General features: G+C 44.9%; 1 protein-coding gene across 6 annotated transcripts; it reads right to left on the bottom strand.

Moving 5' to 3' along the window:
* Positions 1 to 125,638: 125,638 nt before the first annotated feature.
* On the bottom strand, positions 125,639 to 277,275 carry WDR20 (WD repeat domain 20). 6 transcript variants are annotated; one of them, XM_078660196.1, is made up of 5 exons: positions 276,945 to 277,274; positions 234,828 to 235,010; positions 230,535 to 230,609; positions 168,214 to 169,494; positions 125,639 to 126,576 (listed from the first exon to the last, which is right to left on the bottom strand). In XM_078660196.1, the coding sequence occupies exons 1-5, from the start codon at positions 277,206 to 277,208 to the stop codon at positions 126,523 to 126,525; spliced, it is 1,857 nt and encodes a 618-aa protein (XP_078516322.1). In that variant the 5' UTR covers positions 277,209 to 277,274; the 3' UTR covers positions 125,639 to 126,522. The 6 variants fall into 6 exon arrangements, with proteins under 6 accessions (XP_078516322.1, XP_078516323.1, XP_078516321.1 ...); XM_078660197.1 differs by lacking the exon at positions 230,535 to 230,609 and adding an exon at positions 147,971 to 148,069 and having other exon boundaries at positions 276,945 to 277,232; XM_078660195.1 differs by lacking the exon at positions 230,535 to 230,609 and having other exon boundaries at positions 125,639 to 127,905.
* Positions 277,276 to 288,358: the final 11,083 nt, after the last annotated feature.

Genomic DNA, 288,358 nt, shown 5'->3' with positions numbered 1-288,358 from the left:
TCCGCCCCGGTCGCAAGGCGACCGAGGCGGAAAAACGGCGGACGGTCTTTCCGTCCGCCGTGGACCCCCCAGCCATCCTAATGTGGCGGGGGGTCATTTCTGTGCGGGTGGCGGGCGGATTGCCCCCGCCAGGCCGGCGGTGGCTGCTGCCAGCTTGGCGGGGGCAATCCGCCCGCCATCCTAATGGGCCCCCTAGTCAGTGATACAATGTGTTACTGTGTTTACTCCGCCTGCTCACGGAGCTCTGCGAAATCCCACCGTTGGGGGGGGATAAAGAGAGAGTGAGAGAGTGAGAGAGTGTGTGTGCATGTGTGTGTGTAAATATACACATATATAACCTAATGGTAGTCTCCAGTAGATAGTTATAGTTATGACCTAGTTTCCCTAAGAAAAGCATTTTTTGTTTTGCTAATAACTTTGATGCCATTTGACAAATCTTCACAACATTTTCTAACTTATTGTGGCAAACGTTTTTTCACCATGCAATTTCTCATTGGGATTTTAGACAACTACAGCCTGAACTGCTGAACAGAATGACCCCACATTTTGTCAAAAAGCTCGATCTTGGTCCAAAAAGAGAGATTTTTGAATTTTATGTGAATCTGTTCAGTAGTTTTGGAGTTATTAAAGAAAAAAGAGTTATGTATATCTAGAGATGCGGTTCCACTGCAGATGTATGCGCCAACAGCAATGCCTTGATTGGCTGACTTCAACCTGCAAGAAAAGTTGTGGCTTCCATTTTGTCATCGGGACACAGTTCGGGGGGGGTTAAGTATAAATTGGATAAAAGGAGTAAGGATAGAGATATCCTGACCCCATGGGACTGATGGAGGGGTCTGTGTGGAACCCCTCATGGGCAAGAAATTGTACAAAAAGGCTTTTTTGGACACTTGAGGATCTGTGGATCCACCGCAGCACTCAGCACAGCCCCCAGTTTGTATCTGAGATGGGTCTGCGGGTCCAGAACTCAAACAAAAAAAACACATTCACAGACCCACTCATGCACACACACATCTACATACCCACACAACCATTCGAACACCCATTCACACATATATACATCCATTCACAGACCGACTCAAAGACCCAGGGAACCACTCACACACCCACTCAGAGACCCACAAAGGCACTCACATACCTACTCACACACCATTACAGCCACTCACACACCCACTCAGAGACCCAGAAAACTATTCACATACCCACTCACAGACCCACACAGCTAGTCACACACCCACTCACACACCTATTCAGCCACACTCACACCCACCCAGAGACCCAGAAAACAAGTTGCACACTTATACAGCCACTCACACACCCTCTCAGAGACCCAGAAAACCACTCCCACACCCACTTACAGACTAACAGAGGCACTCATACACCCACTCATATGCCTGTACACACCCATACAGCCACTGACACACAACTCTTAGATCTGCACAGCCACTCACAGACCCACACAGCCAGTAACATATACACTGACACACCCACCACAAACACACACACACAAACGCACACACACTTACACACTCACAAACCTAGGTTACAGGGACTTTATGGTTAGGCAAAAAAACATAGCAATTTACTGAAAACCCCAAACGTTACAGGGATGTTAAAGTTTGGAAATAGAATTTTTTTTAAATGCAGACATTCTTTAAAAAAACAAAGGTTGGTGCCTTCGGAGGCGATGAGCTAGGACGTGTCTCCTGAGAGCTCCGGTGCCCTGCTGCCGATTTAAGCAATTTTTAGCGGAGTTTGGGGGCTGAGCGGTGACCCCGAGAATGGTGGGGACCCCCGGAAAGTGGGGGCATCTGCAGAGTGCGGAGAGCGCAGGCTTGCCTTGCCTGGGGAGCTGGTGGTGCTCGGCGGAGGCCCTGGAAGTAGTTGAGCCCGTCGAGCCCGCCATTTTGCCAGTCTGAACGGCGGTGGGCCCTCACGTCTTGGACCCGGCCGTGGGCTGCCAACGAGTCCCGGCTGGAGATCGGACGGGCGGAGGAGGGCGTCGGAGCGCGACGTCGCCGGAGGGAGCGCTGAGGAAGTCTGGTGGTGCCGGGCGCCTGGACGAAGGCTGCGGGATCCGGCGTGGCTTATAGAAGCCTCAGCCCACTGCAGCCCCTGAGCCTTGGAGCTGGTCGGGAGAGCGGGCCCGGCGCTAGGGCCCCCGGGGACCGTCGGAGGGCTCCTGCGGGGCTCCTGGAGGACGGAGACCCCTGGCCGAAACGCTGGTGACCTGCCTTGAGGCCGGGGCGGCGGCAGAGAGGAGAGGTGGGCTGTTCTGCACGCCAGAGCCCCGGCGGGTGGCTGCACCCGCCATTTTGTGCCCCTTCCTGAAGAGGAGGCACCCGAGGCGGACAGGCTGCACCCTGTTCTACAGAGGAGCTGGTGTGAGAGTGCGGAGGCGGCTGGGCTTGCCGGGAGACCCGTAGGCTGACGCTGAGATGAGCGGCGAGGGGCGGTGGACTGCTGCGGACTGCCCGGGGGAGAGGCGCGGCACTGACCCGGGCCCTTGGTGGTGGAGGTGGGGCCCGCCATGCTTTCAGCCGCGGTGTGGTAGAGGGCAACTATAATACTGATCACGGTGCTCCACTTGGTGGTCTGGGGACTGAGACCTTACGTGCTGCAGCTCCCTGGAACTTTGCACCTTGTCCCCCATGCAGCCGGGCCCTGGCTGGACGGAGAGCGTGCGCGGAACCGGTGTGGGAGTGCTGAGGCCTTGGGAGTCAGAGACAGCTACGGAGTCAGAGGCGCAGTGAGTTGCGAGAGGAAGCAGGCTGCTGCGAGCTTTCTGAGGGGGGGCGCGGCGAGGATCCGGGCCCTTGGCGGCGGAGGTGAGACTCACCCGGAATATGGACACGGGGTGATGGTCATCGAAGCGGTGTTGAGCATAGCGTTCTGACTGGTGGTTTGGGGCCACGACCTGCACATGCTGCTGCCCCCTGACTCCCTGCCCCCTGCCCCTCTACCCCCCCTACACAGCAGCTTGGACGCTACCCTGAGTACCCGGGCTCTCTCTAGTGGCCTTGCTCTGACTGTGTGCCCCTGGAATGTTCCTCGGCGCCGGTCCGGGGTGGGCCTGAGAGCTCTTGACCCTGCTGCTCGTGCTGTTGCCGCCTGGGGGTGTCCAGTGGGGCCTAATAGGTTGGGTGGCCTGTATATCGCTGTCGCTTGCAACATTGGAGCTGCCATCTGAGAGCATTGCCGGAGAGGCGAGGGGCTCCGGGGAGGCACGAACTGGGGCAGAGCCCCCCCTCTCCTCAGCTTCTTTGGACATATTGTGCTACATCCAGACCGTACCGCGTGGAGTGCGCTGACGGACTACAGTCACAGCCCTGGCAATGACGCGGTCCAAAGGGGGCAGAGCAGACTCGGCGGCGACGTCCAGGGACACCTCGGTGGTGGCCATGTGGGGCAAGGCGGGAGCGGCAGCGCCAACTGAGACTCCCTCACAGACTGCTAAGGACTCGCCACCGGTGACTCAGGCCTTTTTGGCCTCCTTCATGTCGGAGCTTAAAATGGAGATAGGCTCCTTACGCTCGGAGGTGCAGACATGCGTCAAGGAATTACAAAAGGAGGTCACTGAGTTAGGAGATAGGGTTGACGGGCTCGAGAAAATAGTCGATGCGCGCACGGAGGACCAAGAACAGCTGTGGCAGAGAGTGGCGGCGTTGGAGGAACAGAACATTGAACTACAGGTCAAGCAAGAAGATCTTGAAAACAGGAGCCGCCGGAACAACCTCCGCATCCGGGGTGTTCCACTTGAAGCGGAGGAGAAAGATATCCTGTCTTAAGTAGCGCAGCTCCTCCACGAGGTCTGGGGGGACGAGGATGCCTCCCCCGACTCTGGACCGTGCCCATCGAGTCTTCGGGCCAGCGGGCAGAGCGGGTCTCCTCCCGGACATCCTGACACGCGTGCACTACTTCACCGAGAAGGAGGCCATCCTGAAAGCGGCGAGGGACAAGCCAGACCTCAGTTATGGAGGCCACAAGATCCAAATCTTCCAGGACCTGACCCCCAACACCCTGCGCCATCGGAGGGCTTTTAGAGCAGTCACAGAGAAGCTGCGGGCCCTCAACATCTCCTACCAGTGGGGCCACCCCTTCGCCCTCATCTTCCGCTGGGAGGACAAACGCAGGGTCATACGGTTCTACCGTGAAGCGGCGCAGCTGCTTAAAATGTCGGACTCGCGTTGCGTAGCCCTTCTCGACCGAGGCACCAGGAGAGGATTCCTCCCCGCCCGGACTGGACCACGGTTCAGCGTCAGCACCACTCCCCTTCGGTGGATGAGAGATCTTCCTCACAGGCCAAGCAAGACATCATAGCGCACATCCACTCTCTGGAGGGTGACCGTGAAGGCCCGGTGTTGCACCCGTCTACCCCGTGACCCAGAGTCCGATGGGAAACAATATCTTTACGGCCTTTGTCACTGTGGACGCCGCCCCTACCCTCCGGTCCTGATGGCGATAAGTGGTGCTTACACCTCATCTGACCGATATAATTTACTTGCACGCTGGCTGCGATGATACTTCTTACACCACCTCGACTTATGCCATGCACCGCTGCCACAGGATACGGCTCTGGCCCCCTTGCTGTGTATATGCTCTGTACCCCCTGCAGCCCTTTGGCCTTCCTTACATGTAAGTGTGCAGCGCTACCAGACGCAGAAGAAGACTTCCTACTCATGCCACTCGTGTAGTACATCTGGAGGCGCAGGGATACCTGCATGACCCACCCTGGAAGGTCTTATGATGGTCAATGCCATGCTCTCCTGGTCTGCGCAGCTGCATGGTGCCCCCAACTCCAGATTGGGCAGCGGGGATACCGGGGTTGTTGTCTCCTGTACTTTCTGTGGGTGGCCCCCATACTGTCCCATAGGGAGTGACATTCCTGAGTGCGTCCAAACCCTTGGGTAGAGGATGCCCGGCGACTGGGCAGTCCAAAGTGGCCCTGTTGGCCTTTGTTGACCTTGGTAGTTACGGTCCCTGTTTCAGCCGCCTCTTGACTCTCTTCCCCCTTCTCTCTCTTCCTATCTTTTTTTTCCTACTTATCTTTCTTCAACCCTTTCTTCTCCCCCTTCCTCTTGATTCAATGTGTGGCGGGGCGGAGATGGGGCGGTTACTGTCCCCTGGGTGGGAAGGGCAGAGAGGGGCTGCTTCTGTGCATTCCTCCTCACACTGGCGGGAGTGAGGAACGTGGGCAGAACCTGATTGCTGCGCGCTATGGCCGCGCCCATCCCTATGCCCTTGAAGGTCTTGACGCTCAATGTCAAGGGCTTGAATTCCCCTAATTAGCGCAAGCAGGTCTGGCGTTACCTTCTCCAACAACAGCCTGACATTATTTTCCTTCAGGAAACCCACCTACTGCAGGGAGACACAAACCGCATGGCGCACCCCAAGTACCCTATCCAGTTCTGGGCAGCTGCGGATACCAAAACTGCGGGGGTAGCCATACTGTGCAGAGCTTGCTTCAGGTGGGGAGACACGAAGCCCTATAGGAGTGGGGATGGGCGCTTTCTCAAGGTTACAGTACACATGGGGCGGCGCCGACTTACCCTATGTAACGTATATGCACCCAACCAGTTGCAGGACCGATATCTCCAGACACTTTTGCGGGACCAGATTCCATGTGGGGACCCGAACATGATATTGGGAGGGACCTTCAATTTAGTCTGGGACCCGGACATGGATCGTAGTGATGCCGCCTTCAATGGCACCAGGGCGATGTCCTCTACGCTGCGCAAGAGGATTGCGGACTTGGGGTTAATTGATTTGTGGCGTTACCACTGCCCGGAGCTGAGAGACTACTCATTTTATTCACACACCCACAGGTCTTACTCCCGCATAGATTTTCTCTTTATGTCGCTGGAACTGCTACGAGACACGTTGGAAGCCTCCACCTCGGACATATCAATGTCGGATCACGCTCATGTCGAACTGCTCCTCCGGGATCCGGCTGCGCGCCCCGCCCGAGAGGCACGTTGGTTTTTGCCGCCGAGCATCCTTCGGGATGCAGCGGATGTTGACAGCATCCAGGAGGCCATAGACTCTTATTTTGTTTCTAACAACACCCCGGAGATGTCCTTCCCGGTGATATGGGACGCCTTCAAACCACGATCCGGGGACACATCACTTCCCTGGCCATTGCTCAGAGGCGTGCTGCCTGCAAATTGGAAGCTGATCTGGCGGGAGACATCAAGAAGGCCGAGGTGCAGGATCGGGTCCGTTCGTCATTGGAAACTAGGAGGAGATTGGCCAACCTCAGGGGACAGCTTCGGCTCTTACGCACTAACAAAGCGGAACACTCTTTGCTAGCACTGAAACAAAAGTACTTTGAGGGAGGTGACAAGGTAGGACGATTGCTGGCGGAGAGGTTGTGGGCGCATGCAGCTAAGGCCCACATAGCTAGTGTCCAGCTGCCGGATGGGTCGAGAGCTGTCTCGGAGAAGGCTAAACAGGCCGCATTTGTGGACTACTATGCTACCTTATACAGGAGGGAACCTGCCACGGCGGACGCGATCGCGGCTGTCCTGGACGACTACGCAGGGGCGCCACTGCCCTCGGGGAGTGCGGCGGAACTGGAAGGCCCCATTACTGAAGAAGAGGTCACGGCGGCAATTAAAGATCTTCCTCTGGGAAAACGCCGGGCCCGGATGGCCTTCCCTTATCTTTCTATCGCACTTTTCGGACCCAGCTCTGACCCTATCTCCTAAGGCTGTTTAATGCCTTTACTGATGATATAGGGTCGTCCCCTGACATGGGCATGACGGAGATAGCGTTGATCCCGAAACCCGGGAAAGACCCCACGATGTGTGCTTCTTAACGCCCTATTGCCTTATTGAATACGAATCTTAAAATATATACTAAACTCCTTGCCAAGCGTTTAGATCCGTATATGCCGGGGCTTGTGGACCCTGATCAGGCCGGATTCATTCGAGACCGACAGGGAACAGACAACGTACGTAAGCTTGCCCACCTCGTGGGGAAGGTGCACCACTGGAGAATCCCGGCTTGCCTTCTATCCCTGGACGCGGAGAAGGCGTTTAACCGGATGGACTGGGATTTCCTTACGGCGGTGCTCCACAAATTTGGGTTGGGTCCGAAGATGATGACAAGGGTCATGGCCCCATACATAGGGCCACACGCTAGAATCCGGGTCAATGGCGGTTTAACACCACCAATAGCGATACACAGGGGCACTAGGCAGGGGTGCCCCCTCTCGCCCCTATTGTTTGCCCTTGCTGTGGAACCCCTCGCGGAGATGATACGGCGCGAGCCGGACATCCACAGAATAGTCCATAGTGGGCGGGACAACAAGGTGGCATTGTTCGCGGATGACCTGATTCTCACCCTCACGCGCCCGCGGGAGTCTCTACCGGCCATCCATAGGGTGCTCTGCCTCTACGAGAGAGCCTCCGGCCTCAAGATCAACCACAATAAGTCTTGGGCTCTCAATCTCACCATCCCAGCGGAGGAGATTCCCTCTTTGAAGGAGGCCGTGCCCTATCAGTGGGCTGAGCGCCATATTCGATATTTGGGCCTCACCCTGACCTCCTCCCTGGAGGCCTGGTCGTCTGTAAACTGGCGCGACTGCCGAAAAGAGGTCCTGGAGGATCTGCGGCGGTGGAAGCCACTGATGTTGTCGTGGTTAGGCCGGCTCAACGCAGTTAAAATGTCGATCCTTCCCAAAATCTTATACGTGTTCCAATGCCTCCCCACCCCAATCCCGCTTCACTGCATACGGGGACTGCAACGCGAACTCACGTCTTTTGTGTGGGGTGGTAAGCGGTCACGCTTCTGGCAAAAGATCCTTATGGCTCCACGGGACAGGGGAGGTTTAGCTTGACCCAACCTAGTGCACTATTATTGGGCTGCACACCACCGTTTTGTGATAGAATGGGAGTGCGAGGGAGTGAAAAAGGATGGCTGCATATGGACAGGGCGGTAACGGGACGCTTCATCTGGGATCTGCCGTGGCTCCATCGGACAGCTCGCTCTTAGAGCGCGTATATGGCGGTGCCCACGAAGATGGTACTGGACATTTGGGACACCGTTGCGGTGTCCAAAGGGCTCACAACTTTCCCGTCCCCACATACTCCCATAGCAGTGAACCCGCACTTCCCTCCGGCCCATCAATCTCGGGCATTTGAGAAATGGACGCAAGGAGACTGCAAGGTGATCTGCGATCTCTTTGAGGGGGGCAAGCTCAAATCGTTGGACCAATGTCGGGAGGAGTTCCGCCTAACGCCAACGGCAAGGCTGCAATATGCTCAACTGCGCCACTGGGTCTCTAGTGGGGAAATGAGCCAAGGAGCCACGCGAGCCTTCACCCCTTTTGAAAAGCTGGCGCGCTCCCTTGGGGGATTAAAGAGGCTGGTCACCCAGATCTATCATATCTTGCAACATCTGCCACTTGTACCCACCCACCCATACCAGCACCAATGGCAACTAGCGGTGGATGCGGACATTGAACCTCCGCAATGGGACAGAGTGTGGAGAGATATTCCCAAGGTATACCGGAGTATCCCACAGAGGGGAAAATGCCTACAAGCTTTTAACTCAGTGGTACTACACTCCTCTGCGGCTGCATAAGATGTTCCCCACTGTTTCCCCACTGTGCTGGAGATGTCGGACTGCAGCGGGATATTTTGTGCACATATGGTGGGCGTGCCCGCTCTTAACTGTTTTTTGGAAGGAGGTCCTCAGCCACATTAGAGGGGTGTTGGGTTTCCCTCTGCCTGAAGCCATAAGCACAGTCCTACTTGGCATTAGGCCTCCCGGTCTCAAGGCACTCACCCGCAGTGACTGGATTTTGACGCTCCAAATGATGGGAGCGGCCAAGCAGCTTATAGCCTTGTACTGGAAAAGGACCGAAGCACCTCCCATAGCCTCCTGGTTTGTGCGGCTCTGGCACGTTTTAGCAATGGAGCTCCTCACAGCATGAATACAAGCGTGCAACACTCGCTTTGGGACGGTCTGGAAGCCCTTGGTGTGTTACCTCTGCTCAATAGAACATGCGCGACATATGCCCACTAGGCTCCGCACTCTACACCTTGTTGACGACGCTGTCATTCCCACAGATCCCACTAGACTGCTCCTTTAGACGCCCTACCGAAGTTCTCTCTAGCTAGCTGATGCTCCCCTCCCCCATTGAGTAGCATGCACGTCCTTCTCGCACGACACCCTCCCTTTCTCTTGCTTCCTATATCTTTTTCTGCACTTTTCTCCTTCCTTTCTTTATCTCTAGACCTCACACGTGTTTGTTGGCCCCGTTGGGTTGTCCATAAGTAGTGGACTAGTTGCCTGATCACCTATTCCCAATGGCTCGGTGATTGGACCCCATGCGCACTGAGTAGTTCTGACAGCTGATCTTAAGCCACGCGGCCGGCCCCACTGGGGTTGTAGGCAAGGCGCTGTGTTAGCTTGTCTTTATATGAACGACTTACGACCTAACTGCTATTTTATACGCGGCCGGCCTCGATATGAGATTGTAGGCTTACCGCTGTTATTAAGTGCCCCTGTCAGGGGAATTGCTTCATAAAATAAAATAGACTTGGAATAAAATAGACTTGGAATAAAAAACAAAGGTTACAGGGACGTTACAGTTAGGTTTAGATTTCACACACACAAAAACATAGTAATTCAGCAGTTATAGTTATCTCAAGTAATTATAACTCATTCCCTAAGGTAGCAATAACTTTAGAACCAGAAACAGGAACAGATTCCTCTTATTTTGTACAAATATTTTTATTTTTGCTTTGTGCGCTGTGCCGCCATAATATATATATAGTGTAGGTGTAGATATATAGCTATATAAATATATACGTATATATTTATTTATTTTTATTGGTTAAAAAAAAGGGTAAATTAACATTATTCTTAGGTTAATTTGTCAGTGACAAGATTAACGTTTTGAACAACAAACCCACAGAAATTTACCAGTTACTTGCTCCCCAGCCATGCACTGCTTATAACCTCACATATGACATCATTCATGACATGTTCTATGACATCATTACTAACATCACGCCATGTCAAATGACATCACTGATGACATCATTCAATGAGTGTGTTAGTTTGTTTTATAGTTTACATAATGGTGGGTAACTACCATATTTATTTTCTACCTACTTTTGTACAGCCTGTGTCCAGCTAATAAATGTTTTCAAAACACGTGCTGTTAATGGGCATTCCCAGAGGATAGCCAACCTCAGCTCGAATTAAATCACTTCACTGGCTGCCCATTAAAGAAAATATAGAATTTAAAACCTTAAGCCTTGTGCATAAGGCAATCCATGGTGGCGGTGCCGAGGACTTTCGAAAACTATTTTCACTGTATGTTCCTTCACGCGTTCTTAGATCGGCTAGTCTAGGTCTCATTAAAACCACAAAGATAAGATGGGCGAGATGAGGGGGGGGGCAGAGCAATAACACACTGTGCGGCTAAGCTCTGGAACAAACTGCCACTTCCTATGAAGCTTCAACCTAACCTTCAGCTTTTCAGGAAGAGTCTGAAAACCTGGCTGTTTACAGCCGCATAGGTATTCAACTATAGTGTACCTTCCTACCCACACGCCACAGCGCCAAGACGCCTCAGCAATCAAGCGCTATACAAGCACATAAACATAAACATAATGCACCATAGGTGTGTAGAGGTATTGAACATATTATAAATCTTGTTTTTGAAGAGTAACTCTGTGTGCTGGTGACAGTTAACTTGTGATCATGATGTTCCACACATAGAAGATTGTGTGTAGCAAGTACGAACCTATGTACATGTGCCTATTTTGCTTAAGAAGATGGGCTATCTGTAAAGTTTTCACCACAATATGAAGGCTGCAGGTAGTGTGATCCTTAGCACCATCGAACCATGGTTATTTTAAGTGAATAGTCACTCTTTGGACATGTTTTGCATGGAGTGTACACTGTGTTAACATTTTTTAATACTCTGTGGTGTATGTCACTGTCTGCAAACAGTGTGGTACAGAGTAACCCCTCTCCATAGAGTAAACACTGTTAACAGTAATCAATCAACCAATCAATCATTTGTAAAGCGCACTACATACCCCCGAGGGTCTCAAGGCGCTGGGGGGGGGGTCAGCAGGTCTTGGGTCTGTCGTAGGCTCAGTTGGAGGGTTTCCCATGTCTTGGCGGCGAGGTGGAAGGAGGATCTCCCACCGGTGGTTGTTCTTTGGATGTGCAGGACGGTGGCGAGTGAGAGGCTGGCGGAGCGTAGCTGGCGGTTGGGGATGTAGAAGGAGAGCTGTCTGTTGAGGTAGGTTGGGCCGGTCTTGTGGAGTGCCTTGTGTGCGAGGGTGAGGAGCTTGATGGATATCCTCTTTTTGACGGGGAGCCAGTGCAGGTTTCTCAGGTGGGGGGGTGATGTGGCCGTGGCATGGAACATCGAGGATCAGTCGTGCCGAGGCGTTTTGGATGCGTTGTAGTCGTTTGATGAGCTCGGTCGGGGCTCCCGCATAGAGGGCGTTTCCGTAGTCGTGTCTGCTGCTGACGAGGGCCTGGGTGACTGTCTTTCTTGTATCTGTCGGGATCCATCTTTAGATCTTGTGGAGCATGCGGAGGGTGTTGAAGCAGGAGGAGGAGACGGCATTGACTTGCTTGGTCATTAAGAGCGTTGAGTCGAGGATGATTCCCAGGTTGTGTGCGTGGTCGGTGGGTGTCGGGGCTGCCCCCTGTGCCGTCGGCCACCAGGAGTCGTCCCAGGTGTGAGAAGTTGGCCTAGTATATGATGTTTACTAATCTAGTGAACACCTTGCACCAGTCCAAACAACCCATATGGTGATGGTTGTAAGTCAACCGTATAGACCACCATCCTAGTGGTAGCGTGGACAGAACAGTCTTAGGCTAAAAGACTCTTGAGGGCGTGTAAAGCCAGCTGTTTTACCATATGCAACCCCTTGAATATCAAATGAAAGGACACCACACAGGATATATATAAAATATATATGTATTTATTTACTAACACACTCCTCTGGACTCTTTATGAGATCAGAGGCCAAAGCACATAACAGGTTACTTAATCAGGATACGTTAAGTTGCACAATTTACAGTTAGGCCCTAGGGGCGAAGCAAACCATATATTAAGAAAGTGGTATAAGTACCACGTCACGAGAAAAGGGAAGGCCTAGGACCTAGGGAATCGCTGGGGCTACACTATCTGAACCTTAGTTTATAAGTAGGAGGCCCACAGGCGGCGCGTGCAGTGTCTTTACACACACGCGGGAGTCAATGTAAAGTCAATGGGAACTTAGAAGTTAGATAAAGATGGATTTAGGACACTTCCGGTTTGGCTAGGAGGGAACAACTAAAAACCTAGACACTTGGATAGTCAATAGTACTCGCGTTACCTCACCCACGGACGGCGGGTGCATAGGTGTGCAGATGTGTCAGGTTTCGCCGTTGAAGTCTATGGAGCCTGTGAAGAAAGATGCTGCAGGCGACCAGGAGGAAGATGTCCGGGTGGATCCAAGGGTGGATCAAGGATGAAGAAGACCTGAAAGCAGAGGCGACAGACTCTGGGTCACTAGCCAGTGACCGGGTGGAACCAGGGTGGAACCAGACGACATCGAGGAGCAATCAGGTGCTGTCTTGAAGCTTGTCTCTTCAGCCACGCGGACCAGGAGGCGTCGAGGACAACCAGGTGCTGGAGGCGAGCTGTCCCACGAAGGTTCTCGCAGATGGAGGGGTCGACTGCCAGATTGGAGTCAACAAGCCTTGGCAAAGGCAACCCACGCAGGATTCAAAGAAGGCTTCTGGTGAAGACCAGCAAGGTCTGAGGTGCCTCACCTTTGCAGGGAGGCAAGGGTGAGTCTGGAGCAACCAGACCAGCGAGTTGGTTCAAAAGGATTGTCATCACAGAGGCTCCTAGCCAATGGGCCAGCAACCGGACAACGTGTCGAGCAGAACACAAGCAGAAGGGTCCCACGCAGAACTCGTGGAGTGTGGAGGGCTGATCTTCGGTGCAGGTGGAGCTCGGATTCGGGGCTTCTCAATACCCAGTGCACAGCTTCGAGGATACCTCAGGAGCTGCACAGTTAGCAAGTTGCAGGCTTTTCAAGATGTCCGGTCCCACGTGTCTCGTCACCTTAACGGATCTCAGCTATGCTGCAGACATGAAGAGAGGGTCAGAGAGGTCTGGAAGTCTGGGTCTTGTCAGGCTCTGTACTCGGGTCCCGGCGGGAGCGTCGACAAAGCAAGCCGTTGATTTGCTGGATGGTGCCTGGTTGCCCAGGGTGGTCACTCCTTGGCCACAAGGGAGATTCTTCAGTCTTCAGCTTCAGCAGAATGTTGAAGGTCCAGTTTTGTGTCAAGTTTCAATTCCAGGATTAATCTAAAGTCCTAGGGCTCAGCTCCTACCTTTATACAACTAAAAGGGGCTGGATTACTTTCTAGGTCCCTCCTATGGGTGGGACCAGGAAGGGGGGTGGTTGTCGTTGTTGTTCTCAAGGTGAAAGTTCAGGTCTCCGAGGAGGATGTAGTCGGTGGAGGTCAGGGCATGCGTGCTGATCAAGTCGGCGATGGAGTTGCTGAACTGGGGGCTGGGTCCAGGGGGTCGGTAGACGAGGGTGCCTCTGAGGGTGGAGTTAGGGTCTGTGTGGATCTGGAAATGCATGTGTTCGGCGGTGCTGAGCACGTCTTCGGTGCTAGTCGAGACCCTGATGCTGTTCTTGCGGACGATGGCGATTCCTCCTCTGACTCCGTTGGTGCGGTCTCTGCGGGTGATCTTGTAGCCATCTGGGATGGCTATGGCGATGTCGGGTGCGGAGGAGTCGTTAAACCAGGTCTCTGTCAGGAAGGTGACGTCCAGGGATGTTGTGTCGAGCAGGTCCCAGAGCTCGGCGGCATGCTTGCGTGCGGAGTGGGTGTTCAGTAGTATGCATCGGAGGTGGTTGGGGTCTTTCTTAGTGGGTGGTTCGTCGGCTCTAAGGCTGGTTTAGCTGCAGTTCCGGCAGGTGAAGGGGCCGTGTGTGCGTTTCCGGGCGGCCTTGAAGCAGGTGTGGCTCAGTCCGGAGTTGAGATCGTGCAGAGTGCTAGCGTCGTAGTGGCGGCAGTCGTCATGGTGGGCGCGGGGGTCAGGGGTTCTGCCGCTGGGCACGAACAATGTGTAGACGTGATAGCCTTAGGTGCGCCTTTCGCGCGGCTGTGCAGCGGCCGGCATATATGGGGAGGTGGAAAGGAGGAGCAGCTGGGAGGCGGGGGCAGTGAATGGGCAGTGGGCAGTCAGGGGGGCAGGCCGCAGGGCGGTGAGGGACAACAAAGGTAACAGAAGGAAAAAGTCGCACAGAAACGAGGGAAAAACGAGGGCACAGAGGGCAGAAGGGCACAAAAAACGAGTGGAACAGAGGGCAGAAGGGCACAAAAAACTAGTGGAACAGAAGGCAAAAGGGGCACAAAAATGAGGGGAAAACGAGTGGAACAGAGGGCAGAAGGGCACAAAAAACTAGTGGAACAGAAGGCAGAAGGGCACAAAAACGAGGGAAAAACGAGTGGCACAGAGGGCAGAAGGGCACAAAAAAACGAGTGGAAAAGAGGGAAGAAGGGCACCAAAAAACGAGTGGAACATAAGGCAAATGGGACAAAAACGAGGGAAAAATGAGTGGCACAGAAGGCAGAAAGGGTACAGAAATACTGGAAAAATGAGTCTCACAGAGGCAAAATACAGATTACAGAAATACAGGGGCAGCTAAGAACAGAAGGCAGATCGGGCAGAGAGGCACAGCGGCAGCGAGGGGAACAGCAGGGAAAACCGGGCAGGGGCACGGGGGCAGCGAGGGGTACAGAAGGAAAGACCGGGCAGAGAGAGCACGGGAACAGTGAGGGGAACAGAGGGAAGAAAAAAGGGGCACGGACCACGTACAGGCAGTGGGGGAAGACGGACAACAGCAGTCACAGACACAACAATGAAAATACAGGCAATACAATAAAAGCTATAAAGCGGAGGATGAACAAACCTACCTACGGCCTACCACTGGCCACCAGGGATGAGGCGCAGGTGGTAGCCTGCGGGTGGTGGATGGCCTCGAACTTCCTCAGCAGCGGCAGCTGGGGCAGGGAGACACAGGCGGTGCTGTCATGAGCTGCAATTAACATGAATACTTTCCTAATTTCTCAATGTTGGTTCAGTTACTGTCTGGGGTTTAATACAGATAAAGTGTCCGTAGTATGGCATTAGTTATGTAACAGGACTTGAACAGTAGCGGCTCCTCGAGGGAGTGCTGCGGGGTGGGTGAACGGCTTGGTAGGGGTTAGTAAACTACGGCATACAGCCGAACAGAGGTAAGTAAAGAAATAAATAAAACAAATTACATTGCGCCCGCTGCAACACCAAATGGCAATGCAGCGTGTGCAAAGTAATTAATTTTATTTATTTATTTATGTATGCCTTAGTTTACTATCCCCTCCCCCGCACCACTTTCCCGTAGCACTCCCTCGAGGAGCCGCTACTGGACTTGAATATCTTGGTTTTCTCTGGTCACTAGTATACAGATTGAACTCCATGTGCAGGATACCCTTTCATCTGTGGTACATAGTCAACATGAACTTGGCTACCCATGAAGTGTATGGTAAAGGGTCCATATGGCAAATAGCACAAGCTTGCTTTACCTATGGGGGTTGTATGTATAAAGTAAAGCTGCTTCATATTACTCTAAGCTTTTTTGCACTTACTTTCATAGTTCTGTTATACCCGTTTAAAGATGAATTTGTACAAAAGAAGCTTTCATGATGTCTTCATGGATGTCATCAGTGATGTCATTAATGATGCCATTTGATACGTCTTCAGTAATGTCATGAATGATGTTATACTATATGTTATGAGTGATGTCATATGTGAGGTCATAAGCAGTGCATACCGGGGGTGCAAGTTATAGTTAGCTCTGCTAACCACTGTTCTCTGTAAGGTGCGCACAAACGCTAGCACCAAAGTCACCGCAAGCACGCAGAGTCCTTTATGTAGGGTGCACACAAAGCACATCCCGCAAGACCATTTGCGCAACCACTTTTAAAATGGGAGCGGTGCAAAAAACTGTCATTTCCTGGTTGCGAGAGGCAAAGGAAGAGAAGATAGTGAAGAGGAAAAACAAAGAAGTGGTAGGTAAGTGTCTCCCTTACGACCTGTGTAGTTAAGGAGAGCACGCATTCATCAGCAAGTGGCTCATGCACTTGCTACATGTCTGTTCTAGTGCGCGGCTGCGGGCAGGTTTTAGGCCTTTGTGAAAGTATTTGTGTTAATTGCAGCGCCGTCATGATCTGCAATAAACATGAATACTTTCACAAAGGCCCACAGTCAGCCCAGCAGCTGCACTCTATTAGGTAAAGGAATGCAGCAAATCTAAAGCACAACATGTGCTTTCCGATGATTCTGAAAGCACATGTTGTGTTTGTAGACTGCTGTATTTCTTTTGTTAATAGTGCAAGGCTGATTGTGGGCCTTTGAAAATACCATTCATGTTAATTGCAGCGCATGACGGGCGCTATTATTACCATGAAACTATTCATGCTAATCACAGCGCCCGTCATGCGCTGTGTGAGAAGTTGGCCTGATGTGCAGTGCTCACTATTCTAGTGATCTCTATATATCAGTCCAAACAACCCTTATTGATGATTGGTTGTAAGTCAACCTTATAGACCAGCTATCCTAGTAGCATGGATACGAGCAGTCTAAGGCTAAGACTCTAGAGGGCGTGTTAAGCCAGCTGTTTTACCATCACATTACCCCTTGAACACCCAGTGAAAGGACACCACACAAGTGTTATGAAAATAAACAGTGTATTTATTAGAATCACAACAACCCTGTCCTCTTTATGAGGACAGGGTGCTAGGCACACAACAAAACTCTTACGAAAATACTTAAGTTAGCACAGTATATACAAATGCCCGAGGGGCACGGAAAACCATATACTCTAAAAGTGGAATGCGAAATTACTAGCAGGTAAGTACAGTACTAATAGGCTTTGGAATCGCTAGGACTTGACTATAGAATCGTTAGATTACTCCTAGGAGACCCAGGGGACTCGGATGCAGAGTGTGCACTCTCACGCGGGATGCGGGACAAAGTCTATGATAGCTAGTAAAGTTAAAGTTAGTGTTCACGGGCGAACCCGACCTGGTAGGGAGAAAACGACAGTGGATCCTGACCCTTGGATAGTGAGGCTATGCTGGGGCACCGAAATGCCGAAGTTACCTAGCCCAGGGGCTGCAGCTGCATAGGTCTCAAAAGACGTCGGGAATCCTCGTAGACGAACCAGGAGCCTGGAAGAAAGATGCTGGCAGGCGACCAGTGAAGAGAGTTCGAGGGGATCCAAGCCTGGATCTCGAAGATGGATGATACCTGAAAGCAGAGGGGACCAAGTTCGTGACTACTAGCCAGTAGTCAGGTGGCACCAGGAGGGCACCGGATGGTAGTCACCTCGGCTAGGTGAGTGGGCGACGCTGGGCTCTGCAGATCTCACGGACCAGGAGGCGTTGTCGGCGACCAGGATGGAGAGGCGAGCTGTCCCACGATGGATGAAGCTGTCGGCGTCGAAGAACCCAGGATTGGGCAACAAAGCCTTGGCTAATTCAAGCCCACGCGGTGGACTCAAAATGGCGTCTGGAGTGGACCAGGAGGGTCCGGGGTGCTCCTCTTCTGGAAGGGAGCAAGAGCCAGTCTGGAGCAACCAGACCAGCAGCAGTGATGTCGTCGGGCGTCGTTCAGAAGGCCACAAGCCAGCGGGCTAGTAGCCAAACAACGCGGTGAGCAGCAAAAAGCAGAAGGGCCCCACGCCGATCGTGGAGATGCTGGGGGGCTGCTCTTCGGTGCTGGAGCTGCTCAGGGTTGGGGCTTCTCGGACCCCAAAGCACTCGCCAGGAGATTACTCGGCGGACTTGCTGTGCAGAAGTCGTGCAGTCTTGGCAATAGTCGGTCCCTTGAGGTCTCGTCGCACTCACGGTTCTCAGCTTGGCTGTAGAGGTGAGTAGAGGTCGGAGGTGCCAGGGAAGCCGGGTCTTGTCGAGCTGGGCAGTCGGATTCCGGAGGAAGGACTTACAGCAGACCGCAGTGTTCTTCGGATGGTGCCTGCGGATGCAGGGTGACTACTCCTTAGCCACAAGGGAGAATCTTGAAGAAGAAATCTTGAAGTCCTTTCGTAGAAAGTCGTGTCTTGATTCCAAAGATGATCTAATTTGGAAGGGGGCCTGCTCCTACCTTTATCTTGGAAAAGGGGGCTGGCACGCGACTAAGTCCTGCCCTATGGGTGGGACCAGGAGGGGGGTGGTTACACCCCTCTCCTTTGGCGGGCTTTCCCCAGGCCAGGGGCTGGAGTGCCCCTGGAACTGGTTTCAGCCGGCCTATGCACAGTGAGCACCGGGGTGCCACTTGCAGTCACCTTCCTCTGTAGCCCTGCCTACCTGGAATACACAAAACCCTGTCTGGGACGGTGCTGGCACCGCCCCTGGCAGGAAACCCTTTGTCCTTGCCTCCTGCTCTGGGAGGACTCCCAGCAGCAGGAGGGCAGACTTGTGTATCGGTGGCAGCATCCATTTTGTGGATGCTAAGGCTCTGTCTGACTTTAACCGGGGTTACAGGTTACATACATGTCGTGTCCCTCTAGAAGGGTGGAATGCTAACCCCGTCGCCAGAATTGGCGAGGGGTTAGTATTCCAATTCGTATGACACCTTACTCGACATGTTTTGATAAAGCGATACCAGAGTTGGCATATAACCGCGAGGATTATAATGCACTTAAGAGTATATGGTATGCGATATCATGGAAACGGCTAAGGGATAGATCCCGAAAGCCGCAGACAGGCTCAGCTCATGCCAGAGCACCATCTCACACGATTCCAAGCACTCTGCCTTCAGGATTGTTAAGGCCTGCCATAGGAGTGACTGATAGGAGATCTGTGTGTCCATTTTAGGGTTAGATATAGGTATACTATATCTAAAGCAAAGGGTGAGTACACCACCTTGCCCCAGCTGTCGTGCAGCCAGTTGTGTCAGTTTAGTTAGTCAGCCCAGGGGTGGCATAATACATGCTTCAGCCCCTGGGAGACTTCTGGGTGCACCTCAGCCCTGGGTACAGGGACTTGGAGAGGGCCCAGTGCCAATTCAGTACCTGAGTACAATTTGGATAGAGAGAACAGCTAGGCTGTGGGTCTGATTAGCAGGCCCACAGCCAGGGAAAGTCGTAAACCAGTGCAGCAAAAAGCAAAAATCTGGGTGATCATAGGATTGCAGACCCTACTCTCCTACATGACCCCCCCCCCCCAAACTTTGGGACAATAAACTAACCTTGACCAGGTGAGTCTTCTTGCTCTAAGTGGAAATACCTGGAGAGCCCATCAGCATTGCTGTGATCAGTACCAGGTCTATGCTCCACTGTAAAATCCATCCCCTGTAGGGAAATGGACCACCTAAGCAGTTTGGGGTTTTCACCCTTCATCTGATTTAGCCACAAGAGGGGATTATGGTCGGTCTGAATGGTGAAGTGAGTGCCAAACAAGTAGGCCCTCAGCTTCTTTAGGGCCCAAACCACAGCAAAGACCTCCCTCTCAATAGCTGACCAATTTTTCTCTCTGGGGGTCAGCCTCCTACTAATGAAAGCAATAGGCTGATCATTACCATCAAAATTCAGTTGAGACAGAACAGCTCCCACACCCAACTCAGAAGCATCTGTTTGGACAATGAATGGCTTGGAGTAATCTGGACTCTTAAGGATAGGTGCTGTGCACATGGCCTGCTTTAGGTCATTGAATGCTTTCTGACAGCTTGCTGTCCACTGAACTTTCTTTGGCATCTTTTTGCTTGTCAGGTCATTAAGGGGGGTCACTATGGACCCATAATTTCTGACAAACTTTCTGTAGTAACCAGTCAGGCCCAAGAAAGCCTGGGTGATTGGAGGAGCCCAGTCCTTGATGGCCTGTATTTTACTCTCCAATGGCTGAACCTGGCCTCCACCTACAAGGTGGCCCAGGTATACAACCTGTGTCTGCCCTATCTGGCACTTAGTGGCCTTGATAGTGAGGCCTGCCTTTTGCAGAGCCTCTAACACTTTCCTCAGGTGGACCAGGTGATCCTCCCAGGTGGAGCTAAAGACAGCAATATCGTCAAGATATGCTGCACAGAAGTCATCCAGCCCAGTGAGGACTTGATTCACCAACCTTTGGAAGGTGGCAGGTGCATTTTTCAATCCAAAGAGCATTACCACAAATTGATAATGCCCACCAGGTGTAGAAAATGCTGTCTTGGGTTTGGCCTCCTCAGCTAACCTGATTTGCCAATACCCAGCTGTCAAATCAAATGTACTTAAGAAGTTGGCAGAAGCCAATTTATCTATAAGTTCATCTGCTCTTGGTATTGGGTGGGCATCAGTCTTAGTGACTGCATTGAGGCCTCTGTAGTCTACGCAAAACCTCATCTCTTTCTTACCACCCTGGGTGTGAGGCTTTGGCACTAGAACTACTGGGCTAGCCCAAGGGCTATCTGAGGGCTCAATGACTCCCAGCTCCAACATTTTCTGCACTTCAGTTTTGATGCAGTCCCTAACATGATCAGGCTGTCTGTAGATTTTACTCTTGACAGGCAGACTGTCTCCAGTGTCAACATCATGGGTACACCAATCAGTTTGGCTGGGTGTCAGAGAGAACATATGCCTGAAGGATTGCAGAACTTGCCTGCAATCCTGTTGCTGATGTTCAGTGAGGCTGCCACAAAAGACAACACCATCTACTGATCCATCATCAGGATTCTGAGTGAGCAGGTCTGGGAGAGGGTCACTCTCTTCCTCCTGTCCCTCATCTGTGGCCATGAGCAAGCTCATGTCCTTCCTGTCGACATATGCTTTGAGCCTGTTGACATGGAGCACTCTGAGAGGGCTCCTGGGAGTTCCAAGGTCCACCAAGTAGGTAACCTCTCCCTTTTGCTCAATGATGGTGTGGGGCCCAGACCATTTGTCTTTCAGAGCTGCTGGGGCCACTGGCTCCAGCACCCACACCTTCTGTCCTGGCTGGTACACAGTCAGAACAGCCTTTTGGTCATGCCAAGCTTTTTGGAGTTCTTGGCTGGCCTCAAGGTTTTTAGATGCCTTTTCCATATACTCAGCCATCCTGGAGCGGAGACCCAGTACATAGTCCACTATGTTGGTTGCAGGTTTTTTGAGAGGTCTCTCCCATCCTTCCTTCACCAAACACAGGGGTCCTCTTACAGGATGCCCATACAGAAGCTCAAAAGGGCTGTAGCCAACCCCCTTCTGTGGGACCTCTCTGTAAGCAAACAAGAGGCAGGGGATCAGGACATCCCATCTTCTCCTAAGAGTTTCAGGCCAGGTAGCCCATGAATCATCCATTTGAGGGTCCTGTTGAATCTCTCAACAAGCCCATTGCATTGTGGGTGGTAGGGTGTGGTGAACTTGTAGTTCACACCACACTCCTTCCACATTGCAGTCAGATATCCTGACATGAAGTTTGTACCTCTGTCAGAAACAACCTCCTTAGGGAAGCCCACTCTGGAGAACACTCCAACCAGGGCCCTTGCCACTACAGGTGCTGTAGTGGTCCTAAGTGGAATAGCTTCAGGATACCTGGTGGCATGATCCACTACCACCAGTATAAACGTGTGCCCTGATGCTGTCTGGGGTTCCATTGGACCAACAATGTCAATCCCCACTCTTTCAAAGGGGACCCCCACCACATGTAGTGGTATGAGGGGGGCCTTTGTTGTGCCACCTGACTTACCACTGGCTTGGCAAGTGACACAGGAGCGACAAAACTCCTTGGTATTCTCATTCATATGGGGCCAGTGAAAGTGTGAGACAAGCCTGTCCCAAGTCTTTGTCTGACCTAAATGACCTGCAAGGGGAATCTCGTGGGCCAAGGTGAGAAGGAAACCTCTCAGAGACAAGGGGATGACCAGCCTCCTGGTTGCACCAGGCTTGGGGTCTCTTGACTCAGAGTACAGGAGTCCATCTTCCCAGTATACCCTGTGGGCACCTGTGGCATTCCCTGCAGCCTCAGCAGCAGCCTGCTGTCTGAGGGGTTCAAGGGAAGGGCAGTCTAACTGTGCCTTCCCCAGGTCTGCTCTGGAGGGTCCCCCTGAGCCCAGAAACTCAACTTGATCAAGTTCAAGCTCTTTAGGCTCAGTTTCCCTCAGCTCTCTCAGATCAGCCTCCTCAGAGACTTGATCCTCAACCTGGGGCAAGGGGGAAGGCAAAGCCTTACCCTTACTGCTCTTCTTCTTGGAAGGTGTCTGGTCCATTCTTTCAGGATCCAGCACCTGTTCAGTGGGGCATCTTCTGGCCTGTGACCTAGTCACAGCAAGCACATGTGCTGGCAAGCCTAACATCTCCATGTGAGTCCTCTGCTCCACTTCTGACCATAGTGATGACTCCAAATCATTGCCCAACAAACAATCAACTGGGAGGTCTGAACTGACTACAACTTTCTTTTGTCCCTTCACTCCCCCCCAGGAGAAAGCCACAATCGCCATACTATGACTAGTAGTGACGTTGCTGGCATTGGTCACCAGGAAATCAGTACCTGGCATGATCTGTCCAGGGTCCACAAAGTTAGGTGTCACCATGGTGACACTGGCACAAGTGTCCCTATAGGCCTGAGCCATCTTGCCATTAATCAAAGGTGTCTGCCTGTATTTGCCCAAGGTATTGGGACTTATATCAGGGGATATATCCATATCCCCTGTACAGGCAAGGACAGCCTGAGTGAGTGTGCCAACTAAGTTGTCAGACCCCTCAGTTCCCAAGGTTAACCCAACTAATGCCTTGGGACGTACACTACCACTACTGACTGTACTAGGGGGTGCAGTTGCCTTAGGGGCTGTAGTGGCAGGAGTTTGTCCTCCTCTTTTGGTGCACTCACTAAACCAGTGAGACTTACTTTTGCAGTACTGGCACCACCTCTTTGACTGGCCTTCTTGAGTCTTCTTCTTCTGGGAAGCCTGACCCCCACCCTCTTTAGTTTGTTGGGGACCTGGTGAAGACTTCTGGTCATTTTGTTCACTCTTAGCATTACCCTTCTGGTCTGCTTTCTTCTGACCCCCCTGGTTCTGGTTTTGGTTCTGCTTGATCCTTGTTCTGACCCATTTGTCTGCCTTCTTTCCCAATTCTTGGGGAGAGGTCAGATCTGAATCAACAAGGTGCTGGTGCAACAACTGGTTCTGACAATTATTTAAAATTTGTTCTCTCATCATCAGATTATACAATCCTGTGTAATCAGTAACCTTGCTACCCAGCAACCAGCCCTCCAAAGCCTTAGTGGCACTACCCACAAAGTCAGACCAGTCCTGAGACTGAGTTTTCTGGGTGTCTCTGAACAGCAACCTGTACTGCTCAGTGGTTAAATCAAACCCATCAATCAGTGCATTTTTCAGGACCTGGTAATCATTAGCATCCTCCACTCTTGTAGTGAGGAGCTTATCTCTACCTTTACCATCAAAGGAGAGCCACAGTATAGCTGCCCACTGACTCCGAGGAATGCCCTGCACAGTGCAGGCCCTCTCCAGAGCAGCCATCCATTTCTGGATGTCATCCCCTTGCTTAAAGGGGGGCACTATCTTAGTCAGGTGTTTAGTATCTAAACTAAACCCTTCTCTCTATCTCTTGGGAGATTGCTGTCACCAGTGGGTGCTAACCCACTCATCTGCTGCTCTCTAGCCAAGGCAAGCTTCTCTTTGGCCAGGGCAATTTCTTCCCTTTCAATCCTCAGAGTAGCTTGTCTCATCCTAGCTTCATGCTCCATTCTCTGAGAGGAAGTCAATCTCCTCTGGGGAGAGTTCCTTCTCCTCTGAGAAGATGCATTAGAGTGCAGAGATCTATTGGAGTCCCTAGAAAGAGATCTATCTCTCCTAACTCCAAGGTTGGGCCTACTTAGGGTCAGTACTGGGGGTCCCCCAGATCCTAGCCCAAGCAAGTCTAAGTTGGCCCTAGTTAGCCTTCTGACTACCTCAAGACCTTTGTCTACCTCGTCCCCAGAGAGTTCCCCCTGATCCCCCTCCTCAACTGCATTGGCAATGTTGGGGAGGTCTGGATCTCCAGAGGTACCCTCTAAGGCTGGCATATTCCCATCTAGCTGAGACAGCTTTCTCGCATCATAAGTCTCTAAGAGACCTATTAAAAAGGGAATGGTGGGGTTAGACCCCTGTTTCAGTTTCCTGGAGGTACACACTTGTCTCATCTCCTGAAAACTGAGAGCTGCATATCTTGATTTGACCTGTGGAGGGTCAACATCCACAAGGGGAGTCTCAGTAGATTCTCCTTGGGTAGACATGCTCTTTCTAGTGAGGTGTAAGTGGTGCACTTACCTACACTGTATGTTTGCCTACTGATCCCTTGCTAGAGTTGTTGTTTAGGGTGTGCTAGGCGCTAGGAGCTACAACAGCCGGTTCAGTAGAACTCAGAGTATTCTAAGCTAAGTTATATGTACCTTTAGTACTTATGTGATCTTTCACAAGATATTCTTAGGATATGTGTGGTAAAACAACAGCAAGCTCAAATCCCAACCGCTGCTCACCAATGTGAGAAGTTGGCCTGATGTGCAGTGCTCACTATTCTAGTGATCACTATATATCAGTCCAAACAACCCTTATTGATGATTGGTTGTAAGTCAACCTTATAGACCAGCTATCCTAGTAGCATGGATACGAGCAGTCTAAGGCTAAGACTCTAGAGGGCGTGTTAAGCCAGCTGTTTTACCATCACATTACCCCTTGAACACCCAGTGAAAGGACACCACACAAGTGTTATGAAAATAAACAGTGTATTTATTAGAATCACAACAACCCTGTACTTTTTATGAGGACAGGGTGCTAGGCACACAACAAAACTCTTACGAAAATACTTAAGTTAGCACAGTATATACAAATGCCCGAGGGGCACGGAAAACCATATACTCTAAAAGTGGAATGCGAAATTACTAGCAGGTAAGTACAGTACTAATAGGCTTTGGAATCGCTAGGACTTGACTATAGAATCGTTAGATTACTCCTAGGAGACCCAGGGGACTCGGGTGCAGAGTGTGCACTCTCATGCGGGATGCGGGACAAAGTCTATGATAGCTAGTAAAGTTAAAGTTAGTGTTCACGGGCGAACCCGACCTGGTAGGGAGAAAACGACAGTGGATCCTGACCCTTGGATAGTGAGGCTATGCTGGGGCACCAAAATGCCGAAGTTACCTAGCCCAGGGTCTGCAGCTGCATAGGTCTCAAAAGACGTCGGGAATCCTCGTAGACGAACCAGGAGCCTGGAAGAAAGATGCTGGCAGGCGACCAGTGAAGAGAGTTTGAGGGGATCCAAGCCTGGATCTCGAAGATGGATGATACCTGAAAGCAGAGGGGACCAAGTTCGTGACTACTAGCCAGTAGTCAGGTGGCACCAGGAGGGCACCGGATGGTAGTCACCTCGGCTAGGTGAGTGGGCGACGCTGGGCTCTGCAGATCTCACGGACCAGGAGGCGTTGTCGGCGACCAGGATGGAGAGGCGAGCTGTCCCACGATGGATGAAGCTGTCGGCGTCGAAGAACCCAGGATTGGGCAACAAAGCCTTGGCTAATTCAAGCCCACGCGGTGGACTCAAAATGGCGTCTGGAGTGGACCAGGAGGGTCCGGGGTGCTCCTCTTCTGGAAGGGAGCAAGAGCCAGTCTGGAGCAACCAGACCAGCAGCAGTGATGTCGTCGGGCGTCGTTCAGAAGGCCACAAGCCAGCGGGCTAGTAGCCAAACAACGCGGTGAGCAGCAAAAAGCAGAAGGGCCCCACGCCGATCGTGGAGATGCTGGGGGGCTGCTCTTCGGTGCTGGAGCTGCTCAGGGTTGGGGCTTCTCGGACCCCAAAGCACTCGCCAGGAGATTACTCGGCGGACTTGCTGTGCAGAAGTCGTGCAGTCTTGGCAATAGTCGGTCCCTTGAGGTCTCGTCACACTCACGGTTCTCAGCTTGGCTGTAGAGGTGAGTAGAGGTCGGAGGTGCCAGGGAAGCCGGGTCTTGTCGAGCTGGGCAGTCGGATTCCGGAGGAAGGACTTACAGCAGACCGCAGTGTTCTTCGGATGGTGCCTGCGGATGCAGGGTGACTACTCCTTAGCCACAAGGGAGAATCTTGAAGAAGAAATCTTGAAGTCCTTTCGTACAAAGTCGTGTCTTGATTCCAAAGATGATCTAATTTGGAAGGGGGCCTGCTCCTACCTTTATCTTGGAAAAGGGGGCTGGCACGCGAGTAAGTCCTGCCCTATGGGTGGGACCAGGAGGGGGGTGGTTACACCCCTCTCCTTTGGCGGGCTTTCCCCAGGCCAGGGGCTGGAGTGCCCCTGGAACTGGTTTCAGCCGGCCTATGCACAGTGAGCACCGGGGTGCCACTTGCAGTCACCTTCCTCTGTAGCCCTGCCTACCTGGAATACACAAAACCCTGTATGGGACGGTGCTGGCACCGCCCCTGGCAGGAAACCCTTTGTCCTTGCCTCCTGCTCTGGGAGGACTCCCAGCAGCAGGAGGGCAGACTTGTGTCTCGGTGGCAGCATCCATTTTGTGGATGCTAAGGCTCTGTCTGACTTTAACCGGGGTTACAGGTTACATACATGTCGTGTCCCTCTAGAAGGGTGGAATGCTAACCCCGTCGCCAGAATTGGCGAGGGGTTAGTATTCCAATTCGTATGACACCTTACTCGACATGTTTTGATAAAGCGATACCAGAGTTGGCATATAACCGCGAGGATTATAATGCACTTAAGAGTATATGGTATGCGATATCATGGAAACGGCTAAGGGATAGATCCCGAAAGCCGCAGACAGGCTCAGCTCATGCCAGAGCACCATCTCACACGATTCCAAGCACTCTGCCTTCAGGATTGTTAAGGCCTGCCATAGGAGTGACTGATAGGAGATCTGTGTGTCCATTTTAGGGTTAGATATAGGTATACTATATCTAAAGCAAAGGTTGAGTACACCACCTTGCCCCAGCTGTCGTGCAGCCAGTTGTGTCAGTTTAGTTAGTCAGCCCAGGGGTGGCATAATACATGCTTCAGCCCCTGGGAGACTTCTGGGTGCACCTCAGCCCTGGGTACAGGGACTTGGAGAGGGCCCAGTGCCAATTCAGTACCTGAGTACAATTTGGATAGAGAGAACAGCTAGGCTGTGGGTCTGATTAGCAGGCCCACAGCCAGGGAAAGTCGTAAACCAGTGCAGCAAAAAGCAAAAATCTGGGTGATCATAGGATTGCAGACCCTACTCTCCTACACGCTGCATTTAACATGAATGTTATTTCAAAAGCCCACAATCAGCCCATGTGCTGCGTTCTATTAGGAAAAGGAATGCAGCAAATCTAAAGCACGACTGCTGCATTTCTTTTGTTAATAGTGTGGGGCAGATCGTGGGCCTTTGAGATAGTATTCATGTTAATTGCAGTGCATGACGGGCGCTGTGATTACTATTAATACTATTCATGTTAATCACAGCGTCTTTCATGTGCTGCACTTAACATGAATACTATCTCAAAGCCCACAATCATCCCATCAGCTGTGTGCTATTAGGAAACGGAATGCAGCAAATCTAAAGCACGACGTGCTTTCAGATGATTCTGAAAACAGAGGTCGTATGTCAGGGACTAGCTGCCGGTTGCGCACTGACTGCTCGTAGCGTGTGAACCAAGAAGTGCTGAACTATCAATAAACTATAACTCCCTGTGAGCAACACGCGAGTTATACCCCACGTGACCCGGGCACGATGCCGGATATCAGATATAGGGCAGCTGAGACTTTAAACGCTGCCGATTATCCTGGCGGATTTCACAGCAGCGTTTCCGTGGATTCTATGACCACAGGAGGTAAGAGTGCACCTGCACTATTCCAGACCGTCTGTTTCGTGTTTGTGGAGGCTGGTGTGGTAATTACCCGCTGGCGTTTCACTCCCTCCTCTTTTGGCCGAGAGTTGCTATCAGGTGCTCTCTTGCAGAGGAGCACATTTGCTTTTCACTGGAGCACTTTTCGCCCAATATCTCCCTGTTGCCGAGATCGGCCATGGCGGCGGTCTCATGCAGGGAGGATACCGGAGACGATCAGACCGAACCTAGTGGCCTAGCATGAGTACTATAACCGCTCATTCCAGAGCGGCTCCCTCTTCACACCAGGGCTGTACTTTGGAACCCTCTTCTTGGATCTAACCTGGGTAACTCACAGTCTGTTTGAGGGGCAGACGCAGTGTATCCAGTATCACAGGCATTGTTTGTTGAACATTCATATCTTTTCTGGTGTCTAACAGTATACGCCCTCTGAGAACAGAGCCTCACTCAGGATGCTTATATCGACTGTGAGTAGTGGTTTGAATAGAGGTCTAGACAAATATCCTGAGAACTGTTTAATACGGGATTTGGCTCAGGGTATTGTGATCTTAACAAACCTGAGCACCGTTATTAGTGGGTGTCAGGACCCCAGAACCTTCAGGTAGTGATAATCCAGCACAAGAGCCATCTTCAGCGAGGTTTCCGACCAATTGGGGGCTCCTGGTCCGATTAGAGGTTAGTGGTCTAGTGTTTTGAGTCTCTGGCAAGGTCGAGTCCAGGTGGAGCGCGCGCTTGATGTAAACTGCGCACTTCACCAAGATTTGAACCGGTGAGGAGGCGTTTAGAGGAGTTCGCGAGTTTTTGAAGAAAGAATAGAATATATTTGTAGCGTTATAGTGAGAACGAGGTTCTCAATTCAGAGTGACCATTCGGAGCTAGTAAAGTAATTCACAGAGAATAGTCCGTAGAAAAGAAAGGTTTGACCGAGATTACCGTGAAGAGAAAGTCAACGGTCTCAGTCTGAATAAACAGCGGTACGAGACTTACCTTGAGAAGCATCAAGACGTGTCTCGCAGCAATCTACAGAACGATGATAAGAGCGCCTGAAAAGAGAGGAACAGAAAATTCAGATAAGTCATTTGAAAAGATATGAACAGTGTTTATGGACGTCAATCGAGTAATTCACCTTGGCGAATACTTACCAAACTAATGCGACAATGTTAGTTTAAGAGATTAAACAATTCGAAGTTACCTAGAGGAAAGAGATAAGAAGACAAGGAATAGTAGTTACCAAATAAGAAGATAAGAGAGAGTACAAGATAAAAACAGCTTAGCCAGCAAGTAAGTCAGAGTCCTTTAAAAAACATAATACTTAGTTGGAGCTATAGGCCAGTCATAAATAACAACTGTCATTGTGTTATTTGAAAAAACAGGAAAGCAAAGGCAAAAAAATAGAGAAAAGGCACATAGGAAAAAGGCTACAGGAGTCCAGAAAATAAGTGAGTAAATAGTTTACAATATAGATGTAAGAAAGAGTGGGAAGGAAGTAACCTGAGAACTAACCTAAGAAAAAACATTGTGAATTACAGGAGACAATACAGGAACGAGATAGCCAACAAATCAGTGCCAAGAAAAGAAGTAGAAGAGAAGTAAAGTTCTTGGAAGTTAAAGGTTGGCAGGAGATTTAAAGTGTAGAATTAGAATAAGAACAGAGTAGGGAAAAGACAGGAATTGATTGTATCTTTTTTCCTTAAGGTTCAATATCAGTAGCAGTCTGCGGTTCGGACGAAAGCGAGAAGAACCAGCCAAGACAGTCTCTTCTTAGTTTGTTATTTTATTTTATCCAATTTCCCCCTAAGGTAACAATTTAGAGACTCGTTAATTGAGCTCTGGGTTGTTGTCTGGTGGGATTTGGGATAGAGCATCTCTGTTCCCGTGCAGATACCCAAAAGGAGTTTTCTCGGAGTCTGACAGTGGGCAAGTACAAGGCAGTGATTGTCTCGGCCCCTGTTACTACTTCTTCATATTTTGGTTGTTCTTTATCTTCTTATTTCCTAGGAGAGAGGGCATGCAGAAGGACTCTGCCTTGCATATCAATCTACTCCACAGGTGACCTTTGGTAGGTGTGGGGGTGGACCTTCTCTCATTTTCACATGGTGTTGTTGTGTCATCCTCAGGTCTCCCTCCACGCTTTTCCTACCCTTTCCTTCCCCCGCTTGACTATACCACTAGTCCGCGTGTATTTATATTCCGGAATTGGGGCAGTCGAGAGGTGGAAGCCATTGGGCATCCACACAGTCCTGAGAATTCTGGAAGGAGAAGCCTGACATCGTGTTTGTAGATGGCTGTATTTCTTTTGTTAATAGTGCGCAGCTGCAGGACTGATTGTGGGCCTTTGAGAAAGTATTCATGTTAATTGCAGTGCATGGCAGGCGGTGTGATTAATATGAATGCTATTCCTCAGAAATGTGTGCCAGTGGGCCCCATCTGCAACTTCCAGTTCAAATTAAGCCCCGTTACTAAGGACCTCATTGTGCCCCTTATGTATTCCTGGGATACAGCTACTATTTACTACTTGCTTGGAGCAGGTGATAAATGTGCTCGGTCCTTTTCTCTCCGCCGTAGTGCAGATGCAGGGAGCAATGGGAGGGCAGTCCTGATTTTACTACAATGGGAAGAGCTTTGTCCGATCTGTCAAAGCTACAGTACGCTGTGTTTGCAAGTCTGAATCCTTTGTCTTCTGGCCAGGAATTATCAGGCCTGGAGTTTGTAAATCAGACAAATCCAGGCCTGGGGAAACCGGGAACCTTATAGTGCTGTAATTAACATGAATACTATTTCAAAGGCCCACAATTAGCCCCACAGCAGCGCTCCATTAGGAAAAGAAATGCTAAAAGCACGATGCGGGCTTTCCGATGATTGTATAAGCTCACGTTGTGCTTCTAGACTTAATTTCTAAGAAAAACATTTTATTAGGGTTTTTGGTGAAGCATGTATGAACAATTACATTTCTATTACATTGTCAATAACACTCTCATAACCTAATTAATCAGATATTTCACTGTTATGTTCATCAATTAAAAAGTCAGTGTATTTCTGGCATTAGTGACTCCCCCACCTTTGTCTATTCAACCTCCCAACTTCCATTTAACCACCCCCCTTTCAGATCTCCACCAACCAGACTTATAGACATATCGTATGGCAATTCCTAGCTCTCACGCCCAACCCACACCCTCGTTCCCAGCATTCTATTCATCCCATGCCCCAATAAGTCCTTACCGGCTCAAGTCTGTCCAGCATCCTCCCCCTCCCGGCCCTACGGGTTGACCCGCAGGGAGCCACCACTGAGGATGATTCCTCCAGAGTTACCTTGGGCTCCCTTGTGCTTCTAGACTTTTTTTTTTTTAAACCTTTATTTAACAGTTTTCTCAGTGAAAAAAAAACAGTCCAATAGGTCACATTCATACAGGTTACATGTTCTTGCCATTCACGTTGGTACATCTTTACGAGCATATGATCTGAGCGAATACAAAAAACATTTGGGCCCCTGCCCAGCGTGTTACCATGTACGTCACATAATTCCTTACACATTATCCACAGGGGTCACCACACATATAAAACAGGTGAGGTTGGTTAACATTCTTCAGTATCATGTTTCATAGTTCTCTTAAGTTACATAACAGTATACAGTGCAAAGGTCTAATGACATATCCCCATTACCTCCGTGCATTACACCCGCACAAGCGTTTTGCCTATACCCCAGCAGTTGGGCTGCCATCATCTGACTCGTCTTGTGTTGTTGCAAGTGTCAGCAAATAAGCCTGTAATGGACCCCATGTGTCTTTTGGCCTGCTACGAACAGGCAACAAGTCAGCATAAATATTATGTTGATCCTGGCAGTAGACCATATCAGTAAGCCATTCCTTAAACTTTGGGGCCCTTCCCCTACCCCAACGGCATGCAACTCTCCTCTTTGCAAGCAGTAGGGCTATGTCTGTGAATCTACGAAAGGGCTTAGGCACGTGCATTGTGTATCCTAATAACATAACTAGTGGGTCCCAACCGACTGCTCCCTCCGTCATGACCTGTAGAGCATCATACACCTGGGACCAGTATTCGCCCACCACAGGACACTCCCAAGCCAGGTGGATAAATCCCGCCCCTTCCACACGGCATCGGTCACATCTATCAGTATCCGCCAACCGAAACCTCAGTTTTCGAACCGGCGTGTAATAGAATCTTTGTAAAAACTTATAATGAATAATTTTAAGCCTACTGCTAGAAGATATGTTGGCCGTTATAGCGCAGCAATATTTCCATTGTTCATCAGTGATCTCACTGCCTAAATCCAAGCTCCATAGCCTACGTGCCGGGCCTTCCAATCCTACGCGCTGTACTCTGATATTATTGTACAATCTGGAAACAATATGGCGGCCATCCGACAATAGCATAGCATGCAACGGTAAGACTACTTCCGGTTCATCTGGGAAGTGTAGCAATACTTCCCTCAGCCCCTGTCTCAGCCTGATGTAATAAAAGACCTCTAAGGGGGTTGGTTGCGCTCCTGAGAAGAACTGTTCCTTAGTAGCGAATTGCCCGTTGCGGAACAAGTCCCCCCACGTGGCAATTTTAACACGCCGGCACATCAATTGAAAACCCGTCTCCTGCAAAAGCGACAATCGGGGGTGATATGTGAGTGGCATTACGGGGGAATACAATAGCGGAGTACTAAGAACCCTCGCTACTCTGCGCCACGCGTCTACTGTGCATGTCAATGTGGTGGCCGGTGTATCTATGACCCCCACCTCGCCCTGTATCATCCCATTGAGTGGGAGAGGACGCACAATTCAGTCTTCCGCCGCTATTTGTGACATAAAAGGTGTAGGATGTATCCAGTGATATGCATATTGCGCCTGGGCGCTCATGTAATAAACCTCGAAATCCGGCACGTCAAACCCTCCCTTATCATAAGGCTGCGTCAAGATGGACCACCGCAACCGTGGTTGCTTACCCCCCCAAAATAGTCAAAGGAGCTCCGATCTCAATCGCTTGAAAAAATATGCCCCAGGATAGTAAGGAATATTTTGGAATAAATATAAAAAACGCGGGAGCACCACCATCTTTATAAGCGACGGTCTGCCCGCCATGGACAGCGGCAATGACCTCCACCTTGTGACGTTATCAGCTAGTTTAGTAATGGCTACTCCATAATTAAGTCTAAGTGTCTCCTCCTTATGTAAGGAGATAACAATACCCAGGTATCGGAGATCAGTGTCACACCATTCAAGTGGGTAATCCAGCTGGAATTTCGTCACTGCATCCGTGAGCGGAAAAAATTGCGATTTCTTTCAGTTTATGTGTACTCCCGAGAGCCCTCCAAAGACTATGAACTCGCGCAGAATAGGATTAAGGTTGTGCTGCGGTTCCTTCACATATAGTGTTATGTCATCTGCGTACAATGACACCCCTATCTGTCGTTGGAAACAATGGAACGCACTTTCCCTAAGTAATTGCCGGATTCTACACGCCAAAGGCTCTATTGCTATGGCAAACAGTAGTGGGGAAAGAGGGCATCCCTGCCTAGTGCCTCTAGTTATTAGCATCTGGGGTGATAGTACTCCATTGGTAATCACTCGGGCCACCGGTCTGGTATAAAGCAGCTCAATCCAATCAATAAATATTTTGGGAGAGCCCATCCTGTGTAATATAGCCAAGAGGTATTTCCACTCTACAGAGTCAAACGCTTTTGTTGCGTCAAGGATTATGGCAGCAACTGGGAGTTCCGGGGCTATAGTCGGGATCAGCGAGAACAGCGTACGAAGGTTATGGGTAGTAGCCCGTCCTGGTACGAAACCAGCCTGGTCCGGGAGCACTATCTTAGTCATGATCAGGGATAAGCACGTTGCAAGTACCTTAGCAAGTATTTTTGCATCACAATTGAATAGAGACAGCGGCCGATAGGAGTCAGTGTCTACCGGGTCCTTGCCTGGCTTCAACAGTGAAGTAATAGCCACCTCCCTCATCGATTCCGGCAACATACCTGCTTCTAAAGACTCCTCAAATACTTCCTTTAGCACTGGTGCCATAATGTCAATGTAGCACTTATAAAACTCAGCGGGTAGTCCATCTAGGCCCGCTGCTTTACCATTACCCAGGTACATAATTGCATCTCGTATCTCATCCAATTCTAGTGGAGCGCCAAGAAACAGCCTGTGTGCATCACTTAACCAACAAAGCGCAATGTCATCTAAAAAACTCCCGAAGTCTACTTCTTCCGTTTGCTGTGAGGTGTATAGCCACCCATAGTGTGCCAAAAATTCTTCCTGTATCTCCTGTGTATCCTGACATCGCCTACCTTCTGCTGTGACAACCTCCAATATATTAGTACTGAATCGTGGTTGCCTCGTGATCGCTGCAAGTACTTTACCCGGTCGCTCCCCTTCGCAGTACTTCCTCGCCGTCCAGTATTTACCCCTGTATTTAACTTCTCTTGCTGCCTCTTCTTCATACTCTGATAGCTTGTCCTTAAATTTCTTGTGTACCCCTGGATCTCCACCCCTCGTCATCTCAGTTTCCAACTTCCTCAATTCCCCCTCCAACTTCTCAAGTGCCCTTTTGATGTCTCTCAGCACCCCGCAGCTCTTGGCTATACTAAACCCACGGATCGTTACCTTAAAAGCTTCCCATACCGTTTCCACACTGTTTACCGAACCCTTATTTCTGGGGGAAAAAAGCCTCTATTTCTTCTCCTAACTCAGTCTTGAATACCACGTCAAGTAATACCGAGGGGAATAGTCCCCACAGGGGCCTCACTTTATCGTGTCCTGGCATAACCACTTGCATCAGCACCGGGCAGTGATCGGAATAAGTTCTGGGCAAATGTGTCACCTTACCCAAACCCACGCTCAGTCCCCGCGACACAAAACAGTAATCAATCCGTGCCCATGTGTTTGCGTGCATTGTAAAATATGTACCTTCCCTGTGCCCGGGGTGAGTAAACCGCCAACTATCTACCAATCCAGCTTCTTCTATAATGCCCTGTAATACATCTCTTGCTTGTCTGTATACTGTCCACTTCCATCTGACCTATCCGCCCCAGGCGACAGGGCAACATTGAAATCTCCCCCCCATATGATATGTGTAGCGTCCACCCCCAGCACCTGTCCCCATAGTGATGTGAAGAATTCCAGAGTGTCAACATTAGGAGCATAACAATTCACTATAACAACAGTGTCAGTGCCCAATCTTCCCCACAATATCACATATCGCCCTCCAGGATCCAACTTCTCCCCCAATATATGCATTTTAAGTGATTTCTTGATGAGCACCGCAGTGCCTCTGGCGTATGATGAATACGATGAGAACTTCCTGATCGACGCCCATTTACTAGCAAACCTGGGTTCAGTGTGTGGGCGCATATGCGTCTCCTGTAATAAGGCTATTTGCACGTTGTGCCTGTCTAAGTATGCAATAACATTTCTACCTTTTCTGGCATCATTAAGGCCTCGCACATTCCAGGATAACACGGATATTTTAGGCAGTGTATCTTCAGCCATCATTATGATTGAGTACATTATCAACACCATCACCTACTCGCGCAGACCACAGCCCTGTAGTACCATAACACAGTCTCCACTCGATATGTAACCACTCTCGCACCCATATAACACTGCAACCAGAACTCACGTCCCCTCCCCCCACCCAAAGACATCTCCCACCCATATCCATCTCCCACCCATATCCAACTTCCCCCCTTCCCCCTCACCCCCACCAAGTATAGCTTCACTCACCCCTGCCCATCCTTACTAAAGTTATGTCTATCTGCCCATGTTTACCTCCCCTTTGACGGACCCCAGCTGTGTCAGCCCATCCCCTCTCCACCTCCACCCACACACACCAGCAGATTCAGATATATCTCGCCTGCAATTCCACTCCCCAAAGATCAATCATTCGTATCGCAGGTCCAGCATCTCCAGCTCCAACCCTGTCCAAATGAACCATGACCGACATCCCCAAACAGTACCCCACCCCACACCCCTCCCACTGAAGCATCCCCAACTCGCCAGCATCTCCGCCCCTCCCCCCACACATCACCTCTAACCAACACCCCAACAGCAGCATTGTAAAGAACATTGTAAAGGGGGTACTCCCTATTGGGGTCATCTGAGGTACACACATTGCCACCTCCTTCGCCTCGCCCTTCGACTGAATCCACCCTCTTAGGGCATTATGAGGGAAGGAGATGGTGCCCGGCATACATTACCACCCTTTGTCCAACACCAGTCCTCGGTATTCTAGATTCTCCATAATAGCAGGACGCCACCAAGACCCCTCCAACGTCTCTGTAAAGCAGAATCCACTGCAGTATCCAAGTCCACAGCACCGTAGCCAAAACAACAATCCTCCCGATTTCATTGTTCATCCGGCAGGTTTTGGTCTCCTTCATTCTCCTCTCCTTCATCTCCGTGGGGATCCCCTCGATTACGTCTCAGTGTTTTTAGGAAATCATCCACCTGTTGCGGGTTAAAAAAAAAGTATTGTTTCGCCTGATGAGTCACTCTAAGCTTCGCTGGGTACAGAAGCGCATAGTCAATTTGTAAAGCACGTAGTTTCTTTTTAACATCCAGAAACTTTCGTCTTTGTTCTTGCACAATAGGTGTAAAGTCCGGGTATATGGAAAAACTGACCCCGTCGCACGACAGTTTCTGAGCGTTTCTTGCAGCCCTTAGTGCAGTATCCCTATCTCGATAATTTAGGAGCCGTGCAATTATCGGTCGAGGTGGAGCGCCAGGTTTGGGCTGCGGACCTAATGAGCGGTGCGCCCGCTCCACTATAAACTGTTTGGAGAAGGCGTCCGCCCCCACCGCAGTCTGTAGGATCTTTTCCACATATTCCTCCATTCGACCCGTGTTGGTAGACTCCGGCACACCAACCACGCGGATGTTATTGCGTCTGCTTCGCGCCTCCAACTCCTCGTTCTTTGCGGCTATTATTCTGAGGACATTGTCCATTCTCGTAAGCCTAGTAGCGTGAGAAGCTGTAGTGTCAGCAGTGTCTGATATCCTCCTCTCCGCTTCAGTAATGCGTTCCTCATAGACGTCCATCTTCTGCGCAATAGCATCCATCCTGGAGGATAAGCGGTCCACTTTGTCCACCACTGTTGCGAAGGAGTAGTTTCTGTCCTGTAACTCCAGTTCTGTAGTAGGGGTATCTCTGTTATAGTCATAATCTAGTGAATAGTCCCGCCCATGTGCGTGGACCCCGGAGCAATCAAAAATAATCTCTTACAGTGTCAAAAAATGCAGAAATGCATAGACACTTAAGAGAGAATTTAAAGACAGATAATGCAGCCTAAAAGGCTACACTGTCCAGTACTTCAACTAGAAATTCCACCATAAAATCCACAAAACAGCAAAAGCCTGTACATATTTCCATTGCTTTAACAGCAAACTCCCTCAGGAATGATAGAGAGAAGAACCTGGACAGACAAGCCCCATAGGCTGCCATTATGTGGCTCAAAACAAGATACTGTGCCTTTAAGAGAATCTTCCAGAACCTTCTCCCAGTATCCCAGAATGCATAGCAGGTCCAACTTACTTTCAGTTCTTTTTGAAGGCGTATCACGCCAGACCTGTAGCATTCCGCAAAGGAATATGTCTCTCTCCACCGGGGAGGAGGGAGGGCGCTTATGACTATAACAGAGATACCCCTACTACAAAACTGGAGTTACAGGACAGAAACTACTCCTTCTGTAGTAGGGGGATCTCTGTGTATAGTCATAATCTAGTGAATAGAATGGCAAGCCCATCTCCACACCAAAGCGGCGGTGGAGAAAAGAGAATCAACACCACTATTGTGCGAACAGATTTCGCAGTGAAGCCTGTCCAACCTGAGCATCTGCCCTAGCATCAGAGTCCAGGCAGTAATGCTTAGCAAAGGTATGAACCGACTTCCAAGTGGCCGCCTTGCAGATTTCTGCAATCGGAACATTACGGAGCAATGCTGTCGTGGCAGCCTTGCCCCTGGTGGAATGAGCCTTAGGCTTACCTCCTAAGGTCTTATTAGCTTTTTGGTAACACAGCTGTATGCAGGACACAATCCACCTAGAGATAGACTGCTTAGAGGTCGCAAGACCCGTCCTGACAGATCCATAATTGATGAACAATTGGTCTGACCTACGAATGTCACAGGTTTTATCCAGATAAAATTTCAGCACCCTCCTAACATCCAGGGAATGCAAAGACCTTTCCGCTGGAGATAAAGGATTCTGAAAGAACGTAGGTAAAGATATAGTCTGGTTGATATGAAAATCAGAAACAACCTTGGGAAGAAACTTAGGGTGAGTACGCATAACAACCTTAGCAGCATGAAATACAGTATAAGGTTCTTGGCAACACAACGCCTGAATTTCACTCACCCTGCGGGCCGATGTAATGGCCACGAGGAACGACGCCTTCCAGGACAGGTGCTGCAACGAAGCCTTATGAATAGGTTCAAAAGGCTCCTTCATCAATCTGGACAGCACCACATTCAAGTCCCATGAAGGCGAAGGAAGCCTGACAGGAGGGAATACTTTCTTCAAGCCTTCTAGAAAATCCTTGATCACAGGGATCTGGAAGAAGGAAGTCTGTGAAGGGCATTTCCTGTAGGCAGTCAAAGCAGCCAGATGAACCTTAATGGAATGGACATTAAGGCCAGACTGCGCCAGATGTAGCAGATATGGAAGGATGACATCTTCCTTGCATGTCGTAGGGTCATAGTTCTTAGACTTGCACCAGATGCAAAACCTCTTCCACTTGTAAGCATAAGAAGTCCTAGTGGAAGGTCGCTTAGCCTCCTTCAGTATGTCCATACAATCCTCTGGGAGATTCAAATGGCCATATTGCACTATTTCAGGAGCCATGCTGCCAAACTCAAAGACGAGAGGTTGGGGTGCAACATCCGCCCCCGAACTTCGTGAGAAGGTCCGGCCTGCACGGCAGCTTCATGTGAGGAAGGAGAGACCGGTGAAGCAGGTCCGTGAACCACCACTGTCTGGGCCATTCCGGGGCAATCAGAATCATCCTCGCCCTGGACTGGGACAGCTTGATGAGAACCGTCGGAATCAGGGGAATGGGTGGAAAAGCGTACAGAAAGCTGTTCGACCAGTTGATCCATAACGCGTTCCCCAGCGTCCCCGGCTGGTAGTACCTGGAGGCGAAGTCTCAGCATTTGCTGTTTTCGGCGGTGGCGAACAGATCTACATCTGGAGTTCCCCACCTTGCGAAGACTTCTCCTAGTACTTCGTCGTTTATGACCCATTCGTGGTTTTCCTGCATCAGTCTGCTCAGCTCGTCTGCCTGAACATTCTGCACACCTGGCAGATGAGTGGCCGTTATCGAGAGTCCTCGAGCCAGAAGCCAATGCCAGATCGCCTGCGCCTCCTGAGACAGAGTGCGGGATCTCGAGCCCCCCTGCTTGTTGAGGTAATACATCGTGGTCGTATTGTCCGTCTGTACAAGCAGAGAAGTGGTCCGGAAGGACGGTTGAAAGGCCTTCAGCGCGCCAAGTGAACAGCCCTGAGTTCCAGGAAATTGATGTGGTACGTGGACTCCGACGGGGACCACGTCCCTTGAATCTGCAGATCTCCGGAGTGCGCTCCCCATCCCAGGAGAGAAGCATCCGTCACGATAGTCTGAGTGGGAATGTCCTTGTGGAAGGGAACCCCTCTGAGGAGATTCTCCGCTGAACACCACCACTTCAGAGACTGAAGAGCATGCAGAGACAGTCATATCTTGTCGTCCCAAGAGCCTCTCCTCTGGTCCCACTGATCGTCCAAGCACTCCTGCAGCGGTCTCATGTGCAGCCGTGCATGTGGTGTCAGGAAGATGCAAGAGGCCATCGATCCCACCAGAGAAGACACCGTCCTCACTGTCGTGGATGGAGTGGACATGAGAGCCTGAGCCTTCCGAAGGAGTGATAAACGTCGCTCTTCCGAAGGAGACACGCTTGCCGACAGCGTATCGATGGAGGCTCCCAAGTACTGGATACACTGGACCGGAGTCGGAACAGACTTGGACATGTTGATGTGCAACCCCAGCTTGTTCAAGAGAACGCACGTCTTCTGGAAGTGTGCTTGAGCTTCCGAGAAGGAGGAGGCCTTGATCAACCAATCGTCCAGGTATGGGTAGACAAACACCTTGTTCTTCCTCAGGTGTGCCGCTACCACTGCCATGCACTTCGAGAACGTCCGGGGCGCAGACTTCAGCCCGAACGGAAGTACCGTGTACTGATAGTGATTGGTGCCGACTTGAAATCGCAGGAACTTCCTGTGTTTGTGTGCAATGGGCACATGGAAGTACGCATCCTGTAGGTCTATAGCGCAAAGCCAGTCTCCCCGCTGCAGCTGAGATTAAATCTGATGCAACGATAGCATGCAAAACTTTTCTCTGCTAATCCATTTGTTTGCCTGTCGCAAGTCCAGAATGGGCCTGAACTCGTTCTTGTCCTTTTTGCGGACCAGAAAGAACCGAGAGTACAGACCTCTTCCTCTTTGAGACAGAGGGACAGCTTCTATCGCCCTTTTCCTTAAAAGGATGTCGGCCTCCGCCTGGAGCTCGCGCAGTTGATACTGCGAGCTGACCGGAGGAATCGATGGAGGAGGGCTGGTGAACCGAAGACTGTATCCATTGCAAACAATATTCAGCACCCACTTGTCCTGAGTAATTTTTTCTCCACTCTGCCAGAAAAAATTGAACGCTTCCCCCCACCGGAGTGGGTAACGGATGAAGGGGAAGTAACCGCTCAGGGTCGTGACCCAGCCGGGCCCTTGTTCGCGGTAGAGGACTGCTGTCCACCTCTACCCCTCTGACGTTTCTGGAAGGGTCTTCTGTATTGCTGCTGTTGTTGCTGCTGCTGCTGTTGCCCAGAAGACTGTCCCCTTCCTCTACCCTGCGACCCGAACCGTCGTTGGAACTGGCGGTAGGGTTTCTTTTCTTTGGGCTTCTCCAAGCCCACAGCCGTCAGGGTTTCAGCCTCGGCCTTCATCCTGGCCATTTCGTCATCTGCATGTTTCCCGAAGAGGGTGTCGCCGGAAAACGGCAGATTTGCCACTCGCTGCTGTGCTTCAGGCTTGAGCGACGTCAGCCGGAGCCAAGCATGGCGTCTCTGATTGATACCGTGGCAGTATCCATGCGCGGCCAACAGGGAGATATCCGCCGCGGCGCTGATGGCCTGGTTCGAAACCAGCATCCCTTTCTGGACGATCTCCATGAAGTCCTCTTTCCTGTCACGCGGGACAAGGTCCGCAAACTGTTCCATGGAATCCCACAGTGCACGGTCGTACCGCCCCAACAACGCCGAGTCACTGGAGGCCTTCATCGTCGTGGAAGACGTCCCACACGCCTTCCGTCCAGCTGAGTCAATCCAGCGGCTCTCCTTATCCGGAGGCACAGTGGAGGCCGGGGAGGTAGAATGTAGTTTCCTAGCCGCCGTCACAATCACCGAATCAGGCACTGGGTCCTTCCGTAAGAAGGCCGGGTCCGACTCTGGAGCCCTGTACTTCTTGACAAGCCTGGAGGGAGCGGCTTTCACCACCGCCGGCGTAAGGAAGAGCTGTTCCGCAGGCTCAACCAGTCCTGGCACCAAAGGCAGTAGGGGGCGAGACAGGTGCTTCTTGTGCAAAGTCTCGAAGATCACAGAAGTCGTCGGCGTAGGGGCCGTCACCTTGATCCCCAACTTCGCCGCCCCTCTCAGGAGAACCTCCTGGAACGTGCCAATGTCATCTATCGGAGATACCCTCGTCTCCGGTGAATCCGACAATGTAGGTGAATATGAACGGGTCCTAGAGGTCGAACGGGACCTGGACCTATGCCTCCTATGGCGATGTCTGGATCTCGAGGAGGATCCGTGTCCACTCCTAGATCTGTCTCTCCTCCCTGAGCGTGACCTCGATCTCCTGGGTCTGGGACGCTCAGCCGGCTTCCCCGGGACGGACGCTTTGGGCTTAGGAGGAACCTTCGACTTAGGAGTTTTCTTCGGAGGTGTCGGAAGTCTGGGTATCGACACCGATCTCGGTGGAACCGGAGGAGGAGCACCAGGCACCGGGGCCTGTGGTCCTGACGGAAGAGCAGGTAGAGGAGGCAATGGAGGAGGGGTTGGAGCCCTCGGAGGAGGACCTCTAGGCAAAGGAGGAGGAGGAGGAGGTGTAATAGTCTTCTTCGGGGTATACACCTCTGAGTACGCCGTTCCCGGCGAACCACCATCCTGTCCTGACTGAGGGGAGCCCCCCACAGTCCTCGGCCTGTCCTTACGACCCCCTGACGTCGAAGACCGGTGTTCAGACGTCGAACGTGGTCCCCTCGACGTCGAGCGGCCCTTCGGCGTCGACCGTTTCACACGCCTCGGCGTCGACCGGCTTCTATGCCTCGACGTCGATCCCGACCAGATGGACGATCCTCTAAACCTCAACGGCGAGCGCTTACGCCTCGACGGCGACCTCGACCGCCTCGACGACGATCTCTTCGATCGCCTCGACGTCGACCTCGATCGCCTCGACGTCGACTTCTTCTGCGCCGGAGACCTCTTCCGCCTCGACGACGACCTTGCCCTCTTCGACGGCGGCCTCGACGACGAGGATCCCCTCGACGACGACGACGACGTCCTCGCCCTCGACGGCAAACGGCGGTGTCGCCTCGACGGCGAGCGCCGACGCCGGGTCCTTCGATGCCGTCCACTCAACGCCGACGGCGACGACGAAGAAATCGACACCGGGTTCGACGGCGGCCTGTGTAAGTCCCTCGACGTCGACGGGCGACGTTTTCTCGACCCAGAGCCCTGGGGAGACCGGGAACTGGCCGTGGACCTTCCTCTCGACGTCGAGGTCAGAGCAACTGACCCAGACGGAGACCGTGGATGTTTGCTGGACTTCCTGCCCCTGGGGAGCCCCCCAGAGGCCTCAGCATGGGCAGTAGAAGCCCCTCCAGACCCACCTTGAGCCTTCAGTCTTCTTTCTTCCAGGCCCTGAAGTCTGATCTTCCTCCTGTCCTTCAGGGTCCTGCCAGAGAAGTCTCTACAGATCTCACACTCCTCTGGGATGTGGGAAGAGGGAAGGCAGAGGATACACACCTCATGGGGATCTGACTTGGCCTTCTTCCTGGAGCACTCCGGGCATTTGTCAAATAATGCAGGCATTATGGACAACAAAAGGGTGCAGAAAACCAAGAAGAAAGTCACCAAAGTACTTTAAAAGTACACAAAATCGAATTTAGTGAAAAAACACCAACAAAACCCCTGAAAAGGGAGAGCTCAATGCTCCAGGGTCCTGCTTGCAGGAGCCGGAAAAAAGAACTGAAAGTAAGTTGGACCTGCTATGCATTCTGGGATACTGGGAGAAGGTTCTGGAAGATTCTCTTAAAGGCACAGTATCCTGTTTTGAGCCACATAATGGCAGCCTATGGGGCTTGTCTGTCCAGGTTCTTCTCTCTATCATTCCTGAGGGAGTTTGCTGTTAAAGCAATGGAAATCTGTACAGGCTTTTGCTGTTTTGTGGATTTTATGGTGGAATTTCTAGTTGAAGTACTGGACAGTGTAGCCTTTTAGGCTGCATTATCTGTCTTTAAATTCTCTCTTAAGTGTCTATGCATTCCTGCATTTTTTGACACTGTAAGAGATTATTTTTGATTGCTCCGGGGTCCACGCACATGGGCGGGACTATTCACTAGATTATGACTATACACAGAGATCCCCTACTACAGAACCCCTGTTTCATTTCTTGAAGTATCAGCTGCATATCAGGGGCAGCTGCACCGGAGCTCGCCCCCGCTGTTGATGGGCTTTGAGTCCCCCCAGTTTCCGATGTAGTGCGCACAGCCTTCTTTGACGGCGGAGCAGGGTCGAATGATAGTTTAGGCTGGCGATTGTCCTGCCGGCCCATGGTAGCTCGCTTAGAGGGATTTGGCGTGGCTGGAAATGTCGCCCTCAAGCTACAGCCCCGGGGCGAGCTAGAGTCCTTGTTCATGAGAAAATGTGCTTACAGTGCCCTCTCCACCCTAGCTCTTCCGATTCTTCAGGTCACCCAGATAGCAATATTCTTCTGCCACGCCCCCTCTGGATCCTTGTCAGGGAATGTATCCCACACTCCACTACGCGTCCATTAGCCACGTCGTATCCAGCGCCACTCAGATATCAGTCAAGAGCCGTTAAAGCTGCGGTCAGGAGGGATCAGTACCGGCCCCCTGTGATCCCCCTATCGTCCAGATCTATCCTCCGCAAGTCGCTGCGCCGCTTGGGTCTTCACTGCGCGCCAGACGTCAGACGGGCTCTCCTGCCTCCACGTCCAGCAATGTACACTGTACAAGTCCACACCTTTCTGCGTAGTTTAGTGCCTGCGTTCCTTATTTAGGTATAGGTAGGGTGTAGCAGCATCTACCAACAGCCATAACCAGTCAAGTTGTACTCAGGGGCAGAGACGTCTATGGGCGAGATCTGCAGCCCCATGAGTTAGATTTAGTCTGGTGAAATATCGCCCTATGCTGATATGTGATAGCGCTTTTAAACATGCTACACAGCGCTCGCCAGTTCCACAGGTACCTCGTCTTGCCTCTGTGTGCTCTGCTCCCGCAGTATGTTCTTCCCCAGTCTTAGCGTCGGTATCAAGGCTCCTGTGTATCTCCCCAATGCTGCTCCCAATGTAGTATCCGGCCACAAATCCGCTTATCAGGCCAGCACCAGCATCCAGTAACTATTATCCACCACAGCTCAGGCCCATCCGTGTGACCGTTGTCTGCCCAGCTCCCACTGTTCACATGCAGTGCCTCTTCTGCCCTAAGTCCCGGCCGACATTAAATCAGAGCACTCAACCGGGCCCCCGGGTGTCTCTCACAATCCGAGGTAGCGATACTCCTCCGGCAGTCGCACAGCTGCTCCCCGGCCGTGACTCTATGGCCGGTGAACGATCGTCTTTCTTTTTTTTTTTTTTTTTCAATGTCCCCACACAGGGCACCATGCAGCTCTTAGCCTCGATTACTGAGCGGGGGAAGGTCGCATTCCCCGCCGCACAAGCCAGCGTTGGTAGTCCCTCCTGCTAGCGGTGCCGTCTTCGTTCTTGCACTGTGGGCGCCTCACCTTCAATCTCCCCACACCAGTCTACGTATTCCGCTTGGCAGATCCGCTATTCCGCCGTCGTCGCCCACAGACCGCTTATGCCTCTTTGGTGCCAGTTGCCCCCTGTCCGCGCTGTGACACCACACACCAGTCTCTGGCCTGTCGGCTCGCCCCTCCGAGGCCTGCACACCTCGTGGGCTCCCCGGTGTTTCGTAGGCGCAGTGTCCAGTCCCACGATCAGGCGAGCTCCACCCCCGTTCTCGGGCAACCACTCCGGCTCGGCTAACTTCTTCTCCCAGGGTCCAATCTTCACCAAAATTTCACCGAGTGTACTTCTTGGGGTCTACCGCAGTCTTGCAACTTTTCAAAGGTATTGGTGGTGGTTAAGTCAGGATAAGTACCGGATATAAAGCGCAGGCTGCAGGAGCCTCACACAAGTGCGGCCATACTGCTCTTGCGCTCTCTAGCGCCCCCCCCTTGTGCTTCTAGACTTGATGCATTTCTTTTATTATTAGTGCGCAGCTGCGGGTGATTGTGGGTTTTTGAGGAAGTATGCATGTTAATCACAGCCCCCATCATGCACTGTATCAAATGACAGTATTTCTATTGCGGTGACAATAAAAGGTGCAGCGAAAATGTATGCGAGTTTAGCTTCACATATTGGAGGTCTGGTGACAATACCATGGTTTTCTGTTTACATAGAGAAGATTCTGAAAAGTCAAAACACATTCCTTGCACTTTAGAGGCAGTTCAGGGAGGATTAATTTAAACTTCTGTCATTTCTATACATCTGAAACAGCGATCGTGATTACAAAAAATAGCTTAGCCTCTGGGATGCTACTTTGTGATCTTCTGCTCTTGAAACCTGCCCTCAACCTGTTCAGGCTCTGAGGCTTTTAGGTTTGAAGACAGATTCTGAGCACTCGCCCTTTGCAGCAAGTACCAAGTAGCAATTACTACCAAAATCTGTTTCAACAAATTCTTAGTAGAATATTTGCATTCTTAGCCTCTCTGCAGCAGGTCAGCCATAAATATGTGTGTGCAGTCAAGTAATGACTTTGGTAACTTGGTATATTTGGGTCCTTAAAACTTTATATCAAAGTTGTAACATATTCAAAAAACAGCTGCAAGCACTCTTTTAGGATAAACATCGGATTACAGCTCTGATGTCATGATTAATTTGGAGATTAGAAAAGGAGTAGTTTATGTCCTGTAACTCCAGTTCTGTAGTAGGGGTATCTCTGTTATAGTCATAATCTAGTGAATAGTCCCGCCCATGTGCGTGGACCCCGGAGCAATCAAAAATAATCTCTTACAGTGTCGAAAAATGCAGAACTGCACAGACACTCAAGAGAGAATTTAAAGACAGATAATGCAGCCTAAAAAGGCTACACTGTCCAGTACTTCAACTAGAAATTCCACCACAAAAATCCACAAAACAGCAAAGCCTGTACTGATTTCCCTTGCTTTAACAGCAAAATCCCTCAGGAATGATAGAGAGAAGAACCTGGACAGACAAGCCCCATAGGCTGCCATTATGTGGCTCAGAACAGGATACTGTGCCTTTAAGAGAGCTTTCCAGAACTTCACAGTATCCCAGAATGCCCTGCAGGTCCCAGTTACTTTCAGTTCTTTTTGAAGGCGTAACACGCCAGACCTGTAGCATTCCGTACATGAATATCTCTCTCCACCGGGGAGGAGGGCGGGCGCTTATGACTATAACAAAGATACCCCTACTACAGAACTGGAGTTACAGGACAGAAACTACTCCTTCTGTAGTAGGGGATCTCTGTGTATAGTCATAATCTAGTGAATAGAATGGCAAGCCCATCCCCACACCAAAGCGGCGGTGGAGAAACGAGAATTAACACCACTATTGTGCGAACAGATTTCGCAGCGAAGCCTGCCCAACCTGAGCGTCTGCCCTGGCATCAGAGTCCAGGCAGTAATGCTTAGCAAAGGTATGGACCGACTTCCAAGTGGCCGCCTTGCAGATTTCCGCAATTGGCACGTTACGAAGCAAAGCCGTCGTGGCGGCCTTGCCCCTGGTGGAATGAGCCTTAGGTTTTCCCCCTACGGTCTTATTAGCTTGTTGGTAACACAATTGTATGCAGGACACAATCCACCTCGAGATGGACTGTTTAGAGGTAGCAAGACCCGTCCTGACTGATCCATAATTGATGAACAATTGGTCTGACCTACGAATATCTTTGGTTTTATCCAGATAAAATTTCAGCACCCTCCTAACATCCAGGGAATGCAAGGACCTTTCCACTGGAGATGAAGGATTCTGAAAGAACGTAGGCAAAGTTATAGTCTGGTTGATATGAAAATCAGAAATAACCTTGGGAAGAAATTTAGGGTGAGTACGCATAACAACCTTAGCAGCATGAAATACAGTATAAGGTTCTTGGCAACACAACGCCTGAATTTCACTCACCCTGCGGGCCGATGTAATGGCCACGAGGAACACCGCCTTCCAGGACAGGTGCTGCAACGAAGCCTTATGAATAGGTTCAAAAGGCTCCTTCATCAACCTGGACAGCACCACATTCAAGTCCCATGAAGGCAAAGGAAGCCTGACAGGAGGGAATACTTTCTTCAAGCCTTCCAGAAAATCTTTGATCACAGGGATCTGGAAGAAGGAAGTCTGTGAAGGGCATTTCCTGTAGGCAGTCAAAGCAGCCAGATGAACCTTAATGGAATGGACATTAAGGCCAGACTGTGCCAGATGTAGCAGATATGGAAGGATGACATCCTCCTTGCATGTCGTAGGGTCATAGTTCTTAGACTTGCACCAGATGCAAAACCTCTTCCACTTGTAAGCATAAGAAGTCCTTGTGGCAGGTCGCTTAGCCTCCTTCAGTATGTCCATACAATCCTCTGGGAGATTCAGATGACCATATTGCACTATTTCAGGAGCCATGCCGCCAAACTCAAAGACGTGAGGTTGGGGTGCACCATTCGCCCCCCGAACTTCATGAGAAGGTCCGGCCTGCACAGCAGCTTCATGTGAGGAAGGAGAGACCGGTGAAGCAGGTCCGTGAACCACCACTGTCTGGGCCATTCCGGGGCAATCAGAATCATCCTCGCACTGGATTGGGACAGCTTGATGAGAACCGTCGGGATCAGGGGAATGGGTGGAAAAGCGTACAGAAAGCTGTTCGACCAGTTTGATCCATAACGCGTTCCCCAGCGTCCCTGGCTGGTAGTACCTGGAGAAGAAGTCTCTGCATTTGCTGTTTTCGGCGGTGGCGAACAGATCCACGTCTGGAGTTCCCCACCTTGCAAAGACTTCTCCTAGTACTTCGTCGTTTATGACCCATTCGTGGTTTTCCTGAATCAGTCTGCTCAGCTTGTCTGCCTGAACATTCTGCACACCTGGCAGATGAGTGGCCGTTATCGACAGTCCTCGGGCCAGAAGCCAGTGCCAGATCGCCTGCGCCTCCTGCGACAGAGTGCGGGATCTCGAGCCCCCCTGCTTGTTGAGGTAATACATCGTAGTCATATTGTCCGTCTGTACAAGCAGAGAGTTGGTCCGGAAGGACGGGTGAAAAGCCTTCAGCGCTAAGTGAACAGCTCTGAGTTCCAGGAAATTGATGTGGTACGTGGACTCCGTCGGGGACCACGTCCCTTGAATCTGTAAGTCTCCGGAGTGCGCTCCCCATCCCTGGAGAGAAGCATCCGTCACGATAGTCTGTGTGGGAATGTCCTTGTGGAAGGGAACCCCTCTGAGGAGGTTCTCCGCTGAACACCACCACTTCAGAGACTGAAGAGCATGCAGAGACAGTCGTACTTTGTCGTCCCAAGAACCTCTCCTCTGGTCCCACTGCTCTTCTAAGCACTCCTGCAGCGGTCTCATGTGCAGCCGCGCATGTGGCATCAGGAAGATACAAGAGGCCATCGATCCCAGTAGAGAAGTCACCGTCCTTACTGTCGTAGATGGAGTGGACATGAGAGCCTGAGCCTTCCGAAGGAGTGATAATCGTCGCTCCTCCAAAGGAGACACGCTTGCTGACAGCGTATCGATGGAGGCTCCCAAGTACTGAATGCACTGGACCGGAGTCGGAACAGACTTGGACATGTTGATGTGCAACCCCAGCTTGTTCAACAGAACGCACGTCTTCTGGAAGTGTGCTTGAGCTTCCGAGAAGGAGGAGGCCTTGATCAACCAATCGTCCAGGTACGGGTAGACAAGCACCTTGTTCTTCCTCAGGTGCGCCGCTACCACTGCCATGCACTTCGAGAACGTCCTGGGCGCAGACTTCAGCCCAAACGGAAGTACTGTGTACTGATAGTGATTGGTGCCGACTTGAAATCGCAGGAACTTCCTGTGTTTGTGTGCAATGGGCACATGGAAGTATGCATCCTGTAGGTCTATGGCACATAGCCAGTCTCCCCGTTGCAACTGAGGATAAATCTGATGCAACGACAGCATGCGAAACTTTTCTCTGCGAATCCACTTGTTTGCCTGTCGCAAGTCCAGAATGGGCCTGAACTCGTTCTTGTCCTTCTTGCGGACCAGAAAGAACCGGGAGTACAGACCTCTTCCCCTTTGAGACAGAGGTACATCTTCTATCGCCCTTTTCCTTAACAGGATATCGGCGTCCGCCTGGAGCTCGCGCAGCTGATACTGCGAGCTGACCGGAGGAATCGATGGAGGAGGGCTGATGAACCGAAGACTGTATCCATTGCAAACAATATTCAGCACCCACTTGTCCTGAGTAATTTTTCTCCACTCTGCCAGAAAAAATTGAACGCTTCCCCCCACCGGAGCGGGTAACGGATGAAGGGGAAGTAACCGCTCAGGGGCGAGACCCGGCCGGGCCGTTGGTCGCGGTAGAGGACTGCTGTCCACCTCTACCTCTCTGACGTTTTTGGAAGGGTCTTCGGAACTGCTGCTGTTGTTGCTGCTGCTGTTTCCAGAAGACTGTCCTCTTCCTTTCCCCTGCGAGCCGAACCGCCGTTGGAACCGGCGATAAGGCTTTTTGTCCTTGGGTTTCTCCAGACCCACAGCCGTCAGGGTTTCAGCCTCGGCCTTTATCCGGGCCATTTCTTCGTCGGCATGTTTCCCGAAGAGTGTTGCACCGGAAAACGGCAGATTGGCCACCCGCTGTTGCGCCTCAGGCTTGAGTGACGTAAGCCTGAGCCGCGCATGGCGGCGCTGGTTGACCACGTGACAGTAGCCATGTGCGGCCAACAGCGCTATGTCCGCAGCGGCACTGATGGCCTGGTTGTAAACCAGCATCCCTTCCGAGACAATTTCCAGGAAGTCCTCCCTCCTGTCGCGTGGCACAAGGTCCGCAAACTGTTCCAGGGAGTCCCATAGCGCACGGTTGTACCGCCCTAGCAAAGCCGAATCGCTGGAGGCTTTCATAGTGGTGGAAGAAGTCCCACAGGCTTTCCTACCAGCCGAATCAATCCAGCGGCTCTCTTTATCCGGTGGCACTGTGGAGGACGGGGAGGTAGAATGTAACTTCCTGGCCGCCGTCACTATCACCGAGTCGGGCATCGGGTCCACACGGAGGAAGGCCGGGTCCGAGTCAGGAGCTTGGTACTTTTTCAGGAGTCTTGAGAGAGCAGCCTTCACCACCGCCGGTGTAAGGAACAGCGCTTCCGCCGGTTCGACCAGTCCTGGGACCAACGGCAGAAGAGGGCGAGACAGGTGCTTCTTGTGAAGTGTCTCGAATATCACGGACGTCGTAGGTGTAGGAGCCGTCACCGTGATACCCAACTTCGCAGCCCCCCGCAGGAGCACCTCCTGGAACTTGCCAATGTCGTCGACCGGGGACACCCTAGTCTCCGGAGAATCCGATAGAGTAGGCGAATAGGAATGGGTCCTAGATGATGCTGTACGGGATCTGGACCTGTGCCTCCTGTGGTGACGTCTAGATCTGGTGGAGGACCTGTGTCTGCTCCTCGACCTGTCTCTCCGCCCGGAGCGCGACCTTGACCTCCTAGGTCTGGGGCGCTCAGCCGGTTTCCCCGGGGTGGACGTCTTGGGCCTGGGTGGTTCCTTAGACTTAGGAGTCTTCTTGGGAGGTGTCGGAAGCCTGGGCAACGAGACCGACCTCGGCACAGGGGTCCTAGGGCCTGTCGGAAGTGGAGGCAGAGGAGATGGGGTTGGAGCCCTCGGAGGGAGACCTCTTGGCAACGGAGGAGGAGGCGGAACAGCCTTCTTCGGGGCATACACCTCCGAGTGCACCGATCCCGGTGACCCGCCATCCTTCCCGGACTGAGGGGAGCCCCCCACAGTCCTAGGCCTGTAAGCACGACCCCTCGACGCCGAAGAACGGCGACCAGGTGTCGAACGTAGGTCCCTCGATGTCGAGCGCCCCTTCGGCGTCGACCGTCTTTCATGCTTCGGCGTCGAACGGCCTCCATGCCTCGACGTCGAGCCCGACCACCTCGACGACGATCCTTTATGCCTCGACGGCGATCTCGTGTGCCTCGACGGCGACCTCGACCGCCTCGACGGCGACCTCTTCGAACGCCTTGACGGCAACCTTGTCCGCCTCGACGGCGACCGAGACCGCCTCGACTTCTTCCTCGCCGGAGATCTCTTCTGCCTCGACGGCAACCTCTTCCGTTTCGACGGCGGCCTCGACGACGAGGATCCCCTCGACGACGACAATGTCCTGTCCATCGACGGCGATCGGCGGTGTCGCCTCGACGGCGAGCGCCGACGCCGGGCCCGTCGACGCCGATCACTCGACGTCGACGCCGAAGACGACGACGAAGAAATCGTCACTGGGTTCGACGGCGGCCTGTGTAAGTCCCTCGACGTTGACGGGCGACGTTTTCGCGACCCAGAGCCCTGGGGAGACCGGGAGCTGGCCGTGGACCTCCCTCTCGACGTCGTGGTCAGTGCTACTGACCCAGTCGGAGAATGTGGACGTTTGCTGGACTTCCTGCCCCTGGGGAGCCCCCCAGAGGCTTCAGCATGGGCAGATGAAGCCCTTCCAGACCCACCTTGCGCCTTCAGCCTCCTTTCCTAGAGGCCCTGAAGCCTTATCTTCATTCTGTCCTTCAGGGTCCTGCCAGAGAAGCCTTGACAGATCTCACACTCCTCTGGAATATGGGAAGAGGGCAGGCAGAGGATACACACCTCATGAGGGTCTGACTTTGCCTTCTTCCTGGAGCACTCCGGGCATTTGTCAAATAATGCAGGCATATTTGACATCAAAAGAGTGCAAAACACCAAGAAGAAAAGCCTAAAAGTACTTAGAAAGTACTCAAATCGAATTTACAGTGAAAAAAACACCAATAAACCCTTGAAAAGGGAGAGCTCAATGCTCCAGTGTCCTGCTTGCAGGAGCCGGAAAAAAGAACTGAAAGTAACTGGGACCTGCAGGGCATTCTGGGATACTGTGAAGTTCTGGAAAGTTCTCTTAAAGGCACAGTATCCTGTTCTGAGCCACATAATGGCAGCCTATGGGGCTTGTCTGTCCAGGTTCTTCTCTCTATCATTCCTGAGGGATTTTGCTGTTAAAGCAAGGGAAATCTGTACAGGCTTTGCTTTTTTGTGGATTTTTGTGGTGGAATTTCTAGTTGAAGTACTGGACAGTGTAGCCTTTTTAGGCTGCATTATCTGTCTTTAAATTCTCTCTTAAGTGTATGTGCAGTTCTGCATTTTTCGACACTGTAAGAGATTATTTGTGATTGCTCCGGGGTCCACGCACATGGGCGGGACTATTCACTAGATTATGACTATACACAGAGATCCCCTACTACAGAATCAAGAGCCTAAAATCAGGGCTTTAAGTGGATGAAAAAACTGGAGGGTCTCTCGCAGAGGCGTGGCCAATATAATCAATCATAAGGCTTAAAACATGCCAGTTAAAAATCTCTGCTTAGCACAGTGTGCTGCCCTGCTGGAATGTTGCTGCTTCTTTCTATCTTTGCATCCAGCTATATAATACAAGTAACATTCCACCTACAGCAAGCCAGGACTATTGGCTTTGTCAATATTTGTTACTTGCATAAGATAAATAACCAACAATGGCATCTTTGTATAAAATACTTAAAATTTTCAGTTCTGAAACAAGACTGTGAAAGAACCATAATGAGTCCCATTAAAGATACATCAAAGCCAGTGAAGGGTAGTACTGCTATCAAGTTAAGATTGTTTTTTCACTTGGAGTGTGAGGGCAATAAATGAAAGACTGAAAGGGACCAGTCTCAGCACCTGCTTTTTAGAACTGCCGGTGCTGAGCCTTGGCAGGACCCGGCGCACTTAAAGCCCTGCCTAAAATGTTGGCTGTACTGGAAATGATCTCTGTTGTAAGGGCTGATCAAGGTTAGTGCTATGGAAGGGAGGATCTGAATCATGGATCCAGCTGGTAATTTCCTTCCTAGAAAATACTATTCTGAGTTGTCACAGCTGGAATAGGGAAAAACATGCAGATTTTCCAGGTGCATTCCTGTATGTTTTTTCCGGAATCTAGCTTTGCAGAGCTTGCTTTTAGCAGGAGGGATCTATGTGCGGAAAGACTGTTGTGACAACGGGGTAACCGCTTTACCTGACTCGTGATCAATGTCTTCATGTGCAAGAGGCTAAATCTTTTTTGCACAGAGTGATATATATGTATAGCTATCTCTCAAAATGTAATGTAGATTTTAGATGCATATTACGTTTTTTTTCAGAAAGCTTCAGATCATCAAAGAGTTCATTCTAAACACAGTAATTGTGGCCAGTAATCACCTTTATATATTTGCATTTTCACTGTTCAGAACATGAATAATGTGTCTGTCATATTGAGGGGTGATGCTTATGTCATAGACAAACGTTATTACAAATGACATTGTTTAGTGTCAGTGCATTTTGCTCTTAAGTGTAAACCAAGCATTACATTTTTACTGTATCCCTGTGTTTCAAGATCTACATCACAAACACAATTTTATTTCTACCTGTGATGTTTGTGATCTTGGCTTGTTGTTATTAATTTGAATTCATAGCCCATATACATTTTCTCTGGTACTTTTCTCTAAAACTGCAAATAAAAAGTCATTTCAAATGTGCAATTGAATGACAAGCACAGCATATTAATATTGTGTACAGTACGATTTGGTGGCAAGACAGAATTCCTGTGGTGATTTTATTAAGCCAGCTCCACTAGTTCCATTTACGTAAATTTTACAATTACATCAGTTATAATTGAATTATGAGCCCGGCTGCGGGACAGATTGTGTGTCTTTGTAAAAGTATTCATGTCCAGTTCCAGTACCATGTAGATGTATGACGGGTGCTGTGATTAACATGAATACTTTCAAAAAGGCTCACAATGTGCCCCGCAGCCCTGCTCCTATTAGCAATGGTATGCAGCCAGTCCAGAACCACGACAGGTGGCCCTGGGCCAAATGCTTGTGTGCTGCTCAGTCCTCATTGGGAATATCCTAGTTCACCCAGCTTAACCACTTGCACAGTTTGAATGCGAGAGAAAAGATGCATCACAGAAGGTGTAACAAACAATGCAGATATGCAGTAATAGGATGCTAATAATGAGGCATATGGGGACGTGCCTGTTAAGCCTAAACTAGAATCCCAGGAAACTATTTTATCACTTTTCCTATTAGAGTCTCTGGACAGTCACATACATTGTTTGTAACTCTTAAAGCCTTTGCTAAAGATTTTGTCTTCAACTTCAGGTTTGCAGTCTGTAAGGTATTAGGATTTGAATGGTCAGGTGAGAGTACCCACAAATACAAGTTAATTTTGTTTACGTTCTTGGTGGGTTCTATGGGTTGCAGGGTAAATAGATTTACAATCTGCACCCTTTTTCTTTTGTAGGTTTCTGAGATCATACTACGGACACAACTACACAGGCAGATGTGAGTACAGGCAGAACAGGTAATTGTTTGGCAGAGTTAAAGTGTGGTGCACCTTGTACATTATAGCATACCAACATACTTTATCCATGCTTTCTTCTTTTGCAGGTTTTGCAGACAGTACCATACATTTGAACAGGCATACATGAGTACAAGCAGAACAGATAATAATTCGGTAGAATTAAACTGTGGTGCATCTTTTACATTGTAGCATAACAACATACCTTATCCATGTTTTCTTCGGTTGCAGGTTTCGCAGACTGTACCACACACATTGAACACGCATATACGAGAACAAACAGAACAGAAAATTGTCTGGTAGAGTTAAACTGTGGTGCATGTTGTACATTGTAATATAACAACATACCTTTCCCATATTTTCTTTGGTTGCTGGTTTCGCAGACAGTACCACACGCAACATGAACGGGCATACAGCAGATAATTGTTTTAGTAGAGGTCCCTTGTGGTGCACATGTTATATTGCTATATCACAATGTGCCGTAACAATCTTTACTTCTATTGCAGGCTGTACAGACATGCTACATTTAAGCTTGGAAGGGCAGGGCAGAGAACAGAAAAATCCAGGTAATTATACTCTACGGTTCACCGGCATGGCCTCAATACTGTGCGACAGATTGCATTCATGAGCATGGGAACTGACTTTTGCAGGCTTTGTGGCACGGCAGGCTAAAACCAGTTAGCAAAAAAAATTTCAAGCACAAAGCTGTCACTTCTGCAGAATGCGGTGCTTCACCACAAAGGAAGAAATTCTGCCTTGTGCTGCCTTGTATCCAAAGAAGATTGGATGAAAGAAATTGTGGAGGCTGAGATACAGAAAACACGAAGCAAGGTTTGCGTGCAGCTTGGGGAACTATTTTAATACAGTCCAGGCGTGGGCTTGATCGGCAAAGCATGTGCTGAAGCCAAGACTGTTGGGAACTTTTCTACAGGGAAGAGATGGCTGGAAACTGGATTACATGAAATGCCATTTAATTAGAAATGTTCATGATTCTGCTTTGTTTCTACTGATAAAACAAAAGTGCTGCTGTCAGGTTTGGTTATGGAGTGCGGGCAATGCTGACAGAAACTGCCACCAAAAAAAAAAACAGAATAGAAGTGGCTGAATGACAAAGATCCCTTCCTGAGGAGATAAAGATTCTTATCAACAACCTGTTGTTGGCGGTCAAGATGAATACTTCAATGTTGTCTGTTCAAGACACCTAAGTTCACCTAGCTTTGTATGTGAAGATACCAGACAGCTGTAGGAGCAAAAACTAGGCGTTTCAGTTTCTTGAGGTCATCAATAGAGTGATACACTGTGAAGCTATGGCAGTACTTCGAAACACTTTGTATCACACTTAAGTAATTGATGAGAGCACAGATATTTCTGTTACAAAAATGCTCATCCAGTACTTCAAGTTCTGACCTGTAACATAAAAAGCGCACAACACACTGATTGGGGGCATAGTGTAGCTGACTAGTTGTAATGCTGAGCCTATCACTACTGCTGTAAAAGAAACTCTACGCTGCCAATTAACTTGGACCATATGAAAATGGTCATGTTGACATCCAATGGTGCGTCTGTGATGGTGGGCAAGAATAATGGTGTTGCTACTCACCTTAAACAATCTGTTCCTCATCTACTTGAGCAGCATTGTATCGCCCATCAGGAAGATTTGGGAGTTGATGATGCCTGGAAATAGCCTTCCGATGATTAAAGTGATGGAGTCATTATCGAGGACTGTCTACAGTGTGTTCTCCAGATGTCTTGCAAGGAAATCCAAGCGGGATGAAATTGCATCTGTCACTGAATGTGAATTGCTCTCCTTTCGTCTATTGAATGAAATCTGATGCTTTCAAGGCATTTTGCAGTTGGTGCACTAATTCTAAATTACAAGGCTGCTCCTAAGTACTTTGAGCATGAGAAAGTTGAAGAGAATGATCCAGTTGCAAATATTGTAACAAAAAGCTATTGGACTCAAACTACCATATTTCTCTTGCAGGACTTAATGACATTCTGGGTGAATTTGCATCTTTGTGCAAACTATTCCCAAAATGTTCTTTGACTACTGTTGAAGATGTACAGTATGTAAGAGCAAAGACTGGCCAAATTAAGGAACAGTACTTGGGGGACACTTATTTTTTAAGCAGCATGGTAAGGGATCTGATTGTGGAAAAGAGTTTGACAGTGGGCCTATTTTGTTTTTTGTTTCCCTTCTTTGGAAGCACTTGCAAAAAAGGTTCCCTGAATATGAACTGGAAGAATGGGCAATTTTTGAATTCCAGGCAATAGCAACACAATCAAATTTTGGTTTTGGGACTGAGAATGTACAAAAACTTGTTGAAATGTATACAAATGTCTTGATCCTTGGTGAATGTGAAACACCAGAAGATGTCGGGCAGTACAGAGAATATAAATATATAAGTGGTGGCAGAACATGTAATGGGTGGGTTATTTTCGACCTTTCAAGACATGTTTAATTTCACTGTACACAATGCTGCTCAGTATAGTGTGGAGTCTCAACTTGTTGATGTCTGCGCAACATTTCGAGCATCTAGTGCAGATTGTGAATCAGGATTCAGCCTCATGAACACTATAAAGAGTAAATTGAGAAATAGACTAGAGAAGAAACTTTTGGAGATGCTGATGAAGACAAAGGCCTACCTACTGAATGGGAAAGTTGACCTCGATTCAGTTTATCATCACTGGAAAAATGGCAAGAATCGACGTGTGAAGCAACCATGTCACCCATCTAGTGACTCGACTTGTGAAAACAGCCCTCTCCCACAGTTCATGTTTGCCTGGATGTCACACAGTTCACAAACTATCTCTGATGGGATATCCAGACATTACTCCATAGCTTGCACATCAAATTGTAAATATGTAATGTAATTGTGTAACTTATTGTATATATATATGGTCTTGTACAGACTCACAAAATTTCCCCACCCTAAGAACAGTGCCTGAGTTGAGGATCTTTAGTCAAATCTTATTATGGTACCTCTGTTGGAGTCCTGTGCTTTTCTAATCCCGAAGTGTACTGGCCTGTGTAAGCAATTCATGTAATGGCGTTTGTATCTAAACTGAAAACCTGACTTAAGACCCTTCATTTGGCACTGTATGTGTGGAAATACATAGTCTTTTCACTTTTTAGGCAAACATTTGGAATGATATTTGGCGCTGCATGTGTTCCTGGCGCACATAGCCTTTGCTGCAGTGCACAGAGACCTTACACTGCCGCACACAGAGAAAACAAATTAGAGGGAACATTGCTGATAACAATAACTAGTGTGTAATTTTGTCACTGACAAATTCACCTAACTATAGCATCACTGTAACCTTTGTTTTTGTCAGTGAATTTCTAAGGCTATTTAAAAAAAAATCAAAACATGTTTTCATCACATCTAACTTTTTTTTTAAATGCCTTTATTGGCATTTGATAATAATACATCAAGATGAATGGGGGGCGAGGGAGGGGACATTGCTTTTGATGACCAAATGACAGTGTTACATTGCACCTTAACCGATCTATGTAGAATTACCACTATTGTAATAACAACATGTCAGTTGCCACATTGAAGAGGCACAGACGTCTGACCCTTGGTTGGTCAATGAAGATCGACTGGTCTCCCAGCCTCCATGACTGAGGTAGTGGGGCCCGGTTTTGCGGGTGCTGACCTGCTTCAGCAGTAGGTAAATTTAGGGTCCTCAGAGAGGGGGGTCCCCTGATTCAGGCAAGGGAGGGTGTTTCTCTTTGGCATAGGAATGTCAAAGGAGGTTCCCAAATGTTCTTTGGGCAGGACCGTGGTGGTATAAGCTTCCAGAAGCTAGATAGTTGCACCTGACAATAAGTAGCGTCCTGCAGCCATGACTCCACTGCATTGCAACCCAGTGTTTGGCCAGGAGAAGGAGCATAGCGGTGAGTTGACGGTCTCTGTGTGGGACGTCCTTGACGTAGCCCAAGATACTGACCAGGAGAGTCCGTGGTAGAGAATGGCTGCAAACCATCATGTGCATTACATGGTGCACTCCTCCTCATGTGCTGTCATCATAGCCTGCACCATCGAGACTTTGCCTTGGTGACTGTTCTGAATGACCTTCGTTCGCGTGCCGACCAAGGCCGAGCGGCATTTTTAGTGCTGCTCGACATGTCGGCAGCGTTCGATATGGTCAGCCATGGTATCCTGATCAGGAGACTGGAAGAGGCTGGGGTGGCAAGCCGTGCCCTAGATTGGCTGGTTTCGTACCTTGCCAATAGACATCAGGTGGTTGCCCTGCCTCCCTTTAAGTCTTCCATCAAAAGGGTTGAGCAGGGCGTACCCCAGGGCTCGGCCGTCAGTCCCATCCTTTTTAATCTTTACCTCCGCCCCCTGATCAGGCTTATTAAATCTTTCGGCATCGCAGTCACCAACTACGCCGACGACACTCAACTTATCTTTTCTTTTGAGGGTAAGGATGCAGTGTCGCTGGAGACCTTCCATCATTGTATGGTCAGCACGGCGGAATGGCTGGGTAACAACTCCTTGCAGTTCAATAGTTCTAAGACTGAGGTGCTCCACTGCTCAGCAGATCGTATCCCGCGTCCTCTCCCGCAAGATTTGTGGCCCCTATCCTTTCAGGGCACGGTATCAGCATCTGACTCGGTTCGCAATCTGGGAGTGACGACGGAATCCAATCTACAACTGGATGGTTTTGTAAATAAAACTGTGTCCATCTGCATGGCGCTGCTGCGCTCTTTGCGGAAGATCCTCCCACTGCTCCCGACCCATGCCAGACCAGAAGTGGTGCGGAGTATCATCTTGAGCAGACTTGATTACTGCAACGCACTGCTTCTGGGGGCCCCCATCATCCTGTTGGGCAAACTGCAGCGGGTTCAGAACTTTGCTGCAAAACTGGCGCTTTCTCGCCGGCGCCTTGACTCTTCTTCAGCGGCACTTAAAGATCTCCATTGGCTGCCCATTTCCCAGCGTGTCGAATTTAAAGCTTTGTGTCTGGTTTTTCGGGCTCTTCATGGCCAGGGACCGATTTCTCTGCGGGAACTGTTCTCCTGGTATACCCCCACCAGACCTCTTCGTTCGGCTGCGGCTCATTTAGTGGCAGTCCTTATTATCCGGAGAATTCGGATGGGTGGCCGTTCCTTTGGTTATGCTGCATCCAGGTTGTGGAATGCGCTGCCACTGTCCCTCCGAAGCCTGGGAGACCTCTCTTCTTTCAAAAAGGGATTAAAAACTCACCTGTTTCCAAGGACACTGTAGCTGACTGTTAATGTAATGTTTCTTGTGTTCAGGCCATGAAAGATCACAGCACCAGGATACCCGTCGGGTGACAGATGCGCTTTATAAGTGTGCCATACAATACAATACAATACATTTGCTAGCTCTGTGAGAAAAGATAATGAAAATGATAATAAATTGGTTTCATCATTATTTTATTTTTCCCATTTCGCTCAGCTGACTCACAGCAGGGTGGCGACGCACCACAGCCATAATCGGAGGAGCCGCCGTTGCCACGGAGTTACATTGCTGCTGGCCATGAAAAGATATGAATCCACAAGTTGAACAATATAAAAATGTCCTTCCAGTGTAGCGCACCAGTCCATTGCCTACTTCCATGGAGTCAGTGGTAGCGAGCAGGCCACTTGCGTCTTTTTGGAAATGTCTGTCTTTGCCAAAGCCACCCCGATCCCCCCCAGTGTCTGATCCCCATGGGTAGGCTAACACTTTCCAGGACTCCCAACAATACTATCACTGGGGCGCTGTCTATTGGTCTTTCAATCACCCCAGAGAGTGTGCTGAGGAAATTACGCCACCCCCCCTGCAATCATGGGACATTCCTACCCCATGTGGTAGAAATGAGCAGACAGCTCTGAACAGCGCCAGCACGCTGGTACCTCCAGCACGCAGTGCCTCACTGGTGATCTCTATATCATGTGCAAATAGTTAATTTGGATAAGTCAGAGCCTCGATGATATAACATGTGCCCTAGGGACCATGCAGCCCTCCCTCATTTGCTGTCAATTCTAGCTATACTCAAAATGAATTGACAGTTTGTATTTGTTAACTATTCTACTTTTGAATTTGATTAGTTTAGTAAATATTTAAAACATTTTATTGGTGGGTTATATATAAACACATAAACATTTCAGTTTTTTTCAGTATGTTTGCACACAAAATGTTTGTGGTTGATAATGTGGCTAATTTAATTCTGAGATTAGATGTTATTTTTACATGTATTTCAACATTATTGTTAATTCTGTATTAAATGATTAGAACACTAATATGTTTGTAATCAATGTTTAGGCAACAATATTGTTGTATCACAGCATTTTTGTTGTCACTTTTGTGACATATAACCAAGAGACATATAGAGTAGTAGACAGAGAGTGGTGAGGTCGAGTGCGGGGAAAAATCTGAAGTAGTACAAGAAGACATTTCAGGTAACAGCAGTACAGAGAGAGAGAAAATTAGAGAGGTTGTTAAAGTGTAGAAAGAGATGAGAATGGAGAAATGAGATAAAATATAGAGACAGAGGTGTGTTCAATGCAGTGGTAGAGAGCATGAGATGGTCAGAGGAAGCTATTAAGTATAGCATAACATTTGAGATGGAGATTTATAAAGAGTTCTTTGTGGTGGCAGCAGATGTGTAGAGTTAGATTTGGAGAGCATACATGTTGTTGTAGGGCTGCATACAGCTTTGTTAGGCTTCTATGCTTAAGATTTACTGTCTGTGTGATGTTAAGAGCCCAGATATAAATATTACAAAAGATTTCGCTCCATAAATGCACCACACTTGTTAAACGTTTACACTGAAGGGAAACAGCGAGGATCCTTTCCTGCTGACCTGGACTATGGAACCATTGTGGTCATACCAAAAGAGGGCGTGCCAACCGACCAGTGCTCCTCATGCCTTCAGATCTCCCTCATCAACACAGACAATAAGATCTTCGCAAAAATCCTGGCAGCTCCTCTGACGCACACTCTTACCCAGACCAATGTAGATTCATGCTGGGGAAGGGTGCACGTCATTGTATCTGGCAAGTACAAGTGGCCCTTTCCCAAACTCAAAAGGAAGAGGGTAACTTAGCCCTCTTTCTAGTGGACTTCAAGTGGACTTCACCAAATCTTTCGACATGCTTTCCTGGGAATTTCTGGAGGACTGCTGATGAAGAGCGGGCCTCGGACAAAGATTTCAGAGGATCATTTGTCTCCTCTACCACAACCCCAAAGTTCAAGTCCGATGAACGGTATCCTATCGTCTCCCCTTCTGATCCGACGGGGACGTGTCAGGGGTGCCCTCTGTCCCTGCTATTAATTGCTTTGGCCATCGAGCTGTTGACATGCCTGCTGCAATGGGCGAGTCAGTAGGTGTATATGGGGGATGGGATTAGAAGATCGAGAGGCACTCTATGCAGATTATGTCTTGCTCTTTCTGGGGGATCCTCCGAGCTCCGGCCCTCGCTGCCTGGAGATCATTTGCCTTTACGGTGAAGCCTCCACCCTCCATATTAAGCTAGCCAAGTCTATACTGGTAGAAGTGAGGGGAAACGCAGAGAGTCATTGCTGGTGCCCAACTATTCCAATGCGGCGTAACACATTTAAGTACCTGGGAATCCATATATCCCATCTTCCAGATTTGGCTTTGAAGCTTAATTTTCAGGGCCTCGCTGTCTCCCTGGACCGGGAACTACATCCCTGGCAATGGCTGCCACTGAATCAGCTGGGGTGCAAGGCACTCTTTAAGATGATGTGTCTTCCTTCAGTATTTATATATCTAGCAAATTTTCCATACGTGTTCCCAGGCAATGCTTCCACTCCCCGACTTCTAAACTAACCTCCTTTTCTGGGCTAGGAAACAACACAGGGTGGCCTTCTCAGCAACACGTAAGTCACCCTTTGATGGGGGGACTAGTGGGTCTCCGACATTTATGCACACTACTTGGCAGCGCAATTAGTACCAGTCAACGAATGGATTTAGGGAGGATGAGATGACCGAGCATACCACCTAGAACTCTACACAATGGGATTTGAGGGCCAAATTGGCAATCTTAATGGAAAACTAGCGTGTAGGGAAATGCTCTCATGCACCCAAGTAGTCATACAATGCTGGAGGTTGGCATTGAGGTTGATTTGTTGGGACTGTAAGCTCACTGAACACACACCCCTGTGGTGCAGCACATGGCTTCACTGATGAGACCGGAGAGATGTTACATATTTTGGAGACATTGACAAAGGGACTGCACTGCTGTCCTTCCAAGAGTTGCAGGAACACTTTGCCCTAGCAAACACACAGTTCTTTTGCTTTCTCCAACTGAGACATGCCCTGATAATGCATCTCCCCGCAGCACACAAATCCCGCAATACAGCCTGCTAGAAATCAACATACTTATGGGGCGGTTGTGGAAGGGGGCAATTACTTAAATCTACCATACATTGATCATTCATGTTCCTGATAACCTTGCCTCCCTTCCTCAGCAGTAGGTTGGATGGATGGGGGAATTAGAAAATGATGAATGGTGGGAGGTTTACAGGGCCCCTCGGGAGACGGCAATCCCTGCACGACTGCGTATGATACAGATAAATTACTTCCACGTGACCTATTTATCCCCCTCACGCATACAACAGATGTTTCCTGAAACCCGTTCTGTGTGTGCACGCTATAAAAAAAACAGCTGCTGACCTCTTGCATGTAGCCTGGGGCTGCCCTATGGTGAAGCCTTTTTGGACTGAGTGGAGAGGGAAGTTACCAAGGTCCTGGGTTGTGCAATTGAACTAACCCCTACAGTTGCCTTACTGGGGCTGGTGGAGGTGCTGGGGGGCCCTCACGCTTAGTGAATGTTTATGGCCTAGCCTGCATTGTAGCCAAATGAGGCGTGGCGCGTATATGGAAGCAGCCTACGACACCCTCACTATCAGTCTGGCGTATGGGAGTAGACTGAGGTGGCCAGCAAGAAAAGCCGATCTATGAGGCTTGTGTGTGTCCTAAAAAACATTATAAAGCATGGTGGAAGTGGCGGGCTTATCACAGACTGACTGTGTAAAGGGACTGGCCCCTGCGTGGGCAGATGTGAACATTTCTGCTGGTCTAGATGACCATATTATTTTCCTTTTCTCTCCTCTGCAAATTGTGATGTACGGACAATGCTCACTGTATCTTAAATCAATAACATTGGTTATATATTTTTTTTTTTTTTAAAGCCCAGAAATAAATCTGGAACTGCTTATTGGAAAGTTCAATGATGCAATCAATGCTCAGGTCTGCATGCGAAATGGATGAAGTCTGACTGTCACCCATTGATGTCAGGCAGGTAGGTAGGTAGAAGAATATGAAGGTGGGTACTGGGCAACAAAATACTAGGTAATAAATATGCAACAATAGCTAGGTGTATCAGTCTGCACGAAGTGTGTTGGGACTTTCCTCTGCCACTTAACAGAAGAGAATCAAAAAGCAAAATGGTAATCCTATCAAAATACATTTTCCTGCATATCCCCTTCCGGTTAAGTGATTAAGATAATATGATATGTTTCTTGATGGTTTATTTGAGACCAGGTGAGTCCTGGATTCTCCATGAATACTTTTACTGCATCTTTTGAGTCGGGAGGCATTAGTTCTCCTGGATCGGACTTTTACTTTCTTGCTGAACAGGATAGGTTTTCGACCTACTGGTCTAATAGGTTGCCCTACTGGTCTAATAGGGTACAGTAAAAGAAAGGCTCACTGTCCTCATTGTTTGGACATTCCTCAGATGTACTGCAGGACAGACAAATATCCTCATTCCTTCTAGATGCGCCCTTCAGATACTGTTCTGCATATTTATTTTTTAAGTTGTAGCATCACAAAGCCTGCTGGAAGTGAGCAACTACATGAGGTGACAGTGTCCACATGCAACACTGTCTGAGTGCTCTTACTCTGATGCGGGTCTCTTGTCACATATTATGCGATTGTCCAACAATGGTCAAGATTTAGGCACAAGTCTTCCAAACGATGTAAGTAATGATCAGTAATGAGCAAGAGGATTACTCAATATCTTTTACATTTAGGGGTTCTCTAAGTATACCAAACATATGTTTGTGTGTCTGGAAATACAAATTTTGAAGAGATGCATGCTCCTACACAGAAATAAACTAGGCCCACCATCTACCAAAGGTGGGCTATTTGACTTAGATATTGATGACAATGTATATTGTCTAGTTATGCTGTTTTAGAAAGTATTTAGCCATCAGCCCAGTTGTGTTGTTATATGGCCCTTGGGTACATTGTCGACATTGCTAAGTTAGCATGAGCTTTGCTACCATGATGCTGCTTTTGCGCACGTTACTACATAACTTTTTTTTTGCAAGACTCCTTTTGTGCCTTTCACATGAGAACGGTCTGCTTTTTGCGTTCTCTGCTAAGATCCCGGAGTTTAGTCTGAACAGGATGTGCAAGGTCAATAAACAATGCCCTTGTTATTCTGTCCGGGTCCCGGGGTTGGGCTCCTGTGGGCGCCATCTTGGCTTGGGTGAGTAGAGACTTTGACGGGCGCCATTTTGGAGCGTCCCGACGCTCGTGCTCGTTTTTGCGACGCCTACTTAAGGCGGAGTCGCCTGCTCTTATTTAGATTGGGTGCTGCATTAGCGCAGGTCGCGCTGCCAGTACGCTGTGATTTTAATTCTACCTTTATTGTATTTTTGTTATTTTTGTTTGGATTTTCGCTCGCTTTTAACTTTACTCTGCCTGGGTACTCGCCCCCTTACCTGCATATAATTTACGGAATTCGCACCGCCATTTGGCGGGTCCGGGTCCCGGGGTTGGGCTCCTGTGGGCGCCATCTTGGCTTGGGTGAGTGGAGACTTTGACGGGTGCCATTTTGGAGCGTCCCGACGCTCGTGCTCGTTTTTGCGACGCCTACTTAAGGCGGAGTCGCCTGCTCTCATTTAGATTGGGTGCTGCATTAGCGCAGGTCGCGCTGCCAGTACGCTGTGATTTTAATTCTACCTTTATTGTATTTTTGTTATTATTGTTTGGATTTTCCCTCGCTTTTAACTTTTCTCTGCCTGGGTACTCGCCCCCTTACCTGCATATAATTTACGGAATTCGCACCGCCATTTGGCGGGTCCGGGTCCCGGGGTTGGGCTCCTGTGGGCGCCATCTTGGCTTGGGTGAGTAGAGACTTTGACGGGCGCCATTTTGGAGCGTCCCGACGCTCGTGCTCGTTTTTGCGACGCCTACTTAAAGTAGTCCTCTCCCGCGCAGTGGGACCGCGCAGTTGGGACGCCGTCGCTTAGCCGGAGTCGTGCCAGAGTCCTGCCCGTCTGCGCTCGTCCGCGTTGAGGAAGCGTAAGCGGGATATGGACTCTGGCTCTTAGCCATCATACCATCATGCAGATTACCGCGACTATCAGGTACAATCGCACCGCTCTTCTCTCTATTAGAGAGAGGCTTATGGTGTGCGCTCATGATCCTGTGCACCCGTTGTCGGGTCCGTATATTTGTGCTTGTGGCTGTTTATCACTTGATCCCCCTGTCGGGGTGCGCCCTGTTGAAAGGAATGCCTTAAGTACACGTACTAACATCTCTGAGCGTGTACTTAGCATATGGAGTTTGAATGTGAGATCGTTAGTCAAGCACCATCAGTCCTTACGTGACATGATCGATAGGGACTCTCCCGACCTTATCTTTCTCACTGAGACTTGGCTTCAGGACGCAGATACTGCAATAATCAATCTAGCATTCCCCTCCACCTACACAGTGATTACTCTTAACCGCACCTCTAGGGGAGGTGGCATAGCCATGGCGATAAAATCTTGCTTCCCGGCTGATTGGAAAGCTCTTGATCTACCAGCGTGTGAGAGCGCTTCCTTTAAGGTGACCTTCAGTCATCAGTTCACTTTTAGCGGTATGCTTATCTACCGCCCGCCAGGGAATGACACTGTTTTCAGGGCCGCTCTTGCTGACGTGGTCAGCTCGTTAGCTCCTAGATGTGCTAATTTTAACATCGTAGGTGACCTCAATATACATTTTGATCAAAGGTCATCTGCACCTATTAATTCCTTGCTAGCGGACCTTGAAGCCATGCAATTGAACCAACTGGTTACCTCCCCTACCCACATAGGAGGTCACATCCTAGACCCCTTCTTCACTACACTGGAACGGGCCAGGGTATGTGACCCGATGGTGGTGGGTTGGACTGATCATCTGCTGGTTAAAGTTTCATGTCCTTTAGATGACCCCCAACTTAAACCTGTGGACAGACTGATCCTCAAAAGAAATTGGCACAAGCTCAAACTAGAGGAGTTTTTTAAGATCTTGGAGGCGCAGCCCTTGGGCAATCTGCTGAATGTGGAACAAGGATATGAGCAGTTTTGCAACTGGGTTCTAGCCGCTCTTGACTCTCTTATACCAATGCGCTGGTCGAAATGCCATGCTAAAATTCCCAGCCCATGGTATAATGATACTCTTGCCGAGCTTAAGAGAACGTGCCGACAAGCTGAGAGGGCCTGGAGGAAATCCTTTGATCCTACCTTGAAATCTCTGTATTTTGCTCAGCTTAAGATCTATCACAGGGCAATTTGCCATACCCGGGCCGCACATTATGTTTCAGAATAGCCCCAACCCATCCAAATTAATCGTTAAGGTTCTCAAGGACCTCGTGGGTAAACGGGCCACCTCGCTGGAAATCTGCACGGACTCTCACTGTGAAAGCTTGGCATCCTTTTTCGTGGAGAAAGTGCAGGCAATCTATCGAGGCTTTATGTCATCTGTGCCCGGAGCTGAGCATACTGGTGTGAAGGCTACGGTTCATGAAACCCTGTCCTCCCTGCCAGTAATGTCTGATGAGGTCTTTGACACTCTGAGCCTCAAAATTAAATCTGGCTCTCCATTAGATCCGCTGAAGCCTGAGATATTCAAACTTCTCCCACCCCTTTGTCGTGAGCCTATATTGGATTTGATCAATCTATCGCTCACATCGGGTGTGGTCCCTTCTTCCTGGAAGCAGGCAGTGGTCAGCCCTATTTTAAAGAAGCCTAACCTGGACCCCCTTCTACCAGAAAACTATCGTCCCATCTCCCTCCTGCCCTGGACCGCCAAAGTCACTGAGGCACACGTGAACTCCATCTTGTCTGCCCACCTCTCTCGTAATAACATTCTTGACGAGAGCCAGAATGGTTTTCGTGCACAGCACCGAAACTGCACTGCTCTTCATGACTGAGCACCTGCGAACGGTGCTAGATGCTGGGCAGACAGCGGCGCTCCTCTTGTTAGACCTGAGTGCCGCGTTTGACACGGTGTCTCATGACATTCTGATCCGGCGTTTGGAGGAAGTGGGAATTGAGGGGACTGCTCTCCACTGGTTTCGCTCCTTCCTCTCGGACCGGTTTTTTAAAGTGGCTATTCCACCTGGTCAGTCCTCTTTCCATCCACTGGGGCTGGGGGTACCGCAAGGATCTGCGCTGAGCCCCACTTTGTTCAACTTATATGTGAAACCGCTGGCTGCAGTCGTCAGACATTGTGGCTTAACCATGACATCGTATGCCGACGACACGCAGCTGGCGGTGACACTTAGTGGGGATCCCGAGGTGAACGCACCCAGATTCCGTGCAGGACTCATAGCCGTGGCAAATTGGATGCGAACTAACTGCTTGCAGTTAAATGCCAAAAAAAACGAGGTCCTGATCCTAGGGAAGCAGGCGGAACTCTGGGGTGACCAGTGGTGGCCCTCAGAATTGGGGGTGACTCCCATTCCAGCTGCCGAAGTTAAGAACTTGGGGGTTTGGCTGGATTCTACTCTCTCTTTTACCAGCCACACGAAGAAGGTCGCAGCTACCTGCTATGGTATTCTGCGAGGACTGAGACCGGTCCTCAAATTCTTCGACCCCCCTACTCGGCAACTGGTGGTCCAAGCCTCCATTCTTTCCCGGCTGGACTACGGGAGTGCGCTGCTGCTCGGAGTGAATCAGGCGGAGGCTTCTAGACTGCAAAGGGTGCAGAATGCCGCAGCGCGTGCCATTGTTGGCCTTCCCAGACAGTGTTCTGTCTCGGCAGTTTTGACCTCTCTCCATTGGCTGCCGGTCAGACAAAGAATTGAATTTAAGGCTCTTTGCCTGACATTTAAGATCCTGAAGCTCTCTTCTCCTCCAGCCCTTGCTAACCTTGTTTCCGCCTATGTTCCTACGCGGGCTCTCAGATCAGAAACTCTCCATCTGGCGGTTAAGACCAGGTTTAGACTGAGTAGGATGGGAGGCCGCTCCTTTCGAGTTCTAGCGGCAGGACTATGGAACTCCCTCCCTGCTCATATTCGAGCGTTGAACAACCTGACTCCCTTTAGGCGCGCCATAAAAACTTTTCTGTTCCCTACTGCTGACTGATTCACTCTTTTTTTCTCCCAGTATCGATTTGTTGTGTTGTGGTACCTGATCAGGCGCCGGGACGCCCCTTGGCTGGGGCAGCTGCGCGCCTTACAAAAGCTATTAACATAACATAACATAACATTCTGTTCTAGTCAGTCCACAGCACCTAGACAGAACATGCTAAACACAGCTGCAATGCTGGAGACTCGTTCTTTGATATTACGGGGATGCATGTTGTTTCAACACAGACTTGGAGAAAGCCTTTCCATGGAGAAGAACTATGCTGTTCCTATGATGTAAACCTTACATCCAGGCTTTAAGGTATGGGGTCTGCTGTCAAAGCCCGGAGATGATCTTATATATGAATAAACTATTTCCAGTCAAGGGGAGGGTGGTTAGGCCATATAGTCCTTTTTCCACAGTCTTTATATAATGTCTTCCCCCTTTGTACTCTATGGAATTGTAACAATGCTAATTGTTTTGAGATTATGCATTTTGTTGCTGGTAGTAGCTCGTATTGTATTGTAGAGCACGATAGTTAAAATAAACATTTTGAACTATTACAGTGAATGCCAATTCTGTTTTGTGGACACGTATGAGTGAGCGAGCAAAAGGGTATGTCTTTCTACCACGATTTCTGAGAGAGTTGGGAGTGTTGTGTTCTGGGTTGTCTAATCATTTGTAGCTTCATGATTTTTGGAGAAGAATGAATGAGACACTATAGCTAGTTGGTTTTGGGATTTTGGGTACTAAGGTGATAGGCTGGTACACCCCTATACACCGAGGTTCTGTATTCCTGCGCATAGTTCTGGTTAGGTGAAGAATCCCTGCAACATGGCACCGCCAACGTTTGGCCTGGTTCTTATCTGCGAGACTCTGGAGTAGTGCTTGTCAACAAAACCCTCTCTTCTGTTTCTGGAGACAGTTGTGATGGTGTAACCTCCTATATTGATGTTTTTTAGGTTCTTTCAAGCTTGAAGTTTAAAAAGGTTAATTTTCTTTATTCTTAACCCGATATTGCGCTGCCATGCTTTAGGTTGTTGTTCTTTGTTTTTCATTATGGCGGTTGATATTACGCCTCCTAGCTGTGCGCCATATATGACTCAGTATGGTGTGCCTGATGCAGGTGCCGCAATAATATTTGTTGTGGAAGCGGATCCCTTCTGCTTAGGAATGTTTTATTCTTGGGTCACCTTTCCAGGAGTTGATGGGACAGACAATTTGTTTCACGAGTATATTGCCACCTCAACTCCGCGGGAATATCACCTGTATAGTACTCTTGAGGTTCCACTCACAGCTTGGCAACACCAAATTTGGTTTAATGGCACCCTTCCTCACCCAATAACACCGGTCCGTTTAGGCCCTTTGCTGATAGACGGGCCACATGTCCGGTTTTGGCTTGGTATACCCTCACACCCACGTTATTTGACTGCTGCAATTGCAGACCTTCGCGTATTACATACATCCTTGATACGTGTGCATAGAGCTGTTATACAGTTCATGTTGTGCAACTTCCAGTTGGGACCACCTGGCATTGCTGTACAACCTGCGGGTCCTGGCGGTGTGACCATCAGTCCCCTTATGGTTAATTCAGTGATGGGCAAGCGTCCACAGAATAAGGATGAGTTTCCTTATTGGCTTGCTGAAAAATTTGGTCAACTTAAGGCTGTTTTTCCAAATGCCACTCCTGTGGAGAAACACAGGATCTTCCCGAATTGGCTGATTGTAACACCTGGGGCAAGGTGTTTGCGGCGGTATATTTGAAGTGTTTTGGCACTCCCTACATGACTGTACTCCCCCGTGATAAAATGTGTACAAGATGAATATGGAGCCGAAGCAGCTGTAGAGTTGGGAATGAGACTTGTGGGGGTGTGCGATGTGGTTGCTGACATGATTCTTGCTAATGTTAAGGGTGATGCTGTGAGCTTTCAAGTGGCAAACCTCTTGGAGGCTGTCGTAGATGCGTTCAAGCCACGCAAATGACCAAATATTATTGCCAAGGCTTAAAAAACCATAGGCCGCAAAATACTATGAGAGTTAAGGCTTTTACTCAAATGCACGCTCAATCTCAACAAAAAGCCCAGTCTGATAAAGACGGGCATCCGTTCTTTCCTAAAAAGCATTGGAAGAACAAGAAACCAGGGCAACATCATCAGAAGCAAGGTTCGTGTGCTGGTTCACCGACACCGGAGTCTTCTGAGCGTACTTATGACTTGCACGACCGTACGAAAATTAGGACTCCTAATAGATTTCAAGTCCCTGATCAGCGCTCTCCTCATTCTTTACAGGATCCATCAGGCTCTCAAGTCGGTGGAGCAGAACGCCAGGATCGTGGCAAGAGCCAACCTGCAACACAGGGACGAGACCAGCCGCCACAGTTTGACATTAAAGCAAAACAAGAGGATTGGCCTCGTTTTGACCCCCTCTTCAAAAGAAGAAAGTTGCCGCTTTAACAGCGAGAAATGTCTCAGACGGTGAGAACGTGAATCCTGGATTGGACATGGGCAGTGACTCTGCTAGACAGCGCGGCGGAGGTTATCAAAGGGCGGGAGGGGACAGTAATTGATATATTTATTGCAGTAGAGAGAGCAGATATCCGTTTTGCTCCGCCCCCCCGGACAGACTCTATGAAATTATTTTTCAACTTAAAGGTAATATACCGCGTCCAATCAAGGGGGTTTTCTGGGAGAATCTAACCTCCTCGTATGATATTTTGTTAGCAGAGGCAGATTGGCCTCCACCCTTTGTGTTAGCCACTTCTAGAGGGGAGGACGTGATACTTCCGAGTTTTTTCACGTTAAGTCCCTGAGGAGCATGCTAAGGATTTCACAGATGAGTGGATTTTGGCCCTTGCCCCGGCGGTGTACCGTAATCAGGTGGGTTGTGATATTGATTCACTGGCTCATGAGATACCCTTACGGTCTATGTCACAGCCACAACCGCAATATCCAATCAGACATGAAACTAAGGCTCACGTTTGTGACATTCTAACACAGTTAGACTATCAAGGAGTGATTGAATCATGTACATCAAAAATAATTAATCCTCCTTACGGTATCAAAACCTGATGGCTCATATCGGATGGTATTGGATTACCAAAATTTGAATAGTCATCCTTGCACTTTTGCATTGCAGAACACACACAGCTCTGCGCTGGTAAACAATCTTGTCTGCAAAAAATACAAAACTACACTGGACATTTCCAATGGTTTCTACAGTCATAATCTTGCTCCTGAGAGCCGTGACTTAACAACATTTACTGCAGTGGGAAATCAAAAAAAGTATGCGTTTGCCTATGGGGTATAAGAATAGTCCCGGGGTATTTGCGACACGTGTTATGTCATTGGTACACGACATAGACCCAGATGCGTTCTCGTACGTTGATGACATTTATCTAACGGACGATGAACTTATTCCGCACCTTATCCGAGTCGTCAGAATTATTTTATCCTTTGCTGACTATGGCTACAAGTTCAATTTTGCAAAATCTCACATCGCCCATTTGGCGGTGCTCTTTTTGGACTATGAGCTCAATAATGAAGGTAACGGGTTAACCCTCCACTTCCTGGAGAAATGTGCACAATTGCAACCACCTTCTACACTGAAGAAACTTTAGTCATTGCTGGGACTTTTGAATATCGGGAGGACATACATTCCCGATTATGCCCAGCATATCAAACCGCTTTATGCGTTGATACAACCCACATATTCTTCTGCCAGCTGGCTTCCGGAACATACCTCTATCCTACATTCTTTGCAATCTGACATGCTTGCAACTAACTACTTGTTGACGCGTGATCACACAACAAACCAGGTAATACGTATAGTTCAAAGGGCAGTGGCTTTCACTTCCTAGATGTTCAATAAGCGAGACACAGTGCCTATTGCATACAAATCACATTTATACACTGCAGCTGAAATGCATTTTTCAAATGTTGAAAAAATTGTACCGGGGTACAGATGGTGGTTCTGAAAGAACCCTCACTGGCGCAAGGTAAACTCATTCTTATGGTCACGCTCTTCCCTGCTTCGGAGGCCGTGACTAAGGCGAGTGTACCTAACTCGAAGGCACTACATCCCAGTTGGATACAATAGGCTACACTCGCCTTAGTCACGGCCTCCGAAGCAGGGAATACAATAGGCTACGTATTTTTCATCCTCGGATGTCACGTTTATCTTTGACCTTGCACTTCAGACACAGGAGTTTTTATAGTAAGAACATGTTCATCCTTCTCCGTTATCGTTGCTTCCTCTACGTGAGTTCGAATGCATCATTTATTCCGATGGCTCGGCTCAACCGGCCACCGGCTCCAAACACGCTTATTCAGCAGCTAATGCAATTGTTACTGGCTCCATTGTCAATGGAGTGTTTAAGTCTGCTATAGTGCATACTCAGGCTCTTGTTGACTGTACGGCACAATTGGCGGCGCTGCGTGCTCTTGAATTAGCTGATTCGAATGTGAATACTCTTATTGTGTGCGATTCCTATTACTGTGTCCAGTCTATTAATGACAACTTATTTTTTTGGTCTCAAAATGACTATCGAGACTCTAAAGACAGTGAAATTAAGCATAAAACGCTTTGGGTTTGAGCGGCAGACCTTAAACAACGTCTGCCCGTCACATATGTTAGTCATACTCTTGGCCATCAGCGTGTGGGAGCACATGCTCTTGGTAATTCTTCGGTTGACGAAGTGGCCAAATCTGCAGTAGCCATGTGTTACGTAGCAGCAGTTGCAAGGTCCATGACTAAAATAGATCATATTTTGGCAGCAGTGGCTGCAATGAGGGAGGGAACTGCTTATCCTCAGGGTTTACCTTCTAAATACTCTTATCATATAACTACCGAAAATGTTCCTTTTGCTAAGATTCCTTCAGTTGGGGATCGGCTGATTACCAACTGGGACCGCAGACTTGCTCTGATCAAAGCCGCTCACAAGGGCATGGCTTCTGCTCATGCCGGTGTGTTAGCAACAGTCTCTATTCTACAGCAACGTTATTGGTGGCATGGTTTATATAAACAGACCCATAATTACGTACTTTCTTGTGACATTTGTCAACAAATTAAGCCGTCTACGGTCACACGCCTACCTCAAACACAGCTATGTATTTCTAATAAACCATTTGGCTGTGTATATCTTGATCACTGTGGTACATTCTCTTCTGATACGGTGTATAAATATATATTTGTTGCAGTTAATTCATGCACTAGATTCCTTTGTGTTTGGTCACAACGCAGTGCTGATGCTCAAGATGTCATCAGGGATTTGCGTGTCTTTGTAGGGATGTTTGCCTGTGGCACCTTCCATTCTGACCAAGGTCTAGCGTTCGCCTCTAAGGCGTGCAAGGACACGATGAAGTCAATGAGGGTGCTGGTGCAATTTCGTCTCCATACAGACCTGAGGGTAATTCAATTGTGGAGCGAATGAACCGTGACTTAAAGCAATCCTTGACAGCTAAAGTCCATTTGTATGGTGTTCAACGTCCTCTCAATCTCCCTAGAAAATCTCTGGGAGGGCGGACCCCATACAAAATGCTTTTTGGCATTAAAATGTTTGTGCCCGACCTTGATGGTCTAGACGTTGTGGCGGCTGCGGCAACCTTTGACGTAGATAATCATTCTACTCTGTTACAGGATCTACAAAATACCCGTGACAGCTACGCAACTGAACTCTTCCAATGATGCAGCACTGCTGATTCTGGTTGCCGGTTGGCTTCCCAAGATTGGAGAACTGGTACGAGAAAAGCTAGAGAAGAAAAAAGAATTTGGTCGCTCATATGGTGCACCAGTTCCGGTACTTGGATTGAAGGGTACTCGTACAGTCATTTTACCACCATTACCTGGTCACAAAGACAACAGATACATCTCAATGGACAATGTCAAGTTACACCGTCTGGCCGATTCTGAATAATGTAACACCTGCTGTTTCTTGCAACACTATTTCTATGAATGTGGTAAGATCAATGTCTACGGCTAAAACCCGTAACAATGAGAGGGAGATGGAAACTGCTGTTGACCTTTCGCCTGTTCTACCTCCATCCTCTTCCCACGCAGATTTCAGGTATACGTGTCCCACGGATGAGTCCCAGAGGGAAGTGCCGAGTAATCCTCGACAACATCATGCTGATACATCCCACCCACCTTTAATACAGAGGGATGCAAACTATTATTTTGGGGATCATGCCAGCTTATATGATGACACATCCTCTTCGACTTCCAGTTTGGTAATCCCACCGACCAAATTAAGTGTTTTCTTCTCTTGGTTCAAAAAGACTTACCTGGTCCCTCCATGGGCCTAAATTTGGCTGGTGCTTATACTGATTTTCCTCTTCATGTCAATTGGATTTGTGACAGAATTCTGGTCCCTCACACATCCTCCCATATCATGAAACGTGATCAGACACTTGTGAACATCTCCGCATTCCCGGTTGCAGATGGCATTGTTTGGGACAAAGTAGATTTCTAAATTCACGGTCCGACTGAGGTGCTCAGGGTGCCATACAGGTTTTGCGTCTCATTAGGAGATGTGGTAACAGGGACATACACTCTGACAATTGGGATGTGCAAGTGGTACATTGATAGTTTCCAGATTTAAAATATTATGCTGCTGTAGATTTGTATTTAAATTCTGCCAATTATGCTGATCTCTTTTGTTATCAACATTATGGGCATCGTTTTTTTAACAAAACAAACACGTTAAAACTTATTCTTAATTACACTCAATGGGAACAATGTTTCTACTCCCATACAAGGGAGTTCTAAAACTCTTAGAGATAAATTCACTTATTTAACAGACTGTGACACATCTAATCTGGAATCAGATTTCTTTAAACTACAGTTGTCATCACAATCCAAATTTATATTGACCCACACTAAATTGATTTACGCCAACTCATTTAGGACTAAATTAGCTACACAGTGTTATGATCACTGGAAAGATACCATTGATTTAAAATCAATTTGGGACACAAAGCCTTAGCAGGTTCAGGGAACTGAGGCTTTGCATCGAGCCTGCCTGATCCCAACTCAAATTTAGATGTTAAATGATACAGTGTACCAAACCACTTGTTTCGGTCTGGCAACAGTAAAAAATGTAAGTATCCCATTCATTCCGTCCCTAGCGGAATACAACTATTGGCGCACTCTGACAAATTATACTATTGATGCATTGTAAGCTTTGTTTCGAAATAAGACCTTCATTGTCTCTGAAATTGATTCATCCTGATGGTTGGTGTTGTCAAACAAATGCATGGCAATTGCGTTTTTATAATGTAACACCTGGTTTCCCTCAAACTAGACCGGATCCTCGTTATCCACTTACACAATCGGTCACCACATACTCGGTGGGTAAATTATGCCAACAATGGTTGGAAGATTCCACCTTAGCATCAGTGAAACAACACCTCAAACTCGTTGAATGATATCATTTTGGCTGTATCATCTTAGGACCTAGGTCTCCTAGATCTAAGAGATTTATTTATGCAGCTTACAACGAAATTTGAAAACTTTTGCAGATTGAGGCAGCTCTTCGTCTGCGCCAAATTGATCAAGCCAATTTAGAAAAATTCCTTGCCGTGGTCAACACTAGCATCCATACGCTTTCATCACACATTTATACGTTGGATCATATTGTTTCATCTGTTATTGATATTGTTCAAAGTGATTTATCTGTGTTGTATCATGGCCAAAATCAATTAAGATCAGTTATGCAATTTGCGTGAACGTTGCAGACTCTCAAAAAGGGGAAAATCCCTTGGGATTCTTTGAATGCCTCTGGCTTGTTTCTACCATTTAATCTGACTGATAAACAGAGATTTATGTCCATGAAAGATGCTGCATATATAATTTAGCATGTTGAACAATTGGAGCTCTTGCCGCTCTCTGTAGCGCAAACCGACTCTGCTGTTTGGTTAGTTCATGGGGTTATCACTCTCCCTTTTTCGCGGTTTCAATTTAAATCATGCATGCAACATTTTCCAATTACCCGTTTTGAACCACTGGGTAGTGCATTCCTCCATGAATTATGGTCCCTACCTTTCACTTACAGATGTCAGCGGGAGGATAAGGAAGTTTTCCTAACAGGGGAGGACTGCGATTCCACAGTGGGGCATTCCCTGGTTTATAAACATGTTAAGGTGCATGGCGTGTGTAATGTATCAGCGCCTAATCTTGTTTTTTTAAAAAAAGGAACTGCAGTACTGTCAATAATTCCCGGAGAGATGTTCTTAGGACACTATGCGGGAATCTATCAGTCTAATGAACAAGTAGAAAGTGAAATAGTTTGTGACTAATTAGCTGATCTACGAATTCCAAAATTAGGAAACGAGTATAAAAAACTAATAGAGGAGTTTACAAAGGTGGAATTAGATGAGGTAATAAGCTCCCTGCCTAGCGGTAAAGCTACCGGGGAGGACGGCATCCCCGGGGAATTTTTAAAGATTTTTTCAGGAACGTTATGGAGTGAGTTCTTGATATTAGCTAACCACTTACTTCAAGGAGGGTTACCGGCAGAATTATTCCGTATGGCAGTGGTAGTAAGTATCTTGAAGAAAGGAAAAGATAAAGAAAATATGAATTACTATAGGCCAATAAGCCATTTAAATACAGATTACAAAATGTTTACCAAACTTCTGGCAAACCGACTTAATAAAATGATAGGACCACTTATTGAATCAGATCAATGCGGTTTTATAGCAGGGAGACATCTGTATACTAACACAAGATTTTTCTTAGAGGCCCTGGATTTTTTTTAATGTTAATAAGGTTAAAGCACAGATCTGTTTTTTAGATGCAGAAAAGGCTTTTGACCTTGCCTCATGGGACTGCCTATTTGCGATTTTGCACAGTTTTGATTTCCCGATTGAATTCGTATCCCTTCTGAAACAATTATATCAGCACTCTAAGGCACAGATTGTGATTAATAATGTAAATATAGGGACATGCAGTATAAACAGAGGCACTCGTCAAGGGTGTCCTCTATCTCCAATTTTATTTGCCTTATTTATCGAGCCTCCAGCTATAGCAATTAGGGGGAAAATGGCCCATACGGTACCAATACCTGGAATGACGAATATAAAACTTTACGCCGACGTCATTATGCTTTTTTTAAATCCCGAGCCTTCGACCCAGTTGGAAATTTTAAAATTATTTTCGGATTTTCAGAAATTGGGGGCTATAAGATCAATACAAATAAAACGGAAATCATTTTATGTAATTGCACTGCAGATACTTTATTAACAGAATTCAGACAGGCATACAATACGGTCCCAAAGCGATATCTGGGAAATGATATAGCCGAAAAATTGAAAGATCTCTATGCCCTAAATGATATGCCATTATTAAAAAGGGTTAGTTCCCAACTAGCTCGCTGGAATCAACTGCCTCTTACAATAATGGGCCAGGTAGCCTTAATTCGTATGTCTATTTTACCACTTTTGAATTTCCTCTTCAGTGCAGTTCCATGTGCAATTCAGGCTTCTTTTTTTAAGGAAGTGGACGGTATGTTCTCTTCCTTTTTATGGGCAAATAATACTCCAAGGTTGGCACTCAGCACTTTGAATTGTTCAATCATAGAGGGCGGTCTCTCACTTCCAAATAGAGACTATTACTATGCAACTTTTGCACACCACAGCGTTAGGTTTTTCTTCCTAGACAGCTATGAGGCAGATAATTTTTTTATGAGAAAGATGTTATTTGAACTTAAGGTTAATGACCCAGTAAGAGTGACCAAATACCCAAAGAAGGTTCGATATAAGTCCGTACAATGGCTACTCAAACAAAAAATCCAGCTCCTGAAATACTTCGATATTCCCCGAACGAATGGTTCAACTAGCTTAATGAATCTGAGTATAGGCGAGAAGGGTACTTTGGATAAAAACATTCTGAGAATTTGGGGGGGAAATGGCTTTGAGAAGATTCAGGATTTTGTTCTAGGGAATAGTTGGAAATCCTGGGACGAAGTAGAAAAAGAAATTCAGCATTCAAATACAATTTTTAAATGGGCGTTTATTAGTTTACATGCCTTTTTGAAAGAATTAGATATAGATAATGTATTCTATAAAACAAATATAAGTGAAGCATTGAACGGCCAGACACAGAAGAAGATTAGCACTTGGATTAAAATTTTTAATGAAGATAGATCGGGTACGGTATATGATAAAGCAAGAGGCAGGTGGAGAAAGCGAGAAGGAATGGAGATTAACAGATCCACTTGGGACAAAAGTAATACATTTAATAAATCATTATTCCGAGGTGCTAACTTCAAACGGATGCAATTCTTTTCTAAAGGGCTAATTTATAGAACACCCTCGTTCCTTCACAAAGTATACCCCCAAGTAGAGGATAAGTGTTTTCGTTGCGAAGAAAAGGGTAATTGGAAACATATTATATGAGAATGTACTGGAATACAGAAACTTTGGAAAGATATCGAAAAATATCTCAGAAACACTATAGATACCCAAATTTCTATTAACAAATCAATTTCGGTTTTAGGTTGTTCCCTTAACTCCACTCCCTATGATGAGTTGTTATTTATGGTATCCCTAGTAGCAAGGTCACTTATTCTACAATTGAGGAAAACAGATAAATTACCGACTTTTAATGCTTGGAAAGCTAAAATAGTAAAAGTTCAGGGAAAGGAAAGAAAATATGCACTAAGGTCAGGGGGAGTCAAACAATATGATAAACTATGGAGTGTTTTTGAATGCTAATGGGTTTATCTATTATATTGTTCAATGCACATTGCACCTTATAAGGAATATGCACTTTGCATTTTATAAGAAATATCTTCTCCCAGCATTAGCACTTAGCATATGTTTTCACTTTGTTGTGTATGTATTTTATAGTTTCTTTTAAATTTTAAATGAAACTGATATGTACTGTTTTTTATGCTCATATGAACTCTAAAAAAAAAATAATAATTCCCGCTTTTAACTTTGCTTACTGACATCAGTTATCTTATTTTGAACATCCAAGACGTCTGTGGTTTACGGGCAAGAATCCCGTATATAGTAAGTTTCATAGCGTGTAACTTGTTGTAGCAATGTGCTATTTCTGCCCCCACATGGGAGTCTAGATAGTTCCATTTGACCTTTCATTCCGACTTTGAAAACAGATTTCAACAAATTGAGCAGGCTCAAAGCGCTAATATTCCAACAAGAGGTGGCTCTCACTTCGGCTTCAGACCTTCGAGTTACAGGTGGCTAGGACATCTAGCAAGATTCAGTCTCTTCTGAACACTAACCTCCTACTTCCCTTTGGGGAGCTTATACATCATATATTTAATGCGTCTGACACTAAAGGCCTTGCGCATTTTTTTAAACGTGTGGGATCCGGCCTTGTGACTATTTTTCAGACGATATTTGGTGTAATACCGGCTTTTATTCATTCTATGTTTTCCAGCGTCTTCGGAGGATTCCCCTTATTACTGGCGTTAACTGGTGGAATCCTGATTCTTCTGTTCCTGCTGTGCAATGGCTGCTCATCTTGTACTAATGCACAGACCAGGCCAATTGCAACTGTACCGTGATCGAATGCACCAGGTTTGGCGTGAGTTATGAATGAACTTTCCACTTTGCCTACTTTACGTGCGTGAAATCAGTATTCAACTGTTGGCGATGCCTTTTCTATTGGGCTACGGATTTCTGCCTCTCCAATATGTCATGTCCGGTCCCGGATTTTATCCAGTTATCCCTTAGATGCCCATCTGGCGCGTACAGCAGCACTTGGAGTATTGGCTGAATGGTATATCTTTGTTGCTGCACAGAACCTCCTGCATCACTGCCAAGCTGCTCATGGGAGTAGCTGATGTGGTTGTCAATGTGTCATTCGGCAGCATGAGAACTGAATATGGCCTGGTGCCAGAAGGCCACCAGGACTCCAAACACGCACAACGAAATTATAAAATACTCCTTTAGTCAAACTGTCAAGTGTTTTATCTGGTATGATTCATCACAAAAAATTCATATTATTTCAATCATCATATGTTTTTGTACAGTAAATCACGAACAATCACAAAAGTTCATATATGCATCAAAACATCCATATTAAATGTATACATCATAGAATATATCCAAAACATTGCAATAACACCCAATGCATTTCGGGGCACTGCCCCTTCGTCAGGGGTCTGTGTGAAAAGAAAAGGAAGAAAGAACAGAGAAAACCTTATTACTCTTGATATCGTGGAGGATAGGTTTATGCGTACTAAATCTCTGATTATTTACATGTTGCTTACCTAGTTAATGCTGTTTTACGTGTTGCCACTATTTTAAATAGTGTGCAATGTCTTCTCCCTGCAAAGTTCTGTAAAGAACCAGTATAATTATTTATTGTGAATCATGCTATCAATTTTTTGATTGTTAGTGAATTGCCATCACTTATGTAAATCTAAGGCGCTCACCTGAAGCAGTCAAAAATGCGTCCAATCTAAAAAAACGTAAATGGACATATAATGAACCTTTAATACATGCTCAACTGTGACAGAGTTTGAACATGCAATCACGGAGAAAATGCTATTTACCTGTAGGGTATGTGTGAATTGTAAGCCCCAGTGAATCGCTGTTTTAACAAGGTAGCCTGCAAAACATAGGAATTGAGGAGTGGGAGTTAAAAAATGTTGCCCAAAAAATGCTGGCTGACTTCGCCTTCAAAGGGCGCGTCCGCTTACCTGCGGGATGGAGAACACCGCCGGTCCCGCTTCATTTCTTAGATAAACACGTCCGTTCTGAGGAAAAGAACGCGTGTTACTAGGCTTATTCTCAGCGCGTACGCTTGATTTGAAGACAATCACGGTGACCAAGATTTTAATTTCTTACCGGCTGCTGATGTAAATGTTCGCCAAAATGGGCTCACGCCTCCGCTTCACGGATAACGCGAGGGCTGATGTTAAGTCCCTTTTTGATGTCAGCGAGTGACTTCAACATTAAGGAAGGACTAAAGAAACTATATAGCGGCCATATTTAAGTGGTGTTTTTGCGTGTCGAGGTGTATGTAAACTGCCTGAAGTGTAGTGTATAATAAAGTTATGTACAAAGAAAAAAAGGAAAAAGGTCAAGTTTAAAGCAATTCTAACAATACCAGGCATACTCTGCCTATTTCCATACTGGGCCATGTCATGTTGAGAATTATGAAAATCAAACAGTCAAGTTCAAGCTATTCAAACCATGCTAGATGTACTCTGCCTGTTTACATACTAGGCTATATTATATTGAGCATTCTAACAATCAAACAAACGAGTTTAGAAAAAGATTCACATTCAAATACAAAATAGTACTTTGCCATTACTGTGGAATTTAGATTGGTGTTTTGTGTTAAGTGTGCGCCCACGTGTGAAAGTGCCTTAGGGGTCCCCATGTTTTCAGATCCTTATCTCATTATAGAAAACATGCCATATCCATTTTGTCGTTGAGCCCCGAGGGGGTCAATGTCTGTAATTTTCGGATCCAAAAAGCCTCTCTTTGCAACAGGATTTTAGAATTGTCCAAACCCAGCCGTTGTGGAAGTAGTTCAATTACCTGGAATCGTAGTTGTGCTATGGAGTGTCCAGCTTCCCACCAATGCTTTGCAAGTGGCGATGTCAAGTTCTTGTTTCTGATTCGACTCTTATGTTCAGATAATCGCAATTTCAGCTTGCGCTCTGTCTTGCCAACGTATATGAGGCCGCATGGGCATTTGATTGAATATATTACAAACTCCGAATTGCAAGTTGTGTTGTGCCTTAGTTGAATTTTTTCACCTGTCCTCGGGTGTAGCAAGATGTTTCCCGGTATTATATTGTTGCAATTTTTGCAATTGTAACAACGTGTGGTACCTTTGTACTCTTCAGGTTGTTGGTTGGTGTCTATGTTGCGTCTGGGTTTGTTCAACAGTTCCTTGAGATTTTGCGCTCTCTTGTACGCGAACAGAGGTTTGTCGCTGAATAAGTTGCCAAAGTCTTTTTCAACTTGTACGATCTCCCACCTCTTTAAAATGATGCGTTTAATATCTCTAGAAGCAGTGGAGTATTTTGACACAAAAACCATTCTTTTGTTCTCAGTTTTGGGTCTTTTTTCCAGAAGTTCTGACCTCGGAATAGCCTTAATGTGATCTACATGGGCTTCCAATAGTTTCCGTGGATAACCTCTATCCAGGTATCGCTGCTTTTGTGCTTCAATGTGCTTGTCACAACTGGTTTTATCCGAAGAAATTCTCTTGATTCTCATGAATTGGGAGACCGGTAGGTTGTTGATGAGGTTTGAAGGATGAAAGCTTCCATAAAGAAGTGCAGTGTTTCTGTCGGTGGGCTTTTTATAAAGGGTTGTGTTGATAGAATCTTCGCTAAGTTCTACCCAAACATCCAGGAAAGGTAAAGCTTCCTTGTTGATGTTGTACGTGAATTGTATCCTCGAATTAGCGAGATTCAAACTCTTGATATTTTGAATTAGATCCACAACTGGTCGTTTCCATATTATGAAGACATCATCTATATATCTCTTGTAATACACAAGGCCTTCTTGCCATGTGCGGTCTTCCAGAATATAATCCAATTCGAATTTGGCCATGAAGATGTTCGCATACACGCAAGCCCCCGGGAAGCCCATGGCTGTCCCAGTGAGCTGCATGTAGTACTCCTTTTCCCATGAGAAATAGCTGTTGGTCAAACAGAACTCTAGTAACTGTAATAATAGACATTTTAGCTCCTCTGGCTTATCTTCAAGAAGTAGGGCCCACTCAATGGCTTCTAATCCCTCTTTGTGAGGAATGGACGTATAGAGGGCAGTCACGTCGATTGTACATAGAATCCAATTCGCTGCATCTGTCGTGTCGATAGTTGAAAGACTTCGTAAAAAGTCTGAGGTGTCTTCCAAATAAGTTGGCCATTTTCTGATAAAAGATTGCATGTGCGCGTCGATGAAAATGCCCAAATTCTCAAAGATGGAGGCGCATCCCGATACTATCGGCCTAAATGGAGGGTCTTTCAGGTCCTTGTGCACTTTAGGCAAAAAATATATCCTTGGTCTCCTTGGGTATATTTGCCTCAAGTATCGCTTGGTTGTGGTGTTCAGCCAACCTAATTCTTCTGATTTGTCCAATAGTACATCCAGGTTCTGAGCTATTGAGTTTGTTGGATCCTCATCCAGTTTAGCGTATGTGTTTGTATCTTGTACATGTTCAAAACCTTTTTTCACGTAAAAATCCAGATTCATTATTACAAGGCTTCCACCTTTATCCACCTTTTTAAAATAAAGGTGGAAGCCTTGTAATAATGAATCTGGATTTTTACGTGAAAAAAGGTTTTGGTGCAGACAGTGGACTAATCCAGTATTATGGTGAAGTGAGGGCACTAGACAATTCCATTGTAGTTACAACCATGAGCACCCAAAATGTTACAATTAACCCACCACAACCATTCTGGCTAATTGTTTCCAAACCTTTGCATCGCTATGGAGAATTGAAGTATTTCCTGAATTACCTAGCTACAACAGACAAGCATGCCATTAGGTCTCCAGACAGAATTTTTTTTTGTTGTATTCCTGCACTTCACAAACATTGGAAAGGAATAACCAATTGATCAAAGCAGTGGTAATAGGGAATGTGAATGAGGGGTTTATTTACTCAGATGCTCTTACAGACTAAAGCATATTTGCATGACAACACAGAAGGTCAGAACTAGGAACAGTGAACACAGCAGCTCGCAGATGGCTAAAAAAAATCCAACATAAAAATCACTAGGCACTTTCTAAAACATGCCCACACTGAAAATGATGTTACTTGGTTGGTGCTGGACAAACCAAACTACTCGCCCACTATGGACTCCTTGCAATCAATTCTTTTTCATAGAGAACGCTGGGAACTTCAGCCTCAAGAGTGATAGACAGGGGGTAAATGATGAAATACACTGGAATAGCCTGGGGCATTGAATATATCTGCTCCTATGTCCCTTATACATCCTGTGCATCATCGCCTTAGATTACTTTCATATCCTCTTGATACAGTTCTGTCTTTACAGTAGGACTGAACTTATAAACAACCTCTCCTTTTCTAGAATAGAGTTTTCCAACAACCATTAGAGAATAGATAAGCCACATCCGTGTGATTATACTCCACTTTAGACAATACACTGCATGCTCCTTTGAAGCTGGTATTAGACATGATGTCTAGTGACATTTAGACCCTGATTTCATTTTTCAGTTGGGCGCTTCTGCATGTAGCCAGTGGCTTGAGGGTGGGTATCACTTTGTCTGTAATTAGGTAAGATATCGAAAATAAGTATAAAAACTACCCACTCAACAATTGTGACAAGCGTCCTTGAGGCGGTTAGCTTCAGTGACAGTATATGTGTATACCATAGATGATGATAATGGACAATAGTTTGTAATATATGGACCTGCGTACTAGTGATCTTTAAAGTGATGTGTCCATAGATGATTCGCACTTTTGATCTATTTCATTTTTCCTTCTTTGATTACTAGAACAATGGTGGACCCTCCACACACACGGCCATCATCGTTGTGGCTTCTTTGATCTCTAGCTGGCCAGAATATTTGGTATTCACAAAACTATAAACAGAATGACTAAGATTTTGGGTCCTGATAAATAAAAAATTACCCTGGAACCCCTTTTGGGGACGACGTAAGGGCAGAAACATGTTCACCAATATGAGGGGTTATACATGCTTTACAACTCCAGTCCTCTTTTTAACTCTATCCCAGTGGACCTAGAGTTATTTGGCCCTCTGGAGGTAGTTTTAACTATCACCACATACTACATTCACTAGCACTCTGTCCCTCACTGACCTCATTCCATCGCTTATCAAAACACCTCTGGTCCTCCTGAGTAGGGGAGTTGTAGCCCACACCATGGACTTCACAGTCCAGGTGTGAGGAGGGAACCCTATGATGAAGCATATCACCCTTGGGTGGGTGAGGGTCCTTGTCTTAAAGAATGATTTCTTTATTTTGAGCAGTTCCATTGCACACTTTCATTAATACACAGGACAGTCTTTGGGTATGTACTAGTTGGTCATCCAGACTTCTGTTCCAATACCAGGCGTACCTCATGTGAGCTAAATGTTTTAATGCAGCCATTATTGATCCAAACAACCATTATGTACCTACATTTTGCATCAGTATCACGAGATGCATTTGTTTTTCAAAGGAACAAGAAAAACAGTCTACTGATGAATATGTACTGGAATTGCCAAAAATACAAAACAATCGGCCACTGACTGTAAATTTGAGACCTTGAAGAATGATCTGATCAGTGATCAATTAGTTTGTGTTTCCCCTTCACGTACATCAAGTAAAACAGTTAAAATGTTGCATGAAAAATCTACCATTCAAGGCAATCAGTGGAAATCAGTAATCAATAAACAGTGAGACAGGAGGTTCTTAATAAAATATAACAATAACATTAAGAGCAATTCAACCACAGAAAAATAGAATTAGGGTAAGACATAGGTAGTGGGTGATGAAGATATGAATATGGGCTCATCATCCATAACGGAAAGGGATATACTCCCACATGGCATGCCCTCCATCAACATAGGTCAGGAAGTGAAAATTGTAAAGGTTAGGGAAAGTGCTATACGATCAGGTTCCAGATTACATCGCTGCTCTTGCGCGATATTGCATTAAGGACTAAATAAGATAACTCACCATCCTCACCCCCATGGTCAGCTGTATGGCATCTGCTGATCGCTTCTTCCTCTGTCCACGCCTAATGTTGTACGTTGTGTCTCCAACTAGCAAACACATGGCCCATGTTTAACTATGGCAATCAGGGCCTGGTCGATATATCTACTGCCACCTTTTTTAGGTTTAGGTCAAGGTAATAGGCCCAGGAGACAGGACTTTGGCTTAAATGGAAATTCCTTGTTCAATGGATCACCTAGATGTCGTGTGACCTGTTCTCAAAAAACCCTGAAGTGAGGTAAACGCCAAACCATGTGAAAACAGTCCGCTGATGTTGACGAACAGTGAGGGCAGGACCTGGTGTCACCTCCAAATATTCCACTAATTCAAGAAGGGGATAGGTATGTCTGGTGAATATCACTGAACAGTTTGAACTTAAGTCTGGTATTTCTAGACATGTTTTGTGTGTATGACTACTTCACTCAGTACTTATCATCCATATCTGTTCCAAGGCACAATTCGCATCGGGTGCTAACTTGATCAGGTGGGGGACCTTACCATCTTATTAAGGGTTTTGTAGAACAAGGTTAGTAATTTACGAATTGCTCCCATCGTCAGCAAGACTTAACAGATCATAATGCTGAGATTCAGTAGTTACCAAGCACCAATTTTAGAGGATGTCCAAGCTATAGTACACAAGGCAGAAGGCTCTGGAGGTGCGCTAGTGAATTAAAACAAGAAGGAAGAAGTTGGGAGATGGTTAGTAAAATGAAGGTGCTGGATAAACCAATATGAAGAACTCAACATGGAAGATTAAAGGCAAGGAGTAGCCTAGATGTAGAGCAGTGATGAAGTGTGGAAATACATGTTTGTTGGTAAGGTGGGTGACAAGTTGTTTGAGGTAGATATGCATCTTGAAGGATAAAGTGAGGAGAAAATTGGGATTTAGATAGATGGGTGCCGCTCGTAGTCGTGGAACTTGACTTATTTCCTTTTTAATTTGCGCTTTTAAAAACCTCCTGCTCCTATTCTGACCGGGACTGCTGCTGACTCGCAAGCTAAATTCCACCTACATACTTGGAGCTGCTGTTGGTTTGTTTACTTGGGATCTTCATCTGGGTGATAACGGGAGTGCGGGACTGCGAGGCCCAGAGGTCTTTGCGCTCTGTTAACCTTGCGCACCTGGTGCCTCTTCCCGCCCCTCCTCCCTGCTGTTCCCTGCCTGCTGTCCTCAAATATGACTCGCGGCCCCCGCTCCGTGGGAGCCGCTCGTAGTCGTGGAACTTGACTTATTTTGTTTTTAATTGGCGCTTTTAAAAACCTCCTGCTCCTATTCTGACCGGGACTGCTGCTGACTCACAAGCTAAATTCCACCTACATACTTGGAGCTGCTGTTGGTTTGTTTACTTGGGATCTTCATCTGGGCGATAACGGGAGTGCGGGACTGCGAGGCCCAGAGTTCTTTGCGCTCTGTTAACCTTGCGCACCTGGTGCCTCTTCCCACCCCCTCCTCCTCCCATTTAAGGAACGCCCCTTACGCCACCGCGGGACGAAGCACGGGCAAAGGGCGGGCCGTCTGTGGCCGTCCGAGGACGGTTGAGGCCGGGCTGGGCCACCCCCCTTGGACTTCAGGTGGAATTACATATTGTCTTAGTATAAACCATCTAATTTTAGAGCTTTTCCCCTATTAAAAGTGTTTACTGACATCTGTAGATCAGTGGCCATGACCTTACGCTCAGGGAAAAACAGAATGGTTACTGTAAACACTGATGCTGGAATGGTAACGGGAACCCTAGACCAGTTTTTTAAAAGGGCTACTGGAATTTTAGAGAAGGAAATAGCCTTTGCAGAAAAGCGTCTATCGATAGACATTTTAACAGGCAGGCGGTCTTCCCTGGGTGTGATTGGGTCTACCGTAACACCAGCCCATAGTAGTGACCCGGCCGTTCTTGTAGCTACAAGCCCAATCCCATGCCCTTTAGAGGAGGGTACAGTTTGATCTGGATCTACTACTGTTGCAACGCTGAACTCAACCTCACTTAGTTTTTCTCCTAGTGACTTGAGCCATAGAACATCTACGCCAACGCCACCACCCCCTGCTCCCAGGACAGAACAAGACCAGGTGTCTGGGAGAATAAACAAGAAATGTATTGTAACCCCTAAACATGTAAAAAATAAGAGAGGGGGAGGAAAGAAGATGGGCGGTGGCACAAGATTTTCTAAAACCCAACATCGGAGTGATGCTTCACAGGCTGTAGTTCAGCCCCCCATTCTAAATAATTTATTAACTAATACCGACCCACCACTGAATCATCAGAATTCTAATGAGGATCTACTTGCCAAAATGGAAATATTAGTTAGGTCTCTAATACTGCCCCTGATCAATCGAACAAAATTAATTAAAGAAAAGTTAGATCAGTTAGTATTAGTATCAAAAGGGAATACTTCAAAGCTTGACGCTCTAATTAAGAGATCGCAAAGTAAAGATGTTAGAGCCCCCTCCATCATATCCTCATGTAACGCTAAGCCTCCTAATGCTCACCCTATGGCCCAGAATACTCAATTAGCTATAGGGGTTGAAGAACCGGGTTATTTAAGACCCAGCGGCGCCAGGGGAAACGCCCTAGTCTCCGGGTCCACCTGTCTTTGAGTACAGAGACACGGGTGATTCTTGGTGTCGTCAAAGATCAATTTTATTAGCTGCAGCCTGTAACAGAGATCCTAGAAGTACAACACGGTGTATGTTCTCAGGAGACTGCTCGCTCACAAGAACCAGTCATCCCTTTTTATACCAAATATCATGCTTCAGGCAAATACCCCTAATTTACAGTTGGCCACTCACATGTTTTCACAGAAAGAAAAAAAGGCAGGATCATGATGACAAGTCCATTTTTCAGTTTGTCCAGCCCATAATCAACTATAGGTCAACCCAACATTCTTGATCAGACAGGTCGATCGAACCCACCATAAAACCGGGCACATCCCCATCGTAAACGGACCATAAAGCAAAGAGTAGAGACAGGTGTGAGCAAGATAAGACATAGTTATGCACAATAAAAAGGGTTTGATGGTGTTTTGTGTCTCGATCCGTAATCTCAATCAGCTACCGGGGAAAGGACTGGTTAAACCAGTTTGGCTTCAGGCAAGAGGGTCGCTCGTTCAGGTCATTCAGAAGGCAGCTAAAGTGTACGTGTGTTTGGAGACTCGTTCGGCCACTGTCACCGGCCTATGTGAGGGCAACCATAAAATGGCTGCCGTACGCAAGATGGAACCCGAGGGTTCAGAACGGACTCCCTGATTTCATGGTGATCTCATCACTCGAATAGGACGAACATACTCACACATCTAGCACTCGCCATATTCGGTCTGCTGATACCAAATTCGTCATGATACGACGACCTTCACAACGAGGTTCAGAATTTCAATACCTCAGACCCTCCTTTTGCCCTTACATAGGCAATAACCTAAACCCATGTTAGTCTGAGTCCAGGTCTATACTCATCAGATCATCAAGATGTTGCTGTAGCATCATCCTATTACTTAGCATGTCTCTTGATAGGGGTTTCCTTACACACGATGTAGCACAGAAACCACATATAGCAGGGGTACACTGTACACAAAGACAGAGCAGGAAAAGGATGGCTAAGATCACCCCAAATACCATCAGAGTCTTCCACCCCCACGTGGATAACAGTTCCCAGAACCATCCCATCAACGACCAATCTCCTTTATCCACGTGTATAGATTCGGAGATTTTATGCAGTTTGGAAATGGCCTGGTACACTGTCGGAGCATTGTCTGGAATGAAAACACAGCAACTTGATTGGATCACTTTACATACCCCACCTCGATCTGCGAGTATGACATCTAGCGCAACTCTGTTCTGGAGAGTCATAAGACGATCCGACTGGAGCTCAGCAGTCAAGTTACTAAGGGCACTGGCAGAAGTATGGGAATTTCTCCCAAAAAAATGTTGAACTGCCTTTTGGCGGAGTTGCACAATGTTCCCACTGATTATAATTTAAAACATTTCTAAGTTGAGCAGATTTATGCAAATAGTGATGTGCGAAATGGTTGTAGCAGTACAATTCTTCATAATTAGATGAACCCTGCAAGTAATCATGTTCTGTAAATTTTCCTGACATTACTAAATCTGACATCATATCATTAATACTTTCAAAGTCCCAATCATCAGAGAATGTGCTCGGTTTTACAAAGTCACTCAATGAAATCTTAAACTGGTGTGGATACTTCAAGAGCTCGACCGGGCCATAGATTTCGTAATCTGTTTTGTCCCAAGCTACCCCACCGGGTATTGGATTGGCTGTGACATTCACGGAGGATAGTTCTCTTTTCTCGATGTCAGATGACTTGTGTGGCTTTAGGACCAAGTTAATGTTCTGACTTGCTGTGTCCATTGTACTATATTTTCCCTCAATGAATTTTCCCAAACAAAGAACCATGATGAGCCAAAGCAGGAAGAAAAGTACACCTAACACAATCCAAAATTCAATCAATGGAGAAATCAGATAGGTTTCTTTGAGTTGATGAAAGAGTTCTGTTACTTTGTCTTTAAAAGTTTTTGTTGTTGGCTGTTCTTCAGGCTCGCTTGGATCCTCAGAAGTCATCGAAATTGATGAAGTAGCCAGATGCAGTTCTGTCAATCGTTGGAAATGCTTCAGGATTTGTATTTGCTTTTGGAATTTGTGTTTCATTAGCATAGTCTGTGGCTACATCGTTGTAGACAGGTGTTTCTTGATGAACTGTTTCAATTTGGGCTTCAAGAGGCACAAGTTCCATGGCATTATTGCATAGTCCCTTTTTAATCACTGCAGGTTTATCAAATGTGATTAGTCTCTCAGTTTGAACCTCTTGGATTGTAGCAAGATTTAGTCTTCTGCTATTTCTTGGGAGTCCACTGGGCCTACTACTTATTATCGGCCACAGGATTGTGGTTTTACCAGGTCGATGGATACAACTCGGTTCTCCTTTTTACCAGCAAGGGGCGGTAGTACAACTGATCTTGTTCCGTTGACAGCTAAGACAGGTACTGCTTTTCTGTAAGAAGGCCCAAATTCCTTCTTCACCGCGATCTTCTCTCTGACCAGATCCCCAATCTTTGGAATCCAGAAAGGCCTTGCTGGGACAGGTGGTTTCTCTTCAGTGGCTGTTGGCTGTTTTAGCTTTACGTTGCTCAGGTCTTTTCTTGTTTCATTTAAGTCCTGTAAAATAGCCAAACGATCTTTGATATTAAAGCATTTTTCTTCTACCACTGAAGTCGGACTATCGAGGTCCTGAATGTGCATTCTAGTCCCGAACAATAGTTCATACGGACTGAAACCTTTTAGAGAATTTCTTGGCAGATTGTTAACACTACGTTGGAAACTTGTTAAATGTTGGACCCACCCATCACCCGTACCTAATTCCCTCCCCGTTATAGATTGCTTTATGTCTCGGTTTTTTCTTTCCACAATCCCGTTTCCCTCAGGATGGAAGGGACAAGAGTACCGCAATGCAATGCCTATGCTAGTCATGGACTCCTTATAAGCTCGAGAGCTAAAAGCAGGACCCTGGTCAGAATGTAGCATGCCAATTGCGTATGTGCCGATATAGACTCGCAAATCTTTTATAACAGTTCTGGCGTCAGCCGGGCGCTGGGCCACATTTTAAGTGAATCTAGTCTTAAATATTATACATTGGGACGCATGTTTCCTGTTTAATCATGCGTATAGATCGCCTTATGCTTTCTATTAGGTGTTCTGGCACTACATCGGCCGGTTCGCCACTGCGATCTCTGTTGCAATTTTCACAATTTTTTGCAAATTTGTGATTATCCAAGCTCATTCCCGGCCACCAGTATTCTGATTGTAATTTTGTCAGAGATTCCTTGATCCTTCGGTGCCCTAGACCTTCACCCATGTGTGCGTCTGCTATTAGCAAGACTCTCCTGTTCGTGTTTGGAATTACTCTATCCCCCACTCCAGGGATTCGAGCAAAAGGAACGGAGTTTGCATCGATTATGTATGTATAATTGAGTGGATAGTTCACGGGTAATGCTGCACAGTCGCCTTTTGAAGACGTTTTTACCGCTAGCATGGTTTCCCCGTCTATGTATTTTTCTGAACGCTTTTTTGTGGCTACGGAAGCCGGATTATTTGCTTCCGCTGTGGCTGTCTCAGCCAATGAATTCCCTGCAGCGTGAACGCCATCACGCTGATGACTCAGTGTATGGATCACGTGAGTCTTTTGTGGTTCTTTCTGCAAAAGAACTACCTGTTCCCAAAGCAATTTTTGCTTTATTGTGGCACCTGTGTCATCTTTGTAACCGTTTTCAACCCATTTCTGCAAGTCTTTATTGTATGATTTGACGCAGGAATGCGAATCGCACACTATTAGTGTCGGGAATTCGCGATCGGCAATGTCGAGCGCCATTTTTAAAGCTATTAATTCAGTCTGTTGACCTGAATTGTTTTTTACAGATTGTGACATTGTTACCAGTGGTCTCAGTTTACCTCCGCGCCACCGGCATTTGACAACCTCGCACGTAGCGTTATAAGCTTGTTTTCCCCAAACTGAGGGTTTTGCATAACTGTTTGTGTATATTACGCAGGCGTACTGTTGTAGGAGCAGAATGTCGTTAGGCAGAGGATATTCTTTTTCATATGTTAGATATTTCTATTTTTTCATTTCCGGGTCAAAATAGTATTTCACTTTTTCTGTAGCAAGAGAATTTTCCCATTGTATCCATTTTGGATCTAATGCAACGGTAGTTAAATTACATGGGCTTGTTAATGCCTCGAAGGAGGATTCTGCTGTTAAAACAGTAATCAGTCTGCCTTGGGCCTGGCCTCTTTCTTTTGCTACAGCTGTTTGAACCGCATTTACAACATTTTTCGCAAGACTGAATGTTTTTTCAGCTTGTGAGTACAAGTGTGATTTGTATGCTATTGGTACCTTTTCTCCCTCATTAGAGGTCAGGTACGTGAATCCGCATCTTCCTGGGATTACTCTGATTACAAGGTTGCGTGTATTATCGCGAGTTTGCAATTTTGTTTTTGCTAACATGTCTGTTTGCAATGATCTCAAAATTTCTGTGTGTTTTTGAGTCCAATTGATTGGTTTAAAATCAGGTTTTATTAATTCATAGAGGTTTAACCCTCTCTGCATAATTTAGAATGCATGTTCTTCCGAAATTCAGGAAACCTAGTATTTATTGTAAGTTCCTCAGCGTTTTTGGTGCTTGGAGTACAGCACACTTCTCTAAGAAATGGTCTGCTAGGCTTTTGCCTTCACTTGATAATTCATATCCTAAAAACAGGACAGTTAGATGGGCAATTCGTGACTTTTTAAAGTTGAATTTGTAACCCTCTGCTGCGAACCCAAGTATTATGGTGTTCACTCTTTTCAAGTGAGTATCCAAGTCATCATCCATCAGATAGATGTCATCGACATAAGATAATGCCTCATCATCATACATTTGTAGTAACTCTGTTACTCTTGCTGAGAATAATCCTGGGCTATTCTTGAACCCCTGTGGGAGTCGACAGAAATTTTCCTGCGAGCCCATTATTGAGAAAGCGGTCAAATACCTGCTTTCAGGTGCAAGGTTTTGACAAAAGAATCCATTAGAGATGTCTAATGTTGTTTTGTATTTTTTGCGCACCATGTTATTCATTAGTGCTGCACTGTGTGAGTTTTGTACTGCAAATGTCTTGCAACATGAGTTAAGGTGTCTGTAGTCCAAAACTAGACGATATGAATCGTCTGGCTTGGAGACAGGAAACAAAGGATTGTTCATTTGTGAGGTGCATGTTTCAATCACCCCCAGGTATTCAAGTTGATCTAAGATCTCCCTGACCTGTTGTTTAGCTTCTTGCTTAATTGGGCACTGCCTTTGTGCAGTTGGCTGACATTTTAATTGGATTTTGAGAGGAGGAGAGTCCTCATCCCATCCTACATGATTTTTATATAATGCAGGAGCTTGGGCTACTGCCCACTTTCTTGCAAGTGTATATTTTTTATGAATTGGAATGTGGTTTGAGAAGGCAGGCATAATCATTTCTTTGCCATGAGGGCACTCCCTGACAAACTCTGGTGGCCAGTCCTTTTCAGCTAAAAGGATGTCATAGCCTTTGGAAAGATTATCCCAAAATAGACCCCTTACTTTCCTAGTCCCATCTCCCTCCATACGTAATGTTATCTCGTATATTTTATGAGGTTTGCTAACTCTGCTGTCTGCAGTTTCCACTTGAATGTATTCATTCGTGTCCACTGTCTCCAGATGATTCATCAGGATCTTGCGAGCTATGGTCACTTCTGCTGCGCTGTCTAGCACTGTCTGGGCCTACTCTCCGTTTTTCAGCTGTGTCCTCAGTATCCTCGGCATGTTTTACTATTTTAATGCTGGCTACCTTCTTTCTTGGAAATTGTACTTTTTTACTTTGATGAGCAGGTTCTTTGTCTTTGGACTGGACGTGCTCTTCCCTTTGTTCTGACCGTCCTCTTCTTTCCGATTTCTGCGAGGAAGTCTGAAAAGATCGAGTGGGACATGTATCAATATCTTGATATCTATCAGGTTTCTTTAGATTATCCCTATTTCTAAGGTTGTATCTTTTCTCAGAGGGCTCCCTCTGGGGAGACTCGTGTCCTTGGTCCGGAGATCTTTCTCTCCGCCGAGGAGACCTTCCTCTGGACTGGAATCTTTTTTCTTTGGGAGTGGATTGTTTATTTCCATCCCAGCTCTTTTTTGGAGTTTTTTAGATTATTTTTAATAAATATTTTTTCAGGATTTTCAGTTAGTTGGGGTTTTACTGGTTTCCCACCCAAACTATCTCTTCCTAGTTCTTCATAGGATTTTTCTATGATTCTGGCAAGTTCAAATGGCTGTTCTGCTATATCTGTTTCTTTCAATTTCTGGAGGAAAGTTAAATCCTCCGTTGCCAATTGAACCAACTCTCTATATGCCTGTGTTGATTCTTTTATTTTAACTAAGAGTTCTTCACTTGACAATTTTTCAATGTCTGGATGTGGTGTGTAGCTGGCTAGAACCGGCCATGTTGCTCCTGGTCTACCTAGTGGACCGAGCCTGGTGATGTGATTATTGTGTTTTAGGGCGCCTTTAAACCAGAGCAGGTGCTCTTGGTATTTTAATGGGATTTCCACCTCCTCGAAAGGAGTGTATTCATCCGGAGGTTCCTCTATGTTGTAATAGTGGAACTCGTGTGTGACAGCATTTGCTGCTGGAAAGTTTATCCATGAATAGAATACCTCTGTCTGCCGACATTCATGTGCCTCTATTACGAATAAGACTATACCACCTCTCGATGTTAGTCCATTCTCTATAAGTTTAATAGTTATAGTTTTTCTTATGTTGACCGGAATGAGCATTACATTCGGGTCGGTCTGTAGGAGACTAGTGTCATCCTCTAGGAGTCGAGCTGCTATTCTAGCTGCTTCCCTCTCTTCTTCACTTTCTGACATTTTTACTGACAGAAAGGTTTTTGTTGCAGATCAGGTTTCAAGGAAACAAAGATTAGGTGCACAATATTTTGGAGCACTGTATCCTTCAACGTTGACTATACCAAAACTATACATAGAAATCTCTTCCTACTGAGTTCCGGCGGATTTTAACCTTTTACCCACTCCAGATGTCTTTTGGAGTATTTACGGGAAAAAGGGTCTGTGTGAAAAAGCACGACTGAGTTACTCCAACGTCTTGCGTTAGATTTATCGCCTGGCCAAACGTTGGGCGCCATGTAGTGTAGTTCCTATATTCCCAATAGGCTCTGCACATTGGAATAATATATTCAGCAGTGTAGACGTAGGACTGAGGTTATCTAGGTCTCTACTGACTATATTAGACTTAAGGTTTGCCAGCAAGCTCAGAGGTCACTAGAAACTTTCTCGAATAAACGAGGAGGAGTTTAACCTCCCTGGATAGACAAGAAGGGATTAGCTTCTGACAACCATAAAACATGACAACTTTGCTCTCCCTGAATAAGAGTGTATCTCTAGAGTCGTGTGAAAACAATAGACAGCTATTTCACTCAGTCAAATGTGCGTACTTAGTTTCACCAGAATGCAGAGAAAAGAGAGACGGGCGTTTTCAATAAAAGGTGTTATTTATTGAGCAGTCTTCTTCCTCATACAAGAGAAATGAATTGCCACGATTGTAATGCTCATGGTAAAGTAAAGTGCGTACAGTAAAAGGAGGATTATAAAATAATACTGTAAAAGCATTGATATGGTTTCTTAGCCATATGATACTTTAAAATAGATAAAATATATACATACATTGACTAATCGTACTCAACTGGTGCTTCTAAATACGCCTACCCCGGTGTACCTGACCTAAGCCTAATACGTGGGAAGGAGTAAGTAAGTAGCAGTTTAAGTTAAGTTTGTTTTGCCAAGAATCTGACTCAAGAATTCTCTGTAAGGGTTTAGTCAGCTCCGTACCTGGGTAATAGAAAGGAGGAGGTCTTGTATCTCTTACTCAGGACTCGATATCCCAGTAACCCGCGAAGGTATCTGGAAACACCGGAGCTGGATTTCTCGGCAGGAGAAAAGACAGCGTCTCTCTCAGTGCGTCAAAGAGGAGGGGCAGCGTCCGTGGGCTCTCGCATCAGCTGGGCTCTCGGGCAAGTAGATAGCTGCCCTGCTCCAGAATCACCACCGCGTGTTTGCTTAAGGCAACGTTGGTATATTTATACCTGAAAGGTGCCTGGGTTTGACGTAAGGTTGGACATAAGACGTCAATAAAGATGTCACTAAGAACTGGCCGTTCTTACAGTGCTTTACAGGAGTTCTAGGACGAAATCAAAACAAAAGCAAGGGGGATTTCCCAGGTTGCTGGAGGCTTGGTTTTGTTTAGAGAACTCGGTGTGCTTTACTAGGGGGCCGGAGAAGTAGCCCTGCTTAATGTGACAGCATGTGCTACGACTGAATTATGGATATGATTATTATGCCGTTGTATGGATAGTATTGATTATAACCGGACAAGGGCATAAAATAGGAATATCGATTCAGGGTCCTAGATAAAACACTACACATTAAGCTAAGCAACATGAAAACACACAATATTAAAAAACATTTTCTACTCATTATTTCACATAAACATGAAAACGCACAATATTAAAAAACTTTTTCTACTCATTATTTCACATATTTTGGCTCTGAAGTTTGTTTCTTCAACAGGTCTCTCCATCTCGAAAAACTCCATCCTCTAACCTTGCTGCTCGCGGAGGTAGGGTGTTCCGTGCTAAGGAATGCGTCTGTCAGTCCAGGGAACGCCATAGGACCACCAGAACCGTCGACCTTGTGTCTTCGGCTTGCACTCCAAAGACTTGGCGCCGCGACCCTACAGCTGAACCCGGATGGCGGTTCGAAAAACAAAAATCGGTCAAAACAGTTTCTCAGATGGGAGAGCTGATCTTTCAAAAATAGTAAAGAAAAGGATTTTTATTTTATTAGTCCCATGACTCTTGGTCGCAGATTATAACGGTTCTTGCCGGGCGTTGTGTGGTCGCAGAATAAGAGTTCAGGTTCAGTAGTGTCCAGCCGCACTGATGGTGGCACGGCTTCTTGCAAAAGATTGTCACTTTCACGCTCAGAACTTGTCCCAATTAAACGTGCATCGCTAAAAGGCAGAAAACGAGGCACAGTTTCGGTCTCAGAATCAGGAATGCCCTCCTGGACCCACCGGTCGTACGGTAGAGGCAGAGGAACCCTCTTACAATGTACGCCGTGGATCCAGTTTTTCTTCCCTTGCACTCGTACTGCAGTTCTCGTAGATAAAAGCACCAACTATGGACCGGTCCAGCGGGGCTGATCGTTCTTTGTCCATTGAAAGTTCTTGATCAGCACCCACGATCCGGGATCGATTGCATGCCCTGGATCTTCAGAAGCCTGAGGCAGTGTATCATGAACCTGTTGGTGTAAGACACGCAATTTAGCCGTCAAATCATGCAGATAGTCAAGCAATACAGGGTGTTCAAGCTTGCTGAATTTCGTCGGCCTCGGTACTCCCCATATGTTGGCCGGGCGACCAAAAATTATTTCATATGGACTAAGTCCCACTCGTGAATGCACATTCATCCTAGTCGACAGGAGTGCTAATGGCAAAGCATCAGGCCATTTAAGACCAGAGCTCGCTTGTATCTTGGCCAGCTTCAATTTGAGGGTGCCATTATAGCACTCCACTAGACCAGCTGATTGGGGGTGATTTGCAGCGCGGAATTTTTGGCGGATTCCTAACCCTTCACACACACTCTTCATCACTTGACCCACAAATTCACTCCCATTATCACTCCAGACCATTCTCGGCAAACCATACCGAGGGAAAAACTCTTTGACAAGTGCTTTAGCTGTGGACAAGGCGGTATTATCTTTTAGGGGGGTATGCTTCTACCCATCTTGAGAAGGCACAAACAACCACAAGTACGTATTTTAGGTTGTTGCATCTCTCCATGTGGATGAAATCTAGCTGCAAAACCTCGAACGGATACGTCGGAGGCGCAAAATGACCAGCTGGAGTTGGAGTTCCCTCACCAGGATTGTATTTCAGGCAAACCATACAATTCTTGACCACATTCTCTGCACACTTAGGAATCCCAGTATTTTGCCATACTGGAGCCAACAACTTACAGATCCCTTTCACACTGATATGGGCCATTCCATGCACCATTGTAACTACTGCAAGCACGTACGCATCGGGTAACAACCATCGCTGATGCTCTGACAACTCAACCTAGCAACCATTCGCATCCAATTTACCCGTACTCTCTCTCCATACGCTCAACTCTTTCTCTGTAGCTTCTGCTTGGATAGACTTCACACTTTCTATCGTATCCTCACACATTCCAACATCACCAATCCATCTTGCAGGGCCCGCAACATACATTCGACTCATCACATCCCTCGCTGTTTCTTTCGCAACTTCGTCAGCAAACGCATTACCGCGACCAACGTCGTCAGTAACCTTCTTATGTGCACTGCATTTCACAATCGCAACTTGCAACGGCAAGGTAAGTGATTGAAGAAGCGCATTCACCAACTGACCATTCTGAATCTTCGTTCCATGAGACGTGAGGAACCCACGTTCCTTCCACAAGCGTCCAAAGCTATGAGCCACACCAAACGCATACTGGCTGTCAGTATATATGGTCACTTTCTTTCCTTTCGATAGCACACACGCTCTCGTAAGTGCAATCCACTCGGCTGCTTGAGCTGAATTATGTGGGACACGTGCAGCTTCAACAACCGCCTGTAAAGTCGTGACAGCATATGCCGCAGTCGTATCACCATTTGGAAGCTTGAAGCATGAACCATCCACCCATAAGGTACCGTCACACTTCTCAAGAGGAGTGTCCCTAAGATCCACTCTCCCTTTCGTTTTCTCCTCTGTCCTGAGAAAGCAATCATGCTGTTCAGAAACATCTGTCTCTGCTACAATCGGCAACAACGTAGCTGGATCAACGTATTGCATCTCTTTATGTGCACATGACTCGCTAAGAGTGTCAACTCATGACCTGACAATCGAGCACTGGTTAAGTGATGTGTCTTAGTCTTATTTAACAAGGTATCCACTGCATGTGGAACCATTACAATCAACATATTATTCATCACTAACCCAGCAGACTGTCGAATAGAAACAGCTGCTGCCGCTGTGGCTCTCAAACAACTCGGCAACGCTCTAGCTACCGGATCCAAGGTCGACGAGAAATACGCGCATGGACGTTGCTTGTCCCCAAAAGACTGTGTCAACACTGACAACACTCATCCCTCTCTCTCGTGGACATAAAGCGTAAAAGGCTTACTGTAGTCGGGAGTACCCAACACAGGAGCCGAACACAATGCATCGCGTAATTCAGAAAAACTTTTCTGACAGTCGTCAGACCACGGGAGGGGATTCGGTGTACCTTTACAAGTCAATGCCACCAAAGGTTTGGCCAGCAAAAAAAAATTCGGTATCCATTGTCTGCAATAGGACGTGATACCAAAGAAAGCACGCACTTCTCTTTGTGTAGTAGGCACACTCATTTTTGCAATTGCTTGAATTCGTTCTTGGGTCAATCTTCTTCCCTCCTTCGATAAGAGATGACCTAAGAAGGTCACTTCTTGTCGACTATACTGCAACTTCGAAAGAGACACCTTGTGATGGAAATCAGACAAATAACGTAGCAACAGCAAGGTAGCTTCCTTACGAATCTCCTCAGTATCGGCAGCGACTATTAAATCGCCAACGTACTGGAGAAGAGCAGCACCATTAGGTAAAGCAATCGTATCAAGCTGTGTTTTTAAAGCCTGACTATAGATAGGACTCTCGCAATAGCCTTGAGGAGCTCTCTTAAACCGGAAGTTTCGGCCTCCTAAAGAGAAGCCAAAGATATCCCTACTCTCCTCGGCAATCGGGATGCTGAAGAAAGCATTCTTCAAATCAATTACCAAAAACCAAGTGGCTGAAGCTGGAATCATGGTCAGTAAGGCAGTAATGTCTGGAACAACAGGAAATTGCGGAACTACAATCTTATTCACCTCGCGAAGATCGATCACGAACCTATATACAGGTGGTTGTGATGAATCAGTCCTTTTTAGAACAGGCAAAACCGGACTATTGCACACATTACCTCTCGTTTCTTCAATTACATCTTTCTCAATCAGGTCATGAACGATCGCTAGCAACGCTCTTTCACCTTCACGAGAGATCTTGTATTGGGAAATACGTGGCATTTTAACATTTGCTTTCAACGTCACAACATATGGCGGTATCTCCAATAGACCCACATCATTAGGACCAGTAGCCCAAAGAATATCAGGAAGAGAGGACAATTCTGTCGGAAGTTTATCCTTTGACAAATACATCGGGGAGACCACTTTCTTATCTAATGTAAGTTGTACTCCCGAAGGGGAGCAATACAATGTTGCGTACAATCTTTTCAACAGATCCAGTCCCAACAAGTTCTCACCACAACCTGTCATCAGAATAAGGGGTGCTTCGAATTCACAAGGTCCAACAGAAAGAGATATAGGACTAGAAATAGGATTCCTAACCGGGGCGCCAGAAAAACCTACTGAAACATTCGTCTCGCCAGACAAAGGTGCGCCAGGGAGTTTAGAGAGCATAATAGAACTCTTTGTAGCACCAGTATCCAACAGAAAAGGCTCTGACACACCTGATGTAATCACCTCAACATAAGGTCCACTCTGATCTACTGGAACTGAAACAACTCCCTCTCTTTGTCTATGGCTGTCCTAGCAATCATTACCTTCCATATCCCCACCTTCGACATAGTAGTCGTCAGCATAGTACGGAGTCGTCCTACCAGACGTGTGATTCTGCTGATCAAAACTATTCATTGAATTTTGTGGAGGAAAGGGGTGTCTGTTCTGGGGGAACCCTCCACGTCCTCTACCTCTAGGAGCTTGTGGGACATTCCGACCTCTTATGCTAGTAACACCATTCATACGCTGCGACAAAACAGGGCAACTACTCTTAAAATGACCCTCTTCTTTGCAATATGCACACTGATTAGGCCCTATAGGAAAACGTTGTTGGAGAGGCTCGAACCTTTGCGAGTTCCGCTGAAACTGCGGAGGCTGCTGATAGTCACGCTGGTTACTACGGGCGGATATGCTTGCTGTAAAAGAACCTTCGTCTTTAGCGCTTTAGTCTTTTTGTCTGCCCTATCCTTCTCATCCTTATCCCTATTTTCATAGTATTGTGCAGTAGCCAATATCTGTGCCGATGAGGAAACCGCCCACGAACTCTCGGAATCCTTCAACTTGGTACATAACTCGGGAAGCAAATTATGCACGAACTTACAAACAACCGTTGACCACCTTCAGTACTCCTGTCTTGACCACTGTGGTCAATAAATGTTTCTTCAAACCTAGTGAAGAAATCGGACACAGTTTCATCTTTCTTTTGCTTACATGCAGACAATTTGTCCCAATTTACTCGCATAGCAGGCATTAGAGTCTTCATGTAAGTAATGATCCTACCAGGAAGTTCTGCAACTACAGGCTCCGGTTTAGCACCACCCACTTGTCGCGCATCCGCAGCACTAATATTGACCCAGGTATCACCTAACTGCTGCGTATGGTCCGTGTGCTGAATCAAACCCCATAAAGGTTGTAGAACCACATTTCCAAACAACATGTCTATATCAGCTAGATTCATGACACATGAGTCTGCAGTCTGTGATAATTCTTTATAGTACCCTGCGGGATTTTTACGAGGATCAGGCAAAGTCTGTTTAAGAGCCAGAACTTCCGCTCGCTTCCACGGAACATGGACCCAAACACGTTGAAAATGAGCTGGTACGGCTACAATACCAGCATTAACATTGGCCTGAACGGCCTCTTTCCACACCGGAGGAACCTCTCCCATTAGATATTGTCGCACTTTCCTCCTAACCGAAAGGTCAGGCTCAAACAATGACCGAGAAGGAGACTCGCTCCTGAATGAAAGCAGTGTCGCTACCGCCCTTTCAACATCGAGACCCACAATTGTGCCTTTCGCAAACTCTGATTGCACATTGGACAACTCAGGTGGAGTTAGTTCCAGATCACCATCTTCCCATTCCTCACGAAGGAACATGCACATCTTATCAAAGACATATCTCTGCTTCGGCGCTTCCCATTGACGGAAAACATTCATAACAGACTCGACATCGTATCTTAAAGGAAGAGTGACCCATTTATGCGCTAAATGATCTAACACTTCCCTCTCGCGGGAATCAGGCAGTTGACTACGCAACTGTTTACGCTCTGAAAAAGGGGTCGTACTAAATGACCCAAAGAAGGGGACAAAAGAGTAGTGACAGTATCAGTCATCCTCTGTCGAACAGAAGGGGAAGTTGACAGGACAGGAGATAAAGCGGACTGAGAAAAGGTCAATGTAGGAGCAGAAGCAGAGGAGGCAGCGAGAACAGGCGGAACATTCCCAGGAATTAAAGGTGGAGCAGGTAGCAAAGTCGACAGCCCTTGAGAAGGCTGCACCATAGGAGTAGGAGCCAACTGAAGAGGAGCTGGCGGTTGTGCAACAGCAAGAGGCAAACCGCCCGGAGGTTGTGCAACTAAAGGTTGCGGAGGTGCTGTAGCATTCTGAGCATAATGGGGTGGCGAATTCAACAAATGCGACATCAAAGGATCTTTCGCAAGATCCTTCATCGCATCTTGCTGAAGAGGCGGCAAAACTGGATAGCATTTATCGATCGCCATTTTACATTGCCTGTGCAACTGTTCACTAGCTTGTTCTTCTTCATTATCTTTAAACTGTATAGCAGCTTGCATTATCGAGATACCCTTTTCTCTTTTATTTTTCTTTGCTAATTTAATTTCATTCTGTTTGGCTTCCTTTCGCCATAGGCGGAAAGAGTCAAACATCGCCGGCCGGGCTTTCTTCTTAAAAAGTTTAACTTCTAGATTATCTAAAACTTCTGTGTCAAAACTACCATATTGGGGCCATTTAAGGACACCGTCCTTTCTTGTGTAACGAATCCACACTTCATTATACGTGATGGGGCCCACGGCATGTTTCACATAGAGCTCATAGGCTGGAGTTCCAATCGGAGGAACCGGACACGAGTCCTCCAATCGGGAATCCCTATTTCGACCACAACAAAATATTCTTCCAAGTCTGCTAAGACCAGGCATCTTCGCTCACTAGTCTAGCTTCAAACTTCAAGGGAGTATCGAATACGATAGTCTCATGAATACACAAGTCCTTCGGCTTTGGTACTTGCAAGTCCCAAATCAAAGATCCCAAGGGGATACCCAAAACTAAGGACTGGGAGACGCTCCACTCATACTTAACTGAGGTATCGATGTCGGCACTAGAAGACCCGTCTATCGTCTCGCTTTACAAATCATCGAAGGCTCCAAGACAGGGCGACAGTCAGGGCAGCAGTCCTTCGTAGCCGTCGGAAAGCGGGGAACCTCGCAGCAAAGACTTTCGGACCACCACGACATACAGGGGTCGATGAAGTGGTTGGCCTTCCTCCAGAATTTTCACACGAAGCTCCTCACGAACCTCAGGCTTGGACCGGTACCGCTGAAGTCGCCCCGCGTTGGGCGCCAAATGAAGAACCGGGTTATTTAAGACCCAGCGGTGCCAGGGGAAACGCCCTAGTCTCCAGGTCCACCTGTCGTAGAGTACAGAGACACGGGTGATTCTTGGTGTCGTCAAAGATCAATTTTATTAGCTGCAGCCTGTAACAGAGATCCTAGAAGTACAACACGGTGTATGTTCTCAGGAGACTGCTCGCTTACAAGAACCAGTCATCCCTTTTTATACCAAATATCATGCTTCAGGCAAATACCCCTAATTTACAGTTGGCCACTCACATGTTTTCACAGAAAGAAAAAAAGGCAGGATCATGATAAGTCCATTTTTCAGTTTGTCCAGACCATAATCAACTATAGGTCAACCCAACATTCTTGATCAGACAGGTCGATCGAACCCACCATAAAACCGGGCACATCCCCATCGTAAACGGACCATAAAGCAAAGAGTAGAGACAGGTGTGAGCAAGATAAGACATAGTTATTCACAATAAAAAGGGTTTGATGGTGTTTTGTGTCTCGATCCGTAATCTCGATCAGCTACCGGGGAAAGGACTGGTTAAACCAGTTTGGCTTCAGGCAAGAGGGTCGCTCGTTCAGGTCATTCAGAAGGCAGCTAAAGTGTACGTGTGTTTGGAGACTCGTTCGGCCACTGTCACCGGCCTATGTGAGGGCAACCACAAAATGGCTGCCGTACGCAAGATGGAACCCGAGGGTTCAGAACGGACTCCCTGATTTCATGGTGATCTCATCACTCGAATAGGACGAAAATACTCACACATCTAGCACTCGCCATATTCGGTCTGCTGATACCAAATTCGTCATGATACGATGACCTTCACAACGAGGTTCAGAATTTCAATACCTCAGGGTAGAAGGCGTGGCCAGTAGAAAGGCCCAAGGCACTGAGGCAGTTATGGCGGCTGCCCCTAAACAGGCTCCAAATCAAAATCAAAAACAAGTGGCCAAACAGTCGTGGAGTAATGCCTCCCGAGGCAAAGAAGTGCAAAGAAATTGGCTCCCATGTGTAAACCTCCCCCCGGAATCTATGCCCCTGACTATTATTCTAACAGGGGTACCAGAAACTAACTTAGACCATCAAGAATCAGATAGGGAACTTAAGAACAAAGTTATTTTTTGGCTTAGCAAAAATAGGAGATTACCGCCGGGTTCCAACCCAGAGATCCTAGCTGTAAGGCGAGTGACATGGTTGGGCCATAGCACTAAGGATCTCGAGGTAGATTGTATAATTGTTAATTTTAGAAACACTTGGGTTGTAGATCACATACATAGGGAACCAAGATTTGCCAGATTGGGAGACATTCAAACACTAGGTTTATATTACTTTTATCCGCATACGATCTCTAATCTACCACATCTATTACAGCAGTGTTTCCCAAACTGGGGTCCGTGACACATGCCCAGGGGGTCCCTAGGCAGCAGTTTTAGAAGCACTGCAAAGTTCCTTGTATAATTAGCAGTTTTTGAGCAACAATAAAAGTGTCAAGATAGCACCAGTGATTAATATACCTGCTGGAGAGAGATGAGTTTTGTCCAGTGGCAGGATTCACTTATCTAATGTAGCACAGAGGGTTAATATGCCTGCTGCAAAGACCTCATACCATGCATTTAAAAAAACAGTATTTTATGCGCATAGGTCAGTTAGTTACTGCTTTTGTCACAGAGATTCTTTTGTTACTCTGCAGCTCATAAGAGACACTCATAATCTAGCACAGTGACCTAGAAACTGTCATCAAAGAGCTGCTTCCGCACTGCATGGTACAAGTTAGTAACTTATGTTTTCCCCAGTCTTTCATTATCCTGATGCTGCTAAAGGGGTTTATTTGGGTGGAAATACATTTTTATTGTTAAAGTCAATGCTAACCACTGTGTTATGTTCCGAATCCTGAGTAGGGGTGGGGGGACATCTCCGTTCCGCCCACAGAATGTGAGGAGATTTGCCCCTTCCGCCTTTCGCAACATAGGCAGAGTACGAGGCAAATCTCCACACACTCTGGGCGTAACGGAAGTTGGCCTTCTGCCCGAGAGGCGGGCGGCGCGTAACGGAACTATGCAGAGAGTGCGGAGATTGGTTCCCTTATGAGACTTCCGCCCACCCCTAATCCTGAGTTTGTGCTTTTCCAGACAAGCACCAGTTTGAATGACATGTGAATCCTAAACCATGTAGTCCCCTTTGCCTTATGTAACATTTTCTCTACACTGATTTACACACATTTATTTTATTTAGAAGTTTTCTATAGCGCTAACAAGACCCGAAGGTATCAGAGCGCTTCACAGTAGTGGGCATGAAAAAGAGAACAACATGAAACAAACCCAATAAAAGCAATCGGCGACAGACAATTTGGAAAGAAGAAAAGTTCGGACAGCAGGGCTTCTCAGTACTGGATTCAACAATAACGCATGGATTCTGGGACGTTTGCAGCTCCAAGTTATCCATAACCAAGGGAGCGGATCAGGTACAAGGATTTAAGTTGGCTCTTGAATTCTGCATAGGACGGTAGAGTTCTGATGTGCGGGGGGATGGCGTTCCATATTTTGGGGGCATTTCCTGAGAAAGAGCAATCCGCAGTTCTTTTCCTTCTGGTTTTTGGTAGGATGAGCAGCAGGGAATTAGAGCTTCTCAAGTTTCTGGCTTGGCCTGCTTTTTTGAGCTTGTTAGCCAGGTATTCCGGTTTGCCGGTGTGGAGGGCCTTGTGGGTTAGGCAGGCCGTTCTGAAGGTACTTCGCATTTCCACAGGGAGCCATTCGAGTTCTTTGAGAGCCGGGGAGATGTGATCATATTTTTTGCAGCCTGTGATCATTCTTGCTGCCGCGTGAAGTGTTGTTTTTAGTGGAGCCAGGTGGGATTTGGGGATGCCTGTTAGGATTGAGTTCCCATAGTCCAGTCTTGATAGAACTAGAGATTGCGTGGCTAGTTTGAGGTCCTTGTTGGGAATGTAAGGTTTAATTTTGTTCAAAAGTCTGAGGTTGAAGAAAGCGCTTTTCGCCGAGTTCTTAATGTGATTTGACAGGGTTAGTTTAGGGTCTAAGGTGAAGCCCAGGGATTTAACGGAGTCGGCTAGCGTGAGGTTACCCTTGAGAGCATCGATCGACTTTAGCCACTCGATGATTTGAGGGTTATCTTCTTTGTTTGAGATGAGGAGTGTTTCTGTCTTATCGGGGTTGAGTTTCAGGTGATTCTTTGTCAGCCAGTCTTGAACTTCATATAGGACATCGTTGAGTCTCTGGATGTCTTTAAGAGAGGAAATTTCCAGGTAAATCTGCGTGTCGTCCGCGTAGAGGTGGAAGTTGATGTTGGCGTTCCTGAGTAACTTAGCGAGTGGTTCCATGTAGATGTTAAAGAGCTGGGGGGAGAGCACCGATCCTTGAGGGACACCCTTGTTGACTTGCTGGGTATCGGAGGTGAAGTTCTTGATTTTTATTAGTTGCGAGCGGTTGTGTAAAAAAGAGGAAAACCACTTGAGAACTACCTCGCCAAGGCCGGCTCTTTCTTGAAGAGTCATGATGAGGAGCTTGTGGTCCACCGTGTCGAACGCTGCTGAGAGATCAAGGAGTATGAGGAGGCAGCACTTGTCAGCGTCAAGAGATCCGTGAATGTCGTCTATGATGTTCAACATCGCAGTTTCAGTGCTGCGGCCTTGTCTGAAGCCAGATTGGAGGGGGTCCAGGAGATTGATGTTGTCCAGGTGTTGCGTCAGTTGCAGGAGTACACAGCGTTCAAGTGTTTTCGAGAGTAAAGGGAGGTTAGATATTGGTCTGAAATTGTTCAAGTCAGTTGAGTCGAGACCGGGTTTTTTCAGGAGAGGAGTGACTTGTCCCATTTTTAGACAATCGGGGACCACACCGCTTTGTAAGGAGCTGTTTATGATTCTTCCCCAGATGGGCGCTAAGGTAAGCTTCATTTGTTTGATTAAAGATGGGGGGATGGGGTCTGAGAAGTGTGCTGAAGGTTTGGCGGACGAGATCAGCGCGATTATCTCAGTTTCCTGGACGGGGCGAAAGCTTAGCCAGGGGGAGGGAAAGGAGTCGGATGGGAGTGCCACTGGGGAGGTCGAGTAGCTCTTCTGGAGGTGTGGGTTGTTGATGTCTAGAGATAGTTCGATTTTTTGGACTTTATCGATGAAAAAGTTGGCAAAGTTGTCACAGAGTTCTTTGGAAGCCAGTAGGGTTGAGGGCAGGGGCTTTGTTGTTTGTTGTCTGATTATGTTGTAGAGTTCTTTGGGTCTGTTTTTGGATTTGACCAATGCCTCGCGGAAGAAGCTGGATTTCTTGTTTTTGATATGGTTGTTGTACTTCCTACGGGCTGATTTTAGTTGAAGGCGGAGAATGGCGGTTGGGTTGTTTCTCCACTTTCTTTCTTTGGTTCTTAGGTTTCTTCTTTCTGCGTTGAGGTCCGCAGTGAACCAGGTTCTGGATGGAGTGGTTCGGTTTCTTTTGAGCTTTAGAGGAGCTAGATTGTCAAGTATGGCGACTACCCCCGAGTTGTAGTGGTCGACGAGGTCGTTGGTCGAGAGGTGCATAGTGTTATTTGAAAGAAGAGCGCTTAGTTGACCTTCCAAGATGTCTTGGGGTACTTGGGAGAGGTTTCTCGACCATTTAGGCGGGACTTGCGGAGGTTTAAGCGAGATGATGGGGTGATTGATGTGGAATAAGATCATGTGATGATCTGACCAGTCAACTGGTAGTATGTGGTTGACCGTGATAGAGTTCTTTTGGGCAATGATGGCGTCCAGTGTGGCTCCTTTGTAATGAGTCTCCTCAGTACAATGTTGGGTGAGGTTGTTCTCGTCAAGGAGGCTAGATAGCGATTTGATTAGAGGGTTGTGGGTCTCATTCCACCGGATGTTCAGGTCGCCAAGAATTAAGTTTTTGGAGTCGCCCAGTGAGTCTTGTGCAATCAGGTTTGATAGTTGGTCTCCGAACTCGTTATTTCTGCCCGGGGGGTGATAGAGTAGGTGGCACAGTAGAGAGTCATTGTCTTTTGTCTTGATGACAGTGGATAGGCATTCAAAGGAGTCATATTCGAAGGAGGCGGTTTCTGTGATGCTCCAGCTGTCCTTGTGGATGATAGCGACCCCACCTCCTCGTTGTTCAATCCTATCTTTGGAGATGAGGGAGAAGCCAGGAGGAACCAGCATGTCTAGGCAGGGAGGGGATGTCTTATTAAGCCAAGTCTCCGTGAGGAACGCAACGTCAATGTCATGTGTGAGGATGGCTTCGGCTAGGTCCGTTGCGTGTAGAGAAGCCGATCTGCAGTTGATTAGGAGGCAATTGGTGAATTTCTCCTGATTACTGGTGGTTCCCTCTTTGGTCTCTCTAGGTATAGCGGTGAGGACTGGTAATCTCTGTGTATTGACGATGGGTCGGTCTTTCCGGTGACCTGTGATGACTTGAATTTTAGATTTGGGTGACTCCGCAGGGGAGGAGTCATAAGTGGCGGCAAGTAAGGCTGCTTCCCTGTCTGACATAGGAGTTTTTGATCTAAGGGGCCTGGCGGTCGGGTGATTTGAGCCCACTGGAGTGGGAGAGGAAATGGAGGACGTTTTGACGTGGGGGGAGGTCCGGGGGGAGAGTTTGTGGGGATTACAGACTATTCCAAGGTTAGAGATGATTTCTGAAAGACCATGGGTGATAGTGTTGACCTGGTTTTCCAGGGCTGCGAGCCGTTTTGATATGGCCTCAAGGAAGGGGATGTAGGCATCCGCGGTGGGTCCGAGAGTGCTAGGGTTCGAGAGGGTCGGTTGGGGGATAGGGGTCAGGGTGAAGGACGGGGGGGTGTTCTGAGTGGGTTGGGAGATAGGGGTCAGGGTGAAGGAGGGGGGGGTGTTCAGGGTGGGTTGGGAGATAGGGTGAAGGACGGGGGAGGTGTTCAGGGGAGGGTCCGGCGGGGGTTTAGACAGGGGGGAGGAAGGGAGGAGGACAGGGGGGTGCTTGGACAGGGGTGGATTGAGGGATGTAGGGAGACTTGAGGGGAAGTGGCTCGTTGTCTGAAGGCTGCCTGCTGGCGTGGGGGTGATTGCTGTAGGAGGCTGTCGTAGCTTGGTGTTAAGGAAGGTGAGGAGGTTGGAGGAGGGGGAGGAGGAGGGGGATTGAGTGTCCTGCGGATGTTGGGTGGCTGAGCATGGAGGGTGAGGTATTACTGGGGGAGGGGGAGCCTGACGGACTGGGTAGGGGTTGCGGAAGGGAGTATCGCGGACTTCACTGTGAGTTGTGGTCGGAGGCGGCGTAGAGGCGGGGATGGGGAGGGTGGGAGGGGCTGACCTAAGTGTGGAAAATATGGAGTCGAAGGCTTCCAGGTTCTCATTGTTAGCTTGGATGAGGACCGTGCCATTGGTAAAGATGGTCACGGTTATGTAGCCTCTGCCAGCTGATCTGAACGGAAGAGTCGTGGTTAGTTTGCAGCTGTGGAGAGTGGAAGTTGTTTTGGCGATGAACATCCGCGATCTAATCGTGGAGACCCAGTATTCTGGTCGTTCAGTGTGGAATATTAGGTCCATCTTGGTCGGTCTGTTGGAGGCCGAGTGGTAGATGTCCGTGATTAGGGTTTCTATGTGATTGCGAATGAGTTTCTGCTTGAGGGTGCGTCGCTGCTTAGTAGAGAGGAGTGGGGGGAAAATGATGGTGAAGGAGTTTCGGCTGTGAGGTTTAAGGTGGGCAAGTGGGGCTGGTGGAGGGGGGGGCTGGTCCCGGGCCATCGTGGGTGTGGTGGGAGGGGAGCCAGATTAGGTAGGGGTGTGGCGCTAGAGTGGCCCGGAGGGCAGGCGACAGATTGAAGGTGCAGTTCAGTAGGACCCGTGGTTAGAAGTCATGTGGGGCATTGCAAGCCCTCCTGGTTCGCTATTCTGCGCAACGGATTGCAGTTGATGGTCGGGGGCAGGGCAGTTAGACTCAGGGCCTCTGCCTAGGTGGAAGGTACTCTTTCCCTTCCTTTACTGCTCTCTTCGTTGGGTTTTTTTTTTTTTTTTTTTTTTTTATCTCCTTGTTGTAGTCCTACTTTTGTTTTTCTGGGGTGTCCTGGTTATGAATTCACTAGGAAAAGATCACACTGGAGATGTGGCAAGGGCCCCTGAAGCTCCCTTTGCATGATGAGGTAGGACATACTTGTTGCCCCTCTGTTTGGCGCCCCCAGTATCTACCAGTATCTATGTGTGGGTCAGGCGACGTCCTCTTTGGCCGCCATTTTAAAGTCAGGCACAGGCCGGCTGTGGGTGGAAACGTGGGGCTCTGGGTAACAGGCTTAGTTAGGTGGGGTAGTCAGAGCTGAAGCTTGGTGGTGCCCAGAAGAATGCCAGTACTCACAGTGTCTGCTGAGTAGGCTCCGGTCAGGCGACGTCCTCTTTGGCCGCCATTTTTAAGCCAGGCGGAGGGATGGCAGCGTTGGGAGTCCTTGTGCTCAGGTTGGGGAATTTAATCCCTGCCAGTGGAGGTCGGGGCTGAGGTTTAGCGCCCTCAGCCCTTTCACGGCCTCAAATGATGCAAGTTGCGACTCTGGGGGAAGGCTCGGTCAGGCGAGGTCTTCAGAGGCCGCCATTTTGGGGACAGGCGAGGCGGGCAGCGTCGGTGGAGAATCCCTGAGCTCCGGAGCAGGAGCTAGGGTCTTCCAAGGCTGGTCGGGACTATGCCGCACAGGCTTCGCCGTGCTGGCAATTGCTGGGGGATCCGGACGCGGTCGGCAGCTCTGCGGGTGAGTGTCCTGGGGTCGCTGGAGGGCAGAGGAGCGCCGATCACCGTGAGAGTGATCAGGCGACAGAACTCTGCTTTCCTGTAGCGGGACAGGCTGCACTATTCCGCCGCAGATTCCGGTCGCGATCCTGGTGCTAGGCAGCGCTGGGGGGGGCTCTGATTTGGTGATATTTGCTGAGCCCGGAGCTCGGTTTCGGAGCTCTCTACCCCTGCGGCCATCTTGCGCCGAACAATATAAAGAACACATGATTTATTGTCTCTATATGTGTGTGATGTAAAGTGCTCTGACATCCTACAATGGTATGAGAGATGCCATAAAACCAATGAAACAAATGTGACAGATGTGCAATGGATAAATGACAGGCACTGTTGAAGGGTGACACTAAGGGAATCATTGAAGAACCCCAACAAAGTTTGTGGTATTCTGGTGCATATTAAGGTCATCATTTACTATTCTTTAAAAGCGAATACAATTCAATATATAATGATAAATGTGGTGTAGAATGCATCGATTCCTAACTTTTCTTGGGGGGAGAGGCCATTCACTGCACTTAGTGTGCACTGTATTTGGACTGGTCTGAAAACACTTGCCAGGGCTGCTTTGGGTTTCCGCTCTGGCCCTGGCAGGAGCCTTATACTTTGAAATAAAACTAACTATTTAAAAGTTATTCACGGAGATGCAGCACCAACCTTCCCATTACATTTTCCAGTTTTTGCTATTTATTTCAATATAAAATACAAAAATACGTAGTAATTTGAGTATTTATTTTTGTGTGCATATTTTTTTCGAACTACTCTTTTAATGTTTGGAATTGAAATCATACTAATTGCTGGGGTCCCTGGCTTCCAGTGGTGAGTCAGTGGGGGTCCTCAGGAGTCAAAAGTTTGGGAACCACTGTATTACAGAATTCTGGTAGGGCTGAACCCACTGGTCCCAATAGATTGGTTTGGGTACCACAGTATCTACCACTAAGTAATAGGTTTGACCCACTTATGGGACCGGAGGGGGTGGACTGACTCCGGAACGCGTGCACTCTTAATAGTGGGGCAGTAGATATAGATAGGGGTAGGACTGTCAGCCCAGTGAGGCAAATTCTAGATGAAGTAACTAGAACTCAGGCAGAGACGGCTAGTAATACACATTTATGCCTAATTCATTGACTGTTCCCACAGAAATGTTGAGAGGAGAGATGGAGTCGAACAAATAGAAATGTTACCCTTGGATCAAGATAAGATTGATACAGTAGTAAATCAGGGGGGGAGAATTAACATTGAACAGGTAGATCCGGTATTTTTGGAAGCAGATATTGGCCCTGTAGTAACAATCCAGGTAGAGAATGATTGATCCAGCCGAAAGTAATAACATTCCTGGGGGAAGCAGAAGGTTTGGTGGAGGGTTGCCCTTTCCAACTGATCTCATGGAATATAGCTGGTTTTACCAGGAGGCTAGAGGAGCCAGTGTGGTTGAAATTTGTCGAATCCTTTGACATAATCTGCTTCCAGGAGACCTGGAGCAGAGGGGACCATAGTCTGGATGGATATAAAATGTTTAATGTTCATGCTAAAGCCTCACACGCTGGAAGAGCCAAGGGTGGTCTCACGACAGCTATTACTGATAAGCACAATGTGATAAAAACTGCTACATTGGTGGAATCCCCTTGGTATCAAATGCTTATGATTAAGGATTTATTCTCAGTGCCTCTGCTTTTAATCAATTGGTATTATAATATATTTGATGCCCATGGAACATCGGTTATTGAAAAATTACAGGATGAGATTGTCAAAGTAACTAATATTGTATGTCCTCTCTGTTATTTGGGTAGGTGACTAACTGTACTTTGTGTAAATTTAGTGGAACAAGAGTCTGTGGCTTGGTAGATTCAAATGACCAGCCATTGGCTAATTTTAAACACTCAAAACAAGGGGATGCTCTGAATAATATCATCATGATTAATGAACTTTGTGTTCTGGATATGTCTAATTTTTCAAGACCTTTGGGCATACCTACTTTCCAAGGAACAGGGGGCCAGATGAGCATAATCGATTTCGTTTTAGTCTCTTGCAGGTATGCTCATCTTGTAAATGATTTTGAGATTGAAGTGAATCCTGCTAGTGACCATAACCCTCTAGTTTTAAGTTTGAGCACTGCTCTTGAGAGAGTTCAGACTCTGGAATATCCAATAAAATTTAGTCCGAATCAGGGGGTTAGCCTAAAGTGGGATAAGATAGATGCAAGGCAATTGGAGGTGGAAGTTTTTAAAGCAAACAAACTAAGGATAGATGCTTGTTTAACCGCTACCAATGAGCCAGATGTAATAATAGAGAATTTTGAGGCCCTTTTAGGCAATGTAGCATCCCATTTTTTAAAAACTGTGGGTGGAAAAAAGAAACCAGATGCAAATGGTTTGATGCTGAATGTTCCAAAGCACTAACTAGATTAACGAAGGAACTACGTCAAGTGCCACGGGATAGGGAGCTGGTTAGAAAGTCAAGGAAACTTTATAAAGATGCCATTGCTAAGCGAAAACTAGATTTAAGGAAAAAGGCATGGGAGGATCTAGGTAAAGCCTCAGAACTTAAGGATAGTAGGTATTTCTGGGAGGTAATAAACCGCCCATTTTAAAGAGTGACAAAAAGGGTAAAATGTTGGTGCACATATCAGGGGATACCTGGGAAGCACATTATGGGAACATTTTTAACCCAAAAGGGATGACGTTGTCAACTCCTAATGAGGGCGTTGTTGATCTTAATAGGAAGTCAGCCTTATTGTTTAGCCTTTCGCTCACCATCCCATAGGTAGAGGACGCTCTTAGGAAGGTCACCCCATTAAAAGCACCAGGGCCGGATTCAGTCCCTCTGGATCTCTTCAAATATAACGTCGAGGTCTGGGCACCACTTTTATTAAACTTATTTAGAGCAGTTGTGGTAGGGCGTATTCCGCCCTCCTGGCAAGAGGCTGTAGTGGTGCCGATATTCAAAAAGGGGGACAAAGCCGATCCGTGCTGCTACAGACCGATATCCTTACTAGATGCGTCCTGTAAGTTGATGGGAAGGGTGATATTGGCACGCTTTGAAACCTGGGCGGAGTCATCAGGTATCATCGTGGATTCCCAGTACGGGTTTAGGAGGGGTAAAGGAACCACAGAGCAGTGCCTTAACTTGGCACTGATTATGGGCAAGTACATGAAGGTCAAGCGTGGTCATATCCATTTGGCCTTCATGGACTTGTCCAGTGCCTTTGACACTGTTTGTAGAGATAAACTGTGGCAGATGATGGAAACCATGGGGTTCGAAGAACCGCTGGTCACCCTTCTCCACAGATTGCATGCTGCTACAACAGTGAGGATCCGATTTGGCCCAGGCGGGGAGAAGCCAGAGCCCATTCCATCGACTGAAGGTGTGCGCCAGGGATGTATCCTAGCTCCTTTTCTGTTCCTGGTGTACACTAACGGTCTAGAGGGTTATCTGTTGGAAACCTCTGCAGACTTCCCCCAGGTTAACGGGTACCGATGTTATCTTATGCAGATGACACGGTGCTAATGACCCTAACCGCCAATAGCATGCAAACGTGTTTGAATGCTTTTGACGCTTTTATGCAAGGATTAGACCTAAGGATCAATTTCACAAAGTCTTTTGCCATGGCCTGCGGTCCCAAAGGGGTAAAATCTCGCAGGTATATGGTGAATGACTCAATTATTGTGAAATTATTGTGAAAGTTGATAATTTTAATTATCTTGGGAATTTATTTGATAAAACCTGGAGTTGAGATCCTCTAATATTAGCCCGTGTTCAAAAGGCTACTCAATCGATAGAGGCCCTCTTTCGTTTTGCTAGCAAATTTGGTCAAAAGCCGGTTACAGAACTAAAAACCCTATATAAAGCAAAATGCATACCTGTTGCAACTTATGGTGTGGGGGACACAAAACTGAAATAAAATCCAAATCATGGAAAATAAGTTTATAAAGCGCCTTTTATCTGTTCCATCTGGCACTTCAAATACTTTTTGTCATACCGAGGTTGGTCTTGAGTTTGTGAGCGATACCATTCATGTCTCTCCGTTGCTGCTATGGAGTAAGATTTGGAGATCTGATGAATTGAAACTCACAAAGGAAATCTTGCAAGACTGCCTTAAGCTCGACCACTCCATGGAGATACCATGGTTACTATATGTAAGGGAAACCTTCCATAAGATTTGATTGGGACATCTATTCCTAAACCCCGCAATTGTTGGCAGGGAGACCAAATTAACAATTAAGGACGCCTACCGTACCAGTATAGGTATGTTAAGAAGTAGTGAGCATGCAATATATGACAGGGGTAAGCTTCAACAGCAGCCCTATTTGTCATACATCTTGCATGCCCAATGGAGTTTTTACTTGACAAGGTTTCGTCTTGGTACGTTGCATTTTCTCTTTGCATTCCCAAAGCAAGCGGGGTGGTGTGAGAAACTTCCCGCTTGCCCTTGTAATAATAAAGTTTCACAAAACACTGTGCACCTCATTCTTTTTTGTAATCTGTATAAAGACCCACGAAATCGGTTTCTTAAGCCTGTTTTGCTAACTCTTGGATCCTGCTATTACAAAGAGGGCTATGAACACTAACTATCCTTCTCACATCCAACCATAGGTAGTGCTGTGCTTAGTTTTATTAGAGTAGCGCTCACTATCAGAAATCGATACTGAACAACATTTTTCTATACCAATGACTTATCTGAAATACATCTAACAAATTACTGCATATATTGGTATGCAAATGAAATGCACATGCACTTTATAACATTTTTTGTCCATATATGTGGCATTTTATTTTTACTGTATTGCAAATCTAAACTGGATACATAATGTGTTTTGGATGTTAACGTAACTGCATGGTTTCTTTGTTTTAATTTTATGTGTAAAGTTCTTTTTAACCGGTTTATACTTTTATGATTCTATTCTTCTGAATCGAAATAAAGTTCTTTGACTTGACTTGATAGATGTTCAAGATCAGGAACAGGGAAACCCATGGGAAACTGTACATGGCAAGGAAGGGGGGGCTTTGTTCCGCAGATGGTGTGACCAAAAGAATTACATATAGTGTTGGACACAAATAGCTAGGATCAGGTCTTGGTAGTGGTTGAAGAAGTCACAGTGGGGAACTATTCTAGGAAGGGTGGTGGATTGATTTTTTTTCTGTAGGATATATCTATCTTTGGCAGGAGCATGAACTAAAGATTGAGAAAGTGCTGCAGACTTTAGAACAGAAGTGGTGAACAGTAGAGTTCTCTAGCTGTAGTTTTGTGAGGAACGGTTTTACTTACCCAGACATGTAATCAATGAATAGGGAATTAAGCTGAAAACAACTTTATTTGATGCCCTACAAGGCCCATCCACTTCCTACCTGTAAGATACAGTTATGTTTTGAGACTGGTGCAATTTAGCACCCAATATATTTCTACATTTGCGGAAAACCCCTTCCATATTAGGCAATTACTGCAGTAACAAGTTTGGGTGAATGAAAGAATGTGAATTAGATGTAGAGTAGGAACAGTACTGTAGATACCTCTGCAGTACTGTCCGAATGTGGACAGTATTACCACAGACAGTAACAATACAGGTTTGAGGGCAGTTTTGACACAGAGTGCGGTTAGAAGGGGTGGGGTGATTGCTTTTGTGACATGATCCCCTTCACCACCACTGGAAGAGATAAAGGTAGTTCATTTCATGGCATTTGGCTGGAGGAGACCGTTGATCAAACCACTGTGAAGATCCTGCTGACAGGTGGTACTGGCAACGCCTCTGCCAGACTACACCTACACCTTTGTAGGATTACAGATTCAACATTTTATAGACATTCCAGGGTCAGAAAAGTTGACATCTAATTTCTTGCCCGGAATGCACAGGCGGTGAAAAGAATGTGACGATAAAGTATGGAATGGGGTTTAAGTGGAAGTGGTGTGGCACCGCAGCCGGGGCGACTGACGCTGGAATCTGGGGATCACGGTTCGATCCCAGCGCCGGCAGATTAGCCCAGGGCAATAGCTTGCTTAATCTTCCTGACAGCCCCCAGCACCGGGAGACCCTTACGGGTGATTGTTCGCGCTTTACAAAGGTGTATTATTATTATAAGTGGCATAGTTGGGGAAGAGGATGTAAGGTTTAAAGAGTATCGTAGGGATTAGATTTTGTTGGTGTGGTGTTAGCATGAGTTGGCCACAGACGAGGTCTTTGGCTGCAAGCATAAAGTCATTTAAGAAAGTTAGGTCTACATTAACTGCAGACAATGTAGTAATCATGAGGGGAGAAGGAATTACTCCTCTTGAATTGCTATGCAGGATAATTTCAAGCTTAAAACATTTTTGGTAAGGCAACATTTTTGATTAAGAAAGTATTTTGATGGTATTCACAGGTTGTTTTATGGCTGATAAATCTGTGAAAACCTTGGAGCCACTAATGTCCGAGGAACTGGTCCTAAGCATACTTGGGAGTGTGCGTGGCAATCAACATACGGAGGTCCCAAAAATATATTATTGCTCTTATGGTCATTCATTTATTTGTGTTGGCAGATGGTAAAAGTGGTTGAGAGAGCAGAAACAGCATTAGTTTTTGATCAAGGTTTTACTAACAAAGGCACTCGTACTACCCTGCTGACCGATAATGATGTGCAATTTTTATCAAATAATTCGAATTATTTTGAGGGCGTGTAGTGAGAAATAGGATCACCTACCTATCCTGAGGGGGAATGACATTAAGGAGGGATTTAATCTACTGAAGAAAGGGGTTACTCAATTGACCATTCAAAGTGACATGGATTGGGAGATGCAATTGTCTAAATCTTTATGAGTTTCCAGTCACCCATAATGAAGCCACAGGACGGTTTTCATTTGTGATTATGAGAAGATGGAATCCAAAACTAAGTACAGTGTGGTTAGTTATTCAAGGCAGGTGCGGAACAGTGGAGTGTTAAGGTGGTCTGGGACAGGATGCAGGAGACTCAATAAAAGCTACATCGTGATACAAGGAACAATGCTATACCAGACTATATACATAGGTTGGGTACTGGATGAGTGTATTTAAAAATAAACTTTCCAAGGGTGAGAACCAGTTCTATGATCTGATGAAAGTGGTGGCGGTACTGAAAAAAGCAGTAATTATGAGTGATGGTAGATTGTTGCATCTATCTCGCCCAAGGGCTTAATCTTGGCTGGAAAAGTATTCAACAGGGTATGTGCAGAGGCAGCAACTGAGCAGATGTGTGGGGGGAGGAAGGTGTGCATGGACAGAAGAAATGTCCTGGTATGGAGATAAACGGTCACATGTTGGAAGTTAATTGTGAAAAGGGAATGATTACTGCATCAAGGGTATGTAGGTGGTTCCATCTGAGAAGGGTGGAGGATTCCACAACACAACAGTCGACTGCATGGCAGAATGGACATACCGAGAGTGACTCCCTACGATTTTGAAGAATAAATCACATTTCCAATAAAATACTTGGTAAATGATCATCCGTTCACAACATCTGCTCTATTTGTGGGTCAGTTTGCACTCCTCTAGATCTTTTTTCCGTTACCCTCATTCCATCATTATGCAGACTTCAGCTCATATTTGATTAACAATACATTTGCTCTGCAATCAAACAGCGGCACCTGATATTTCCAAGGACCGATGATTTCTTCTGGGATGTCAAACTGCAAGGGTTACTCTGTCACCAACAACACTCCTTTAGCTTCCACAAAACGTATAAAGGGCTATACAAGTAGTCAATACATGGATGTTTCAGGGGGTCATACTTTATTGGACATAGCTTCCATCACTATGCATTAAATTAGTATTGCCTTTCTCACATCATTATGCATGTGACTACTTGTGAAGTGACCAGGTTGTGCCAGGGAGTAATGACATTTAAAATGAATAAATAGTGCCACCTAACTACCATGGAGACAAACAAAAACAGAGTACTGCCAAAGCATATAGTTAAAGAAATGTGGGGACGGTAGGCAGCTGACTGTGGCACCCCTTTGCCCCTGTATCACCATTCTAATACCTCTACTACACATTGATGAAACTAAATGGAGGTAAACCTAAATATGAAGTTCTCGTCAAAGACATCAAGTATATAACCTGTTTTTTTTAATCTGTGAATATCCCAATAGAGTGTTGAGTTCAAAAGAAACTGCTGCATTTCAGAAGACATTTGCTGTGTGGTGGCAATTTACACGATTTGGCCTCACGCAGACCTACTCGGCTCACAATGCTTACACAAGAACCGAACGCGAAGCACCGGAGAGAGGATCTCCTACAGTACATTTCACTTATTCAAGAGACCAAACACAAGCGTCGGAAATTTGTAGTCATTGGCAGCTGTGAGAGTTTCATGCCCCTCCCATGCACTGGTTTCAGCCTCACACCCTATATTCATGCGGTCTTCATATACCTCTAGTAATTGTCCTGGGGTTTATTTCAGGACGTCCCAGGACCATACACACCTCAGGCTCTGCAAGTGATGTATTCTGTGTGAGCCAGGTAAGCAGCCTTGTAACAAAGAGGGCAGGAGCTTTGGTCTTCTGTTAGTGCACACTAAGTACAGAAAATTGTCCTGTCAAGTACCAAGTGAGAAACACTGCTCTCTGAAGTTGTCACATTCCATGTGCGGGATGTGAGCTTAGGACGCTGTGGAGTTTGCTTCGAACATACACTGGATGTATGTTACTCACTGTTAAAGATGGTTACTAGGGTGGACAGGTCGTCTTCTCTCCTGCTAAAATGAAGCATTACATTTTGTAATTGCACATTTAAAATGTTGAATGAACAGACTAGAAGTATGCCATTTCCAGTTGAACAGTGTAAAGTTCAAGCTTTTACACCGACTTATCTTCGTGCTTGTGTGGATTCGCCACTCGAGTAAGGTGACATTTTTGAAAATTAGAAGTTTCTTGATGGGCGTGACATTCGTGCTGCAAAAAAGCTTTAGCAGTTAATGTCTTGATTAGAGAAGGCCAACATGCTTAAATTACATTTCGCTAGAAGACCCCCACATGACAATAACAACCAATTTTGAAGAGGTTCAGAAATATTTTGTCACAGCTGTATGAAAAGGCACAAGCTCATGAGACAATAGATCAAAATGCAGCAAGTCTGAGGGAGTTAGCATTTTAACGAGAGTTTGGAAATACGGCTAATCAGATGACAAAATATCAACTTATGGTACAATGTGACAAGAAATGTTTTGGGCCAGCAGGAATACAGCCATGCACGAGGCCACTAGTAGCGTAAAAGTGGTGGAAGAACTAAGACCAATGAATGAAACACGGAGGGGATGGAGCCCAAACATGGTTGTATGTCGGAACCACGTAGACGTGAGCACGACTGCCCTAACTGTTCGAACAATGAGTACTTCTTTACAATGCATTCCGTTACCACACAAGTCGTTATAACTACTAGCCTTAGGGAAGTGTTGGAGTTGTAATAGTATAATTTGCTATTCCAACTTGTCTGTGCAACAGCAGGGCAAGTGCTGGACTTCAAGTCCAACATCAATACAGCAACCCTTTGCTTAAGGCAAGTCACTGAAACAACTTGCATGGTGAAGGAATGCACTGTAAAGAAGCATCTGTGGTTCGGACCACACTATTAAGGCACAGCGTGGTTCAAGCGGCAGTGTAAAGGCGGTTTCCCACCAAACATAGATGGTAGGTCTGGGAGGATGTGATACTTTGAAAACAAAAAATAAATTCACAAAGGTGCAAGAAGTGAAACTTGTATCGCAACACCAACAGGTAAATGCATGAAGGTTGTGGGAATCATTTTCACAATGTTAATTGAAAAAATGGTTTTATTGTAAGCAAGGAACGTCATATGTGGACGGAAACTGCCTTATGTCAGACGTGCAAGGAGGGTGGAAAGATTAATTTGGCTTGAGTAGAAGCATAGGGAAGTAGAGGAGGGAACTGGTTTTGATATGTATGGTGGAAGAGTACACAATGAGTTGTAGAGGGGGAAAAGCTGAAAACGGCCAAAGACAATTAAGGTAAATGTTAAGGGAATACAATGGATTGTTCATTCCATTTCAGCATATACAATTGTTCCAAAGATTTTGGTTGAAGAAACACAAGTGGCCCAAGGTCATTTTTGGAACCTAGTAATATTTTTCTATATTATGAAGAAAAGGAGATTAACATTTGGCATTACATCAGCATTGAAGGGGAGTCTGGGTTCAGTATTAACATCTGTGTTGGTAGAGGATGAGGTTAGATGTGAAAATATCTGCAGCTTGAGGATGTTTTGTGCTCTTAAAAAGTATATTCACAAGGCACAACACTTTATCTAACAATACCTTTAAGGCATAAAATTAGGCAGGAACCCACCTTAACGTAAAAGTGTTGCTTGAGAAAACGGCATATTATTGGAAAGAAGGTGGTCATAGAAACTATCAAGATAGTGTGGTTTGCACCACTTGTGATACCATGAAAAGCAGATGCCATTTGAAGTGGTGTGGGGACCTGTGGAATCTCACAGTATTAGATCAGACAGGTGTCCATCAGCATGATGTGCCTGGAGGTTCTTCAAAAAAAGGTATTTGCTAATGAGGAAAAGAAAAAAAACGTAGCCCTGCGCAATAACAGAGCTACATAAAGAGAAAATGGAGAAAGAAAAACAAAAATCAGTAAACTGTGCAAGATTTGATGACTTCAGATTCCATGTGAGAGACCATCATCAAACTGAACACCAACACCCTAGACAATCTGAAGAGCGGAATTTCACATAAGATGCTGGAACTCCCCTGTCACATTTATCCTGAGGCCTTGATGGGTGAAATGAGCAGGATAATGATGAGCTGGCCTGGAGCCCTTGTGGATTTGGAGCAACAGTTGGTGAAGAGTGCAATGTGAATCTCCCCAAAAACGCCAAGCACTAACAGCGGTTTGATGATACTATTATGCTAGCTTTTTGTTGAGGAATTTAAGGGCAGAGTTGTTAAGGTTGCCATCAAGTAAAAACCAGTGACACTAAGGCATATCAGACTTTTATTCCTTCCAGGTTTAAATCCACACATACTAGTTAGGAAAAGGGCACTGCTGGCTAATCAGAAGGAGCTGGCAGTTTAGGTGGTAGTAGCACATCTGTGCTTCCCTGAAATGCTTAGCCTTGAAATGTAAATGAAACTGCTATGCTTTTGCACAAGTAGAACTGCCCCTTAAATTACTAGACTATTTGGAGGGAGACAATGGGCGACTAATACAGTAAGTTTTTTTTGATGTAGCACGATAAGGCATGCTCATGGGATATAAAAGGGGTGGGGTTATGTGCTCCTTGGGCTGGAAGTCTTTTCTTCATGGAGTAATGGCAGATTATATTAGGTAAATTCAAAATGACTTCATTTTCTCAGATACTTTTCTTTAAATCTTCCTCTGCCTCCTTTTTTGGGCCTTTTTAGTGGCGTAGTAGAGGATTTGTATGTAGCTAAGTATACAAAGTAATGTTTGTCTGCCTTTACTCGGTGATGTAAGGAGGTGGTTGTTACATTGAGATTGCTTGTTAATTCTTGTTGTCACGTGCACTAAACATATTTAAACCTAGTCTGCCTACCTCTAGTTCCGACTTCAACCTAGCTGCAAAGAGTAAGCGGCATTTATATGAATAGAGGGTATTTACTAGTTCAGAAGACTATCTTTTAATCTGGCCTCGCCTCACTGTTTATCAAAGCAAGAAGTCAAATTTATTTTGCAACAACAGTCATGTGTTGCTCTTCCAGGACGGCATTTATATATGGTGAGACAGAATTGCGTAGTGCACTGAGTTCTGAGCACTTGGAAGAAGGTTGGTTTAATAAGAAAAGAGAAGCACAAAAAATAGTACACCTTATTATGTTGGCAAGATTTAGTTATATCAAAAGGGATTTGGAGCGTGCCAAAAGTCTGGCACATACTCCCGAGTAGATGGCCAACTGTGGCATTTATGAGAATTATTTAATAGCATGTTAAGTTGGCTCATAATTTTGTCAACAAGACAGTCTGAATGTTATGCTAGGGAAAGGAATCGGTCTTACGGTGGACAACAGTCAGAACTTTACATGGGTCAAATGTGATAACAATATTCCCACCTTAAAGAGATGACTATGATGAGAGCGGTGTCAGTACATATTAAAAGCAGCTAAGAGCATACATACAACCCCTTTTTGTTTTTTAAATGGAAGAAATTTAAAGTGCAGAAAAATGTTCTGCAAAAATGTTCATAATACGGAGCATTTTTTCTGCTCTTGAAATCTCTCCTACTGAAAATAGCTTTTATTTTTCATTTATAAATACGGCACTGTGTATACCAGCCACGGGAAGCAAGGTACCTGCTGTGTGTAAAGGTGAATCTTTGAAATGGGATCAAAATTAAACTGAAGATTTAACTTTATGTTTATATAGACTCCATAAAAATCATTTACATTTTCTCCCATTTCCAAGTGTCACATTTACAAACACCAGGCATCTTGCTCCCAGTGGTTTGTAGACATGGTGCCATATTTATAACAGAAAAAATACATCCAATTAGCTAAAATTGGAGAATTTAAAGTGAAGAAACATGCTTCATTAAACATTAAGATATAACTGGCTTAACTGAAAGTGGATATGACAATACTACTTAATGTTGAATATAAATATTTTTCTTCACATAAATTTCTCCCATTTAAAAAAAAAAGAAAAAAAAAAAAAAGACTATTTTTCAGGTATAAATATGACACGTCTACTGGCCACTGGAAGTAAAAGGCCTCTTGTTTGAAACTAGAAAATAGAAGAAAATGACAATGAAGAGTTAACTTAATGAAGATTAAATGTAAATTTAAATATAAATACGTTTGCAAATTATATGCAACTGTATCGGTTGTAGTATAGTCATGCCAATTCACATGTACGAACAAAATGCTTACACAAAACGTTTACCTTATAAACACTAATGCAATCAAATGACCCACACGTTATTAGTTGGGATTTCCCCAAAATAGTTTAAGGAACAATTAAAAGATTCTAGCACTACAGAACTATGCAAGCCCTTATGAAACCACGCATAAAATAGCAAGATCATCAGTTTTAGGAACGCACACTTGTTTCTATTTCTGGCCAATTGAGAATGGAGCAGCTGGATGAACTAGAGAATCGTTGGAAGCAGAAGTAGACTGTGAAATGTTTGAACATAAACTGCAGGGATTTAATTGGTGACTGATTTGAGTGATGCAATATAAATGTTTAATTATTGTAAAACAATGTAAAAAAGAAAATGAACAAACTGCATCTTTTGAATTGTTTAATATTAATTTCTAAAATTAGAAATATCACTATTTTCTTAAATGAAAATGACTAGTGTGATGACCCATTTTCCCCCCAATCAATGAATTACATTTATACAATTTATACAAGGTTGATTGCAACTGGAAACAACAATATTAAAATTAATGTTGAATAGATACAAATTATATTTTCTCTGCACAACACAGTATTCTAGGAGTTTGTAGGCCCCTTTCAAAATAGTTTTGTATTAGCATTAAACTATTTAAGTGCAAACATTGTTTTTATAATATAAAATCTGATTGCAGCATCCATCTTCCTGAATTACAGTTTCAAGCCAGAAAGTAATCACTTTCTTCTTCACAAGTGCATTCCAGGTTATCTTCTAACCACTTCTGGTTAAAATAAAATCAGTGCAAGATATACAATAATGAAATACTAATTTGTACAACCATCTAACTTACTGGGAATTTTCAAAAACATACTATTTTACTATAGAGATATATATACATGTATATATATATTATTTTACATATATATACATATAGCTATATCAATTTATATACATATATATGATCAAATTATATTAAACTTTAAAAGTAGAAAGCAAAGAAACATGTTTTTTTTCTAATGGTTTACTGTAATACCAAAGGATCCATTTTTCTAAAAATTAAAATAAAGATTTGTCTTTTGGTTCGCAGCCTAGAAATAGAATGAAATAAGAAACCACCTCCGTAATGCCTTTGTGAAGTTCTATTCAATTCATGTAACTCAAAATATGCACTCTGGGTTTATATACTTTGATGCTCTCTGGCTGAAGAAAACGTCCTGGTCCCATAGTCATTACGTCTTTCTCGTAGTGAATGTTTCACTAGCAGTAGTGTGGTGGCTATACTACAGTTCCACTTGGAGAATTGGCTTGGTTTTGGGATGGCAATAAACCCTGCAAACAAAGCAGTTTATATTAATCCAGCAAATGAACTCAACATTGTTTAACACAACATTCCACTTATACGAATAGATTTACCATTTATTCAAAATGTTATTTAAACTTAATGTATTAGTTTTTAGTAAAACAACTGAGTTCCTGACAATATTGTCACCAATGTAGATGTTAGATTAAAAGAACTGCCTTTATTCGCCTGCAATAAACGTCTGTTAAAAGGGCAAAATAAAATATTGAACTTTACGCTTCAATAAAATGTATTGCAAAGAAACCTTTATTGTCAAAAAGCTTATTTAATTTGTCTATAAAAGCACTGCAGTCAAACTCACAAAGCGAGCATACAATTCTTACTGTTGTAATCAGTGCTCGTCATTAGTTCATTTTAGGCACCTATTCTTTTTGCACTAATCCGTAAAATACTAAATAGAGTAAATGCTCAATCTGTAATTTACTTTGCATTAGATGTACCATGGCTGTTATGACCATGTTAATAGATGCGTACAAGCTAAATATCAGAATTTGTACCAAGAAAAGGCACCAAAAAGGAGTTAAAAATATGAATAAACTATTCATTGCATATCGATGGTTATTTTTGTTCAAAATGGTATAAATGCATAGAGAAATACTACTCTTCCTAGCCACTTAAATCATCCATGTTCATTTTAGATAAACGTTTTGCAACTTGAAGATTCTACACAAAGAGTAACATGTTCATAGAAATGACAAAAAGGCACTATACAAATGCTGGTAACACATCAAGCTCCAAGATGCACAATTTAGTAAAACAACTGTCTTGTTATTGAAAAACACAGCTAACAAACTGCAAGCTTGTGTGAAACTAAATCTAGTATGTTACTTTCAAATACATAAAACTTTTTATGTTATTTAAGGTTAGCTGAAATTGTGCAACATACGTTGAAGTATTTTTATTTACCATCATTTAATAATCTTCCTCAATGTAGTCATTTGCCTTTATGTTTATGATTAAGAAATAAAAGGAAGTGTAAAATAGGTCACCAAATTCTTATTTAGTACTGTGTACAATTGAATAAAAAAAAGAAATCATCTAAGACTTTTCTCTTCAACATTTCCAATTTAGTTTATATGTAAAAAAAAACTGATTAAAAGAGGTTGAGTTGAGAGCTTTGTTTTGAGTTTCGGTTTTGAAAACTTCCATAGAGGGGAGACAGGGAACATTCATATTTTTGAACAAATAAAGGAGACCTCTTTTGTAGGGCTAAATGTAAAAGTTATTTGTGAATTTAAATCTTCAAGTGTAGAATTGCATTTCATTGTTAGTAGGGTTTCATTCCTGTAGGGTGCTACCTAGTAGAAAAAGTAAGAGCATATCAAATAAAAAAACATCAATAACTTCAAAAGGGTCCAGTCAATTTGTTAAGATAGAATGGAAAATTATCAAACAGAATATTTTCAACCACTTGAAATAGGTGTACAAGAGTATTTCAAGGTACTAGGTTAAAAAAATATCCATTTATCATTTTATGACATAACAAAATTTTAAGCATCATAGCTCTTAACTACGTTTTCAAGTTGCACTATTGCTGCTAATAGCTCTGTGCAGATCACAGTGCCCATCCAGTCTTGATCCAAAGAAAATAAATTTACTGACAATCCTATAAGCCAGCCTCTGCTTTATATATCTTGGGCACCATGGTGTCAACCCAATAGCCCTTGTATACATTCTCCTGGGGTTGTGTTGTATCTTGTGTCTAATGCAGGCTCCTCAATGACTGCAGCATGTTCACCCGCACCTCTAAAAACCTTCAGCTATCTTCTCACCCTTTCTGTTCACCCACATGTCCAACTCTTACACTTGTGCCCATTCTAGAATATCTCACGCCAAGCAGCTACTATGGGGCCTCAAACAAAGACAGCCAACAGCTATACATTGTCTTTATGAGCACTAGGCCTAGTGATGCAAACCAGTGGGGAATCTTTCTGTTCTTAGTTTTGGGAATAAACTCTAAAAGACATTGCTTAGGGACGACCTTCAGTCGGGCGTCCATCACCCTCTGTAATATAGCTACAACCTCACCCCGGAAACTGTTCCCTGTAGCACATTCCTGTGTAAAGTGTACAAGTATGTGACTTCGGCCCAGGCTGCAATCCTTTTGAGGTAGATTTTTCTTAATTTCAACGGATCAAGCATATGCAGTGAAGAAAGTTAAAAAGGTACTAGGTTAGCTGAAAAGAACATTGTAATAAACATTTTGATAGGTTTAATTCCAATGTTTCATACTTTATTAGACTATAAAGGAGAACAAAATGGAGAATAGAATATATATGTTTAAGTCAAGTGTATTATGTAGTGCACTAAACAAATTTAGTATGAGGCAGAAGAGATAAACATGTATAATGCGGACAATGAAAGTCTATTAAAAAGTGAGATTAAAAAGTGAGATCACACGGGTAACCCAATAACAATAGTTCATGCTTAGACTTTCTTTGAAAAATGGGGTAACAGTGGTCAAAGAATGACAATGCACAAAAGTAAAACGGGAAAAATAAGTGAATTCTCCTCTACTCAAAACCTAAAAATGTTGACAATTTAATAGCATTGTCCATCTAAAAAAAAAAAATCAATTTTAAAAGGTTACCATTTTGATGAACAGGAAACTGTTGTAACAATGTAATAAATTAGGAGAAAGAAATGTACCTTCATTCACAGAAAGAGGTTACATCACATGCCAAGCTTCTGTAGTACAGGCAGTTGTCAACAACCACACGTTACTGACAGTTTAATTACAGCAATAGCATTATTAATCTATTGGCATTAATTTGTTTAATTATATATGCTGTTAACCTAATAAAGTGCTAACAGTGCTTTCCACACAAATTCAAATTTCACCCTAATGAGAGGTGAGTGGAGATTTAATTTTATAATATCCAGAAAAGAGTATTCAGTTATTAAATATGGACTTCAAAATAGGACGTGATTGCACATGAAAAAACATTTAATGTGCAACTTAAAAAAACAATTACCATGCTTCATGAATAGTTACCACTTTCAAATTAGGCCACTTTGCATAACACAAATTGTATATTTGTGTTAAGATAATCACTGTAAAATAAGTGACTATCTACATTTTATAGAGCCCCACATGTTAAAATTCTACTTTTTAACAACTTTCGAGTCACTTTGCAGCAGTGGTATTTTTTAGCAGAATTTGCAACCTGTCACAGGAAAGACAAGGCAGACTGTATTGCCATGCAAGTAAAAATGTTTTCAATCGCAAACATATTGGGAAATACCTTTTTACATTCGCCCGTCATACTGTGAGCTTGCAATGAACATTTGTTTATTACTAGGAAATGGGAATCCTAACTTCCAATTCTTAGAATAGATAAAATATGTAAGTTTTATTTTGCATTTCAGTAAAATAGAAAATCTTTGCACTTATGTATTCAAGAAGGCATAATATTTTAGGGAGTCAAATTTTTTTTACATGCCTCCAGTTTTTAACTGAATCAAGACTTCCTTCTTTATGAATTGTGGTAAATATCTGAAAAGTCAATTAGCCTTAACCACCACGAGCAACATTTATATACTACCACAAAGACCCTAAACAGACGTGGGCATAGATTTTTCATCTTATTATTTAGATGTACTTACCACATATACGACCGAAAAAGTTGACTGTTTAAAGTCAAGGAACATTTTCTCTATATTTCCCAATTGTCAAGGCAAAAAGGCAGACTTTTTGTACTTGTTAATTTAATTTCTCAATCAATCTCATAAAGGGATCCACTGTATTGCCTTGTCTCTTTCATCCCACTGCTCCCCAGACTCCAAATTTCAGCTGCCTCTGACCCACTTGTCCTGCTGCATGCCATTTCTACTTCCTCGGCCTCTTGCCTAGTTCATGGTTTTTTTACCCTGTTGCCTGGCACATTACTTGCCCCATTTAAGTTTACTTTCCTCTTAGTTCCCTTTTTCTACTTCTCCAGCACTCTTGAATGTACTCCAGTTTCTGCCATCACCTGTTCACTTCTTTCTCTCTCACTGGGCTGCCTCCTATGCTGCGGACCCCCTGTGTGTGTGGCTGTGTGTGTAATAATCAGACACTGGAGGACTCCCATCTACAACCGATGCAGCAATTTAGGGGACTCGCTGTAATTATTTGTCATTCCTGTAGAGCAGCCCGCTTTATAAATTGTTTCTCCATCTGGTCAATTTTATGTTGGAGCTGCCAATTTTTGTGGTGATCATCAACGTTTAATAGAAGTTACTCCATGATGTGTCTTCAAAAAGACATTAAAACAAAAACAAAGATTGCAGTAGGGGAGTGTAAATACATTTCCCTAGTAAATCTCCCTTTATTGGGCTCAAAAGTGGTCAAAATGGGCTGCGGTCAACAGGAGTAAGTACGAGACACCGAAGAAGAGGAGGTGCTCCAATCCGGGGAACTCGAGTGAGCGGATTCCAGTCTCCAATGCTGTTGCAAATCAAAGGATCGGGTAGGTATGGCCTTCCCTCCATTGCTAAATCAACAATGAGCAGTTGGATGTCACTTTGAAAGGAGGGATGCTTGAGAGGTGCTGACAATTCTGGGGAGGGTCCTAGAGAGTGCAGTTTAGTCACCCACACGGAAGGGTTTGTGCTCAGGTAAGTGAAGCTCCTAGAAACCCCACAGTGTACCAGAAATGTTGGTGTAATTCCAGAACAACTCTGGCTGGCAACAAGAAGCATTGACGGGAGCAGTTAGGAAGCACTCTCAGGCCATGAGCTGGAAGAAACATGGCCGGGGGGGTGGTGAAGATTGAAATTCAAGTGACCAAAAAGAAATGGATCAGTGGAACTAGGGACAGGGCCAACCTGTTCAGGCCTGTAGAGATTGCAAAACTTAGGGACTCTGAAAGTCAAGTCAAGTCAGGATATTTGTATTGCGCACATATCACGTCCAAAGAGTCTCATGGCGCATGCAGACAATTCTGACAGAAAGGTAAACAGCTAAAATTAGCAGAAAAGCCAGGTCTTCAGCTTCTTTATGAAACTAGTGTGTTCAGAGGTTGTGCGCAGACTGAGAGGCATTTTATTCCAAAGGGATGGTGCCAAGAAGGAAAAAGCGCGACCTCCATTCCTGGCGGTAATTCAAATGCGGCAATGGCCCTTAGGGACAAACAGGATTTTTCCAACAATGATACCAATGTAACAGGGTCCCTCTACAGATACTCAAAATTAGGGAGTGGACACTGGGATGGAAGGCCAACTCTGGGGGGGAGGCAACTCCTAATGGAAAGCCTTAGCAATTTAACTGAAGGCTGCATATGTGACCAGCACTGACCAGAGGATAGTCTAGATGGAAACCTGCTCTGAATATCCTAGCCTTGAGGATTTGTCGCAGTGAAACATAGGCTAAATCATTACTAAGAAAACTGGTGAAACTGCAGCCTCTAGTGCCAAGTTGGCACAGGGTGTTTTTCCAAGATAAAACATTCAGAGAACAGGCCACAATTGGAAAATTATGCTCAAAGCCTTAAAAATAAATGGATGAGAAACAAAATACCTGTAGGGAAAAACACATTGACCTGTTGCCTGAAGTGTTTAAAAAAGGCATTACTTCTGGAAGCAATTGATCTTGTGAGGGAAATCTGAAAAAGCAATTATAATCTCTACAATGGGGCCAGGTTATAGAATAGTGGTGCTGTGTAGTCTCACACTTTAGCTGGGCAATCAAGATCAGAGAGTCATGGTGATGCTGAATATAATTAAATTCCTAGATGGTAAAGTGTTCATATTGCCAGAACTAAACCATATGACACCACAGAGAAAATACCATGATCAACAAAACACTGAAAAAGAAAGCATTTGAGCCAAGTTAAAGTTATGCAGGGTGACAAAATGCATGTCTTCACACAAGTAAATTTAGGTCACGTTTTTCTGGGGGAAAGCAGTGAGCGAATAGACTTGTATTCTGGGGCAGACACTACCTACGGTGACTTACTTTGGAATTAGTGCTTTAACTTTTATTTGTTTTATTTCTCCCCTGAATAGTGTAAAATATGTAGGGTGAAGATTTACTTTGGTCAGATGGGGTGCCCTTGTGGGAAAATTGCATTCAACAGGTGAAACTTTTAAAAGATTCAGACAGCCTGTGGCGATGTCCTACAGATGCCCTCAATATATATATGTCACTGAAGCCCACTGTTGCTGCCTTCGTTCTAATAGAGGATACATAGTTCTTATCTGGGGGAGTTGAGCCCCAAACCTTGCAGCAATGAGTGAGCAGAAATGCAATTCCTTGTTTTAGAGTTGCCAACATTTGCCCCACTTTAAGTGGCAAAAAGGGTATAGAAATACTGTGTGATTAATTTTATTGTGAAAAAGCCTTCCACCTGAGCTTGAAAGAATACCCTAACTCAATCATGCAATCCAAAGATAATCATTGCGAAAAAAACAACGTATGCTGACCACCTAATTGCAGTGGAAACGTGTGTTCGGAGCACAGGCTGGAGAGCACAGACTTCCTGTGCGATGTTATGGCTACCAGTAAAACAATTCCATAAATGGCCACCAGTAAAACTGTTCCAGAAATATCACATACTGGAAATTCTGGTCTATCGGGCAAAACTCAAACCAACACTAACGAATTAAGGGTTTATTTTCACTGGACCGGTGGCTGAAACGTTTTTGACATTTTAATCTGTACAGCAGTCTCGGCTAAATGCTGAGTGAACAATATGACAATTAAAGGACAACACCATCACCTGAGCCATGCAGCCAAAACTATGCTAATTGCCCTATTATTTAGCTTCACTTTTCACAATGAAATACGTTAGCTGGCAAAGCATAATTAATCAAAAAAGGTTCTTTGGTTCAGGGAAGAACGGGGAAAACCAGATTACATTTAATGGTAGTCACAAAACAAAGTCCCCTACGAATCCAGTCCATCTGGGTGGTACCGATACGCGAGTGATTTGTACTATAAAACTCAGCATTCAGGAAATCCAGAAGGCATGCTTCATCATAGAGTTTTCATGATGGAGTCTAATACATCCACGGCAGGCTTCAACCTGATCTATTTCAGGGCGCACTTACAGATGTTTTAAGGAATCCTAACAGTAAATGGTTAAAAGGCTACCTGAGCCATACCTGCAACAAACTTTTTTATACGTATATCGCCTTGGCACAGTAAAAAACAAATGCGAACACTATGTGTGGCCTAATTTCCCAAGTATCCTTCAACGTGGTTTACATTGTTCAGCCTTTCAAGAAGATAGTGAGGCTTTCGTCAGGACCAGAATTACAAGAATCCCTATGGATTGCCTAATCCTTTCTAAGTCAAACAAGTGGTGATTTACTCAATCGCGCACATCATATTTCCATTCATACCATGCATAGACTTTATGCTTATGTCCCGACTGGCTAGATCATCAGTGGATATCTTTGGAGAGAGAAGAACAATTACCACACCATGTTATGCTATTTTACTTAGTATACATCTACACAGACCACTTGTCTCTTGATTAAACCTTCCACCAAACGCCGGTGTATAGGGTCACACTGCGCACGCTATAGGTGAATATAGCTACGGTCTCCTAATGAATCCTGATTGACAAGTTACTTAACTTCGGTAACGCCTTATTTGGTAGAGAAATGATCTAGCTGCAGATTCCTTACCTTGGAATTTCCCAAGGCGTCAGACTGGATCCAGAACATTTTTCTGTGTGCAATACACTTGCGTGCTGGTAGGAGGCTTCAGTCGGCTCCGCCATTGTGATGTCTGTGGCACCTATACAAGTGCCACCTCAGCACACCGACGTCCGTTACCTTCATGACTTTCCACGCCAGAAGCGCAAAACCATGATGTGCACGGACATTGGTGTGTTATAAACAACTATGCCCTGAAAAGGGAAAGCCATGAACCTAACCTGTCCGCAGTTTGGAGAGGATGGATGGGTCGCTAAGGAATCTGCAGTTACATCAAGTCTCTACCATTATAAGCCTTAGCTCTGGTAGAATGAGCCCTCTGGAGGCTGCTTTTTAGCCAGAGCATAGCAGATTTTAATGTAAAGGACGACCCAAAAAGAATTTGTCTGTTTCTGCACTGCAAAACCCTTCTTCACTCTCACGTACCCCATGAAGAGTTGTTCATCCACCCGGAACTCTTTTGTGAGTTTAAGGTAGAATGCGAACGCTCTTTTTGGGTTAAGTGGGTGGAGTTGCTCCTCTTCTTTAGAGGGGTGCAGAGGAGCGTAGAAAGTGGGCAAGGTGACAGATAGCCTAATGTGGAACGGTGTTACCACTTTCCATAAGAAAGAGGCCCTAGTTCCAAGCACCAACTTTTCAGGGAAAATGGTCAGGTAAGGAGGAGGCTTAGATGACAGAGCCTGCAACTCGCTCACCATCCTGCATAAGTTATGGCCACTATAAAGGATGCTTTGATGGTAAGTAGCTGGAGGGAGCAGTTGCGCAGAGGTTCGAATGGAGCGCACTTTTGGAATGAGAATCAAATTAAGGTCCCACTGAGGCATGATGAAAGAGGCACCATGAAAGAGGCACGTGGAAACTTACGTAAAGCCCCTTTGAAATCTATTTACATTAGAGGATTTCAATAAAGAGTGTTGGTCTGGCAGTCTCAAGAAGGTAGACAGGGGAGATAGGTACAGTTTGAGAGTGCCCTGAGCAGAGCCTTGCTGGGCAAGGGTCAAAATAAAGAAAAAGGACTAAAAGAGGAACACTAGATCTTATTATACAATATTTTACAAATTTGTGCCACCAGCCAGCATACTGTGTCTCTGTAGAGGGATGCCTGGCTGCCAAAATAACATTCCAGACTTCAGGAGGAAGGTTGAATGTTGTCAACTGCCATCGCTCAATCTCCAGGCAAGAAGGCAGAGTTGGCAGGTTCAGGTGGAGGACCCTCCACTGCAGCTGCGACAGAAGATCCTCCGGAAGGGGGAGCCTGATCGGAGGATCGATGTTCAGTTGGAGAAGGGGATAAGTCTCTCAGTCTCTAGGTGCCCAGTATGGAGCCACAAGAATGACTTGGGCCAGGTGGCTCCTGATTTACTTGAGCACTCTGGACAGGAGTGGTATTGGCGGAAAGATGTAAACGAGACCTTAGCTCCACTCGAGACAAAGTTCGCCGAGCGAGTGCCACCTTGGAAACTCCAGTGTGCACAACTGTTGACATTGCACGTTCTCGGCGAACAGATCTAACCAAGGCTCTTCCCACTGCTGAAAGTGCCCTTGCGCCACCTCTAGATGGAGACTCCATTCACGATCCACTAGGCATCGATATCGGAGTTCATCCACCCTGGAGATTCAGAGAACCTGAAGGTGTTTAAATACCCTGCTGTTCCAGCTACGTCCCGAGATGCGGGCCTCTTAAAAAAGGGTCCACAAGCCTGCCCTGCCGCAGTACCACATGGCAGTGGTGTTGTCCTTTAACACTTGAACCAGCTTTCCCTTGATTGAAGGAAGAAAGGCTTTCCATGTGACGCGAATCGCTCTGAGCCTCAGCAAGTTAATGTAGAGCCCGGATTGCGTCAGAGATCAGAGTCCTCAGATATTCACCTCTCCCAGATGCCCGCCTCATCAAGGAGTGATACATTTGTTACTACTGTGTGGTCTGGTTGGAGAGGGGTCTGCCTCCGACCTAATTGGGGTCTGTTAGCCACCAGTGCACTCATCTTTGCGATCTGGACCATGTCAGAGAGATTCTCCTGATGCTGCGCTCACTGGAAATTCAAGTCCCACTGTGGAGCCTGCATAGTCCATCCGGCATGTGAAGAAGGAGACCATGAGGCCTGGCAGCCTCAGTCATTCTCACCAATATTCCAGGATAGAGCCTGAAACATCGGTATCATAGCCTGAATATCCTAGACTCAGCAGTTCGGGAGGATTGGCCTGAAACTGCACCGTATCCAGAATACTGATGAAAATCAGCATCTGAGAAGGAGTCAGGTGTGACTTCGGCACTTTGATGGAGAACCCCAGCATTTTCAAAGGTTCGCTGTAGTGTGCAGATGGGAGACGACAGCCTGGGGCAAACTTCCTTTCAACAGCCAGTCGTCGAGATAGGGGGAAGACTGGCACCCCTGATCTGCACAGATGAGCTGCGACCACAGCCATCACCTTGGTGAACACCAGAGAGGCGCTGTTTAGGCCAAAGGGGAAGCATGGTGAACTGAAAGTGCTCCTGGCCTACCGTAAACACAGGTAGCACCGATGGGCAGGCAGGATGGGAATGTGAAAATAGGCATCCTGCAAGTCGAACGCTGCCATCCAGTCTCCTGAGTCCAGGGCAGACGTGACCTGAGCTAGAGTGAGCATCTTGAACTTTTCCTTTTCGAGGAAGTAGTTGAGGGCTTGCAGATCTAGGATAGGGCACAGGCCCTTTTCCTGCTTCAGGACCAGAAAGTGAAAGGAATAGAAACCACAGCCTACTTCTGGCTCTAGAACCCTCTTTATGGCTCCATTGGCCAAGAGGGTCATGACTTCCTCCTGAACCAAAAGCAGGTGATCCTACGAAAGCTGGTCGCAAGCTGGAGGCATGGAGGAAAGGGTAGTCTCGAAGGGGAGGGAGTAGCCCCTTTGAAATATTTGAAGAATCCACTTGTCAGACGTGATGTTTTGCCAGTGGTGGAAGTGATGGCTGATCTGGTCACCGACTGGCCATCCTTAAGCTTAAGGGTCGGAAAGGGTTTGGAGACTGAGAGACCTTGAGTGGTGGTAGTGGTGGTGGTGGGAGGGGATGGGGAGGGAGGTGTAAGAGCGAGACCACCAGGCCAAACGACGAGATATCCAGTGCCAGGCCACAAGCAGCTTGAGGGACTGCTCCCTCAAAGCTTTCGGAGCCGTGGACCAACAGTCAGAGCATGACTGAGTTGTGGTCAAGTTCCAAGCACCGAAGACAAATCAGGTGTGCTCTGTCACTGGCATAGCATGGTGGCAAGCAACCGCGTGGTTTGGATTCCGAAGTCTTCTTTGACATATTGAAAAAACCAGCACATCAAATGTTTGACAAAACGTCGAAAAATATCCTGTCAAAAAACGACAGAGGGTAGCTCTCTTCATGGATCTGTGCTGGCTGGCGCGGGAAAAAAAAATAACTGACGTCAGCGCGCAGAGGTGGTGCCTATACAGGTTACACGGACGTCACAACGGTGATGATGCTGCCGTCACATTCAGCTGACCGACGCTACCCACTGGTGCGAAAGGGTATTGCTCTAAGAAAAATCTTCCTGATCCAGTCCGACGGCTGGGAAATTCAATGGTAAGGAATCTGTTGCTAGATGTCTATAGGATAATGGACCACTCTCCTAGATAATTCTAGGTCACCAATGTGACTTGCTGTATTTTTCTTTTGTCGAAACATGTATGTGAGGCTTACTGCTTCTATGGACTGGTTTCACAGGTTAGTGACACAGATGGGATCAAATTAAATTGCAACCTGATTAACGAAATAGCCTAGTCTGCATCTCATTTCTTTCGGGTGATAATAGATTATGTACTCTTTCCAACTCACTTGTACGTTTACACACCAGAACTACCCACTTAGGCTTCCCCACAGAATTTCATTGTTCTGTCCTGTCTTACTCGTTGAACGGAGGAAAACCGATCTTTGTTTTTTTTTCTCTCAGTATTTTCTCTACATTGTGTGTCCCTGGTTCGAACTGTTCTAAGACAGTCCATTTCAAATCCATGCCTGAATGACCAGACGTGATACAGTGGTGGTCCATTTTGTTTGGGATTCTAGCACACCTTACATTACTCAGGTTCTAGTCACTTGAAAAGGTCCTGAGGAGGTCAGTAGGACCGAAAAATGGGTGAGAATTCATCTGTTCTACTAAAAAAGAATCGCACAGTTAATTGATCATTTGTACTTTCAGAAGTTAGAAGAGATTTACAATAACAGAAAGAGGCGCCTGAATTTACAAAATGAATAGCAAAATAGGAGCCTGATCTTGGGAGGGAGAAACCAGTGGTCCCAGAGAGCAGGGAGTCTGGTTGTGAAGGGATTAATCCCTCATGACTTGTCTAGAGAGTCAGCAACGTGAGTACGAGAGATACCACTTACCCAAGGAGACTCACCTACAAGTAGGAAAGAGGTGAATAAACTGGGAAAAAAAAGAGAAGTCCTAAAGAAAACAGGGTGTTTAAAATTTATTTTAGAGGGTTTAAAATGGGACACACCTGCAAAACATCCAAACTACTCTACAGGGAAGAATAGCAAGGTATTTCAAAGAGACATGGGTTAATGTAGAATCATGTGTGTTCATGTTTTATACATTGCTTTGCCAGAGAGTGGAGCGGATTACATTTTGGACATACGGGTGTCAACGGATGATTGTGCAGTAAACAACGAGTACCTGGAGTAGTAACTGGTCTAATCCATATGACCAACCAGAAGCGACTGACAAGAGATCGGTGTAACCACCTCTTCACAAAACTACACTCCTATCTCTTTGCTATGTGGGGAGAGGAAGGATTCTTTGGTGCCGTACAAAACTGCAGGAGGCTGCATTAAAGTATGAGACATAGTGATGTGGTTCCATTGTATTAAAATTTTAATATTTAAGGGTCCACGGCCAAAAGATTGGGACCTGGCTGTGAGGATGGCCAGTAGGTACAAGGAGACTGAACTCAAATATCTGGGTAGTTATCCCTTAAACAGGTATGGAGAGGGACATGTGAGGAGTGTTTTTGTTTGGCAGAGTTTTATATAGCGTGAACTTGACCTGAATCCGAATCGGGTATCAGAGCGCTTTACATGGTACCAGTTACGTTACATGAGGACACACATTCATTTTTGTTAGGCACGGGGAGATTAAGTGATTTGCCCAGAATCACTGGATGTTTTAGCGTCATTACAGAGACTCAAACCCAGTTCCCCAGGTCCGAGGTAGAGCGCCCTACACGTTAGGAACAAGGTTTTGAACTGAACACTTTCACCTACGACTAATGCATGGCCTTGAAATGCAGGAGTGAGGTTATCCTGGTATTTTACAATCAAAACTAGCCAGGATTTCTGAAATCTTTGAAGCAAACAGAGATCCTTTTTAAACAGCATGGTGTAGAGGAAATTACACCTAAGGGAGGTAGATGGGGAAGGCAAGGGAGTTCTCCAGAATTATCCCTTGGTAATGGGGACTAGACCAAAATGGATACTGGAATTAAAGGAAGCTCACTGTTTTATATTTGTATTGCACCATATGCTGGATTGGGTTCCCATAACATGGTACTAAATGTCAGTTTTTTTTCATAAAATGGGTGGGAGACGCACATACTACATACATAGAGTTGTATTAATAGCTAAAAGTGATCCTTAGATGCAATCAAATAATGTGTGGTTTTGTAGTCCAAAAATATGTTCATGTGCAGCTTGCCTGAAAAGCTTGAATAACCAATTGTAATGTGTAGGTACTATAGCTGACCGTCAATGTGCGAGGATACCATTTTTTTGTCACAGTGATAGGACCATCCACCTGCATCAATGTGAAGGAGAGCAATCTAGGTCTGAGGTGTCATGCAGTATATAATGAGTTAGTCAAACTGGTGAACCCCACAGTCAATAGTGGATGTCACAGTACACCAAACATCTTACAAATAGTGAGCTAGGTTGGGAAAGAACCAAAGTATGTTAGTAGTCCAAGTTAGGGGCCGCCCATCTCCAGCATATGTTGCCCGTTCACAGTTTTGCCTAATTGTGTCTAGACGTGTTCCAGTATCCACTACATAGGACTTTATAATAAGAGAATTTAAGTCTAGCCTCCCCTAAGTCACTGTTGTCCATAATCATCCGGCATTGTCCAATCCTCCGAATTGTTGGCTGACAATTGTTATCAAAACTGCTGACTCTTTTGTCCTAGGGAAGAGATTCACGATCCAAGCATTGTATACTGCAGATATTAATCTGTTGTTACAGACTCATGTCTTTAAAAGTTGGAGAGAATGGCAGATTCAGACAGTGAATAAATAAGGGCCAAACCTACTTCAGATACAATTGATGGTCAATATCTTCAAGAGTGAACTGGCAGTAGTTGGAATTCGGTCCTCAGTGAGTCAAACGGTCTCAATGATTCCTCTGTAATCATGTCATCTATAGTACACATCCCACATGCTGACCAGGTCACCGAGTGAGCCAATCATGGATTTTTTTAAACCAGGTGCTCATGGAGTAATATCCAAAATAAGGAATAGGGAAAAATAAAATAGTCAAAACATTTATCGAAAAAGAGAAACATTAGATTTTTTAGAAAAAGTGCAGATTTTCATATAAAAACAATAACCATCTGCAAATTCTCAAACACAATACTTTCTGGAACAATGATTGAAGTAAGGAGAGACTCCGTTTACTAAGTAATTGAGCAGGAGCACCCAAATGTGGTTGTTCTGCTACATTATTACCCAAGGAGACCGTTTTCTGACATTCCACAAGAAACTGTAGTTCAACCCTATTTCCCATATTAGAATCTGGTAGGCAAATTAGTAAAGAAAAGAAAAAATACCACCTGTACATACATACATTACCCAGAATCCTTCAAAATGTAAATGGATCCATTAAATTAACTATCAAACATAAGCAAAACTATAAATTGTCTTCTATGTCTTAAATGCATCCCATTTCGCTTTTACCATGGAATAACCTTCGTCATTCCACACACTAAAATCCATGGAGTTATGTGAACTGGGTGCAGGATGTGGTGCATGCTACTTATTTGGCGCTTCACATACAATCTGTATCTTAAATCATCACCACAAACCATTTATACTGCCATCAATCCCATGAACGAGGCATTGACGAAAGTGGCTCTAAAACCAAGGCAATCCAACCTGGGCGGTAGAAATGTGACTAGCGTCATGCATAAAGCAATTCCTTCCAACTATCAGTCAATGCTGCAAGAAAGAAACATCCTCTTCTCAGAGGGCACTGTTCCAAGCTCACATTGATTCCAACCATATCCATTTGGATATATATAGAAACTGATCACTCTGTAAATTATCATACCCCAGGAAAAGGAGAAAAATAGCTACAAGAAAAGAGTAGACTCAAGTTCCTGCGCAGTGATCAACAGATGGGTTTCAGATGCTTAATGGGAACAAGCTCTAGCTAGCCTTATCAAGGAAACCCCCACAATCCTCGACCAAAGCAAATATATATCAGTGGTGTGCAACACAAGGCAATCCTCAAACACATTAGGAACAGGTAGGGGTAAAAAGATTAGCATTAGAATGGGTTTAAACTTCCCAAACAATGAAAGCTCATAGGCATCAAGTAGATATGTGGACAAGCCCAATGGCAGAGTACATATGCGGACCGTTGCATACTCTACAATGCCACGTAAAGAAATTTGGAGGTCATTTTTCTATCCATATGCTTTATATAATCTGCCAGTTATGTGGCAATAAGCTAGCATTAATTTCAATCGACTGCCTGCCTGCCACTGATTGGTAAATCCACATCCAAAGGAAAATGACGTGTTACCTGACAAAGATAAACAAATGACTAGGCTAACACTAGATGACAGAAAATATTCTTTGTGTGAATGGTGCAAAAACCACAAACATGTTTCTGAGAAGGGCAATGAACAAAGGAATTCTGATAGACTTTCCCTAAGCTTTGGAAAATTTTCAAACCCACAACAGGAAAATGTTTTTAGCATAACTGATGCGGATCTCGCATTCCGCCTCAGATTAATGCAAGTTAATGCACAAAACATTTCTATGGCAAAACCGCATGGAGCTGACCAGAGCCTTGGTGATGCCACCATTGAACCACTATTCAGGTTTTCCTGACCAACTCACTAACTGAATGCAACTAGTTAAAACGAGGCAGCCAGAATGTGATAGACCCCAGAATAGTATCATGTAAAATCAGTTTTTAGAAGTCCTCCTGTTAAGCATATTGACACACAAAAGTTGCATCTTCATCCTGGAAATTAAGGTTTGCAAGAAACCCCAAGGATTTCTCGAACCTGAGGAGATGAGACTTGGAGTGTGAAGAAAAAGTTTGTCAAAGCATCAGAGTTGCCAAATTCACATCCACGGTCAAGTGTGTTTTGAAGGCTTCCACTGACAGTTCTGTTTTTTTGACCACTACTGTAGTGAGTCATTTACAAAGATGTGGGGTAGATAAACCCACAACAAGTGTGTTCAGTTCTGCTCTATCACCAATACGGCTTTTGTTGGGGAGGCGAGAAGACTAAACAAAGGTAACAGCTGATCAGTCTGCATCGTCTGTTAAAACTACCTCATGCTGCACCTCTGAATTTAAGTCCATAGTATTCTGGGGAAATTTGAAACTGAGGGGCACTCACAGCTTCTAACCTAAGAAAATACTGGGAAGTGATCTCATGAGCTCCTGCTGACTTCTATATTGAAGTAATCTGGTGATTGAATGACCCAACGTTGTGCTTAGTAAATGCAAAAAACTCTTGCCTTTACTCCATCATCCTCACCAGGGAAATCATCTTCTGAACACAGGGAGTAGAACCCTGCAACTCCTTCAACAGACCCATAATCAACGTTTCCCCCTAGAAGATGCAGGATGGGCCCAGCCATAGCTGCCCTCATGGTAATCTTCACACTCCTGCCTGACCTTGCACTTTAGGGGACAAAAACAAACAAACATTGAATGGGTTGCCCAATGTTCATGACCCTAGAAACGATAGGTACACTTTCTAAGGGAACTAAGAAGATATACATCCTTTTCAATCCCCGTAAACACATACTAAATGGGATTGTGTGCATTGACTGGAGAAGTAAGAAACATCTCGTTATCTCTTGGCAACAGAAAGAAGTGGATAGATTAATGGGGCAATCAAAATACTAAGTTTCAAATTCAAATGAAATGACCATTTAGGAGTGTTTGCTTTATATACGCACCTATGTCTCATAATTTAAGAGCATTTATAAATTGAGCTGAAGACCACTTTAGGAAACAGTAGAGAAAAGATGAGAAGGGTCAACCTTTATGAATCTCTAGTAATGGACCCATGATAATCCAACATTCAGCAACCATCTACAGTCAGCCAGGACCATTTAATTCCTTCTTCCCACCGGAAGCCCAAACAAGGGATTTACAGTCCAGACACTCATATCACAAAGCCAACTAAATTGCCTCTTCAAACTGAAGAAAGCTGATGGAAGCACAAAAGCCATGAACTTGGATTCAGAGACGGAGCAAGGACTGCAGTGGTTCAGTGCAAGGCCTCAGCAAAGAACAAGACCAGCTACCTGTAACATGCAGGTAAGGACCACCAGTGCCTCCTAATTTGAATTTTCCAGTCTGCCACACCAACATTGACAAATTGCTCTATCTTTGTGTTTACTCTGTGAATACTTCTCAGTTTCTCCGTTTATTGTATTTGGCACTTTTGTTTCCTATTATGGCTCTATGAATGTACCATTCTTGCTGTGAAAAATGTCCTAATGTCACTTATGAACATTTTCCGGACATCAAGAGTCCCAATCAAATATGCAAAACTACTGCATTTTTAAAATGTTACAAAAGTCTCCATAATATCACCACTTTACCCAACCCTTTAAAAATACTCATTTTATCCCTAAGCTTTATCTAGAATTCATGTGTTGCAATATTTAAATTCTACGCTGTAATTAAGGCCACCACAAATGCGCACTATATATTAACTTAGACCTCACTATTGATTTATACAATGGTAACATATGTTGCCTATTTTCTGAATAACTCTCATAAACACCCCCGACATTACCCTAGCTCTTAGAACTGCACTGCCAATTTGTTTGGAAAATTTAGGGTCATTAAATAACAATAGGAAAAACTGAGTAGAGTTACTTGTCAAATGCACCTAGCGACCCCTTAAGTTAAACGCATGCTCTTCAAACATGCCCCTTATGAGAAGATTTTATGGTTTGAAAAAAAGTCCAAACGCAAACGTAGTCTAATACCTCTATTGACTTACTTAAATCAATAGAGCATATTTTAAGGAATTAGATAAATTTTGTAGGTGTTTTATTTGGACTAAAAACGTTCTAAGAGTTAAACTCCCAATACTCCAGATGGATACAAGTCAGGATGGATTGGCTTTACCCAATATGTATTCTCATTATGAAGCAGCCCTTTTAGATAGAACAGTGGAGAATTTAGATGCTGTAGGAGCACAGGTTAATTATTTTATTGAAATGATGGTGCAGGAGGAGGGGTCTCGGGTACCATTTTTTTTAAGACTACAAAACTCTCCAAAAAGACCTTCAGGAATACTCTAACCGACTTCAAATATTTTATGTAGTAAAGGGACAACCTACAGGCTATAGGTATCTGCAGTTAAACAAACGCCAGGTGTTTGGTTTGCAAATCCCTAAAAGCCATTCGGGATATTGGTATATGAATGGGTTTAAAGAATTAGGACATTTTTTGGTAGGAAGCGATATTATGTCCTGGCAGAATATCCAAGGAAGTTGCTGTGATTGCTGCAAGTTTTTTTATTTTGGATACCTGCAGTTTGTGCACTTTATAAAAAATAAAATTACCAACGAGCTCCTGCTCTTCACCAATAAGGACTGCTCTTTTTAAGACAAGAATGAGGGGGTAGGAAATTAGTATAGGTTACTAAGGAATCAAACTGAATGTCTCTTGATGAAATTGGTTTTAGAGAAGATTTCCTAGACAACTCAGTGTACTTTTTCAGAAGCAGAATGGCATGCGCTTTCAAAATTAGGGAACTCAGCCTTAAGAGCTGCAAACTCCGAAAGAATGTCTTTTAGGGGGATGGATGGCATATTATACTCAAAGCCCTTTTAGAGATGTATCCGGAGGTGGAAGATTGCTGCTTTTGATGTAAACAGATTGGGAGCGAGATTAGCTCCACATTTTTTTTTTTTACCTGCCTTCGGATAACGTTTTGGGAACAAGTATTTGTTGTTGCCTTAAGCAGGGGGCTAAATATACAGATGGAACCCGACGTAGGTGTGGCACTCTGGGTTAAGCACTCAATGGCAAAGCCAGCATTTGAGTAAAGGAGCAGATGTATTTATAACTATTACGTTTTTAGTTGCTTGCTCCTTGATCCTCCAGAATTGGAGGACTAATAGATCACCAACCTATCAGTCAGTCAAAATCCTTTCTTCGATCAAATACAAAATGATCATTTTGTCTTTATTTCGATTCAATGAATCATAAAAGAACTCAATAAAAATCATTCCTGCACAATTAATAAACAGGATAACAATTCCCATTTTGTATACAACATTTTCCACTTATGTAATCACATTGAGTACATTTGGATATACCCTGCATCTTTTTATAATACATCCTTGAGTAATACAGCCAAAGTAATTCGTTTTTTCACAATTGTGGTTATGATTACAGCAGGATATGCGTCAGGCACTAAAATATTACCATCATGCTACATAATGATGGATTTGGTTATACTAAAAAGACTTCACCAAATTGATTAATTTGGGAAATATAGTCTAAAATCAGATACAGTACGCAGATATAGATTGCATTTGTAACTTAAAAAAATGTAAATCCTTAGCCCTCTCTTCTACCTCGAATAATTTGCGGCAAGTAAGAATCTACTAACACCAAATACAATAAGCCTTGCGCTAGCTGTTTTAAAAATTCTTGGAGCCTCAATATGCTTCCTAGTCTTCAAATTTAGGCAAAGAGGCTTTATCCATTTCCTTCTCGGCTTTGAATAAACAAGGCAAAAAAATAAAATATATGCAATATCCTCACTTGCGTTGAACGAACACAAGGTACATTTGGATACCCTTCCCACAACTTGTGAGTTAGACCATTTAGCTGTGGAAGAGTCGATATGGAGTGTCTCATCCAACTTTCAGATAGAGAGTTTTAGCTAACTGGGGTTCGATTTCATCCAGAAATGGTTCAAATCTCAGGAACAATTTGTGAGACAAAAATTGCATAGTGAGTCTCCCTGAGGTACCATCTAAAGTGACCTTGTGCATAATAAAATCCCAGTAGCTATGCTTTCACTCATTCTTTGAATCTTGCGTCAGTAAGTGCAGATTTGCCCAAAACCTGGACAGGCCCAACTTTAGAAACAAGTTTCGCACATGGGTGAACCAAGGGAACGTTAGAGGAGTATCATGTCCCAATAATTCTCTCGATGCTTGCCTATATGGTTTTAATTCTTCAGTAGTCCATATTCTAACCCATTAAGAGAAGGTGGCCAGATGCTTCAATCTTTTCGTGCCAATATCATAAAATAAGGGAATCAGTGGAGCATCCGCATGATTTTGATTTCCCCTGTTAAAGAATTTACATTTCCTCCACTCCATATTTCTGATCTGTAAAGGGCTGCAGATGGGCTCTGTACTTATAAAACTCCAAAGCTGGAGTAATGGCCTTTGACTCTGTAGAGTACTGTTTCTTGACAATAGGGATAGAATTTTGTAATAAAATTGTCTTGGCCTTATTTATGTGAGGTTTCCAAGACAGTTTTGTATCAAGTGTCACACTGACATAAGTAACATTTGCAACAAACTCCAATGGTACCCTTTCCAAAGCTATCTTGTTTTGTAAAAAATGGTGTGGTCTGATGGCCATGTATTTGGTCTTAGGAGGATTTATTTCTAAGCCCTTTAGTTTGCAGTAATTGCTAAAACTATCAAGGAGGTTTTGTAGTCCCCTAGCTGTCTGAGACACTAATATTGGGTCATCTGCAAACATTAGGGCGCAAATGTGGTTTCCTCCTAACTTAGCACCTTGAGACCCTCAAGGGTGAGTAGCGCGCTTTATAAACCCCTGATTGATTGCCTTTGGGGAATCATGAGTGCATTTTTGCAGCTGGTGTACCAAGTCGTTGACCTACAATACAAACCGGGTTGGTGCCAAGACACATCCCGGTCTAACACTCCTTTCAAACTATCAGGAATGGTATAATAAAATGATCATAACTCAAAAGTTCAAGAAAGCTTATGTTAGAAGGGTTGGGGGCCTTAAAAGATTTGCTGCCTCTTGGCAATTTATGATCTCAAACTTTTTTTTCCTTTTAAAAACACAAGCTTTTTCTAGGACATAATGTATAGAATGGATAGCTGCTAAATTCTGCATCTCTGCACTTTATTCAGTATATATCTAACAAGTGCACTTCTGCACATCCGCACTTTCTAGAGACATTTAGGACTTGTTGAAAATAGGACGATGAAAGGGTTGTATACGACTTTGTAGTTTAGGTACATTTTAGTATATCTTATAATTGATATGTTGGTGTCATTAAGGCATAATGCGTATTGAAGGTTTGATGGAAAAATGTAATACTTTTTGTACTTTGAAAATTTAACTGGCTTATTCTATATATGTATTCTATTTTATAGAAACTTCTGGCTAAGCTTTTCGTTTAAGTTGTAATAATCATGACAAATCTGATGGATCCTATGTATCTGCTTAATAAAAAATAAAAATAGACTTACTGAACTTTAGTCTTCTAGATTTTCCCCAAGTTTGCATGTGCCAAATCATGACTTTGTAATTGCCTGCATTGCATTCAGGTCCCCAGATCTCGGACTACCCTGTAAGCATTTAAAATTATCTCATGTCATCTTTACTTGGTTATTTACTTTCTTTTAGAGGTTAGTGCCAATTACAAATTCACACTTTCCTTTATTGTCTATATGCAAGGTCTCTCAAAGGCATTCAAATGGTTAAACCCCAGGTCGCATAATCATGGCACTCTACTGGTTACCACTTCTTCCCTAGAGTGAATTCAATCTACCAGCCACACACTCTCCATCTGAGCCAGTTTCCAATAGACCCTAAGTCACACAGCAACTTCACACAGCTTACAAGTATACTTTTATGTGGTGAAGTATCAAAGAATTTGCTGAAATTATAATCTAGACAGATGCATCCCCCATGCTTCTTTGGCACTTCATGTATTCCCAGAAACTGAATACTGTCACAGTATGACCTCCACCTAGCAAACAAACAATGTTACGCACAACGCAATCCTTTGGTTTGAAAATATTCAATTGTTCTCATATTTTACCCATTAAACTTATACCCCCACCACAGCTGTCAGTGTTACATTATTATAGTTGCCAGTCAATCCCCATGGTAAGATCACCACTTAAGATCACTAAATTCCATTTTATTACACCATCTGCGATTACTGCATAATCCATCAGTTTTACCAGTTTCAAGTAGATTTTTCCAAACTCTTACTAATTAAGACCCCCCTGCAATTTTCGATCATTAGGTTCTAGAATCATGTTCCAGCTAATAAAATTAGTCATTTTACAGCTCCTCCCAATATACATAGCCTCCTTGACTGAATACTTTATTTTCTTCAGTTTGGCTTCGAAATAACAGCTTTATCTGCCTAACTTTGGTTTTGATGTGCACTAGACTGTTTTCAATATGCCGAGATATTCTTGTAGTTCATGAATCTCACGTTTGTTGTTGCCAGTTCCACCACAGTTTAAGTGCCACTATGTGTTTTGTCCGATCATATTTCAGTTCAGCTATAGTGATAAATAATTCAAGATTCGTCTTGGTTTATATTTGGTGTTGCCAACCAGTGAACTGTAAATGGGTGAATACACTGTGCTAATGGAGGACTGTACCCTTCCCCAAGAAAAAATCCCAGACATACGATTGGCAGAAATACTAGGGAAAGACTGCAATAATAGTTTAGGTTAAAGGACAAATGGGTAATTATAAACGTAACGGGAACTCTCATTGAAAGCATTACTTTGAAATTCAGTGACCGTTCTAACAACCTGTAGAGACTTGAAAACCTGGCTATTCACAAAATAATCCTTTAGCAGTGCCCCCTACATACCCTAGCACTAGGACACATTTCAAGTATCCGTTTGCACTTCACAAGTGATATATTGCATTTACTTGCAGCAATATGCGACTTCTAGCTTAGTAAGAGTTCAGTTAAAATGGTCCCTATGAAATGCCCATTCTTAAAATACCTCACTGAAGAAAATTAAGGGGCCTTTACACAAGACAAAAAAAATATTTTTACTTTTCCATACCCCACTCAAAAACGACAATGTAATTTCATCAGTCATGCACAGAACTAGTTAAAGTCTGTTTGGCAGAAGATAGAGAAAAAAGGTTTCAATTTTCTGTGCTGTAACCCAAAAAATGAGGAGAGATAATGATAAACGGTATTTAATTAGTGCATCTTCCAAATGTACTATGAATAACCCAAAAAAGTAATATAACCCTTCCCTATCTGATGGGATTGCTTTTCTCTTAATCATAAGGGACTTGAAGCACACATTCAGTTGCTTTTCTGTAACATCCTCCACTTCCTTGAAGTCTGCAAAATGGACAAAAGTGGCATTCTTCAACATAGGGGGTTCAATCCCTCTTAAGCAACACAAGCGCTCCACAAGCTCTTTTGCTTATATGTTGGTTGGAGTGACCACGCTAAGAGGAACGTCTCCAATCCAGCGTAAATTATTCATTATTCAGAAAGTTCAATTTCTGTAGTGGTTGGCTACGAACCTGTATTGCTTTACTTCCTAGCAAAAAAAAACATTTTAAAAAACATTCTGGGATGTTAGCACCCTAGAATCATAGGGTCTGATTTAGAGCACCCATCAGAGTGGCAGAGTCAAGTACTCTGTTGCACTGAGAGAATACTCTCCTGCCAAATTTGTCGGCCAGCCCAGAAGACATCTCTTGCACATTGAAAGTTTGATGGACGTATCGGTCATGGCAGTCGTAGAGCATTTTTTTTTTTAAAGAAATCCCAAAATAAAAATCCCTAAGTAGGATTTAGTTTTTGAAAACAAAAAAGCAATGATATTCCACCCGCCCACTCCCCTCCCAATGAGAGTTTTCTCCCATGGCATGGGAGTCATTTTGCAGTTTTCACTGCCCTTTACCATCAGGTTGTATCAGGCGTTGAGAGACAGTGAAGGCGTGCAATGTGTTTGCTCATTCTAAATAAGGCGGCTGGACAAACGGCAAAACCTCTGATGGCCATTACTTTGTAGGGCCAATGAAAGTTTATGTTAGCACTGGAATGAGGTAAATGAGGCAGATGGGACTTCAGTTTCGCAGAGGGGGTACTCTGTCGGCTGTGCGACTGGAGTACCCTGTAAACTAAATTTTAAATCGTGCCACTGGACTCTGATAAATTTGTTGATTGGTTTCTGCTTACTCTGAGTGCTTATGGGGTCAGGGACATTTGCCAGGAGCAACTCACACAAGTAATCATCCCTGTGACACTATCCATTCCAGAGGAAACCAATTCAACATGAGATCTGGGGGGAAATGGAGAGGTCTGGCTGCTCTTCGTGTATTACATTTTTTTTTTTTTTAAACAAGGACAGCAAAGGTTGATTCACCTGTGGGTAGATACACAAGAACAAATTCCCCCTCCTGGGAGAAAAACTTCATCCGAATAGGCCCTATTCTAGAACGTATTAAAATGTGTTGATTACTTGTTACAACTGCTAGTTGAAGGTATGCCAACCAACCTAAAAGTTACAATGGATATTCTTAAGCTCTTAGAAATCACGACTTAACACTGAAAACAAACCAAATCATGAACAGTTTGGATGTGGAATCATAACCAACATCCTACAAACAACTACCTTGAGGGTGATAGTAAATCTCTTAAGATTCACAGAATGGCCCTAACACGCTCCCAGAAATGTTGCAAGGGGCTGCTTGAACTTGGATCTTATGAAGTACTTCTCAACGTGCTAGAACTCCTTCTTGTATCTACAGATACAGCGCACCAGTACTTGGTGCACCTGTGCACCTAGTCTGGAAAATCTTTACATCAATCACGTAGAGCGAACAATCATTCTACATGAAAACAATCCCTTCAACACTTGCGATGAAAGTACAAAGATGATATTCTACTCATCTGGTCAGGAATAGAAGCAGCTAACCAGTACCCTGTCCGCATTTTACCACGACTAAGGCTAGGAAACAACTTTCATTCTTTGACCTACTATTATTGGTTAAAAAAGGCAAAATAGAGATTACAGTGTTCTTGAAATCAACGGATTAGAATTCATTGCCACTAGTCTCAAGCTCTAAAAGAAAATTACCTCTTGGGCATTTTGAGGATAAGCAAAAATCAATTCCAGTGTACCCACTTATAACCAACAAACCATGCAACAAGTTATCAACATGGAGACAACCAGTAAAAACTGCATGCATGCATGAATAAGCTCACACTTTGAACCTGAAATCAAGATACAACTTTCCACTGCAACAGTAATCCCTGGAGAGAAGCTGGATGACAGTTTGTTGACGTCTTTAAGCTAGCATCTACATAATCCATAACCTGGTCAGTTTATAGTTGCACATATGGGCTAAGAAGAGCAAGCTATTTTGTTACCGTTGCCTTGGATCATATTAGTTTGAGGTTTTTGCTTCTTTTCAAGTTACAAGTTTATCTAACTTTGCTGAAAAGAACAGAACATCCATGTTGTAAACAGTTAGTAAGCAGTAAAGGAGTCAATCTTTTTAACCTTCATCACCATTGCCAGCTTGAGAGCAATTCTTGGCTGAGGAGTTTGCTCTACACATTTTTTATGCCCTTATCTTAGGCTGTGACAATGTTAGCAAATATGGGTTTGTCTGGTTCAGTCTCCTCACACACGTCAATTTTGGCACGTACGTTGAGTGCTTTACTGCCATAGGAGATCCTCAACCAAGGCAAAAGGCGTGAGGATACAGTTTTTAAAATCGAAAACTATCCAAAATAAGGACATCTTCTTGCCTCTGGTTACACCTTGATCCATACTGCACCCTACCTTTCTCAGATACCTCCACTGTGTTAAGATATCCTTACAATAATTGGGAAGTTGCAGAAAGCAATTGATGGGCGAGGCATAAAAATATACCAAAAACAGACATACTGTATGGATGAAGTGGCCTCAAGAATTGCATCTTAGAGATGGCAATGCAGTACTACAGGTTACAAAAATTGAATAAGTAATCAGCTTATCAGGCAACACACAAAACTGAAATTAATGTGTTAACTTCCCAATTTCACCACCAAGTCAATCCTTTCCTACAACAAACAAAAAAAAGTTATGCTAAATTGCACAGCCACATTCTCACGTCAGTCACTTCTTTCTCTGGGGCTACTGACAACATCATGTAGCTCTCAAGTGGTCATTACTATTCTCATGTGTTATACCTTTGTACTTTATACAAGAAAACTGCTTTAGTCTCCTGCATCTAGTATTATACCTTTGTACTTTGTACAAGTGAACTGTACCTGGTTGATGTTGGAAATAAGTTACTCGTAGTTATTTGTGCATTCTCTCTGAATGAACTCTAAATACCTTGGCCTGTGATCAGGATTGCGGAAGACGAAAAATAAAAAATTGTACATTGGAGCATATTGAAAGGCAAGTTATTTTTCTCTTTTAAAGATAGCCAAATGGTAAGAGGAACATATATAGTAATGTTTCTGGTCAGTGGACAAAATAACATTCTCCTCTGATCAAAGTTTGCGTTACCTAGGTGCAAACTTTTTCCATTTTGTATTTTTGAACGTTTCCAACAGGTCTACCTACAGTTTTCCCCACAGACTGAAGTTTTGATCAATAAGATCCATGGCAATCAAAAAGATCCGTGGAAGTCTGACATAATTATGCTGCAAGCAACTGCTGCACGATTTGTACTGTCAGAAGGTGCATCATCTTACAATTGATGTTTCCGGTGATCAACATGTGCCATGTGCCTTTCAGGATCCTTTGAGAGAAACTTCGATCTTGTACCTCCATGTTTGTTTGCAGAATGCATAAACGTTGCGCTGTATGTATGGATGACCACTTCACTGCTCTTCATGGATTACTGCAAAGAGTTCGGACAAGATGATGCCATATGAAGAATCCTAATGAGACACTCATTTTTCAGATGATTGTCTAAACATCTCCTGCACCTTTTTTCAAGGTAGGGAAATAACTTATTTTTATAACTGAAGTTTGTTTTCAAAGTAGACAAAACAAAAGATAGTATAAAACATACAACCAATATAGCACATAGTTGCATCAAACTTGCACAAATTACATCAGTAAATGGTATTCCAATGGCCCAACTGTAACATAGTATCTCCAACCGCCCATCCAGCAGAACTCGCTAATTTATCAACCGTAGGAGGCACGTAATTAGCCCAGTCCATAGAATCTAAGCTACAGGGTCCAAATTTTCTAGTGCTTAGGTCAGTTAGTTGTGCACGTCTATATCTCTCTTGGTCACGGAGGTCAGGGGAGTTTTCTGACTTAGCCAATAATGGGCAATGTCCTTTTTTGCAGTTAAGCAGCCCAACACAGTTAGCATCCACTTGTGTTGACTATGTGCCTCCTCATTTGCGATTCCCAGGAGTCCTATCAGAGACGCAAGTGTAAATGGACCTAGGAGGACCAGAGTACCACCATCCAAATGGTGGCACAGCATTTCTTAGTGTGCAGGCCCACGCTACATGAAGAAAGTTGCAAGGGTCTACATTACATCTCTGACATTGTGCATTTGAGGACTTCCCAATTTCATGAAAACGTGCTGCCATAAAGTATCATCTATGGATAAACTTTAACTGCATGAGCTTTAGGAGTGCTGAAATAGGCAAGCGATCAGGGTACCATTTTCAGCTCAACCCAGTTATGGTCTTTAAGTGTTCCAATGTCCCCTTCTCATTGTGCTAGGAGTGGCTCTAAACAATTCAATATTAATAAGCAGAGTATGGTAAATCAAAGACATACCTTACTTCCCAAGGGGCTCCATGGGGACCTTTGCCACCAGGTGGCTGCATTCGAGAAGTATATCTAGGTTCAGGCTGTAAACGCATAACGTGCGTCTCAACTGAAGGAATCTAAAAAATGGACTTCTGTTAAGACAATTTGTGAGCCAGCTTATCAAATGATTTAAGGTGTGCGACATACCAGATGCCTCCTAATTTTGGATATGCCAGTGAGATCTCAGAATTAAATTCTCACTAGTACTGCTACCACAGGCAACAAACCGGATGCCATGGGAGGACCTGGCAGTTCGCGTTGGACTGTTCCTATTGGTTGGGTCCAAACTGAGGTGACAGTGTGTAAAATAACAAGGACTGGTACGTAGCCTTAATAATTACCAATGCCTAAGATTAATACAAGCATTTCATCTATCACATTTTTGTATTCTTTATGTGTTGCTCAAGTGTGACGGGTATGCCCAGATGTGGGTCCAGTGCACACAGTCCATGGAACCAAGATATACGTGGTTGATGAGCCCTTACAAGGGCACAACTGGCCCTGGGCTGCTTGTGTTCTGGTTCTGAGGACCTGGCCTTGTAGTTTGAGCTTGACTGTTTCCCCTGGAGCAGGATCAATACTGATGCATATGGTTGGGCTAATTACCAGTGGCTGAGATTCATTCAAGCATTCCATCCATCACTTTTTGTATAATTTAGTATTAGTATGCAGAATTTCGTCAGTGAGCCTATTGTGCCATGCGATCCATTACAGCACGGCTCTCCAGGCCTCAAGATCTGGTAGGTTATGGCAACAATTCAGAGATCCTAGTTCATATCAAAGATTGAATGTCAGGATAACCTAAACTGAATCTAGTTGTAATTGTACAGAGGGTCACTTCAATCGCCAAATAGCCTATCATTAACCAGAGGCAAAAGGTAGATTGAGTTCCCGGCAGATTACTAGGTCAGCGATGATATGGATATCCAAGTATTTAAATGGGCCATGCTCTATTTTGATCTGTGGGAGATTAAGGGTTGCTACAGTTTCCCCCTGCAGAGGTACCAGTATAGTTTTATCCTAATTGACTCAGACCAGAAGCCATTCTGTAGATTGTTGCCAGATTCTTCCCAGTACACCATGGATATCTAATGTACAGTAGCATATCATCTGCATACACGGAAACATTAACTTCTATGCTTCCAACCCTGAAACCCTTCTACCAGACCACAATTCCTGACCCACACAAAAAAAGAGCTCCATAAGAGGAGTAAAATATGGCATTGATGGTGGGTGCCCCTTTCAATGGGGACTCGATTAGACAGTTGTCCATTGACTGTGTGTGTAGATCTGTGTGTAGAGGAGACATAACCATACAATGAACCTAAGGTCATGGTTCATTTTATGCAGGAACAGCCAGGTGAACACCCAGTCAACGGAGTCAAATGCTTTCTTAGTGTTAACGTCTATTAGGGCGCAAGGCCCTTCAAAGGCCTTAAACCTAGCTAGGACAATCTGTACCCTCCTATACTGTGCCACAAGCCCTTTCAGGCATAAAGCCATTATGGTGCCTATGGATCACCCAGGCGAGTTGTGCCACTATTATGTTTGCCGGCAGTTTGGCCTCAACATTTAAGAGATGGGCCATATGAGGTTCATAATTCGAGGGGATATCTAGGATAACCGAGATAGTTGCACTTCAAAGGTTTTATGGAAGCTCTCCCAACTGTAGAGCCTCCATATACATATCCAGAAGGGGCTGCATAAGGAGGGAGGCTTACTCAAACAAAAATAAAATACACTGAGCCAGTTGGGGCTAGGCCTCTTCCCTATTTGGCAGCGCATCAAATTCATCTTGATCAGTAGTCAACAGACATAGGGGTAAAACATGTGTGAGAAGGGGACCATCTATTTTCTGTCATGGGAGTGAGTGTTTGACATATAGTAGCCAATTAAACACTCCAAAAGCATCTGTAATAGCGAGAGTATTTGTCGCATAGCCACAATTCGTTTTATTATTTCCGCAGTGTTTGCCGTCCAGCCACGGTTTGCAAACCAGTAAAACATCTTCAAGCACTTACCACACGTGTTACATGCCCACCCCTCTGATGACAGTCGTAGTCAGAAAGCAGTTTCATGTTTAAATGTTTTGAGTTTGTACACGGTCACTTCAAAAGTCATACTTTTTGTAAGTCCCCATTCAGAGTTCCTTCCGTTCTAAGCCCATCATGCACACTAAGGCTATTCTATCTTCCTCTCTCACATACTGCTTGTTCTCAAAAAGAATTTAGCTCTCTTACGCTTTCTTCAGAATGCAGAGTTAGGGAACTGATCCAGTATTAAATTCAAAGTGGGACTTGGTTTCCTCTCTGACAAAATCTGAGAAGTTACCATCTAGTAACCATCCAATGTTCAAACAGCAGAACCTTTCTACCCGATAAGGAACATGGCACATAAATCCAGAAGGGAGTGAACAAAAATGCATTGGGCAGGGTTTGTATATGCTGTACCCAGTGCAGGTCAGCAGCTGGAAGATAGAAGTCAAAGCTTGAAAGGGATTGATTGCTGGCCGGGTGGAAGGGGTAGGTTTTATCTGAGTGATACCACTTCAGACATCAGAGTTCCACTGCCAGAGACCATTTACTCAATAGTGTACCTCTATAAGTCTGTATAGGTTAAGCGGAATACATCAACATGCTTGCAACTAGTTGCACTTAAGCCCCAGCTAATTATTGTAGTACCAGCAGGAGTGCCAAGAAGGGGTATACTAATATTTGGGGTGGTATTGCTTGAATCCTCTATGTAGAATGGGCAGAGGTAGTGATCCGAGCCTGAAAACATAGTACAGCTCAACAATGTTTATTTTATTCCAGGTACTTCACAATACTCCCCAACCCTTCACGGGGTAGGTAACAAGGCTGAAATGGGGAGTGGGTTGCCATTGTTTGGATGTTGAAAGTTTCCCTACTGAGGATGATGGAATCAGGCCTCTTCTTCCACTTAAAGCGGTCTTGTGATGATACAAAGGCATTTGATTGTGTTTGTACTGGGGTAAATGGTCAATAAATGGTTGAAAAATGAGCTAATAATGGAAACTGTGCAAGTCTCAACCACAACGATGTTATGAAGGATATCCTGAGAAAATATCCATAAGCAGCAAAACCTTGCATGCTGGCAGAGACATCTGCCTTCAGACAAACATTTTCTAATTGCTTCCCAGTCACATCCATGTGGCTAGTCTTTGGAGAATAAGAACGCTTTACCCCAGAGTGAATGATCATATGGTCAGTTTTAGTTCGGTCACTCTAGCCACACACTGTTCGGTCACTCTAGCCACACACTGTTCTCGTCACTTATTAAACAGAGACTTAAGTGTCACATCGTCCAACCCAAAAAATCTATTTTTCAGCTCTCAAGAGAAACCAATGATGTGGATGATAGTACAGACTCCAGACTACATATACTTGTAGGAAAGAGGATTAACTTTAGTAACATGTTTCCTTGCTCTGGTGGGCTGTTATTGTAGGTTAGTCTGGATCTAAAGGCTGTTGGTGGAAAAATATTTATTCCCAAAGACGGATTAACAAGCCAGAGCCTTTGAAGAACTAAGGTTTTTTTGGTTTTTTCAAAGATGCTTGAGGATCTGATGTGGGCACCTCCAAACGATTATTCAATATCATAGGCTCCTCTCACTGGAATATATGTGTGAAACTTTCCTACCCATATGGAGTAGTTTGTTTCCCCAGACAATTTCGAAGTAATGTCCTATCTCATGCCTATGGTATTCTTGTAGAAAATGATGGTTTGTTGTATGGCAGAAATGCATCTTAGGACCAGGTCAGGCTGCTATGTAGGTGTTCCTAAGGTGGAATAATTGTGTACCTCTTTTTCAAAGTTATCCAAGAAGACATTCCCTTTCTCTTTGGAGATTTTGTATGGATTGAGCATTGACATTCCCTTCTTCTGCTAGTATCCTCTTAGAAAGATGTGGCTCTTCTCCACACAACATCCTGGTGAACAGGAAGAACAACTTAAAACTAATTCTATTTGACATTGTGCGCTGCCCCCCACCAAAGAAAATATGTCAATTGGTCTTTAAGGTTAATTGTCTTATGTTCTATGAAAGTCCTTCTGACCATATTTTACCAGAGAGACAATTCCTGACCAGTGTAATTACCAGGAAACAGAAGTTTCCAGAACACAAGTCTATCCTTGATTTTTTGTCAAACAGGCGGCAGTCAAACAATAAAGGCATTGTGGCTGTATGGAAAAGTTTAAAAATCTAAAGAAGAGTTTGCAAGAGATAAAAGGATTGCAAGAGGTGTAAAATGGTGTCGAAAAAGTCACTATAGGACCTGTGCCAACTGTGAGGGATCCTGCTTCTAGAGTGGAATAATAAAACATGGAAGTTAACACCAAAGCAGTGCCCTATGTGACATCAGGGTCAACTGTAATGAACATTTAAGAGGTAATTGCCCTCCACACATATCGAGCGAAAAGCAATCTCTGCTATGGAGTATTAAGTTGGGTTTCGGTCCATTAGATCATAACATTCCATGTTATACAATGTACTAATGATGTTTTGAGCACATCTGACTAATCAATGTAAAACCTTTGTCATGTCATCATCTGTACAAGTAGCAGTACATAATAATGAAGGCTCCCTGTTTTCACTGATTTTTTACAGATAAATACAGACAGAACACCATTCTTTTTTCCTGTCTGTATTTCTTTTTAAATGTGGATAAAAACGGAAATTGGTTTGTTTTTGAGTGGGTCTAAGTGCTGTGATTCGTAACTGCCAGGCCAATTGCTCTGCGGATTAACAGGCAAGGAGATTAAAAAAATTAAGTAATTTTAGTAAGGGGACCTTAACAGCAGTGTATTTGCACAACGTTGACACTAAAATGTGCATGTTTTCTTATAAGTGCATATTTTATCAAATGAATGTGCATATATCATTTAAACCCGTCAGGCGTTCAGACAGAAGTGTACATTAACTGGTTAAACTAATGTAGAAATATACATATTTCAGCTTAATTTTTTCACAAGACCTAAAATAAATATGGATAAATGCAGGTAAAAATCGAAAATAAAAAAAAACATGGATAAATACAGACGGAAATTACAAAAATATAAATACCATAAAACCGGGAGCCCTAATAATAATTCATTTCAAACGTCAAGGTGGAAATTCATAAAACATTTTGGAAAGCTGTTAATCTGTCATGGAAGGAAAGAGAAAAAGCTCATCTAAAAACTAAACGAGTTAAGGTCGACGATTGATAAAAAGTTGAAGAGGTGGGAGGAGTACAGAGTTAATTGAACCAGTGGTGGAGTCCTTGAAAAACACAGAACCTGCTGCTCTTTCAATAAATAGGCATTACCCATTCTCACACAAACAAATTACATAAATCGTGTTTATGAGTTTTTAACATCGAAAAATCGTTTAATTTGTATTCATTATAGTATTTCTTTTAAGTGCTTTTCTCTCAATCAACAGAATAGGAGCAAAATCCCTTGAACAAACGCCTCCAATCAAACAGTCAAACCCTAGAAACATTCATTATTCTTCTACAGGATGAGTGAGGTCACTGTAAATGCAATAAAACTTTGATAAAACCAAGGTCGACTCAATCATTTTGTATGCACATAAATACATCCTAACCTGCATTTACATCAAAGTGCAATTCACTCATTTTGACAAAAGATAGTTAATTGACTTTTGTAACTACTTACCTGTGTTACATGTTTTAGCCAGACTAATTTAGTTTTCATATTTTGGTACTGCATATTTCAGGTCTCAGAAACATTTGAAATTTTGCATTTTAAATCTAAAGTATCAAAATGTGTCGTAGTTCAATCCAAAGCTGAATGAATAATAGACGGAGAAAACTATTTGGAGAGTGTGGGCAACACTTGGTAGGAAAGATAGATTTGGTTCCACAGTTTTTAAGTCGTACAGCAGGTTCCCATTTTCGATTGTTTTTACATTTTAGTCTAATGATTTGTAAGTCATAAACGTTATTTTACCATAGCAAAGTATCAATTAACAAGAGTAAAGTGAATAAAGGATGACTGTACTGTACTCCGGAAAGTCGGCATGTAAATTAGGAGGCAAGAACAAACCCAAAATAGTAGTTATTAAAAAAAAAAAATTAAAAGCATGAAGGTTTAATGAAGGCTCATTTTAAAATATTAATACTGGAGAAAAACTACTTATCTGTAACGGTAATACTCTTCATTTCCCAATCTCTCTACAGATTACCAGCACCTGAAGTCTTTCAGTAGCAAGAACTGCAGGGAGTTTTTACATGTCCATGCAGTCTAAAAAAAAAGTTGAGTAATGTATGCTCGATCAGCCACAACGTTGTGAACCAGAAAAACAAAGAAATAATGGCACACATGTTCTCAATTCAATTCCTTCAATTTAAAAAAAACGAAACAAGCTACACTATAGGAGAAAAACAAACCATGCACAAGGTGCCCGTTTATTCTGTCAAAGTTGAGGCTGGAACACTAACGGAAAACACAATCGGCCTAAACCAAAAAGGGGACGTCAGGAATTCAACTAACTGAAAAGACAACAGATGTTCTCCCTCGGATGAAGCGAGTTTACAGTTCCAAAAGTAATGCTCAACTACACGCTTTTCTACACCAAAAAGAATACTGCCTAGCTAAAGACCTAATAAATGCGATCAGTATAATAGACTAAAGCTACATAGGATTTGTATGAAAACGTTAATAGGCCGAAGATGGAAATCTATGTCTCTGAGTAAATAAAAGTACATTTTCAGGACAAAGCCAAATCTGGCATGACAAACCTTTTATAGGAGGCGGGAAGGTTAGATTTTTTACAAGGATTAATTATATTTTTACTGAAATAAAAAGCCAAGTCTACTGACAGAATCTATTAAGAGACTAAGATTAAAACAGTTAAGTCATTTTCTAAATAGGGAGTTACTGTTATATATATATATGCATTTACATACATACATAATACAAGCAGGTCATGCTGAACCTGGAATTAATTGATCCCTTGCCGTAACTGCAGTTAATATAAAGAGAGAAGACCGTCGCCACACAAGTAAAGAGATAAGATCTTTAGCCATGCATTTGAGAGGTGGTTTGCGAGCAGCCAGATCCTTATTAACCACATCGATGCTCGATGAGTTCCAGCCCTGTGCTGGAATATGCAAAAACCCATTATTCATGACGAGCTGGGCTCGTCATGAGCGTGCTGGGAGGCTACTGCATGACGAGCCCAGCTCGTCATGAGTGTGGAAGGGGTTAAGACCCTTACAATTGCACTTGACCGGAGATTGTCAAATAATCTTCTCTGCACAAACTGTCCACCTAATAAACAGTCATGAGGAAATAGCAACCATTCATGTACAAAGAGCATAGGCAAATATCTTCCTGAATAGTACCTTTAACTAGAGTCATTATCTTATAGTAATTATCAGGGCCGACTTTAGCAGTGGTGGCGCCTGGTGCGACAATCTTTTTTGGAGCACCGCTCTCCAGGACTTCCTTCTCGAAGGATTCCCTCACTATGCCCCTCTAACACAGCACCTTGTCTCTCAATATCCCCTCTCTCGGTTGCATTTCATTTGTTTGATAACACTGTTCATACCAGTGTAGGGTGTTCGAGCACTTTACATCAAACATAATGAATCATACTTGTTTAAATCAGCCTATTGGAAATGTTACATAATAAAAGGAGTATTACAAGGTTTAAGACTCACAGGTCATCCTCACTAGTAGGCACTATATCATAAGAGTTATTGGTCAGGAGAAACACAAATTCAGGATTAAAAACGTACCACAGTGGTTGGGGCTGGCTTTACTATAGAACGATTTTCTACCTAAACTAATCCTTTTTAGCAACATTAGGCGAATGAAACAACGTTCTAACCTATACCATGCAGTTTGCACCAGAGTTCATGGGTAACTGTGCTATAATAGTATTAGAACTTCTGAACTGCAAATAAAAGGACCTGTGTCAAAAGCAGTGACCAAATAAGCTATCCACAAAATCAGATTTGTACATGCTCTTTGCAGCAGGCATATTAAAACTGTGAAACTTTAGGAGTCCAACTTCCACTAGGGAGCTCCCATATCTTTCCAGCATGAAAATGAATTACCAGTTATCTTAACAGAGCTGATCTTGTATTGCTGCCTAAAAACTGCTAGACACACAAGGGAGATTATTTTAAACCCATAAATTCTTTCTAAACACATCGGCAGGTGCAGCTGCACTGGCCGCACTGCCCTAAAGCTGGTCGTGGCAAATGTATTATTAAAGTTAAGAACTACTAAACAGCAACAAGTCCTTCAATTCCACCGATAAACATTTTAACAAACACAACCTTTATCCATATTCTATATGCAGCAACACCTTCAGTAACCACACAGGTACTATCATTTAAATCCGAGGAAATTGTGAATGCACCAGACATTTCGTGTATAATAAAAGTAAAGTAGCAGCATGGACACCCCTCCTATAAGGGCTTTATAGTCCACAATCCTGGGCTATCGGTGTCCACAGACAGTAGAAGAGGTATGCCATCTTTCTGCAAAGACTTGATCAAAAGCAAGGGGCAATGCTAGCTTCAAAGATAAGTCAGTCATTCCTGTGCTGCAGAGAGGGATTTATTCAGACAGTTTTATTACGGCAAAAGCGGCTCGTGAGGGTGATAGCTTTTCACGAACACAAAATAAAGTTACAACTGATGTTTAAGTCAATGTCCACAAAAAACCTCGGAAAGAGAAGCAAGAAGGCACTGTGGAAGATTAAGAAGGAAATTACAGAACATTAATCCAGTTAAAAACAGAAGGGAACTGCATTTGGGTAAATCCACCTGAACTATCTGGGGTGCAGATACTTGGAGAGGAACGCAAGCCTGTGCACTGAACTGCTTAAGAACAGAACTAAACTTGCTAGAAGAGTAGTAATGATGCAGGGGGTAGGTTAGACGATTAAGTGGAAGAAATGAGGGCATGAAAGGTATGAAGGAGAGGACTAGCTAAAACAATTCATTGAAGTACCGAGACAGCGAGGAAGGTGGTACTGTAGCAATGAATTACCTAGGAGCCAAAAGAAACCCTCTGAAAGAGGATATATTTCAGCTTATTCTTGAAGGCAGCCACAGAGGTGGTAAATTCAAAGTCCTTAGGGAGAGAATTTCGGTTGGTATTTCCTTTTGAAAACGGGTCATACTAGAAGCAGTGATCTGTGCCGCATAAGCATCTGCACATGCCAGATATTCTGCCCTCGCTGCCAGCTATCGAAGGCTAGGGGTGTGAGACCAGTGTGGGAGATACAGGAAATCTTGAATAAGGCTCTGGCATTTATGGGTAGATATAGAAGAGTAAATAACAGGAATGATATGATCAGACCTCTTGGTTCAACAGATTCAGCAGGATGTAGCACAGTCTTCGACTAGTCATGGAGTGAATGGCTACAGTCGATCCTTGACATCACAAGGGATTGAACAAGTCTTTATGTCACGCTCTAGGATAAACTGAAGAATTCTCCACAACAGGCACAATGGAAAATAAGCACTGTTAGGGATAAGTAGCCCAGCAACTTGTCATCTATAACATTTGAGTAGATGCACCTTCATTGCAGGGAAGGGTCTATAAGACAACTGATAAGATTTAAAATAAGTGACTAGAACAAAGAATAAAAGGAAACACAAAAGGGGTGAGCCATTATTCTACTGTATCTTGTACATTTGAAGCAATGAAACCGTATGGCTTTCAATGGATACATTCCAAATTTCATCACATTTCAATGATTTTGAGTTGCCTGGAAGGAGATGCACAATGCTCTATAGCACTTACATACAAACATTCTCTGCATAGAAGGGCAGCCATTACGTAGATCAGATTCATGTTTAAGATCCATCTAAAGTAAAGTACCTTGTGGCTCTGCTTTCTTATTAGCAAAGGTAAAAACGTTCCTTTACTTTTGCCAAAGATTACCTTTGAGGTCACGTAATTTAAATGCATGATCTTGAACCTGGTAAAGAGAAGTAGATGACATTTTTTAAACCTTTGTTGCTATGACAAAATTAGAAAGCTAGATATTCAGTCATTGATTACATTGATTAGCTATTTACCTTTTAATAAAAAACAATTGGGTGCAGTTTCATGACCAGCAGTTCACAGAAACATGGGCTTGGACTCCAGGCTTTACAAAAACAAGTGAGTGGCAGAATTTAACTAGTTAACCAGGTTGATATTTTAAGATTGGTGTAAGGATCCACTAAATCCTAGCCCAAAAAGTAAAAGTAAATTAAAGTAAAAATGATCGTACAAATTGGAATAGGATTCTATTACTTTGAACCAAGTCAGGGAAAAGGTTCCTTGTCTGGACGCAATCAGTGCAACTACAGAAGACAATATTACACTACTGGAGTTGATACAAAGTGAGTAGATTAGGGTCTTCAACTTGATGACGACAGTAGCGAAACAATGATGCCTTCTTTAGCACCGAACACTTTGTAAAAGAAACTACAAAATATATTGCAGGTTTCAATAAGCTGACAAAATATCAGTTTTAGGTCCTCTCTAGTAAGCAAACAATCGAACAGAAGGGCATGAAAAAAAACAGCTAACTATGGGGGTCGAGGGGTTGGAGACCTACCCAAGAGATGCTTACAAAGTCATACGAGTCAAAATAGTTCAAAGATCTGTTGAGCTCAATAACAGTTCACGGTCCCACCACACAGCTTTCAAAATAAATATATAAATAAATAAAAATAAACCAGCCTTGGAGATTGCACAGCTATAAAATTAAATGTTTTACACATTAGCTTTGCCGCTATAGAAAGGAACTGGTGAGTAGCTGATAAAGCAGGAATATTTGATAAATGTGCAGACACTGGTATTCTGGTTCCTGGACACAACTGCAGAATTCAGAGGATGGTAATCTGTGAGCTGAACAGCACGTATTAAGGCTTCAAAATATTGTTTCCCGACATTATTTCAGTTTGAAAACTACAATAAAATTAAACCTCAGGGCTCCATTCTAAAAACATTCAATACAAACACCTTCAAGTTTTGTTTTCCAGAACTGGATTTCATGAATTGCTAATGCAGCGAGGAAGTCCTAGTTTACTTGCCAGTAGCCTCTGGGTTTGGCTGGTACTTGATTGGCATATTTGCAGGAGGTTCATTAGAAAGGTAATATTCCAATTGAAAATGAAATGTTTAGCTGGAAGTGGATACAAGTAAAACATTTTTAAAACAAAAGTTTGTAAGGCTAAATTAATCTCCACTACAAAAATTCTATTATTTTCTAGACCAATATGTGCTTTTATTCTTTCTGTAATGTGATCTCTGCTACTTTTAGTAGTTATTTGCAAAGCACTCTACGCGCTAGTTTTCCTAAACTTTAATTTACTCAAAATTTTCAAGGAAATTACACAACAGTCCAAAGCAAGAGAATTCAGCGAAAAATATGAAAAGTAAAACTGTTATTTTAGAAGTTAAGTTTTAATCTCTAACATTTTTCAGAAAGGTTTTGATGTAAGAACTTACTGGGCAGCTTATTTTTCTTACCCACTGCACTCGCCTGTGGCACGCTGCGTTAAAAGTAGTGTTCCAATACGGATTTGTGTTTTGCATTTGGGCAGGAGGTTAGGATGGGTACACCTCATTCCCCAAGTATCACATGGTAAGGTTTCAACAGATCAAAATGAGCATGCAGCTTCTTGGTGCCAAGCATGGCACAGCACTTTTATGCACAAAGGCGGCCTTGGAACACCTGAAACCCTGTCAGGCAGGAAACCTACAATGGCAGTGAGGAGCTAGCACAAATAAAATATATTAACTGCTTTATTAGGTGGACTTGCATTACTCTTGCAATAGTTCTAAACGTGAATTTTTACCATAACTTATAGTGAAGGTTCTCAACATTAGCGAAAGCCTATCAAATTGTAGGTTCTTCTGAGTAAGTTCCATCATTTGTGGAAATGCAGTGAGCTTCAAAAGCATGTTTTTGCCAAATGCTCCAGGCATAGCCATACCATCTTCTTACTAGTGCAATGATGGTATAATAAAAAAAGCATGAGGGAAATTATTTTGCCAGCATTAAGTAGTTTATGCAGTGGCATATTTGTCAGAATTGCTTGCTTCATAATTACTAAACACATCAATAAAAATGTAAACAGTTTAAGGAAAAACAATTCATGGTTATATTAAAACAGGTGAAGGATTCCTTCATCCAGGTTTGTATTTTCAGCGATTTGCCTAGAGAAACTGTACGTGCAGTTTTTGAAGGTGTTTTATGCAGAATGCTTAAAGTAGATTTAAGGACATTATTTACATCGTTTATAAAAATATGTTTTAATGCAACTACAAAACTATCAGTAACTTCAAAAGGTTCGTTACCAACAGATTAATGGGTAGTAAAAAAAGAAAAAGAAAAAAAGCTTGGCACAGGGGTAAAGTGCCCCCACCTCAAGATTCTTGGGGTTAAGCTCAGTTCAGCTCGGGCTGAAAGGATTTTGTCATCCAACAGCTGTTCAGTGGCTTTGCCCATTAAATTGTTTGTCTCAAATCGATTGCTAATCATCAACATTGCCATCTCAGTTGGCACTCAGTGCGACTTTAAGGCAAAGCCAAGAGACTAGGTACTAAATTTGCCTTATTCTATTTTCAACTAAAGGTGGGGAGGCTCAGCGATAGGCACATATAGAAGAGTTTGGAAATCTGCAGAACCACTGCACGGCGTACACAGACTGCGCAGAGACAGAGGACCTATTTTCTGCACTCAACAGTACCGTTGGCAAAGTAGCAATCCTATTGTTGGTTTTAATATCAAATCTCGCTTCCAAAGAGTCAAACTAATTATAACTGACCAGTAAAAATAATGCATTTCTTCAACAAAACACCTGTGCCCTGGTCACACGTTTGTAATGTATCGCCAGGTCGAATTTCTGGAGATTTGACTTCTAATATTTAACGCGAACAAGTGGGAAATGTTAAGTATGAATGTTGAAAAACTAAAGGCTTGAGATAAGTCACACCTTCCTTTCAAGAATGTAATAGGGTAGTAATCTGTTCACAAGTAAAGTAAATTAAAGGCTTCTAAATATGTGAATTCTCAGCATTATTACCCATGCAAAAGGGTACTCCAAGAATTTAGAAAAACGGTACGGGAAATAAAATGATGGAGTTCCGGCTGACCCCAGTCTGCTCCTGTTCTGCTCCAGTGTTAGAAGAAAGCACGGTTTATATATCATCGATCTAATACATATAAGAGAGTGCCCATCCTGACACTTCTTCTCTGGATTTCCTCTATTTTGTGGGCTGTCGGTAACTGCAATAATTCAGATAGGCCACATTTTTTAAATGCATGCTCCTGAAAACAGTAAATTCGCTTAACACGCCCAGAAGAACATAACGCAAGCATGAGGGAGCAAAGAGTACTGCAAAGTTGCTCATATTCTGGGAAGCTCATTTTAGTGAGTGCAATTAATGTTTCTCGTTATGTCCAGAAAGTATTTATGCACCTCGAAAAACCCTAAACACAGATTTCAACGATTTCATTTTTTTACAAACGCATTGAGATTACTTTTAATTTATTTAGCAGCACACAGTATCTATTGCAATACTTCAAAAGAAGCATTGTGATAGATTAAACTCTGTTTTTTTCCTAATTTCAGCTTCGATACAACCCCAATTGATACTTTAGACATACAGTGCTTATGATATATTAATTCTCTCTTTGGTTGGCACTCTACGTAAAATATAAAATATAATATGTTAGCATACTGTACACCAAGGAAAAATTTCAAATGATTCCAAAAGTATATGTCATGCAGTATCCAAAGTTATGGCTCCAAGAAAAATATATATATTTTTACATTAAGCATAACGAAATGTCACTATAATCAGCATTCAGTATTTGTTTTTTTTCCTGAAAACTAGCTATTCAAGTTTCATTTCTTGATGCAGCATTAAGGATTAAAACTTACCACTTTACCAGGCCTTGCCCATGTGCAAATAAATCCCTCCTGACAAGCAGTGACTATACAGTCTTCAAGAAAAATTAACACAGTCAGCCTTTCATGTGCTATCTTTTTACAGATAAGAGGCTCTAACAAAGGAACATCTTCCATTCTGGGACACAGAGGAGTTCCCAAAGTTTTAGCTGGGTCCGTTTTGGTTTTAGTAACTAGATTCAGTTTGTCACTGCTCTTGCTCGATATATGTCCCATGCTATGGTTTCTCTTGTGGTCTTTTTCGTGATGTCGCTCTTTCCGATCATGTAGTGAAAGGGTTGCAAATTTGCTGACACCAGTAGCAATGGGACCCTCCATCACACTGCATTTGCTACTAGCACTAGAAACTGCAGAATGTGGAAGGCTATTTGAACGAGGAAGAGGTGGTGGTACGGAGTTTCCTGAAGTCACAATGTTGTTTCCATTACTTCCAGAGTTATTTCCTAGGTTTCCTGCTGGGGGGCTCGTGGCATTCATGACGTTTGTATGTGTTCTTGTTCTGGAGAGAGGCTGGTGAGGGAAAAGAATATCTTCTGTAAGGTCCCATAAACAGAGTTGTGTGTCCTGGCCTACGGAGCCAAACCTATATGTTACACTTACTGGACGACTGTCTGTAGAGTTTCTTTTCGATAATCTAGATTGCGTACTATTTGCTCGATCTCTGCCAAGATTAATGAGGTCTTGGAAATCCTCATCACTGCCACTGAATTCCATAGGGTCACTCTCTTCTACGCTAGTGGTATATGGGTCAAATGCCACAACACTTACCCAAGATTTATGTCCATGACCTCTAGCTATCACCCTACAGTCTACAAAACACCAAACTGTTACCAAGTCATCCTCTCCACCAGTCACAATGTATTTCCCATCTGGGCTCCAACATACACATAGTAGTCCTCCGAAGTAGCTTTTCATTGTCCCATGCAGCTCCACCGTATCAAAATTGAACACACGAAGAAACCCATCCTGACTTACACATGCTAAGAACTTGCCATCGGGAGAAAAAGCAAATTCATTCAGGGCTCCCTCTCCTACTGTCCATTTCAGCAGAGGATTTCGTGTAGATTTGCTCTTGCAAGTATGAACTGCAAAGCTATCTCCTTGTTTTAGTAGTTGGTAGTGTGGGGCTGTGGTACCACAGGTGTGTTCCACATTGTACAAGTACATGTTACCACTGGAATGAGCTACAAGGAAAAGACTTTCCGAACCGGGCACCCATTTCACGCAGGTCACTCTGGACTTGTCTATTAATCTCTGTGAAAAACAAAGAAAACAAAAGAACAGGAATTAGAAAAATGTCATAAACTTGAGTTTTGCTTAGGTTATGGAACAAAAAACATTATGTAGGCATCGTGTTATGTGCCATGCCCTGGCACAATTTAGAAAGATTATTAGACCTTCTCGCTTCTTCCTGAAATTAATGTTATTTTTCTTCACGTACTGGAATTGATTATTATTACAGGGTAATTCGGTATCAAGGAAGTTCGGCGAAGGGGCAGAACCGTCAATATGACTAAAGCTAAAGTTTTGTTACCATGAAACACGAGATGACAATGCCTAGTCTTGTTAAAGACGTGTACGATGCCAAATCTCAACACCTTTTTAGGGCACAGTGTGGACGGAAAATACAGACTGCTTGAGCACATTACATAATAAAAACACGTCTGCTACGGTTTCTCTTCTCCTGCACTAGGGGTGCTTTCTCACCCCTTGGGACTTTCTGCAACTGGTCCACTCGCTGATCACTGTGTAGGAGACGCCGTAGCAAACAATTTAAGCTCTATGGCTTCCTTTCCGGACCTCAGATTCCACCAACCTAGAATTAAAGGGATTGGAACTTTGCAACTCAGTTTTTGCTCTGAAGCCTTTATCATGGAACCCTGTACTGCGAACTCTGCCAGATCACAGAAGCATCTTCTTAGGTGGTTATACCATTGCAGCCACCGAGAACAACCTTTACAAAGCTTCCAAGGTTTTGCGCGTCATTTTAATGCATTTGTGATATCAAGACAAATCTCTATATCCGCGTGGCAGTATAGCTAGTAAACTACACTTTAAAGGCGGGAGAACAAATATGAGGGAAGCAGTACTTTTGTGTAAAAACTCTGCTGAAAACTATGATTTAACTTAGAAAATGGGCTCATTACTGAAGTTTTTAATCCTCAAGTGTCAAATGTCGTTTGCCATCAGGTGAAGTTAAGAGCACGTGGGAATGCATAAACGCCCTTTATAATATTTTCCAAATTCTCCTAGTTTTGGGTTAGTTTAATAGCTGAATACATCGAGTGCCTTCAATCAGTCAAATCAATCAACATTTGTAGAGTACAGCAATGCCACCCCTGAGGGTATCTAGGTCCTGGGGTGGAAAGTCTCTGTCGAGAAGCCAGGTCTTGAGAAAACAGCGGAAAGAGGGAAGTAACTAGCAGATAAAGGCAAAAAAAGGGGGCAGAAATACAAGCGAGTGGAAAAGGCTAAACAGAGGGCAGAAAAACGAGCAGAAAAGAATAGACACAAGGCAGAAAAAAACGACAGGGCAAAATATTGAGAAAAGGCAAAACGGCAGAAAAACTAACAGAAGAGGCAAAACAGAGCAAAAAACTGGCAGAAAAGGGGAAACCCAGCAAGAAAGGAGCTGAGGAGGCACAGAACGAAGGAAGCAGTTAGACAGGCAGCAGAGGCTTTGTGCAGTTTCGAAAGAGCTTAAAATCAAATCCTGTATGATATGACATTTACCATTAGTTTGTACAAAAGACCTTCATTTGGCAATAGACTATCGGAAAAAAAAGAAACGAAACCTGGATGAAATAAAATTTACGAACTTTTAAGCATTTAATTAATGGATTAATTTACATTCAGTTCTGGCACTGTTACAGTTTTCTACAAGGCATGATTGCATTACAAATATTTATGCACTCTGGGAAACTACTCTAGGAAGTTATATTGCGATCAATTTCGGTTATCTGCACATCAAGAAAAAACATAAGTGTAAGAAATGGGTTTATTCGTTAAAAGGGGTGTAGGCCCCACTCAAGAAATAAACAATATCCCTGTCAGGGTGAACCAAAAACAGTAACTAAAACATGTGCTTAACGCTCAGGTAGCTTGGCACAAAAGCAGTCAGGCTTAATAAAATTAGAGACAATGCTCAATGTATTTATGCAGAGCTCAAACAGTAATAAAGTGAAAACACCATATGAAAAAGACCACACAATTTAGAAAACTAGAAAACATTTTCATTTAAAAAGAAAAAAAAGAAAAGACACCAAAATGACAAAAAAATCCAACCAGTAGTACCGAAGCTCTGAGTTTTAAAAATTTAAGATAGAAATAGCACCAAGAAACACAAAGCGCCTCTGGCGGTTATCTGGTCATGCTGGACCAGGACAAAGTCACATGGTTAGGTTGACTGCAATGAAGTGCAGGTAGAAAACCAGGATCAGGTTGTCCCAGTAAAGAGTTTATCTCACACAGACCAAGCCTACACGAGGAGAGTCAGCCAGAGCTTTGTGTTTACGGGCACCACAGACAAATCAGTGCAAGTCACTGCTGGAGCTTCACATTGGCTGGAGACGCAAGTGGTCGTGAAGAGTTTGCCTGCAGGCATGAAGTGCCAAAAACTTCTGGATCTTCACCTGCAGTTCAATCTTTGCAGTTTTGAAGGAGTACATTCTGATGCAAGCCGAGGGTCCAGGACCTGTTTGCCGACCTCTTGGTGATTAGGACTCATTCAAGAACAGATCAGGCAGGTTCCGTTGGTGCTTATCAGCTGGGCAATTCCAGAAGAACATCTGGAAGCTTGTGGTGTCCCTGTAGCCCAAACAGGAGGTCAGCCAACTGACCCGTGAGTCACTTCTGTGAATCTTGGGTAGGAGGTTAAATCTTTCAACCTTCTTCAGCTAAACTGGCCCTGGTCAATTTACACACAGCCCTCAGGCTACCCTTTGAAGCTAAGAAAGGGCAGAGGACATTCCACCCCCACCTAGTCATCTTACTCCGGAGAGAAACATATTTCCCTACACCCTTGGCCTTTTTGCTTCCGGTCTGGAAGGAATAAACATCACACCACAGAACAGCTATTAGTTATGTGACCCTGGATACTGGCAGAAGGAAACATTTGGTATACGCAGGAAAATGCCAGCTTTCTGAAAGTGCAAAAACAACAGTTGATGGACAAAATGCAGAACAATGTCATACATTCACCCCAGTACAGAGATCTGGGCCTAAATCCATAATTTTTTTGCACTCCACATCACCGCAGTTCAGACATGGCCATATGCAAATCAGCCTTGACCCTGTGCCTCATGGGAACAGTCCAGCCCGAACTGCCAAGCCATGTCTTCCCTGGACCGGAATCAAGCATCCTAGGATCAGTTTCTGGCTATCAGCCGTCTTCAGCTAGGATAGCTTGACTCCAGTGGCGTGGGGAGCACGGGACTCATGTCTGAGCATGCACGTCCCACTCGGGATGACAAATGCAAAAACAGTTGATGGACAGAATGCAGAACAATGTCCTACATTCACCCCAGTACAGAGATATGGGCCTAAATCCATCCTTTGTTTGCTCACCACACCACCCCAATTCAGACATGGCCATATGCAAATCAGCCTTGACCCTGTGCCTCATGGGAACAGTCCAGCCTGAACTGCCAAGCCATGCATATTCCAGGGGTGCAACAGGGTTTCCATTTGGCACCCTTGAAATTGCATGTGCAATCACAGAGTACCTATTGGGTACTCGCAAATTGCACATGGAATTCCCATTCATTTCTATGGGCCCATAAGAATGAATGGGAAGCCATTCCTTATTTGTGACTCCCAATTTGCGAGTCACAAATAAGGAATTTGTAGGAATCGCAATTATTATTGCGAAACCTACATTGCATTTTGTGATTCCATAATAGCCAATTGCTAAAATTCGCTATTATGGAATCTCAAAATCCAATATTGATACATCTGGCCCTACATTTATGATTTTTCCCTATGTGGTGCACAAGTTCCATCACACAATGTCACCTTCATATTTAAGCACTGACCGATTAAGTGATTTGCTTAAAATCACACGATGTAGAGCTGACAGACTCAGATCCGATAACTCGGTTCCAAAATCAGCAGTCAGAGGCTGTAGCCTCACATTTTAAGTAACAAAGTAAACACTGAATGTGAGTGAATGTGAGAAAGCTGTAAGGGGGAGGAGGAAGTAGAGAGAAACATTAAAGGATTATAAAGACAGACAAACTGAAAAACATGGGTGAGTCAAACACTTGTCAGCCTCCTAGAAAGACCAGTTACCTGCGAAGGAATTAATGAGAATTGTCATTCATGTAGTGTTTTTATGTCTAGCCTAGATGGGGCTTTCTCTGCCTCTTCTCGATCGGTTGTATTCCGCCAGAATTTATCGCCAGCGTCTGGACATGGTTGACCGGAGGTCAGTTAAATATTGCAGAGCAGTGTGCTAGAACACGCTTAAGAGTGAATACACTTGCAGCTAGCTGCCTGCCTTCTGTGACAGCCCTTCTGATGTACGACTCCCAGAAGGCGAAGGCTGTATAAGTCACTAAAATACTGTCAAAGTATCTGCAACAGGTAAAAAAATGAAAATATTGCTACAGGGATCTGAAGGATTATTATTTTTTGCCTGCACTTCAATTTTTTTTACAGTGGAAGGGTTCATTTTATTCAATGCTTACTGACGGATGGATATTTTTTTAGAAAACCATTAAAAGGTCATACCACTCTTCTGCACAGTACGGCAGAAGTGTTTGTGAGGTGGGTTGGTGCGAGCTGGTCTAAAAGCCATGCTCAGAAAACAGGTTTTTTGCACCAGGATATCTATTTTTAAAAGACTCAAAGACAAAAAAAAGATGCTTTTCAGTGACTCGATTGGAATGTAGGTATTTGCTCGGTAACTTGATGAACTTACAGATGTTTACTCGAAGACTTGTAAAATTTGCAGATATTTGCTCTACAATCTTTGTAGATTAGCACACCTATTTTAATTAAAGTGAAATGTTGGCAAGCACAACATCAAAACCAACCGGGAGACGCCGAAAGCACATCAGTGCAGAGAAGGCGCAATTATATGGTGTTAAGGTCATAGAATAGGGAGTGCAGCCCCGGCAATGTGCGCTTTGCCACGGGTGGCACTCGTGCGTGCTTCTGTTGCTAACGGGGAACAGGCATCCGGTTATCAGACCTAGCTGCTGGATACTATTTAATACTTTGATTGCAACGACGCGTTCTACTCTGATAGCAGCTGAAGTGTCTGAGATGCGTTTTGTGTGCCCTGTATGTAGTGAATGGTGCTCAGGGCTGGGTGTCTGTACTAGTCTGTCTCTACAGTTGATTTTATAAACTGCCTCTCCACATCTCATCTATATACATTATTAATAACATACACTATCAAAGCCAATTGGTCTAGTGTTTTCCACCAGCATTTCTGCTTTGTCGTTTTTTTTTCCTTTATGTCATGATGTTTGCAAAACTTTACAGTTGGGAATACTGCTGGGCCCTCAATCTAAAATAAATATATTGGCTAAAAGCAACAGCAAAAATGTTTTGGGTTTCAAATGTACACCTACCAGAGTTTACCAATACTTGTGTGGTAGAGGCATACATGCTAAATGCTGGTGGTAATGGCATTGCACGGTAAAGGCGCCGTTTTAAAGGTTGTTCCCCCTCACGAATAATGCTGCCACCATGTGAATGACCAGGCCCCAGAGCCATGAACTTGTCTCACAATGTGAGGGGGATAGGGCGCCATGTGTTTTCACGACTATGCTTACAATACAAAATGAACACAAAAGTGAGACTGAGTGGTCAAGGGAATTACCTTTAATTCACTCCAAGAGATCTGGATAGTGTGACCGATTTACTGGCAAAATAATATAAATGATTCTTAGCTGAGCATAACTGAACTAACTCAGTTTGTGTTTGAAAGCTCCATCAAGAAAACAAATCAGTCATTGTACCTTTAGCAGATTTGGATTCATGGTCAAGTCATTAACTCAGCCAGTAACAAGGATTTTTGAGAGTACATAAAAATATTCAGTGGGGAGTTTCATTGACCAATCACTTGATCCTTACCCCTGGGCACTCATTGGCCACCCATACCTCACTTTTTTACTTCAGTACTGGGCCAAATATTTCTTTGCACAGCTTGGAGACGTTTTTAAGGCTTGTTATTTTTTTCGGACATCTCCCTTCTCCCGCTTATAAAGATGCTTTAAGTCATACTGATTGGAACCAGTCCCCAGTCACAAAGATCTTTGTGTGCAGGAAAGTCCCATATGTGCAGCACTCTAATCTCGAGGCACACAGGGTCAGTTGTGAGTAGCTCATCAACGGTTTGCATCTTGGTACATGCAGTCCTTGGTCAGGCACTTACACCTGACTGGGGAGGATCTGGCGGGTCCCCAACAATGCGTGCGTTGTTTTTCAATAAAAGGAGTACGTTTTCATTTTCTTCATTGAAGGTACCCCAACTGATACATGCCCTCAACGCAGGCATCTGTATTTAACCTCCAGGTCATAAACATGCAGCAATAGAGGCAAATTCAGGCTTCCACCCTTCTGAGGTGAAATTACTTATTTTAATCCTTTTATCATTCCTGCTTCAGGGATCAACCGGGATTCGTTGGTCAGCTTTCATTGAGAAATGCCAGGGCACTCACCTCAAATAAAACCGGGTGTAGGTGAAATCTGAAATGTAAAAATGACAAACGCAATATCAGTTGGATACATTTCAAGAAGTAGGATAATTTTAAATATGTTGATTTGAAGTCCCAAATAGCCATTCAGGATATTGAACCACAATTTAGACATTCGGAAATAGGCAATGGAATTGGTCAGTCAGAATTAAAAACGTTTGACTTTGGCTCTTCCATTTGGTCCGTGGTAATTCACACATTCAATCACATATTTGAATTGTTTATTGAAATGTCAACATTTGGAGTCTGACATTTGTAGTGGCCGGTTGGTATGCATATGTTTGGGTTGAGACATTTCACTTATTTTTATTTCTTACTTATGCATTCAGTGTCCCCAACAGCAGAAGTGGCCAAACGCATTGAAGTGTTTAACACAAGCACCTATTACGTTGCACAAGGTCAGATTGAGTTTATCTTTTGAATATATTTATTTACTTATGCTGGAAAGTGACTGTGAATCTAGTTTCTTTTTGTTTGAGCATTCCACGGAGTGCTTGTATTTTCGTTTTCACCTGCTTCGCCTTCCATCGCCTCAGTCCTACCTCACCAACACTGTCCTCACAAAGTTAATATAAAAGTAAAAGAAAAAGAAAAAAAACTTGCTAAACACATAGTACTGCAGTCCGAAGTGAGGGGGGGGGGGGGGGGAGAGAGAGAGGATTACCTCTTGCAAAGGCGAGACCTACTGGCTTTGCCAATGTTTGTTTCCTTTATGAAAGCCTACCTTGTTAATGTTCCTTTTCCTAAATAGCAATAAAGAAAATTCTCAGATCATTTTTTCCAACACTTCTATCTATAAAAACAATACCGTGCATGTATGAATTAGCCTATCGTATGAGACAGGAAAAAGTCTAAACTGTGGCCACATGAAGACCATATTGACCCTACAATAAATTCACATGGTCACACACAAAACTGGAAGCAGACTCGCACTCGTGAGCAGATTGAAATTAACTATGAAACGGACCTCTTCAGGTCCCAAAGATGTACTAACCCCCTTCAAGATTGTCCAAAAAGCTTTGTAGGATGATGTTTAAAAGACAAGATATCTGATCATTTTTAGAGGCAACAGCCGGCAAGTTTAACTTACTCAAAGTGGTATATCAAAGAAAAATAATTTCTATTTGATAATTGAGACAATTAAAACTATTGGACAATAGAAGTCCAAAGAAAATAACTTGCTAATAAGAGCTATTGAAAGAGATAACCAGCTACTTTTATTATTATATCTTCATTTGGAAAGTTAGAATCACTAAACACATTTCGGGAACCACACTCTACCAGGTAAGCATTATGATGAAGGAATCAGCCATGACATGAATTTCTAAGTTGTCACACATCTCCTGTGCGGCTTTGATCATATTCGCTCAACAGATATTGCAAATGTCTGAAGCACTTAAGAAAATGACGGAGATCATGAGTAAAGGATTTCAGAAAGTGATCCCTACTCCAGTGTAGTCTATAGTGAACTGTGCTAGGGGAGGCTCTCTAAGCACTGCTTTGAACCCTGAGCAAAATAAGATTGGACCATGAGAAAATGCTGTAAAGACTGCAGAATTCCGAGTAGAAAACTATACTTTTGTACATTAATTTTTCTGCAAACTCTCTATTGATACTTTAATTCTAGTACGCTTTTTATGGTCCAGCCAATGAGAACAGTGTCGGATGTGCAGAAATTCAGTGTGGGAGATCTTTAATATGATGGGCTGTTGGGTCAAATAGTTGTACCTGTATCGTTCCTTGTCTTTACAATTATTAGAGATTACATTTAGAGAACATCTCATGTAATGGTGTGTAGGTATGATCACTTAATGTTTCCACTGCTTAAGATTAGAAAAATAGCACTGTGCTCATTTTTAAAAAAAGAAATTAATTTCTATGCGAAGGCGGGCACTTTTCCTCCTACTGTTCCATTAGGAATCAATCACTTGTGCTAGACAACACTTGAATACATCATGATGGCTTTTCATCCAAGGAATGATACTGAGCTTCCTATTGAAAAATATGAAATCCGTTCATTGACCCAGATCTTTTGTCCTTTCGCCAGCCTACTTCTGCTGTTCAGATGGGTTTTATATTTTAAGCAATCGCATTAGAAGGATAATCTTCATAGTTCACAGCAATTTAGAGCCTGATTCCGATGCAGGCAGGAAGGGCTCCGACAGTCGGAGCCCTCCTGCCAGCACCAGAATCTGCTGTTCAGATTCCTTTTGGACTGAGCCATTCCGAAGGGCTCCGTTGGAAAGAAATCCAATCTGGTTTCCCGGAGGCTTCGGATGGGCTCGGAAAGCCAGTCGCCATCCGAAAACCCTTCAGTACTCCCCCAGCTGGCTCTTTCCGGCCGCGGGAGTACGATGGCAGTTTCCAACTGACTTTTTGTGCTGGTCTTTCCAGCACAAAAAGGAATTTGGGAACCGCTTTGGGGGCCCCCATGGGTGCGAAGACGCACCAATGGAAGGCCAGAACAGATAGGGCAAAGAATTGTATAAATACATTAATAATAAATGAGAATGGGGACAGATCTAGTAAATCGGATGATATGCAAGTTTGCCTGCTTTCTTTATTCTCTGAGCTATATAAAGAGGAGATTACACCAGATTCTGAGACCGTTAAAAACTGGCCGAGGGAAAAATCCCTGGCTATTTTAACAACAGAAAGTCGGGAATAACTAGACGCCCCAATATCAGAGGAAGAGATACATGTACAACTTGCAAGAAGCAAAACTAAAAAAGCTGCAGATACGGATGCACTCCCTTGTGAGGTACATAAACTTTTGACGGAAGAGTTAGTCCTGATTATGGGTACTCTGTTGAATTCAATCTACCAACCAGGTGGTCGGGTACCTAGGTCATGGAAGGCGGCAACAATAGTGCTTATCCTAAAGACCACTAAGGACCCCCTAAGGGCAGATTCATATAGACCAATCTCCCAGCTGAATGCTGATTATAAGATCTTTATGAGTACTCTAGAAAGGGAGACTGGTAAAAATGATGCCACAGCTGATCAATTCTGACCAGAAAGGGTTTATTCCCAAAAGGTATATCCAAGCCCAAACCCAGCAACTCATAGGTAACCTAGATTTGGCGACAGCTCATTCTGAGCCCTTGGCGGCACTAGAAGCGGCCAAGGCGTTTGACAGTGTGCTGGGTATATCTTTGAAAGTGCTGAGAACAATGGGTTTTGGCCCTATTTTTATTCAGTCATTGGAAAAAATGTATCAGGGGGCCTCTGCTAAAATATTATTGAATAGGATCTTAACATCTAGCTTTAATATACTGAGAGGATCGAGATAGGGATGTCCCCTCTCGCCCCAGTTAATTAATATCTATATAGAACCTTTGGAACAGGCGATAAGAGCAGATGTTTTAATAACTCCCTTTAAATTTTATAGCTATCGCAGTAAGGTTGCCTTATACGCCGACTTGCTGTTATATACCGACGATCCTGCAGTAGCGGTACCAATGGTTGAAGTATTGCTGCAAGACCTTTGATCACTGTCGGGGTATCTGGCCAACACCACTAGAACGGAGGTGATGTGCTGGAATATCAACAACTGGGAGGGTATAACAAGTCAGGATTTTAAATACCTGGGTATCACAATTGTAAAGGTCATCGAGAGAATTCTTCAGATTAACCTAAATAGGGTAATAAGAGAAATAGATTGCCTATCAGCCTGGTGGAGAAATCTTCCTTTAACAATCTATGGGAGGGTCAACCTAATAAAAATGGTAATTCTCCCCAAATTAACCTACTTGTTTAACACCATTCCCCTCAATTTTCCAAAGCAGAGCATTAGCAAAGTCCAGAGTAAGATCGTGAGTTTTATCTGGGCTTATAAGGTTGCCAGGTTGGCCTGGAAGAAGCTTGAGACGCAGGCTGGTTAAAGGGGGTCTAGCGCTCCCCGATATCAGTTGGTATTGTGTAGCCTTCCAATTTAAGAACATTTGAATGCTGCTGATGAAGCCTGAAGATTCAAATTGGGGAAGACTTTTGGCTGAAATGATAAGGCATGAGGGAGGGGATGGCTTCCTGTGTAAATTTGGGACACCAAGGTACTTCAAAAAAGTACGTTTAAAAGTACTGACGTCCGCCCTCAACTTGTGGTACAAGGTTAGACGTAGGTGTGGGGTTGGTTATTCTTCGGATTTTGCTCCAATTTGAGATTCCCCCAGTACCCCGTTATGCCTTAAAGATAGCCTAACTATTCCAATCAGAAGGGCGGATATTATAACATGGTCAGATCTGATAACATCAGAGGGGGTTCTTCCATGGGAGGTTTTAAGAGCTAAGATTGAAAATGATTTCTCTAGATTTAAATATATGCAACGAATATCTTGGTGTACATCTGAAAAGAATTCAATCTGTGGCGATTGGGAATTGGAGCAATCCCTTCAGGATACAAATCTTAAGCGTAAGGAAGTCTCTAAGTGGTATGAGAAGTTCCAGGAGGAAGATGAGAAGGACAGCTGCCGCAATACTCCGTATGGTGAAGCCTTGCTGGAGTGTGATATTGAAGAAATATATGAACTTTCTCTTAAGCTTCTATAGAAGTATGTAAAGCCAGCTAACCTCAAAAAGAATCACTTTTTTGTAATCAATCGATTATACAGGACTCCGGCTAAAATAGCAAAGTTTGCCTCATCCCCACCCCTAAAGTGTCCAAGATGTGATTACATAAAGGCCAATGACCTTCACGTCTTCTATGAATGCCCTAGGCTGAGAGCCTATTGAAGTGGAATTCAGGACGCCCTCTGTGGTATCTTTGGTAGGGAAATTACCTTAATATGACAATTGTTATCTTTGGGAATGATGGTATGTTAAGCAAGGAACTGGAACATCTACATAGAGGGTTATTGTTATATCTTGTGCTGATAGCTCGGAGGGAAATATGTATGAAATGAAGAGACCCCCTACCGCCCAAGCTGGAAGATTGGCTTAAAGCAGCCTCTAGTATGGCCCATTTAGACCAGGGAGAAAGAAATGAGTCGCCCAGATATGTGGCTGGTCTATACAGTATGGTGCAGAGGTCTGGGATTTGAATACCCCCCACAGTCCAATGATTATACCAAGATACCAAAAAAGGTGTAAGTCTGGGATGGTCCACAGACCAATGCGAATGCAGTGGCCGCAGGGTACACAGGACAGATAACAAGTTCTACAAGAATTGCAGACGCATACTTGGTGATATGAGGATCTCAAAAAAAAGAAGAAAATCAATGTCTCAATAAACCATTGTAAAACCCTTAAGGAAGCAATGCAGTGCCTGTTTTAATTTCACATGTGTGCTTCATTTGGCATACCATAAGAGTATTTGCTTTTTCCAGAAGTTTTTTGTATGCAACATATAGCACATTCTATAGCTTCTGTAGGGCCTACTGTGAAACGGAGTCATATGTGGGTGCAGGTTGTGAATAGATGTTTATGACAGGGCACAACTGAGGGCACTAGACCACCCTCCCCCGATCTCCATTATTAAAAAAAAATAAACCCGCTTGCTGTTCTTTTAAAAACTACTCCCTGCCTCCTCCGGCTCTCCTTAATCCGCTCTCCTTAATCCACCCTCTTGCTTTCCTTGGTTTCTAAATCCCCCTCACTCCTTCCTTCCTGTTTCTAACCCACCCCATTTCTCTCACCTCTCATCACGCTCTCTATTGGGTTTTCCACCCTACCCACTCGTGTCAAAACCCCTGCGCTGTTTTTGTACAGCTTGTGCTGCTATGCAACATGTAAAAAACATTCACAAAGGCAATAGATTTTGTAACGGCGAACCCTACTGACTTTGCCAATGATATGTTCCTTTTCTCCTTATCTTTTAATCCACCTTTTGTATCTGTCTTACTGTCAGTGAACTTTGGTTAGTATGCACATTGTGAAGAATATTTTTTCACTACTAATATGATGCATATGGACTAAGATAATGTTCCAACACTATGGTTTCATGTAATAGTTATTTTTTTTTTTTTTAAATAGTCTGCGAGGCAGTAAAGAGGGAAACTGGAGCGGAAAATTCACTCTACCGTGGTAAACCCAAATTTGTTTGCTTTGTAGTAATAAATGTATGAATGTGCATTTTCTAGTACAATGATTATAAATTACATGTCTTACTGTGCCACACTTATATTCACTGGCGGCATATTATAGACACTCGCACTCACCAGTTTGTGTCTGGTATATAGGCATGTAAGTAATACCTTGAATGTTTTACAATGCCTTTTCCCGATGCATTGCTCGAGATGTTTCAGTAGGGTAGCAAGTGTGCGTCAGAGCTTTAATTTCATCGTAGCAGTGACAATTAAAACAAGCATTGGCATTGCCAATAGGTCTCGCTTGTGGGACCTTATAAGTATTTAGTTTTGCAGCACAATATCCGATTATGCAACAAGGATATTGCAAAACTAAATACTTATAAGGTCCCACAAGCGAGACCTATTGGCAATGCCAATGCTTGTTATTTATCCAATACATTAAGTGCTCTCACGCCGTGGATCAGGTTTAGGCTAAGACCGCGCTACATAACAATTAAATACATAAAAAGCTCTACAAAACAGCCTTTGAGAGGCATCTACGGCTATGGACTTTTTGCCATGGCAGCCGCCCCAGGCAGCCTGGACAAGGTGGCATAAATCTTTTTTACGGATACCGCGCTGTTTCACAAGGTGCTCACAGGTCTCGTGCTGACACTTCCTCCGCGCGGCGAAGCGTTACGTCACCAGGACACAGCTGCAGGACAGGACACTGAAGAGGAGGCGCGCGGGAGAAACGAAGATGGCACAGAGAGAAGTAGAACCGGGGACAATAAAAGCAACAGATGTGAGGTAAAGAGGGGGTGCCAGATAAGTGTGGGATGAGCAAGTAGGTGCGAGGGTAGAACGCAGATTAACATACAAACGAGAGCCAGAGTGAAGAGTTAGAGAACAAGAGGCATGGGAACGACAACATATCTAGACAGACGGAAAAAGAGAAAATACACCAAAGGGAGTACTGGTGTTAAGGAAAATAAGAGTGTTATAGACGATAAAGTACAAACATGAATAACTAGAGAAATCAGAAGAGATGGGTGTAATATTGAATACATTGGGGAAGCATGGAGACTAAGAAAAGGAGACCAAGAAGCAAGGAAATGGAAATTGAAATAAGAAGAATGAAACTAAAAGGGGAGGAGTAGAAGAAAAAAAGGTGGAAGCGATGAAAAAGAAGAATCTGGGAATATGGAAACAGGAGAAAGAACACGCAAGTAAGAAAATAAATATATGCACACTTTGGCAGTCCCCACAAAAACGCAATTAAAAGCTGACACGAGAGAGCAACAACAACAAAAATGCAGAGCGGGAAACTGAAAGTACGGCCGGCCGGCCATGATTCAATTAGGGGAGGAGAAGCTAAATGCAGAGCGGGAAACTGAAAGTACGGCCGGCCTGCGGCCGGCCATAATTCAATTAGGGGAGGAGAAGCCGCAGAGCGCACGCTGGGCGAAGCCCTTTGATGTGCTGTGCGGCAAATGGAGGGAGGCTGATGCGCGTTCATGTTTGAACACGTGGTTCACATGAACTGCTTGAAAACGCCAGCAAAAAGCTGGTGGTTTCATGATGTTTTCGCCACTTGAATTCTCGCTCCGCTCGATGCGCATGCGCGCATCGATAGGTCTCGAGACCTAAAAAGGCGTTAGGAAAAATACAACGAGCACGCGTTGCAGGAGGTATATTAAATTAATCAAACTCGAGCACGGCTAGAACCAAGGTACTTCGATGGATTTGTTAAACTCTCTAGATGGTTTCTAATGCTGCCACTAGGTGGCAGAGGTTCGTAAGATTCGACACTAGAAGAGGCCGGGACGAACCTAACTTGCGTTATAGGTTTTGGAGAAAATACAATTTCGAAAAACCCCGTCCAATGGATTTAATTCATTTTCGGCGTTGAAAAAGACGGCCTTTAAACCGGAGGGCCAGGATATAGAACGCACGTTTTCCTCTTCAATGGACTCGCTCACACTAAATTTATGTAAACTTATCACTTATCGTCCATCAACTTAAGGGACATCCACCACCTGACCGAAGTTGGGTACCTTCACCACACGACAGTCTAGATACCTTCAAACCTGCAATACCGGGAGAACAACAACGGATTATATTGCGACAAAAAAATTGCCCACAGACCTCCGAAGTATACATACCCCTTGAACCTCTGCCCACTATTTACAACTCAAACCGTGTTAGATCATGGATGTATGTCTTTCTCCCTCCCCATTCTAACCGTGATTCGACTATCCACTGTGCCCCTTGAGAACTGGGCACAAGTCATGGACAGTGGCCTATACCTTCCTACAAGGAGTGAAAACTAAGAGTCAATCTTTAGTGGACAGTATCCGCTGTAGTTTATTTTTACTACTGTCGTCACAGGGCATCAGGTACTACTGAATTTCAAATAGATAACCATGTCACATAATTATAAACCGCTTTATTTGGGTATTTTATACACGGCGGATAACATGCCATTTAAGAAACTCACGAACACATGCATGATCTTCAACAATATTTAGTTAACAGCAAATCAGGATACGTCGCCACATACAGCAATGTGAAAATGATTCCACTAGGGGCTGGAGTCGTTAGAATGTTTATGGGATGATAGTCACCTTGGTACATGTATGTAAGTATGTATTGGTATTTATGTAGTGCGAACCTAGCCAGGGAGCAACAGAGTGCTGCATGTTACTAGAGGGGAGTGTCAGACAAACTACAAGACTGTCTACATAAAATGAGGAAATGCTTCACTAGCCCTCTTGGCCAGAAAAAAACCCAATGTTAATTAGGGCTTGAGCCATCAATCAGAGGAGTGGGTGTGGCCATCAATCAGAGGAGCAACACTATTAGGGGCAGATCAATTCTCCAAATCAGCATCTCAGATAGGATGCGACTGCAATACTGACACTCTGGACCAGCCTACGACCAGACACTGTATAAATATAGTTCCCAATCTGTGTATGGCATCAAAGACAGTTGAACAAATGACTTCCACAAATGCTTGGGTGCGAATATATCCTATGAAAATATTTAAACTAAACTAAATGCAGACTGGACGAAACTGCTATTGTTCTTGCGACCTTGTTCGCCTCTACATTCCTCAACAACCAGAACATCTACTTCACTCTTCCAGGGTACATGCAAGTCTATGAAAAAAATGTGTGCATTGAAAGGGTTTGACAAACTTTATGTGCGCTATTTGCTTCCAGCCTACCTATGGTCAATTTAACCTTCATGGAGCTGAACTCCGAAAGGAACAATAGGGATACTCAATTTGTGGCAGGTGTGTGTCCCAGGTGGAGACACAAATAGAACTGGGGTTTATGTAGGTCAAAGTCCAGAAAATGGTTGCACATGGTATCACTCTTAGACAACCACCAACTGTAATGTTAAGTTCATTGAATTTGAGATGAAACGCAAATCACACCGGGAGGGGTATCTCGGCGCTGGAGTAGATCGCAGGCAGAAGAAACGCAGAGTTGAAAAAGCACTATTGAGCATTTTTCTGAATTTGATGTGGTCTGCACACGTACAGTTGTGGCAAGGCAGTTCATTCCAGTAGGAGGGGGTCAGTTGGGAAAAGACCTACGCTGCGCAGTTAACCTTCTGACGCGTGGGTCAGTGAGCAAGACTATCGTTGGATCTCAAAAGCCAGACAGGACTGTAGTATTTGAGCTTCTGGTTGAGGTACCTGGGGCCTTTCCCCATTAGCAACTTGTGCGTGAGGTAGCAGATTTCAGAGATTATTCTTTTGAATATAGGCAACCAATGTAAGAATCTCAGAAGAGGAGTAGAAGCGGTACAAGAGGGAAGATTGAAAATGAGACAACTGCTCTGTTGTGCACAACTAGAAGTTTAGAAAGTAAAGTAAAAGAAGCGATTAAAGCGTTGCCATTGTCTAATCTGGTGATAACGAGAGCCTTCACCAAGGTTTTCCTCGCCGAGACAGGAAACAGCATGATCGGGTTTTCTTTCTGCATTCAACTGTAGGCAGTTGGTGGACATCGAGGCTGCAATAGCTTTTATCCGGGCCGCAAAATGTTTTGCTTAGACTAGGTCTTTGTATAAGGAGATGACCAACTGCGTGTCATCAGCATAGAACAGAATTTCAAATCTGAAAGGTTTTGACAATCTTGGCACAGGGGGGGTCAACATATATGCTAAATCGCACAGGGCCTAAAGAGCCCAGGGGCAGCCACTTGTCTATCAGCAATGGATTTGAAAGAGCCCCAAAAGTGATTGGTTCTGTTGTTAAATCACACAACCATTGTAGGGCTGTCCAGTAAATTCCAATTTCGAAAAACCTTTAGAGCAGCCTGGGATGGGACACAGTAGTGTCAAACGCAGTGAATAAATCCAACAGCACAAGCATAGATGGTGTATCAGCATCGAGAGCTAGACGTATGTGATCTGTGATCCACCACTAAGGCTACTGAGACACAGTTGACCTAATATACTCGGAGCTCTTGCTTCCATATGTATGCTGACAATATTGAGCTAATTATTAGTCTTTGAACATAAAATACCATTGGAGACTCTGCTCCCAGGCTCTACTGGCAGGTTTGGCATAAACGAGAAGCCACTGGGTCAAGTTAACCTCAGATGAAACAGAGGCCTTGCTAGTGGGGAGAAAACACAAAAAACAGGTCTGAACTGTACTGGCGTGGTGAGATGGAATTATGCCATTCACCTGTTAATATTATCCAAAATCTAGAAGTTGGACTAGTTTTACACCTTTTTAAAAACCTGGCTTGGGTTTTAACCACCCCTCTCAACAATTTCCGGGTTACTGCTTACTAGAGCATATTTTAGTGATGGTGCTTGTCTGAAAGATATTTGTGGCCACCTAGGTATGATGTAACCTATTACAGGATCAGACTTTGCTATTGGACAGTTTTTTCTTAGTAAGGCCATTATCTCCTTGCATACTGTAAGTTGTTGTGAATCTCGTATTTGTGTCACTGGTTGTGGCTTTCTGTTTTTTGATATGTTTGGGGAACAAAATTGTCTTCCTACCCAATCACAGCCTTGATTTCAGAAAGCTTTCTCGGGTAGACGGTACTGAAAAAGCTACTTACCCTTGGTAACTCCTTATGTGGAAGAGACTATCAGGGCTGCAGATTACTTGCCTTAGAATTATCTCCAGGCGTCAGACTGGATCCGTACATTTTTCGTGAGCAGGAGCACTGCGTGCTGGTAAGTAAAGTCGTTTGGCTCAGTGTGGAGTTGGCCATGCCGGTAGGGACGTGTGCTGTGCCTATAAAGGCGCCATCCCAGTTCGCTAACGTCAGTTTCTTTTCGTGATTTTTCACGTCAGGAGAGCGGCGCCACAATGAACTCTGACTACTGGTGTGGAAAACTAGGGCCCTGAAAGGGAAATAGACCTGTCCCTAGAAATCAGTTAGCAGAGCGGTGACTGTGAATGGGTCGGTAAGGAATCTGCAGCCAGATAGAGTCTCTACCACATCAGGAGCTACCGAGGGTAAGTAACTTGTTCATCTGAATATTCCTTGCCTTAGATTAGAAACCCAAGCAATACCTCCCCAGAAGTGGGTTTGTAAAACAATTTCACACCCAAAAGGATGGGTCACAACCTTTGCTCTGGTGGAATGAGCACCCAAACCCCCTGGGGGTTGTTTCTTGGCCTATGCATAGCAGAGTTTAATGCAGAGCATGCTCAAACATACCTCATGAAGAGTTGGTCGTCCACCTTGAACTCTAGAGCAATCAAGGTAGAACAGCGGTACTCTTTTCGAGTCCAGCCGATGGGGTTTTACTCCTCTTTCTTACGGGATGCGGTGGAGCGAAAAAGGTAGGCAGGGTGAAGGATTGGCCTACATTAAAAGAAGAGACCACTTTCCGAAAAAATGAAGCTCTGGTGAAAAGGACAAGCTTGTCAAGGTGATGTTGAGGTACAGAGGCTTAGATGACAAACCTGAAGCTCACTGACCCTGCAGGCAGATGTTAAGGCCATCAGAGAGGCAGGTTTGACTGTAAGGAGCCTGACAGGACAGTAGTGTAGGGGCTCGAAGAGAGCGCACATGAGAAAGGTAAGCACGAAATTTAGGCCTCACTTAGGCATGATAAAAGGTGGAGGAGGAACCGTGTTGGAGACCTTCCAAAACCCCATGTACAACGGGGGATTTGAATAGGGGCGGCTGATCTGGCCACTACAGAAATGCAGAGATAGCAGAAAGATAACTTTTGTTGTGTAGCTCCTACCAATCCTTAGGATCTGCGTATTGTTTGGACAACATAAGCTTGGCAGCTAGACGGACTTCAAACACTCCCGCAGGGTATGTTCGACTATAGACCAGCTAGCTCACAGTGTCACTGTAAGCCCCCCCTAACCTACCAGGGAGTGAATAATTTCTGGCACCCACTAAACATGACAACCCTGTCCCCCGGGGATAGTGGAAACAGTACAGACCTTTCGCTAAAGTCACTTGTGCTCACTGATTCTCAGAGAAATCTACAGAGAATACACAGTGGGACATTTTCAATAATATTTAATGAACCAATGTTATTCTTGCATAAAATACGTGTGCTGCAATCATTAGTAGAGAGAAGCAGATAAACGTGATTACAAGCACCAAAAGCGTAAATAGTAGGTAGAGTTCTAAAATGATGCTAAAACAATGTATATATGCAGGCATATACAACAAGGCAGTAATCAGTAGTACTCCTCTGATGCGGACCCTTCTCTGAATTTACCTTGTGTGTGTGAAGGTGTGAAGCCTGGAATCCCTCCCCCCCTCCCCCCAAAAGGCCGAACCAACCCCATTACATTATGGGATAGAGTGAAGGACTCAGTCTTGGTCATGAACTGGACACCCCTCACAAGATGTCAGATCGCTGCGTGGCGATTTCGCAGCATGCAAGGACGTTCGGTGTCAGCGGAAGTGCCTCCTCTACTAATCTATCAGGATGCTCATCTTTTACAGTAGTAAGCAACCTTGCAATGTGTAAATAGATTAGTGGTGTTATGAATGTGTAGATAGCCCTGTCTCTCCGTGGATGAAGATTGTGATGGCATTTATACATAATGCGAAACGAGACCTTGTACATGATGTTCAGGACGTTGTGATAATGTTGTGCAAAGCTAGATGTGTAATCAAGCTTACTTTCAGAGAAACTAATCCCACATTGTTGTGCACGTAAATAAGTGCAAAAGGTCAAATCTGAAAACGTGATTTGTGAGGGCAATGCAAGAAATAAGCAGCCTCGCTACATCGGCCTTACTCAGGAATAGAATACGGGACGCAGAAAGAGGGTCAACCTATTTCTCTGCACATCATGCCACAAACTTGCTCCAGCAGCAGGTGTATACTGTCTAGGCAGAGAGATGCCTTTCTGCCAAGATTGCAAAAAACACAGTTGATGGACAGAATGTAGAACAAGGTCATACATTCACCCCAGTACAAGGATCTGGGCCTAAATCCATCGTTTATTTGCACTCCACACCACCCTGGGTTAGACACTGGCTATATGCAAATCAGCTCTGACCCTGTGCCTCATGGGAACAGTCCAGTCCGAACTACCAAGCCATGTCTTTCCCAGACCGGAATCAAGCATCCAAGGACGGTTTCTGGCTATCAGCCTTCATTCAGCCTGGATAAACGATGGATTTAGGCCCAGATCCTTGTACTGGGGTGAATGTATGACATTGTTCTACATTCTGTCCATCAACTATGTTTTTTGCAATTTTCTGCCAAGATGACATAGCAAGCTTTGGGCTTTAGGTCAAAAGTGGTCAACTATCGCCGCTCAATCTTCACACAGTCATCCTTACCACTGCGACAGAAGATCCTCCTAAAGGGGCAGCCTGATCGCTGGACCAATGGCCATGGGCAACAGCTCAGGAAGCCAAATTATCAGAGCCTAATTCGGGGTAACAAAGACGACGTGGAACCAGTCATTCCTGATCTTCTTGAGAACTGTGGGGAGGAGTGGTATGTTCGTAAAGGCATAAAGCCCTGAGCGCCACTCGAGACGAAAAGCATCTCCAGGCGAGAGCTGCATTGGAACCTCCAGCACGCAAAACTGCTGACACTGCATGTTCTCAGCAATGATGAGCAGATCTAACCTAAGCACTCCTCTGCTGAAAGAGACCTTGCATCACCTCCGGATGGAAGTGACACTCGAGATCCACTAGGCATCGTTGGGCGAGTTCTCCTGCTCTTCCGTTCAGAGTCCACCAGGGGTTGAAACACCAAGGATATGCCCGACGTTCCTGCCATATCCAGAGATTCAGGGCCTCTTGACATGGGGGCGGGGGGGTGCTGTCCATGAACACTTGCAATAGCCTTTCCTTGATTTAAAGTAGAAAGGCTTTCATTGACAGTCTGATCGCTCGGAGCCCCAGAGGTTGATGTGGAGTCCGGATTCCGCCAGAGGTCTCTAGATCTCCATCTCTCCCAGATGGCCGCCTCATTCCAGGAGCGACGCATCTGTCACGACAGATTTGGTTGGGGAAGGGAGAGGGGACTACCACTGACCAAATCACAGTTTGTTAATCACCACTGTAGGTCTTTTGCAGTTCCCTCCGAGATCTAGACCATGTGGGACAGATTCCCTTGATGCTGCTCCCACTGGAACTTCAGGTTCCACTGCAGAGCCTGCACATGCCAGAGGCCATGTGTAACAGGCAGGATGAAGGAGGGTATGAGGCCCAGCTGCCTCCAAATCAGTCTCACATAAACCCAGAATAGCGGCAGAAACATTGGTATCATAGCCTGAATATCCTGGACTTACCGAGTGGGAGGAAATGTGGGGAAGACTGGTACACCTCATTGTTACAGGTGAGCTGCAACTACCTCCATCTCCTTGTTGAATACCTGAGGGGGCATTGGTAAGGCCAAAAGGTAGCACAGGAAACCGAAAGTGCTTGTGGCACATTGTGAAATGCAGGTAATGTCTATAAGAAGCAGGACAGTGATATGGAAATAAGTGTCCTGCAAGTCCACTGCTACCAGCCAGTCTCCAGGATCTGGGCCAGACAAAATCTGAGCCAACGTGAGGGTTTTGAACTTCTCTTTCCAGAAGAAGTTATTGCGAGGGAGCATGTCTAAGATGGGACTGAGGCCACCATTCTTCATTGGTAACACAAAGCAGCGGGAGATCAAACAACCATGCCCTCTCTCTAGCACAGGCACCTCTAAAAGGCCCCCTTGGGCCTTTTGGCCTGAACTTCCTGGCAGAGTAAAGGAAGATGGTCCTCTGTCAGTCTTCGGATGGTGGCAAGGGCTGGGGTTGTCCATGAATGGTAGGGCATATCCCTTCTGCACTATCTGGAGCACCAATTGGTCTGACGTGATGTGGACCATTGGGACAAGTGATGTTTGATCCTTCTCCCCACAGGGAGCGTGTCGGTTGGAGAACACACAAAAGAGGCTTAAATGCTGCAGAGGCCAGGGGAGCGGGGGACTGGGAAACTCTCTGCATATGGTTCCTGCATCCTCTTTAGGCTCTTCTTTCCCTTCCCCAAAACGACTGGGCTGGATGTTGCGCCAGGTAGGGTGGTAATGTGGATGCCCAAAATTGCTGCGGAAGCGGTAGGGTCAAAAGGACTGGTGCGGCCAGGACGAAAGAAAGAGGGCCAAAGATCGAGGGTTGGGTGACTGCTCTTGCGAAAGCACTCTAGCACCGCATTGGCGTTATTGCCGAACAGGCAGGTCTAAAAGTATATGGCAATCAAGAATGGCTGAATATCAAATGAGAAACCAGTTGACCGTAACCAAATGGGGCGGCGAAGCATCACTATAGAGGCCATAGCCCTACTAATGGAGTTCATGGTGTCCATCCCACACAATATGACTCACTTAGCTGCTTCCCAGTAAAGCATTGTTGAGGATAGCATGGCCACCTCAGGCAGCCTGAGAAGCAGTGCACGACCAAATCCCACAATGCATGGGAATAACAGCACGAGGTGTTTACCAACCCTAACGCAAGGCTGGTGAAAAAAAAAAATGCACTTCCTGTAAGTATCCAGCCTCTTAGATTCCCTATCCCATGGTGAAGTAGGAAACCTGCTCAGGGTGATTTTGGCTGTGGAGACCTGAACCATCCGGTTCTCTGGGGAGGCGTGCTTGGAAAGGAAGACAGCGGGTGGAGTGCGGAAGTGGGACCTAGAAGCACAAGGTTGAATGGGTGACGCAGAAGAACACGGACAACAACTTCTGTATGAGGGAACGATTCTTGGACAGGACAGAGTCCACAGGAACAGGGAACCTTCTGCCCCACCGCCAGAAGCTTCATCGCCCGTGCACAGATCGCCTTCCGGTGTATGGAGCTTTACTTGGCACAGGCCTTGGGGCTGTGCCCAAACACCAGGCAATCAGGAATCAGTTCCGTAACAGACTGAATCAACGTGGAGCCGATCGAAGCCACATACCGGTGGGCAGCAGCGCTGCTCAAAATTTTCTGGATACAGTCTGATGCCTGGGGGATATTTTACAGTGAGGAATCGGTTGTTCGAAGCCCATCAGAAACAAGCTTCACATCTTGGAAAGACTACAAGAAGCAACATATATAGCACCCATTCTTCTGCAGCCTGATTTTAGTGGAATAATGATACGGAATGATCAATTAAGGCTTCTTCTTAGAAAGTGCTCTACGCTTTGAAAGCTAAATGATTTGGCCATGGACAGCACTACTACTTTAATCAAGAATAAAGCTGAGTAAGTGATGTCTGAGAATAAGGGCCCAAGAATATCCAAAGAGAGAAGACACCCATCCCTTCCACAGGATATTTTACATAAACGCAGGGGCCAAGGTTCCTAGTGTACTGGTCACATGGCAATCCACTCCTAATATTGACATTCTGGCACATCAGATATGCTTTCCACTGCAAGCAAGTAGTGTTGTGTGGCAGTGACGGAACGAAACTTGAGGGCCCCCCTCTGCAAGGTATGTGGAGGGGCCCCCTCCGGGCTCAATCAGGAGCTCTCCGGCTGGAGTACTGAGCTGAGGGGGCCCTTGAAGCTTGGGCTCCTGCACCACAGAGGCCTGTGTTACGCCCCTGTTGTGTGACTATGATTCGTCTAACAGTTGGTGGTGCTAGAGACTTCCAGTGGAGTACAGGCCATGTTTACATGAACCTCACTGGGGGATTACCCACTGTCCCTGGCAATTTTATGGAGTAAGTCATAATTGGACTCCCTCATTACCCCGGAGTATATACTGTGTCTCTGCATACAAGTGAGTTGGGGATCCCAGGTTTGGGGAAGTATGAATCCCCTTAGTTTGTACAGTGTGTGTGAAACTCATTAGATTGTAGGATGCATCATAAGGTTAGTGGTAAGGAGATTGTGGTCTCGCCAGTCAGCATGCCCCCCTGCACTGTTTCTTTCAAATCCCTTTTCCTTCCTCTGAATTCAATGGAAAGCCAAGCACATTTGTCTTGCTTTCAGTATGCATTCCAAGTAAAGTGGAGGGAACAATTTTGGCTTTTATGTTGTACAGTGAAGTACATGCATGCTTCTTGGAGGGGTAGCTTTCTACAAACGGAGGAGCTGGGTGAAGGTAATCAGACATGTACCCCTGCTGAAAAGTTGCGTCAACATTGTTTTATGAGAATTTGGCTTTTGAATGCTATGTTAAAAATGGGTGCCAAACTACTTAGTTTTTAATAGGTTTTATATTTTGTACTTCATTCCTACGACTATTTGTTAAACTTCTGCTTATAAATAAATACATAAATTAAGACCCTTTTGTGCACTGGCTGAAACTACGAACCAGGCCCAGCAGGTCAAGATGTAATCCAAGGGGAGTTGTAGAAATACGTAGGCCTAATGGTCTAATTAAAATTGCACACAGCTCTTAGAAAAGACAGGGCTATGACCCCATCCACGTATCCTGTGCTTTCGAGATACTTTTGCCCAGCAATTCACATGTGACAAAGTAAGATAGTCATAACCAAACAGTTGCAATAGAGATGTGGTTACTTGAAAGCAAAATTCCTTCTGCAAGACCACCCAACCCTAAAACTAAAAAGTTTAGGTGAAACAATGAATTTCATCGGACCCTTGGAAATGCAAACTGTAACAAGCATTGATCTTTTTATTTGTACCTGCTGTGCACACCTCTCTAGATAAAGGCACAGTCCGGATGAAGAATCCATGGAACTCTTCCATTAAAGACTTCAGGCTGCATTCAAGGAACTTTGGAGCGAATATACACGATTTAGCCCTTCATATTACCTTACTTCACAATGGTAGGAGCGTCCAGGCTTCAATTCCTCCAGGTGTTCATCCCTTTGAAGGCGCACGGACCAAGTACAGATCAAAGTCTTTATTGATGTGCTTCCACTGCTCTCGTTTACATGCAACTCCAGTCCTCCAGTATTGGTATCTTTCATACATTCAGGTGCTTTAATCATTCCCCAGCGCCAGGCTGGGTATACACGCCACAATTAAATAGCAGTACACAGTATTAAAAAGATTTATATGGCAATCAGCCTCAATAGTGCTTGTTTAGCAGCACATAAACCTCATTTGAAGCAAACCAAACTTGCACCTAGGTGCCTCCATAGCTCAGATTTCACAGCACATGTGTGAGAACAGGATGTAATAAATGAGCCTCTGATCAAGAAGAAGGGAAGGTTGCACATGTGACTATATGCAAGATACCAACAATGGAGGACTGGAGTTACAAGTAACTCATTTCTTCTCCAGCTCTGGACCTTCCATATATTCACCTGCTTGAATTCGAATAGTAAGCAGTTCATGACGATTAGAATAGATTTAAGGAAGCAGGCTCATCCGTATCAAAACCGGTTTCGGAGGCCTGCTTGCCCCACTGCTGTGTCTGCTTTTGCATTCACATCGAGACAGTGGTGCTTTGTAAACACGTGCCTGCTTCTCCAGGCATCTGTACGGCAGCTATCTTGCAAGGGCACACCAGTGTAGAGTGCAGCTGTCGTAGTCATCCTCCTGATGGAACGCACACTCACTCTGGACTGTAGCAAATGCTTGGCTTTACTGTGGCTGAAGGTGATGCAGGCTTAGAACCAATATGCTATCCCCTGTTAGGACAGGTGTCAAACCCTTTATGGCTGTCCGAAAGACACAAACAGTGGTCTGATGAATCTATATTGTTATCTTGATGTAGAACTTGATGCATCTACGAATGTCTAAGGAAAGCAACAATATTATCGGTGATTTGTAAAGAATGATCGTAGAATGACTGACTCGTTCAAGTGAAAGTAAAGCACAAGTTACTACTTGTGTAACGATATATCTGTAAGAGACATTAGTTAGTGATAGATTCCTTACCTTAGAATATCCCCAGGCTTCAGACTGGATCCGGAAATTTTTCGCGTAGCAGTACCCTTGCGCTTCGGTAGGCGTCGTCTGCGGCTCCGCATCCGGCGTCGTGGGCGCCGTGATGACGTCGTCGGAGTACTTAGACGCTGCCTCAGCGTGCTGACGTCAGTTCTTAGACACAGCTTTTCCGCGCCAGAAGCGCTGAGCCATGTTAAAAACCAACACTGGTGCCATTGAAACTAGGGCCCTGAAAGGGGATAACCCTAACACTAGATATCGGTTCACAGAACGGGGAGGATGGGTGGGTCGGTAAGGAATCTATCACTAACTAATGTCTCTTACAGATATATCGTTACACAAGTAGTAACTTGTGCATCTGAAAGAGACACGTTAGTGATAGATTCCTTACCTTAGAATAGATACCCCAGCAATACCAACCCCGGTGGTGGGTCTGCGAACCAATAATCACACCAGAAAGTCCTGGAGGACAGAACGGCCAAAGAAGCCATCCCTCCGGACTTGGCTGTCGAGGCAGTAGTGTCTTGCAAACGTGTGCAGCGAGGCCCACGTAGCTGCCTGACCGATGTCTTGTAAGGGCACTCCCCAGCCCAGGGCAGTTGTAGTCGCCGTGGCTCGGGTGGAATGAGTCCGCAATCCAACAGGGGGCTCCTATTTAGCCAAGGACTAACACGCCTGGATACACAAGATGATCCACCGGGAGATGGTCCTCTTGTGCACCGCTTTCCCCTTCTTACCGCCCACGTAACCAACAAAGAGTTGGTCATCCACCCGGAACTGGCGTGTGCGATCCAAATAGAATGAGAGCGCACGTTTTGGGTCCAGACGGTGGAGCCGCTCTTCCTCTTTAGAGGCATGCGGTGGCGGAAAGAAGGTTGGCAAGGTGATAGACTGCCCGATGTGGAAGGCGTGACAACCTTGGGCAGGAAAGATGGCTTAGTACGCAACAACCTTGTCCGGATGGACAGAAAGGAAAGGAGGAGTACAAGAAAGGGCCTGGAGCTCACTCACTCGCCTGGCAGAGGTGATGGCAACCAGGAAAGCAGTCTTCAAAGTAAGAAGACGGAGAGGACAGTTGTGAAGTGGCTCAAAGGGAGCGCACATCAGAAACGTAAGAACAAGGTTCAAGTCCCACTGAGACATCACAAACGGAACAGGAGGAAACGTGTGTGTGATGCCCTTAAGAAAGCGATTTACAATAGGGGACTTGAACAAAGAAGGTTGATCAGGCAGCCTTAAAGGCTGAAAGGGCAGAAAGGTAGCCCTTGAGAGTGCCCAGAGCAGAGCCCTGCTGGGCAAGAGAAAGAAGGAAGAGAAGAACCTCAGAGAGAGGGGCAGCAAGAGGATCCACAGCCTTTGCTGTGCACCATGCCACAAATCTGTTCCACCTGCAGGCATATACCGACTTTGTGGAGGGACGCCTGGCTGCCAGAATGACGTTACAGACTTCAGGAGGCAAGTCAAATGGCCTCAACTGTCGCCGCTCAATCTCCAAGCATGGAGGTGGAGACTGCACAGGTTCGGGTGGAGGACCGTCCCCTGCTGCTGCGACAGAAGGTCCTCCTGAAGAGGCAGACGAATCGGGGGATCGACTGACATACTGAGTAGCTCTGGATACCAGTACCTTCGTGCCCAGTCCGGAGCCACAAGGATGACTTGTGCCCGGTCGCGCTTGATCTTCTTCAGCACTCTGGGCAGAAGTGGTATAGGCGGAAAGGCGTACAATAGACCGCAACTCCACTCGCGACGAAAAGCGTCTCCGAGCGAGTGCCGCCTTGGAAATTCCAACGCGCAGAACTGATGACATTGCGCGTTCTCTTCGGTGGCGAATAGATCTAACCAAGGCTCTCCCCATTGCTGAAAGAGGCCTTGCGCCACATCCGATTTCAGACGCCATTCGTGATCCATCATGCACAGGCGGCTGAGCTCGTCCGCCCTGGCGTTCAGAGAGCCTGCCAGGTGTTGAGCCACCAGGGTCACGCCCTGGCGTTCCAGCCACTGCCAGAGGCGCAGAGCCTCCTGGCAAAGGGTCCACAACCCCACCCCGCCCGGTTTGTTGCAGTACCACATGGCGGTGGCGTTGTCCGTGAACACCTGCACTACACTCCCCCGGACAGAGGGGAGGAATGCTTTCAGTGCTAGACAAATCGCCCCCAACTCCAAAAGGTTGATGCGGAGCCGGACCTCCGCCGGAGACCAGAGGCCTCTGATCTCCGCCTCACCCATGTGGCCTCCCCAGCCCTGGAGGGACGCATCGGTCACGACTACATGCTCCGGTTGGGGAAGGGAGAGGGATCTGCCGCTGACCCAATCGCGGACCGTGAGGCACATTGAGGCAGAACCCCAGCTGGTGCAGAAGGTCTGCCGTTGTCTGGAGGTGGCTGATAACTGTTTGGGGCGAGCCCGCCTTCAACAACCAGTCGTCGAGGTAGGGGAAGACTGAAATCCCTAACCTGCGCAGATGAGCTGCGACCACCGCCATCACCTTTGTGAACACCCGTGGGGCGCTGGTAAGGCCGAAGGAGAGCACGGTAAACTGAAAGTGCTCGTGGCCAACCGTGAACCGCAGGTAGCGCCGGTGGGCCGGCAGGACGGGGATGTGGAATGAATATGCTACTTACCAGTATGCATCTGTTCTTGGCATGTAGGGCTGCTAACATTCATATCTTATGCATAGATCGCCGCCTAGTGTTGGGTCCGGATGATTGCACATTGTTGTCCTGGAAGAGTCTTCGAAGTATCACGAGATAGGTGGCTCCTCCCCTGGACTACAGTGCGCATGGGCATCGACTCCATCCCCAGATTGTTTTTAGCCATTGTGGCAGAGATGGAGTGAAACAGTGTAAAGGATGTCCATGCTAATGATGAATATAGAGAGAGTATCTGCAGCCGCTACGGGCACCGGGGAGGAGGGCGGGCGATATGAATGTTAGCAGCCCTACATGCCAAGAACAGATGCATACTGGTAAGTAGCATATTCAGTTCGAGGCATGTGGGCTGCTAAATTCATATCTTATGCATAGAATACATAGCAGTCCCTCCATTAACGGCGGTTGCCCGTGCCAGCTGCAGAAGCTTGAAAAAGTGTCTTGAGAACAGCCTGTCCTACAGCTGCTTGCTGTTTTGAATGCACATCTACACAGTAATGTTTGGTAAATGTGTGTGGTGTAGACCATGTGGCTGCTCTACAAATGTCTTCCAAGGGAATGTTCCCCAGGAAAGCCATGGAGGCCCCCAATTTGCGTGTGGAGTGCGCCCTTGGGGGTATTGTTAAAGTAGGTTTAGCCTTTTGATAACAGATTTGAATGCACTTAACAATCCATCTGGCTATTCCTGCTTTGGAAATGGGGTTGCCTTTGTGCTGTGCTGAGAAGGCAACAAAAAGTTGTTGTGTCTTTCTAAAGTGTTGTGTTCTGTCAATGTAGTACATTAGCGCCCTCCTAACGTCTAATGTATGAAGCATTCTTTCTGCTACTGTTTGTGGGTTTTGGAAGAATGCAGGCAGGTCAATAGTTTGGTTGATATGAAACTGTGACACCACTTTAGGAAGGAATTTGGGGTTAGTGCGGAGCACTACCCTGTTGGAATGTATCTGTATGAAGGGCTCTTGGATTGTGAGCGCCTGCAGCTCACTTACACGTCTGAGCGATGTGATAGCAAGGAGAAAAGCCACTTTCCATGTGAGAAATTGAATCTCGCAGGAGTGCAGTGGCTCAAAAGGTGGGCCCATCAGCCTAGTGAGGACCACATTGAGGTTCCACACTGGAGCTGGTGGTGTTCTTGGAGGAATGACTCGCTTCAGTCCTTCTAGGAAGGCTTTAATGGCAGGCACCCTGAAAACAGAGAGGTGTTGCCTATTCTGGAGATAAGCCGCTATGGCGGATAAATGTATCCGAATGGAAGCGTACGCTAGATTGCATTTGTAAAGATGTAACAAATAGCAGATGATGTTAGGAATGGATGCATCTAGCGGGTTGATATTGTTGTCTTGACAGTACATGACAAACCGCTTCCATTTAGCTGCATAGCAAGCTCGGGTAGTGGGCTTACGTGCCTCCCGGATGATGTTCATGCATTCTGGAGGCAGGTTGAGGTAGCCAAATTCTAAGACTTCAGGAGCCAGATCGCCAGATTGAGCTGTCGCGGATCTGGATGCTGAATGTCGCCATGGTTCTGCGTCAAGAGCCGGGATGTGAGATGCAGCCTTTGATGCGGTACCACGGAAAGTTCTAGAAACGTGGTGTACCATGGCTTGCGTGCCCATGTTGGAGCAACCAGGATGAGAGTCATCGAGTGTTGCTTTAGCTTTCTTGCCACTAGCGGAATGAGAGGCGCTGGGGGAAAAGCGTACGCAAATTTGCCTGACCAGTTCATCCGTAACGCATTCCCTTGCGATTCCAGGTGAGGGAACCTGGCGGCAAAGCTTTGGCATTTTGCGTTTTCCTTTGTGGCAAAACAGGTCTATCTCTGGATGACCCCACTGCTGGAAGTACGGGTGGAGTACTGATGGATGTATCTCCCACTCGTGCATTTGATGGCTGTATCTGCTTAGCAGATCCGCCATCTGATTGTCCTTGCCCGGGAGGTGTTCCGCCATGAGGAAAATGTTCCTCTGAATGGCCCACTTCCACATGCTCTGAGCTAGATGAGACAGCTGTGGAGAGTGTGTGCCTCCCTGCTTTTGGATGTAGTACATGGCGGTCATGTTGTCCGTCCGGATCAACACGACTTTGTTGCACAAATGTACCTTAAAGGACTTTATCGCCATGAAGATTGCCATCAATTCCAGGTAGTTGATGTGCAACTTCTGTTGTTGAGTGGACCACAGTCCCTGCACAGTGTAGTGGAGCACATGAGCTCCCCACCCTTGGAGAGATGCGTCCGTTGTTAGGATTATCTGTGGCACTGGCTCTTGGAACGGTCAGCCCTTGCAAAGGTTGTGTGGATTCCACCAATGCAGAGAGTTGTATGCCCGACCGGTCACCAACACTAGGTCTGTTAGCTGTCCCCGAGCCTGTGTCCACTGATTTACCAAGCATTCTTGGAGCGGGCGCATGTGCAACCTCGCGTGCGGGACTATGAAGATGCAGGAGGCCATCATGCAAATCAACTGCATGAACACTCTCGCTGGCAGGGAGTGTTGCTGTCTGAACTTTTGGCACAGCGACTGAATGCTGTTGATTCTGACTGGGTTTGGCTGAGCCATAGCAGTCAGGGTGTTTATTGTCGCGCCCAGATACTGCCGCACATGGGCTGGTTGAAGGTGCGACTTCGGGTAGTTTAGCGAGAACCCCAGGCTGTGAAGGAGTTGAATAGTGTGGGACATGTCCGTGGCACACTGTTGTTCCGACTTTGCTTGAACAAGCCAGTCGTCTAGGTACGGGTAGACATGTATGTTCTGTCTCCTGAGGTGCGCCGCCACTGTCGCCAGACACTTTGTAAACACTCTGGGGGCAGTAGTCACCCCGAAGGGTAGGACTTTGAACTGATAGTGCCTGTTTAGAATGGTAAACCTGAGGTATTTTCTGTGGGATGGGTGGAGTGGGATGTGGAAATAAGCATCCTTGAGGTCCAAGGTTGCTAGGAAGTCCCCTTGATTGAGCAGGGGAAGGATTTGTTGCAGTGTCAGCATGTGAAAGTGTTCTGACAGTATGTACATGTTGAGGGGGCGTAGATCCAGAATAGGTCTGAGGGATCCGTCCTTCTTTGGGATGAGGAAGTACAGGGAATAGACCCCTGTGCCTTCCTCTTCCACTGGCACGAGCTCGATTGCGCCTTTTTGCAGCATCACCAGTACTTCCTGCTGCAATAAGTGCAAGTGCTCTGCCGACATAGGACGGTGTCTTGGGGGAATGTTGGGAGGAGTGGATGTTAACTCCAAACAGTAACCGTACTGGATAAGTTCTCTCACCCACCTGTCCGTGGTGATGGACGTCCAGACTGGCAGGAATTGCTGGAGTCTCCCCCCCGACAGGTGTGGTATGGTCGGGGGGCAGAGACAGAGAGTCACTGTTTGTTGGCGGCAGAGGTACGGGAGTTGTTGTTCCCTCTGCCTCTGTCCTTGGCACTGTTACCTCTGTAACCCCCTCTACCCTGCTTGGGGTACGAGGATTGTGCACCACCCTTCGCGTATTGTGTTTGTTGACCCAATTGTCCTCTGGTAACACCACGTGCTCCTGAGCGACGAAAAGTGTTTCCCCTGAATTGTTGTGACTGAAGCGCCCCCATGGACTTAGCAGTCTCGTTGTCCTTTTTAATTTTTTCAAGGGTGGTGTCTACATCTGGACCAAACAGTGTGTCAGGATTGACGGGCTGTTTGAGGATTGTAGTTTGGATGTCAGGCTTAAATCCAGATATGCGAAGCCAAGCTTGTCGCCTTAACATGACGCTAGTGTTAATCCCCCTAGCCGCTGTATCTGCCACATCAAGTGCACACTTTATTGCAGCGTTGGAGATAAGCTTTCCCTCTTGTATGAGCATTTCGGCTGCTTCCTTAAACTCATCAGGTAGGTGTTGAAGGAGCTGTTCTAGGGTGTCGTAATGCGCCCTATCGTATCGTGCCAATAATGCCTGTGTGTTTGCAATACGCCATACATTGGCAGCCTACGCCGCCACCCTCTTGCCCGATGCCTCAAGCACTTGCGACTCCTTGTCTGGGGGAGGAGCTTCACCCGTGGTTTGGGAGTTTGCCCTCTTGCGGGCATTTGCGACCACCAACGAGTCTAGAGGCAACTGTCCTCGAATATATGCAGGATCTCCAGGTGCTGGCCTGTATTTTTTCTCGATACGTGGGTTCACCACTCTCGCCCTGGTAGGTTCCTTAAAGATCTCTGGGGCATGTTTAAGGACACCTTTAAGCATAGGAAGTATTTTAACTGTTCTCTCTGAGACGGAGAAAGTGTCAAATAGAAAGTCTTCCTCTACCGGGTCAGCATGCATGTCCACATTATGATTTGCTGCTGCCCGTTCGAGTAAAGCATTAAATGCAGCAGAATCCTCTGTTGGAGATGTACGTGTCCCAAAGCCTTGTGGATCTTGTACCACCTGATGTCCACTTTGGTCCCCAGGGTCGCCATACGAGTCCTGCTGAACATCAGGGTCATTGCCAACTGGGAAAATGTATTGGTCCTGTTGGTCATCATCATCTCCTCCTGATTGGTTGGGGGAAGGTGATGGACTCCTTCTTGGTGGTGGCAGAATAGGCTCAACAAGTGAAGGAATGTCCTGTGCGGGCCTCTTCTTCTTCAGTGGAATAATATAGGATTCCAGTGGTTGGGAAGTGATTTTCCTCTTATAAAGGGTCAATTTCCCTGTTTGGGCATCGATGCAATGCTCAGATTGGTCATCGGAGGCGTGATATTGATCCGAGAGGCTCTTTGGCGTTGACGGATCCGACGGTTTTGGCACCGACGTGGTTGCAAAGGCCTTTGGGGCCACCTTCAGTGGCAGAGTGTAAAGAAGCTTGCTGGAGGACTTCGGAGGTGTGTCCACTGATTTAGGAGCCGATGGCGTGGAAGCCGTGGACGACAAAGTCTTTTCCCGAATACGTTTAAGGGAGTCGGTAACCTGCTTTGTGAAGGAGGTAGAGGGTTTTGTAACCGACGGCCGATCTTCGGTGGCGTCGGAGTTGCTTGGTGTCGACGGTATTTGCGTCGACGAATCTTCGGCTGCAATGTGTCGCGGCTCCGTTGAAGGCTTTGGCGCCGACGCCGTTGCAGCAGATCCTGCATCCTTGTGCCGATGCGTTGAGCCAGCGGCCTTTGGGTCGTGGCTTTTAGTCGACTTTGGGTCGGCCGTGCGTTTACTGGACGGCGCCGTAGCAGCGTCTGAAGGCGTCTCAAGAGGTTTAGGTGTCCGCGCCGGAGCAACCGTGGTCGACGCCTGATGGACGGCCTTCTTGGAGGAGGGTTCCTTGTGCACCTTCTGCGGCGCTGTCGACTCAACAGCCTTCTTCGACTTTTGTGGGCCGGAGGGCGACGGAGTCGATGAAGGAGCAGGCTTCGATAGTTTTTGTAGGACGTCGGCCATTTTAGGTTTTGTCGAGTCCGTAGGTTTCGTTTTCGACTGGACGTCGGCCATCTTGTGTGCCGTTGAATCCGAAGGTTTCGGTTTCGATACGGGCAATGGCGGCTCCGCTTGAGTGTCCGTGGCCGGGCCAGAAGGCGGGGCCGGGGATAGCGGTGCAGGGTCGTGGGTAAGGCCGAGTGGCAATCCCGTGACCTGAGCCTGAATAACGTAGACATCGGGGCATAGCTCCTCCTCGGAGCTATCTTCCACGGCCCCATAAACTTCTTCGTCGTCCCCTACCTCCTCGACGTAGTCAAGGTCTTGGGCCTGTCCTTCGTTGTATTCCTCTGGATCGGCCTGGACCTCCGTCGACGGTGGCGAAATCTGGAGATGATGGCTATCGCCTTCCTCCTCGGGGTCGTCGAATATGTTGCCGGGTGCCGGTGTCGCTCGCTGGGCCTCAAGGCGCACCGCGCGCCGAAGCTTGAGCGTCTTCTTGGACCTGAACTTGGAGCAGGCAATGCAGTTTTCTTCGTTGTGGTCCGGCGACAGGCATTTATTACAGACCGGATGCACATCGATGTGTGGATATTTGGATCCACAGACGGGGCAGAACTTGAACGGGCTCCGCTCCATGTTAAGTCCGCCGGGTCTTGCTGCGACGAGAGGGCCTCGATGTCCGAGGAGTTACTTGACTCCGTAGATATCCGGCTCAGAGAGTCGGACGACGCTCGAGACCGTACGCAACAATACCGACGCAGGTAACGAAGGCCTTTTGGCCTTAAGATGAAAGTTGAACGGTTCCGACACGGAGACGTCGAAACCACATCCGAACCCAATGGCGGAAAAAAACAATCTGGGGATGGAGTCGATGCCCATGCGCACTGTAGTCCAGGGGAGGAGCCACCTATCTCGTGATACTTCGAAGACTCTTCCAGGACAACAATGTGCAATCATCCGGACCCAACACTAGGCGGCGATCTATGCATAAGATATGAATTTAGCAGCCCACATGCCTCGAACATAAGCGTCCTGCAAGTCCAATGCTACCATCCAGTCTCCTGGGTCCAGGGCAGCCAAGACCTGAGCCAGTGTCAGCATTTTGAACTTCTCCTTCCAGAGGAAGCCGTTGACGTTCCTTAGGTCCAAGATAGGGCGTAGGCCCCCTTTGCCCTTCTTGGGTACCAGAAAGTAGTGGGAATATCAACCACACCCTACTTCTGGCCCAGGAACGCGCTCGATGGCCCCCTTGGCAAAGAGGGCCGTAACTTCCTCCTGCAGAAGCCGCAAATGATCCCCGATACTCGGTGGTACTGCGGTGGCATGGCTGGAGGGGTCACCTCGAAGGGGAGGGAGTAGCCCCTTCGGACGATTTGCAGCACCCACCTGTCCGACGTGACAGTGCGCCAGTGGAGGAGGTGATGGCGAACCCTGCCCCCCACTGGCGTCACATGGGCCTGAAAGCACGGACTAGGAGGGTTTTGAGGCGGATGCTGCGGGGGAAGGTGTGGACTGACCTCGCCGTTGTCCCCGACCGCCGCCACGGCGGTTTCCACGGCCGCCACCGCATTGGGTATTACCCTGCGGAGCGTGGCTGGCAGCACGTGTGGGTACACCCCTTCCGTGGCCACGAAAGGAGTGAAAGGCAGCCGATTGCTGGCGCGGGGCCGAGAGGCCCAAGGACTTGGCCGTAGCCCTGGAGTCCTTAAAGCGCTCAAGTGCATGGTCTGCCTTGTCGCCAAAAAGGCGACGGCCATCAAATGGCATGTCCATGAGTGTATTCTGGACATCAGCCGAGAAGTTGGCGGACCTCAACCAGGCGTGGCGACGTATCGCCACCGTTGTTGCCATCGCTCTGCCCAGAGAGTCGGGGGTATCCAGTCCACACCGGATCGAATAACGTGCCACATCCCGGCCCTCCACAAGGGCTTGGCCGAGTTTAGCCTGTACCTCCAACGGGCATTCTGGCAGCACGTCCGCGACCGTGTCCCACAGAGAGTGGGTGTAACGGCCCAAGAGGCATGCGGTGTTGGAAGACCGCAGTCCCAGACTCAGGGAGGAGAATACCTTCTTGCCGTATTGCTCGTACCTCTTGGATTCCCGGTCAGGCGGCGCCGACGGGAATGCGGTCTGGGAATATGAGGCCTGGATCACCAGGCTCTCAGGGGTGGGGTGGGTGGACAGGAAACAAGGGTCGCCCGGGCCGGGCGGTGGCGTCTGGCCACGTTTCTATCTACAGGCGAACCTGTAGCGGGCTTGGACCAAGTGCCCAAAAGAAAGTCGGTCAAGGCCTCGTTAAGCGGCAGCAGAGGCTCGGCTGAGCATGACTGCGGCTTAAGGACCTCAGTGAGGAGGTTAGTCCTCACGGCCGCGACAGGGAGCTCAAGGCCCAAGGCCTTGGCCGCCCTCATCAACACCACACTATAGGTTGCCCCCTCCTCCATAGCCACGGTAGGAGGTGAGACAAAGCCAGTGTCCGGCGAAGTGTCCAGACCACTGGCATCCCCCAGGTCACCTGTCCAGTCCTCCTGGGACTGACACTCACGTGTCAGAGGGTCCTCAGACCCCTCCCAATACTCCTCATCACCCATCTCCTGGTACTCAGGGTTAGAAAATGATGGGGCCGGGTCATGGAAAGTAAACTCTCCGAACGGCGTCTGAAGCGGCGCCGCTCCGGCGCCGGAACCGGGTCAAGGGAGGCATCGCGGACGGCGGCGCCCGAGGGCGCCGCCGGGGGTGACACCTGAGGGGTCAGCGCCGGGGAGGTCGTTAAGTCTACCGGCGGCGACCCGGATCCGGAACCGGATCCAGTGGGGCCCTGCGGCGCCGGCGGCGTCAGAGCCGAAGTACCCGACGGCGTCGGGACCGAAGCCCCCGACCCGCTAGGCCCCCCAGACGGGTCTGCCGGGCCCGAGGCGCCGCGGAGCCCGTCTGAGGAGAGAGGGATCTCATGGCCATGAGGAACCGCTCTATCTCCTCCGGCGCCGCGTTAGGCCCAGGAACCGGAGGGTATGAGGCCGGACGCAGCGCCTGCGACTCCGATGGAGCCGCGTGGGCGGTGTCACCAGAACACCCGGCCGCGTCGCGCGAGCGTTGGGGGGGGGGGGGGGGGGGAGTCAGAAGAGCGATGACGTCTCTTCGACTTCTTGTGCTTACCTGACGACTTCGACCCGGAGGAGTGATGTCGACTCCAGGAGCTCCGATGGCTCCTCTCCCGCGACCGGTCCCTCGACCTCCGTCTGGACCGGGACCGTTCTCGGCGCGGGGCCGACTGCCGGAGTTCGAGCCGCTTACGGGACCGCTCCCGCCTAGCTTTCGAAGTCAGGGCCCGATAGTCAGAGCAGGTCTTGTCGTCGTGATTGACGCCGAGGCAGTGGAGACACCGACGGTGAGGATCGGTGACCGACATCAGTCGGTCGCAATCCTCACAGGGCTTGAAACCTGGCATCCCGACCGGCACCGTTCGGAGTCGAAGACTTCAAAAAAGGATGATCAAAAGATCAAAAAAGTTTAGTCAAAAAGTGACTAAGGTACCACTTTTTCCGGATCTGCGCTGCTTGCGCGGAAAAAAGAAGAACTGACATCAGCACGCGGAGGCGGCGTCTAAGTACTCTGACGACATCATCACGGCACCCATGGCGCCGAACGCGGAGCCGCAGACGACGCCTACCGACGCGCGCAAGGGTACTGCGTTGCGAAAAATTTCCGGATTAGGTCTGACGCCTAGGGATATTCTAAGGTAAGGAATCTATCACTAACGTGTCTCTTTCAGATTTGGGTCTTTGGGTACAAATTTAGGGATGGTTTGGTGAATGACTGGCTCTTGAAAATCATGTATGGGTTCTTGATGGCGAAAACTTACATCTATCCTACCCTCCTTGCCGACATAAATGCTAGGAGAAAAGCTGCTTTCCATGAAATGAACTTCAGGTGTACTTTGTGGTTCGGTTCGAAGGGAAGCGACATCAGTTGACTCAATAGAGTTTATCTCCCACAACATCGGAGGGCACAATACAGGTGGAAATACTCAAAAGAAACCCTTCATGAATTGTTTTCGAATTCTATGGAAGAAAAAAGCAGAGGAGGCGACTTCTGTTCTAAAACAGGATTGTGCCACCAGCTGGACTCACACAGATGATTTATTCAGATCCTTTTACGCTAGATACAACTAGTTTAGGAGTGTTTGGTGAGACGGTATGAATATTGAATGAAACCCTTTCTCTTTGCGCAAGACACACTCTATTTGGCTTTGTAGGTCTTTACAGTAGCTGGTGACAGTGCTTGCACTAGGATGTTCCAACATTCTGCTGACATTCAAGTGCCCGACCTCTAGGTGATCAGATACCATGCTGTCAGGTTCAAGACTTGGAGTTCTGATGAACTAAATCTTTAGGGTGCCTGGAGAGGAGCTTGGACGGCGATTTCAGTGATATTGACGGAAGAGCAGACTGTTGCACCAGTTCACTGTATAAATATTGGTGTGGCCACACCGGATCAAAAAGGACCAGAGTGCAGTGATATGTCTACGCTTTCCTCAAGACCCTGGAGATCAGGTGAAGTGAGTATGCAAAGACATTAGACCATCATATCAAAAGGGTATTTCCCATGGCCCATGTTTGCCGAAACCTGCTAGAGAACAACTGGAATTTTTATTGCTTTAGCAAGATGTAGTAGACTTGGTCATGATGGAGTTCCTACACATGGCAGTCTGACAGCTATCAACTGAGAGCATCTGCTTGATTGTTTTTGCACCCTAGAAGGTGTTCTACAGCATAATGTTGATTTTGTGACAAATGGCCCAGTCCACTGAAGCGGAGCCTTTTTCAAAAGAGGCCGGAAACATGTTCCCTCTTGCTTGGCAATGTAAAAAATAGATGTAGTATTGTCTTTCCGGATGATGACTACTTGACCTGCTAGTCTTGGTAGGAATGTTTATAGGTCCAGAGTTATAGCTCAAAGCTCTAGTAGTTTGATGTCAACCTTCTTTTCTGCGTCTGACCAGAGGCCACTGGTTAACAGCTCTTGCAGGTGAGCTCAACATTCTTCCATGGTTGCACCACTCCGTCTGACGAAGGCTGGAAAGGGAGCTTTGTGGTAATCTCAGTCACAATAGTGCTGGTTTCAATCGCATCGGGACTCTAACTGTGTTGTCCCATGAGCAGTCAATTTGTTTCCATTGAACGTCCAGTTCCAGTTGGACAGGTCTCTACTGAAGCCTGCGAAAGGAAATATAACCCATGCAGTACGACAGTCAGACCAGTAGAGACTTGAACCGTCTAACCATGATTGTTCGCCTGATAGATAGGTGCTGAAGCTTCAGCCCATATCAAAGAACCTATCTGGTGATGGGAACGTTTTCCCAAATGTGTGTCTCGTATAACTTCCAACAACTAAAATTTTGTGTGGGGTTCATAAGAAGATTTCTCTTAGTTTAAAGTTAGGCAACCATAGAAGCCTGTGTCCCTTCGTTGGATAGCGTCTTGACAAGCCAGGTGTCCAAGTTTGAGAACACTTTGTGACCCGAACATCTGAGGAAGGCAGCAACTGGTGCTAGGCACTTACTGAAAATTTGAGGTGCTGCTTGAAGCCGAATGGAGTGCCCTGAATTGTTAGTGATGCTCTGCTACTGAAAAAAAGAAGTATTTCCTGTGCTTTTGGGATATAGGAATATGGAAATATGCATCTTGAAGTTCCAGGGACGTCAGGCAATTTTTTCATTGGGTCAACAGAAGGGCTTGAAGTGTTAAATTTTCAGTAACAGCTCCTCAAGTGGAGATGCCCTCCTTTTTGAGTGGGCTGACAGGTGGTCTTTGTACAAATTCCAGCGCATTTCCTGTTTGCATCACTTGCCACAGCCATTGGTCTGGTGTTATGGACTCCCAAGCGGGACAAAAAGGGAAATTCACGTCCAACCTCCGGCTTTGGTTGCGGTTGGGGGTACATCTTTGAAATAACTGGTTTGCTCGGACCATGGTGTGATAGGGTTCTCAGAGCTACTTGGTGCTGCTGATGCTATCACAGAGTCTGGCAGCGGGGGGCTGGAAAGGCAGGCTAGGGCCTTACACTTCTCCAATCATGGCATTAATGCAGATAGTAGCTGCTGTTTATTATTTTGATCCCTTACAACCAGACCAAATACAGTATGGATTTCATCATCTTGAGTGGCTGCTCCTTTAGGTCAAAATAAGAGTTGTTCTACTGAAGTCATCAGTGAATTGAACTTTTTAACCACTCACCCCGACAGAGCATAAAAGCAGGTTCTATTATCTGGAGACAAATTTGGCTGGTGTGGGGGTGAAGAGTTATCAGCCTCTTTGGGTAGGACATAGTCCTCCAATTCATCATTACCTCCATCAGTTCCTGGCGGAGGTTCACCTTCCTCCTCATCTCAGTCTGAATACATAGTTAGATGAGACTTCCTCTCACTTATCCCTGGAGTTGGTGTAACAAGGTGTTTGTTGGCAAGTCCGAGAGCTGGTTCCATTGGAGGTGGTGTAGGGTGCCAAGGAGGAATAGATGGCAGAGGAGGAGGTGGATGAAGAGTAGTTAAAGCAAGCGCAGCAGGTGTAATAGGCATAGGTTATATCAGAGTGCTGAAGTGGTAATCTTTGAAATGTACAGCATTTGCTGTAGGGTAGGTAGAAAAGCAACAAGCACCTGTAAGACTTATGCCTCTCTAACATAATGAGGTACATTGAAGCATGGGTTGTCTGGTGTAAAACCCTGCCTCTACGGGGAGTAGGAGAGCTTGTACTTCTACCTCCTGGATGAAGTTTGGGTTGCTTTAAATGAAGTGGATGTGCTAATAAACAAGCACTGTTGTGGAAGCCTATGACAATTTTAACAAACTTTACAGCAGTTTTAAGATTACAGTGGACTGGCAACCTGAAGACTGGGAATCATTCAAGTATGTGCAAATATGAAAGATCCCATGCCGGAGAAGCTTCAATTGCCCCACCCTCTGGATGTGAGACATTTTATTAAACAGTTCTCCCAGCCCTGAAAAGTTCCACTTCCTTTTTCCTGCTGTTGAGTTACCCTTGGCGTCACTAAATTGGCTACTCCATAACCCTCTTGAATTGTATGTAAAAAGACCAAAAAACCTCAATCAATCACAGTGGGAGCGATGTATGGGTGCCACATAGGTATTTTTGCATTGAGCGCCACTGTTCTTCATAGGCGAAGGCTGCACCTTCTAAATTGCTCATAAGCTTCTTCTTAGGAAGTATTGGCCAAAGGTAATGATGCCATTCAGAGGGCAACGGCGGCTCTGGGCTCCTCCGCTGAAATGCAACTGCTGGCTTTGCAGGTCTCAACCAGTTTAACACAGCACGCCATTCTGCTGTCAGAAGGTGGTTGAATCCTTTTTTTCTCAGATCCAGTTTACAAGTGCCTGGTTAAAAAAGTAAAGGTAAGCCCAATATCTTGCATGTTGGTTTAACCATTTGTGTCCCAAACATGAGGATTCTAGGGCAATACCACCAAATGTGTGTTGGGTCTCCAATCACACTGCAAACCCTGCACTCCGAACAGGTGGTGGATTTTGACTAGTATAGAACACCAGCCATATAGGGTTTTAATATGAGAATCATGCTTTTTCAGGAACGCTGAGCTCTTGCGGCTATTTGTATGCGTCTCCAGCATTCTCACTTGCTTTTCGCCATAGATGTTTTTCCCAAGTACTTGTGTATTGCCAGGACTTTTCATACAAGTCTATGAGAAGTGTGAATGGTCTTTAAATCACACCCTTCGTGCCTATTCGTTTCGCTACATCTTTCTCAAATTCAATTTTTTGGGAGGAGAGAACCATTTGAATACTCTAGTTTAGAACAAAGTGCTTTAAATGGGCACAACACAGTCTTTTCTTTTCCTCAAGGTGAAATTCAAATTTTACTTTGTAGGACAATTCTTTGTGGGGCCTTGGAATTGGTCCGAGATCATCCTACAACCTGCACTAGTCACATATACTTGCTGGAGATGCCGGTGTAAAGCCTTTGTTCATATACATAGGAGTGAATAAAAGGAAATTAAGTGAATCCATGTCTCTCAACACTCCTATCCCAAATCATTTGCATGGTGCAGACTGGTGTGGATAAGTAGGTACATTTTTACTTATCTGGATGACACACCATAAGGGTCCCCCACTATTGCATGATCCATGGCAGCACATAGTTTTAAGTAACTATGCAAATGTAATAAATTCAAATTCAATTCCATGGCAGCACAAAGATTTTCAGATTTTGATATTGACCATTCTTTTATGAATTTAATTTGCGCAGCTAAATAGTTTGGGTAGAAATCTGCTAGTTTTAAGCCATCATTGTTCTTAGTTACTTGTATAAGTTGTAGGGCACTCTAGATCTAACCTTATCCCGCATAATATTTAACATGATTCTTTTAATCAAGATTAAATAATATTGGAAGTATTGGAAGGCTTTGGAAAAACTAAAGTATTCTTGATATTAATGGCATTTATGCAGCCAGTCTGTGTTAAGGGGTCTTTTCTCAGTCTTTTGTGAAGGATGAGGGGTCGGAGGGCTGTCGGGCCAAGGTTTACTTGCTTCGTGTGTGGAGTGACTTCAAGCCCCAGGTATGGACTATGGATGGCTGTACATCTGAAGGGAAAGTTTTGAACACTTTGGGGTGAATGTACAGTATTTTTGCATTGTTCACATTGATTTTGTAACCTTTCATCCCACTATAAACTATTCGGTCTCCGTAGGAACAGGAAGTACATCCCCTTCCGCTGTGCCGCTTTAAACAAAGCCAGTTTCCATACTGTGTTCCTGGGGCTGCCTATACTCTGATAACTACAGTGCTGATTACATTGGAAATCTGCCTTGAGGAAGCCCGCAACGGGCGAAACGCGCGTCGGCTGTGGCTGTGAAGCATTTTGTTTTAAAAGAAATAAAAATACAAAAATTTTCAACACAACGCGTCTCCCTTGGATTGAGAAGGAGTGTCTGTGCAAGGATACGAATTGAAGAACAGTGCTGATTGCAGAAGGATAAAAGTGACTTTATGAGATGTGCGCTGGTGTATCTGTTCTATCTTACATTATGTGGTTGGGTAGAAGCAATAAAAAAGCACCCATTATCAAATACATAATAAAGGGCCTCATTACGATGGCGGTGGAACCGCCACTGTCAGCCAGTCGGTGGAGGTCCCACCACCATCGGAGCCAGCATTACCGACCACGGCATTATGATGGCGGGCAGATGCTTGTCAGTCAGAGAGACAGTCCAACCGCCACAGATCAGACGGGCTCTAGGAGCGGAAAGGGACTTTGGGGGCCCCTAGTGGGCCCCTCTTCCCCATAGCGTTGGATCCTGGGGGGCACCTACGGTACCACCCTACATATCCCTGCACCATGGGGCAGGCACCGCATGGTGCCTTCTACATAGTGCAGGGATTTGCAAAATGTGTATTTTCTGAACTGCGGAGTGTGCTTGCAGCCCGCAGCACACACCACAATTCAGAACAAACACATTGTGACTGCCTTGAAGGCGGTCTCATTGTAATCCCTATGGCAGGACTGCCGACAACTAGTCAGGCGGTCCCATCCCAGATAGGATGGTGGTCAGACAAAAGTCCAACAGCCACCATAATCAGGCCCAAAATTACCAGATCGACTAGCTAGGAAACTCTACAAATCTGTTGAGAAACAAGAAACCCTAGATTTGCACACAAAGCCTAAAAATGTATTAGAATACTCATAGGGACAGAGGCGTACTGAGAATATCCAACTTTTTTTTAATTATCAGACTGCATTTTTAGCAGCTAAAGAGACCAGATGTTAAACTCAGCCACCAGAGAAATGATTGGGGAAATGAGGCAACTTTACAAGACTTTCGCTCTCATTATGAAGTCTTATAAGCACCTAAGATTACTATAAATCCTGACAACATTTAAAAATACCAGACAGGATAGCCCTTGCCTTGTTGTAGGGGAATACACGCTCCTATCTTCAGGAACCCATTGGGGTACAATAAATTACAGTTGCTATTGAGGTGGGAGGATCCTGGCTCGGACAGACTCACAGGTGAGTTCTATAAGGACTACAAGTCAACCCTTGCCCATCGACTGGCAAATGTATACCAGGAAGCCCTTGAACTGCACAGGCTATCATTTAGTACAAGAGGCTAGGATTACAGCTATACAGATACCTGATAAAGATGAGTGTAGATCCTACAGACTGTTCTTCATGATTAACCTAGAAATTAAAATTCTTGCCTAGGTGATGGTCAATCGGGTTCACCCTTTAAAGAAAGGCCTGGTGTTTCCACAGCAATCAAGGTTTATACCTGGGAGAACAGTTAACCTATTGAAATTGGTTGTCACTTGTATATCAGGTTAGACCTGGCATACTCCTACATGTGGAAAGGGAATTTGACCCTCCTGAATGGCCCTTTATTTGCCTTGTTGCATAGAATGGGGATTAGCACCAATATTATAATACTTCGGAGGTTATAATACCCACAAATTAGGGGCTCTGGTATACCAGAGACTTTATCCTGTTCCTAGAGAGAAGAGTCAGGGATGCCCCCTTTACCACTTTCTTTTTGCCAGGACCTCCTTGCCACTTGGGTGAGAGTCATTCACGCTTTCCTGACAAAGCATGTATTGTTATCATTCTATAAGACATCATGCTTTTAGCAAAAAACCCGGAGACTAATTTAGTAGTCATTATTAGAGATAATTATACAGAGGTATCACAGGAATAAAAATAATTTGGGGGAAGTTGGAGATATTCCCACTTAGATGATTAAAAAAACAGACCAACCATCAAATGCCCACATAAATGATGCGAGGAATAATAATAATAATAAACTTTATTCGGATTTTTTAGAGATCCATAAAAGCAGTACATAGTAAAAAATCTGCTGTACGATGTATTAACAAGTAACATAAAATTTAAAAAAGGAGATTGGGTAGTTTATACAGTACTGTTATTTTAGAGATTTTTTCTGTGTCTGTATATACATTTCAAAAAGTTAAGAACGTGGTAGCATGTGGCTTCAGTGTCCAAAAGCTGCAAACTCAGCATGGCTGCTCGACATTGTCTAAGACCCCAAGTTTTTAAGAGAGTCAATAACCAAACTTTGCGGTGTTCCTGATAAAATTGACAGAACAAGACGGTATGAAGGGTAGTTTGTGTTGATTCCCCGTCACAAGGACAAAGAGGTGGATTTGAGTCCCAGACGTTTGGGGTTGGAAAGGCTACCAGTTTGTGAAATATGTTTAGTCTGAATCTTATCAGGAGGTATCGGTCGAAAGTGCCAATGTTGAGAGTTAAGTAGGGCTGAATTAGAAAGGTGGATTGGACCGTTAATGCATGCTGAACGGACTGTTTCCCTGCTTCTGATTGCAATCTCAAGTTTCCCAGGTGGTCCAAGGCTCGTGTTTTTAAGTTGTTTTTTGTGAGTTCTCCAATTTTTTCGGGATTTAGATAATATTGTTCTATTCCGAGGTCAATGAGGAAGTTCTGGATATAGGCTAGCCATTTGATTTTTAGAGCATAGTCCAGGGACATTGCATCTGCCAATATTGTTTTTGAAAGGTCATTTTTTTCTGAAGTCCAGATGCGACGCCATAAAAGTAGCGGTTGTATTTTCGCGAGGTCTTCGATATATGGAACGCCCAATTCTGTGTGGCAGGCGTAGGTCGAAGCTCGCTTGGGGGCTGATAGAAGAAATCTAAAAAAGTTATTTTCTGCGATTTGCAGAGAAGTAACGTCTGTGTGACCCCATAATCCTGCTCCATATAGAGCTGTAGATTGGCATTTGGCTTTATATAGTCATCAGTTCCATGGGCGGGCGTTTTCCTAGTTTTTGTGTGAACGTCACCAGTGCAGCTAATGCTCTTTTAAAGCAGTGTTTCCTGGCTTCTACTGCTTTTTTCCAAGAGAGTTTGTTATCTATCGTGACTCCCAGATAGCAGTATTCGTTTGTGGAGTCTATTTTTTGGGTGTCAAGATAGATGGTTTTTTGGTGTTTTCTCCCGACCCCAGCCTTCATTACGAAAGTCTTTTTCACGTTTATGTGAAGGTCTAGGGTTCTCATGAACTGAGAGTATCTGTTGAGGGATTTTTGGAGTTCACAGGGGGTTCGTGCCAGGAGGACGGCGTCGTCCGCGTAGAGCAGAGCGGGGATCGGGCGATGTTTAGCTTGCGGGAGATCTCGGGCACCCTTCAAAAGCTCCACCTCCAAGTTGTTAGTGTAGAGGGAGAAGAGGAAGGGTGCCAGGACGCATCCTTGTCTGACCCCACGCTCCACTCTAAATGACGCTGTCAGTTCCCCCTTTGTGCCGAAACGGACTCTTGCGGATGGGTTAGAATAGAGTTCCCCTAAAAAGTTCAGGAGTGGCGGATCTACCCCCATTTGTGCTAAAAGGGACCATAATTTTGTATGGGAGACGCAGTCGAAAGCCGCGGACAAGTCCACATAGGTCATATAGAGTTTTTCTTTTTTGGCTTGCACGTATTTTCCAAAAATGACCGAAAGGTTTAGGGCTTGTTCCACGGTTCCTAGTCCTTCTCTAAATCCGAATTGTAGGTCAGATAGTTAACCTCTCTCTTCCACCCAGTCCTGAAGTCTTTCTAGGATCACTCTGCCTGCCATTTTCCCCAGTGAGTCCAACAAAGAAATTGGGCGGTAGCAAGCAGGGTCCTGGCGGTTTCCTTTCTTGAATATTGGCACCATGACTCCAAAATTCCTTTTTTTGCCGTTGCGGTGCACACCCTTGTTATAATCGGTGCCCAAAGTTCTGTTTTATATTTAAAAAAGTCCGCTGGGACTCCATCTGGGCCTGGAGCTTTTCCTTTTTTGGTTGAGTTCAGTGCCAAAAGGATCTCGGAGATTTCGAAGTTTATGTCTATAGGGTATGGTAGAAATGTTTCTTTCTCCTCTTCCGTCTCTTGATCAGAGGATGATTTTTGAAAGATTCTAGTGAAACGTGATACCCATTCTGCAGCGTCTATTGCAGCTTCGATTTTTGGGCGCATGTCATCAACCAAGAAGGGAGTTCTTATAATTCTCCAAAAGGCTTGGGAGTTTTTTTCTTGTGCACTGGTATGGAGTTCGTTCCAGAGTGCTTGCTTAAGTTCCTCTTTTCTCTCTTTTCTGATTTTGTGATATTCGCTTCTGCGTGTGGCTATAGAGCGAGGATCCCTTTCGTCTTTGTTTAGGGCTAGCTTCAGCTTTGTGTGAGCCTTGGTGCACTCTTGATTGAACCAGCCTTTAAGTCGAGGTAGTCCAGTTTTTTGTTTTGCTGTAAGTAAAACCTTTAACTTATCCATAATTTGGGCAAAGTTGTTAAGAAGCTCCTCGTCTTCTGTTGATATGTCCAAACAGATTTTGATTTGAGGGTAGACTGACTTTATCAGCTCTTTAGTGAGTTCTTCTGGGTTTATCCTCCCCCACTTTATTGAGTACCCATTTAGTTTATCCATACTTATGTTTTCCTGAGTCAGTGCGTTAGCTATTGTCATTGGAGGGCATTGTTGATGGTTTATTATTACTTCCAATTTTAATATTGCGTGATCGCTTTGGGGATTCGGTTTGACTTCGAAGTTTTTTACTCTTGGTTGCAAGGATGCTGATATTATTATGAAATCAACCGTGGTGCTATAACCTCTTCCTAAGTAGGTCGGTGCTAGTGAATTAGCTCCGTGGTCCAAGGTGTTTACTACTTGGAGATCCAGATCTGATAGAAGATCGTTCATTTGTCTGCCCATGTTGTTATGCGAGAAGTGGGTAAGGGAAAAGCCTTCCTCTGTCACCATGCCAGAACACTTTTGTTTTGGTTGGGTACAGGTGTGGAGGTTAAAATCGCCTGCCCATATTATGGTTGTCGGACCTCTTTCTCCTTGCTTCGTTCTGAGGGTGGTTAGTTTTTCATGGAGGTGGGTCAGGACTCCCTGAAACTCTGGTTCATCCAGGTTATTATAAAAGTTAATAATAACTATTGACTCTTTTTTCTGCAGGAAAAGACCAAGGATCTGGAAATTAGAGTCCAGTTCAATGACCTTTATTTTTATATTTTGAATAGTATTGGCTAAATAGATGCATAATCCTCCCTTTGGCCTACCCATCTGTCCCGACTTCGCAAGGGAGGAGTATGTCTTGTACCCCTGTAGGTGGTATTCTTGTTGTGACCACGTCTCCTGTATGCATATTACTTGATGGCTATGCGCGTGGTACATAATTGACCCGTCCTCCACTTTTGTCCTTAGTCCTGCGATATTCCAGGAGATCAGGCTTAGGGTTGTTGGATTATCCCTAGAGATTTTAACCATTTTTGGTTCATTAGAAATCTCTGGGTCTGAAGGGACTGGTGGAGGATCCGGGGGTCCCGGTAAGTCGGTGCTATTTAGGGAGTATTCTTCTAGCTGTGGTAGTCAGTCAACGCACTCTAGGGCGCTATACTTATTTGCTAGGGGAAGACCATTCCAGCCATCCCAACGTGGGGGATCACTGTGGTTTCTCCACTGTTCTTGTCCTCTCCATTCCTCCCTTTCTCTGCCTCGATGGTTAGGGCCTAGTGGGTTGAAAGGGGGGGGGCGTCCTTGCCACGGCTGCTGCCATTGATGAATAATGTGTTGCGTGGGTTGAGGGGGTTGCTGCCACTGTTGAGAAGTGTAATGTGAATATTGAGGAAGTTGAGAAGCTGGTTGAGAAGTGTAATGTAGAGGTTGAGGAAGTTGAGGAGGTGGTTGCCAATGGAAAGTTGTTTGTTGTGGTGCTTGTGGGAATCGGGGAGTATGTGGGGGCTGCTGGCATTGGTACATAATGTGTTCTGAGGGGTTTATGAGCCCTCTATTTACTGGGACGGTGGGGCAGGGAAAATTTTGTCGTGAGGATGTAGGTAGGAAATAGCACAAGGGAAGAGGATTTATTTGGGTGGCAGGTCCACTGCTAGGTGTGTTACAGATATAATTTGCTGCCCCTATCTCCCTAAATTTGATGGTAATATCGTCACCCGCTATGGTCTTCCTGTTTCTGCCCACCCATTCTCCTCTACGTACAGAGAAGATGTCACCCCTGATGTGAACAGGTAAGGGTTTATGCAGTTGGAGCCACTGGGCGCATTTATTCTTCAACTCTACGAAAGTTTCTCTTACACCCTCCTTCAGTGGTGGTACAGATGTTAACACCACCACGAAGGGAGAAGCTTCCGGCGGCAAATTAATTATTTTTGGTCGAGACTGCTTTGTCTTAGATTCTTGCGATTTCTCTAAGAGAGGAGTCGCTGCTGGGATAGTGATGTTCCCAATTGTGCCTTTTGGCTGTCGGTTGTTTATTTTGGTTGGACCCGGTGGTGCTGCTTGTGTTTCGGGGGCGGGATCTACTGCTATGGGGGTGACTGGGGGAGCATCTGATTTACTCCCTTTTTGGGTTGAGAGCTGTGTCGCTGACGCCTTGCTAGCTGGTGAAGTATTAGGCTTGGTCGATGTGCCTATTGCATGTTTGGTACAGGATGTTTTTTTTTTTTTTTTTTTTTATTTGAGATGGATTAGAATACAAAGAAAAAAAAAAAAGAAATACATTCATACATACTGTTAGAGTGTCAGCTGGATAAAAGAGAAAGATACAAAATACACGAGGGTTTAAAAACAAATCATATATACATAATACAAAAAAAAAAAAACACTATCTAAAATTGCTTTACAAAGGCATGAATTCAACAATTTCATCCTCTTGTTTCCCTCCACTTACTGAGGGGTGCCCAAATTTTTTTGCCATATTCTTTCTTCTTTTGTCCCTTAAAGTCATATAAACATTCCTCGATATTGTGAATCCCAAGCAATCTAGTCAACCAGATCTGGAATGAAGGGGCTGCTGGATCTTTCCAGGCCGCCGCTATTAAAATGCTTAACACTGCCACACACAGAAAGACAAATGCTTCCGCTTCATGTGAAATTTTAAGATTTTCGTCCCTGCCAATTAACATCATCGTTGGGGATAGAAAGATTTGGCCCTCTAGCAACCCCGATAAAAATTTCTCCATTTCAGTTAAGACAGATTTCAAATTTGGACAAGAATAGAACATATGGATTAGATCTGCTGGGCCTTGGTCACATCTTGGGCATCTATCTGTATCCCTTTTACCCCATTGAAACAGCTTCGCAGGGGTGTAATATAAATTAAAGATCATTTTATAATGTTGTGTTTTTAAGTTGGTTGCTCTTAATATTTTCTTGTTCAATGCCAATGCATAGTCCACATCTACATTTGGATCCCCAATTCTAAGGGCCCAGGCATTTTCCACTTGCACAACATCATCTTCCAGGCCCTGTAACAGAAGACCATACCCTATTTTAATCTTCCTACCCCCATTCCTTATAAACTGAACAATCGGATTCATCTCCTGAATAGAAATCCTAGGTCTTATAGATTTCACTGATCGTTCTAACTGGTTGTACAACAACCAGTGGTTCGTTGATATACCGTATCTTTGTTGCAGGATCTCAAACCCAAACAGATCTTCCTTACTCATAACATCCCCCAAGTACTGAATACCCAACCTTTTCCAGAGGGCACTATTCCTATTCTGTCCAAGGTGTCTAAATGGGCTTGAGTCCCAAAGGTCTAAAGTTCCATTAATCTTAGGGATCTTAAGAAATTTCAACATTCGGTTCCATACACCCCATGCACCTAACATCACTTTACTTTTACTCCTCTTGTAGAATTGCACATTCACTTCCCGAGTTAAAATCCCCTTGGCTCTTTCACCTATTACTAATTCATAAATTGTGGGGATTCCGGAAAAGCCAGGCAACCATGCGGAGGTATTAGAACATAATAGCTGTTTCATATGCAGCAATAAACATACCCAATGGTACAGTCTGAGATTAGGAGCTGCTAGCCCTCCTCTCTCTAAAGGTAATGACATTTTAGCTAGCGATCTTCTTACTTTACCATATTGCCAGAGAAACTGTGAGAAAACTGATTCCATTTTTTTCATCAAGGCTTCATCAATTATTTATTTATTTTATTTTATTTATTTAATGGTTTTGTAAAGCGCGTAGTAACTCCGAAGAGCATCCCAGCGCTAATCTGCTTCTCCAGGGGTTTTAGCCGACTAGTGGGATTATATTTGCGGGAAAAGGAAGGTCTTTAAGGTCTTTCTGAACTGGAGATAGTTCGGTTCTGTCCTAAGTTTGCGGGGTAACTGGTTCCATCGTTTCGCCGTGTGAACCGAGAAGCGACGGCCACCGGTCTTAGCTTTTCTCACTCTAGGGACTGAAATAAGGTTTTCTGCATTGGACCGGAGATCCCTCTTTGCTTTGTATGGGATTAAAAGTTCTTTCAGAAGAGGGGGACCGTTGTTGTTGAGTGTTTTATGGGCCAGACAGAGGGCTTTGAACAGGACCCTTTCTCTGACTGGGAGCCAGTGGAGAGAGTTGAGGGCCGGCCTGGCGGAGGATCTTCCAGGTGTGCCCGTAAGTAGGCGGGCTGCGGCATTTTGGACTTTCTGCAGTGAATTCAAGGTGGCTTCAGGGGCTCCCAAGTATATAGCGTTACAGTAGTCTAATCTTGCCAGGATTAGACCCTGGATGAGGAGCCTCCTTGCGGTCTCTGGGAGCAGGGGAAAGATCTTCCTGCAGGCTCTGAGTAGTCCAAAGCATGTCCCTGCGGTTCTCTTTGCCTGGGTTTTAAAACTCATGTCTTTCTCAATCCACACACCAAGGCTCTTGACCTCTTCCTTTGGTGCGGGAGGGTCCCCTAGGCACCTGGGCCAAAGGTAAGATGGTAAAGAGGGCCCATTGTGGCCCATCAGGAGGATCTCGGTCTTGGACCCGTTCAATTTCAAGGAGGAGAGATTCATCCATCGGTGGACTTCGGAAAGGCAGCTGTGGAGGTCGGAAGGAGCGTGGTGAGGGTGGGAAAGAGTAACGACCAGCTGAGTGTCGTCGGCGTAGTTGATGACTGACACGCCGTACGAGCTGACCCTCTTCTCCAGTGGGGCCATGTACACGTTGAAAAGTGTAGGGCTCAGAGATGAGCCCTGTGGCACTCCACACCGGAGGGGGATGATGGATGAGCAGCTGTCGTTTTCCCGCACCTGGAAGGAGCGTCCAGTCAGAAAGGATTCTAGCCATTTCAGGGCCAGACCCTTTAATCCGATCTCTCCCAGTCGGTGGATTAGGGTGGGATGGTCTACAGTGTCGAAGGCCGCGCTGAGGTCTAGGAGGATCACTGCCACTGATCCTCCTGTGTCCAGAATGCTTCTGGCCTTCTCCACTGCTGTCAGGAGGGCGATGTCAGTGCCCTGCCCTGGACGAAATCCTGTCTGGGAGGCCGCTAAGAGGTTGTTACTTTCTAAGAAAAGCGATAGTTGTTTATTTACCAGCTTCTCTGCGATCTTGCTGTTTCCAGGGAGAAGGGATATGGGCCTGTAGTTGGCGAAGTCCTGCGGGTCTAAAGAGGGTTTAATAATAATAATAATAATAATAATTAATAAGGGAATAGCACGGAATAAATACAACAGTTTCGGAAACATTGTCATTTTAAGAACATTAACTCGTCCAATCAAAGACAAATGTAACACATCAATTCTCCTCAAATCTTTCTCCATCGCCGCTAGTACTGGCGAATAATTTTCCTGAGTTATTTTACCCACGTCAGCATTAATTTTAACTCCCAGATAAATTGCAGCATCGACATATCTTTGATCTCTTTTCTGAATAGTCTTTGTGCAAATTATTATAGTTTTCTCAGTATTAAGTTTATACCCTGAATATGTCCCAAACTGCTGAGCCAAATTATTTAGTTCCTGTATTGCTATATCCGGCTTATTTGTAACAATTGCCAAATCGTCCGCATACGCTAATATCTTAGTAGTATGACCGTAAGATATAACAGGGGATATTCTATCTGAAGCCAAAATGTTCCTAATCAGCGGGTCTATATATAGTGCGAACAATATGGGTGAGCATGGACAGCCCTGGCGTGTACCTCTTTTGATCGTTACCTCCTCTGATTGAAGCCCCATAGTAATGATCCTGGCGACCGGTTCCGTATACATAGCCTTAATACCTTTCCTACAGTTTCCTCCGAAACCCCTTTTCTCCAACACCTCCCACATAAAATCCCAGACAACACGGTCGAACGCCTTCTCGGCATCCAATAAGATCATAGCCATGTCACTCCCTGTAACTGCAACAGCATCAAATAGTGAAATAGCCCTGGCTATATGTTCAGTGGTGCCTCGCCCTGGGACAAACCCATGCTGCCAGGGTGATACAAGTTGACCTATGATCCCTCCTAGTCTTTTAGCCCAAACTTTTGAGTATAGTTTCGCATCTGTATTTATTAAGGAAATCGGCCTATATGAGCCGGGGTTCTCCTCTGGCTTTCCCTTTTTGTGGAATACCACAATATTAGTCTGCTTCCAAGTATCCGGAATAACACCTGAACATATGACTCCATTAAAAAGATCCTCCAGTATTGGAAGAATTTCTTCACTCAAAGCCCTATAAACCTCGATCGGGATCCCATCTGGACCTGCTGCTCTACCCAGTGCCAGTTCATTCAGAGCATTTTTTATCTCCTCACTTGTAATGCCCAATTCCAGACGATCTCTATCTTCCTCCTCTACCCTAGGTGTTATAAGAAATTGGTCTTGCATAGGAAATACCACTCCTGGCTCCTGATCATAGAGTTTTTGATAGAATTCTTGAAACACCTGTATTATAGAGTTTGGGTCATTATATTCTCTTCCATTATAGTTAATCTTACTGATTTTGTTTCTAGTCAAATCTTGTCTTATGCGCAGTGCTAAAGCTCTGCCAGCCTGTTCCCCTGTCTCATAGCGCCTAGCTCTTTGCGTCTGATATTCACAAATCTCTTTCTGAGTGATTATTTTTAAAAGGTCACCCTTGATCCTGGCCATATTTCTAGTAGTCTCACTACTATCTTTGCCGGTTGTTATTTCGTCAATATGATATCTCTCTACTTCTGCCAGATCTGCTATAAGTTTATCTATCTTGCTTTTATCCTCTTTCCTAATTCTTGTTGCACAGCTGATAGTCTTCCCCCCTTAATGCAGCTTTATACGAATCCCAGACTCCATTTCTGGAGGCGCTATATCTATTACAATCAAAGAATTCCTTTGACCATCTTTTCATATGCTTTACAAACCTTTCTTCATTTAATAATTTTCTATCAAAAGTCCATCTAGAAGTTTTCCTTAATACACTGGGAGCTTTATAAGAGAGTATCAGAGGATTATGATCAGAAATTACCAAGATTAATTTCTGAATATTAACCCTACCTATCTCCCCTCTTGTAATGAAAAAATAGTCTAACTTAGAATACTTTTGTGCTGGATGGGAAAAATATGTATACCCACGATCACCTGGCATCTTATCCCCCCATACGTCTAACAGGCCATGAGACTGCATCATGGAGCTTATAGCTGCGTTAACCTTTCGTTTGCGGCCTATATATTTGTTCCCCGGGTGCCAGTCTGCAGAAATATTCATATCCCCACATACTATCATTGGGACAGTCCAATTGGCCATTTCCTCTTCCAACTTATCATAAATCATAGGATCATCCTCATTCGGACCATATATTACACATAGTGTGAGCCCCATATTCATTTCCGCCAATAACCATCTACCTGAGCCATCCGTTTTAATACGTTTTGCTCCACCTAGATGATTTTTGGCTAATATGGCCACTCCTCTTGTCATTGATGATTGAGTGGAGCATCCAATCAGGGTAAACCCATACATTTCCAAAATCTTTCTTTTATTCCAAGGAATATGGGTTTCCTGAACACAGACTATATCGATATTGTTTGTTCTGACCAGATGGCTCAATCTCTGCCGCTTCTTCCACTCATTTAAACCCCCTGTAGTAATACTACAAATTCTAATGTCTGACATATTTTACATGTTTGCCTTTCCTACATTGACTCTTATCCAGATAACTGATATCAACCTGAAAGCTATTCCTTTCCATCTCATGCCTTTTCAAAATTTCCGCCCCCCCCTCCCCTCCCCCCCCCCCACTCCTCCCACTGCACTCTCTCCCTCCCGCTATTGAGCTCCAGGATGGAGCCCCCCCTCCACCCCCCCCCTTGTCTTGAGGCGCTCAGACCGCTGGTCTGTGCACGTGATGGTTACAGCTTAATGTGAGGAGAAGTGACCCCTACTCTACCTTTATTTTTCTTTTTTTTTTTTTTCCTTAGTTTGACCCTTACCAAATTTACATTATGATCCCATTGTAATCCCCTACCTTTTTCAAACCCCTCCACCCCTCCACCACACATCTAATTACCGGGTTAGAATCTGCCATTTTCTTTGTACTCCCTCAGTGAAACACAAAACACAAGAGTATACCCTAGTCTGTTCACTCCACATAGAAATAATATTCATCAATACCCCCATTCCCAACTTGGATCACCATTTTAGCACTCCAATTACTCCCTCTATGACATCAAATACTCTTTAGCTTTAATCTCTGAAGAGAAATAAAGTGTTTTTCCATCCTGTATTACTTTCAGCTGGGCGGGGTTGATCAAATAAGCCTGCATACCCTTGTCCTGAAAAGGTTTGATCATCTGCCGTAGTCTCCAGCGTCTCTCGACTGTCATATGGCAGAAATCAGGGCGAACAAAGAAGGTATATTCATCAACTGTCTTTTTTTTATCCGGTCTCGCCCTCTCAGAGATTGCTTGTCTCAAATTAAAGTTGCCCAGAAAGATTAAGATTGCCCTAGGCTTATCTCCCTCTTTTGCCTTTTTATAGATGTTGGCCGGGGTACGATGTGCTCTCTGAATCTCCCTATCAAAATCCCAATCTTTCAACTCCTTGAAGGCAGACACAAAAAGTTTGACGATAAATGATTTCATATCTGTCCCCTCAACCCCTTCAGGGATTCCAAGGATACGAAGGTTGTTTTGCCGCGATCTATTTTCTAACGACTCCAGTTTCCACTGGATATCGGTAAGCTGTTTTGCTTGCATGTCGACTTTATTAACTGCTGCTGCTGAATCAGCTTCTGTGGAAACCACTCTGTCTTCCAGATTAGTCACTCGCTCACCCAGGTTCATACAGGCCTTGGTCAGCTTTCTCACCACCCCTTGCATTTTCCTGACAGCCGCCTGGGATTTCCGACTATCTTGCCTCGCTTCCTCTCTGTGAGCCAATATCTCCTGGTGAATGATCTCCAGGAGCGACATTTGTGCTGAGTCCCCCTCTGGGCTGTCTAAGGAAGCATTCGATTGTGGTAGCTCTTTGTTTTGATTAAGTATTTTCGATTTCACCACCATTTTTACTGCTGTGCTTGGGGGGCTGCTTTCCTCAGGTTCTGAATCGCTGCCGGTCTCTATATCGCTGATTTCTTGATCCAAGCTATCGTCTCCTTCCTCTGACCATTCACCACCCTCAGATACCGAAAAGAATGCCTCACTTGGGGCTTCTTTTTTACTACAACTACTCCCCCCTGTGTCGTCCTCCAAAATCTCTTCTGAGCCATGGTGTAAGGTTTTACTGTCACCCAGCTGGTCTGCTGCCGGGATCTCCACTTGCTGTTCTTTCCCTTCCACCATTACTACAGTATCTGACTGTTCAGCAAGACCATCAGCTGTAATACCAGGGGATACCTCTTCATTACCATTATCCGGGGGAACCTGTATGTCATCTTCCTTCTGATCTTTCATATCTTTATTCTTATTCAGCTTTTGGAAGATATCTGATATTGGAATAGTGCCCAGATTGTCCGGGTTCCCTTTACTAGCACCCTGCTGTACCATTTGTTTTACTAGAGGGGAGCCTTGTTTCTTCCTTTTACTACCATCATTGTCCACCATTGATTCTGCTAGCTTCGCTGTTGCTTTTCTTCTAGCCGCTACTTTAGCACTGGCGCTCATCTTGGGAGCCATAATTGCCCTCCGCCTCTCCTCTGGCCCAAATGCCTCCTTACCACCTAAAGTGTCTCCGTTTTCGGTAATCTCCGTCTGCAGAACGCCAGCATCCTCCAGAGTGTAGGAACTCTTCGCCTCCCCGCCTCTCGAGAGATTAAGATCCAGCTCCAGCTTCAGTTGTTTTTCAGCCCGGGACTTTCTTCTCCGCTGAAAACGCTGTTTTTGAAACCGGCTCCGCAAGGCTTCGTCCCTGAATGTTACCTCTGCGAGCTCCGCCGCCTCTGCTTGCAGTCTGATGACAGCTCCGCCTCTGAACCGCCTCTGAACCGCCGCGTCAGCTGAACCACCTCCAGTAGCAGCCGCTTCAGCGGCTGACTGCACGTCAATTTCATCAAGCCGCGTCTTCTTCGGTGCGAGTTTCTTTTTTACCCGTGTTCTTCCGTCTCGTGGTAAAAATCACTCACGGGTTACATCAAACACCCTAAAACAGCCTTTGTTAGGGGGATATGGGGTCATATCTCGACATTGCACTCCTCCTCACGCGCGCTGCTTTCCGACCGTCTCACACGGCCGCCATCTTGCCTCCCGGTACAGGATGTTTTTTTAGGAAGTATTTCTTTTACCCCATGCGTTTGATCGGGGCCATAACCGCCTATCTTACTACCACATTTCGAATTGATTAGTGAGGTGAGTCTGTCCAGCTTCGATATTAAAGGTTTAATTTGTGCCGCTATTGTGGGCGTGATCAAGTTATGATTCTTGATTTTTGCTTTAGGTTTTTCCTTAATGTTTGGCATAGCCTTGGTGAAAGTGGAGGTGTCTTTCCTTGTTTTTATCAGTTCTAAGGTCATTTCTGTATCGGGTAGGATGGATTGACTAGTTACGCTCTGCTCTGGTTTGTCAGTTGGTGATTGGCAGGCTTCTAAGTCTGGAGTTGCCTCAAGGTCAACATATGAGAAATCGGAGTCTGATTGGGTCACGGATAAGTCTACAGCATTTGGGACAGTCAGCGTGGGAACGGTAGTTAGAGGTAATGGTAAAGAGCAGTTGTTCACGGCCTGGTGGGCGGGGGAGCTTGCGGTTGCGAAAGAACCCAGAGAGGAACGTTTAGCCTGCATAAGGTCCAGGGAGACTCTTTTCTCCAACAGGATAATGCTCTTATCGATGGTTTCATTGACCCGGGATATGAAGAGAGCTATGGGGCCGGTCACTTTTGCCACAGCCGTAGCTTTTTTAGTGTTGCTTCTAGTTTTGGGACGCATAGTGATCGTCTGCGATATAAGTCAGGAACCGCGAGGTAGGCCTCACGGAAAATAATTGGTGAGTCCTAAGTCTGGCCACACTATGTTGGAATGTAGGGTAAGTATCACTGGGACGCCTACCTTGCATTTGATGGAACAGAATAAATGCAGGGGGTCTGGCCCGTGGCCGTCCTCTGCCGTCCTCGAACGGCCTCAAACGGCCCTGTCTTTGCCCAGTCTTCGCCCAGTCTTCGCCCAGTCTTCGCCCAGTCTTCGCCCTGGCTGCGTCCCGCGCTGCGGGAGTATGAAAAAGATATAATAGGGCGGGGGGCGGGCCAGCAGGGAGAGCGGACCGGAAGCTCTCCGTCGGTCTTGCAGGGACTTCTGGGAAATGAAGTCCCCGCACGCTCGCAGCCCCGCTGGTTCCTCGCGCCCCTTACCGCCTTGCCGCCTGGACGATGGAATGCCTCTCAAAAGTTACTGTCTCCACCAGCGTCCACCTACGAAGCGGCACCCGCGGAGCGGGTGCGGCGAGAAGTGGGCTGGGAGACCGGTGTGCTGCTGGGCTGATGGCACGGTGAGCCACGAACCTCCGTGTAATTTGAGTAATGACCCGCAGAGTGGACAAGCAGGAACGCTATTATCAGCCTTGGTGGGCGGGGGGCGGGCCAGCAGGGAGAGCGGACCGGAAGCTCTCCGTCGGTCTTGCAGGGACTTCTGGGAAATGAAGTCCCCGCACGCTCGCAGCCCCGCTGGTTCCTCGCGCCCCTTACCGCCTTGCCGCCTGGACGATGGAATGCCTCAAAAGTTATTGTCTCCACCAGCGTCCACCTACGAAGCGGCACCCGCGGAGCGGGTGCGGCGAGAAGTGGGCTGGGAGACCGGTGTGCTGCTGGGCTGATGACACGGTGAGCCACGAACCTCCGTGTAATTTGAGTAATGACCCGCGAGGAATAAGTCTGCTACTTTGGTACTTGCATCATCAATAACCGGCAACTGTGATTAGAGACAATTATGGCCCAATGATAAAAAAGCTTGCAGGACTAATTGAAAGATTGATAATCCTATCGCTATGAACACACTGCCAGTGCTTAGACTAATTGAAAGCAGTCCTCCCATTGTCATGTGTGTTCGAGGTAACACTATTGCTTATCCATGGTGGGCAGGACTGTCCTGATTAAAAGGATAGTATTAGTCAGGATTTTATATCTATTTAAAAAAAAATCTCATTACTCCACTGAGTAAATGTTTCTTTGCTAAGCTGAGATTCTTATTTATTCGGCTGATGTGGGTGTGGAACAAAGCCTAGATTAGATTAAACTGGGAGACCCATACATTACCATTTGAAAAAGGGGGTCTTGTGGTCTGAGATCTAGAAAAATACTTTAAATGTCCTCTTCATCTGTCCTAATACACATTACTGCATCAACGTCTGGATGACGTGCATCAGACACACTATTATAGGCCACTGACATCAACTATCTGTCTTGTAAACTCTCAGGTAACTCCTCTGTGCTTTTTGCAGTTGCTCGGCACCCCCTTCACTACAGAATATTGAAATTCACTTTCGAAGTCCCTCCAAGATAGTTTTCAACATTCAAGAGGCTATAGCGGAGTTTTAGAAAAACGCAACGAGGAGTCAGTAAAGCGTTTCTCTACAATCTAGGACACTTTTAAGGTTCATATCCAAGGTATCATCCTGTGGAAACCGGGTTTCCCTAGCTGGAGCATGCACACGCTCGACACGGGAACTCAAGTGTGTTGGCTGAGCTTAGCACAACTCGCTTCACTTATAGGGACTTGGCCCAACGTGAATGTTTCTATTCGGGACAATTAAAGTCTTGGTCACGTGACCAAGACCTTGATGGTCGAAACATGTCTGTTTGTGGTTGATGTGCTGTAAACAAAAGTATTTTGTAGGAATTCTTGGAGCGAAGCTCTTTCAATCTTGTTGCGATATTTTGGAAGGCTTTATCCAGTTTTGCGCCAGCACCATCTGCAAGTGTTCGCCAATAACTGTGAAGGAGAGCTTTGATGAATGATCTATATACATCTATCTCTTTCTATAAATGCATTTTTGTGTGCCTGAACACTACCTTTATTTACTGGAACAATGTTTGTGATGCTACTGATGTTTATTATGATGCAATAATAAAAAATAAAATACTTTCATTCGGTGCAATCTTGTTATGTGCCGTACAGGTCTGATGTTCAGTGCAGTGTGCCTCATATAAATTGCACACAGGAGACTTAAGCTTCAGTGCTTAATTCGAACCAGTGCTCTCGTGCTCAGCACTTGCATTTTTCATGAGCACCAGTTAAGGTAGGCCCCAGGAGATTAAGGGCCTGATGTGTCAAAGATGCCCATTCTGTGTCTATGGGAAAATGCTTTGGTACATAGGGCAAGTGATTTGCCCAGAATCACAGGATGTTAAGCTAACGTAGAGACTCAAACCTGATTGATCCAGCTCCGAAGTTGGCAGCTAAGGCCATTACACCACATCCTCTCTGCACTTTCATGGTTAGTAGTTGGTCCTATTTTAGGCTACGCCAACAGGAGAAATGGGCTGGTACAAGCTGCTTCCTGACTAGAGCCCCAGCACTTCTTTTTCTACAAATAATCACTGCCAAGCTTACACAACTCATACAAACTGTGCACTGAACAATTTGGGCCTGGCTAACGAGGTGGGAATATAGCAGCTCTACCCCCCTTGCTCTTACGTTTAACAATCCAAAACTCCTCGAACACTTAATTATTAGGGTTATAAGCAACATAAGAAAAAGGCCTACTGAAAATAGGTAATTTGTTGATACATGGCAAATTCCTAATGTTGGCACAATTCCAGGGGAGGAGCGTCATCAATGCTTTGGATACATTTACCTTTTACAGAATTTGAAATTACCAGATGAGCTGACTGTTTCTTCCACTTATGCACCTCACTGGGATCCCTGACTCACGGGGATGGGTCTCCCGACTGTATAAGTTATATATATACTGTGTGACGATTGCTGACAAAGCTGTGCAAAGATGGGAACAGGATCTAAATTAGAGGAATGAAGATGGAATTTGGACATATTGCTGTGCTCAAACTCAATATGTACAAATAAAAGACAGGCGCAAACTATTGCATTTTATGTACCTGAATACACTGTACTCACCAAATTTTCAACACTCCAGACCCTCACACTGTTAAAGATGTCTTCTAGGTGCAGCCTGCTTTTTTTCCACCTAGCCTGAGAATATCCATGTGTTAATGTTTACAGGTCTGAAACTGCACAAGTTAACTGTGAGATATTAGGCATACACATCGAGTGCTTCCCTTGGTTAATGGTGCTGGGCTATAGTTTTCCTCTCCCTGTAGCAGTAAAAAGGTTGGCTGTGGAGCCGATACTCTTGGCAAAGCATAGAGTGCTTGGTTCCTGAATGAAGGGCCCACCCCCAAAAACAAAAGGCCGGTTAAAAGATGCAGCATTTAGTGGCGAGTCCGCTGAGGTATATGCTGGACTACAGGCACTGCAGGCGAGGCCAAAGGATATCTGTGGCCCACTCAGACACTAACTAGACAGCAGGTCCGATGGTGGTACCCCATAAAGAGAAGGGTGAAAGCTGATATACAAGGCATAACATGTAAAGATAGGTCAATATGATGTTTGACAGAACCCATAATTGTCCCCCGCAGTGATCATATTTACAATGCTTGGAATCACATAATTAATAATGGTTTATTTGATAAATGTAAATAATCTAAATGTGCATGGTAATCTAGAATACAACTATAGTCAACGTTAATGTAGTATATGTGCCTGTAGTACAGGTTTGAAGCATTTGTATTTGTCTTTCAATTCGGAACTAATAAAAAAAAAAAGTTTTAAAAATATACTGTTGATTTTGCTATGGAGTAACAAAATAATAATAAACATTGTTCCAGGAGCTGGGTAACACAGAAGGAAGCCAGTCTGTTTAGAGTTAGGGATTCATATGTGAATGGCTTTCTTTAACCTTTCATGCAATCGCAGATTCATTTTGGGTTTTGAAAAATCAGATTTTGTTTTATTTCATCAAACTTGAAAGCTCCCTGTTGAAGATGAAATTCATGCAAGCTATGTCTAATACAGAATTTACTATATGCCCCCTCACTGAGAAGGAGGGTATATAAGCTGTATTAGAACATTATTTGGGGAGAGATGAATGGTCATTTCCAGGGTGCATCAAGTTTAGGGTCACACAGAGTAAAGCTGTAAACATTTCCTTTCTGAAGGCTGTAGGAAGGCACATCAAGATTCGGACATGCTTATTGCACTACCTGAAGACACCAAAGCTGCTGAGAGAGGAGACTAACAACATCCTTTTTAAAAGCCTCCAAGCTCATGACCACGGTGCTCGTGTGCTCATGATGAGCTGAGCTCGTCATGACCGTTAGAACGCTCGCACGCTGGGCAAATTCCCCTGCTGTGCGAGCGTTCTAAAGAAACAGGTGTGGTCATGACGAGCTCAGCTTGTCATGAGCACACGACCACCGTGGCTCATGACGAGCTGAGCTCGTCATTAGCACCGGGGCGCCCTCCCCCAGCACAGCAGGGAAATATGCCCCGCAGGGAAGGGGTTAATGGAATAATACTTTTTCTGTCCCACTAACATATATGCTGGTGAGGGCAAGGCTATCTAAGAAATTAAAACAGGCTCCTTTTGGTGCTAAGAGTAGATAAGTTCGAGAGGGAAAGGGCATGGTTAGAAAGCCGATGAAGAGAAATTTTGAATTACTGTTCTAGTGTTGCAATATTTTTTACTTTTCTTTTTGTTCAGCACTATTGTTGCCATTACCTTGTAAGTAATTCTTTATTGCTTGAATAACAAAAATCATTGCAATTAAAATATTAGTATAAAAATAAACAGTCCCTTGATCATTTTAAAAATGTAATATGTTAATTAAATAGGTCCATTTGTGTTTCTTTAATTCGCCAATTGATATACAACTGTACCCACAAAACATGTTTCTAGGGTTACATGCTGTACTGGAACACTGATACTAGATATCCACATCTTTTAGCGCAGTTCATTAATCATAAAATAAATAACAATGATTAAGTTCCCAGGAATATACAATATAAGCTGTAATTATTGTGTGACATGGTGCAAATGAGCTATAAAGTGCCTACGTGTGAGAGCTGTAAACATTTTGTACCATCGTGCAAATGAACAATAAAATGCCTCTATGCTTTCATATACTCTTTAGAGCGTGATTACAGAAGTTGCTAAAAAAATGAATTATTGGGTCAAACTACAAAGATAATCAAAGTACCTGTAGCCTGAAAACTATAACCTTATATTTTCCGAACCTTTAAAATGTCCTTTAACAATAGTTATAAACAAGTAAATTTAAACTACAGGCACCAGCAGTTTTCCAGCAATTGGTAAAATGTTTATCATTTGACATATCAATGGAATCGACGCACTCAAACATAAAATAAGGACAGGGCATGCTAATCTTACCCGAGCCTTAAGGAATAAAGGTTTTAATAATGCACAACATGTTAAGCAATTTAGGATACAATATGTAATAAGGTTTCACACAGCCACCTGCACAAACTAAATTCTGTAGTTGGCCATTGTTGCTTCCAAGTTGGCGTGCCCTCCTTAGTTGGGTATATGCCAAGTCTTAATTTTAAAAACATTTCCTTCATACGACTAGAGAAATAAGCATTCAAATAGGGCTGATGAGAATTAAACCAGAGCGTTTATGGCACAAAAGCTGCCTTATCCATATTAAGTGAATTAATTTGAACATATATTTTTTCAAACTATTTAAAACAGGGCATGGTCATTCCTGGAAACCTAGACTGCAGATCAAAACTCTGAAAGCATGTTAAAATATTGGATCTCCTTGCGTCTGTGTAGACAGTAAAAATGATTTCACACCAGCAATTATTTGCTCAAGGGTCAGATGAAAACAAGTAATACATAACAAAACAAAAATGACCCTTGCACCACCATGGACAGTCTTTGGAGGCCAAACTCTAATCTGATTTCGGCTTAGCCTATTGACCTCGGGATTCCAAAGACTGATTTACAGGCCTTAATTACTAGTAAATCCAATAATATAGCATATATCCCCTTGGTAAGAGGCGAGCCGTATGCAATTGTTGGCTGTAGCTTAGCTCCCAAAACTTTAAGATATTCATATGATCAACATCTCAATGATTTACATAAGCATTTGAAAGCGTAAATTTAAGATTACGTTTATGCCCTAAAAACTATAAAAATCCTTTTAAACAAGTCTAATATCAAATAGAATACTCGCGTATGTACGTGTCTTCACCACTTCAACTGGCCCACCTCAGCCCTCCATGATTTAGTCTAAAGTTTCACTGGGGCAATTTTCATGATTTTCGTTTTTTTTAACATTCAGTTACAGACCATTAGCTAAAATATAATCATCAAATGCATTAATCAATATTTGTAAACCTAACTGAGTTCGACTCAACAAATTCGTATCATCAGCATATTGTAAATAGCTAAAATGCACTTCAGCAAGTTTCAAAGGATGGGCATCGACAGTCTCAAGGTGCTGTAGTAGGTTTGACAAAAAAATATTTTATAAAACAAGGTGAAAGTACACAGCCTTGTTTAAGGCCATTATAAGTTAATTTTTTAACCGTCAATTAACTTGACTTGAACCCAAGTATTGGTATACAGGAGTATTATAGCATTCACCAGCTTTCGGGGAATCCTGCAAGTTTTTAAGCCATAGTGATGCTCATGGAACTGAATCGAAGGCAGTTTTTAAATCTAAATCTATAAAACGAATGTATAGATTTTGTATTTTTAAAACAGCCCGCTCATCTAGTAACGTCAGGCCCAACAAATTAGTAATTGTAGATTGGCCCTTACAAAATACTGTCTGGTTAATTGGGATTATTTCCTGCAATGCTGCCCAATTTTCCAAAACAATCAGTAATTGAGAAGCAAAAACCTTAGCGTCTACATCAGTTAAGACAATTAACTGATAATTGGCACAAATATAGGTTTTTGATTTTTAATAAAAGTGAACTCCTACAGTGATTTTGTCTACTCAAGGTGAAAAGATGTTTGGAGTCCACAAATGCTCCGGTTGAGTCTCACAGGGCTGATGATTGCCTAATACGCACCTCTCTCATGTAATGCTAAATGGGTCACAGTTTACCGATTTCTCTGTATTATGATGTTATGTTGACTAAGTATTCGATGTCAGAGTGTAGAGAATGCAAATCTTGGGCAGTTTTCTGGAGAGGTTCTAGAAAACGTTATCAATGTGAGAAAAAACACACAGCCATAGAACTACTTCAATATATCTAGCTTATAATAAAATGCACAATCCTAAACACAATTTTTATACTAAAATACACATTACTGTTTGAGAATAAGCACAACGATATAGGTACTGTGTATACATACCAACTCCAACAGCTACTTACTTCCTCATTAAATAGTTTGCTAGTTTCTTTTTTTATAGGATCTATAAGCTGTACTTGGCCCGCCGAAAAGCCAACCAAAAGGGAGACACTTTCTGCTGTTGCAGTAAGATGATTGAAGTCATGACACGTAGGTTGCGTTCCTTTGTATATTCGCTTGTCTATTGGTTTACTCAGGTCCGCAGCCTGAGGGGGTAAAAAAAATATATACGCATAAGAAAGATAATACAAAATAAGCTAATGTTAAAACAAATAAATTGTGTAAAATACATTTAGTGTGGGCTTCCTCTAAAATACATCCTAGATGAACCTTGCAATTAAAATATTCACGAGAACTATTTATCCACTTTAAAATCCACATCAAATAAACAGATGCATACGCAAAAGTAAAGTTATTTCAAACATAGGCTCATGTAACCTATAATAATAGCCATGTAAATGTTAATGAACAAGATGCATTTCATCTAGGAGGAGTGACATCAAACTCTAGTTTGGCTCTCATTGTTTATTAGATTTCACTCCTAATTCCTCAGTGAAAAAATATCCCCACTGTTCAGTTGATCATAAATAATTATATATGTCACTGGTAGGGCGTCAATTTCACAGCTAAAGACATTTCTACAGAAGTCACAAAATGTTTTATGATAAACACAAGGTACCAGAAATGAATAAATGAAACATCCACAAATTCTTTGAAAGCACTGGACTACTCCAAATTAAAAACTAGCAAAGCTTTTATGGAACGTGAAATAAAAAAAAATAAAAAAATTACAAATCAATATGGTTAGTGCAAATCAGGATGTGTGCTGACACAAGTACTAAACAAATGTTATATATTGCAAAGGTTTAAATGTCATAGATATTTGAACCCCTTCCAACTGCTAAATTTTATTCTGGCGCCACTCAACCAGTACATAGATACTAAAGCGGGACTGGTGTACTTCCTGATCCCCAAAAAGGACCACTCTCTAGTCAATCCCAGACCACTGATCAGGTTTGTCCTTCCTAAGACTTACAGATGGTCACCTTGCAGGAAATTAGCCTCCTGCTATACCTAGGAAACTTCATGTCACGGCGGTATCTAAAAAGACAAGTACTTTAACATGCCAATCCATCTAGTTCATCACTAGTACATTTGAAGGAAAACACCCTGAACTGGTAGTATTGTCCACTTACCACAAACCAGTCAATACAGCTCCAAAGCAACAAGCCCAGCCCTTAGTAGGCTCCGGGACTAAAAGCAGCGACAGGTAAGCATACCTAAACAAAAAGAGGGATGGCATTCCAACAGCTGATGCCTCTTTCAGACACTGTCCTTTCCTTCATCAGACTGTCATGAAACTGTGATATAGGTTTCATGCACAGCGATTGTACTAAACACTAGCTTACACCTGCGCTGAATACAAGAGTCTCCATCAAGGCAGGGGGCAGAAGTGGGAAGTTATTGAGAGGATCTAGCATTGGTAACAACCAGGGCTCAGCTTTCTATGCTTTGGTGGATCAGCAACAACCTGTTACTTGACGGACCCTTTGTACACTCCCTTCCGCAGGTGACCATCACCACACCAAGGCATCTCTCGTGGGAGGGGAGGTCACATTCAGGAAATGCCAATCAGAAGGAGCGCAACATAGACTACTTAGAGCTACTAGCTATCAGACTAGTGCTCAAAGCACTTCATATGCTTATTCAGAGGGGTGAGGTGGAGGGTGGGGTTAAGTGTACTAATAAAGACAGACAATATGACAGCCATGTACTACATCCACCTTGCATGTGAGGTAACCAAACTGTAATACATGGAGTTTCTTATTCAAGAGTTTATTTTTTTAGAGTACGTTTTAGGTGTATTAACACTTCTCAGGGGTGGGGGAATAGTATCGTCCAACGCCCGAGACATCTAGATTTATTTCTGGGGCAAACAGTTTTAATGTCTATTCTGTCTGAGGGACAAATAGACATGAAATTAAGGTTAACTAGGGACAGATTTGCCACACCCACTTGCTCACAGCCAATCAGAAGCTGATGTGTTCAACTTGAGAAATGGAGTATAATACACCGGAAGGCCATGACTATAGCAATCCTAAGCGCATCCCCAGGTAAATAGTTGCGTCCGACTGGCGAACACAGTCGGAGGGTGGGCACAAGACTGCTGTTTGCTTATGATTGCAGATTGTGACAAACACCATGAAGCAGGAAAGCACAGCTCCTACCAGGACAGTATAAGCACTGCCAGATAAGAGGGCAGACGAGTTGGGCAATTTAGGTCCCATTATTCCTGCCTCTCTGCTCCCTGCTCTGACTTTTCTGCTTCCATTCCATTTCCATGAGCCTCTCCTCTGGTGCTCCCTCCACAGTACCTCCTACAAACCTACACAAGCCTGCTTGTCGGACCAGTCTACAGCATGTGACTCTTCCCCCACCCCCCATGGTGGATTCAACTCAAGTCTGCTGCTCATAAGAGTTTCCGTGATCTTTTACCTTCCCTGGGTAGGAAATCTAAGTTGATTCATGTTGCAAGTGCCCCCATATTCTGTACATAAAACCGCATAAAATCAGCTGCTTAGTGTCAATGATTCATTTGTCAAACTTATTTTTATTGAGTTTACACAAAAAGTATCATAGCAGATGGTAATGCATACAATCGTTCCACCCGTATACAGCGTTCTTAGAGCTAATTACTTGAACTGAGCATGGAGGATGCTACGAGTGCCTCAGAGTCACATATAGATTACCAAAGTGTTTCATTATCTTAAGAAGAAGCTGATGAATGTAACGTAACACAAAGAAAATAGGTAAAAAGACCAACAAGCTGGGTGCGTCAAACCCAGTCTATATGTGACCCTGGGTGACTGGGTAATGCGGAGCGTAGTCTGCGATGTGCTATGCCATTTAGAATTGGAATAAGTGTAATGTTCTAACCCCGACGGAGCAGGTAGTCAATGGTAGGTCAGTATACAAGAAATAAACTAAGGAACCCCAAGCAAATTCGAAATTTTTAAAGGCCTCCCTATAAATGTCACTCATGCGTTTCATGGTTAATGCCCTCCATAAGCGTGCCTGCCATTGAGTCATAGCCGGAGCAACCTTCTTCAGGCTGTGGCCACAGCAGTTTTGGCCGTACCCAGACATAGCCACATGATGGCTTGATCCGATGTAGTATGATGTTTCAGATTCGGCTCTCGAAGGCCCAAAAGCACGAATTCAGGAGAATCAGGAATGGGATACCCTAGTAGGTCTTCGATATGAGCGAGAATTTTGGCCTAAAAAGGGCGAATGACCGGACAGTCCTACCATCTGTGATGAAAATCGCTGAGGCCGCCGCGACCCCTCCAGCATAGGTCTGTTGTGTTGGGGAATATCTTTTTGAGTTTAGTGGGTTATAGGTACCAGTCAGAGTACCTTGTAGTGGGCCTCCTGCTGCACCAGTGGTTGTGGCGTTGTATGTCCCTCCATAAAGCTTTCCATTGCGTGTCAGTAATGTCCTGCCCAAGTGTTCGTTCCCAAAAGTCAAGGTAGCAAGAACGGGGGGATGGTAAAGTGTGTAGTAGTAATGTGTATAGGAAGGAGATAGCCCCTTTCATTGTGCCCGCCCACATTAGTTAGCGTTCTAATGGTGTGGGTTCCCTAGTCGTCCCTTCCCTGATCTCGGGCTGCAAGGCCCAGTGATGTAATTGGAGATAATGAAAGTATTCTGACTTGGGCCAATTCTCGCCGACAGTTTTCAAAAGTGAGGCATCCCAGTTATGGAAAAGATGTGTAAAAGCGAGACATCACCCCCCTCACTCCAAGCGTCGAAAGGACCCGGTTGTAGTGCGGGGGAACGCTGGGTTGTAGTGTATAGGCGTGAATGGGGATGGAAACGTTGTCCAGTCCGTCTGTCGCAATACGTCGTCCCAGATGTGAAGGGTCGTTTTGGTAGGGGTGCTAATATAAGCAGTTGCGCTGGGCGGTCAGGTTTCGGCTTCCAGAGGAGATCCCAGATCACCCGACCCGCTATCACCCGGTCCATATGTAACCAGGGTTTGGCCGTCGCGCGTTGGGACCATTCGACTAGGACACGTAGTTGTGCTGCTTTATAAAAAGAGTGTCAGGTCAGGCATCGCTAGACCTCCTTCGTCTGTGGGTTTCCATAAGAGATGAAATGACCGTCTCTGCCTCTTATTTTGCGACATTTCATTTTTAAGCATTATATGCGCTCTATGTAGGAAGCGGTTCTCCAAGCTAATGAGGAGACTCTGAAATAAGTGTAGAAATTTTGGAAGGATCACCAACTTAATGGCATGAATGCTGCCGAGCAAAGACAGGTAGAGGGGTGACCAGCGCTTAAGGTCGGCTTGTAGCTGGGTAAGAAGCGGGAGATAATTAGCAGCAAACAAGTCTGATATTTTAGGGGTTAATTTAATTCCTAGATAAGCCAATTCCTTCTTGGCACGTTGGAATGGCATAGATGCCATCAGCACACTCCTTTACGCCTCCGGGATTGTTAGGTTAAGAAGGCAAGACTTAGGAAGATTAATTTTGAGACCAGCAACCTGCTTGAAGCGGGTCAATTCTCCTTGTAAGGAGGTCAGAGATTGCAGGTGGTCCGACAGTGTGGGCAAGACGTCGAACAGAGATATCTAATGGTCGTCGGGACCGAAGGACACCCCTCTAATCTCAGGTGACTGAGGGTTCAATGCTAAGCGCAAGGAGTAGCAGGGACAGGGGTCCGGTGCTACCCCATTTACCATAATTCTGGCACTAAGGGCTGCGAAATTAGATTGCATCATATTGATAAAGGCGTCGCAGAATCCAAACCTGCGGAGGACTTAAAAGAGAAAGGACCAGTCCACCCGGTCAAACGCCTTTTCGGCGTCCAGATCCAGGAGTATGGCAGGGATCAGTTTTTAGACGTTTTTTCAATTAAGTGGATTACCCTACGTACATTACCGTGTGTTTGTCTGCCCCTAATAAAACCAGATTGATCCGGGTGTATGAGATCTGGCATCAATTTATCTAGACGAGAGGCCAGTATTTTGGAACACAATGTGGTGTCCAGATTAAGAAGTGCTATGGGGCGGTAGGAGCTACAGATCGGAGGGTCTTTCCCAGCCTTAGGAATCACAGTGATTAATGCTTCGCTCATGGTGAGTGTCACCCATGACGAGGACCAAATGGGATTAAAAAGGGTGGTTAGTTGGGGAACGAGTTCCGAGCTGAAGGTTTTGTAGAATTGTGCTGTGAGACCATCCGTCCTGCCAGTTATTTCCTGGGCGAACATAGCTTTCCCCCAGGCAGGCCTGCGCCTAAGGAAAATGGCGGCAATCGCATCTCTTGTTTCGCACTGGAAGCCCTCACCTGGCTGCTGGACACCACCTGCTTCTTAGGGACCCACAGGAGAGGGCTGCTCCGAGTAAGACGTGCCCCTGACTGGCCCCGGTAAGCCCGCTCTCCGCCTCCGTGCACCTCCGCTCACGTCCGCAGGCTGAACTCCGGCCGGGTCGGTTGCCTCCCGGTCTCCCTTCAATAACTCGCAATCCCCAGGTCTCTGTGCAGCCCCACTGATTCATTTTGCAGTACTTCTCATTTCAACAACATCAGTGAACAAGAGGATGACTACAGAATACAAAGGAAATGACAGCATAATTTTTCAGGTTGTCTTGCAGTTTTCAGATTTTTTTTCCTTAAATGCCTTGAATTTATTACATAGAGGGGCTTTGAAGACATTTTAATGCAGTGCCAAGTATGGCTTTGTGGAGCGCACAACAGGGTGATCATCACTTTGTGAGATCACGAGACCACTGCTGCCAATTTCTACTATATGATAATTGGTACTACTTACAGGATAGTTACCCCGCTGGCCCTCAATTGGACCTAATCTGGTTAACTTTAGATCTGTGTGATCCTGATTTTAATAATGCTTTAAACACAATGATATTGGGCTTTTAATCAATGAAGCACTTAATATGTAAATGTCCATGTGTTTGGGATATTTGGGTAGCCAAGGGCAAACAACTGTGCCAGGTAAATTACTGGAGTCTCAGGAAACTGAACACTTGCCCAAGATCAAACACTGTGGTTAATGGGAGTTTGGTGTCCTCGTTTACCAGCTGCTAATCCAGCAAACAGATTACATCGTCACTAGCATGATGCATACAATGTATGCCAATCCCAGGTCATCATTTGTAACGTTTACCCCAGATATATCACGAACGGAAAAGTGCAAAATGGCTTGATGAATTAATAATGCAGGACATAAAATGGTTTCTTAACAATGGTCATGGGGAAGTTGAGGAGGGAGTGTGAGGAGTCTGAAGGTGCCCTGACGTTGATAGGTTAACCACATGCGCGCTAGCGGTTTTCCCGCTGCGCGCTGCGTTTTTGAAAAAGCTGCGTTACATGACGAGCTGAGCTCATCATGAGCGTGCGAGTGGCGCAACTCATGACGAGCTCAGCTCGTCATGAGCGCGGAAGGGGTTAAAGAGCTCCAGGTGTCTCCTCACATCAGTAAAGCTTTAAAGTGCTTTGCTTTCAGATTTTAAACACCTCCCTGTGCCTCAGAGTCTGTCCTCTCACGTTGATTTGGCTTCTTGCCCGACTGCCTCCAATGTGCTCAAACAGCTACACCCCACAATGGTGGCAACATTTATAAAGGACCACAAAGTGCAAGATCTAACCCCAACTCAGGCAGTACTGAAGTTATTCTTCTGCTCAAAACACTGTGGCAAACAACAAGAAGATGGACGGAGTGCCGAAACTTTTCAACCTCTCACCCCCAGTCAAGATATCGGAGTTTAATTTGTTCTTTTGCTCACTATGCCATGCCTGTTTGGACCCAGCCATATGCCAACCAGCTGTGACCCTGCTCCCCATGGCAACAGTCCAGCACGAACTGCCAGGTCAGGTCCTCCCTGGACCGGAAACAAGCATCCTTGTGGGTCCCGTGCTCACAACGCCATTAGAGTCAAGCTAGCCTGGCAGATATGGGGTGATACCCTTAAATCGGTCCCAGGTTATTTGTTTACGGTCCAGTGAGGACCTGGCCTGGCAGTTCAGGCTGGACTGTTCCCATGGGGAGCAGGGTCACGACTGATTTGCATATGCCTGGGTCTAAACTGGAATGGCATGGTGTGCAAAAAAACTATGGATTTAGGCCCAGATCTCTGTCCTGGGGTGAATATTTGACATCGTTTCAGCATTGTGTCCATCAAATGTTCTTTTTGCAAAACATATTATATGCAAAGCACGTAAAGATAAGCAGAGAGTCTGGTTAGAGGCAACTAAATATAGGAACAACGGAGTGCTCGGAGTAGAGGCCCTATGTAGGATAGAAGCCAGAAAACATCATGAATGCTTTTAAATATAGTGTGTTATAGCAACTTTAAACTCTGGTCCGAAACCAAAACGAGCCCAAGCTTTGCCTAACTAACCCAACACATTTAGCCAAGTCTAAAACGGATATCTTTTCTTGCTCCACAGCAAACTCCTGAAACATCTCTAGCAATGTCCCACCCTTTCCTTTTACTAGCACTTACCTCTATACCAAGCCTCCAGGGACCCCAACTCACAACTCTTCTTTCCCCCTACCTGGCGCTCACTGCTATTCTTTTCACAGTCTAGCTCCCATATCGTATCTAAATTTATAGCTAAACTCTCAATCATCCTCACCCTCTTCTCTAGCCACCTGCCTAACACCAGCTGCACATGTAACCACAAAGCCATCAGCGGCTTCCACTGTGACACTTAAGATATCTCTAGCTAAGCATCCCTGGCTCCCTTCATAAATCTTAGACTACCAAAGGATCACTCAGTATCTTCCCATAGATAACACTAGCTACCTATGGAACCCATTAGTAATAATGGGTTCATTGTTTAAACCATCAGAGGCTCCCTGTGCAATCCCTCCCCCATTTCTAAACTCCACTGAAAACAGCTCCCTTCACTAACTGTACTGTGAATGTCTCCAAGTAACTTTGGCTCTTTCATACATTTGATAACGAGAGTGCCATGCTTGTACATCAGGGTATGCTGGGATCATGTGTTGTAATAGATAATACACAGACAACCACTTGCATTTACCCTCCCTAGTTTAGGGCACATGCTTTGTTGTTGAAGTTGTTCTTTAGATGCTGTCGACAGGCAGATGTCCAGTTTGACACGCGGTAGCGACGTGACTTTCCCTTCCTTCCAAGCTACTTCCTGTGTAATTCTGGTCCTGTACATGCCCCAACATCTACACACTTCCTTATCTCCACCTTTCCCCCATATAATACCTCCCTAGGACCCAACCTGCCACACTTTCTTATAGCTGCCCATGGTACCTTCCCCTGTACCATAACATGCCACACTTACAACAAGTAATACCCATCTCCTAACTCATGAGATGACCTTCTTGGACAAAAGTCCAAAGCACGTTTGTACAGCTCAATGTAAAACTGATACTCAAGACCCTGGGTACGGTTGGTTTCTCCTGTGCCCATCCTGTACCTAGGTCAGCAACACGCCCCAGCATCGGGTAAATAGCTCTCTAGCAGAGGATTTATTGAGCATAATAAGCAACTTACTACTCGATACCATTTTCATACTGATCATGTAGGATTCATACAGCAGTGTACAATAAGCATATAAACAGTTTCACAGACAAACTTCCTTACAGTTTATCCCATGGAACATCAAAAGCCTGCTGAGAACTGACAAGATTCATAAGAGGAGTTTCACTTCCTTGGCCCAGATACCAGCTAGTCATACAAGTTTAGCCATTTCAGATGCAAGCACTGTTACACAACCTGTTCGTCAGTTTTGCCTAGACGCCAAACCTTTTTTGTGCTTCTGTTAAAATAAAATATACTAATAAGTCTTGTGTTTGTTGATGATTCTACAAACCCATCAGTAAATATTTTCTGTAAACTCTGTTTGGGATTGCTGATAACACTGGAACACCAAAGCCATAAACCTGCCCCCCCCACCACTTGCCCACAATTAGCCCAGGCTGGTGTACGCCAATGAGGTTTATATATGGCTATTGTGTGTTGAAATGTCACAGTCATTCAAATGAGAATCCTGCACACCTTGCGAGATGGTGCTTTGCTGCAAGATGAAATTAAATCTGTAAAACTCATGGTCTTCCCTAAGAATTTAGAAAAGCTATCCTTCACACTGCCAGAGATTTCAATCCACTCATGTATTCTACTATGTAAATATATAATGCTGATTTTATAGTACAGTGGACATCATGTAATTTTATAACACTTTTATACCTCATGCGAAAGCTTCACTGTGTGAAGTCAATGGCGCCATAGTCCGCACTACACAACATGTAAAAAAAAAAAAAAAAAAAAAAATGAAAGCCCATCTAATTTATGCAGTAGGCCGGGCAAGTTGATTTTTTTTTGCAGGGCTAGTGGATTTCTTTAGCCTCCTGTTCCTTGGACACCTGGATTTTGAAAATAATTCCACATCTCTAACTTTAATTCTCAGCAAAAAAGGTGCTTTACTTTAGCACTGTTATAAAACGAATATTAATGTTTAATAAAATGTGCAATAATGTTTGTGTCTTCCCGTGTAATTGATAAGAGAGGCAGGGTAAAGACAAGTAGATTTCTGTAGCATTTTCTTCCCTGGACAAGTAGCTTATTTAAAAACTTCCACATCTGCATCTCAAAACAGTTAGACCCTTTCAAGGTTACTCACCAGGAAATTGTCTGTTACCTGCAGCAACTGTACAAGTCAGAATTGCCTACACATCCATACCCTTGCACTTCACCGCAGTTGCTGCAAGGTTACACAACAGACAGCATTTATCTTTGAAGTTTCAATCAGCAAGGAATTATTGAAGGGTCTTAAGAGAGTAAGGCCTCCAAAGACACGCCCGCACCTGTATGGAACTTAAATGTTTCCCTCACTCGACTCTGGACGCCCCCCGTTGAAGTCACTACACTCATGTGTCCTACAGTTCTGGTCTTGGAAGATGTTCTTCCTAATCACAATTACCATACTCATACTAGTTAGTGAGTTTCAAACATCAATGGTACAAGAATCATTCTTTCTAGATCACAAACATAAGCAGTTCTTAATATCAAGCCCACGTTTCAGCACAAAGTTGTACCTTTTCATACAAGACCATTGAGCTGCTTATTTTTTTCTAACAAGAGTCTGCATTGGAAAGAGACCTTCTCTCTCTAAAGGCAAAGAAGGTACTTATGTATCATACAGATAGAACTAAGCCCTTTAGGAAAGCTCATCAACATTTTGGTAGACTTCACCAAATGCCACTGGCGCCATGCCATCTCTAAGCTGGCATTGTGAGATGGATAACTAAGGGCCACATGTACAAAGCCTTCTTGTGGTCGCAATTGGGCAAATTAGCAGAATACGCTCTTTTGCAAATGCAAAAAGGCATTTTCAAATGTACAAAGTCCTAATTGCAATTCGGTACCTAGTATATAGGGTATCTGGAAGGGCAGTATTTAGGGTGTCCCTTCCAAATACCAATTTGCATTGGTATACATACATTTTTTGAGACCGAAATGCAGTTGCAAAACATTTGCGCTTTACCATCAACTCAAAATTGGAGGCAAGGCATTCGCAAATGGTATGGGGCCTTGGGACCCCTTTTTGAGAATGAAAGACCAGGACCCAGGGACCACTGCCTACTCTTAAAAAATTACACTTATAAGCATCACGTTTTCTTTAAGGAAAAAGGGCTGCATTAAAAAAAAAAGATTTATTTAAAAGCGTTCACATACCTGGTGGTTTTCTGACCTCAGCAGGCCACCATCCCTATGATTTCTGAGATTCCCAATGGGTCAAGTCGCAAAGTGAGACCTACCTCATTAATATTCATGAGGTAGGGCTATTTTCGACCCACTGGGAATCGCAGAAAGTGTAAAATACACTTTCGTACATTCGTGTTTGCGATTACCAAATGGCGAATCACGAAAGATCGCCATTTGGTAATCGCAAACACTGAGCTTTGTACATGTGGCTCCAAGTGCATACAGACAGCCTCCAAGAGCCCACTGTACATTAAAAAGAGGGGCAAACTAGTCTTTTGGGGAAATATGCCTTTAATAGATATTTGCAATATGCACTTTGTATAGTGCCAAAGCTGTGTCAGTTGCTACCTATGGGGCAAGTATTTGGGGGTATTCATGGTGGGAAAAGTGGAAACTGCGGAGAAAGGTATTTGGAGGTGCATTCTTTCTGTTCCTCACTCCATGCCCACCTCCATCTTTCATAGCAAATTTGGCCTGCTTTTATTGAGGAATTTATTAAGGCAGCTCCTGTGGCACTTGTTCTGGACGAAGCCTGAAGCAGCACTGAATAGGGATGTCTTATTAGATTGCCTCTCCTTCAACAACTCGCATGAGTTATCATGGTGGAGTTGTATCAGGAAGGGAGGGAGGGAGGGGAGAAAACGGCCACTACAACTCAGTAGTTTCCACGCAAACCTTTACCACGAAAGCCTTTACCACGCATACCTTCACTACGAGATACGTAGTAAAGGCATGTGTAGTAAAGGCTAAAAAAAGAAAAAGGGGGCTTGGCAGGGTCTTCCCCCCCCCCTCCAAAAAAAATAAAGAAAGCATGGGAATAAAAAGGGGGGTTGGAAGGGGGCCCCCCCCCAAAAAAACACACCTGATATGATGAAGCGGAGACAATCAGCGTAGTTGGAAAGGAAACTGAAAGAAACTTCCGCTTCCTCTTTATGACGTCCAACCTCACCAAGGAAGATGATGGAGAGGAAACGACGTGAAGAGGTTGGAGGGATTTTAGATTAAAAAAAAAGAAAAAATAAATAAATATTAAGGGTTAAGGGCAGGGGTAATTATAAGGAGTAGGGGCTGGGGAGTCATGTAAGGGTACAGGGGAGGGGTATAACCTTTACCAAGAGTATGCCCTTACCATGGATGCTTTGCAGGTCGGGAGAACATGGCGGCCGGCTGACGCCATGGTCACGAGCTCCGCAATTGTGGGAGAAATGACTCGAAAACTTGGATTTTACCTTAACGTAACTTGGAAGGCTTTTCGACTTACCGGGGGCGGACCGGGAGCTTGTTTTTTGACGTGAGCGGCGGCGGTGTGGAAAGAGCAGACGAGGCTCTGCGCGGAACGGCTGGGCGGTGGCTCTGCTCAGAGCTGCCGAATACGTCAGCACGAAGGCGGTGTGGAGAGAGAACCAGTTGGGCTGCCCCGTGCTGGAAGAGTGCTCTGCTTGGGGACGGCTATCCAGCGCTCCAAGTCTACACAAAAAAGACGGCTTTTGGGCTGAGGCAGCAGCAGTGTTTCGACACCTCCAAGGAGCTTCAAATAGAGTACGTTTTAGGGTGCCCTTCCCTAAATCCCCATATGTTATTCTGATATCTTTAGGGGGTTTAAGGTTGATTTCTAATCATGTACACCCCCCGGTGGTGAAGGGGAGAATTGTTTGAACCTGACTTTGGAAACGAAATATAATTGTGAATGGGAACACAAGATTAACTTCCAATTTGATGATAAAGGAGGAACAACTACTGCCTGTATGAATTCAAACAAGAAAGAGGGTCGTGGGGAAAAAAAAGGCCCTCTCCAATTCTAATTCAGTCTCTGGAACACAACGACAAGGGGCTGAATTGTCTCCTTTACAGAAAGCCCCAGCCCCAGCCGAGCCAGTGTTCCTTCCTGAGGGGGAAAAATCAGAACTAACGGTCACTGATCATAATGAAAGCCCATGCACATTAAAGAGCAATCCCCTTAATTCTGGAAAGGGTTCTCCCCCGGAAAATGTACCCCCTTTGCTAGGTAAAGCTTCTGCAATACAACAGGAACAAGAGGAAGAATTCTTTACATCGCAGGATAGCCCATAGAAACATAACAATAGGGGACCATGGGTTCAGAAGGGGAAAGGAGCATCAGCTGCGGTGATCTCAACAAGAGCTGCCAAAACTGCAAAAAAAGAGCAATTGAAGAAGGGATCTAACTTAAAAGTGACCCCATCATTGCGCTCTTTTTACAAGAAACGTCAATTCCAATACACAGGCCTCTCATAGTAGAGAACGGGACTGGGCAGGATCAATTAAAAGTGTCCTTGTCACCTATAACTGAGTCACCGAACAGATTCCAAGTCCTAATGACAAAAGATGTGGATAATGATGATGGTAATTCTGTTGAAGACATTGATGGCAAGGAGACACCAAACCAAGATGACAATACAAAGCAAGGTTTGGAAATTCCCCGAAGGATATTGGTGACTTGGTGGGCTCTTGAAGGAGATGAAAATTGGTTTTGCAAAATCTGAGAAAAACCAAGAGAAAATTCAGGCCATCTGTGAAGCTCTAGAAGTCAAGGTTAACGCATTAGTGGACAGAGTGGCTGTGGTTGAAACTGCCTTGGAACAAGTATGCAAAGAAGTGAGGTCATGTCAGAGCGATATTGACAAGTTAACACTGTCAGAAAAAGAACTTCGGGATAAAATCGAGATTCTGGAAAATAATTCTAGAAGAAATAATTTACAACTGCTAAATATACCGGAAGGCCAAGAAGGGCAGAATGAAATTTTTTTTATAGCTAAACTCTTAAAAGACTTTATCACCGAAATGGATGAAAAAAAATGTAAGTGAAGATATCCAAAGAGTCCACAGAGACCCTTTTAGATTGAACAAAGACAGGTAAAACCCTCTCAGAGTGCTTGTTGACCGTCCTGATTTCCTCGGAGGCGGTCGCTCCTCACGCTGCTCCCTGCCCTGCGAGACTGAGTGGTATCGTAGCGCCCACAGCCAGACTGCTGCCTGCATAGTTTAATTATTGCATACCCTCGTGTGCTAGATCGCCACATAACGCTATTATTACCTGATCTATTGTGCTGCGCTGCCTTGCCGAATTCACGAGCGCTAATTTGCATAATATCGTGGCGCTAGTCTGCCAAAGAGCGCTGCAACGCTCTGCTTAATTGTGCTGCCTGTATCTTGGTTTTCATCTGATACCCGCCTAATTATGGAACTTTAAACTTTGCTAAAGCTTCCTCCAGCAACTGTTAAATCCCCCAGTCAGCGAAGATGGGAACACAAGTTGGGCCGGGAATTGACAATGCAAGACTGGGAAGATATCTATTATAGAGCTAGACACACAGCTAGAAATGTAGCCAGTATTAAGACAGCCACCAAAATTGCAACCTACTGGTATCTCATGCCCGTTACGCTCCACAGGGGGAACCCTCTGCTGGCAGGGGTGTGGGGCGCAAGGAATTTTGATGCATATTCTATGGAACTGCAGGATACTGGGATCAGGTTATTAGCGAGATAGATGCTTTGATATACAACTTCCTCGCTTTCCGGCCTACCCCCCCCGGAACTACCCAATGCCCTTATGTTCCCCCTGAAATCTCGTAGGGGCTGACAGGTAGGCTTGGCTCTTGGGGCAGCCATACAACATATCCTAGCTTTATGGTGCCCGGCTCGCCTTCCCATACATACTGAATGGCTACATCGCATATGGTATGTCTTAGGCATGGAGCGCATCTCTCTATCCCATGCTAATCAGGGGGCTTCATTCCCAGAAATATGGAAACAAAACATAAGGATGCTCTCAGCAGAGTTTAACAAACTCACATGCCCCAAGTACTTACACATTTTAAGGCTCATGAACCAGCCACAGACTGAATCTCGAGGGGTTGCATGGATGTACACTGATGGACGGATGGGGTGGGGAGTGGGGGGGGGGAATGGGGGATGTTATGTTTTTGTTCCACGCTTAAACAGTATTTGCCTTGATGTGCACCAGTAGATCCAAGATGTTTGGTTTAGGCTGTACAAATGTGTTCAAAATTGAATAAGGACATTATAAACCTAACTTAGTGTTGGATTTGTTTTGTGTGGCATTTCTTTCTTATTAAATTGTTTTGGTACTTTCAAATGCTTTGCCCTTGTTCTTTTGATAAAACCTGACTGCGCGAAGCCACAGCTACCTAGGGTTGAGCTACGGTTTTACAAATAAGACTGACTGGACCAAAGACAGGGTTGTGAGTTTATTACATGGTGAGGTCGCACAACCACATCAAAGAATAAACTATATTTCCTCACAAATGCAAATTTTCAACTAGCAGTGGTAACGTCATCATATAATAGAGTGACTATCAGACATTTGAAACTAGAGGCTGATGCTACTGATTATACTTAGCAGAATAGGAAGCACACTCTTTGAGCGAGCACCAGAGTTTGCCAAGAATGTGACATGCAAATTTTAACATTATACAGTTTTCAATAAATATAAAACTGCAAAAAAATGTAAACAGCAATCTAATGCTTATTATAAGCAACCTGGGTGTTCCAAATCTCATACTTTGGTATATTTTAGACTACCCCTGCAGAGACTAAAATACAGAATAAATTAATCTTTCATACAAAGGCAGTGACTACCTTCCCTGACCCACATGTATAGTGTTTTAAAACGTATCTCCCAGTAATCATGAACTAATTTCGTTTGCATAGTGACTCTTTTTAGGTCTTGCTTGCGAGACGTATTGTATACAACAAGGGGCTGGCAGAGAGTCCATTGAGTACCTTTTGTTTCTTTCCTGGTCACTCTGATTTGCTGCCTTGTAATTGGGCAGCACGTGCCAACATCATTTTCTCTTCTTTGGCTGGAGCATGGGCCACGAATAGAATGCTTTCAGCTTGGCAGAGGCCCTTCCTCTGATCGAGGTACTATTTTTATTCATTCTTCCTGTTGCTTTCCCCCCCACCTCCCCCTCCAAGCCTTCCTGTTGTCCGTGTTGCTGTTTCCCCTCCTCGCCACCCACAATGGGCCGCATCATCGCTTGTTTTTTTTTTTGTTTGTTTTTTAAACCGGCCCATTGTCCATTCCCTCCCACCCATCCTCCTGTTGATAGTGTTGCCCTTTGCCTACCCCCAGTCCCTTTTGGGGTGGGGGTGGGGGGTAGGGGAATGGGGAATGGAGGAGAGACCACTAGGATATGGTTATTTAATTTTTTTTCCTAGTTTTAAAAGAAAACTAGTAACCATGCTGCCATGCACCATGGCCGAAAGCATTAGCAAAGCCAATCGTTCTAGCACAGGTGCAACTTACTGTCTTGGCAACAGGCTTGTTTCTCGTAAATATCAATATAGCAACAAGCATTTGTCAAGGAAAAACCTAGAAATACGGACCCAGATCTACTAACAAAACGGCAGAGTTATGAAGTAAAATTATTTTAATGTGTTATAGCTTTATATTCTTATGGCTTAATGTTATTCGAATTTAAGTGGTGGTTGAAAAGCAAATTAACTGGCTATCTTTAAATGTCTATACATATCATCTGAACAAACAGTCTTTCTACCTGCCCAAAGGCAAAAGTTTAATTTATGTGCTGAAGAGGGCATTCTCTCAAGCAAAGGCCAGGTCACGGACCCAAGTGATTATTTTCCTGAGTTCTGCAAGTCAAAGCTGTTTAAGACCCGATTGACATAAGCAATCAAGAAAAGCAGCAATATCCATGCTTGCTCAGCTCTTCCCTACCCCGAACAAGAAGCTATGGGTGCACATATTCTTATTACTATGATCTTTTAGCATGAACCCAAAATCAGGTACAAAACGTAAACTTTACCAGTCCGCTTGAGTAGAACACTTCTACCTACCAAGATGAGCTGTTTACTTGTGGATAAATTAGAAGGAATAGTTTTAATCCGTTAAGAGCAAAATGCATGAGAAGAATTACCAGAACCAGTTTCTACTTTCCTTTGCCATCTTTGTAAACCTGAACAGTTAAGTGAGAAATATTTTGGCCAAGGGTGCCAATAACTCTAGCAAAATTTCCCATTTTTCAGTAAGAGGTTTTCACTCACATCTGTAGATGCTTATTTTGTTCCCCAGATTCACAAAATGCTGTGCCAGTTATTTATTCTCAGTGAATGGTAGTTACTCTGGATAACAATCCAGTCCATCAATTTTTTTTCACTCACGCCATCTTAGGCCATGTAAGAATAGTCTATCCCTAGGCCGAATTTGGCCTATCTGGGCCTTATCAATAAAGTGTATCTTGAGTCCTATGCCATAGCGAGCATGGAACTTGCGGTGGGTCACAAGATTCAGACTTAGGAAGTTGGAGAAACAAAATACCAAAACCAGTGTGGGATATCACGTGTTCCCATCTGGAGAGGGCCTGGCAAATAAGAGGGGGCGGAGGTCTTTCTATAGTTGCACTGAGTGAAAAACAATGGATAAACACGATACACAAACAATCACTAGTGGCAGTGATTATTTCAACCATTCTTTCCATCACGTTGTTTGAGTTGGAATGATAGCTTTGAAGGGAATTGTTGTGCGCATCAGGTGGTTGAGGTTTTGGTTCCTTTGACTCGCTATATTCTCAAAGCATTTCTAAATAGATTGTTTAAGAATTTGAACCCCAAATAATTTAGCACTATTCAGGAGATATAGCCCATTTGTCTTATTTACCCAAGGTTCATTTATTTTGAATTATGAACTAGAGCAAAGGTTCAGAGTGGGATAAATGGCAGCACACATGTTTCACTCTATTTAGAGTTTATTCCAAGATTTCACTGTGGACCAAAGCTTGAACGGTGAATTGCCACTTTCTTTTATTCAAAGTCTGTGCATGCTTTTTAGGGTCATGACAATGTTGAACTCATTTAGCCACAGCATTATTCTTGCTGTTGACTCTAGCATAAATGTGTTGTTTTCAGGTCTGGCACCAATATATACATTTAACAGTAATTTTCCAAATGAACAAAGATTATAAAATGTGATTTTCTACCCAGATGTATATCAGTCATTACCTTCCATAAATAGTTTTTCATCAGATACTTTGGGTTTAGTCGATTAGAAAATATAAAAATGTAATCATATTTAGTTCAGATTTTGATTATCCTCCGGTGACGAAAGTATCACTAATTATCATTTAATTATATATGGAATACTATCCGGCATTCTCCAAAGTACATCACAAGTGGGGGGTGTATGAAAACTGCATGGTATCTACCATATGGAGAGCAGATACAGGAGCTGAAGAGGCATATCTAGGCAGTAGCGAAGGTGGTGTATAACCAGTTCATGCCATGAAGCACAAACATGAAAACTTGGCTTTTTAAGCAGAGTCCATTGTGTATTTTCACTATGGAAATACAACCAATAGGCTGAATTATACCAATAACTTAGACAGCTGTCAGATGCTTAGAAAGTAATGGACTACCTTATGATCAAACATTATGAAGGATGCAGAGCTGCACGCCGTGTAAGGGGCCAAAGCAAGCACTAGCTACAACAAGTTAACCAAAGTTTAAAAAGTAATTCACAAAATGATCATCTTCCATCTCCCACCATTAAACATACCCAGAACTGGCAGTTTTAACCTACTTGGCCAATCAAAGCCTCATTTTCATGAAACACAAAAATATCTCATTAGTAAAGGCGTAACAACAAGGAATGTGTTAACTGCTGACTTTGAAACCTGATAAATTATGTTGTAGGCCCGACACTGACACTTAATAAAAAAATCTTGTGATTCAGACAAATCACAATCTATGCATAACTCAAATACAAGTGAGTGCAAATAAAAAAAGCAAAGGGTCAATGTGAACAGAGGTCGCAATTACTTGTTCCCAATCTCCTACCAACACATCCTGGATTCAGGGACTGATTCACCACCATACTCCCACCCCTCCACAAACACACAATTATCCAAGGAATTCAAGGACATGCTCTTCAATGCATATGCTCCTTTCATGACTGAAATGACAGTCAGAAAGCCTGACTCTATACACCTCGGACACCCGTGACCTCATGTGCAGAGTTCCGCAAGGATCCACCATGAGCTCAACCCTCTTCAATGCATACATGATGCTCTAGCCAGCATGAACGTTCACTCTTATGCAGACGAAATGCAACTTACTTGACCACCCAAGTGAATGCAGTAGCTTTCTCACTCTTCTATACCCTGAAAATGCTGAGGAAGTTGCCAAATGGCTCCCAGTCCGCCCTCGGAAAACTGTCAAACACACCCTGGTCACAAGCAAGCTGAACTACAAGAACACCTTCATTGTCTGGATCAGCAAAAAAAAAAGAATCAGAAGGCTACAGACCATTCAGAACTTGGCGGCCAGAATCATTCTCAACCTCCCACACCACACTGACATCACACCACGCCAGAAGCTCCACCGGCTCCCCAGTCTCTAAACAAGCACAAATCAAGTCCTCACCCACACCTTTTAAACACTACATTATACTAGTTCAGCATACTTCAACAACAAAATCTGCTTTTACAAACCTTCAGGCACCTCGGGGGGTCCCAACTCCTCCTTGCACAAATTCAACATATCCCCACAATCAGCAACATGCTTAAGACCTGGCCTTCTGAGCAGTCGCGCTGGGCCCTAGGTGTGGCTAGACTCACACTTTCTTAGAACCTGGATACCCTCAGGTAACTGAGCGCTCTACAAATCTGCATAACATCTACGTATTATCAGTGCTCCTGCAACAATGTTGTCTGTGAAATGCTCAGCTTCCCCTTAGAGGCAAGTCACTTATCAAATATCCAATACTGAAAATAAAAATGAAAGTTAGGTATTAGATAATAGCAAATGTTATGAAACGGTCAGTGAATTAAACTTTAGTGTAGCCATTACGATTCTAGTAGTAAATTACTCAAGTTGGGAGGCTCTTCAGTCGTTAGGAAGACGCTTTGTGATTGACCTCATTTACGCTGCACATATTGCCTGTATGTTCTTTTAATTATTCATCATTTATTTAAAAAAGATGGTGAAATGTGCGTGTTGAGGGGCCCATGTTTGGAGCAAGGTGGGGGAGATTCGGACGGAAGTAGCAACTATAGAAAAGGTACTACAGAGTGCTGCAGTATCAAACCTGGTCACAGAAACTGTAGCCCACTGGGAGCAATAATGGAGCTGAGAATTTAGTTGAAAGCATTTATATTGCATACTCCATAACCAAGGTTGCAGCTAGGCTCTAGAATGCAGGAAAGATAGTGAAAAACTATGAAGTTCTAGGAGTTTGGTTTTGAGATTGCAATTGAACCTACAGGGTTGGATTTGTGATGGAGATAACTGAAGAGAAATCTATAGACCAGGGGTCTCCCAACTTTTTTCTTTACCGAGAGCTACTTATGTTCAATGGAATGCATTGACAGCTACTAATATTAGTGTTGTATAATCTAATGTTGTTATAGGTTTATTAATTCAACCAAGCAAAAGCTTTCGAATGTAATATTCTGGGCAGCACACAGGTGCCCTACTCAGCTAGCTCAGCTACTGGCTGGAGACCCCTGCTATAGACAATGCACAACCTTTCATACTGGCTCCCCACACTACATTAGGCTGCATATCAAAGAAGAGTTTAGTGAGAGAACAGCAGGCGAATGGAAGAAGATCAGAGTGGACTTAGTGCATTTGGTCAGATTCTCCTTTACTTAACTTAAAGTGGAAGACAGCTATTCAAATCGCCAGTACATTCTTATTAAACATGGAATAACGATACAGGTCATGTGTGATGTTCAAATCTGTATCATAGCATGCACACGGAATGTCAAGAATCATCTGGGTCAACTTTACAGAGCCAAGCATACATGGTAAATACAGGCTGGTACAGGAAAACCCTTCAGGTCATGAAATTGATCTGCTGGGAATATCCCCCTTTAAAAATCTTCATCCTGTCATAAAAGAACAAAATGATCACAGAAATCCAAAAACTAAATGCTATTCTCATTGGTAGTGTTTACACACAACCAATGGTGGAAACTACTGCATGGAATAAACCCAGAGACTTCCTAACATGCAAGTGTTACTTGATGAAAGTGACCATAGAATTATGTTTGACTTCATTCACTAAGTGCTCGCTGATTAAGGCTTCTCGTCTTTGTGATTCAACCTGAAAAAAATGCTGGTCTCTTGTTATGGAGCAGCAGCATTTTCAGTAATTAGCAAAATATTTTATCTAAATCACTAAAGCATTTAGGCAAGGATTTCCAAACAAGTATGGCCTTTATTAACCTTTTCAGTGCGACCGCGTTTCCCCCTCCGGTGCTGGGCCCTAATAGAAACGGGCGTGGTCATGACGGAACGGTTCCGTCATGAGCACAGCTCAACCGTAGCTCATGACGGAACCTTTCCGTCATGAGCATGGAAGGGGTTAAGTCTTGTTCTCTTGTTTATGTTCTTTCAAAAACAGACACTGAATTACATTTTGCAATGAAAACGACATACACCTTAATAAACTGAACCAAACAAGCACTTCGAGAAGTAACAAAGGCTAGGTAATGGTTCAAGGTTTGAACTTATGGATTTAAAAATTCATACCAACGAAATATAGCTGTTGAAGCAGACAAATTAAACTGGCAGGAATTACTCAACAGCAGCTTATTTCTTGAATGTTCTACAGCAGGATTTGAAGATTTTATTATCTAGTACCATAGTCAGTGGACCTAATGTATAAAAGGTAAGACAACCTATAACCAAAATATTGAATGCAAAATGGATTAAAACTGTAGGAGAACCTATAAAGTATACAAAAGATAATTCATCTTAACACAGAACGATACATTGGACTTAGATTTGAAGAGAACTAACTTTGCAGTATGCGTTTCATGGAAGTAAAGAATTAATATTTATTCTAAACACAAATGAGTTTACCATAATCTGATAACTTAAGAAGTGGGATCGTAACATGAAAGACCATTGTCCATTAAAGATTACGGGTTAAAGGAGTTGAATGCACTAGAATGACCACAAAGACACATTTTGATGAAGGAGCGATGTAAGAAAGCAGGTAAGACATTACTCTTACTTTTAAATATGTCCGACATGTAGATACCAAATACCTATCCAGGTGTCTATTCTGTAGAAGGCTAAAGATTTATATAGACACAATCAGCGAAGTGAATAAATGCACGATAACTAAAACTTTGGAGTTCTGTATCACAAAATTTCCAATGGCCAAAAGTGAACGCAAACACAAACCAAAACATTCAGCAAACAATAAACCCCGAATGCCAAACCAAAGCGACAAGAGTAATTGAGAAAAGGCAGTGCCAACATTTTGGTTAATGGTATCTAAAGACATGAGTATTTAGAGAAGCATGTTAGATACTCTGATTGAGGCCATATGAGGTACCCAGACCCAATGGTAGATGTTAACCAGACAGAAATGGGCAACAAATCCACGTTTGCTCAAGCAAAATGCATAAAATTGACTTCATACAGACATACACAGGCGCATAAGAGGAAACATGCAGCTAGGAAATGCACCTACAGGTAGTCAAGCACACAAATTGAGTCAAGGGCACAAGGAGAAGGATGTCAAACGTTAGTGAGTGCATAGATTAATGCATACATGGGTAGATGGATAGTTTAAAAACATATGTTTAAAAAAACATATGTTAAATAATTAACGATGAAGTCAATGTTGCAGCTATGGGAGATTTTTACGGTTTTCCATGTACATAGATCAGGCGGCTTTTAAACCTTTGTATGAACTGGGGGATATGACAGTATCCTATAGGGTCACCCAGTTTCTCTCAAGAGTAATTTGCATCAGAGCTCTATTAAACGACTCAGAGAATCCAAGTATTTAAAAAAGTTTAAGGTATTACACTTTATCCCATGCTATTTATACCCTTAACATTTTAATGATTATATTCAAATACTATCTGAAGAACTTAATTTAAATTGCAATGGTTATTGTCAGAGTTTGGTGAAAATGATCTATGTTTGAATTTGTGTATTTTTCTTAAACCCATTTTAAGTTTATTTTAGCTGTCTTGGCACTGTGTGAATTTCAGTTATATGAGATTGATGCTCTAACCACATTGTTTATATTTTACTGCATTAGCTTGCTGTTTTTATGGTTCACATAATTTGTGCAGAATAAAAGATTAGGAGCGACTGTTTTCTATGTTTGCAAGTTAATACAGTATTACAACTGTGGTTACAAAGTTTGGTAAACTTTTCATTTACATTCGGACCAGAAAAAATGTGTCATTATAACCAAAGCCACCTTCTAAAGTTCACCGTTCTGCAAGAATAGTTGTCATAGAAATCAAACAGATCTATTCAAAATGACAAAAAAAATCTACCTTCTAGCTTGAAAAAAAAAACATTCAATTCAAAATAACTTCAGGCTAAAAAGTTGAGTCAAGACTAAAAAGATCCTTTCTAATGGAAAATAGACTCTTTGATTACTATTGGTAGTCTTTATAAATTGAGTGTTCCATTCAGTCGTCAATTTCATAGCTAGAAGATTTTATTGGTGTAAATATAGGGATATAATGTAGTTTGTGGCCAAAGACTTACAAGAATAGCATCAGAATGTATAGAATGTATAGACCAGGCAGAAGTTGTAGACTAATGTAAGAGGTGGAATAATTTAAACTGTACGTGTATTGCTTAGGTAATGAACCATATATGCATAATCAGGTATCACTGGGCCCGCATGGGTACTATACACATGCCAAGTATACAAATGTCAGTTCGAGTCCTAGGGGGTGGGGCTTGGCGTTTCTTTTTCTCCCGTGTATGTTATTCATGTGGTGGCGCACTAGCGGAATGGCCGCGGACTCGTGAGGCTCCCGCTGTCCGGTCGACTATTCTTCATTTATCCTTAAAATACGTTCCTGTATTAAAGCAAGATACGTGGGCAAAGTATGCGGAACTGATGGTGATGCCTGCGGAGGGAGTTTGCTGAGTGGTTTGCACCGCTGACGCTCTTTGTGGCGGTTGAACTCGCGCCCGCGGTGATACCCCGAAACTGGCCTGGTGCTTGGGGCGGGCAGCGGAAGCTAAGGGAGAGCCGTGGTCTCCACGTGGCGTGAGGGCCGCTCGGAGGTAAATGCGGTGATACCACTGCGGCAGCGATCTGGACGGCGAGAGGCGGCAGCAGCGACTAGACCTGAGGTCTGGCGCATTGTGTGGCTGGGGGGCTGCCTGAAAACTGCGAGAATTGAGACGATTTGATGCGCAGAAGTGTATGAAGACGCGCCGCATGTCAGCGGTGGCCATAAAGGAGCATCCCTGCATCTGTTCTGCCTGTAGAGTGCTGTGAGAGGAGATCGCACATTATACTGGGAGTGATATTGGCAGAGGGAGAGTGAGGACACGGCACAATATCCTGGGAAGCGCAGTGGCCCTGTGGCAGATGGCTGCGCGATGAAGATGCACCTGACACGGTGGTGAGTGCATTGCGACGGAGGTCAGGCACTACACAAGCGCGGCGGATCCGGCGGTGTGACTAGGCTGGGAGGCTGTGTTCCTTTGCTGCAGCTCACCGGAGGGATCGGCAGGGGCGGGTGAGAAACTGCCGCCCGAAACTGAATTCCTGGCAATATCTGCACCAGAGACAGAAGGCATTGAGCACTGGAGCCCTGGGGGGCTATGGCTTTGATCAGCTCGTAAATAGGGCAATAAACATTTGGATTGTCGGATTGGCCCATAATGCTGGACATGCGCCACACGGCAGGTGATTGGGACAACATATGAGGTGCGGCGGCATGCATAGTCCAGCCGGTGCAGTGTATGCGGTTGAATGAGACAAGGGGCCTGGTCCCTGCCTGCGATGTACCCCATTTGCGGATATAGGAGACTGCAGGACTGGTTTGGCAACAGTGCAGAAACATATCGGCAAAACCTTACAGGTGTACACGCGCGAAGCTGTGAGAACTGGTGCAGAGGGAGGTGACACCCCCTCTAGCGAAACCTTGAGTCCATCGCATTCCGTGGTGGTAGCGCGGGAAGGGCACATGTGAGAAATAGCCTGGCGGTTGACAAAGCTATCCGAGGGGTTGCCTCTGGCTGGAACTCTTACTACAGTAGCTGGAGGTGCTGTGACTGTGGATAACTAATTAACAAGTGGGGAGACACTATCGCATTACACTAACGTGCTAACTGTCCATGAGATAAGTATTTCCTGCTGCAGATTGGTGCTATAGGAGCGCCATGGGCCGCCTAGATTCCCGCCAACCACGCCTCACCTTTGAGGCCAAAAGAAACCCCAAGAAGACACCAGAAGAGAGGACTGAGGAGTTGGAGGCGGCGCTTGGTAGGAGCCCCAGTACTGACAATGGTTTGCAAACGATTCTTACGGAAATGAGGCAAGGTTTTGCGACCATAGCGGAGAAGGTGGACACACTAACGACCGCCGCATGGATGGTATAACACGCAAGCTAGACAGTTATACCAGGATCAAGGAGGCGGAGCAGCGGATATTAGACTCTGAAGATGTTACGGAACAGCTGAAAACAGCGGTGACCCAAATGGACAAACTTATGAGAATAATAGATGCCAAGAATGAGGACATTGAAGCTCGAAGTCGCTGCAATAATGTTCGCATTTTAGGGATACTCGAGAGTACGAATACGGGGCGACTGGAGCAGTACGTGGAGAAAATGCTCATGGCAGTCACTGAAGAGGGTGCGCTCTCTGCCCAATTTATAGAAGAGAGGGCGCACAGGTCGCTTGGTCCGCGACCCATGATCTCCTCGCCCCATGATCGCCTGACTGTTAAATTATCGTGACCGCGACGTGGTCCTAAAGGTGGCGAGGGAAAAGAGACAACTTAACTATGCTGGAGTGCCATTCACCATATTTCCGGACTTCACAGCCCGGGTGCAGGAGGAAAGAAGAAAGTTCAATGGAGTGAAGCAGAAGCTGCGCCAGGAACAGGTGGATTGTGCTCTCTTATACCCCGCGCGGCTATGATCACCTATCAGGGAAAACAAAGCATCCACATGACGCCACAAATCGGTGGAAAAATTCCTTAAAGAGCTGAAACGACAGAAACTTACACCTGCAGAGCAAAATGAGCCAGAACAGATGCCACTATCGGACGTGGAATGACCGAATGCTGTACTGCAGAAGCGTACCTGAAGTGGCGATGACATTGGAGTGATGACGAGACATGGGGGGTACTCGAGCCACAGACTACTGTAATGTATACCATTGATTGTTGCACTGGAATGGCCTTGCATGTTATTGTTATGTCACGTGTGAATTTTGGTATGTCGAGAACATAAGTTAACCAATACCCTTTACCGGACACCCTTGCTGGTACCGGGGACTACTAAGAGCAGATAGACCCCTGCCTTATAGCAAGGTGCAGGTGCGTCACCTGGAGTGTAGACTCTAATGAGAGTACCCCTTTTGACTCATGGTTTGGAAATGTTGGTGGGAGGGGGGGGGGGGTATGACTGGCATGGTTGGGATGCTTCAGTGGGAGGGGGGTGGGGCGGTTGGGGATGGTTATTGCATGCTGAATAATATGGTACACTTCGAGTTCCAGCTGTATATATTGCTGATGGTGGGCAGAAACAGGTTTGATTATACTACAGGTTTGGTGACTGGGAATAATTTGTCCTTAACGATAATGTCATGGAACATTAGAGGTCTGAATGATGCCAGGAAGGGCAGGAAGATATTAGCACACTTGGACGGCATCAAGTGCACATTGCACTACTGCAAGAGACGCATCTGCACCCACATTCTCAGAACACATTTGCTAGCAGATGGGCGAATGTAGGGCTGTTTTCGTCTTATTCTACCTATGCCAGGGGCACAGCCATATTGATTAAGAAATCTGTACAATTCTTGGTCTTGGGAGAGTTGAGAAATACCTTGGGGAGGTACGTCGTCGTGTGGGGTAGATTAGGTACTGATACTATTACCATTGTGAACTGTTATGCCCCTAATATCGATACACCAGAGTTTTTTCTGACACTGTGGGGCAGGGTTGTGAACATTGTGTCTATGCATATTGTGTGCGGGGGGAGATTTCAATGTCGCTATGGTGCCAAGTCAGGATAGAGCTGATGGTACTGTGCAATATAATAGACGTTCCAGAGAAGCCCTACAGGATATTATGACAGAGTGAGGTCTGATTGATGTTTGGCGCTTTGCTCACCCATTGCAGAGAGAGGGGATACACTTCACATCTTACACTGGTACATGGGCACGCCTTGATTATTGCCTCGTCCCTCGAGGGCTAAGCACGAATGTCAGAAAGGCCGTTCACCTAGCCAGAACGTACTCCGATCATTGTCCTGTTCTAATACAGCTACATGTGCATGGGTGTGATGAACCCAGGCCGCAGTGAAGGCTCCAACCCAATACATTATTGGATGCAGTGTTCAAAACAGAGCTCGGAGACGAGATTGCAGCTTTCTTCCCCCGCAATGAAGGGTCAGTAGACAATGTTGATAGTGTGGGAGGCATTCAAGGTCATGGTTCGAGGATATTGTATCTCTAAAAGCTTTGGAGTCTTGCGCGATATACAAAGGACGATCCGTGCCTTGGGACCTGAACTGCAGGGACTTGAGGCCTGCATGGTGCGTGGAGAGGGTGGGAAGGTGTACAGTGACTTTAGGGCTAAATTATCGGAATATGAAGAAGAAGCTGCGAGAGAGGCTAAATTTCGTGGGTGACATTGGGTTGCGCGTAGATACTGCGAGGGAGAACGGCCGGGAAAGGCATTGGCAGAACTCATTAGAAATCCACGATTTGGCAATGCCATCTTAGAAATTGACCAACCAAACGGTGGGGCATGTCAGGACACCGAGGGCATACTAGAACTATTCACGGTGCACTATGCTCAATTGTACACCACACAGAGCTCAGAGGTGGAAGGACTGGATGAATTTTTACAGGATATTGCATTATGCTGGCTAAGCGATTTGCACAGAACATTCCTTAGTGCTCCACTGGAGTTGGATGAAATTAGGGAGGCGATAATGTCACTTAAAAATGGGAAGGCGCCAGGATTAGACAGGCTGCCTGCAGAATTTTACAAATGCTACATAGACATTATGTCCCCGGTGCTGCGTGAGGTGTTTGAAGAATCGGTGGGGGTACTGCCTAGATCGATGCGTGAAGTTGTCATCACGTCTCAACTGAAGCCTGGGAAGATTCTGGCGACTTGTGACTCTTACCGCCCATTGTCTCTCATTAACTGCGACACAAAAATATTGGCCAAAGTGTTGGATACCCGTCTGTCCTTATTGATGACAAAGATTATACTTCCAGATCAGGCCGGATTTGTCCCTGGTAGATCCACTAATCACAATTTGCGCACACTGTTCTCATTGATACAGACTGTTGCCCCTGATTTTCCGGTTGCTGCGAAATTTTTAGACGCTTCAAAGGCGTTTGATTCGGTTGAATGGCACTACTTATTTGCAATCCTGCTGAGAATGGGATTTCCTAAAACATATATATCTTGGATCCAATTGCTTTATACCCAACCCACTGCCCGGGTTCTTATAAATGGGCGCTTATCCGCCCCACTCTGTATAACGCGGGGCACCAGGCAGGGATGCCCGCTCTCCCCACTCCTTTTCGCTATAGCGATAGAACCGCTGGCATGTCGAATAAGACAGCTGCATAGGGATAGTGCGTTCAAATGCTTCCAACGTCAAATTGGGATATCATTATATGCTGACGATATAACGCTATATGTCACTGACCCACAACAAAATATAAATCCTCTGTTACGTCAATTTCTGGTGTTTGGTAGATTGTCGGGAGTACAAATTAACTGGAGAAAGTCACAATTCTTCCCGCTTACGCCTGCAGTCCCTGAGTTCCAGCTGGACTACCACCTGGAATGGTGTCACTCGGATCTTCGCTATTTCGGGATTCAAGTGTCCAGGGATAGGGAGGAGACGCTCAGGTATAACTACGGCACAGCAATTACCAAATTGACTTCCAGTGTTACACGCTGGATCTCCTTGCCATTGTCCATGGCGGGCAGAGCATCGCTCATAAAAATGGTGATATTGCCACGCTTCTTATATCTGTTCATGAACATACCTTACTATCCAGGTGCTTTCTTCTTTAAGACATTGAGGACGGAGTTGATTCGGTTGTTATGGGGAGGAAAGCAGCCGCGGCTTAAATGATCCATACTAGCACAGCCATAAGATAAAGGAGGATTTGACATCTCAGATTTTGAAATATATTACATGAGTGCGCAGGCGCATTATGCCTATCACTAGATGGCACCTACACCATGCATGCCTCAGATAGCGGCTGAGGACTGGGTGGCTCATCCCCTTCCCCTGAATGGTCTTATACATGGACCTGTCACTGTCCTAGAAACGCCGCCAACAACAGTGACATGCACTGTGGATGCTTGGAGGCGAGGGTGCTACAGGTTACGCTGTTATACTCGCAGAGAATGCCACTGACTTATCATCCCAGTATTCTGTTACTCCAAGAAAAGGGGTTGCAAGCATTATGCCGGCGCCTTAAGGTGGCAAATTGGGGGGATTTGTTTTTGGCAGGGCAATTTCGGTCCCGGAACCAATTTTTGGGAACTATACGACCTACACCATTGGAAGTATTCTATTATATAAGATTGAGGCAGGGAATGAAGGAAGTGTTGCCGGAGTATCCCCTGGAACCGGAGACCCTATTGCCGTTACATTGTATGCTGGGATCCTTGGATGGATGGCACCTGGTCTCTAGTATTTATAGCAGCATTAAGACGCAGAGACTGGCGGTTGAGGGAACAGCTCGCGTGCACTGGGGAGAGGATATTGGTAAGGAGGTCACTGATGAACAATGGGGCTATTGCTGTGGTATAACAGCGAATATTTCAGCTAGTTGCAGGCTCAAGATCATTCATTATAAGTTCTTGCAAAGACTCTACTACACACCTGCTACGAAGTTTAGGTTTCGGCTGTCCGATAATGATAGATGCGACAGATGCCGGGCAGATGGAGCTGGGTTTATACATTTGGCATGGGAGTGTCCCGGTATATGGGAATACTGGACTCCGGTGCATGCAGCCCTTCAAGACTATGCTAGGCACTACACTGGGCAGAGATCCGTTATTTATGTTATTGGGATACACCATGCAAGTACCCAGGGAGTGCAGGAAGTTTCTAGACATTGCACTATTACTAGCGAAACGTCGGCTAGCATGCCGCTGGGGAAGAGGGAGAGCCCCGAAGTTTAAGGACTGGCTGAATGATGTAATGTACTGTCAAGAGCAAAATGCTGCGTACGCTGACATGCAACCCTTGGCGAGCAGGCCCAGAGACATATGGGGGCCCTTGCAGGGCTACCTCCTGAGTACCGCAGAGCCGACTTCGAATGAGCCATCGCCTGAGGTGGTCCTGGAGGATAGGGCAGAAGGTGATACGAACTAACTGCAATGGCATGGAGGCGTAGGTATATGTACAGATGCATAGGGACATGATAAGTATAGATGCATGATGGGCATTGCATTATTATTATTATTATTATGTTTTCTTATATAGCGCCTGAATCGACCCCCGAAGAGGTATCTCCGCGCTTGCCTTGGGAACCCGTCCTGGCTTTTCCCTGTGAGATAGCCCCTACAGGGCATCCCCAAGGTGAAAGCCAGGCATCCCGCCGCAGGGGGGCCGTTGTGGAGATTAAGCAAGCTTAATGCCCAGAGTTGCAGAGTGTGAACCCATGATTAGGTCAGGCACCGAAGCGAGAATTATCGAGTCCATGGACATTTGAGCTCAAGACCCTGCCGCGTCGGGAATTGAACCCTGGTCCCGGGTCTGACCTCTGCTTCAGGGTCTGCCTGCTCTAACCAGTGAGCCACACTTCTCCACATTGTACTAGCAGAATGTAAATGTTCTTATATATTGCATATGACATGCTAAGCTGTTATGTGTTGATTTTCTTGTCCTGACACTCAAATATGTTGGAGATGCATTATGGTGTAACGCATTGCGCCTGACCTTGCGGGATGAAACTCATTAAGCCTCTGAGATGTACTGGACGCTTGTATGAAGTGCATCTGTATTTTCTTGAAAAAAAACATAAATAAAGTTGTTGTTTTTTAAATGTTATTCATGTCAAAATGCGTTATTCATGATGAGACTTGATTGATCACTATTTGTATTATTGGAAAATCAATAAAATATATATATATATATATATATATATATATATATATATATATATATATACACACACACACACACACATATATACACATATACACACACACACACACTACTTAGCTGCTCTTTGCACGGTCCAGGCGCTGCTTTTTAGTCGTGCGTTACCCCGCGGCTGAGCACGCCGCTTTCAATATCCAAACACCCTTACAAAAGAAAGAATTGGGTCGCACTCCATCAATCGTTTTCAAAAGTTCCAAGTAATTTATTTCCACAAATCTCCAAACATTCAAACCACCAACGCGTTTCGATCTCCTACTGAGATCTTGTTCACGGTAACGCCCCCATGTTTCCCAATGCATTTAAAGGGAACATGTCTGGATGATGTCACATCCTCTTTAGAAAACAGGGCATTATGGTTAATGTAGTCCTTGGTAAAAAAAAAAAGTACATTTTTTTTAATAATTCACACGTAATTTAAACATACTGCATTTCATTCATGTTCACAATGCAATGCTTGATCTGATTTAAGCTGATTTAAAGCTCCTACTCATAAATAATTAACTTCATTATTCCTAATTTCCTTCGTAGGCCCCCGGTGCCTATATATATTACGTTTATGACGTTTGTAGACCTGAAGAAGTTCTTGTGGGCAAAAGATATTAGCTAAAACAGAAAGTTGAATCATTATTTTGATAAGATGATGATGAAAATCATTAAATAAAGAAAATATTTTAATTCTCCAAATTGGATCATAGTGTGATTATATTGTCCCTGTTAAGGATTCCCATGTTCACCAATGTTTTACTATTGTTTAACTTTGGATTTAAATTCTGGACATTTGGTATAGAGTGCTGAATCATACCCCATTAATTCTCTCAGAGAAAGATTTCATCTACTTTACGGGATAGTGGTGGCAGATCCCTGGCATTTGTGCACTCTAAAGAACATTATCAACTAATGTAATTACTTATGACAAATGCATGACATGAGCAGTTGTTTGCTAGTGCCTTCACCACCAGAATGTGAATTATTTGCTGCTTAAACATATTCTATAATATCTATAGTACATATATTTGTATAATAAATGTATAGCTCTAAACATACATAAGGCAATCAACATATTTCATAATAATGAATATATATACACAATACAGACAATATTTTTCTACTTACCATATACTCATAGGTCAATAACACTGGGTTGTTAAATCATACGTACCCTTGTGATGGAAATCTAAAGATCTATATGAAAAATAAAGCAACTTAACATAGTTTCTATAACTATTAACAAACACATTAAACCAAATAATATTTGTAATAACATTTTACTCTGGTCTTGAGGGCCACCCTGGGTGTGTGGAATCGGGTACAAGTACCACATGGCCTCTTGCCCTCTAGCCCCCTTTATAGGCAATCCCGACTTCCCACCAGCCCACACAGGTGAGGGATATCTCCATTGGCAAGAGGCCAACTGTAAACGCATTGGAGACCTATTTGACGAGCACAGGTAATAGATTTCACAGGCCTCATTGAAGGTTTCGGGATCCCTTGAAAGGCATATTGGCAATATCTGGCCCTTCGCCACTGGGTCACCCAACCACAGATAAGATCCCATGCAGGTCATTTTTTAACAAAATTTGAGAAGTGGCACGTTACCAGAACGTCAGATAAACGGTTGCTGTCCGACATTTATGCTTTCTTAAACACACCCAGACTAAAATCTCCGGCGCATCAGAAGTGAGAATCCGAATTGGAATGCAAGTTCTCCCCCAAGGAATGGCAGGACATCATATATAGGGCTAGGTCTACCTCGTGCAGCACAGCAGGCAAAGAGTTTTTGAAAATTGCACATTATTGGTATTACACAGCAGTGAGAATTCTTAGGTGGAAGCAGGGCAGGAATAAATGCTGGAGGCAGTGTGGTCTGCAGGGCACACTCACTCATATCTTGTGGTAATGCCCAAAGATATAAAGTTACTGGGAGGTGATTCTGCGGGATATAGAGAATATAGATCAGGGGTCTCCAACCTTTTGTGTAGTGAGAGCTACTTCTGGTCAGTGAAAATCGTCGGGAGCTACTAAACCCCAAGCAACTCGCGCATTTTTCCGAGCGACCTCCCCCGCCCAGTTTCATTGATGTTAAGCCAATTTCTTCAGTGCCCATGGGCCCCATACTGTGGTTTGAACATAATAACACTGAAAGAAAAGACTTTGCATGTGTGCTGTTGGCAAACCGCTTTACGACCTTTCAAGTAATAGCTTCAAAATCAGGACCTATCAATAAACATCTGTTATTCAGGACCAGGACACCTTCGGGTAATTGTGCGCTTTACAAATAGACCTGTTCAGTTATGTTATGTTGTTAATATGGGGCAGGCAAATCAAATAGCTGAAAAAAGTGGCCCACATTTGCAAACTAAGTTTTTTAACTTAGACATGTTGTATCGGAGGTGTTTTTCAAGGTGTGGAAGACTTCAGTAGGCTATTTGTGCTTGCAGCAGGCAATGTTGGCACTATCTGAAAAATGAACAACACAAAACAGCCCACCAGGCAATAAAATCGGCACACAAGATGCCGGAAATCCACAGACAAGCATTGGCACAGACCACCAACCTGCATGGTGAAGGAAGTCCTGCACAACTTGTTACTCAGCAAGAACCCCCCACCATGCTGCCCCTCCCAGGGCAAAATAGACAGTGATATGAACATCCACCTACAAAGAAGCATGTTTCTGTGCCAAGGCTGGTGGGCCAACATCTTATTTTGCGAATGCACTTTTATTCAGTATTTAGTTCTCGCACCTAGACAATGCCTACCCTACTCTGTGACTTGGAGACCTTTTGTTTTCTAGTAGTCGGCTTTCTTAGACATTTCCTTACCATTGGTTGGCTTCACTGCCATGCTTATTTGTTTGCTTGGTATTAATTAATCGCTGTAGTCTTCCTTCCCCTTACAGTTTTTGTACCTCGCACCTACTCCTCCAGATCATGGATGCATAACTTGTGTCATTCCACTGCTCATTTTTATGGATGGCTAGGTAGCTTCTTCTTTGTGTTTACAATTGTATCAGTGACTCTTCCCTCCCCTTCTGCTGGCAGTCTCCCCCTCCAAATCTGCCCCCATCCTTAGGCTGACTGTGTTGCTGCTCTAACCATACCATGTTGCAGGTGTGCATCTGGACCCAAACAGAAGGTTCACGATGGAGCCCAAAAGTATGATGGTGAGATCCTGGCTCACATGAGTCAATTGAGATGCAGATTTAGAGGAAGCACAAGAACTCACTCCGACTAAATGCTAACTGCTGCTGGCCTCCCTCTCGCTGGTGTTCCCCCACTTCCAGGTCTTCCCTTTGAATTCTGCCGGCTCTGTGCTGTTTAACCTCCTGGGAGGGGCTCCTATAGAGACGGCTGCTGCCCGGGACACACACACTCGCAGCCGGGTGTAGCAGGACCAACACCCCATGGCCGCGGTAAGTGGTTATTTATTTTAGCAGCGCTGGCCGCACGCAGTCACTTCTTACTGCGCCCCTCCTCAGCAGCCTCTTCTCTCACGGGCTGTGCGGGGGTCGGAGCTGCTTTTCTCACGGGCTGTGCGGGGGTCGGAGCTGCTTTTCTCACATGTTCTACAGCCATTTCGTCCACTTCGCCCCTCGCCGCAGACCTCCTCTCTCGGGCTGCAAGAGCGGGCGCCGGGGATTTCTATCTTTGATGCGGGCAGTTTAATGTCCTTGCGGGGCACGGGAACCGGGCACCGATTATCTTAACTGCGAGGCGGGTTTTTACGGGCACGGAGACTGCTTGCTCCGTTGTGGGGCAGAGTTCATTCTTCGCTGTGGGTGGGCTGGGCACCACTTGTGTTCGTAAATGAGGCAGTTGCCGCAGACTCCCACACTTGCGGCGCTGGGGCATGGGCTGGGGACGGCCAGCCTTCTCGCGAACAATGGGCACTCTTGCTCGGGGGGGGGGGGTTGAAAGTAGTTGGTGCAGGCAAGGACTTTGGATTTTTAAAATCAGATGTGAGCGCGGTAGCTGCTCACTGCCTGCAGGATATTGTTTTTAATATCGGCTGCCACCGCGCTTTGTTACTGAAGGCAGATGTAAAGCACGGTGGCAGCCGATATTAAAATCAAAGGCCTAACAATGCACGTAGACAGTTTTACCAAAAATACTACTAATAATCAGGGGGGAACACTTACCAGTCCTGCGCAGCTTCCCAGGAGGATGAGATAGGCCAGATGGCAATTATAAACTGCGCCACGGCACGCGACTTTAGGAAGAACATCAAGTTCTTTGTCCCGCCTCGCCACAGCTAAGCTCATTCAGCTAATCAGAGCAGCTGGTTTGTGAGAGGGCGGGCAAAGTCTTAAAGCTGGAAAAGACAATGAACGCATACAAAATAGAATGTTTAAATTACCTCTCTATAATTAGAAAGTAGCGCGAGCTACTCCCAGAGGGTCGGCGAGCTACCAGTAGCTCGCGATCGACCGGTTGGAGACCCGTGATATAGATTATACTGATTTACCTAAACTCCCCTCATACAAAATTTTGGGACTCCCGAATGCCCTGATGTACCCTCTTAGATCAAACCGGGGTAGAGCAATTGCGCTGGCGTTGGGGGCAGCCAAATAGGCACTTATGGCTAGATGGGGCACAGCGGAAATTCCCACTCGTCTGGATTGGCTATATAAGATCTGGGAAATATCGGGGATGGAAAATATTACAGCAGGCCTCACTTGTTCCCTCCAAATGTGATTAAACATGGGGTACCACTATAGAATTCTTGTCCAACGAGTTCACTAAGCTTACTTGCCGGAAGTACCTTAGAGTGCTCCGCCTCACTAATGCCTCCACCCATCCCTACACCCCCACCCCTCCCAGGACTAAGCATGCCAGTTGGCTATCCAGGCCGGAACATATGGGTGACCCCGGCCTGCTGTTTCGCACACATGTAACAGAGATAGAACTCTTGACCATCTCTTTTCTTTCCTACTCTTTTCTTTTTCTATCCTTATTTCTAGTTTAAACGAATGCTCCCCACCGACCGGTGGCAGTTAATGTAATACTTGTCTTTTCAAAATCAATAAAAGGATTTAAACCATAAAAACAGTTACTATCTGGGGTCAGGGAATCTCCATTGCCCGACACCGAGATATGTTGATTACTGTCAGGGGCAAGAAGATGTTCAGTCAATCAGGAAGGCTGAAACTAAACCCATTAACATAGGAATATGTATATAGGCCCATGATTGGTTGGAAGACCATTTCTGGATTCTAGCCTGGGACTGAAGGAGCCCCAAGCCTACCCACAGCTAAAACTAGTCTTGCATTTGGCAAAAACAGCCTGTGGGAGGGTTTACATGTAGTTTATGTGCTGGGGCTGGCTGCATGTCCATCGGGCCCTTGTCTCTAATCCTTTTTTCAATCCCCTGCTCTCACTTCGTTGTCTCTCACTACATGACTCTAGAGCCGAGGTCCCTATCTCGGTAGTGCTTCTTAGAGCTCTTTTTTGTTTATCACAGTCTATCAACAATTGCATTGCCAAGCCAGCCCTAAAGACATTGCCTACTGTTGCGATCCACGAGACTGTTTAACAGTACCGGTCTACAGGCTTTAACAGACTGTAAAAATAATAAAAGTCGAGGGCCTATTGGCTTTAAAATTCTTTTTTGCAATAAATAAGCCATACGTACTACCTTTGACATAAATGTTTATAATAAAACCTTTTGACCGTTGGCATAACTTTTTCTAATAAACCAATAAAGTACATAGCCTTTGTCATTGGCTAGACACCATAACCGAGGCCCACTGTAATCAGCAGAACATTTCCCAAAAGCCTTTGCAAACAATCATAAAATTAGAAATATGTAAAAAATTATAGCTGCAAAGCAATATACAATCCTTCCTAAAACAGCATTACCAGGATACTCAAAGTCCAAATCTAACTCAAGGGATGTCACAGGGGATGGCGAACGCCAAAACCTTTGCCTGCTATGGCAACACGTGAAAATATATGTGACAAAATATTCGGTATACAACTTTTAACAATGTGCAAGCCAACATCAAAGGCCTATTGAATTTAAAATGTTTTTCAAACAAAATAAACCAGAATCACTGTTTTCTTATATTTTTTCATAATTAACAAATCAGGCCTACATCCTTGATTGTTGACTTGTCAGTCATGCTGTTTTTAATATATGCTTTGCCACAGCGTAAAAAAGGACAATACATACACTCTTTCAGTGAAAGCATGCTTTTTCTAACAAATCAAGACCTGTAATCAAAGACCTCAATATCTGGATGGAGCCAAAACCCATCTCAGTGCTGCATCTTAAAATGTTTTCCTGTTATTCCTGCTATTATGACTGCTGCACTGACAATACAGACCAAAATATGATGGTCATAAAGACAAGACCAGAGTAATTTAAAATCAGTGCAAGAAAATGAAACCGAACAAAATCTCACTTCTGGGAGCTTCAAATAGTGATGGAGCACTCTTATTTGGAGACGTGAATTAACAACACGTTCTCTGTAAATGCAATGTACATACATGTAAAACTTAGCTAGACTTCCACTAAATCGGGAAGGGCGTTCTCCCACTAGCAACAAGTGTTGTCACTGTACTCTACACTAAAAAAAAAAAAAAAAAAAAAAAAAAAAAAGACTCACTCAACTGAAAACCTGCAAGAAAAGCCTGTTTTTCCACTCCCTGTTTGACTTACGATGGGCACCTATTTTTTGTCGGATGACTCAAAATGCCCACAGCACAAGAAATGAATTTTTAAAAATGATGAAATTGTAACTATGGCTCCCGGTTTTATAGTATTTGTTTTTTTGGACATTTACGTCAGTATTGATCCATATTTATTTTTGGCTACTTTTATCTGTATTTATCCATATTTATTTTGGGTTTTGTGAAAAAATGAAGCTGAAATTAGTACATTTCCACATTTAATCAATAAATATGCACTCATGATTGAATGCCTGCCAGGTTTCAATGATGCGAATACCCGCTGAAGATATATCAATGCACTCAAGTGAAAATATGCAAACTTCAGAATCAACCCTGTGTATTTATCTACCAATGTTAAAGCCTCTTTACTAAAATCCCTTTCTTTTTTAATCCCTTACCTATCAATCCACACAGCTATGGGCCTGGTAGTCTTGGCAGACAGTATTTAGAATGACTAAAAAAGCAACCAAATTTCCGTTTTATACACATTTAAAAATAAATACAGACATGAAAATAAACGTTTTCCGTCTGTATTTATCTGTACAAATCAATAAAAACGGAAAACAGGGAGCCTTAATTGGAACTCCAATTCCACGGGGTTGCGTTAAAGAAACCCAAAGTTAAAACAAAAATTATCTAGATAGGTTGATTACACCTTCGTCAGAAAGGTATTTCAGTGTCAGATTCTGATGAAAAATTAAGCCAGGTACATCTACACTATTTTTTAAGTTGTGTTCGTAACTTAAGCAAATGCATTGGCTAAAACCCATATTTATTAGAGTGAGTGTTCCTCTTAGGTTTGGCCGGGAAACAGCTTTAACTGTAATAGAAAGCTTTTCCATAAAATTGCACAATAAGAATATGTGCATCTAAGCATACACATGTATAATTGCACAGTGAAATATATACAACTGCTTTCAAGCATCCCTCTTCCTCCACTGTTTGCTAAGGTGTCATTCACATTTTCATTCTGCCCACCACAGTATTTGGCAGTCTAACTTAGACACTGGCTCTTTTCAATGGGAGTGGCAGCATTCCGTTCGTCCACATCTGCCTAAAATGTAGTTCACTTTCCATGTTAAGACGGGTTAGCCAATCTGTTGAAAGTTTTTTTTATTTTAGTGAGAGTAATTTGTTATTTTTTTTGCAAACATGAACACCACATACAAACCGTGACATTTTTACTTTTTATTTCTTTTAAAGGGATATTGCCTTCTGCATACATTTGCAGGGATAAATTAACAAAAAAGACTGTAGGTCTGCCATTGCCAAACATAGGATTTACCAAAGATTTTTAAACCTATATTTTTCCAGTGTCAACATGAAAACATTCGAAAGTACTAGGCATAATGCAATCAAGCTGTGAGGAATAGTGCTCTGCTTAAATATTTAGTCTATGTATCCCAGTTTTTCAGCAAGCTGCACCATATTGAAAAAGTGTTGGCAAAGCCATAGCAGACATATGCGATGATTAGTTTCTTTTTTTATTTTTATTGTAAAAAAGACACCAAAAGGAAAGGAAAAACAGACTTCACGTGGCTACCTCGAAACTGCCATCATATGCTTGCATGAATAAAAAATTAAATTTAAAAGACAGTTGTTCTTAGTGATATTTAATAAGAAATCCTTTCCGTTATATCATATATATTGTTATTTTTGAATAAGACTAGAATAAATCAATAGCTAAGTAAGTGCTGCTAACCCAAGCAGCTGCAATGGTATGGAAACACTTTATAAGACAGAAAATAAATTGCCACACAACTGGGTAGAGCAGGCAAAATAAAAAGTCACCATTTAGATGCAATATATAACATCACTAATATAAAAAGCAGACTTGGAACAAGGTTTTATCAGACTTGGAACAAGGTTTTATCAAAGAGGAGAATTTTTCTATTTTTAGGTGGATGTGAACAATATGCATATGCTTCGTGAAGTCACTCCAAGTGAAGGGAGCAAATGGCCTGGACACTGCCCCATACATACTATATGCTGTGATAGTCTAAAGTAGAAATTATAGAGACAATTTAACAGATGAATCACTCCAGCCTGGTGACCAAAAACCCCAGTGTTTATGTATATTATGAGTGAAGTGCTTGGAAACACAATAGTCTTAAGAGACAGCTGACGTCACCTCTAATAAAAGAGCTAGAAACAGCACACTTCAGAAAAAAAATAAAAGTATATATTATTTTAATCTTTAATACCAGGAACCTTGTATTATTTATTTTCGTAAATTATGGGCTAAGCCGATGGGCTTAACATTCTTTATATAAATTAATTAAACTACTGGCTAAGTCATTGTTGTTACTAGTGTGACACCTTCCCATCAAAAATCTGCGGCAAGCTGACTATTTTTATTTTTCAGTCAAATCCTGAAAATTCTATCTATTGGTAAAAAGGTAGGAGCAAATGCATGTTTTATGCCCATCGTGGTCCTCTCTTCGCTGGATACCTGTAGACCTTTTTTTTTTTTTTTTAAAGGTCTGGTTTTCCACCTGACCTTGCACCAACTTCGGGAGCATTTGATTTGGCATGCGAAATTAATGGCATTGCTCATTCTACAGGAAAGAATTCCAAAATTACGTTAAAATTACTTATTTGCTGGGCCCATTTCTTCCCACCAACAAGTATAAACTCCTTTTCAGGGTTCAACCATTAAAAACAAACAGTATTGCCAAGGAAAAAACATCTTTAGACATTAGGGGGATAGACCCCTCATGACGCCCTTTTTAACAGTGCCTTGGTACCTTTCTATACATACTTTAGAAAGTACCTCTTGAGCACAGACACAATGCAACAAGAAAAATGGAATTCCCCTTGAATGTTTTTCACATCATTGCTTAAAGGCCTACATTGAAACGGAGTAAAATCCCCAAAACGAATGTTTACTTTATTACCTGCAGAAGAACAGCATTCAGCAGAAAATGATTACAAAAAGCTGAGCAACAACAAAAATAGAGCTTGCTCCACATTTTAGGTCAACATATGATGTTACCGATCAGCACGTTATTAGAACACTAAATATGAGGTTAGTAATATTTCCACCAATCAACCTGGCTGCAAATTCAAGATACTTTCCTCTGAACGTTTAGCTAAAATGTCCCTCAAAAGACTGGGCACTTTATTGATGGTATGTGGTAAAAATATGTACTCCTTTATAAAATTGCAATCAATTGACCTAGTTAACAAACCAAATTTACTATTATAAATATAATTCCTACTGAGTAACGGCAACAAACAGTAACACATTATTGGAAGACTACAGTAACTCACAGGTAATAATTAAGGCTGTATACCCAAGGACTTCAAGCAATTTCATAAGTGAGAAAATAAGTTTTTTTTAAATGCACTTTATATCCAAGAGGCAAGTTATTTTACAGTATGCACATTTTAAACGTTTAGATTTAAATCCTATCGAGTACTGATGTCACTTAAATGTTGAGGACCAAATGTTCCTGTGGTTATTTTTTAAGGGCGCCTGTAGTAGTCAACAAGAAACTAAAGATCTGTCCTGATCCCCTATGCCAAAAAAGTTATTAGTGTTGATAAATATCGACTTCTAACTTTGCACAGTTAGAACATACTTTTAACACTTTACATTGTGCATAAGCCGTCGTTTTGTTTCTGTGTTTAGTCTATCGGAAGTCAGAGCGTCTTTCTAAGTTATGTCGTAGTCCAAAATGTTCATAATTATTTTCGAAACACATCACAGAAATGAAATATTAAGAGAAAAATAAAAGGTGGTAGTTGTATGTTTTATACACTGTGCCTCTGAAAATCCTCATTTGCATCCTGTCACCTACCATGAAGAGTGCTACCTGCTGTTGATGATAAGTAGACAGTGCTCGCCTGTGATTCGAGCCAGGCATAAGCATCAGGTGATCGGGAGTTAAAAGGGCACCCATGGTAGGAGTAAAGGGCGGTGGTAACCGAGTCTCACAACCAAAGAAAGCAAATACTACTAGAGCAGCGTAGTTGTACCATCGTATCATACAACTGGTACAAGTGCCCCCGATGAGGGAGTGGGTGAAGGTTGGCGAAGGGCAGGATCATAACCTGTGAAGGACAGTATACCAAACACTGAAAAATCAACCACGAACTAAAAATATTATAACGAACAGGGCCAAAATGCCCTAAAAATATGCATCGCAAAGCAACACAACTCCCCCCCTTCCCAAAAAAAATCAGGAGACAAGCCAAAGGGGACAACACACCACGCACCACAAAGCGGGTGAGGCAATGCTCTTATGGCCAGACGCTCCCAAAGGAGCAGTATCTCTAAAGAGACAGTTCCCTAAGTAGCAACAACTAAGGACTAAAGGTCTTAAACCACTAAACCATATAGATCCCCACGACAGCAATTCACACAATAAGGTACAGAGACAGAAACACACACGCGCAAGGTAACAACGTCCTAAAGCACAGAACATCCAGAAGTCAGCACTAAATTGACTATAGCTCCGCCCACAGGGTGGAACTTCCCCACGGACTGCACCCCTCTAACACCACCTCCTGTGGCATTGCAAGACCCCTGCCAGCCTCACCTTGCGCACGCCTTTGTAGATATAGAAGTAGAGCTCACGGCCCACATTGAAGCAGACCCGGTCCCCATTGCCAGACTGGTCGTTGACATTGACGAAGGAAACCTTGACGGGGTTGGAGCCTTGCGAATTAAAAGGCACCCGGTTGGGACGGCTGTATTCGGAGTGGCTCAGCAGCTTGTAGAGGCCTTCTCGGGTGGTAAACTGGGTCTTAATCTCGTTCATCTCCTTCCCTCCTCCCTCCGCCGCCATCTTGGGGAGCAGCATTCATCCTGCCCTATGCCCAACACTAACACAGCGCACGCGCAGATCTACTTTGCTTCACTGGTCAATTCTATCAAGTCATGGAAAGGGAAAGGGGACACGGATACGTAGCTCATAAACTAAGGGAAAGAAGAGAAGGACTTGAATTAAAACAGAATGGATGCCGCCTGTCAAATGTGAACGACGGAAACGATGTGGCCATCTTGGAATCTGGCAGGCTCGTTCACGCCACTGGAAATATGAAAAGGTGGCAATTTCATCATTGAAATATGTAATGAAACTAAAGAATTTGCGGCACAACTATCTCCAACTTAAAATGGTTCTATAATACATTCCTTACCTCTAGCTTAACCTTAGTACCTTCTCCTAACCGAAAACCACAGTTCATTTTTCTTAGGCACAGTAGATGTTTGATTTGAATTTTATTGAACTCTAAACATTAAATGGACACAATTGCATATGCTTCGATCCGAAGTTGGAGCCTAGGTTCACCTGAAACACAGTCCAGCATCATCCCCGATTGCCTTTCTCTTCTGTTTTTTTTCTTTCTAAGTTTTAAGTGAGGTCATTTCACTAAGACTTGTTTTTTCATTTCCGTGGGCGGTGACATGTGATGTAAGCCGCTTGTTTACCGGTGTCAGGCGCCCTCGTATTGGAAGGATAGCTGAGTGCAGTGCGTGATTATTTTTCTGGAGGAAGTTAGTTATCCGAGTGCCTCAGAAGTGCTGTCCTACAAGAGTAAACAAAACTAAAAGGAACCACGAATATGCAGAAATGAAGCCTACACCGCAGTATATTAAATCACTTATGGCAGACTAAGTTTGCCAGTCAAAAGGTGAAAGTATGTCAGACCTCAGATTAATTATTCAGAGGGTTGTGGCTGCAGAGTGCAGACGTAACGAAAACACCACACCCACCTGGGTCTCTCCTTGGCTATATGAGGCTATATCCAATCCACCAGGGCCACTTCCCACCGCTGCCAGATGGCATGATAGCCTCGGCAAGCAACCCCACCGCTGCCAGATGGCATGATAGCCTCGGCAAGCAACCAAAACTCAACACTATCAGAAGGAACTTGATGGACAAAGACAAGACCCCCTGAGGAAACATGCTGACAATTCTGCATACTCAATCGACCGCTACCCGCGGCCCATCACTGAGATGACCATGTGATGCAACCTCAACTGTGACAAAGCGTCACACATCAATAAGACAATCTAAACAGCGACTAAAAAATTCAAAACGATTGTGGAGTAATGAGGCTACTGCCTCGGTATCCAAAAACTCACCACTGTCAGAAGGAATCTGACAGACGAAAACAAGACAGCAGACCAGGGCCACTGGAATAATGCGGCAGTGAAGGGAAACTTATGTGGCACGGTTGAGTAAATTATGCAGCAAGAAAAGACAAATTATGCGGCGCATTTTGTGATCGCATTACTTCATTATTTTATCATTTTTACACTTGTTAACACTGTCTGGCCATTGGTTGCACACCATTATCACCAGTCTAACACCCAAATATATAGCATTAAGGAAAATAAAGGTGACAAGCGAAGCTTTGCAAGGAACCTTCCACTGCGCAGTAGCACGTGCTACTATGCTTATAGTAACTTTTGAACCATTTGAGCTCAAACATGTTTTTGTTAAAATTTGCAGGGGATGGAATATATGTCAAATGCGGCAAATCTATAACTGCGGAAAACATAGTGGTCGTACAATCGCATAATTCTAGTGGCCTTGATAACCATCCATGCCAACATTTAAGAGGGGGAAGTGGGAGATTTTTGAAAAATAATCGGAATGCATTTTACTTATAGGCCTTTTATTTGCAGAGGCGGCCTAGTGGGAGGCAGCTAATATAAAGTCATTTTGGGCTTTAAAAAATCCTGAGTTTCCCACCTGAATCGTGTCTATTGGCATAGGTGTATAACACACATGTATTTCACTAAGACGTTTTCAGAATCACAGTAATGTTACAAGAGTCACACATACTGCATGGCTTCCGCTTCCAAATTATTTAAAATCCCAAAAATAGTGTTTAGAGTTAAAAAGCGGGATTTGGACTTCTTTACCGTCCAGAAGGATAGATGTTTTAGGCCTGCTTACAAACAGCTTTAGATATAAAAATCCTTAAACTATAATTTCTTTTAAAAAAGTACAAAAAATATACACACAGATAGCTGTGAGATAGACCCATTCAGCCACTGGCTTTCATGTGTTTTATTTTTCTCCTATTGCTTGGGTTGGCTTCCCATGAGGACCTAGGAAATGTCTGGTTTCATTGGTTAATTTGTGTTCCCATTATGTTTTGATGATAGGTTAAGTTATCTTTTTTTAAAGTAGAGCTGTTTTCATGTATGTATGTATGAAACAACAATTTTTAAATTCCTGGTATATGACTTTTTTATTTAGGAAGTGCATACTTTTTGTATGCATTAGCCTGTTCTGGAGGCAGTGTTATTCACAAAAAGCTGTGGTTTATTTGTTTTACATTACATTCATAATAACGTGCTGTAGGATTTAAATGTTTTCTTTTGTCAGCAAAACAAAGACGTGCAGACACATATACTTTCTAAACAGCATTAGTGAGGTGGATGAGACAATCATGCCCTCTGCACTACGTCACTGGTGAGGAGGATGTGTAAGTATTGTTCCCACCAAGTGAAGAAAATCTTTCTGATGCTCGGACCAGAAGGATTTAATTTTTGTAAAATAATCTCAAGCTGCAAGGGAAGAGCTTCCCTTACAGCCCAAGATTATTTCTGATTTCATTCACAGATTTCACAGAGTGAAAATAATCAGCGTAATTTAGCGCCAACTCCCTAAACTTTGATCATTGCTCAAGGGGCACATCTCAGTCCCAGGGCACCAATGAAGACGGAACGTGACAGTTGGAAAGGGGAAACAGTCCTCTTTCCAATAGTTCTTCTCCCAAATTAATTCATGCTTGGGATTCGCAGCAGAAGGGTGATCTTCAAGCAGGGATCCAGCAATTGGCCCCCAGGGATAGCTTTTGGAGGGAGTGGGCCCTGAGGCATAGTCAAATGCTTCCACCTTAAAAAAAATTAAATTCACCCCAGGAGGAGAGAAAGTTCACCAGACACCAGGACAAGATTTTGTTTAAAAAAATTAGATGTGGCCAGCCTTTCCTGCCATCTAAATATACCGCCCACTTGTAAAAAGCCAGTCTTTCTGTCTCTGGAGAGAGGGAATGAGGACAGGAAACCCACTGGATGCCAGCGATACATTGTTTTTTTATGAATGAGGCATGGGCTGGCCCATCATAGCATTGGACCATGCCATCCCAGGCGCAAAGCCCAAACTGTCTTCCTGCCCCGCAGGGAGCAAATTGGGAGATTTACGCCCCCACTACCACAGATGAGCAAAAAGCCCACCGGATGCCAGGGATAGATCATTTTTTTTAATTTTTTTATTTTTTATTTTAACAGTAAGACAAGAGTAGGCATTACAGATATCAGGTGTCAAACAGTAAGATGCAGAACAGGGACAGGAGGGGGAACTAAACATACAAATAACCATCGTAAGAAACACATGGCCTATCGCGATTACGCATATAAGAGAAAGAGAAATAAACAGTCTATTAGGCGATCAAAACCAATCCCACCCGCGCGACCCCGTCCTCAATGATACAGGATAAGTAGAGCCAGTGTAGACACCCGGACAATAAAGGATCCGTGGAAAAGAAACAGCCCACCTCTCGTGAAAGAAAAAAGGAAAGACAAAAGGGGCCATAAAACAAAGGCAAAATAAAAAAAAACTCCCCGAACCCCCCACCCTGCACCCCTGCAATGGCTACGGCCTAACCCCACTAACAGCGTGCCTGTTGCCCAAGAACTACCCTAAAAGAAGGGAAAAAGAGAGAAAGAAAGTGGAGGAGGAAAAAGCAAACACACTACCGGTCTCCCACACCCCCCGCCAGCAGCGACCACCCCGAGACGTAGTAAAATCAATATCCAGCAAAATATACAAACCAGTCTGGGGAGTATAGTCAATAACCACCCGACTCCCGTCACATTATAGGTCCAACCCCGGCATTATATAAAGTTATCGTGTCAGATCCAAGTGATCAAGCTCAGCCCTGGCCAGTACGGTCTTTCATAAGAGTCTTTTTCACTCGAGCCGCCATCTTGATGGAAAAGGCAGAGCGTTCATAAAAGTTCATGTCAGTGCAGAAGGATCGAAAAGAGGATAAAAGTTCACAAAGTCCACCAATCGAACGAGGAAAGGTGTCCAGGAACAACGAATATCTCCAATAGTCACTGAGGAACTTGTTACCACACAGAAAACCGTCTATAGATGTATTAGGCGGCAGCAGATTCGCGCAGGAGACGCTGGCGATAAGCACAGGCTGGCTTGTTGTTAATTGGGGACCGCCAGGGCTCATTAAATCCGGGATCTGCACGGGGACCTCGATCTCAGATGTGCAGTGCAGTGCAACGCTGGTACCACGGCTAGCTGGAAAGTTAACGGAGAATCGTCCTCCGGTCCCAGGATACCGTCCACTTTTACAGTCAGTGTCCGGAACACAGCGATGGTGTGCGAATGGAGTGCCCCAATGGCGGCCATGACGGCCTGCAGTGATAGCGTGCCTCCCGTCCGCTCCATCCCCTCTCAATAGGTGATAGAGCAGGACTTGAACCCCGGAGGCCGGCTACTCCGGGGTAACAGGCCACGCAAATCCGATGTAAAACAGTGGGCGCTCCTCGTCTGGCAGAGCACACCGTCGCCGCTAGCGAGGGCCCCAGCCCGTCGACCCAGAGAGGGTAGCAAGGTCTCCGGGCACCAGGCCCCCACCACGGCAGCCGGCGTGGCACGCTGGTGTGTCCTCGGTGTAGACTGTTCACAGGATCGTCACCAAAAAGCAACAATTCACAGCACACTTCGGGAGACCGGGCTCAGTCCAGGTCTCACGGCCAATGTTGATCAATTCCGATCCGGATAGGCTAGAAATCGAGGCCCCGGCTTCCACACGTTGTTAGGCCGAGAATAGAAACACGGCGTATCTTCGTCTGCGGTTGAGGTAGAAAACTCGGGATTGCACCTTTAGAAGCAGAAAAGCTTCATGAACACAGAAATCCGGTGTGAGTCCAGGATTAAAGGCAGGATATTCGAGCTGCTGGCGGAGGTCGGCGGAGCCGGAAGCTTACGCGGCCATCTTGGTTGCTAGCGTAGCTCCTCCCGATAGATCATTTTTTAAAGAATAATGTAGGGGCCAGCTTGCATCTAGCCATATACCCACCCCTAAAGCCCATCAGTCTTTGTCCCCATGGGGCCTAGGTAATCTCCATCTCCATTGCAAACAAAAGGAAATTTGATTACTTTTGGGCATAGTTTTGGCAAATGGGATGCACAGAGGAGGTTAACTCTGGATGGTAGAAAGACTCTATTGTACCGGTGGAAGATGAGGGGAGGCAGTGCAGTGGCAGGAAGGGCATGCCCAGGACCCAATTCTATTTATCACAGTTTTCTTGAAGGTCTGGTACAGAAACGTCTTAAGGCATGGGTAAAGTGGGCTCTGGGCCAGGGCCCCAGCTATTCAAAGGGGGAAGGGCTTATAGAACCAGCTTTGTTCCGCAGAGTTCTGCCCTGATGACCTTGAATAATTCTTAAACAGATTATTTTAAATACAGTTTTCCTTTCATTAATTTTTAATATGGGTGATGTGTGAAAGTCTATTGCAGACATATCTTGTGTTTACGTTTTATGCAACCTCCATAAAAAAATTGTTTAGAATATGAGAAATTAGAGGGTGTCTCAGAGATTATTTGCAGTAATATTAGTGAGCTGCTACGGTATCGCAATATTGAAAACACATCTCACTATTCCTGAACATTACATGTAAAAGCATTTAGAATTTGGAAGAGTGTTTCCACGCACTGTCAGTTACCTAACCAACAAGCATTTGCAATGCAATAGGTCTCGCATTATGAAAGTTTGAGCTATTGGTCTTGTAAATGACATTTTTTTTATTTATGTGTTGGTTTTGAAAATAGCTAAATTAATAGCTTTGTCATGTACAATGCCAATAGTTATAACTTTCGCAAATGTGACACTGTGAGACGGACCCCGGAGTAACCGAGTGCCTTACCGAAGTAACCTCGGGAGGGAATGTGCCAATGCGGGTCACGCCTCACGATCCTGTAAATGGACTACGGCAACCATCACCCTCTGCTGTTTCTCCCCAGGAACACGATGCCGATGGGTACCTGGAAGTGGTGCAGACTGACACCGGATGTGGTAGGAACGAGCCAATGAAAGGCATCTTCCTGCAAGGAGTGGCGGCGGAGAGAATTGGCGCGCAGGACGTCGACGAGAGGAGGAAATCAAAAACGGGAGAAGAAGACGCAGGACCCGTGAAAGAAGTCGCGGGACCCGAGACTCCAGGAAACCCGGACGTTGAGGAAGACAGCTGGTGCGAGGACTGGTGGTGTCCGGAGGAGGTTGGAGAGCGGCCGCAACTCGGGAGAAGAGTTGCGGCGGGGCTGGTGAGTGACTCGGCTCGAGGGGCTTGGGAAGCAGGGAAGCGGGAGGGAGAATAGAGTGAGGGCTGGCTTTGTCGAACTGCCCACTGTTTTCTGAGATTCTACGGTTGTTGCCTTTGGGAAATCACTCGAGTGTTTTGCACGTAACCGGAGCACACAATTCCCTGTCCTAGGCACATAAAGAATTCCCCCCCCCCCTTTTTTTTGGCCCCCACGTTCTTATCACCGAACCACAACGTCTTTTCTTAAGTTGGTCACCTGTGCAACCACCTAAGGTGCGGTGAAGGGTAACTTAGACCATAATCAGTTTTTGGCCCTTATTCTCACGGTTCCCTCTGTGATTTCTTTCCTCTCCTATGAGCCCCCGGGGAGACTGCCAAGGCCTTGAGGATAAGGAGAAGACAACATCACTGCCTACTTCCCTATCCAGCTCATCACCAAAGACATCAGAAGAAGAATCCAACGAGAGGACACTCCACCAAAACCATAACAACTTCCTTTGTTTTCAATAAACCACCATCTTTTAAACCACTACTTCAGCCTCCACGCCTGTTGATAAAACCCGCACTCCCACAGGTGGTGTCAGAAGTGGGATCCCAAGGCAACATGGAGGCTGCAATAACAAAGATGGCTGAGAATCAAGAACACCTTGGTAAAATTATGGAACGGTTCCTGAACGTGGTAGAGGAAGATCGTGACAAAATGCAGAAAGTCCTCACGGGACAGGGACAATCTCATGGAGCAGCCATGGACAAACTCACTGAAGCCTTGGGACAACAAAGAGGCCCAACCACTTTGCCATCCGTAGTGCTGCAACGATATGTGGCGGGAGAGGACCCTGATTTTTTCTTTAATAACTTTGAGAGAATGGCAACAGCTGCATCATGGCCTGCAGAAAAATGGGGGCAATATCTGGGACCCCTGTTATCGGGTGACCTACAAGCAGCCTACCAGGCCGCGACCCTTCAAGGAGCTGTCCCTTATGCTGAGATAAAGAAATGTATCCTGAAAAGACTGGGAATAGATGACGAAACATACAGAGTAAAGTTAAGGCAAATGAGGGAAGGACCTCAAGAAACTCCGCGTGCCTTATACTTTAGAGTGAAGGATATGGCAGATCGTTGGCTTAAACCTGCCACTACTGATAAGGACGGGATTATGACCAAGATCTATCTAGAACAATATCTAACATCTCTCCACCCTCCAATACAACGCTGGGTCCGACAACAGGCCAACCTTACTTTGGAAACAGCTGTAGAAATAGCCAGTGCACAAATGGGCACAGGATTTGCAAAAAGTAAAAGATGAGACAACAGGGAAGATGGGAGAACATACAACTCATAGACCTCCCTGTCCTCCCTTAGTTAAGAAGCCTGAACCTATTGCTTTTCTACCCAGCGTACCATCCCCTAGTGGTCCGCCTATTCGTCCAGCTCCTATAGGACCACAGTGTTTCCAGTGTGGGGGGATGGGACATATTGCCAGGTTCTGTCCCCAAAAAGAGGACCCAATGGAAATAGGGATGGCCCGCAATTATTACTGTTCACCCACGGAAAGAAAGCCACCCCCATATCGGTGCAATGTTTCTGTCAACAGCCAACCCGTAACCGCTTTAGCTGACACAGGATGTTTACATAGCGTAGTCAGACCCCAAGACCTCGGTAATAACCTAGGACCCATAGACGTAGTGGTAGCCATTAAATGTGTGCATGGGGATATCAAACCCTACCCCACTGCCCAAGTACAGATCCAACATTCACAAGATACTGGAACGTCCTTAAAGGTAGGCCTCATTCCCCGATTACCTGAATAAGTAATCTTAGGAAACGACTATCCCAAGTTAACCCAGTTGCTACAGAAGGCACCGGTAGCTGAAGATGAATGGCTGGCTACCGCTCATTTTTCAGATGACACAGGAAAAGAATGACCTTCCTCCAAGCCCCGTAAGAGTCGAAGACAAAGAAGGGCGGAGAAACAGAGAGAACCCATGGTGATGCCCATTATACCAGAAGAAAACCCATGGGAAACAGACAGGAATTTTCATGCTGCACAACGGGAGGACCCCCACCTTCAAGAAGCATGGATCAAGGCACTTGAGGACGAATATCCTAATCATGTAGGTCCTTATTTCTTTGTCAAACAGTAATTATTATACTGGAAAGGCAGCCAGAATCAGAAAGCCCAGTTGCTTGTTCCCAAGCCGTTCAGAGAGAAGGTGTTATACCTAGCCCCTAGTCATCTATTGGGGGGACATTTTGGGGCTGATAAAACAGAGAAAACCATCCTAGAGAAATTTTACTGGCCAGGGATCTACCATCAGGTGAAACGATATTGTAGGGAATGCCCAATCTGCCAGAAACACAGCCGTTATCAACCTCCAAAGGTACCCTTGCGTCCCCTCCCCATCATTGATGAACCGTTCAGCCGAGTGGGTATGGACATTACAGGGCCCTTATTACCATCACGAAGTGGGTGTCGTGATGTCATTGTGATTATAGACTATGCGACACGGTTCCCGGAAGCGATACCTCTACGCTGTCCAGACACTACCAATATTGCCAAAGCCATGATTGGTGTATTCTCTAGGGTAGGATTTCCGAAAGAAATATTGACAGATCAAGGAACACCTTTTGTTTCCAAAATGATGAGAGACATCTGTACTCAATTAGGAGTGAAACAAATAAAAACAGCAGCATATCATCCGCAAATGGATGGGCTGGTTGAAAGATATAACGCCACCATCAAAATTACCCTTAAAAAACTACTGGCATTAGAAGCAAGGAAATGGGAGGATATGCTCCCGTTGGCACTATTCGCCATTAGATGCCAGGAGCAGAAAAGTACCGGATATTCTCCCTTTGAATTATTGTATGGCCATAAACCCCGCACTTTACTCGACATGGCCCAAGAACTATGGGAAAGAGAAGCCGATAATACAAAAACGCTTCTGGAATATGTCTCAAACTTAAAGACCCATTTGAGACAAATCAGGGATATTGTTCGCAATAACCTGGAAAAACGCCCAGACTGCCCAAAAGGGTCAGTACGACAAAGGGACCAGGAATAGATCCTTTCAGGTAGGGGACTTAGTATTGCTTATGATGGCTTCCTCAGACCAAAAGCACTTGGGACAGTGGCAGGGACCCTACAAAGTCATCGCTCAGGTGACCCCGTTAACATATCGCATTGAAATCGATGCCACCAAGCATACCTCACAGATTTACTATATTAATTTGCTTAAAAAGTGGGAAGGCCCTTTACCTGTGACAGTGAATGTGGTAGAACCCCAGACCCCACTGTTTCACCAGAGCATTGATATGGAGTTACCGAGCTCCCGGAAAGCTGAATTGATGTCGACTTTACAACCATGGTCTCATATCTTTTCTACTTCTCCCGGGAGAGTGTCTGTCATTGAACATGCCATTAAAACCCCACCGGGTAAACGGGTCCGGTTAAGACCATATCGTATACCCGAATCCCGCAGACAGGTGATAAGAGAAGAAATACACAAGATGTTGCAAATGGACATCATTGAACCGTCCAGGAGCGAATGGAATTCGCCCATTGTGCTTGTGCCAAAGCCGGATGGGTCAGTCAGATTTTGTATTGATTTCCGCGAGGTAAATAAAATATTCGAATTTGACACCTACCCCCTTCCCAGGGTGGATGAAATGGTGGAGCGGATAGGGAGAGCTAAGTATATAAGTACCCTGGATCTATGAAAGGGATACTGGCAAATACCCCTAAAAGAAGAACACAGAGAAAAGACAGCTTTCTCCACCCTTGATGGGCTATACCACTTTAAAATGATGCCGTTTGGCTTACATGGGGCCCGGCAACATTTCAGAGAGCCATAAACATGATACTGAGACCACATGATGACTATGCAGGGGCTTATATTGATGATATCGTGATATATAGTGACACCTGGGACCAACATCTCTCACACCTTTCCCGAGTAATTCAAACACTAGGATCATACGGGTTAAGAATAAATCCGGCCAAAAGTCACTTGGCTGCTCAGACAGTCAAATATTTAGGTTACCTATTAGGTGAAGGGGTTATAAGACCCCAATCATCTAAAGTGACAGCCATATCCCAAATCCCACTACCCAGAACAAAAAAAGACTTAATGGCTTTTCTTGGGTTATTGGGTTACTATAGACGGTTCATACCCATGTTCTCCCAATTGGCAGCTCCACTAACCGACCTCCTACAAAAGAACAGCAGAACAGAAGAGATCTTGAACTTCCCTCCGGCTGAGGTACTAAAATCCTTTGAAGCCTTAAAGAACTCCCTAACGTTAGACACTGTGCTGATTAGCCCTGACTATGACCGCCCCTTCATTTTACAAACAGATGCCTCTGAACAAGGCCTAGGAGCAGTTTTATCTCAAGAAACCCCCCAAGGAGAGAAACCTATACTCTACATTAGTCGCAAACTCTTTCCCCGAGAAAAAATTATGCGACTATCGAGAAAGAAGCGCTGGCAATTAAATGGGCCATCGAGTCCTTACGTTATTATCTGGAAGGAAGGGAGTTCACCCTATTTACTGACCATGCACCCCTAGAATGGTTAGCCAGAAATAAGGGTCATAATGAAAGGGTACTCAGATGGTTCCTATCTCTTCAGCCCTATATGTTTCAT

This window comes from Lissotriton helveticus, chromosome 9 (assembly GCF_964261635.1).
Source record: "Lissotriton helveticus chromosome 9, aLisHel1.1, whole genome shotgun sequence".
Classification (NCBI taxonomy): domain Eukaryota; kingdom Metazoa; phylum Chordata; class Amphibia; order Caudata; family Salamandridae; genus Lissotriton; species Lissotriton helveticus.
The sequence above is the reverse complement of the archived record's forward strand: the minus strand, read 5'-3'. Positions and strand labels throughout refer to the sequence as shown.

Coding starts and splice junctions, on each gene's coding strand:
- WDR20 (XM_078660196.1), bottom strand. CDS start 277,208: ATGCTGCTCCCCAAGATGGCGGCGGAGGGAGGAGGGAAGGAGATGAAC. Junction 235,011..276,944: donor TCTACAAAGGCGTGCGCAAG/GTGAGGCTGGCA, acceptor TTACCCCCTCAG/GCTGCGGACCTGAGTAAACC. Junction 230,610..234,827: donor GCAAACTATTTAATGAGGAA/GTAAGTAGCTGT, acceptor GGATATTCTCAG/GCTAGGTGGAAAAAAAGCAG.